The sequence below is a fragment of the Amyelois transitella genome, chromosome 10 (genome assembly GCF_032362555.1).
Source record: "Amyelois transitella isolate CPQ chromosome 10, ilAmyTran1.1, whole genome shotgun sequence".
Lineage (NCBI taxonomy): Eukaryota > Metazoa > Arthropoda > Insecta > Lepidoptera > Pyralidae > Amyelois > Amyelois transitella.
This window is the reverse complement of record NC_083513.1, coordinates 6,440,343-6,647,418: the sequence shown is the minus strand read 5'-3', so window position 1 is coordinate 6,647,418 and position 207,076 is coordinate 6,440,343. Positions and strand designations below refer to the sequence as shown.

Below are 207,076 nucleotides of genomic sequence, written 5' to 3'. Positions count from 1 at the left end.
CTGATTTAGGCAAAGAATTTTATAATGATGCTTTTAATAAATTGTGTAAGAAATATGACATTAATCATTATTCCACTTACTCCACTAAAAAAGCTTCTATTGTGGAAAGAGTTATTCGTACAATAAAATATAATCTTTACAAAATTTTTAGTTTGTATGGTTGTTATAAATGGTTAGGACCAAATTTAAATTCCTTTGTAGAAAAATATAACAATACTACTCACCGTACTACTAAATTTAAACCTGTCGACGTAAATAAAGTAAACCAGATAGATGTTAGATGTAACATATTGCGTGCACAAAAACGAGTTTTATATCGCAAGCCTAAGTTCCACGTTGGTGATAGTGTTCGGATAAGTAAATTCAAAGGTGATTTTTATAAAGGATACACTCCCAACTGGTCGACAGAAATATTCGTTATTGTCAAGGTAAATGATACGAATCCACCAACATACCTATTAGAAGACAAACATAAACAGAAAATTTTGGGAGCTTTTTATGAATATGAATTACAAAAAACGAAATTTCCAGAACTTTATCTTATTGAAAAAGTTATTAAACGAAAAGGTAATAAACTTTATGTAAAGTGGTTAGGTTTATGTGAAAAAGAAAATAGTTGGGTGGACAAGAATGCATTACTATTGTAATATAAAGTGAGCGTCATAATAAATATCTTCATTTTAAGAATATCTATGAAGAAGGGAAGAGGTATTTTAAATAACGTCATCAATAATTTACCTTTCGAACTACATATTCCTGGATATCAGTTTTGTGGACCAGGTACTAAACTTCAAAAACGATTATTGAGAGGTGACCGAGGTATAAATAAATTGGATGAAGCTTGTATGTACCACGATATTGCATACAATAATAAGGATTTAAACATTCGACATAAAGCAGATTTAGACCTTTTGAATATGGCTAAGAAGAGAATAAAATCGAAGAGTGCTGGAAAAGGAGAAAAATTGGCTTCATGGATTGTAAAAAATGCAATGAAAGCAAAACTCAAAGCTGGCGCTGGAGTTCGTTCATTTATGAAAGTAGTGAAAAATATACAATCTAAGCTGAAAAATATTAAATCAAAGGACAAGCGTTCAACTATAAACTTTGCATATGCAACCGCAAAAAAACTATTTTCTAAAAATAACGGATCACGTACACGTTTACCACGATGTATACCCATTCCTAAATGCGGAGGCTTTTTACCGCTCATTCCCATCTTTGCCGGTCTGTCAGCTTTAGGTTCACTTGCTGGTGGCGCGGCAGGTATAGCAAAGGCTGTTAATGATTACAAAGTAGCTCAGAAAAACTTTGAAGAGTCTAAACGACATAACAAGATGATGGAATCTGTTGCTTTAGGAAAGGCTTTGTATATAAAACCATATAAAAAGGGAGCAGGATTATATCTAAGTCCTTCAAAAAACTGAAAAAGCGGCTACCCAGACGAGCACTAACCAATTTAGATATAATGGAACATGCTATTGATATTCCTTACTTTCGCGGAGTGTATATGAGAGATACTCTTCCTCGGATACCAAAAAAAATTGAGTGTGCTATATTAAATTTAGATAGTTCTGACAATCCTGGAACACATTGGGTAGCCTACGTTAAATATATTAATTACTGTGAATATTTTGATAGTTTTGGTGATTTAAAACCACCATTGGAACTAGTAAATTATTTAAGTCCATTAACTATAAATTATAATTATTTGCAATATCAATCTTATGGTACTATAAACTGTGGACACCTTTGTTTAAAGTTTTTAAAAGAATTTTGGAAACATCATTTGTATAAATAATATAATAAAAATATATTTGTATCAGTATAATAATGTCTTTCACTGTGTCAATAACAGGCAGAGGAGAATTTTTAACAACTAACTATTCCCCTACATTACAACTGAATGGAGAGTACGAATGTGGGCTTTTGTATTTTTCTACATTTAATTCTATACCTAACATAGACGCAAAAAATAACAAATTTTACTATGGAAAAGATGAAGTTATTGAAATTCCTGAAGGATCGTATGAGTTTCAAGATATTTGTGATTATCTGAAAAGTAATATAAAGAATGCAGCGTTGAAATTGAGTTGTAATAATAATACGTTAAAAACAAGAATTTTTTGTTCCAAAGATGTACACTTTAATAAAAATAATTCAATCGGAAAAATATTAGGATTTAATAGAGAATCAATCAAAGCTAATATAAGTGCAGAATCTCAGCATCCTGTCAGCATTTTAGCTACAACTATCGTACGCATCGAATGTGATGTTATCAGCGGATCATTTGTAAACGGAAAAGCAAGCCATATTATTTATGAATTTGTGCCTAACGTACCCCCTGGTTACAGAATTATTGAAATACCTAAGAATTTAATTTACTTTCCTGTCAATCAGAGCTCAATAAATTCACTCAATATAAGGTTGTTAGACGCAGAAAACAAGCAAATTAACTTACGCGGTGAAGAAGTTCAGTTGTATTTGCACTTTAAACCAAAATGTTAAATTTTCATAAAAACACCTTCACTCCTATAAAAAGACTCAGTCCTAAAGGATCACCTCACAAAGAAACATCGCTGCGAATTAAAAAAAAACTAACAAAGAAAAATAAAGACTTTTTAAGGCTACTAGGTTTGTTAATATGAACATTTTAAATATATGCCAACCAGCGTCTTACGACAATAGCATAGAAAGTTTTGAATATCATTCGTACAAGCCTTATGTTTCAAGTTTTAACAAAAATGATGAAATACGGATACCGATTAATCAACAAGACTTGTATGTGTTGCCTGCACTCAGCTGTTTGTATATTGAGGGCAGAGTCGATGTGTATAAACAAAATAACGCTAGCAAAGAAAAAGTGCCGAGTGTGCATTTCGTAAACAACCCTGTACTATTTCTATTTCAAGATATAAGATATGAACTAAATGGGATAGAAATAGATAAGGTTAAAAATGCAGGTATTACCACAACAATTAAATCTTATCTATCATTGAATGAAAATGAATCCAAAAGCGCAAAAGTTTGGGGTTGGTCTCCTTCAGGCATTACCACCGATGGAGGATTTTCTGTGTATATACCGTTAAATAAAATATTAGGTTTTGCAGAAGATTATGAAAAAATCATAATGAACTGTAAACATGAATTAGTACTATTGAGAAGTAATACAAATCTCAATTCCTTATTACTAAGTTCTGGAGAAATTGTCGAAGATATAATTATAAATAAAATAGTTTGGCGAGTTCCTCATGTTCGAGTGTCGGACCGTGAAAGAATCAATTTACTTAAACATTTAGAAAAAGATCGAGCGATAACCTTAGCGTTTCGTAACTGGGATTTGTATGAGTACCCATTGTTACCCAAAACCAGGAAACATACTTGGTCCATTAAAACTTCATCACAGTTGGAGAAACCAAGATTTGTTATTATTGCTTTACAAACAAACCGTAAAAGTAATGCAACAATGTCGATGGCAGAGTTCGACCATTGTCATATTCGAGACGTAAGAGTATTTCTAAATTCTTCATATTATCCGTATGAAGGTTTAAATATTAGTTTCTCCGACAACAGATATTCATTAATATATGAACAATACGCAAGATTTCATCAGTCTTATCATAGTCGCCGAGCGGAGCCGTTGATGGGATTAAAAGAATTTAGAGACATAGCTCCGTTATTTGTTATAGACTGTTCACGACAGCATGAAATGTTAAAGGGATCAATTGATGTGAGAGTTGAATTCGAATCTGACCAAGACATACCCGATCAAACGGCTGCATATTGTCTGATACTGAACGATTGCATATTTGAATACAAGCCATTGAGCAATATTGTAAAGAAGTTATCATGAATGCTAATACAATAATCATAGATTTACAAGGGTTTAAGGATTTGAAAAATAATTTTATTATTAAGGAATTTTCGATTGCAACTATGGAATACACACAAACTTTCTTGGTTAAAGCACCTTATTCTTTTAAAACTCTTTCTGATGAAGAAAAAAAGCGAGTTCGATGGTTAGAAAATAATCGAGGACTACATTGGTATGAAGGGTTTATCGATTATCGAGAATTCCGGCGAGTTATAATTCCATATTTAAAAAGTAAAATTGTCTTAGTTAAAGGAAATGAGAAGATTGTATGGATTCAAGAGTTATGCAACGATTGTGAAATTATAGAACTGGGTGAAAAGGGTTGTCCTAAATTACTTAAATTATATGAGGATTATTGTGAGGAGAATAATCAGGTGTTAAATTGTGTTCATCATAAAAAAACGTGTGCTTTGAGAAATGCACTCTGTTTAAAAAAGTGGTGTCAAGACAATTTTGTGTTTAATTCTTTATTTCAATTATAATAACATTTTTCGAATAATAAAAATATTTACTGAAAAAAATATACTGTGTTCTTATTATTATTATTTAGGTTATGGTTCCTAATTAAACTATAAAATAAAGGCACATATTTTTTAAATTTTACGTTTATTGATACTAGGCAAATAACACAAATCTGTAAAAAAATAACACAATGACATAAAAACTGATAAAGGAAATTACATTAATTGTACATACATTTTAATATATAATTTTAAAACCAATTAGTATAACTATAGTTACAATTTTTTTTTAATATTTCTAATATTTTTTTCAGTCTGGTCCATAATTTCATCACCACCATCTTTTACCACATATTGAGAGCTCAATAAGACCCTATCGTCCTGAAAACCGTCACTTATTACTTGATTACACTCTAAGTCAAGCACTTGAATCTTGATCAGTCTTAAGACCTTTGTCGGGAGCACTTTTTATCACAAACGATTGACGGGGAACATGTGATGTGACAATCTTTTTGGAAAAATCTACCTTATTGCGACCCCCTTTAACTTCATTTTCCGTGTATGAATACTTAATTTTGATGGTTCGGTGGGACGACTGTATCTTGAAAAGTTCTTCGGAGATTCCAAACGAATCTCGAAGACATTGAAATGACTCTGGTATTAATGTTTCACTATCTGGAAAGATCTATCGCATCCTGTTGTCTGTAACAAAAAATAAAAATACACATAACAATAATTCTAATAAAACGGGTTTGATCCCCGACCAGGCTAACATGGAAAAATAGTGTTTTTCAGGTAGACCTGGGTGGGATTTATTAAAAATTATAGTATCGTTAGGTTAGTACTTATCCTGCGACACAAGTTTACCACTTACTATGGGGCTAGCTCAATCTGTATGGTTTATCCCTTCTTATTTAAATCAATAATAAAGAAAGAAATTTTCAGGTACCTTCTGTTCATGCTTTGCTTTGATTTTGATTTTTCGAAAGCTTGTATTTTAAATAATTCCTCACTCAATCCATCTGATAGACGTTGAGCATGTTCAAAAGAATCTGGAATAAATGTTTCATTATCTGAATTCGCAGTCACATCATCTACGTATTGCGGCGTCTGTAAAAAAAACACAAGTTTAGAATAACATCAAATCAATCTTATATCTATAAAAAACAATTAAATATATAAAACAACTTACCATTGTTTAAATACTTATATTTATAGGAAGCAACATCCTGTGGTGTAGACTTTGCGCTAGATGGTACAAAATGTCATACAGTTTGCGCGCTGCACAACTAATATTACAAGCAAAAATGCATGCGCAGCGCGATTTTGGCTTTCACAAAATGTTTTGTGTCATAATCGTTCGCTCACAAATAATAATTTAATTTTCTTCATTGCCCGACTATTTAAACAGAAAATATCACTTGCTCATCAAAAAAATTGGTCAAGCGTAGGTTGATTCTGAATTTAATTATTGATAATCAATATCTTAGACTAATGTGAACCTTAACAACTAACGGTGAAGGTATATATTTTTTTACATACATACATACATACATATAATCACGTCTATATCCCTTGCGGGGTAGACAGAGCCAACAGTCCTGAGCGGACTGATAGGCCACGTTCAGCTATTTGGCTTTAAGATAGAATTGAGATTCGAATAGTGACAAGTTGCTAGCCTATCGCCTAAAAAAAGAATCTCAAGTTTGTAAGCCTATCCCTTAGTCGCCTTTTACGACATCCATGGGAAAGAGATGGAGTGGTCCTATTCTTTTTTGTATTGGTGCCGGGAACCACACGGCATTTATATTTTTTTAATACTTGATAAAAAAGTTAGGTTTACATTAAATAAAAATACGTAGTTCAAACCGATCCATGTATTAATATTTTAATTTTTATAATTCAAGTACTAAGTAAAGATGATAACAGAGTCAACTATCAATCTATTTTTTAAAATACTTATCTCCAACATTTGGTTTGAAGATTAAATCGAATCATATTGTAAGCAGAATATATAAATTCCAAATCCAGAAACTTAAATGTGAAAAAAAAATTATATCTTAATTCAGTTGTGATCGAACCCGAGACCAAAAGTTACGGTCAGACTTGTTAACCACTATGTCACGAGGGTCATCATTGCATTCGAATATGATGACTACATAATTTACTGTACAAGAATAATATTTTATATCAGGAATCGTGTGGTGCTGACAGAGTAGAATAACACCACCCAATATCTGCCTGCAGGCATTGTAAGAGGTGATTAAGGGGGAGGTCATTGGATGTTGTTCTTCTTGTATGAAACATTGTAGGTACATACACATACATACATATGGTCACGTCTATATCCCTTGCGGGGTAGACAGAGCCAACAGTCTTGAAAAGACTGAATGGCCACGTTCAACTATTTGGTTTAATGATAGAATTGAGATTCAAATAGTGACAGGTTGCTAGCCCATCGCCTAAAAAAGAATCCCAAGTTTGTAAGCCTATCCCTTAGTCGCCTTTTACGACATCCATTAGGAGAGACATTGTGGGTTGAACATAAAAAAGTCTTCAACCCTGGTCGTTGTCTTTGACAATGGATAAACTATGTTAGTAACCATTAATCAGGGGTAGACAGAGCTAACAGTTTTGAAAAGACTGTAGGTCACATTTAACTGTAAAAGTTATGATAGAATTGAGATTCAAATAGTGGCAAGTTGATAGCCCATCATATACAAAGAGAATTCTAACTTTATTAGCCTAATTCTTTCCTAAAGCAAGTCATCATAGATAATATTGTTTGTTATGAATAGAAAATATTTTTATCGCATAAACTATTCAACCGATTTATATAGGATATACATACATAATAATATGTATAATCACACCCATATCTCTTTTAGGGTAAACAGAGCCCACATTTTTTTCAAAATATAGATTATATAATTTATGAGAACGATGGAGACATAGGATTTATAATGATTACCATACCCCATTCAAAATCAATATTAATTAGATTAAAATGAAGAAATTCATGAATAAGGTTTTAATGTAAAATGTATGCTTTAAAAGCTTTGAGAAATATTTAATATTGGTATAAACAAAATTTAGCGGACCCCGGGCTCCCAAGCCATACCCTTGAGGATGCAACCAGGAACACGCTCTAATGAGAAATAGTCCATCCATCCATATAATCACGTCTACATTCCTGACGGGGTAGACAGAGCCAACAACCTTGAAAGGCTGACAGACCACGCTGAAGCCTATTTCTTTCTCGCCTCTTGTGACATCCATGGGAAAGAGATGGAGAGGTCCTATTTTTCATTGGTGCCAGGAACCACACGGCGGATGAGAGATCGGTATAAACAAATTATGTATTTTGTTACAAAACTTACTTTGATATTCGATCATCGTCATTCTACAAAGCACATCCGCTAATGCTTAAACATAATTTTTATTATATTGCATTTGCATGTCTGCATATTGTTATTAGGACGACTACACACTTAATTTACTTACAAACTCAAAGTATGGTATTGATATTCTGTGTTACATACATACCTATGAAATCCTTAAGTAGGTAGCGGTTGTCCAATTACATCTACAAGTTTCAATAGGGATTCATGTTATTCTCTAATAATAATATTGATTACGTAGACTTAACTAACACGGTGCTTGATATAGCAATAGTACGTAACCATAAGAAAGCTGGAATGTAGCCCAAATTCTAGTTCATATACCTATGAGTACATACCTGAAGGTGGTTTTGTCTTTCAAACAAATTACAATTGATATAAAAGTGTTTACTCAGTAAGTGTGTAAACACCCTTAATTACTGTGTATCTGCTTACTTTGCGTATTTCACTCGTTCGTACATTAGACCATTTTGTTGCTAAGAACTAAGTTGTGATGTTGTGTTGTGTGTGATAATTTATTAAGATTATAATGTCGGTCTGTTTATTTATAATTTAAAGTTTCTGCTATTATTGTTAAACAAAGTGAACTTAGGAAGTATGGTTGGTGCGTGATCTTACCACGGGCTCGCAGGAAGTTTACTTACCACGGTTTCTTCCAGCCAATCATCAGTTAGGAATTAGGAAGTGTGGTTGGTGCGTGATCTTACCACGGGCTCGCAGGAAGTTTACTTACCACGGTTTCTTCCAGCCAATCATCAGTTAGGAATTAGGAAGTGTGGTTGGTGCGTGATCTTACCACGGGCTCGCAGGAAGTTTACTTACCACGGTTTCTTCCAGCCAATCATCAGTTAGGAATTAGGAAGTATGGTCGGTGCGTGATCTTACCACGGGCTCGCAGAAAGTTACTTACCATGGTGCTTTCAACCGATCATCAGTTAGGAATTAGGAAGTGTGGTCGGTGCGTGATCTTACCACGGGCTCGCAGAAAGTTACTTACCACGGTGCTTTCAACCGATCATCAGTTAGGAATTAGGAAGTGTTATCGGTGCGTGATCTTACCAAGGGCTCGCAGGAACTTACTAACCACGGTGCTTCCAACCGGTGAACAGTTATGTGTAAAAAGTGTGTTCGGTGTGTGATCTTTCCACGAGCTCGCGGGTGATTCTTATCAATTTTATAGTGGAGTCAGGTGAGTGCATTCGACTAATGTTTTGTGTTTAGAATGAATCGAATTTTGTTTATTGGGAATTCTGAGACACAAAAGTGTCCCAGAATTCCCAATAAACATCTACTAATGTTATATTATAAGCTTACCTTTTTTTAAAACAATACAATTAATGATAGATGAAATTACATAAATAAAGATGATAGCAACAAGTCGGCCATCCCTGATTAACGATAATACTTCCTGGAAATGATAACCGCAAGATTAAATACCACATTTATACATTAGGGTCACGCAGAGGCTGCGTTATCGATATTTTTCGCTGTCCATCGACGCGTCACTTCGGCCACGGCGCTAGATTGATCACCGCAGTGAATGACGTCCTCATTCTGACCCAAAGAGTAAATCAATTCGGGTGTAGAAATGAAACTTTTTGTTTCTGAACTTGAAGACTTCAAAAGAAAAGAAAAAGGAATTTATAATAAATCTCTTACACGAATTTTGTCAATTCTTTTCCATCTGTTTCTCATTACACCAATTAAAACGATCGAAATCATATAGATTGAATAGTATCGAGAAATACTAAAGTCAATTTATCGTATAAATGTTGTGTTTGTGATTTTTCCACGTTTGTTTTAATTTCATAATCTATGTTTTCCGGTCGCTACACTTATTTTTCTGTTGCTGGGTCATTGGTCAAACAGATACAATAACCGAAAAAATATTTTTATTTATTTTGCTTTTAACATAAATGACAGGTTCTCTAATGTTTTTGTATTGATTATAGTGTATCTTCTCTCAATTCAATATTTTGTGCTCAGAGGCCCTTCGATGTCTGTTCATTTTATTTTATATGTGTATTTCAGCATTGGCTTTGAATATTAGGGAAGGGATTAATTTGCTTTCGTATTGAGTGTTATTTGGATTTTTGTAAATTCAACGTGGTTAACTCGACGTGACTGTGGTTACGCCCATGTTCGGTCCTAAAAAGCTTGCCTTCATCAACTCGATTTTTGAAGAAATAGTGAATCATGTTACAAATTACAATAAAAATGTTTTCTAAGTACAAGATTCATAACCTATATGTAAACTATTTGAAGATCATGTTTTTGTTTTTTTGTAATTACTGCTAGGAGAAAAATAATGGCAATATTAAAGTTAAGCAAGTAAAGTGCAATAAAATTTTTATCCACATATTTTGTCAATTAGCTTAAATTAAAACTTAAGTTAGAAAATTTAAATCTTAAATTCAAAGTAATAAATAATTTCAATTGCCAATAAACTATTTTGTATTATAAAATAATTATCACTCAAAAATACAGACCTTCTTAAATGTGATGGACAAATTTATCTGCCCCTTGTATTCAGGAAGGGTGGCTCTTTAAACAATTTTCTTTAGCTATTATCCTAATGAGTCAGGATCGGGATAATGCTCTCCCCAAAAGTAATCGTCAGCGAAAATAAACGACATTGGTTTTTATTTAAGATCAGGATAACGTTGGGTCTTACCGTCTGTTTGTTTTGTTTTATCCCGTGGTGGCGCCACTGAGCTATTCATCTGGATTTGTAGATTATTTTTGATGTTTATTGTTTGGTTTTCAAACAACAGGTGACAAAAGGGGCTTGGCTTTGACAAGTAGGCTTCTAGCGGGAAAAAGTTAAAAAAATATTTCTATTGGATTTGAAATGTTTTGTATTATTTATTAGCAAAACGCAAAATATCTTAATAAACAACAGTGTCTTACTACTAAACTGTATTATTATTAACCAAATAGTATTTGAAAAGAAAAAGATACAGTATGTATGAAATATATATATTTATGCGTATTTTATATTGCTTCGAATTCATATAATGAACAAATAATTTAAACTTTAAATGTGCACTTTATCGCATCATACACAGTATGGTCATCTGACCATACTGAGATATTAGTAGTCGGTAGACGATCCCAAAAGGATAAATCTGCCTTTTTTTAAATTATACGAGTAAAAACAAAAATAAACATAGGGTAGCTTCAACCAACACATTCGCGAATAGCCCAATTTGCTGTTTATAACAACTAACGTGTATTTGATGTGTATGGCTCTTCTGAAAATTCCCGTCACCCGCCAACGACTCGGATGACGTAGGTATTATAAAAATGGTCAAGTGTATGTCTGAGTGGTATCGAGAGGATTCCTTTTTAAAAACCCAGATTATATGGTATACCAACCCATTTCAGGCTGAGATTCATAACAATAATTTTATGAATATCTATATTTTATCTTTTTCGGTGGATGCACTAGGTGGATAAGGGAAGAGTGTTGGTTGCTAAGCGACTGTATTAACTGCGCGCAAAATTTTATGCTGTAACAGATTTTTTACCTCATAACAAATTTTCATCATTCTATCGCATTGCAAATTCCTGTTAAAATTCTACTATCGACTAGTATGATGATGGAAATACAATAAACGCAATAAATTATTAAAAATTATCTGTAATTTACAGAAATCATAATTTAAATTAATAATTCTGTGTACGTACGATTATCTTGAAGCTCCAAGAAAAAAATAAAATTTTTGAGATCTGAAATTCAGTTTTAAACTAAATATCACATTCCCGAACCCCAAAACTATTGCAGTTACTTCAGTCTAAACTGTCAGAGCGTTTTTAAAAGAATTATCATGACAGCATGGCCGCGAGGCGAATGAAACAAAACGCAAATCACAATGCCGTGTTTGTTTTCACCAGCATTTCACTGGATTTATTGGTCGGTGTGCAAATAGTCGTGACTATGTGCAGTTTTTCCGATATTTTATATTTTTTTCACTAGACATGCACTGTATTATAACAGAATGAACGTAGACTGCAAATGTTTCACTTATGTCAAGTGTGATTGAGTTTGTATTTCTTACACTTTATTAATATAAAATTTTATTTTTTATTGTACTTTTAAAATAGCTTGAGTTATTTAACAGGTTTTTGTACGCAATAGCAAATAAGTTTTATTTTTTGGAGTTCAGCACCAATTTGATGATATTATCTGCCTACCCCTCCGGGAAAGAGGCGTGATTTTATATATGTATGTATGTATGTTGATGATATTTATTCCCTTACACTGTCCCAATGAGATTCCAAAATTTTTTCGATAAGTACTTTCTTATGACAATAATTTATTGAGAGATTCACGAGAGATTTTTATTTAATAATCGTAATACTTAACTGCATGAAAGAAAGATGATTCTCTTACACTAGTAAGTAGAATAAAATGACATACAGATTTCACTCCTTTCCATGACTTATTTAATTTATACCTAGGAATGCAAAAGATAATATTATGCATACTGCAATGCGCGCGTTAACTGTGCGACTGGAACAAGTTATAAATAAGTTACTCTAGGAATTTTACACTTAATTTAAATACTTTATATGTTTTTATATATTTCCGTATATTTTATTATGAGATTTTCTAAATTTTTTCCATAACACACATTTAATTGTCATTGATAACTTTTAAAATTCCCGCTTGGTAAATTATAAAAATTAATAACTATTATGAAATTTAAAAGTAGTTTACTACAATCGATCTGAAAATTACCAGCCGAAGTACTATATTTTATTTTCTTTTCATAAAATGTATTAATTCACTGCAAATAAAGTAACTCTGTTGTAAACACAGTGGTCTCATCAATTCAATAAATATTATGTAACGTAAGAAATTTGTTATGATGAAACAGAATCAATTTTTCGTAGACATTGTAGCATCTGCTACGAGATTTCGTAGTACCTGCCACGAGCTATCGTAGCACCTTCTACAAGGTTTTGTATAAGTACCTGACTGAGTCCAACATTTTAACAACAATGATATTGATGACATCTTCTACATTTCAATATGTAAAGTGCATTGATTTGTCCAAAAAAAAAAAAAAAAAAAAAAAAAAAAAAAAAAAAAAAAAAAAAAAAAAAAAAATTGATATTATGCTTCTTATTCCTGTTATCCATAACTTGCCAATCCTTTACTAATATAATTGGAATAATTCAAAATTATTTCTGTAAACTTACTTTGCCCGTTATCTTGTGGTAACATATATTAACTTAATTTGGGATTCTTCTTATAGGCTATCAATCTGTTACTAATTGTCTCTGTCTATCCCGCAAGGGAAAAGACGTGACTATATGTATGTATGTACACCAAATCATGTTGTTAAACAGTCAATCAGTAAGTAACCACTTATATAATCAGAAGATTATTCCTCATGCCATCACCAGATCACGTTTTGGACTCCATTCGGGCGTATAAGGACGGTGGGTGTCTATGACATTATTAAAACTGAAGCGCATCTCAACTGGGCTGACGCTAAAAAACTACGTGACCGCGGTGCACAATTGAAGAATAAAATAAAGGTGGCATAAAAGAATCACCGATCACTTGGTTGTTGGCATGTATCCGCCAACACTTTATTTACTATGTTGATAGAATTTCATTCTTCATAGTTTTAGCTTGTATAGTTTAAGGCTCCTAAATGCATTTGGAATCATTTTTGTAACTTTTACAGCATATAATGTCAGTTTGTTGGAGAAAACACACACAGAAGCTTTTTAAGTACTAGCAGAGATAAAACTATAGAGGTATGTCCACGGGAGTAAAAGGCTCGTTTCTTGATTACATCTTAGATTTTTTTTATTTTTTAACGGGTGTGGCTTAAACGGTATTAGTTTTAATTTATACGCTTTTATGAAGTAAATCTTCGCCCTCTTCAGAAATCTTTGCACTCGTGAAAATTTACAAAAAATCTACCTAAGCGAGTTACCCTAACCCATTAAAACAATCCGTGTTTTAAATTTCAAAGTCATTGATTCAGTGGCCTTGCCATTTATCGATAAAAATACCAAGTAGATTTATTTCGTACTCTCTATATTTTATAAAAGTTCCTCTCTGAAAAATCACCCTGCCCCAAAATTCGGAGCGGATCCTGAACGAATAAAGAAAAAAATAACGGTAGCCTTCGCGCGGGCCACTTTAGTGAGCGTCCCGAATAAATTATGGTGATGAAACTTTCAGTTCAAGTGTTATGCGGTGTGCATGTTCCCACTTGACGGCAAAACATTGAATCCAAATAGTTCCAGAAGAATCTAAGTGAATTGATTTTATGTTTGTAAACAAAAGATGTTTCTATCATACCATTTTTTTTTACTAATCCTTCACTTTTGAGGTGACTTGCCTATGATTGACCTCAGGTTTTTTAACAACCTCCAATCTTTATTTCACAAAAATAGAAACAGAGGTTTAACCATGATAGCGTAGGTTTAGAATTTATAAAATTCTATGTTTTTAAGAAGTTTCGTAATTGTAAAAATTTTGTACTTGCTATCGTGGGACGCTACCTATACAAAAAAAATACCTATTTGAAAACCAGTTTTTAGCTTACACGCCTACAGTTAAGTTTTATTTAATAAAGATTCTTTGTTAAATTAAAATTTTTGGATAAATCGATTCAAAGAAAAGTTTTTTTATATAGTTTACTTTTTTACAATGAATAGGTAGGCATTAGATATAATAAAGCGGTGTTACTTGTTTGGAATTATCCAAGTTAGTATAAATCTCTTCCATGCATTCTTAAACCATGTATGAGACAGATAAAAGTCCACAAAAGAACCCTAAGCTTTTCATCATAAAAATGATTGAGTGAAAATGCCTTAAAATCCCTGGATTATTAAGCGTCAGGCATTCAGACGGTCGGCGAATGAGACTGAGTCGTATTAATTCAAGTGCAACACGAAAAATGCATTAGAGCCCGTCCATTCGTCACTGTCCTGCAATATCTCATTCGCAGACTTTTGAAGAGTGATATGGGTTCCTTGGCGCTAACTGTCATCGATATAAAATACATTTTTTATTTGGTCTGCCAAAAAGTTCCAGAAGAATCTAAGTGAATTGATTTTATGTTTGTAAACAAAAGATGTTTCTATCATACCATTTTTTTTTACTAATCCTTCACTTTTGAGGTGACTTGCCTATGATTGACCTCAGGATTTTTAACAACCTCCAATCTTTATTTCACAAAAATAGAAACAGAGGTTTAACCATGATAGCGTAGGTTTAGAATTTATAAAATTCTATGTTTTTAAGAAGTTTCGTAATTGTAAAAATTTTGTACTTGCTATCGTGGGACGCTACCTATACAAAAAAAATACCTATTTGAAAACCAGTTTTTAGCTTACACGCCTACAGTTAAGTTTTATTTAATAAAGATTCTTTGTTAAATTAAAATTTTTGGATAAATCGATTCAAAGAAAAGTTTTTTTATATAGTTTACTTTTTTACAATGAATAGGTAGGCATTAGATATAATAAAGCGGTGTTACTTGTTTGGAATTATCCAAGTTAGTATAAATCTCTTCCATGCATTCTTAAACCATGTATGAGACAGATAAAAGTCCACAAAAGAACCCTAAGCTTTTCATCATAAAAATGATTGAGTGAAAATGCCTTAAAATCCCTGGATTATTAAGCGTCAGGCATTCAGACGGTCGGCGAATGAGACTGAGTCGTATTAATTCAAGTGCAACACGAAAAATGCATTAGAGCCCGTCCATTCGTCACTGTCCTGCAATATCTCATTCGCAGACTTTTGAAGAGTGATATGGGTTCCTTGGCGCTAACTGTCATCGATATAAAATACATTTTTTATTTGGTCTGCCAAAAATTTATTCTAAGAATTCGTACTTTTCAAATCAGTCAGATTATAGTTATTTTTTCAATAGCATGCCTGAAATCTAAATTTAATTTTTTAGGGTAATGTTCTTGTTTAATTTGAAGATCAGCTTATAAATTGAAATCACCGTTATCCTATTTTCGTTTAAGCTACAATATCCTGGATCATTTAATATTATGGAAGTTTAAATAAATCATTTTTAATTTTCATCAGGACATTTATTTCAATAATTCAGTATCCATAAATTACACATTTATTGTCAAAGTTAACGTAACAGTTAGCACAAGTATTCAAAGACACCACTGGCTAAAAATGCATCAGTATTTCATTTCAATACAATGTATTTTTTGCAACAGTACAAAAAACAATAATAAATATGTTCTATTAGAAGGATAGACTATTCAAGGAACTACTTATCGTTAACTTATGCTAGTCAGTTAAATATTTTAAGATTAATCTTTAACACTATTTTAAGATAAGATAATGTGAATAGCAATTTAAAGTTTTGTTTTAAGTTTTTTGCAACTGTTTCAAACATGTCATCTATTTCGAATTATACATATAATTTTCTTAGTAAACTTCATACATATATAATAATTAATTTACAATAACGTTACATACAAAAATATCACAAGGACTTTTATCGTCCATCATAATGACTTTCCAGAGAACGAATTAAATAAAGTAAATAAGAAAACTTGTAACAAAAACAAATTAGAGTTAGCCTATATACAATTCATAATTAGTTTAAATTTCACCATTCATCTATGGAAGTTGTTTAAAAAATTTGTGTTTTCTATCTTTTCCAATTTTCAATATCGAGGAAACAGTTTTATCGGTAAACTTTAAATAACATTGCAATTTCTAAAAACCTTAATATAGAGCTATTCGCAAAACTGTAATGTTTTTTTTCTGTTAACCCAAAGGTTTGTGTTAACAAGTTTGATTCATAAATATACAAACACGACTATTTACAATCGCCAGAAAAAAATATCTACCAAATGAAAAAATGTTGACATTTGTAAGGAATGATCGTAAACGTACAAAAGAAGTGTACCGAAATAAACATATATTAGCACTGTAAGTAACAAATCAACTATTATATTAGGGCCTTATGATTTTTTGTATACATAAGGTACGTAAGAAATAAACTAAATATTTTGTCAACGTCCGGGAAAAAGGTGTGATGTAGGTACGTATATTTGTAAATCAAATTTAGAACGTATGAACATACCGCAAAGCAGTAAGTAATAAAGCATACAATTGCGGTGGCAGAGGCTGTGTGAGGAAGTACTGGTGGGCGTGGGAGGCAGCCGGGCGCGTACGATATGGTTGCAGGTTCCTGGAGCGTTGCCACGCTGCACCTGACACCATGGGTTCTTCGGCTCCGAAGCCGTTCATGCTTAATTCTAGTCCTGCATGAACAAAAAGGAAGGTCGAGAGAAAGACTGATAAGGTTGGTGGCAACCTGTCACTTTTCAAAGTCTCAGTTCCATTATTAAGACAGACAGGTGAACGTGGTCTTTCAGTGTTTTTAAGATTGAGTAAGTTGGCTAATATCTATAAGGGAAAACAACATAATTATTTGTTGCTAAAATTTTTGAGTAAGGAGCACAAATAATAAAACATTGGTTCTGCTATGCGTTTTAAATAAATTAATTCACAAATGCAAAAGACAGCCTTCTTTTGAATTTGCGAGTTAATTGCAGCAGTGCATCTTTTGTATTTACTGATATTCTACTCAAATAAACTGTTTTTTCGTTTTGCATGAAAGGAATAGTTTCATTACTAACGTTCTTACTAAACCCTACTAATAATATAAAAGAACTTATTTTGTTTGTAATCACAAAATACAAAATCACTAGAAAAGTTTTGATGAAATTAGATCTAGTCAGAAATAACATACCTATCCAATTAGCAAGAATACATTTATACCCATTATGCAAACTCACTTGACTCTCATTTTCTCCAAATTGTTGACGCACAAGTAAATCCCGAAATCAGCTACATAATAGACAAGTTAATCCAGCAGGAATACCCGTTCACTACTGTCTCTACACATACCTTTAGTTGTATGACTATTTTTTAATATTAATAGTATATATACTCACTATGCAAACTGACTTGACTCTCCATCTTCCCCAAAGCGTTGACGGAGGCGCACACGTAAATCCCGAAGTCTGATTTAGACAGCGACTTGATAGACAAGTTCATCCAGCGGGAATACTCGTTCACTACTGTCTCTAATACGCGTAACTTCGGATTCTCCATTAGCTTGTCGCTCACAAGCGCTGCAAAGTGTATGTTGATTAAATTTATTAAGTTCTGTTAGTTGTTACCTCTGGGGTAACGTAATCGAGTATCGGGGTTTGTCATTAGTGTACACTTTATGCGTTATTATTTTATTGTTGTTAGCTATACTTTTTTTAAAAGAAATTCTTGTAAATGAATGTATGTACTACATATGTGTGTATCTTTGTTGTTAAAAAAATAAGCAACACAAAAGTAGCAGAGGTAGCCATTGTTTGTGATACATTTCTTAATTAAATACTATCTTTAAGTCAACTACATGTAGCATTATGAGGAAATAACTTTAGTTAAATAACAATACCATTTAGAAATTTGTCTATTCGTAACATTCTTACATAAAACAATTAGTACTTACATTTGCCATCTTCCCGGTACCAGGAGTTCATGGCTTTTGGCGAGGCTTCGATAAAACATTGCAATTCCACATCACTGCCCAGCGGAGCTCCTACAAGCTGATTCATCACCTTTACTTGCGGTATAACTGCGCAAAGCAAATTACATTTTCAATTTGTTATACATATATGTTGATCATTCATGTTGAAAAAAAAATTACTTGACTGACTGACTTCTCTACGTCCGACCCAAAGACTTGATATTTGGCATGTAGGTACTTATTATAGAATTTGTCTAGAGTGCACTAAAAGAGAGTTTCCCAAAACCCGTGGAAACAATAATTGAAAGGGGTTTTTTGTTATGTGGGTAGTCTCGGTCGTCCTCTGGTTATATTATAAATACATGGTCAAGGCTTTTGTTTACTTATCCGGAGGTGTCCGGTTCAAGATAACACTTGTTTATTTTTTCAAGTTTGAATAGGACAACAGACTTCTGTGGATTTTCCAAATAAAGTGCGAGGTGGTTACCGGCACCAAAAGAAAAAATATTAGGACAACTCCATCCCTTTTCCATGGATGTTCTAAAAGGCGACTTATGGATAGGCTTATAAACCTGGGAGCCAACTGCACATAACCTATCAATCTGTTCAAAACTGTTGGCTCAGTCTACCCCGCAAGGGATATAGACGTGACTATATATGTAACAAAAAATAAGCTACAAGTCCATCGTAAATTTCGATAGCCATGGGAAAAGCATTTCTAAATATTTTTTCAGCGTGAAGTAAGTATTCGTTTCAGATATCTGAGAATACAGTGTAGAGTGCTCTATGACGAGAAAGAAGAAAAAATGAAAGCAGCAGCTTCAGAACAAGCTTCATACTGCGAAAAACTTTATGCACCATTTTGAAGTGACATTTTAGAAGGCAACATGTAGCCAAGTGTAAATACGGAAACGTTTTAATTTCCTACCGAATGTACGTTACTTGTATTTTTGACTGAAATCATTCAACTGTTGCATTTGAATTCATTTTGTGTTTATTCGGAAATAGGATAAGATTTTTTTTATAAATTGTAGAGCTTCCATGATGATTATCTTTTTACTTTGTTGACTTGATTGGTACATTTAAAATAATGTTTATATATTTGATACTAATTGATGTTTCCAGAAAGGCAAAACCACAAAAAGAGCTAATCATTAAATAATTAATATGTAATTATATACGGGACAAATTACACAGATTGAGTTAGCCCCGAAGTAAGTACGAGACTTGTGGTAGGAGATACTAACTCAACGATATAATATTTTATAATAAATACTTATATGGATAAACATCCAAGACCCAAGCCAATCAGAAATAGTCTTTTCTCATCATGTCAATTTTCATCTTAATATATAGCACTCGTATTAATATATATATACCATATGTATATATAACACTAACACATACGTATGTATGTGTTAGTGTACATATGGTCACGTCTGTATCCCTTGCGGGGTAGACAGATCCAGTAGTTTTGAAAAGACTGAATGGCAACCTTCAGCTATTTGGCTTAATGATAGAATTGAGATTCAAATAGAGACAGGTTGCTAGCCCATCGCCTAAAAAAAGAATCGCAAGTTTGTAAGCCTATCCCTTAGTCGCCTTTTACGACATTCATGAGAAAGAGATGGAGTGGTCCTATTCTTTTTTGTATTGGTGCCGTGTGGTTCCCGGCACCAATACAAAAAAGACACTAATACAGATATAACACTAACATAGTATTGATATATAACACTAACAATGAACTTCAACGTAGTACCGCCGACTGACTGTTGGGGGCACCCCGTTGCTGGCGATGCAGAAGTAATCCCCCATGTCCGATCGCTGCACGTGTGTCAGCTCCAGGGTATCTCCCTTGTAGCTGTTCACCACTGAAACAATACAGAATATTAGATATTTTAAATATATACGGGACAAAATAAAAGATAAAAGGACGTCCTGGTAAAAAGTCTGGTAAGAGTACCCGAAACCGCCGAGCTTATATGAAGAGAGTAATGAATGTGGGTGAAGCGAAAGAAAGTGGATCGGTCTGCCTACCCCACCATGAAAGAGGCGTAATTTAAAAATTATTAATATGGCAAAATAACGTTTGCCGGGACAGCTAGTATACATGGTATATATATATACCATGGATCCTGGATTAGGTGTCAGATTTCTACAAGAAGCTCAACCTTTGAAGGGGAACCTAACCCGTATTGGATCATGGTTACACATCCAGTTGCCTGAATGTGCAGGTTTCCTCACGATGTTTTCCCTTACTGTAAGAACATCGGTCAGTATTTATACTAATGTACTTAATTTCTAAAATAGTCCTTGATACATGACCGAGGTGGGATTCGAACCTGATTGAACTTAACTGAACCTTTTTGCACCACATGCATTTTAACCGGGCACCTTACCGATTCGACCACCGAGGCTCTTCATCATGACTTATATTATGAGATACTAACTCAACGACTTTAGATTTTTATATCAAACATTCAAAATTAAGGCCAATCAGAAAAAAAAATGATTACTGCCTGACGGGGGAATAAATCCGGGACTTGTTGTTCAGATTCTTCATACATTGCCAAACGGGCCGCCAATAAAACTACTAAAGCTTATATCCTAACAAATACTTAACTGCCTTATACGAGTACAAATTGAAAGATAAGCCGAAACGGGATTGTACACAAAAACGAAATCACAAGTCCTGAATTATACAACATACATTTCTATTCGCAGCTATAAAATCTTCTATACAATCCTCTTGTAAAACGTTGATAATATATAAAAATACATATTACTATGATCATAATAATAATAAAATAATTGGTTTTTACTTAAAATAACAAAAATATGTTTCCCAGAAAAACATCATAATCATTAAATACTATTTACGTCAAACTTAACAAAGTTACCTATTGTCTTGACAGTTAATTTCAGAAAAAAATCACGAATGAAGCAGTGTAATATTTTTTATTTGAGTCACGTTCAAATTTATAGGCGAAGGGGCGGTCTCCATTTCAATTTAAAACGTCGGTAACAGATGAATTTCAAAAAAGATTAAGTACTTGTAATGAAGTACGGTTGTAACAGCTTTCTTTTTACCATTTAAGATAAAATTCGTAGTAAAATTAATCAGGTTATAAAAAAAAAAACAAGGTCCAATTTTTACTTAATATTGTTTGACATCTTTTCCCGAGAAATGGATTTAGTTAGATACCATGACTAATTGCAACAGTTCTATGAAGAAGAACTAGTGAAGGATTGATTTCTCCTAAATCAATTAATAAAAGTTAATATTAAAAATACATACATTCATACATATGGTCACGTCTAAATCCCTTGCGGGGTAGACAGAGCCAACGGTCTTGAAAAGCCTGAATGGCCACGTTCGGCTATTTGGCTTAATGATAGAATTGAGACTCAAATAGTGACAGGTTGCTAGCCCATCCCCTAAAAAAGAATCCCAAGTTTATAAGCCTATCCCTTAGTCGCCTTTTACAATATCCATGGGAAAGAGATGCAGTGGTCTTATTTTTTTTTTGTATTGGTACCGGGAATCTCACGGCAATTTAATTAATATTAAAAATTTCGGACCAATTGAAGTAAACTCTCAACATTGACGATTTCTCGTCCTTGTCTTTTAACAGCTCCATATCAATCACCAAAACATTTCCACCTTGTCATTCTGGAAGCCAGATAATAACCCGTGAGCGGTTAGTAGGCCATTTCAGTCTTTGATGAGTAATAAATGTTCGATTGTCATTAGCGACGAGCAACACTAACGCCGGTTTTCACGGTTCGCTCGCCACTAATTTATGCCGCCCGATTGCCGACTGGTTAAACGTAATGTGCGGTGTTAATGTCGCTTTTCAAATCTCTTGATTATACTGGCAGAGCGCTTGAAACTGGATGTTAAAGGCAACATGTTTGGTATTGGGATACTGATTGTTCAATTTGTCAATCAAGTAACTTCTATTATTAGACTGAACTAAAAAAGGCTTGTAAATACAAACTTTAAAATGTAAGTTATTTTTATGCGAATTGAAATTGGTAGTTCAGATTAATATACGATTATTGCAGCGAGCAAAAAATATATAGAATCGACCACATGATATGTATGTACGAGTAATGTGTAGTAAAGTATACTTAGTTCTCAGTTGTCATCCTTCTAAAAAAATAATCTCAGACAATAAGAACGTCGGTTGATATAGAAATTAACGAATTCAACACAAAAACCCTAAACATTTCTAGGCATTTATATCGACAATCATCAGCAAGCGAACTTAAACAACAGTCTCAGCATCCATTCCCCCTCCCATTCCTGGAGCTCTTACCCGTTCATTTTTAAAATACGTTGTTCGACAAATTCACTTAATGCCGCGTTAAATGAACCGTGTTCGCATAATAAAAGATTTTATACTCCAAAGCGATTTCAAAATGGACGATATTTCCGTGAAACGCTAACTTGGTACTCGACGATGCTTCATCTCACTCAGATTCAGAAATATTTTTTACGCATGAATGGCCGGGAATTATGTACGGATAAAGCAAGGAAAACATCGGAAAAAAGAAGAGATTTGCTCTATTTTCTACTATATTTTTATCGTTTTCTACTTAAAATAGATGGAATTAACTATTCATATTAATGAAGAATTTCCATTTTAAAGTATTTGAATGCCTGGAACTCAATCTACCTGATAGTAAGCAAGATGAGGCGGAACTAGCAAGTTTAAATGGAGCCCATTCTGTCTTATATTTGATTTTGAAAGTCACTGATTATGATATTGGATGTAAACTATAAACTAGTAAACACAAAAAATTGAATGAAATAATATTTATTCTGAACTTTATGAATTGTCCTTTGCGACATAAACGACCGTTTTTCCACATAATTAAGCAGATTACTTTTTCGCGTCCCGACCTTCATTTATTGACATATTAAATTTACCTACCCCGTTGCGGCTTATTACATATTCATAAGGGCTGTTTAATAAACGTGGAATGGATTGCTGCATTTCAAAGTTGACGCGTGTACGTTCAAAATGACTTGCAGCTTTGCTCTCAATATTTTTATTTCATTTTTAGTAATACCATACATTTTTATGGATATCAAAGAATGGACTTGGTTTTTAAATAGGACACATAAACCACGGCACATTTAGCCACCTTTTTCTGTGTATATCAAAGTGCCCTTTAGAATGGAAAACTAACAAATATTACCTACAACGTATCAAACAGCCGGCCGTGCAATCTTTGAAAAATCAATCCACTATGTCCGATATTAGAAACATACTCGTATAATTAAAGTGGATTCATAGCTAAGAATTCAATAATAATGCAATCATTCAAATGCCATTTTGTTGCGAGAATGAGTTATGAGCGGTTTTCTTTTACAACACATATAACGTTTTTATCCTTTAAGGGGGAGACAAAGTCAACAACCCACATGATTCTAAAGGCATGTTTAGTTGATGATATTACTATAATAAGTGATAATTTATAACAGTCCCAAATTGATTAAATTTTACGATAAGCGTAACAAGATACTCGTAAGCACTCGCAAAAAGTTTTACATCGCACTGGATGTTGCATTGAAAGGTCCTGAAATCTCAACATACCTGCTTTATTCATTTTTCTAATTATTCCTTCATAAAAAATTGTAATGGCATTTATCTTCTTTTTTTTCTCTGTTTGTCTGTACATGCAAAATGAGATGTTATTTTTATACCAAAAGCATTCATTTTAAAGGCCACGTATAATAATAACCTTAAATAAAGCCTGTAAGTGGTTTTACATGTCACAAACCTGGTGTTTTATATAGCATAAAGTATTCACACGCTCTTTATTCTCTTAAATGAAATATTCAGACCTTTGATTATTGAATGAACTTTGCGGATCAGTTTAAAAATATCTCATTCAATCAGTGGAGGCTTGTGAGGCTATAATGACTAAAAATATACATTGGTTTTTTCAATAGACCGGAATATGAATAATCTATTGCTATATGGATGGCGTAAAAGGTCTCTTAGGGAAAACGAGTAAAGTTTAATTTATAAAACCGAAATCATATTCTTGTCCATGTTAGCTGAGTAACTGAAATGAAAACGAGTCACACATTTCTATGCGCTAAATTATTTTTTATCAATTGAAGGATGAAATAAGCATAGACCATAGACAAAATATGTATATTGTCTATGGAAATAAGTAACACCCTTGTACTACATTATTATTTTAATGCAGTTACGTAATATTTGTTTACACGTAGAAATTACTAAAAAGAGTATTCAGTAACTCTGTAAACGGGACCTGTCTTTTTTACGAGATGTACAGAAATAAACCTTGCAAGAAAATTGAAAATAAAACTTTAATCCACTTTTGCTAATGGGAAGCAGAGTTCAAAGTTAAGAATTAACTGTCTTTTGATGTTGCAGCATCCGTGACTTGAAATTGTACTCAACCTTGCAAGATGATGTAGGATAAGAAAACTTATGACATCGCTTCTAAAATCTTTAACTATATATATATATAAAACTTCAAATGACTGACTGACAACTTACATCCCAAACCGACAGGTCTCGTGACTTGAAATTTGATTTGTAGGTTCCTTAGGTTTAACGTAACGTTATTTTATTTAACGTTATAGGCAGACGGAACCGTGGACGACCTCTAGGGAATATCTACGAAAATTGATGGAAAATATTAGAAGAATTTGAATTACTTGCTATGTATCAATAATAATGAATGTTCCGTAACATAAGATGTTATAAATATATATAAATATATATGTATAAATATATGGTTTAGTTATTAAAATTATAATGTAATATAACGAACTACTAACACGCTTTTATTATTTAAATCGCCAAAAAACATATCATACGTAAAGCCAAAGCCGTCGCACGTTTAAAAATTCCAATCGAGTCAATGTTAATCCATTAAAAACAAAAAATATTGAATAAACACAATGAACAAAGCGGATCTTTTCCTAAAATGTTAATGGCCTCATACGTTTTTTAACCGCCTTGAAAATAGAAGGTGGTTCATAGTTTGACCAATATGTATATGTATGTATGTTTGTTTACTATTATCTCGCGCTTCGCTGAACCGATTTTGATGCAGTTTTCAAGAAAGTGTTTTTTATATATTAGACTTCAAAATAGGAGAATACCAATTCGAGGCAGCTCTCTTTTTACAAAAGTTATTATTAGTTATTATAAGTATTTTGTGCTTTCATTTTGCTTAGTGTCCAAAAAAGTGCAGTTTGCAGGTCCTGCACGTAGTTTATAACGTTAATATATATATATACGCACATATATAATTAAATATATACCTAAATAAAAAGCCTCCTTTTGTGCATTATCTTAGTATAAAATATATATTAAAATTTTTGGTAAAATAAAGTATTTTATTCTATGTTACAAACCATATATCAGTATATAGTATATTTGCTTGCTTTCCTGCTGATCTGATACCGAAATTTCAAACATTAAAATAGGACAGCTATTTCTCTTACCGCGCAAGTTCAAAAAGCCAACCCAATTGACTATTTTATTTGACGCAGGACACGTTTAACTATGTCTTGTGACTATTGGCTCGATCTGTCCCGTAAGAGATAAAGACATGATATGTGCGTCTTCCTATAACAACGACCAATCCAAAACAAACATGTCATTTCTTTTTTGTAGATTAATAAATACAGTTACAGCAAAAGCGATCTTATCACTAAACCAATCTCTTGGATCTCTCAACAGCATAGATAAATCGTAAGTACACTCAAACAACGGCATGGCTATAAGTTACAATTGCATACTTATTATATTATGCAAATTAGAATAAGGGGGTACCAATCGCGCGAATCAACGGATGCGCTCCAAAGTGTTCATTATCATAATTTATTCGGTCGTCAGTAGAGCCCTTAAATTTGCGGCTGTTTTTCAACAGGAAAAATTGTGTAATGCAGTCACGTATCTACCGCCAGTGGTTCTACGCTCCACTTTAATAATGTCATAACCAGAACGGGTGGGGAACATGATAACATCTCAGGTACATCGCGTGACTCCGATTTCGAACAATTATTTACTTTTCTTTTCATAATAATAAGGTTATAAAGTGGGGGATTATGCAGTTTCAATGAACATCTTTTGACAAAGTATGTTGATGATAACTGTTTTTAGTGTTCCGTACCTAAAGGGAAAACGGGACCCTATTTCTAAGCCTCTGCTGTCTGTCTGTCTGTCACCGGGCTATATCGCATAAACCGCGATATTTAGAAATCTGAAATTTTCATAAATGATTAATATCCGTTGCCGCTATAACAAGAAAAACTAAAAATAAAATATTGAGGTTCTATGCAATAAACATGATGATGGTACGGAACAATTTGTGCGCAACACCGACTAGAATTTGGCCGGTTTTCTTTTAAATAATTGTTATTTGTAAGATTATTAATATGTTTTTAATATAATTGAAGCGTAATATTAAATTTTGCTAGCCCTTCACCTAAAATGAGTCCCAAAACAGATAACAATATTATTCTTTCGTCTTAGTTCGATAGTAATATAATATGCAATTTTTAATATAATTATATTTGTGCATTAAATTTATGGCAGATCATGCTTTTGATTTTATTTATTTTTTTGCTTTTGATATGCATTTTATTTAAATAAAATAACTAAAGTAGCATACTCGTTTAAAGAAAAAATTAAATTGTGGGGTTCTCCAACTACCTCATTTGAATTCACCCTTTTTCCTTATCCATAATTTTATTGAGTACAAGTTTTGCCGCTTTTGAAAATACGAACGAGAAGAAATAATGTCACATGTACCTAATTTATTTATAAACTATTTTATATGGATCAGTGATACTTTTCTGCCACAATAATTCTGCATAAAGTGTCCCCCTAATGCAGCCTACATGGTAAATCCATTAGCCTTATTTTTCTTTAGATGTTTTTATGGCCACGAAAACGCCTATATAGTGATATGCGTTTTACTATTAGTTAATAAAAACTTCACACTTTTTTGTACTTGAATTCAATCAATTGTGAAAGATTCAATAAGAAATGATGATAGTTACACATATCAAAAATGTAAAACCGGTTACATTTTTTCCTGTAGGCTTTGAAGCAATAGCTTAAAATGCAATTTGAAAACAAATATTTGAAACCAGTTACGATTATTAGAAGTAACAATAAAAAGAAGTTAAAGCAATTCAAAAAGATCGAAGTAGTCAGGAGATTTATCTGTTCCCTGTTTACGCTACGAAAAATTGGCAACAATAAACACATAGCAAAGTTTGAAATTTGACATTCATTATAAATGTAAGATGCAAAATTAAAGAGGTTTAGGAAAATTCTTGCTTACCTCAGGTTGACTTCAGGAAATTAGCCGTCATTAAACCCCCTCTATTGGTACTTAACATTGTAATCAATGTTTTCATTGTAACGACGTACGTTAATACGTCCGTGTGACAGACAGACACCTCGTTTCTCCATATTAAACGTGCGTTCGTGATTGACGTTGTAACATTACACATTATTACATTCCCGTCACGTCAGAAACGCTTTTATCAAATAATATTGTGTGATACATACGTAAATGTCACGTGGTACAATTTAGTTTTGACGGGATTTACTTGAGCCTATTTCTGGTTATATTATGGCAAGTTTACGCGACATCATTTGTCTAGTTAATTAACGTAATTTGTGACCTACATAACTTTGCAGGCATAATGTTCACCACTATTGAGTAGTGAGAAATTTTTCGTTTTTTTATTATAGTCTCTAATCTTTTATACTACGTCAGGGGAAATCGAAAACAACTGATTACCATGTAAGCATATTTTATTTAACGAGTGAAATCAGTAGTTTAATAACAATGAACAAATTATATTATGTAGATATACAATACATATATTTGGAAATTTTGACAGATAATAAATGATATTCCATTTATGCACGCTAAATACTTTTTATATAACTCATTTTCAACAACTGCAACCGAAAGCACTTTAAATTTGTTGGCAACTTATAGTTTATTTGAAACTAAGTTGTTGCGCTTCGACAAATAAATAATGCTATCCATTTGAACCGAACGCCAGTGGATTAAAAAATGTACAAATTTAAAAGTCAACAGCTTAGGGCCCGAAGCGGATATTTCAGTTAATTCGTAAACTTCATACTACTTCTCCCGCCGGCACCGAGTTAAGACGCTAATTAAAACACTTCGCCCAACTTTTAGTACTGAATTTCTAAAGTACAGCAATCAAGTTAATGGCTCAATCAAAGATCAAAACAACCCTATCACAATAAATATATAATTGCGTTGGTTTATTAAAGCCAGATGGTTTGAATTGGTCTGAGTTTAAGGCATCCATCCGTTGCGATTCAATGTTCTAAAGAAATTAAACCTACCTAATGAATTTGCAGATCGTAATAATCATGTTATTAATTCCAATTTTTATTACTGGACTGTAAAGTCAATAAATTAGTTTTAGGCTATAATTTAGAATAAATATGCCGTGTGGTTCTCGGTACTTAAGAATAGGACCACTCCATATCTTTCCCATGTATTTCGTAAAAGACGACTAAGGCAAAGGCTAATAAACTTCAGATTCTTCTTGTAGGCGATGGTCTAACAAGTTACTACTTGAAATTCAATTCTATCATTAAGTCATACTGCCCAACGAGGCCTTTCATTCTTTTTGAGAATTTAGCTCTGTCTTCATTGTCTACTGATTATATATATATGTATATATATATATTATTGCAAAATTGTTTGTAATATAAATTATTGCAAAATTCTGAACTCGCAACTCACCAAAATGGAATAAAGAATTACAACTGCGAAGTAACATAAAAGTGATTTCAGTTAAGCAAGTTTAGCAAGTAGTGAAGTAAGTTAGGCCACTGTCAGACCTCACAGTTATGGCAAGAAAACTGGGGTTCACTGGTAGACAAATTATACTAAGTTGATTATTGTTCTGGGGCACGCTACCTGTTCTGACAAGCTCTGACAAGCCGATTAAGGTATTATTAATGCAGGGTTGAGATTCAAATGAAATGAATATGGAAACAATTCTTATGACGTGGTTATTATACTGTAGATTCGAAAGTGCGCTAGTTGTACAAGGATTTTTCTTTTCTTTACATATGTACATGCATATCGTTTCTTTATCCCTACAGAGAAGAGATAGTCAACAATAATAAAAATTGAACAAAGCTGAACTGAAGTTTCAAATAGTGGCAGATTTATTGGTTTTCAAAAAAAGAAGTAAAGTAATTTTCAAAAAAAAGTTACAATAATAAGGAATCCCATAGAACTGAAGACAGATAATGCTAGATTTTACTTCGAATTTTTCCGAAACTATTATAGCTCTATCTACCCCGTTAAGCATAAAGACGTAATATAAGTATTTATTTATGTTCTTTAAGGTTAAATCTAAAACAGTTTATTTACCTACAATAATTTCCGCATGTTTAGACAGACAATAGATAGCAGCTCTTTATTCCACCTTTTCCGTTGAACAGCCGTGTACCAATTTATCGAGCTGATTAATTAATGTGGCAACATTAATTAATGTACTCACGTTATAAATCATGTAATCCATATATTGGGAGGCCCCGTTCATTTTGTTATGTTTAGCCACACTATTAAGGCTCTATTTGTGCTGAAACAACTATAATATATTTTACGCATTTCATATAAACGCAAAGTTCGATAAAAATCGATTTCCATAGACTACTTTATATAAAACTCATACGTTATTTTAACTACATATATTAAATATATGTATTTTTAAATAAACAACGTTAATTTTTCTTAACCGCAACTCCCATAGGATCTATTTTGGGATGAATATCCTTTTCAGTACTCTATACCTACAACATTTAACGAAAATTAGTCAAGTAAATAATAGCGTGAAGAACTGATAAACACAAAAATACTTTCTTATTCACAATATAAGTGTAATCAAAAAAGTGAAATAAAATTAACCGTAAGTATAATAAACATTAGGCCTTTTTGTCTTTTCTAGACTGTTGGTTCTGTCGATCCCTTAAGAGATAACGCGATCGAATATACGAGTATGTAAGACCATTAAATAAAAACGATAAAAATTAAAAACTCCTTTCTTTTAATAAAAATCTTTGTTTTCAAAAAAGTTGAACAGTTTAATTTTCTCACAGGCTAATTTTAAGATGATATCAAATATTGTGTACAACAAACTTTGATGTGTCAAGACAGGCATCGGAATCAAAGTCGAGGCTAATTTAATCTTCATGGCGACACTTCTAATTTTGCCAATGGGCATAAAAGTTTGTCGCATTATAGTGCTAACTAACGGTGTGAGTGGCAGCTGAAGGGTGGACAAGACGAAACTGCTTTTGCAATTCAGTTCCTGGTATTCCAAAAATTAAACTCGGTCTATAAGTCTCTCATTCATAATAGTGTTATAGTGGATGAGGGTGGAACAGATTTTAAATAGATATTTTTAAACAAGTAAACAACATAGTATAGGTACGAAATTTATAACGAGGAAGATTTTTAAATTGTTGTATGTTTCTCGCTAATTCTAAAGTAGAACGAAGCTAGTAGAATCCCCTTTTAAATTTAACTTCGCAAGAAGCTTTAAGGCGTTAGAATTTTTTAACAAAAAAGAAAAACCCGAATTTAAAACTAAAAACCATTTTTTTCATACAATAATAATATGAGAATATTATTATTAATAAATAATATAAATAATCATACAATAAATAAATAAATAATATGAACCGCCTCAGTTGGATATCTAATCCTCGTGATCAAATAAAAATCATAAAAAAATATTTGACAGATTCAAAATTGTCTCACAAAAGCTCTGGCATAAAAGCAAATTTTAACACCACTTTTGAAATAGTGCAATGATATTCTGACGTGTATCAGAATGACGGCCGCCGAGTTGCCGTTAGAACAACAGCAGGGCGGTTATAATATAAATTTACGGGTGGCTAACAGCAGTTACGTTCACCCGTTGTTACTGCGACCACTATTCTCTATTCGCACTCGACAGAGCTTGAAGTGGTCAACAAAGAACACAATACATTGATGGAAATAAGTCTCTTTTGTAACATATGTGTGATTAAACGTTGATATAAAGAACAAGGAGATATATAACGTAACAAAAATAAAAATTATTAAAACAGGAAATGAACTTCATCAAAATATTAAAACACTAGCTCTAGCAGATACGAATCTTACGGACGTACGAAGCTGCAATTTTGCATGTTTCTTCTTTAAGAAGTAAAACTGAGGCTATAATTTTACACGGTCGGATCTGCGGACATTATTAAGTATGCGTTATAAAACTGATCTATTTTGACCGAGCAGTCCAGCAAAAATCTATGTCGTAACTGTTCGTGGTAGAAAGTTGAAGTTCGGTATTTTTCTTACTTTTTCTTTCTCTCCTTTTATTCTTCACTAATCTAAAAATAACCTTCTCAATACAATAATTGATTGTTTTGATAACAAGTTTCAAATTTCCATCAAGTTTATATGAAAGAGGCGATTAACAATACACAATTAAGATCAATGAATTCGTTTTCGTAATGAATATATAATTTCGCCTGAGTAATAAACATATAATTATTTTTTAATACCTATGCATAAAATGTGTTTTATAACAGTTTTTTACGACTTCGCCTATTTTAGGATAAACGTTATTTTTATTATGATACTGATAATAATCACTCAATAAAGTATGTAAGTATCTTAAACTGACTAAAGTTTATACATACATACATATAATCCATGAAGTGGTCCTTTTCTTTTTTGTATTAGTGCCGGCATCACTCGGCACTTATATTATTCTCAGACGTACTCGTACAGTAGATTATTTCATTTTCGTAGCTGCCAAAAATAATCTTAGCTCAGAATATCAATAAAGTATATTAAATACTGATATTCGGAATTCTTGTCATTGTAAAACGCCAACTAATGAGTTTTCGCAATGTTTTCTTAACTTTTTGTGCGTTCAAGTTGAAAAACACAGCTTACTTGCATTTAAATAGTGCCAAATTTTGCGAGAAAACAACAAGATCATAGCTTTTTCGTTTTTTTAGAAACATTTTTCCTGCTGGTTAGGCTGGCGCGGATCCAACTGTCGTTTGGACCATTTACATTGCTTATTTAGAATTTTAAAAAGAAGACCATTACGTTAATATACTCGAATTCGGCCTGGATCTTATATATATATATATATATATACGGGACAAATTACACTGATTGAGTTAGCCTTGAAGTAAGTTCGAGACTTGTGATACGAGATACTAACTGAACGATACTATATTTTATAATAAATACTTATATAGATAAACATCCAAGACCCAGGCCAATCAGAAAAAGTTCTTTTCTCATCATGCCCTGGCCGGGATTCGAACCCGGGACCTCCGGTTTCACAGACAAGCGTACTACCGCTGCGCCACAAAGGCCGTCATTATTACTGAAGTAAAATCTTAAATTTTACTTCAGTAATAATGTGTCTGATAATTTACTTATTTTGACAAGCTGTTTTATTTCTTTAACCGTATTTTACCCTTCATTTAACTGAATATATGTGACTGTGCATCCAGCTTTACTGGTAAATTGACTTTTTGAATGTGTTATCTGGCTTAGTTTATAGATCTAAATAACCTTTCTTTCAAAAAGTTATATTTCTGTGTTATGGATTTTATGATATTATTTCCATTTTATATTATGAAAAAAAGCCGCATTTAATATACAGAAGCGTATGGGGACAGCTCTGACACCATTCTAGCATACTCTATTAGACATGCTTGAAACATGCTCCCTTATAAGGTTAATATAGCATTAGCGCATTCGACACGCATGATTTGCCACGCCGTTCATATTAAATAGTTAATTAAATTATTTACTTTTTTTCTTTTTTTGTTACCTATGCTTCCTTCGTCGCTTATTAAAAACGTTTATTCCTCTTTCACAAAAATGATTCTTATAACTAATGGGTGTACAATAGCATTGCCTGCAACTAATGACTAAGTCGCTTTGTATTATTTTTTGCCAATTCTATTTAATAACAAGATACATACATACATATGGTCACATATATATCCCTTGTGGGGTAGACAGAGCCAACAGTTTTGAAAAGTCTGATAGGCCACGCTCAGCTATTTGGCTTAATGATAGAATTGAGATTCAAATAGTGACAGGTTGCTAGCCCGTCGACTAAAAAATAGAATCCCAAGTTTGTAAGCCTATCCCTTAGTCGCCTTTTACGACATCCATGGGAAAGAGATGGAGTGGTCTTATTCTTTTTTATACTGGTGCCGGGAACCACACGGCACAATAACAAGATAACTGAACCAAAATATATATTTATTTATTTACAGTAAAAAAGAACACAAGATCCGAATGATTTACTTATTAGTACTAATACAAGAGCCATAAAAATATAATCCCTGAAACTAATGATCACCGTTACAAAGTGTCAACCAAAAATTTTTAGCCTTAAATTTAAAAAGGTGTGTTCTACCTGCAGAGAAATACAAACACACATAAAGTATGAACACATACAAAAGACGCGTCGTTAAAAAGAAGCTATGTTAGTATATCAACATTAGGACAGAGAATGAAGACGGTAGTTTCAGTGGCAAATTGCTATTACCGTTATAGCTGTAATTTGGAGGCTTCTATGCTGCCACCGCGGGTAATGTTCGCCATTTACAATTTAAATTTACACTTAATGCAACAGTTCACTTTGATGCAGCTATAAGGAAAATTATAACTTTTCTTTTGAAAGTAAATGTAAAATTTGCAGGTGCGTGAATCGAAACGGGTCGTATAGGGTATGTTATGTTATGTTCATATATACTCATACTGCATTTTTATCTCATAAGAAGTCAACAAAAATACGTTATAATTACAACGACGTCATAGATTGGAATTAGGGGTTTATTTGTGAAATGCAACAACACTTTAGGTGAAAATGTAGGCAAACTACTATATTTATGTTATTTTTTTACATAAAATATTATTTTAATTAATTGACTAACATGAACACAGATAGCTAGTATAGTTATGCAGGTAAAACTGTCATGGCTTACGTAATACCCTTTAGGAAAAAAATAACAAAGTTTTGTGCAAAAGGATAAAAAATGTAATAAGTTATTATAAATTAAATTTATTTTCCGATATTACTCGTGGAGTTATTTATTTCGTTTATTTTCTTGATTCTGTTCATCTTCTTATTCTGCTGCAAATCAATTGATCTCTCGCTATACTTCCTACAACTTACTTGCTTCAGAGAAATTCTTTGACGTCACGAAAAAATAGCGAAACACACTGATTGATTAGGCAGATCAAATTAACAAGATCAATCGGAAAGCGTCTTATAATAGGGAAAAAAACGGATTGGGGGAAATTTGCTTCAGTAATAGTAATTCAATTATCAGAATAAAAAGTAGACATTATTATGCTATTTTTGGATTTTTTAATATCTCTATTAAGGTAGGTGTCTAATAAGTCTTTGAAAATCTAACTGGCTAATTCTGTATAAAAAGGTATTAGCTATTAGGATAAGGAGGATTTTGCCAGAAAGATAGGTATATTTGATGCTGTAATAATATAGTAGGCGTCTACAAATTATTTTATAAATTACTTTCTTTTCGCAATACTGTTCTGAGCTGAACTACCGTTCAAATTTATAGAAAAAGTAGCATTAGTCTCACTCAAACTAATTACATCATTCAAAAGAGAGTCATTGTAACATTTGAATCTTACATCACATGTTTAATTGTCTTTAAGGTGCCCGATTAAAATTAGTTATTCTTTGTAAGCTAAGAATCGTGTACGTTTCCAGGTATCACAAAGAACGTTGCTCTATTAAGACCTGGAAGTGAATCCCCAGCACTAATGTACATTTAATTGTACGACGATTAGCAGAAGTATTTGCAATAATTAAATCCAGATATCGTGTTTGTACGAGCTCAGTAATGGCCAAAGTTTCATGACAGGCTTTTATATAATTTATTCTTATTGTTTCATGACCCGGTTTATTTCGCATTTTATATCCTTTTGTTAGAACACGTGGCTATGTAGTGCACCTCTATTTGTTTTATACTTCCCGAATGGTAAATTATTTAGGAGATCAAAATAAAATGAAAGTGGAGAGGATAAATGAAAGCAGGTTGACTAAGGAATTATTAAATAATAAAAAAATATAAAAGAGTACGAATCGAAACTTTAGAAGAAGGCCAAGACTGTTATATTACCTTTGTTTCATTAAGGTCATCGTGGTTAAATCACAGGTCAAGAGTTAAAACCGACGAGCTTGCATGCAGAATGTTGAATGTTGATGGAGCGAAAGAAGAATGCAGTGATAGTGGAAATTGGAAAATAGTACTCTCTCACTCTCAGGAAAGAGGCGTGGATTTATGTATGTATTTATCAAGTATTTCGGAATTATATATTTACAAAAAGCTTGTTGAAGTAACAAAAACATATTGCAGCTAAAATATATTTAAAAAATGTTTGCTCTAAATACCCAAAAAAATTAATTAATTTTTTCAAATGTACCTTCTCGGTATGTTGTAAGTCTTTGGGTATAATTATTATAAATTGTCATTTTTAATTAAAAAAGCTACACATTATTAACCAAATCACCGATTCAAAAGCATGACTGATGGTTGGTCTATGCAATATATTTTAAATTAAGTTCTTTTTCCCCTACCAATCTCTTTAAATATCAAAGCTAGATTCTAATAGTAAAACATGCGCAATGCAAATGTTAATATTTCCCTTCAAAATGAGAAACAACTCAAACAAATAACTAAAAAAAAATAGTCCAAACAAATTCTTCACTTCAAAGCTAGCAACACTAATTTACATGAGTTGAGGAACTGCAGTTGCATACAGCTATTTAATTTTCAAAATTACAAATTCCTGCATTTCCTCTAGTTTCTAGCTCGTGAAAAACTATATTGCTTTTTTTATTAAAAATACGGGGTGTTCCAACAAGGGGCAAACGGCCACTAAAAGGTTATGGTTACGGCTGTGACATTCGAACGGATGCCTAACTTATAAAATTGGTAATCCTACACCACGGGCCTCCCACCTTATCCCATAAAGTATGACCGAAAACGAATTAAGGATTATTTCGCTTTTTCGATGATATTGTTCAACCTTTCGCTTACAGATTCTCACCCACTCTATTTTTATTTCCTGTTCGAAGCTAAATGTTGGGTCGTATTCAGTGTCAATAGTTTTTTTATTATAGATCAAATGAAATGTTTGCATTTACACAGCCATATTTGTAGTTGGGAAAATTGGACATTTATTTGAATTTTAACTGTTATATTTTAAATAATAAAATCAATGTTTTAGAATGTAATGTTTACTTAGTTTCGTTACATTTCCTTTGCAAATATTACAACAAAAAAAAACATATTTGCTTATTTACAATAGCAAATGCAAATGGCCACAAGACACAAATGAGAGCGCCGATGGTGGACATTAATATTAAATAACACCCAGAACCACACATTCAATTTTGTGCTGCGGTCACGAGGCACCTGCACTGCGTCGAGCGAGTTGGTACACTCGCTCATACACGAATGAGCTATGATTATGGACGTAACGAGCTATACAGAATACTGAACGTTACTTTGGTATCCCTCGTGGACTTACAGTATGCTCACTCCCTAGGATAGCTTCTTTGATAATCAGATTTTAAAATCTATGTCAATTAATTTATCGTTAACGCATTTTGACATAAATTCAAGTGAAGATTACATTTGTTATCATTTTAATAAAAATAGGGGTGCACTTAAGATAGAATTTCTTGAAATACCCACGGGCGGAGCCGTAAGGTTACTCTATTTTAAATCCTCCCAAGACTAGTTAATTTGCAAAAGAATTATTTCCTTCTTGATCGGATCGAGGCTCGAACTCCAAAACCCGTCAAGTTCAGAAGAATAATAAGAAAGTAGCCCTCGTGACCGTCAAAATGACATAATGCAAATAAAATATAAAAGACTATGAACATAGAAAATAAAAATTGTGAATTATCTAATTTAGCATGAAAAAGACACTTATGAACGAACCATTTTTAAAAGAATCAAGAAAATATAAAGCTTGCGTTTGAAAATTTTAAGTAACAATAAGAGATAAACATATTGCTCGGGTAAACTTTGTTCAAGTTTTCTGCGTTTAAGTACTTGCTTAACTTAGTTTGTTCAGGCAAGTTTTCAAATCCGTGCAGGATTTGTAAGTGCGTTCGTGATTTTAACACAAACTTTACATTTGAATTTCGGATAAAACCAAAAACATGCTTCCATTTCACGAAAGTTTAGATTTATGAAAACTTCTTCATACGTTCGGTTTTTCAAACAAGATTACAATTTTGAAAAAAAATCAAATAAACATAATATTAAATAAATATTGAAGAAGCAAGAATCATACAAGGTCTTCTACAAAGATTGCATAAAAAATCTCTCCTTGTCATACTCGTTTGTCCGTAGGTATATACATATATTTTTATATAGGTATATATGTATTTTTGTTGATGAAGATTATTATATTATTATTTGTGGATGAAGCGAAGGAAGTATGCAGGGATCGTGGCAAGTGGAAAGAGATAGTCTCTGCCTACCCCTCCGGGAAAGAGGCGTGATTTTATGTATGTATGTATATTTTTTTTTCGTTGAAAACGAATGTACTACTTAAAACGCATAGTGATAAATCGATTAACTAGCTGTCAAATTCTACGCCGCGATTATTTGTATGGCATTCAAATGTTATATTTACATTGATGCCAATAGGAATGCAACGCGAAATTTCCATTTGGCTTGTACAGCCACCACAATATCACACTCTGCTATAGAGAGACCCTTCGATCCTTGTAATATGCTGATGTACACCTCATGCTAACATCAAATTATAAGGGGTTAAGGAAACCTTTGCTCCCATGCTGGTCAAGCAGCAAAGCCAATCACAGTATGTGCCAGCTACTTCCTTCTCAGATTGTAATGGATTATTAATTAAAATTAATTGGATTATTTTTATGCCAGCGTATATAATATAAGAGATAAATTATTTGTAGAACTTAAAGTTACAACAGGTTCAGATCTCACCTCGGCCATGTCTCCTTTCTGAGTTATGTACAATTTCATTTGTAACCGATGCTCTTCGTGAGGAAACCCGCACAATCCAGCAACTTGATGCATAACCGTGATACAATTTGGGTTACAGACGTTGCAGAGTTCAGCAAGAGTTGCTTCGTGTAAAAACCAGAAACTATCCCCTGTACATTATATACCTACTTGAATTATGTGTGCAAGAGTGATCCGGAAAAAAATACTAAATTGCAATGAATAAGGATTGGTTCACATATTGCAGACTGTACTAAAGCATTGCGAGCTAAAATTATTAGATTGTTTGTGTTGGTGTTGCAACAATGCTTGTGTATGCGGATGACATAACTAGTGCAATTATTACGGACTAGTTTCGTGAAAGAGGAAATTTGCTATACTGGGCACTTTAATTTTAACTGAGTAATGCGTTTAACATAGAGGTCGTTGTTATAAGACTTATAAAAATATCAAAGTCAAAGTCACACTAATCTCATCGGCTTTCAATATTATCTGATGTGACTATATTATCTAGAAATAGGTTATCCAAAAAAACCCGTATCATTGGGATAATGTCAAAGGAAAGCCAAGGATTCTAAAACTATCTTACTAGCTTAAAGCAAAGTTGAATTGCTAGCACTAATTTTATCTATAGAATCTAGCTCATTTTCCTACGAGCATTTATCCTCTCTCTATGGATTTACTATTACTGTGGCCATTATTTTCTTTGTGTCAGAATTAAAAAAAATAACTCTTTATAGTGCTTTCGACGGCGTCTGTGGCACAGCGATAGTGTGCTTGTCTGACCACCGGAGGTCCCTTTTTCGAACTTTGGCCAGATCAAATTTTCAGCAATATGTTCTAGACTACACTCAAGAAAAATTCCATTGATTCAGCCATAACTGGAAAAACAGATCTTACTAAATCTAACTTAGTAATATTAATACAATTTCAAGTGAAATTACGTAAAATAACAAGGTATCAAAAAGTGATTTCGTGGTAAGAACGTAACACATTACACACATTCATATGCAATTATCAATTCAATAGCATCTCAATTAAAATTAACGTCCACAAACGCAAAACTAAATGTACACCCTATTAGCTATAAGGATCACTTTGTGGAAGAGATAATAAACGTTTATTATTATTATTATTATTATTATTAATTATGTTAGTTATTTGAAAATTTATTCCAACTTTGATGTAATATAACTAAATTTCTAGCTGTGATAGCTACCAATTTTAAAATGCATATCTGTGAAAGTAATTTAATTCCTAGTTTTCTTAAAGATGCATTGCCCTTTCAGGAACCAGCGCCCGCGGGGCCGCAACTTTACATTTCTCCTTAAAAAAGGCAAAAAAGTTCATAAAAATTCAGTCGAGAGCGGGCCTCAGACCGGTTGTCCTTTTTGTCGTCGCTCTGCGAACCACCCGATTTAAAAGAGTCAGATGAAAACTTGTTACAGAAAGTCGATTAAAGTTACAAAATGAAAGAACCTAATTATATTCAAGGACCAAAATTTTACAAAAATATGAGGCTTATTTTTCGTCTTCATTCATATTTATAGACAAAATGATAATGATTTTCACTTAAATAAATTACAATTTTGGCTAAAATCACGATACACTCAATCCTTTTGTAAATTTCAGCGCTTTGATAATAACATATTTTTGGTACTTTAATCATAACATCTTTTTTTGGTTGTAAAATTATACTTTTTATTTTATTAGAGGTTGTGGAAAACATGTTAGATGGTCAAAGGCATAGCCTGCGCTTTTCTTCAGAGAGGTGAGGATGCAACCGGGACTGTAGCCAGGGGGAAGAAGAAGTTGAGGACATGTTAGACGCAATACAAAGTTCAACTTTGTATTGCGATCATCATTCGTTCATTATGGCTGAATCGAAATCAAAGTATGGGTGTATTGATCATGATCATTATTTACAAACGCTCAAAGCATTCGCACATAAAAACGGTCCGCGGGCATAAACTCTGCGAATTATTCGATTCATTTCAAAGGAATCCCACTAAAAGGAACGCAAGACTAACTCAAAGCTTTTATATCTCGTTGCGAGGCGTCTTATTGTCTTCAGCGGTATATGTATTAAAGCTTGCTTTCTCTTGCGTAAATAAAATCCATTGGAAGAGAAGTGCTTGAAAGCAAGTGCAAGGGAGGGAGGGGTCTAGGTGTAATGCCTCATGCGAGTGTCGAGGACAATGCAAAGTAGATTGAATTGGAAAAAAGACTTGAGTAGAATGGCGGCTTTCGGCACTCTCCGGGGAAAAGGGTACGTTCCAAAGGGTTAACAATGAGAATACTGCCCATATATGGATACACATTGTAAAACTCCGCTTTCGTTTTCATGGAAGTATTATTTATATTTATATGTTTAAAACGTTTTTACCGTGAAAATTTATTACCACTATTTTGTACACACTATAAAATTATGTAACAAAGAACGCTATCGGTTTTTTTATATATTTCAAATTTATATCTACTCCCAACCCACTGTGTATTTATTTAGCAATAAGTCAGTAACAAAAGAGCAGAAACTAAGAAGGTTGTAAATGGCATACTTACCAAATAAATACTTAAATCGTTTTCCGTTCGAAAATTCAAATTTTAATAATGTCTTGTAATAACCTTGGTTCAAACACCAATGATGTTCTGATATCAAGTTTTCATCAATAAATTATTATAACAATCTTCATAAATTCCTAATAAAATTTCCTCACTTTCGCAGCAAAAATTCACCACCACTACGGAATATTGATGTTTTCTAACAAGACACCTGTGAATATTCGCATACTGACGTGTGACAACATACATGTTTGAGCAATGTCTCTAAGCATACCATCAATATTGATACATGGTGTATATTTACTTATGCTCCGTGGTGTTCATACTTCAAATATTTTCAGTATTTTACAAACATTTTTTCTTTCCGCACTGTTCTTTAACATAACTAATTTACTGCTTGCTTACTTGCTATGCTTTTTTGTTAATTTACCTTATATTTTGGAGCATTATTATTTATGTCTAAAAAATTAAAACTAGCCTAAGATTAGTGAATACAGAAGCTGCTAAAATAGTAAAGGGTTATCATTTACCTACTTGCACTTCACTATTCTGTAGTTGGAAATATCTGTTGTTAGTTCCCTCGGTAATAAGAAACAGCACCAGAGAAGGATCTAGCTCAGTCACTTAATCGATTTTACGATCTACACGGGAAAAAGCATTAGCGGGGCTAGCATACCACGTTAGACGCCATTTTTATCGAGCAACAAACTGTCGCTGGTTCCCTTTTTATTATGACGAGATACAGGACAGCGGAAGTTTATCGCGCGATTAAAATGTCGTCGCGCGTACCCTGCTAGTCGCCGCTGTTTAATTCCATTAGTTTTTTAGTGCCACAAGTAGAGGACTAAGTACTACATCTTAAACTAAAGCACTAAAAACTTTAACAGATTTAATCATTGTTCTACAAGAAAGTTCGAAATATTCAGCACTGAATCAATACGGCTATTGTTTTAATGTAAAACACTCAACCGAAATGTCGAAGGAAGTTCTTCAATTCAAGTTCCAATATCCAGAAACAAAAGGTTTCCGGTTGAAATATCTGTGACATTATTCCTCGTTATTCAACCGCTTACGAGTATCTATACCTAGTAATGAACAATGTGAATTCTCTTCCCGATAAAACCGACAAACAAGTTGCACGCTACGTCCAATTTTTTCCGAGCCATCTCCTTTCTTAACAGGATAAACTCCACTTGATAGAAATCGTATTCTTGTTAGAAATTCAATTTATGACGCTCTGTTCTATCTACACGACGTTCATTTCTGAAATGGAGATGGTATGGAGGGCTTGATGAGAAATTTTCTAGGTGCTCTGGTTAGCCGGTTTAGGTTCGATGCCCGGTCTAAGGTCTAAGGAATTTTTGAAGTCTTGTTTGTTTATAATTAAAATGTTTAATTTTCAAATATTTATTTAAGTTATTTCTTAACCACGGTACTTACTACAGACTTAAACTACATGTTGCTAATTTGTTGATGGTTACAACGCACCATTCCAGAGATGGTTCGATTCGTATAACTGGATGTGTCATCACATGGTTGTGGGGTTTTCCCAATATTTATTTTTACTCAGGCCAAGCTACAGGCATAATCGACTCATTTTATTAAAGAACTAACCAGATAAATGGAATATTAGAGCTGATTTACAGGTATATACCGTTTTTCCTCTGTATCTCAAGCAGATGAAATCGTTCAATGCAGGATATTTTCCGACCTATTTAAGCTGCAGCTCCGCTTTGCAATAAAACAAATAAATGGTGATTATTTGCAGAATACTACAGTTTCAAGATAAAATGAGAGTAATAGTATTGTTGGAATTAATTGCATGCAACGCTCTTGTGGGTATCTAATGAAGAATAGTTGGCTCTATGAGATAGAGAAAAAAGAGTTGAGTATTTATTTTATTATCATGTTCGCAAACTTTTGCAATATTTGTATTGGTAGAATAATTGAGCTTACTTTTTTGATATAGAAGATTTATTCTTCTAGTTTTCTGAAATATAGTTTGGCCAGCTGTTGCCCGTTCTATTTTTTAGCGCCCCATTTAAATGTTTTCTTTTAATACTTGAATGGTAAACTGCTAGACAATACAAACCTACCATTTTACTAAACTCACTGAATATTGAAATCTTCGCAACAAAATTATCCGCTCCACGAAAGCTAATAAACATATACTAAATATTTCATAACAACTATGAACCAGGTTAGCGACGGGTGGTAGGATTTTCATATTTTAATAAAAGCTATTGTAACTAAACTGAGCAGTTAAGTCATAAAAGCTTATGTTGCATGAAAAAAGCTGTGAAGCTTTCCCGTTGAACTTATCCCGGAAAATTGTTATGTGTTTTTGATATGATAAAAGTCGATTGGAATTACACATAGTTTTACGCTCTGTTTTTATTTAAACGTGTAAAAAGTGTAATTTAACAATTAACATATCTATCGCATAACTATAATATAAAAATAAAATGTTTTTGGTTTACATTACACACAGGTATTGGATAAATTTAAAAAACTTTATAGACCGATTTCCACGACACTTGGCAGAGAGACCTTAAAGAGAAACATATAATACATTATTATATTACAAACTTTCTTGGGAATAAATCTGAGGGCAATAGTTTTTTAAATCTATTTGTAAACCAGTATAAAGGCATTAAAATAAAATCATCAACTGGAAATAATGAAAATTATATCCGATGCTCGAATTTATTTCAGGAACAATTTAATTTAACTGCCATCATTTACTGATAATTATTTTAAAGCGTTCTCTTCATACATTGAATTAATCAAAATTATTTCATATTTATGAGACGCTCCTATATTTACACACTGACAGCCTTCGTATTACGTTATTTAAAAATAAAATTCTGAACTGCATCTGACGTAGTTTAATTTATAACCTTCGGGTCTAAACAGAAGCTGTTATTAGCACATATATAAAGTAAACCACAGTACAATAATCGTACAGTTATTAATTAACTTAATTATGTTAATTAAGTTAGCTATTTTTAAAAAGCAGTAAACATCATAGGTTTTCTGTCTGTGTCTGATCACAAATCTGAGTAACAAGAAATTTCAGAAAAAAAAATTTGGAAATGGTTTCTTTTCATAATACGATCCAATTACATTTCATCTTTGTTTATCTCAGCATGAGTATGGTAACTGTATAGACGGAATCACTATGGATGCATTACTTAAAGTATAAACAGAAACAGATTGGCTAAAACCTCCCCAGTTTCGCGTATACTTTCATTCTGTATTACACATAGGACCTCCTATACATAGGACGGACGACATTCAAAGTTTATTAATTAGTAAAATCTTACCTTTCCTCTCCCGGCCACCCTCGTGCCGGAACACAATGGGTTTCACGTGGTCCCGTCTCCACATGACCGTCGGCGGGGGTTCCCCGGTAGCGGTGCACGTCAGACGAACGCTGCCGCCTTCCTGGGCCGTGCTGCCTTCCGCCACGGTGTCTACTATGTCTGGTGGTATCACTACTGAGAGGTAGCCCATCTGTTTTTGAGAAAATACAATATTAGTTCACTAACTAAACTTTTATTTAATAAAATACACATACATACATACATATGGTCATGTCTATATCCCTTGCAGGTTAGACAGAGCCAACAGTCTTGAAAAGACTGAATGGCCACGTTCAGCTTGTTGGCTTAATGATATAATTAAGTTTCAAATAGTGACAGGTCGCTAGCCCATCACCTGAAAAAGAATCCCAAGTTTGTAAGCCTATCCCTTAGTCGCCTTTTACGACATCCACGTGAAAGAGATGGAGTGGTCCTATTCTTTTTTGTATTGGTGTCGGGAACCACACGACAATGTATTGGTGCCGGGAACCACACGGCCTTCTTCAACTGGCCTAAGTAATGTTCTACCCGCTAGTAATAAAATGGCAATATTTCGACAGCCTAACTGTTTTTAGAATACTTAAACCTATTTATATAAATTTTCATATAATAACCACGCCATGAAATAATTAAATACCATTGTATATCCCTGGCATAGAAATGGGAATTCTATATTATTCCAATTTATGTGATCCTTGAAAAAAAACGGATCGAAAAATGTCCACCTCACGTAAGATTACAAGTATCCGATTACTAGAACAATTTTAGTGATGACGTGTGACAGGCTATTCCAGCTTTATATAATACTAGCTCCGCCTGCGGTAAAAAGAACCTTGTGTCCTGATCTGATAAAGACTAGTCAGTTGGTAGCTACAGACAAACAAACTTACTTTCACGATTGTAAAATTAGCATGGATTTGAAAATATAGTTGCACTTTTATTTACTTCTTAGAAGTTGATTATTTAATCAAAGATGTGTAATCATGGATTACCGTTACTGTATTGTATAGTAAGTGGAATAGACCTTATAATACCTACTCCGAGCCGACATCTTACTCGTACTTAACAAATACTCAGCTGTTTTTATTCCAAAACAAAATTTTCCAACTTACCTGACTCTTCATAGGATCAGTGTTGACCTGGCACATGTAGGTGCCCGAGTCGTTTGCCTGCACGTTACTGACGTGCAGTTTCCACGTGTTGTGGTTGTTGTACGTGACCGACAGTCTCGGGTTCAAAGCCACCATGTTTGTATGGATGGCCAGGATCGCTTTCGAATCTGACTTGATCCACGCCACCTAAAATAATAAAGATTTGCATATTCATATCCTACAAGGTGTTCTTGTAAGGTAAATAATCCTTGGCCAAGTTGAGGAGCCTACTCACTTTGGTGTGACACAAGATGTTAACATAATTTTCAGTGATATTCATTGTTTTATTAATATTAATGAAAATGTAAAAAAAAGTTTCCGGCAGAATTAAATATGACTATGTATGACCCATCAGGTAACGTAAAAATTACTTAATTTTAAAATCCACTAAGCATGCTGATGACTGGTGTACCATCAAGAATATAATAATATAATAATATTTGATCTTATGAAGTAATTGTCAAATTACAAAAACTCTTAGGACGTGTTTAATTTTCTCAATAAAATGGCCACATATATGTATATAGAATTCCGCTGTAATTAAATACAATGTTTGTTATACAAATTGGCAAGTAAGATGAAAGGCTACATTGAACAATGCAATTAGTTTAAAGCGGATGTCTCACAGAAATTCTCTGTTCCATACAAGAAATTTCATTTTATACCTTGGATTAATGTCATAAATCGCTCGCGTTTCACAGCGCTCCTCCAAGTTTCAAATCGTTTGTTTTGTTTAGAGACGAAACTTAATGTTACTTAAACGTTGTAGCGAATGTAAAACTGAGGGAACGACACGTAAAATTGTGGTAAGAGGACTGTTCGTATCTACAGGTACCAAAAGGGTTAAGAAGCGTAAAAGAATTCTGCTATTTCAGTTTCCTGATTGTTTAGTTTTAGTTTTATAAATGCCTGATGTCAACCTTCTTACGGCATCAATTTTTTTGATTACAGTTGTTCATGAGGGCTTATTCGAAACCTGGACCCGATGCAACGCCTGCAGCAAACTTGGAGGGTGCAACCAAAAACACGCCAGGAAAAAGTGTGAAACAGGCATAACTGTTTATTTCTTAGTCGCCCATCATTACGACTTCTATGGTAAAAGTAAGTTCCAAAGAACACTGCCGTCCTTCAAAATATAAGGCGGCTAACCTATCTACGAAAGCCTTAAACTTATCAGCCTTTAAGCTTGAGGACGGCAGCATAAAAATTAAATTCAAAACTGCACAAAACATTCCCCACTGGCTGTAGGTGCGAAAGTCCGCTCAGCCGTGGAATGCAGAGTCTCATCCGCGCCGCTTTCAAGCATTTTTCATGTGACATTCCGCTTTGTTGCGGTTGGAAAATAAATTAGTAACAATTTCATTGTTTGTGAGAATTATTTCCGTCGCCTCTGCTGCTAACGCTCCTAGCAAATACAATACGAGAGCACACTTGTCATTTGTTACACGATTATCAACATTCTCTACAGAAGGGGTTGCAAAAACTTTAAAGTAAATACTCATATGTATATAGAGTAGTGATATACATATTTTTATTTTAAACTTTGTGGAGCCTCAACGATACAACACCTAAACTTTATGGTACAAGTAAAGATGCACTGCTTTTAGAAAATAGCACAAATAAGCACTAAAGTAATAGCCAAAAAAATATATAATTATACTCATTTCATAATTAATTATGGAATATAAAAAAGAATCTGACTTCTACGAGTATAAGTTAGAAACTATGAAAAATTATCTACCTATATCTAAAAAATTTATGAAATTATTAGTTTCTGAGTAACTTGAATTTTATTTTATAATTTATAGTAGTAGCAGCAATATTACCTCAAAGGCAAGGAAAAGTTTTGGATGCAATTTTTTGTTCATATTTTAAGGTTTTAGCTCAGTTGAGAAAGCGGCTTAATTAAAATTCATTCGCTGCGAGGCGCCGTGGTTACTTCCATAGTCAGGGTTACTTGAGCAACTTCCTATATAATAACTTAAATATCTATCCTATGATGAAGTATATTTTATGATCAGTCAGGAATTGACCAAAAAGGCTGGTTCTAGCAGTGCATAGAGGTAAGTTGATCCTAATACTAATGTAAACGAGAGATGGGTGTGACAGAAGAGGCATGCAAGATCGGTGTTAAATTGTGTGACAGTATGACGAACCACACATTAAGGGATTTTTAAAGGATAACTGGTCTATTTAATAACGAAAACATAGACATAATTTTTAATGCTAGAAACTCTTTTAAATATAAGTGATCGTAATTTTAAAGTAAGCGGTACACCCGCATTTGACACCTCATCCGGCAGATGTCCCTAAAAAACAAAATGACTACCGGCTGCCGAAAGGTTAAAATAATCATATGGCGCAATGGTCGGCAGGTATTTTTTTTAATTTCATTTTGCGATCAGTGAGTTAGTGAATGAGTAAGTGTTTTTTCCCTTTTATATATCTGGATTATGTGGTCATAAAAATACTTACCCTGTAATTAGAGAGATGGTTGACGACGCACGTGAAATGCACGTCTCGGCCCTGCGTCACCGTGTGGTTCTCCAGCGCTTGGAGAAACTCGGGCTCCGCCTCCGCCTGTATCGGCATTTCACCTGTTATCAAAATGGTAATTAATATTTTTAGTAGTATTTTTTTATATGCTGTAGAAAAACTCTTTTTAAAACGATTTGTTAGTTTACCGATTAACTATCAAAAGAAATATTTTAATTTTTCAAGTAACAGCAATCTTCTACATTATTATTGATATATAAAAGATATTGTAAAAATGTATTACACACATACAAATCTATTTCTCCTTACATTAATTTCACAAAAGAGGTAATTATATGTTGAATTCAATAACGGCTCTGTAAATTTTTTTGTAGAACTACTTCCTACATATCATCAGTCCTCTTTCCTAAAGAAGTAGGCAGAGACTATTATTCTACTATTATATTCTCATTTACGAGTATATCATGATCCCTGCATACTTCTTATCTTTATTACTGATATCTATATATAAATCTGAATAATTTCCGATTTGTCTTGTAGGCTCGTAGGTACTTAAAGTAAAATAATTTCCATCGGCAGGCTTTTTAACATAACTATACTATGGAATTATAATGGGGAAACAAAATTGATGTTTTTAATTCCGTCATCTTCCCCGATGGACGATCCCACCAACTTTGTAATTTAGTTAATTTCGTCTGGAAACAAGTGCTTGAATCCACTTGAGGCAATTTCCTAAATAAATTAATATTCAATTTCCCTCAGATAAGGTATTAACTTGTCGATGTTCTGTGAAGTATGATTACTGGAATATTTTGACCAAATTTTCAGCCATGAGATAAGAGGTTTGAGTTGAATATTTGAGCTGTAAGTATAGTTCGTTGTTCTCTATATTATTATCTCGCTTTCTCATGATTGTGGGATTAATTTCGGTTTAGCGTAACAAACAAAACCAAATTCAAGTCTGCCTTCGAGGATGGGATGGGTTTAGATACCGTATTTAATTAGTATTTGAACTAAGTTGGTTGCTATGTAGCGTGTTAATTCGGTAATTTTGTAACAGTAACTAAGTGGGATAACTTTTTTAGTCGTATGATATTAAAACTATATTGTTTGTTAGAAATGTGCAGGCATGATGGCAAGTGTAAGTGCTACCCCTCCGGCATGATGTATATTTATGTATGTCTAGTTTTATCTACATATATGGTATATTTCGATCTTTTTTCTAACGGCGTAAATACCGGCTATAATCTTACTTCTCTGGAGAAAAGCTCAGGGTACACCTTTTACCGTGACTCTGAAATAGAAGTCCACATTACGTATAAAAACCAAAAGTCTTATATTTACACAAAGCGACTCCCATCTGTCCTCACAAATCTCGCGAAACAATGTAAATAAGGTTATTTATCTACCTCTACAAGTATAACCTACATTATGTACCTAATTAAAATTAGCCGACAAAGACGTAACACTAGCCGTGTAACTATCATAATAATCCGAGATAATATAATGCCAGCGGCCATTTGTAACATGCAGTCCGCATGGAGTGATTGATATGCAAAGAGATAGTGTGCCGGCGTGACATGTGGCAGCCATTCGTTTCCCTTGTCGCCAACATCTTGATAGTTTACTGGGATTTTATATAATATTAGCTTTTGTCCGCGACTTCATATCACGACGAAATCACTTAAGTAACAGATAGAACTAATAGTCACAAGATTTAATTGTCAATCAGAGATTATGGCAGGTTCCTTGTTGATAGCCTTAAATAATAGTTAGCTTATAAGCCTTTTCCTTTTCTTCTACAGCGTGATAAGGGAATGGTGTGATGTGAAAGAAGATGTAGTTACAGGAATAGAAAAGGGTATGTTGAGATGGTTCGGTCATGTGGAGAGGATGAATGAAAACAGGTTGACTAAGCAGATATACATGGAGAGTGTGGAAGGAAAGGTCGGGGTGGGAAGACCTAGACGAACATATCTTGATCAAATTAAGGACGTCCTGGTAAAGGGTCAGGTCAAAAGTACCCGAAACCGCCGAGCTTGCATGAAGAGAGTTATGAATGTGGATGAAGCAAAGGAAGTATGCAGGGATCGTGGCAAGTGGAAAGAGGTAGTCTCTGCCTACCCCTCCGGGAAAGAGGCGTGATTTTATGTATGTATGAATGTATGTCCTTTTCCTCTATAGTGGTACACGTAAAATCTCGCCTCCAAGATAATGTCATGAAAATCCTATCTCAGATGTGTTTCTTCACATACTCCTTTTTAAGCTTTCTAATCTACCAATAGTTTCGCCTGTAAGTTAATCTATGTGATTTTTATTTACACAACCTACTGTTACTATGCTAAATTTTAGTTGAATGTACATTCATTCATATTAAAAGCAAAAAATATACAGTTGCTAGGTTTTGATACGTATTTTGATATAGGTACTCTTGTTGCATAAGATTAATAGTGATTCGGATAAAGATCCGTCAATCCACACCTCCACCCGAGTAATCCTATTCCCGTGATAATTTCATAGTTAAATCAGTCAGTAACATAAGAGTATATGTACATTGATAAACTAATTAACTAACCTGTAACGAAGACACTGAAGAACGTAGCCAGCCACCAGGCTGTTTTGGTCGACGACGAATACATGTGTTCTGCAGCGCTCCGCCTGAAGCAAGCAAACAAACTTATATATTTGTTATGTAAAAGTTCGTGAAAAGTACTGTTTGCAGTTTAAAAGATATGTCATATTATGAATTATATAGAAATTGATCAGATTCTTATTTAATAATTTCATCACTACTTATTTATTGTCTTTCATATCATCGTCTCATGATTAGGCTCGTAAATATAACCGGGAAGGTTGGTTGGTGGAAAAAATAAATTCTGAAAAATGATTACATACATACAGATAATAATGAGCCCTTATCTTGCGGGGTAGTGAGAGACATCAGTCTTGAAAATACTGAAGTAATAATAAATTTTATATGGTGCCAAATTATTTAAGAAAATTGTAAGGTATTAGAGACCGGTTACTTATTTTTTCATAGTATAAAAGGCTACTTAAGGCAAAACACTTAAGCCATCCAACTAAACATGGCCCTGTGACACGGCCTGTTTGTTTTGTGGAAATTAGCTCTGTCCATTTATTTCATAAGTGATTTTGATGTAATAATAGTATTTGTTTATGAGCTTCAACGCCTACATTTTAATATGCAATCATAACGCGGCGAAAGCGAAAAGTGTCTTTCTTAAAAGGTGTATTTGATTATTATTTTCAATTCGAAACACACTCAACATCACTTCTTATCAACGTCAATTTGTGTGGTCTTGCAAAGGGCTCCTTTGGTCAAAGTTGTGAAGTCAGCTTCTCGTAATTGAATCTTGCGGGTCCTCGCCCTCGTCTCGGCTGCTTATGAAAACTGCTCGCCTTGATTCTGCGACAATCATTGGGGTTTATTGAAATCTTGTGCTGCAGTTTTGTCTGTACTTTATTTGATTTTCCGAAGATATTTTTAGAAATAAGCCGGCCCAAGAACACATGATTCATCGGTAGCCTGGTCTGGAGGCGAATAGGTTTGACATATACATTCTTTAAATTAATATACAGCTAGTTCTTATCTAGCTGTAGATGCAGATGTCATATTTAAAAGATTCAACTTTATGTAAAAATTAAGATTTTCAAGGTAAAATAATTTGTTGAGAAAACCTTTCAAAATGATATTAGCAAGCTTTCAAAATCCTTAAACATCCCTCCTTCCTCCTTCCCAACATAATTTTACAAAAATACTCTCGTACAGGTAAAATACATATTTGTCGGATATTTTCTGTGTGTACAAATATAACACATTACAGGAATCCGGGACGAGTATATTATAAATGGTGTTCATTAGAGCGGCGCAGGACGTGATATGACTGGGTGATACAAGTGAAAAATGCCCTGACCTGACGTTCCACCTATTGCAAACATAACCCAATTAACTTTGAAAATATCTCATTTCATGTATTTATTATATTTGTAGAGCTTCCATTCCAGCCTAGTAGCGAAAGAAAAAAAAACACGTACCAGCAGCTTCTCTTCCCGTGCTAATTGTTAAAGTCGTTTAAGGGCTTATAAACTTGGGTTTTTTCTTTTAGGCGATGGGCTTACAACCTGTCACTATTTGAATCTCAAATTCCATCATTAAGTCTTACAGCTGAACATGGCTTTTCAGTCATTTCAAGACTATTGGCTCTGTCTACTCCGTAAGGGTAATTTAAAAAGACCCTTTCCCAACCCATACTAAACCTGCATATATTTCGGGTTCAACCGTGGTCAAGACATAAGGACATAACCTTTACTTTTGAAATAGGGTAGCCCACAGTCAATTAATCCCGGCCACCGCAAACAGACAGAATCGTAGTTCCATTCGATCTGAACAGCAATCAGTAAACACGGCCAAGAAATAAATATCCCGTGTGGGGCTCCCTCGGGAACTAATTGCTGAGCTATCCGTATTGATGGCGCACTGCCCGGGATCAATGTAAATTATCTAGTGCTGCTGATCCGCGGGAAACGATTATCGTACATCACTATTGTTTTATAATATACACTAGCTGTTGCCCGCGACTTCGTACGCGTGGAAGAGTCTGTCGTGGTTATTCTCCGTTGTATGCTGTAAAAAGTGTTATCATAAATGTATTTTTGTACATACTTATTTTTGACGTACTGTTTTTTTTATCCAAAATTATAAAACACCCAATCAAATCTTTTCCACACCTGTTGTTGTTAAATACATAAGCAATTTAAATTTTCCTATGCTTATAAGGTCATTAATTTTTTATTTGTATGTCAGATAGTTAAATAAATAGATGGGTAACATAACACATGGTAAAAATAACGCTGATCATAATACACTGATATCCATATAAATATCAAATATACCAATTATCCAAAAGGGATAGGCAGAAAGAGTACTCCTCCTTGCGAAGAACCTTTTTAAAACTACATTCATGGTTGTAGCATCGCGTGAAAATCCCGCTGTAACTAATTCGCGTAGTCAGTGACCAAGACTCGAACTCATAACTATATATTGTCTGTTCTACATGCTTTTGCCGTAATTTCGCGTAATTATAAATTATAAGAATTCCTGAAACCCATATTTTAAAAAAGCGCCACCTATTGAGAAAAAGCCGTTCAGCCCGCACAATTTTAACGCCACCTACAAAAGACCATAGGTCTTTCGATCCCACAGAAATTATAGTCTTTGCGGCATTCAGTAGAATAACCATAACGTAAAATATAAAATATCTGAGCCGCGCGGCATGGTAGGTACCTCGCAAGCCACACCTGTCTGTCTTCCTATCCTTGTTCTAGTGAGTTATCTTAAAAGATGGACATATACTGTCGCAGACATTTTTTTAGATTATTTTAAGAGAAATAATTCTTTCTTACATATATTTTTGGTTTCTTGAACCGTTTTCGCAGCGCACGCAACGGAAGCCCTCAAGGATGAATAATTATCCCCGTTTTTTTTTTCACATTTTCCATTATTTCTTCGCTTCTTATAGTTGCAGCGTGATGTTTTATAGCCTATAGCCTTCCTCGATAAATGGTCTATTCAACGCAAAAAGAATTTTTCAATTCGAACCAGTAGTTCCTGAGATTAGCGCGTTCAAACAAACAAATAAACAAACTCTTCAGCTTTATAATATTAGTATAGATTTAGCAAGCGAAGCGAAGCTAGTTATTCAAATGAAACAATCAATGAAATGAACGAACAAATTAATAAATAAGTAAACAAAACCAAATGAGATAGTTAACTTGCGCGACAAAACGACATCGGGTCTTCCCATCCTCCCTAAGGGGAGTCGGAGTGATTGGTCAGGGCTTTTGGCCCTCTTCAATCATCGCTGCCTGCGACTGTAGGCAGGTCGATGGGGCGGCCGTGGCGGCCTGGGTCTTTACGTCTTCACTGGGAGTTCCCATCGAAGGCAGCGAGGGGAGGGTTTCACCCGACGGTCCGGAGCGGCGCGATGCCGTGCAGGTGGTTGTGTGAGGACGCGTCCGCCCTCTCGAACATCTTCGTGGCCAGCCGGGCCACGAAGTCGTATAGGCTCTCCCACTTCAGGTCCCTGAGGATCGTCGAGTTCCTCACGTAGCGCGGGGCTCCGACGACTGCTCTGAGACTTTGGTTTTCTTGTGCTCTGAGTTTTCTCTTGTTGGTCTCAGAGCAGCATGCGTACCACGCCGGGGTCGCGTACGTGAGGCGGGATCTGACAAACGTTCGGTATTCATAGCGCGATTTAAAATACACGCAGGCGCCATCTAGTGATTATGTCCCGAAGTTATAAAAAAATATTTGTTTGTTTTATATTTTTTTTACTTTTACTTTTTAATAACCACTAATGTAAATCCAATATTTTATGGCGCTTACAGAACTTAAAGATTTTTTAAAATTCCTTTCTTAGCAGACGCCTCCAAGTCATAATCTATCATACTGCCATCTTGTATCTCCAGTGATTCAAAATACACTCCGCGCATTTAGCGCCACCTATGTAAGAGAGCACAGGTTTTCGCAAATCCCACGGGAACGATAGTTTTTTCCAGAACGAAAGGTATCATATGACCTTCTTCATACTCTGAACTATATATATGCGAAATTTCAAGAAGATTGGTTGTGTAGATATCGCGTGAAAAGAAAACAAACAAACTTACTTTCGCATTTATAATATTAGCGAAATTTCAAGAAGATTGGTTGTGTAGATATCGCGTGAAAAGAAAACAAACAAACAAACTTACTTTCGCATTTATAATATTAGTTAGGATATGTGTTTGCTTTTAAAAAATCAATTGTTTTTTCCATGTCATTTCATGTCTATGTCCATTGAAGCGTCAATCGAGAGGATTGTACTCTCTAAGTCAATTTCCAAATTTAAATAATTTTCTTACGATTGATTTTACCATTACATGAACGCCATTCAATGCGCAAGTGTTTAAAAAGCGTGAAACAAAGCCGCCTGTTTTGTTAATGCAACGTTTTCATCAATGAAGTCAATTTACATAGATAGATTTTTGATCTAAAGCATCAAACTACTTATTCGTTTGAACTTAAGGTTAAATATTTATTTTTTTAATAAGTTTTTGTCTTGAATACAAGAAAACGTTCAAATTTTATAATTTTCAACACTTTCTCAAAAAGGCAAACGTGAATACATACGAGAATCCAGAGACATAACGGTATAGAAACTTCAAGTAAGATGAACTATCTTTTTTAGGTTTTTACCATTTACATTCAAATCAAATAATATTTGGCTATCTTTTAGTCTTAAGCAAAAATATATTGCAAGTTTGGAACGGTACTCATGTATTTTCTGTTTAAAAGCGTATCAAAATAAAAAGTGCAGAAGTGAAACTAATTAAACATTTTCCAACAATTTAAGGCACACGCGGATTTAATGTCCTTTAACTTTGTATTTTATTAAAAATATACGGGTATACTTAAGAACGAACGCGGCTCCGCCCACGTCGAAAGAAAAAATGCCGCTAATGTCCGTTTCAGCGGAAACTTCGGAGAATCCTTACATTGAGAGTAGGCTGAGAAGCAATTTTTAGTTTAATCTTATACAAATATTTTCAAAACTACGTAGGTATTCTGCCATGACATAAAGGTACGAGTTACCCTTTTATTCCCTCTTTGATTGCAAATGGTCAATATTTGACACAAATGTTCACGAAATGTATTTTAAAATGCAAATATAGCCCTAGATGAAAAATATGAGTTCGAATGTTATGTGATTTTAACCTTTATTTATTTGTGAAGCGCACAATTTGTCCAAAACGCATAGCTAGTATATGCAACAATGTTTACCTTTCGTCTAGGGCCTTGCTCTTGTAGTAATTTCTTGTAGAAATTCACTTATGCTTGAACCTCGGACGACTATTAAATTTCCAATTATTAACAATATTTTATCAAAACCGGTCTAGCGGTTAAGCTGTGAAAGCGTAACAGACGGATTGACAGACTTTCGCATTGATAATATTAAGTATGGAAGTTAGAGTCCTAAAATAATAAAGTAATAAATTGTTCGCTGTTAAAATTTCGAGTCATATTCCTGGCGGCTGTAAATCATTAAAATACACCGAAAATGTTTCATATTTTATAGATGGTATTATGTCATTCCACTCAAATTTCATTAATTTATACCCAAACGCGTTAGAAGTTTGATTTTACGGAGCGTTCGTTATGAGCTAAAATAGTAGGAAACTAAATTAAGGTTCAAATTAAGTTACATACAAGTGTCGGGATACCTCAATTTAAATAAGATGTTATTAATCGTGTTTTTACTGCAGTTATTCATTATATGTATATACAAATGACTGAAAGCAGGTTGACAAAACAAATATGCAAGGAGAGTGTGAATGGAAAGAATTGATGAAAGGTGGGAGTGGGAAGGCCTACACGAACGTAACTTGATCAAATAAAGGACGTCCTGGCAAAAGGTCAGGTCAAGAGTTTTTATAAATAAACATATAGGCGTAGGCGTGTTTAATACAGGTATTAAACGTGGTCGGTAGATTTGCGGTCGCGACTCGGTAGATTCGCGGTCGAGACTAGCTCGTTACATATGATGCAACGCAAAGTCAAGAATATCCGAAACCGGCGAGCTTGCATAAAGTCTTTCGAGTGGAAAGATGATCTCTGCTTGCTGCCGGAGGGGTCTCCTTAGAAAACGCATGATTTTACGCATGTTTATTTGTTAGTAAATACTTTATTGTAAAAACATGTAAAAATGTTTGATTCCGCTTTCCCTGCAGTGATTCAATACAATAATTAAAACGCGAAACCGTAATTAAATCCTCATAATCGTACAATGTCGGTTATCAATAACACCAATGAATAGCACTTTGGGCAACGGCCACATGAAATCCCGGTGCTAATGGAAATTCACTCAATTCTCTTATTTATGACGACAATTACGACTACGTCACGGGTAATGAACGTTCGCGTACTTCGCAATACTTTTTACTTTATTCAAAAAGTACATAAATAGTATGTAACGATACCCATCCCGATTCCCATTCCAAATAAGTGTAAATAAATAAAATAATAATTCAAAAAAGCGTTTTGACTAAAGTCTCGTAAATGCCCGTGGGTATTTTTGAAAATCCTCTCTTATTGAATCCCTATATATTTGAAAACTAAGTGCCTAATTTCGAACTCTAGGCCCGACACGCCGTGCGTTGTCTGTCAGTCAGTCATTCAATAACGGAAAAGGTTTATACATACATACATGGATTTTAGATGGGACATCACTTAGCAACACTTACACATGTCGATTTTTGAACGGCAGTAGTAATTAACTAAATAGTGGAGAAATCAATTTGGCATCGCATATGCCGCATTAGAATAATTTTATGTGACGTGGTATACAGTCAAACAAAAGCATACTTTCATATAATCACGTCTATATCCCTTGCGGAGCCAACAGTCTTGAAAGGACTGATAGGCCACATTGAGCTATTTGGCTTAATGATAGAATTAAGATTCAAATACTGACAGGTTGCTAGCCCGTCGCCTAAAAGAAGCATCCCAAGTTTATAAGGATATCCCTTAGTCGCCTTTTACGTCATCCATGGGAACGAGATGGAGTGGTTCAATCCTTTTTTTATTGGTGCCAGCACTGAACCACACCTTTGGATTGAACCACCCGGCACAAAACAAATGCAATCACTAAGTAATCTATGTTCGCCGTAAATACTGATAATGCAACTACAAACCTACCTAAAGTCACAATCCAATCCTAATATCTCAAAACCTTCACCAGCCATTAGTCAGCCGATGGTTTTCACCGTGCCGTGAACAGAACACCATAACGTGATAAATACCTTTTTGTTTATAGACGAATGGTCATTACGACTTTTCTTTGTGAAGCATCGGTTCACATTTCTATTTGGTAGTGAAATTTGTTTTGATTTTTTATTAAGTAACAAAAAACTCATAAAACAAGTATAAGAAAAATTTGAAAATTTGGGCAATGTATTCTGAGTGGCATATCAAGAATACTTGTAACTGCTAACTTTCATGAAGAGTGTTATGAATGTAGATGGAGCGAAAGAAGTATAAAAAAATGTAGGCATCGTTGCAAATAGATAGATGTAGTCTCTGGTTACCCCTACGGGAAAAAACGTGTTTTAATCCTATTAAAGCTTCATTATAATTAAACAGAAAACATTGTTATAAAATTAATCATTATACATATTTCGGATACCAAAAGTGAAACATATGTAATACAACTTACAAAGTGCACTTTAGTCGAATTGCATAAATCAATTTTAGTTAATCCTAATTAATGTAATATTTGCATTCAAATTCCTATAGACCGCCACACGCCACACCTGCTAACTAAATATCCTCTATTTGTTAAACCTGTGGTGTGAGCTAAATCCCTGATTTAATTGGGACTTATGTGGTCCTTATTGCATACTAATGGCATCAATGATTAGTTATGTAATTCTACTGTATAATGAGAAATGTTTACTGGATTGTAACAAAAAATATAAAGCATTTTATATATATCTCTTTCTCGCTCTGAATAAAGAATGTACTATAAAAAAAACTTTGCATTAATATAACATTAATGCATGTTTAGTTATTTGATCAATACCTAAATATATAAGCATATATGAACTCTATATATCCAAAGAATTTGTCACAAAAATAAACGGATATTTTTAAGTTCTCATTTCCTAATTTATCACAGCCTTCAAAAGTTTTAGCTGTTTGAATATCCACATGGATTGACAGCACATTTATAATTCTAACCAATACAAAAGAAATAAGAATAAATTGAGCAAAGGAATTGATAAACTTTTGTTAAGACACTTTCGTCAGTAATTTGGCGAAATTCTGAAAATAGAATATTATTTTTATGAGCCGCTCGACAATTTGGCAGCATACATAAAGGCGAAATTTCATGGCATAAACGCTACGCTACTTTTAACACGGCTATATTGAAAATTTTCTTACCTGACTGTTAATTTTTGGAATACTTCCGATTATTAGGTATTGCATAATTCCTAGTATAAAATAAAAGTGACGATAATATTATTCAGACTCAAGACTTCAGTTTTCAAGTTCTCATTTTTCGCGTCTGCCTTTCATTTTGGTACCTACTGTCTGAAAATATATGAGAAGCATCGCTTATATAGATTCGAGTAAGCAATGGATAACTGCCTCAATTCATATTGAGTGTCGAAAGTATAAACTTTTAAATTCATTTTGGGCGTTTTTATAAAGTATTAAAAGTTTTTTAAGTTATCTCGATCCATGCTGAAACTTGGTAATAAAGTATGTATATAGCTGGCATTTGAAAATTTTGTTTCTTAAACAAAATTACAGTAGTTTTTGTTCATTTTAATTATGGCGATGGTGAATTAAACCACAAAGACCGGTTAATAATATGGGAATTATTTAATGCATGAATTATTTAGATGTTGAATTATCTTATAATTTATATATTATCTTATAATTAAGCTTATATACTAAGGTAAATTGTGAGAAGAAACGAGGTTACTCCACACCTCGCTGAGTATATACTACGAATTCTACGTGCAACAATATTACTTACTGGTTCGTCACATTTTCCAGTACGTATTTTACAGTTAAAGAAAAATAGTAATCCTGCTACAGAAATTTGAGATACAAAGTTTTATAACTTCACACTTAAGTAGATAGGTACTAATAGATTTTTTACGATTTTTTACAGCTACTAAGGACATCAAAGATATATTTGAAAGACTGTTTATTTGGAAAATATGACTATATTAATAGTAGTAAATTGCAATAAAATTAATGAAATTTCATAAAATTGTTTTAAACACCGTATAAATTTTGGAATACATTTGGTTCGTTATGCTTTAACAAAAAAGTTACAAACGTGGCCGAAAATTGTCGTAAAAAATTATGAAATCAACATTTAATTATGTTTTCATTTTAATAAATTAATTTGCTTCATTTTTCATCTTGGCTACACTTGCGGCTTCGCCTTCGTAAACCAAAAAATCCAGTTTATTTCTTTGCCCGCGGAAATTTCGTACAATCGAAGAAGCACTAAGTATACAAGCCAGAACTGGCTAAAATATGTTGGCTGTTTTTATGTTAGTAATATGAAAGCTCTATATTTGCGTTTTCATAGAATTACCATACCAAATCTCATAAATGTATGCCAATGCAAGTCAATAGCAGTTGTTACTCTCAATAGTCGGCCGTTCACCATAAACCCACAGCAATGCTCTATTATTACGTACTGTCAAATTGCACGCCACTCTAGCCAGACAATACAAATTGTCTTAACTGAAATATTGCTACAGCGTACTTGTGAGTAACAATTTGCAAATATTACTGAATGCCTAATAACATTATTTTGTGATGGAATACGGAATACTACCCTTTTTTAATTCAGGATTATAACGAATACATTATTTTGTATGCTCAAAGTTAGCCAGCAATATATTGGTGTTCAACACCGAGAAAAAAATTGTACTACTCTCTCATCGTAGTGTGACATTATTGTCTTAAAAAACAAACTTATTTATGAGGAAGTAAATACTCAAAGAAAAAAAAGCATTCAATATCGGTCACACTTCCCTATGTCTCGCAAGATCCGTTTCATTTTACCACACGTTTTAATTATTTTTTTTGATGTCGCGTTAAGTATTATACATTCTAATTAGTGTCTATAATGCAATGAAGAAAAAAATACTGAAATAAAAATCTTGGAACGAGAATTGATTTCCATCCAGCTAAAGGAAATAATTTCCATTATTTCCTTTAGTTTATTCACTTTACTAACGCTCGAGTGAACTTTGATCAGAATCATAAAAGTTCAATTAATGGTGAGTGATGATTATAATCACAAGTATTATTGAAAACTTAACCGCTTTAAAACTTAAATAAATATCGCTCATGTTTATAATTTATTTTATCTAAGATCAATCTCAAATATTCCTCTTCTCTTTTATTTCTTTTCTGATTCTTATAATAGTCAGATTTAAAGCCACGTTTGATATGTGAAAATACGATCATCTCTTATTTTAAATTCAACGTGGGTTATGCTGAATTATGTATGTGCTGTTGTTTTACGTAAATACTATTATTAATTTTATGACTACAATTTAAATGCAATCAATCTGTAATGTAGAGCACATTATGACAGAGAGAGATAGATAAAATTTAAGAAGTTTATACACTAGCACGAACTGGGTTCACAAGAGCAGTGGCTGTTCAGTTCCGGCAGTGAACTTAATTAAGCGCGTCGCAAACAAGACAAATGAACTGTCAGCCGCTAATGCCTCACGACCCAGCACGGGATATTTCCAACTTTTTACGACATGGCCAAGGCAAACGGACAAATTATTTACCTTCGATGAGATGACACTTTTTGACCTATGTGCGTTAAAATTACCTGCCTATTTATTCACTTACGTTGATATGACATGCGCCTAATCATCCCTCTTCTCATACGCCTTGGAAATAAATCAAGAAAGATGTTACCAAAATTACAAAGTTGAGGGAACTAAAAGGAATATTTTGTTAGCAAAAGAAAATGTTTACACAGAATTTTATTTCAAACTCTATTCAAGTATTCATTTGAAATGTTTGCTTTCAAAAATATACATCGATGTTATTATAAACTGTGTATTTTTGTAACAATCGCATTTTTATTTTTTAATTTAAGCATTCATTAATACGGCATATTATATTTGTTTAATGTATCGGTTATACCTAGCTCGAGATGATATTTGTTCACACCGTCTTGCCAGGGGCAAATATATTTAGAGCTAAAGTTACATGTTCGGAGCTGTACACTGTTCTGTATTAAATTTCCTCTAGCAGAGTATTAAACCTGCTTCCGTTAAATTTATATAGTTAGCGCCACCTACAAAAGAATACAGGTTTTTCGCAAATCTCACATGAACTAAAGTTTTTACTGAAATGACCTTCTCCAAACTCCTAATTAAATATACGCAAAATTTTAAGAAGATTGGTTCAATAGATAATACGTGAAGGGGCCACAAACAAATAAACTTACTTTTACATTTATAACATTTATTTATTTAAAAAACCAACAACCGTTTACAAATAATAGCGCCACGTATATGAAACAAAGGATTACAGGTCACTAATGAATAGACTGATTGAAATTTACTTCACAAACTGATATGACTGAGACGTGGTATGGTGATGATACAGATATTTGGATAATCCTAGGAGACCGCCAAACAAAAAAAGCTTATAATATTTTATTTAAAATACCTAAAAAGTAACTGATAATTCTATTATCATTAATAAACTTCGTTCATTCTTGTAAATTTTCCTTCAACAATAAAGTTGTAATGAAATTGTAACGGCGGACTTATCCCTTAAAGACTTCCAAATCCATCTCTGTCAGTTATCCAAAAAATAAAAGTTATGGTATCACGTATCACTTTAACTGCTCAAATATATCACGTGGAAAATACCAACTGTGTTATAGACGAAAATCTAAACTGAAATCCTGTGTGGTACATTTTATTGTTCCGTTTGTGAAAACGCTGCAATTCACGATATGACAGGTGACGCGCATGCAGGGAGGTTGCTTCGAGATTTTTCAGTTCTCTAACTACCTATCGCATCTGACTAGTCTGTCGGATGAATGGGTAGCTGCCATTTTGAAAAGCTTTCTGTGTTATTTGATTCTATTTCATGTTGCAAGTTGTTAGTGTCCAATCGTTGCCAATTTGTATTCGTATGCATTATGTTTTTACGTGTCTACTTTTTATCGGCGACTGAGAGGATTATGTGCCGTGTGGTTTTCTGCACTTTACAATCGAACCTCACACAACATATCTTGTGTTGTTGAAAATGGTGACTAAGGGATAGGTTTATAAACTTGGGATCCCTCTTGTAGCAGCAACTTACCTATCAATATTTGAATCTCAATTCTGCAGAAACTCATAACGATGTATGAACCCGCATAAAATTTTATTAAATCGATATTTTTTTGTTTCATAATCATAAAAACACACCACTTAACAAACAAAAGAATACAATAAGTTTGATTAAAATAATTCACTGTGAGCTCAGATCAGTTTATTTATATTTATATTATTTTTTCTTTTACCTACAGTTATCGCACTACCCGTACGTCCAAAGGTTCGACTGGCAGAGAATGCCTTGTTGCATTAAGTCCACCTGTATGTGCATAAAGTTTGAATAAATAAATCAATTAGGGTTATGGCGCAAAATAGTCTCGCACATGGATTTTATTTTCTAAAACATTTCGTCTTCTTCCTTTTACATTTAAGATAAAAAACATCTCTTAGTTTTTTTATCGTGAAACTTGTACGTGCTGATCTCCCAATATAAAATCAACGATTAGCATTTTTTATCGCACCATTAACATTTCTCATTTCCGAGCTATGATGGTAGAATATTAAACATTTTTAAATTCTCTGGAACAAGTCTAAATCCTTTCATTCTCGGCGGCTGGGCTCTTGTTGGCATTTATTAGAATTTCCTTCTGTATCCGTTGAGCTATCTAATTCTAGAAAATTGAAAAATTATTACACGTACATACATTTTCATTATAAGTATGTGGAATATTAATATAAGTTATGCATGTAAAGTTTCATTATTGGAAACGGTGATGGTGGTTTAGAGGGCAGGATAATAGGTGCTGCATTGTTTGCGGAGAGGTGCCACACTGACATAAATTTTGTGAGTCGGATATAAACCCCCACCCTATGTTTTTATACTTTATCATTAAAATATTTGAACAGTTCAAATCACTGCATTGATGATGCTGAAACTTGTCAATCAATATAGGGTGGTACAATTGGTACGATTGTAAAATATGAAAAACAATAAATTAATAATTTTTAGTAAAGCCCCGTGTGAAACTAGTTTTATTGTAAAACGTGGCCAAATACATGAGAATATGAATGTAATTGAAATTATTATATTCGTAATCTTAAATCATAACATTATATCAAACTAATGAACTAATATTAATTAATTTGTGTAACATCGTAGTTAGTGTCAGTTGACGGCTAATGCTTTGCATAATTACGTGCACGCATACACGAGAAATTATGACACAAAGTTAAATATAGCACTCAATTTATTCCCAGGTCACATCAAGAGAACGCTAAACCCGTCGGTTTGCTTGAATAGAGTTATGAACGTGAATACGAAAATAGTACGCTGAAATCGTTAAAGTGTTAAATCTCCGGCAAAGAGGCATAATTTTAATTTGTATTATTTTTTGCATTTAAGAATTATCAAAATGTTGTGTGTTCTATTTTTATTTGCATTCTCAGCTATTTTTCCTTATTTACTTATACCATTTTTTTTCAATTAGATATAATGTGAGATTAAATGTAGAAGAAAAAAGTGAAAACAAATTTATGTTTTAAAAAACATAGCTTAACAAAAGTAAATACTTTTTAACTAACATTCTAGAGACCTACACTTACATCAAGCTTGGCTAAAAAGAACAAAGACGCTATCTTCCGCCTTTTGTCTAATCGTTTCAATTAGCTGTTGTGTTCCTTGTAATTGCACGGGAGCAATAGAAACTAGTTTCAAAGTAACATTACAGATAAATATACCACAGAAACTTGATAAAAAACACGGTGTACCAGGACACAATTAAATGAATTTAAGAATTTGCACGTAACACTGTAATTGGTTTAATTATTAAGATATTTTAACCTAATGTATTCTATGAGTTAAATTAATTAAATATAGACAAACAAACTTATCACAGACAACAAAATCATCCTAATAACATGTGAATTTCTTTTTTGAGAGGAGCACGGGACCGCCTATGACCACGATACAGGAGTAGGGTAAGTACACGGAGTTACTCTGACTATGCGATAGGGGAACCCAGCTTACATCTTTTTCTGTTCCGGATTGACAGTGTCAAAAATCTTGAAAAGACTGAAAGTTTAGCTGAATGGCTTAATCATAGAATTGAGATTAAGATAATGACAGTCTACCGCCTTATAGAAGAATACCAAGTTTCCGTGGATTGACCCACAAAATCTGCGCGAAAACAAGCAGCTGGAACATACTATGGCTTTTTTTGCTACAAGATTTTCCGTAATAGTTGGTTCCCTCTTATATTATGTTTAATGCCTGTTAAATATATACAGTAGACAAAACGCCTAAACAATCACGAAGCTTACAAAACATTATGCTAAAAGGAAATCAAAACTTATTGTGGGCTAGAAGCTTTCGCTTCAATTATAAATGAACATGAACATTACCAATAGGTACAACGTAATTGTTAGTAGCCTTAAAGCTTTGAATAAGCTATTGTGGCATCAATGGAACATTGACATAAAGGCAGCTTTTCGGAGCAAAGTCAATATCGAACAGTAGTTAATATTCACGAGGCAAGCTTCAGACTGTTTAGAATAATTCTACTTGCATTTAATAATTATTTCCAATAATTTCATATTGAAAGGGATGCAAGACAAATTTTTATACCTAATTATGTTCGTTTGTCTCGATAAAATTCAAGAATGACTGTGCTGGTTTAGCTGAGTTTAGATTTGTAATGAATATAGTTATACCCGTAGCAACTCAATTAATATATGTACGTGTATACTCACTATATTATACCTGTATGAGCAGACTTACTTATATAGAAGCAATACAATTTTTACAGTTGACCAAAGGAAAGACGAAAACGACACGTTTTTATATGATCTCGATATCAAAAATAAAAAAGATAATCTCTCTTGTGGCACAGTGGTTTTAAATAACGCTTTTTGTTACATTTTAGTTCAATATAAAACATGTTTTATAACTTAAATTAAACGTCAAATATTTCCTTTCAGCGCTTCCTGAAAACAGTGGCTATCTAGTGAACGCACAAAGCTGTGGTTAACCCGGGCTATACCCGCCCATAGTCCGGACGGGCCGAGCGCCGTCATCAATCATTTCTATATAACGAGACTGACGGACACCCTGACCCGACTACTGCTTACATGTGTCATTTTAACATTTTGTAAAGGATTTAAAACTTAAATAGGACAACCGTTTATTTAACTTGGCGCTCGGTTAATAAATTACAGCTTTAATGAGTTTTGCCATCAATTATTAATAGCTGAGTAATGGTTACGGTTAAATTCGGTTTGATAACTGCACTTCATTATTGGATGTCACAATCAATAAATTTTGACACCCAATTAATGATGATTTTTCATTTCTAAGACTTTGTCTAAAAAAATGTGAATACATTTAAGCATTTCTAATTTACTTTAGAATTTTTTGTACACATTTTGGCTAAGTGTTTGGTGTTTTATAGAGTTTTATTTCAAATTTTGTGTAATACAATCTAAACTTGGTAATTCGAGAGATATTAGAAATTATTTTTATTGTTAAGTTACTTCTAATTACATTTCTCTGTAATAACTTATTTTCATTCAAAAGGCTTGTCAGTTTCTATGTAATTTCTAATTTACATTTTGAAAATGTTGCGAATTTTCTGGGAAACTAGTTTCCCGATTATTTATAATTCACGAAAGTTGGTGGGTTCATTAAATTAAGCTAGTTGCTAGCTGGAAACTTACGTCCACAGCCTTGAAGTAACTTACATTTATTTTTCAAACTTTAATTTAGTACTTTCATAATTTTAAATTAGTGATGAAAAATTTTATAGACTTTAAATTCGTTTACATCACGAATTTCAACAGTATATTTTTTTTCAGATTTTTATACATATGTATTAATGTTAGATATATTACTACTGGATCTATCTACCCCGCATGAGATATAGAACGTAGTTATATGAATATATGTATGTTTAATATATGCTAAGCTTCCTAAAAAGAGTCTTACAACATATGAATCCAAATGATGCTGCTAACTTGAGACACTTACGTCCCACAAACCTATCCTTTTATGGCGAAGAACTTCAAGATGGAAACTATATTACACATAAGTATTATACACATTTGCAGGTGACTACACAGGAGACTATGTACATAGAAAAGAATACCACTTCTACATCAAAGAAGTTTCGAAGGAATTACACATTTCTATATGGCCCACTGTACGTTCCAAACTTCATTTATCGCCAGTACATGCAGGTATTAGAACATTTGCAACCGGCTGCAGAGGCGACTAATTTCTGCAAACATCATCAAAGCGGTGGTCGCCCTAGCATGCTGTACCGTCAATCATACGAGTTAAGGATGATAACGACCAATCTGATTCAGTTTACATGGATAAACTTACCTCTTTAGTAGACAGAGCCAACAGTTTAAGAGGTAAACAAAGCCTACAATCACGAAAAGACTTGAAGACTAGGTTCTATCTGTATGGCTTAAAGATAAAATTTAGATTAAAATAGTGACAGGTTCGTAGCCCATATTGCTATAAAAGAGGAATCCAATGTTTATCGTTTATCATGTTGTTTGTTTATCATCCATGGCAAAGATATGGAGTAGTCCTATAAAGTACAATTAGTAAAAGTATAAAGTACCGGGAACTACACGGCATCATACACATAAATACAAAGTTACGCCTCCTTCCCTAAGGGCTAGGCAGAGACTGCATCTTTCTTCATGCCACGATATATACTACTTCTTTCGCCTAATCCACATTCATAACTCTCTTCATGCAAGCAAAATATAACAAAAGAAGTAATAACAGTGTGGAAATATCAGTTTCATCGTATGAACGCGTACGTTCCGTCCTACGCACGGCCGTATTTGAATTTCACTAACCGGTGTCAAGAGCGCCGAGCCGCAGCTTTCCACTGACGAGAAGCAAATATTTGTATGCCATATACCATCCATTCCCTTATAGAATAGGTTTTATTTTGTTCAAATGTATGGATTAATTTGAAATCTTACTTTAACACTTTTTGCATTCGTTCCCATTTTTTTTTAATTTTATATAATACATACATTTAATCTGTTTGCGATTTTTAAAGGTTGACTGCCAAATAATGTGTTTTTCTACATTTAAGGCTCAATAACGTTTTAAGTGAATGAAAATTCATACGATTGAGTTCTAGCGAACCGCTCCGAGTTTGCGACTTACGAATCATTAAGACTAAATGAAAGCCGTATCAAAATTTGTTCAGGAGTTCATGCCATCTTAACTTTATTTTATAGTTATGTTAAATTCAGTCGAAAGAAAAGTAGTGACAGCAAAACTTTTGCAAACGGTACATCTTCAAAATCACCATTTTTTATATTTCAGAAGAACCATAAACATGTCGTTAACCTGCTTTTTGAATCAGTAAATAAATCTATAGGTAGGTATTAAAAAGCAGATGGTCGGCATAACATGTCAGTATCGGAATGATAGATGGAAACACTGGCACATGTCCGCGCCAGAACACCATTCGATATCTGCCATTTTGCGGAAAAAGAAAAAAATCCTTCTGATTTTCGATGATAGAGCGTTGTAGTCACCACCTGTTTCGCAGAAAGAGTTGATGGGTTTTTTCTGGATTCCGTTCGAAATTTAAAACGCTATCTATGTATCTGTAAATTGAAACTTTAAAAAATAATAATAATAAAATCTTTATTGGCCTAAAAGAAAACATGTTACGTTACATACATTCCATACAAAAAGAAGACATAAAAGTAAAGTACAGAAATAAAACATGCTACACAGTATTAACAAAGATTCCCACACTAGGCTAAGCCTGTTTCGTGGGTAACTTTTTAAGATGGGATTAACAGTCAGAGTTAATGCGGACTACAGAACTAACATCGGTAAGATATTATAATTATGGTAATTAAGCATGCATTAAATATAGTGATAATAACTACATTTACCACACACTTTTACTAAAAGCTTCTGTGGCTATGTAGGACCAATTTAACAATTCGGTTTTGATTTTAAATTTTGCTTTGGTCAAAGACAAATTATGGATTCTACATACCCTTGCAAATTATACATGCAAGGCTTTAAATACGGACTAAATCTTTTTGCAATTGCTGTATTAACCAATTTTCCCGTCATCAGTCAATAGCCTTCATGTTATTTTTTCATAGCACTGGCATAATTTAATACTAACAGGAAAATCTCGGTATCTTATGATAGTGATATCATTTGAGATTATAGAGAAAAGGTCTTGATGGCACTGCAGCGTCGCCAATAATTAATGTAATGTTATGATTACTATAAAGATATATGAGCTATCATAATACCCCTTAAAATCAGCGTACTTAATGCGTAGACAGTAAAAAAATATTAAAACTTGTCTTATACTTCAAATGAAATGCTACCTACACTCCCAAGTTATCTATTTTAAATTTATATTAATATTCATTGCTCAAAACGAATCCTTTATAGAAAAAATCGCGTCGTGCAGTTCAGTCACCCAAAACCCCATTTTGCGAGACACGTAATAAACCAACGCGATTTCAGATTTAAAACGCGAATCGCACAAAAGCTAATATTCGGTTACAACGAGATAGAAAGGGAAAACTCGCGAAGTTGTATAGTGGAAAATAAATGAAACGAGACAATGGAGCGCAATACAATTGCAGTGAAAAGACGCGCGGTCCGTGTGTTCCAGTTCCAAACAAGAGAAATGGAAGCGTCGCAGGTGCATGGGAACAATGCGATGCATGGAGCGGCAACATTGTGCGCCGCGCTGCGATTGCGTCGTGACAGCGTCAATTGGACTTTTGGTGATATGAAAGTAATTATGTTGTTATTTTAATTATTGAAAGAATTTCTGAACAGATATGAAACAATACCTTGGATGTACCTGCCTAATAGCTTTTCGCTAATACCAATGTTTTGGATCCGAACAAGAGAAATGGAAACGTGCATGGGAACAACATAATGCATGGAGCGGCAACTGTGCGCCAAACAATATTAATTACCTAATTGCTTTTTATAAGTACTTTTATAATATCTTGACTATTTTAAGTACGCAGACTTCACATATCATAAATTTTAACTTTATTAAGTTTTTTCACTATGTTATGAATTCTATTGACTTTATTGCAACCTTGCATTCGAACGGTTCAAGAATAGGTCCCTTAAACGTGACACTAATGTATAAGTATTTTTCAATTGCGGAATTTAAAAGCATCTTTGAAATTCAGACTGAAAATAGCACGGCTTGGTTGCAAGTTTTATGTGAACTGAATAAGTTTATCGGAAAAGAACCATTTGTAATATTCTTTTTTAAAGTGCCGGGAATCACACGACATATTACTTTTAGTATTACATAAATCTTTAAATTGCAAGATATTTTTATTAAAAAAGGAAAAGAAATTGTATCTCAGAAAGGATGAACTTTGCAAACAATTTGTCGGTACGGAGTTTCAGAAAGGTAAGCACATTTGAGAGCCTGCGCTTGATTGCATCACATTTCTAAGAGATTGTTACATTTCCGTACTCTACTTTTGCCATTTTAATATCTACACCGTAGTGCTTTTGTAGTTTAGCTCTGATTGTTTTCTTTGATACAAACGATTCGAGTTAGCAAAATAAAAAAAAAACATCCCGTCATCAGTCAATTAATATAACATATGTTTTAATAGAAGACTAAAATTTCCTGGCTAGCAAAGCCACATACGCCTGGATCACCAAAGTAAATAAGGTAACCCCCACATAGCAATAGAGCAGCACAAACGATAGTATTAAAATGTCAGAGTACATTAGCTATTTGCCCCAATCTGCATTGTAGAAGGTATTGCATAAATAGGGCTAAATTGGAATCTACGAATTTCAGCCACACACTGGACGTTTGGCGTCCCCTGGGTGGTGGGCGGCGAAGTTACAAACTTCAGAGCTAGCATTGTCGGTCTCGACCGCTATGACTGCGCTGAATTCACATAGGGATTAAATTGGACATAATGCCGACACCGAATGGGAATTGCCATCTATAAGCATGCATCGGGCAGCATTTCATAACTGTCATATTGCAACTATAACTCCGTTTGTCAACTTAAGTGTTTCCGTGTAATGCAACTTACAATTATGTGGAAACAAAAGTGTATCCATACATACATACATACATATGGTGACGTCTATATCCCTTGAGGGGTAGACAGAGTCAACAGTCTTGAAAGGACTGAATGGCCACGTTCAGCTATTTGGCTTAATGATAGAATTGAGATTCAAATAGTGACAGGTTGGTAGTCCATCGCCTAAAAGAGAATCCCAAGTTTGTAAGCCTATCGCCTTTTACGACATCCATGGGAAAGAGATGGAGTGGTCCTAAGAGTGTGCATTTAAAACATAATTATTTTTGTTAATTTTAACATCTTCGTGGTATACATAGTTTTGATACAATAAACTCATTATCAACAACTCAATGTTAATGTCTCTAATAAAATTAAATACCAGGATCAATGTACCTTGAATACTGGTTGAGATAAATAGTCTTGATAAAACCAATTATCTAGTTAAGAACCTTTTCAAAAAACAGTTATCGCTATATTTCCCAACAATAAATTTTCCAAACGTAATATAAACACGTAAAACTATTTTTTTTCTTTCAGTGAGATTCGTTTTAATCAATTGACAACATTGTCATGTCGCATTGTGCACTTTTGGGCGGAATAATTTCAATGGGTCGCTATTGCATTTATCATTTCCATCTGCATTTTATTGAATACTGAATACAAATTTGTATCTCCCGTTCTCGAACATTACTGCACCCTTAATTAATCTGCCTCAACGGAATAACTTTTTATATCATCAATAACGGAAGAAAAAAAATCAATCACAAAGTTGAACTGGTAGACATTGGTTTTATTATTTTGAGACAATAAATACTTATTTTGTTGGTACATTTAAATTGTGCTCGGGCCCATGGGGACCCGGTCATTTGGGAGGCGTTCATGGGGCTGAAGCCAACATGAAGAAGCCCTTTGGTACCTTTTATTCAAAAGTGAGATGGCTGCAGCCATGGAGATCTGTCCCTTGATGAACCATTGGGATACACCAACGGACAGCCCTCCACAGATGCCAAACTATTGCCAGGGAGATTTACTTAGTCTGGGTCATGCGGATGGGATGCTAGTGGATTGGATTGCTGGGTTATGCAGTGAGATATGGACATCTGCCTCGAAAATCTCTCACGTAATCTTAATTAGGCAGATGGTGACTCGCTGCTCATTGTCTATACAAAATCCTGTGGGCACCCTAAATATGCGACCATGCGGCGGCCAGGGCACAACACGTTAAAAGCAGCTATAGGATGCCGAGAGGTGCGGCCCCGGTTTCACGAGCACGAGGTGTGACCCCGTGCTGGTTTCCCCGATATTACGCCATTACGTGCAATACACTTCCATCCTGGATGTGTGTGTATAGCGCATGTCTGTATGTTCCCCAGGAGGTAGGGTCCGTGGTGTCGCCACTCACCAACGGCTTCGCCACAAGCAGCTCCGCGGAGACTGATTACGCTGGGAAGGAAAGCCTTCCACAGAGGGCGATAGGGTCGTCACGTCCCTACGCCTTTACTTATTATTATTATTAATCAAGCTACATGTGCTACTCTCGTTTTTCTCGTTAATTATTCAACTTACTTGTTACAAAAGACAATAGTTTATCAATGATTCATAGTTTGATTCCGATTCACTCTGGAGATTTGCCAGCAGTGCAATCACTTTCAACCTTATGGGTATCGGAAATAAAGCTGGCAATCGACTGTCGACAGGACTTCAATGAATCAATTGCCCCTAAATGGGACTATTTCTCATTTTAAATTCAAATCTGTTCGCGCTACGTCCAGAACTATCGTAGTAATAGTATAGATATTCGAACTGAATGAAGTGAATATTTTTCTTAAACTCTTTGAATATTTTAGAGTCATCTACATAACTAAAAGACAAAGGTGACTTATTTGTCAAATCATAGCTAAAACCACCCAAACAATTTTGAAAACATGTAAAGGAAAGTCTCTTTTGTGGATGCCCACAGACCCTTGTGAATATAAGAATTAACTGAAATTTGTCAAAAATTTTCAGCCCGATATCAAATCAATCAATCAATAAAATTAATGAAACGGAGTCACTAACTGACAGACAACGTGCAGATAATTCTATTGAGTATTAAAAGATAAAATACTCGTATCTATGGCAGGTACATTCCTTAAGAATGAGCTAAAAGAGAATATTCCAAAATTCTAAGAGAAAGAAATAAAACTACATTTTTCTGCTTAGGCGTCTCCACAACTTCCCAGTTGCGCACATGATCTACTTGTTTAATAAATTGTAAGCATACCTAGTGCTAATTCTATCGATAGTATAACTATCGCAACATTCACAGCCCTGACCCGCCCCCGCACCGCGCTGAACGACACCCGCCGTAGGAGTTGACAGGTGTTCGCTCTATTACTTTCACACCATGTTGTGTGCCAGTTTTGTCACAATGTTTTTATTTTTATTTTTATAAGCGACAGTAAGGTTACTTAATGTCACTATGTCACTTTTACGTTTTCTCTTTTTTTTTATTAAAGTGATGCTACAAGTTACTAAATTTTCCTTCCGCCAGCCAAGTAACTAGTAAATACTAATATTAGCCACAATCTTTGTATCAATTCCAGGTCAGCGACCGCTTTTTGACTTATCTCGCTCTCTCTCTTTCTACTTTATTTTCTCAATTTCATTTAAAACTGGATTTAAATCATTAGAAAATATTAAGTATTAAGCAAAGTTACAATAGAAAAGCGGACCCTAGATCCCGAAGCACTATGCTGGCAAGTGGAATACGCAAAGATGAAAAAGATGAAAGAGAAAGTTACATGCATAATTTGGTGTTTATATTTTGCTATAGCTTAGTAAGCAACAACACACAAATAATTTATTGTGTTTTACCATTAAAAAATTGTATATCTACAATTTCAGCGGTTTTAGATAAACTTTGAATTTTTCTCACAAATATAAAAGTTAATCAACATCTATGAATAAAATTAAACCCACGTTTAAAAAAATAAAACTTTACGTTACTCTGAATATCTTTGAAATTTCCGATCCAGTAAAACAGGTGGCAACAGTTTTAAAAGTGCTCAATTCCAATTCCAGGTACCAACCTCGCTTTTCCAAGTGGAACTTTATCTAACAGCTGATTGCGACGACTCTGGAAAGTATCGTTAGGATCTTTTCTTTCCTTATCGAGCTCCCGAGTTATTTCAACTCGAACAAACATAACTTTTTGCAACTCTGTATTTCTTTGGCAGTCTTGTTCGTACGTTGCAATATTTTATTGTAAAGTTTATTGGAAACTCCCTATTATTATGTGATAGGTGGATCTGTTATTCTTTGTTCCGTGAGGGAATTGTAAGAAGTTCTTTGTTGCATTCTTGTTGGCTTTGACCTCTAGGCTTGCTATTATATACCTACGTCCATATTTCTATTTCTAAATTTGGGTTATTAAGAAGTTAACCTTATTGTAGAAAATACTTCAGTGCAGTTTGTTACCGCTTCTTTTGTACTGACGCTTGGGAAGCAGCATTAAACATTGTTTTAAGTAATCGTTCCGACGATAACGTGATGTTCAATAATGTTTTTTTAAAATAAATATAAGTGATACGTGTTGAATAGATTTGGTTAACCTTTTCGGTCTAAAGATGTGATAAACCTTAGGAAATTTACTCTGCTGGTGCAGTGAGCATTTAACAGAGTCTTGTTAACCTTTTATTGTTGCATTATTTCACTTAGAGATTAATACCTGAGGTTTACTGCAACTATATTAATAACTAAATTAATAAACTTATGTTCGTGAGTTTACCTCCGTTCGTTGATTTACGAGATAATGTTCTCATTTGTATAATAAACTTTAAATAAGATTCAAGTAGTGTCCTTTGTTCCATTGTGCTGTTTCGTGAACAAAGCCCATTCATTGCTCAAATGCATTTCAAATGCACGAAAATGCAGGTGACGTTTCACTTGAAGTTGACTTCAAACAGTAAACAGGATGACATTTGCATCTAGACGGTGCTGACTGTACATTGGAAGAAAATGCAGATTTCCTTATGGAAATACTTATCCTGCTAAACCATTGGAATACATTTTTTTAAGTTATTATAAGTAGGCTTTAGTCTCGATTGCGTCCTCTCTTTACTGGACTGTGCCTGGGGTAAGTTATTGTCCGTGATTCTGTATTTGGTAAGTCAAGTATTTTACATGATAACGACTCTCGTCTGACCTTCGTAACATTAGCATAGGAACTTAACTTAGATAATATTCACACTAAGTTGCCTTTCCACATCGTAAGAGGAATGGTTAGCAATATAATTAATAAACTAGAAAAGAGCATTGATACGTGGTACTGCTGTCATGTATTCAAACGTTGCATTAAGTAGCATCACGTTTTTTATTCTGACACCTTTGAAAGAATAAGCTTTAAACCAATTACACTATTTTACTTAGGTAAATTGGAAAAGTAAGATTTATTAAATTTACTTCTATGGTTTAGCTGTTAAAGTGTTAAGCCGACTCACTTTCGAATTTATAATTTTAGTACGAATAATAATTGGCAATCGATGTGACATTTAAGTATTCCGATCACACCGTCAGAAATAACTTTGTTCCGCGAATCCAATTCTACAGGTTTAAATTGAAAATGGAATTGAATTTTTATTTATTGAATATGAAAAGTATCACTTTACCAACTAGAACTTGATAATTAATACACCTTAATGAAAGAGTTTTTAGGTTGAAGTCGAAGTGGTAGTATTAATTGATTTATTTGTTTATAGTTATAAATATAAATTTCTATAAAAAAATTAAAATCTGAACGCTCCAACAAAAGGAGGAGAAGATATTATAAAATTGATGTGTTTTTCTATATCTATATGTGTATATTAAATCTAACAAAATGGTTATTGCTATGTTAATAAATTGGTTCCGCGATATCAAAACACTTAGGAAGTTACATACATACATATAATCACGCCTATATCCCTTGCGGGGTAGACAGAGCCATTAGTCTGGAAAAGACTGATAGGCCACGTTCAGATATCTTCTTAATGATAGAATTGAGATTCAAATAGTGACAGAATGCTAGTCCATCGTCTAAAAAAAGAATCCCAAGTTCATAAGCCCATCCCTTAGTCGCCTTTTACGACGTCCATGGGAAAGAGATGGAGTGGTCCTATTCTTTTTTTATTGGTGCCGGAAACCATACGGAAGTTATGAGATTTCAAAAATTGGGGGAGCTTATCGGAGAATTCTGTTATCCCGGAATAAGAGGAAAAAAGGATGGAATCTATCTATACATATAATAAATCTGTAGAAAGGTCAATTCTGTACATTGAAAATATTGAAAAAATAAATAGCAGGGGGTGTTACTGGATCGATACCAAACACAAAAATGTGATTAAAAAAATTTTTGTCTGTCTGTCTGTATGTTCAGGCATCACGTGAAAACTAACGGTTCGATTTTGATGAAACTTGGTATAATTATACCTTATTATCCTGGGCGTAAAATAGGATACTTTTTATCCCGAAAAAATACGAAGAAAAAAAAATCTTAATCTAAATTAGTTTATCCATAGACGTTGTTCTGTAGAACCGCGAACACACGTTGCGTTACCCGCAGTGGATTTAGCGCCGTAACCTGTAGCGCCTAAAGTCGGCTTTGGCTTGAACCGTTTGCTGCACAAGCGGGCCGCTACTAATTACTATGAAAAAAATACTACATAGCTACATTAATTCCCATCAAGCTGAAAATGAGTATAATTATTTAAAACACAATCAAAAGCATTATTTCAAAATTCCCCATGATTCCGGTTTAAGGAAAAAAATTTACTCACGGACAAAGGTAAAAAATGGGTGTATCGCAATTTTCTTTAAAACGGTAAGTTTTTCAAATCGGAAAATTACCTCAGACATAAATTGTAGATCATAAAGTTATCTATAAAAAAGGTATCAATAATTTTTTTCAACAAAGCTACCGTTTCTGTGATATAACGATGCAAAAAGTTGCAAGCGTCATAATATGCATCCGTTTCCTTGCCACCTCTGAGGTAGTGTACTATTAGCGCGTTTTTTTTAACATTTTTATTATTAAACTTGAAAAAGTCTGAAATAGGTTAGAATAAACACGTGTTTTCACTACGCAGTGGCACTCAAGACTAACTTTCGCATTTATTATTTAAAAAAATAGAATAACCCTGAGTGAAGAAAATCATCTTAGGACAATAATAGAGATTACAATTATCAAATTCAATGCAATAATCAAATTAAAACTAAAACTACTTATAAAAAGAAAGAAAAAAGATGACTACAAACTAAAATTTAATTTATAAATTGTACAGTCCTTGCATAGCATCAACATGCGGGAATGTGCCCAGAAGGCTGGCAGCATTGCCAATTCGAATGGCAAAGCTGATTCTCTGAGCCAGATAATTTCCAGCCCTCCGGTCAAGAGATACCTCAATTAGCTTTTTCGACAATTGTCGGAAAAGCTGATGGGCAGATAGGCCCCCCGGTCCCAGAGTTTCTACCCCAAAAGGTTCAAAAGTATAGATATTACCGATAACTACATACAAACATACATACATAAAATCACGCCTCTTTCCCAGAGGGGTAGGCAGAGACTACCTCTTTCCACTTGCCACGATCCCTGCATACTTCCTTTGCTTCATCTACATTCATAACTCTCTTCATGCAAGCTCGGCGGTTTCGGGTACTTTTGACCTGACCCTTTACCAGGACGTCCTTAATTTGATCAAGATATGTTCGTCTAGGTCTTCCCACTCCGACCTTTCCCTCCACACTCTCCATGTATATCTGCTTAGTCAACCTGTTTTCATTCATCCTCTCCACATGACCGAACCATCTCAACATACCCTTTTCTATTCCTGTAACTACATCTTTCACATCACAACATTCCCTTATCACGCTGTTCCTTATCCGGTCACTCAATTTCACACCCAACATACTCCTTAACGCTCTCATTTCCACTGCATTTATTCTGCTTTCGTGCTTCTTTTGCCATACCCAACTTTCACTCCCATACATTAATGTCGGGACCAACACGCCCCTGTGCACACAAAGACTGCTCATAAAGGCATGCAAAGCTCCATTCACCATGTTCCTCGCGTTCACTCTCCTTTCAATATCACTATCACACACTTGCCATCTGATGTAAACTTTGATCCCGATAACTACATATTTGCGCCTTTTGAGGTTTTTTGCCTCATTTGAAGCAGAACAGCCTTAGATTAAGTAACCTAAAGATGAGACGGCGCAAGTGTGTCGACACAAGTAGCATCCCACACCAAAGGCCGCCCCAATCTCCAAGGTACCAAAGTCATACCATCCGGTCTCTTGGCATCATCCCGAGCCAGACCGTTTGGTTCTAGAACGGCTGGAACATGGATGGTGGCAAGAGCACGGAGGATTATATCATTTAGGGCGGCATGGCGCCCTAAACGGCCGGCACTCCTAGGGCATAAGAGGCCGTGGTGTCCATAGCCGACAACGGTATCCCCGCAAGGACAACTATTATTAAAGACTAACGGTATTTCATGTGTTGAGCATTCTGAGATAAAGCAGCTATACGAGCCTAGCCACGTACACAATTAAACAGAGAGACAGATGTTGTCTCAAGGTTTCACTACAGTATAAATGAAGGGACTGGGTTTCATTATACTTATGTATATTTTATATTTTGAATTCAAGTTAAAATTACCGACAGAACAATATTTTTACTTATATTACTGCTACATAGAGTAAATACGATACGAGACGTGCTTATGCATAATATGACGCTTGCAACTTTTGGCATCGTAATATCTCAGAAACGGTAGCTTTATTGAAAAAAAATTTTGATTCCTTTTTATAGATATCTTTATGATCTACAATCTATGTCTGAGGTAATTTTCCTATAAAACTTACCGTTTTGAAGAAAATCGTGAAAATCCCATTTTCTTACCTTTGACCTTGGGTAATTTTTTTCCTTAAACCGGAATCATGGGGAATTTTGAAATAATGCTTTTGATTGTGTTTTAAACAATTATACTCATTTTCAGCTTGATGGGAATTAATGTAGCTTCATTCCTATTTTTTGGTCTAAATTGACCGGACTGAAAATAAAATGGAGAAATAAACCATCTACGCGAAGACCGACATCCGCGCGGACGGAGTCGCGGGGGAAAGCTAGTTTAAGATATGAATGTTAGTAATAAGAAGAAAAACTGAAACGAAATAGTTTCTGTATCTATACTAATATTATAAAGCTGAAGAGTTTGTTTGTTTGTTTGAACGCGCCAATCTCAGGAACTACCAGTTCGGATTAAAAAAATATTTTTGCGTCGAATAGACCATTTATTGAGGAAGGCTTTAGGCTATATAACATCACGCTGCAACTATAAGGAGCAAAGAAATAATGGAAAATGTGAAAAAAACGAGAAAAATTATTTATCCTTGAGGGCTTCAATGATGGCCAAAATAACTATTTCACGCGGACAAAGTCGTGGGCACAGCTAGTTGTTAATATATCTATTTGAGCGCTGTGCATATTTTGTACTTTGTAAATGTTTATTTATTTATAACACCATCCAACTGAATGTGAACATCAAATATTTTAAAGGCTCTTAATGGATATAGACGCGATAAGTTACTGAAAATATGTATAATAATGAAGTTTGGAAATAGATTTCGTAAATATTTCTTTTTTGTATAAAAAGTATGCATTTGGACTCCTCAAATTGGTCGCTGGCGTGGTTTGATATACACCAAAAGGTGTTCATGGCTGTCAAACGGTTAAGAAAGTCTCAAAAAATATCTGTAAGAAATGAGGTAAACTTTGTTTTAATTCTTTCAGAAATAAACTTTTTCTTTTTAAGTCTGATCAATTCTAAATGAAAATGTCAAGAAACTAAATAGTGAAATTAATACCAAATTAACCCCCTCAAGTTTCAGCTATACTCTATAGTACTAACAACCACGTCAAAAGCCGTATAAAAAGCCCTGAAAATATGTTCGTAAAAAGCCAAAAATACACTTCAAACCATTATAGCTTGCTTCATCAGATATGCCATGATACGTCTGGGAATACGCAAAGCAATGTCACTTTCCGGTAACAAATGATACGCGGGTCTAAAATTACCTCCCGCGAAATTCTTAACAAAGTGGCTAAAATTAAAGTAAGTACACATAAAGAATAAATAAGCAGTTGACGTAAATTATTGAACAAATTTTTTTTTAGTTTCTTTGTATTATTGTTAGGTACATTTCTTTCATATTTATTTATTTGCTTTAAATGTGTTTAATGTAAGTGAAATGTGTTTTAAATCATTAGTGGTATATATTAGTGTTTACATTTAAAATACATTTAGCCACACAAAAAAAAGATACTTACTACGAGTAGATTATGAAATGGCGTATATGTATGTATCAGAACTTGAATGCAAATTCGAGATCCGGTCAGATCATGATGAAATATTACCTTTAAAAAAACAAACAACCAGAGACACATTCGAATAAGATCGAGTTTAAAATCACGCAGTGAAAATAAATAAACACATTCATACAATAACATCAAAACGTATTGGGATTTAAATCCAGCAAGAGCTGTGGAGGATATTGTTATTATATTTATTCAACGCTATGTCGACGCGATACCAACTCGAACGCCGGAGTATATGAGATGTTGTGGTTTATATTTACAGCAAAATATGTTCTGCAATGATATTGCGAGTGCGAGTTCTCTTCAACAGTTTTTGTGTGATATATCTTGGTAGTTGACGTAAAAGATATTTTTTATTTATTATAGTAAAAAGATAGTTGGTGATCGAATCGATAAAGTACCCCAATTTAAAAATGCTTGATACGCAGATAGAGGCACAGTTTAAAATCACACCTGTACAATACTGCATATTCAGGCAACTAAAAGTTTAACCATGAATCAATACGGGTTGGTTCCCGTGCAAAGATTGCGGAGGTCAGATGGCATTCGTTTTGTATAAAAAACCTGACTCTGACTGAATGTTCAAAAAAGTGCACCCCGGGATGCCCTCCAGACAGGTGAAGATGTAAGCGGAACTAACCCCATGAAACTATTAATATGAAACCGGGATTAGCTACAGAAAGAGGAGAAGTTCTTATATAAATAACAAAATCAATATATCCCCAACCAAAGCAGGGGCGAAAGTCAGTAATTTATAATTAAGGAATACAAAACTTCATCAAATAAAATATTTCGTTCAAAATAAACACCCACACTTGATTCCGAGCGGGAATGTCAAATACTGCTCTTGAAACCGTACATTTCGATTTAAATTAACTCTTTTATTTGGCTTCATAATTCAATTTAGAGCAAACATTTGCAATGTGTTGGCAAAATTTCATTTCGTTAACCTACTTTGAATTTCATAATTTCCCATTTTCATTAAACTTGTGGAATGGGACAAAGATCTATTTAGGTGGTGTGCAGGTCATCCAGTCGCGAAGTTTAGTTTATTTCGTTGACTGTTTATTGTTAACTGATTCAAAATAAGTAGTATTCAATGGAATATCGACAAAGAGCTCGCCTTTAAGTAGACTCAGAATAGTAATATAATTGAAATAATAAATGGAAAATACGTACAAATGATCTGAGGCAGCGCACCCTTGTACTACAAGTATTATTTCTTTCAATGTTTTTATATTTCATGTATATATAAGATGCACATATATGAAACCGCTAACTTGAATTGTATACTTAATTGAATTAAATAAGTACTACTAAATGTTTATTTCTAATCTAGCAAACATAAAGTGAGATATCTCAAACATTTTAGCAGAACCTTCTTCGTTTGCACGAGTCTGTCACAGACACGGCCTCAAGTGAAAACCGCGTGAAACGATGTGGTTGCGGTAAGGCAAACATTTATTTTACTAACGCCAAATGGGACAACGTTTTTGCAACGTAAATTTTACTACCTCCTATTTTTGTAGCTGTACAGTTTGTTAAAGTTAAGGCCTCAAAGCTATTCCGGGACTGGTACCAATATTGCGACTTCATGTCGCCCGATTGTTCATCATCATCATAATCATAAAATCACGCCTCTTTCCCGGAGGGGTAGGCAGAGACTACCTCTTTCCACTTGCCACGATCTCTGCATACTTCTTTCGCTTCGTCCACATTCATAACTCTCTTCATACAAGCTCGGCGGTTTCCCGATTGTTTTCAGCAACTATTCTGTTATTATTTGATACGCGTATTTTGTCACTTCTTTTTCACTAGATTAAGTAAACATCGAAACCAAATTTATTATTTATTTGATCCTATGCACAAGAAGATAATAATGTCTTTGTTTCATGTAACTGTCTGAGGTATCTCACACAGCCCGTAATGCTATTAGCGTCGTAAGAACGTTAGTACTTTATTTCACTTTATTACTATGACGTAGATCTTTAATTTCTAGCTATTGTACATACATATGGTCCCGTCTATATTCCTGGCGGGGTAGATAGAGCCAACAGTCTAGACTAGTCTCTAATATTTTAATATCGCATGATTTGATTATTAGTATGTGTCACACAAGTCCGATGTCCAAGTCGATCTATTTGTTTAGAACGTTAAATATTTTTTAATATTGGCATGATAATAACTTAAAGCAAAAGGTCTTTTAAGTAGAGACTAAATAGATTAATCGACTTGATATTATATTAATCTCACTACTTTTTACAGGATGCTTTTGATAGCATTTATAAGACCTTAATGTACACGGGCTCTGGAAATAGAATTTGATGTTACATAATAATTGAATCAATCGAGATAAGTTTTAACGAATCAGAGCTAAAAATAGCATTTACAGATCATTAAAATTTGACAAATTGACATTATACTTAAGTTATGTTTTTAGCTCGACCGAAAGTTTCTTTTTTATTCTTATTTGTAATGCAAAAAGTATGGACTATTATTCGAGAGAATTAAAAGACAATATAAATAAAATACTCGTAACAATTGAGACTACCCATACCCATACACTTGACAAGTAAGAATTTCGTAGATGAATGACCAATCACAAACTAAACATGCTTTGGCGAAGTAAAACATTATTCATAAAAATTCAGTATTAAAAAATTTGCTACCTAACACGGATACATCTGTTATAGACCAATATTACAACGATTATAAAATGTACCGAGAGCTTATAACAGATATATTTTTACACTGAATATTTTGTTGTCTGGGTTGTTTCCAAATAATGTTTTAATTATTCAATCGTTTCAGTATATGCAATCAATTGGTATCATTTTATTATTCGGCCAATATAATAGACAGTTTTAAAGCCTACGTTTTATCTTAAGAAGGTTTCATTCAAATCAAATTATATTAACGAGAGTACGCCCGCGGCACCCTTCACTTGAAAATCATGTGAAATCTATCTCTTAGTGCAGCTCTGAACATAAGACTATGTATATCTGCAAATAAGGAATTTCTGCAGTTATTGTCTTTTATTTAGAGTCAATAATAATGCACATAAGGAACCTACATGCGAAATATCAAATAACTGCCTTATAGTTTGTGATGTGCGTTGGTATGTCAGTCAGCATTGTCTTTCATTAATATAGAAAGATCTATTATCTATTATTAGCCTGTTTTGGGTTCGACTGCTGGCAAAGGCATCCCCCATTACCTCCATAAATCTTTGATAATGATAAAATTTTACCACCCACAGAGCCGTTGACATCTACTTAATTTAATTAAGCCAATAAATAATACATAAGCTTAAATTTAGAACATCCAATTTCATCAAGCTATTTCAGTTCTTAAAAAGTGACAATAATTTTAGCACTTATCATAATTTAAATTTAACCAATCCAATTAATTCAAAATAAGCTTAAATTTAGAACATCTATAATAGTTTCATTAAGCAATTTTAGTCCTTAAAGCGTGCCTTAAATTTGAACACTAAGCATACATTGTAAGACCACAACTCGGTTTTGCTTAACGTTCTTTATCGCGTGTTGCAGATAGCAATTATGTTACCCGTCAAATGCCGTGGAGTAATTTCGCTGTGATATTATATTCGTTGTTCCGCGAGAATGTGTGCCATGGAGGATACGCCTTAATATTATCTTCCTGGATTAGTGCCGGGATTATATCGTGTCGCTTCACCGGGAATGAGCCTCGCTAACTCTGTGCAATCAGCCGAATTGTGAATAACATATTATATTATATCGAGATTTTTCTAACGAAAGATTTATGTTGTTTATTAAATAATAAAATTAATATTAGTACTCACATTTTTTGCAATGCTTCATTCAGTCATGAGTTTGTAAAAAAATGTTTCATGGCGGATTTACCAATAAACAAATCATAATACATATCTATTTATTTGTATTTAAAAATTCTTATCTTTAAATACACACTAAAGTTTACTACTTATTTATTCAGTTACTGTCGATAAAAGTCTCGCAAAATCGTGAGATTAGATAGACAATACACAAATATTAAAATCTCCTTGCTCCTGGCTATAGTCACAACACACACTCACAACTCTGGAGAGGAGCCCGGGGTAAGTTCTTGACCATGGATTCAAGATTGGATGAGTCACCGTTTCCCGTCTGACCTCCACACATTCAGGTAACACCAGTTGCAGGTTTCCTCACGATGTTTTCGCTCACCGTAAGAGCATCGGTTGTTATTCCAACAAATGTACATAACTGCGAAAATAGTCATTGGTATATGGCCGCAGTGTGATTTGAATCTTTTGCTTTTATGCGCAAAACGCGCTTTATCTTACCGATTCGTTCACAAACCCCCTTAAAATACACAAATATTAAAATATCCATTGATAATAAGTATAAGCTATAAATTTGATATAACAGACATTTCAACTACATCATTTTGTACGGGTTTATGGATAAGATAGTCATAACTTAGACAATCATATATCAAACTGAATTATTATGGCAGCGGAAGAGATCCGTCTTAGCAGAAATCTCGAATCGTATCTTTGAGATATACATAGCAAATTAAGATCGACATAAATATATATTTCATATGTGTAAAGGGAGATTTTAGAACACCCGTTTTTATTTATTTATTTAAAACTTTATTGAACCTTAAACGTATAATAGGTGAACTTAATGTTAGTATAATGCTATTAGTAGCATTCACTACCAGTCAACTTTTAGAGATCAGCAAACAGATAAGATGAGGTGTAAATTTGAGATCGAGATAAAAAACACACAATTTTATGTCTAGAATGTATAAAAAGAGTAAAACAGAGAAAGCAAGAGAATTTATGGTATATTTTTTAGTTACGTTAAAAAAATGTTTAATGTTTAATAAATGTTATCTTAAATTGCACTACTTCGATGCACAATTTAAAACGCACTTATAGAATTGTTCAGATAATCTCGTCCCGAATGAGCATGCTCAATTTTATGTCACGCTTTGCGAAAACCGCAGACTGAATCCGAATTAATGCTACGGCGCTACGCCACACTCGTAGCTCGTAGCACTTGCTACGATTGTATTTATTTTTAATCCCTAGTGTTCTTTTTACAGAGCCAGTGTTTAAAATTATTTTATACATTTGCCTAGCTCTCGTGAGAATCTAAAGAAAATAACATTGTATGACCGCAGATATTTTACTATATTCAGACGATATCTCATCAAAATCAGTCGACGGTTTAGCCGTGGAAGCGTAAAAACAGATAGATTTGTAACTTCTTTGTAAGTCAGAGAACGTGTTTGTAACTTTTTCACAGCTAAACCACTAAACTGATTTTGATAAAACTTACTAAAAATATATTGTAGACCTTGAAAAATTACATAGGATACTTTTTGGTAATTGCCACATTCCCACAGGAAGGTGACTAAAATATACAGGAATATAAAAAAAAATGACCGCAGCCGAAGTTTTAGTTACCAAAGTTTTTGCAATATTTAGATGTAATTTTCGAATAATCTGCCCACCTGATTCCAGTTCAAATGTGTTTCGAGATGTCATGTTTCGGGAAGCAGTTACAGTGACCTTTTACTTTAATGTGTATAAATAGATTAACCTTTCACTAATACAAATATTATTAAACAATCAAATACTTAACTTTGTAGTTGTTAGCATAATCTTATAAATATCCTTTGAGATTTACTTTGTGTAGGATTAAAATAAACAAGTTTTGAGTTATTTCAAAATAAACATACCAAAGCTAATTTTATACAGCTTTCATCGTAATATACATAATTGTATTATGTTAATAAATAAAATAAAATTCCAACTGATCAAGTACAAACACTTGAATAATATTTAGAAAAAAAATCGATACGAGAGATCTATACCAACAAGACAAAACTGTGTTATTTACAATTTCTGTTTGTTTGTCAGTTTGTTTGTACTAGCATCACGCGAAAACTATTGCTGCGATTTGAATGCGGTTTTCTCAGGTGCGTTTGGTTTATTCTATACAGGGAGTTCAAAATTGTTGAAGTCAAGCGGTCATTCTAGTAGGCTTTTATATGAAAATAATAATAAAGAACTGACATGGAATGACAAAATCTATGCATATTTATTTAATATGATTTTCAAGGCTTTCTTTTTGATTTCTTAAAATCATCAGATTTTGCAATTCAGCCACCGTAGTGTGGGTCGCGCGACGCCATTTTTATCGCGCGATAAACTATCGCTCTCCCGTTTCATGTCATAATAAAAAGCGAAACAGCAAAAGTTTTTCAGGCAGGTTGTACTATAGTTGGTAACTAGGTAACAAGAGATAATCGTTAACATCAAATATATACATACCATACGTAATATGGATATAAATTATTATTTGCGGTGATTTTAGCATAGTCATTTTATTAATCAACTGCTAGTATAAACTCTCAATTTAAATATGATAGTATTAAATAACTATAAAACATATTAAAATTTTATTATTAACCAATTAATATACATTTTGGAATAAGCAAAATTAAAACTAAAACTACTTTAAAAAAAGATGATTACAAATTAAAATTAAATTTATAAATTGTACAGTCCCTGCTTAGCGACAACATGCGGGAATGTGCCCAGAAGACTGGCAGCATTGCCATTTTGAATGGCAATATAATGTATGGATATATATTTATATACGCGGAGTCAAACTTAACCTTTTTTTCTAGAAATTCCCACGGGGCCAAAGCCTTGGAAGAGATCAATTTCATAATAAACTATAAAAACGATTTTTGTAATGAGATATGATTTTATTTATATCTGATAGTTATATTTCCTGATTTACAATTGTGGAATGTGAAATTTAACTCATAACATAAATTTTAGATTCATACCGATTATTTCTTTATTAGTGTTACATAAATACTTATATATAATCACGACTTTTTTCCTCACGGAGTAGACAGACATTACAGTCTCTCAAAAACGTACGGCTGTATGGCTTAAAAATGGAATCGAGATTCAAAATATTATAGAGATTTATTATTTTTATTTACTTTTATTTTTGAAATCGCCATTTGTAGTGCGGTCGCTGCAACTTGCATCTCGGAACAAAGAACTGGTACAGATAATCTCAACATGATCTATTACGATCCAATCTCTGAATCCATTGTGTCGTGTATTTATTAATATTTATCAAGTATTTGTATTAAAAATTCATTTGTATTTATTTGTTCCGAATGTTTGATCGTTGAAATATTTTGGTTGACAATGAAAAAAAATATAAGTGTAAAACAAGATAAAGAGTTTTTTTTTTAGATGTCACTACAAAGTTAAAAAGTTTTAAATAAAAATAAATGATTTGAGGAATAAAACTATAGCCAATATTTCTCCAAATACAAAAATAAATTGTCAACTGATGATAGACAATTAAAAGTTAAATATAAAGCAAACCAAACTTCATATAATTATGAAAATAACGCGACAAACAAATATGTTCATTTCATAAATAACTCAGAAAGAATATGTATTGTTGAAGCTTGATAACTATTGACGAGTGATTGGTAAATATTGCTTGTCGTAATACAAATAACCCTATGTCATTAAATCAAACGACCACTTACTTCATGCAACCGAAGACAACGATCAAAGTGGCTCGACACAGTCATGAGTTCAAAGCTGTTCTTTTCTTAAAATTACACGATTTTCCATCACTTAAGTCTGTGAAAAACATTTCATGTCATTCAAAATATTTGTAAATAGTTTTATGTGTTAATGCCGGCCACGTGGCTAAAGCGCGGGAAGTCGTAAAGGTTGGCGGCAAAATTAAATTCTCGAGAGACCACCATCCCTCCCCGTGTTCGACAATACACTGACAGCTTCGCCCGTCTGACCGGCGTTTCGCCCGCTTTTACTACTCACGCTTTTCCTCTTTTGCCCTATCTTGCTTTAACGAAAATTTATGTACACATACAAGTGTCCGTACACACATGCACGACAGCTTACTTCGAGTCGTGATTATGTATTTTTATTTGTCTGTGTGCTCAACGCGCATCTGTGCGCGTAAGGACGCATCTTCACCGACGGTAAAATGCGTTGCTGCATACAATGACAGCGGTTATTCTTAAACAAGCCCTTAAGTCTTGTACCCCAAAGTGTATTTTTGTTTGCTTGGTATATCGCTATGTTCATTCAGTCAAAGCTGTACGCCTGAAATGCGCATGCCTGTTTATCAATCTCGCGATTGTGGAACTACGAAAACTATTGCTGTCCTTATTTTTCTTCAAGTTTTGATATAACTGTTTCTGGAGAGCTTTTTAAGTATAACCGTGACGAAGTTAGTTAACGTAATTTATTGAATTTCACAAAAAAAATTATGTTGCCAGATTTTATATCGTATAAGGATTGTAATATTTACCTGTTTTGTAAAATACTTGAGCAATACCAGTTTTTTAAATTACTGTTGGTCTTATGATTAGCCCGTCTGCCTACAAGCTTATTTTCAACATTCAGTTTATAGTCTAATAATATCATGCAAACAAAAGTTTAAAATAATAAATTTAGCTTTAAAAAAGGAAATAAGGAAAATCAAATAAGGAATATCAGACGAAAGCCTATACAATGGTATAGGCTTTCGTCTGATATTCCTTTAAATCTAGTCTAAAAGCGAAAAATACAATTACACTGATATGGTAAATAAATAAGAAATGGCTAAAAATACTCCACCACTTTAATATAAATTTTCAAAGAAGTAATTTAATTTGCTAATCGCATGGGTATTCATATCAACTTGGTGCAAACCAAACATTCGAAAGGAAATAAGAAAAATTAGGTCAATTGAATCGGAGTACCAGAAGACATTATTTATTTATTTGAGTTCAAAAAATCTGACTTAAATCTTCTAATAAACCAATCGTGGTTCAATAGGTGCCATATATTTCAATAGAAGTGACAAAAGTAATCAATATTAGAGTAGACTGCCGTGTGAATAATTGTTATAATTTTCACCAGTTACGTAATACTCACATACTATTACACGATTCATTGAATTTTTGTTTAATTTTGTTCAATATAAAAAAAATTTTACCACAAGGCATCCTGTTATGTATGTATTTCTTATGGTCTATATAATTCTTTTATTTTACTTTTCAAGCTACAAAAATGCATATTTTGTCGACTCCCTAATTTTTTTATTTTATTTATTCTGTCATTGCAGTTGATTTAATATAATTTTTAAACCCTATTAATAAACAAGGAATCGTTCTGATGTATTTAAAAATTATCGTTATGGTATACGAGTATTTAAGAATTGAGAAGTAAATTATTCAATTCTAAGATTAGTTAGTTATTGTTAGATAAATTAAAAGTCTTGTATAACTTTTCGAGAACAAATAACAGTTTCAATACTATCGAGTACGCGAACTTCTTAAAGAGAATAAAGAAAAATAATTTCCTTACAAGAAGAGATATTAACCAGCAGATAAGGCGGCTGAAGCACTCTTTCCTCGCGTTTATATAAAGCTATGAATAACAATTTACCGAAGAACCGAGGCAAACACTTGAACAGGGAAGTTTGTTTCCAAGTGCCCAAACTCCGAACAATACAGTTACACGGAGCTCCGAATCACGATACACAGATTTATTGGATTACGATTTAGTAATTATTGGAATTCGATTTAATAATAATGTTGGATTTTGTTACATAATTATTAAGTTTCGAATAAATATTATATAAATTACGATTAAGTATGGAGGTTTTTTCAAAATAATTATCTTTTGTAAGCACACAGTTTTAAGATTGTTAACGAAAGGTTAAATTTAATCCTAATGCATAATCTACCAGTTTGCCTTTGGGATACAGTGATTAAGAACCTACTAACTTTTCTGGAGAGAAACATCGTAACACGAATTTATTACACGGGCAACATTCACGTTATAATGTAGCAAATTATTTTAGACAGTCAAAAAATTATTTAGTTATTTTATTTTGTTCTATATACCTTGAATCGTGAGACTTATAAGACTTATTATTTTTTCAAAACAGTTACTAATGAAGTGATTTCGTAGCTCCTTGCGGGAGACATTCAAGTATTTTACCGCCTGAACCGCCTTTATAGATGTCACTTTGTCACACTCGCGAATTCAACCCCAGATAACAGCTTCATACACAGACACAAATATTGTTTGTGAGAATTGGAAGTTGTTTATTATGACCATGAAACAATTGCCTAAAAATATGTGGTATTAAACTGTCGCCTGGAGTTCTATGTAATATTAAAAAATCTTATTGCTCTCTGTGATCATGATCATCAAAGCCGGCCTACCCTATTCTATTAAACGAGCAATATCCGCATATATGTAATATCTGTAATCGCTCGATCATCCTGGTGCTAGATTTTAAGTTTATACCTCACTAATAAAAAAGTATTTCGTGGATGTAAAAGGGTTTCTATCCTAGCCGCCAGCCAACATGTTTTTCAGAGAAAGAGTCATTGGGCACACATTACTCGTATGACATTTTGCGACGCTTAGACAAGTCAATCACTCGGACCGAACTACTGAATTAGGGAAAAGGTTCACTTACTATCATCATTCATTCAATTATTCTAAATTCCATACACATATTTCGAAACAATTATGTAGTGGCCTTAGTTAACGATTTATCGAATACGGTACCACACCATCTGAGAAGATGGCGCTAGCTGTACAAAATATCAACGATAATATTATTTTGCGACAAGTATATTTTCTTTAAATTATATTAATAATAAGTATGGATAGATTTGAATACTAGAAGAGTGTGGATACGTATCTAAATAGTATGGATGAGATATTATGTGATTATTACAGTGGCCTAATTTCGGAGAGTATACTTATAGGTTACAACGAATATTAAGGAAAATAAGCTTCATAAATTTTGTGAAAATTACAAAATTATTAATGTCTTACAAGAATCAGGAATTAGGTTTAGTTACTGTATATATATTTTTTAACATTTTTCTTATCTCTCAAGGTATTAAAGTTTGTCTTGATTTTGAACATCAAAAGAAATCTCCAAAACGTAAACAATGTATCTCATCACTTTTAATTCTATTCACCCAAATTAAAAGTCTTGCTTTCATGATCATTATTATTTTTTAATGGCCGGATCTGTGCCAAATTGCCAACATTTTATTTAACGTCAATGGGAGCTAAAGCCCGAAGGGTTGTTGTGTCAGCGAAAAACTTGTTAAAGTCCTTCCTGCAAAGAAAGAGTTATGAAAATACCACCAACTTTGGGGCTCGCAAAAAAACCGTAATAGTTTGCTCAACTTCAGCCTTCAACAGGACTTTATAAATATTAAAATCTAAGCGACATTCGCAAAGCGAAAACTATTTTCCTTTGTTTGCCGCCTGATTCTATGGAAATATTTTCTGTTGCTTGTACAGTTATGCCAATGCGCGTGCAAGTATAAAATAAAATTTTCAGTAAAGAGCATTATTTTCAGCAAAGTATGATACGTTTCTGTGTACTGTTTAAAGGTTTTTTTGAAGTCACATGGAAAATTGGCGATATACTTATAGTCGTGATATTAACTCTCACGCTCGAATCTCTTTTAGCATTACGTAATAAATTTATTTACAGTTGATGAAAATTTATGCGCTGAGAAATATGGCAATATTACCTGAAACTAATTGCAAACTGTAAGTTTTGGAGAAGTTTGTACCGCCCTCTATATATAAACAGAACGAAAGTCGAAACTTCTGTGATTTGGCTGAGCAATGTTTATGTGACTGCAAAGCTGAGAGGGAAGGAAAACTAAGGTGATAGAGTTTGAGACAGTCCTACATTAGTAGTATGTTCTCCATGATCATCGGTGGTTAAAGTATGCAAATTAAAAACCATAATGCGCAGTGTCAAATCTAAGGTACGGTAATAAAAAATAAAAAAGTCTTTCGCAACACTTCATAAAAGCAATGTATCAAATTACAAATTTTCCCATATTTACTTGTTATGTGGTATAACGTGTATAATGAAATAAACTCCTACCAGAACACGTGTATTCAATCTTATCAAATAACTGTAGGCGTCCATTATCTAAACTTAATAAAAGAACGAAAGAGCAAAATTAAAGCTTGTTAATCTCTTTGTAATAAATAAATATATATATACGGAACAAAATACACAGACTGAGCTAATCCTAAAGTAAACTTAAAAGTTCGTCATGGCCAGGATTCAAAGCCTGGACCTTGTATCTGTCAGGCAGGATTCTACCGCTGCCCACAGCGGCCGTATGCTTTGTATATATGATTGTACTTTGAATTATTTAAGCCAATACATAAATAATTTAAAATTACGTTCATCTGATTTATCGATTGTTCTTTTATGTGGTAATGATATTTTTTCCTTTCACGGCTAAAATGTTTCACTTATTTTGAGAAATTTTTAATTTGACTGACTTAACTTTATGTATGCATGTATGAAGATAGATAAGCAAAATCTATAAGTAGTTTATTTTCATATGTTTTTACACATAGGTTTCTACCTAAATTTAACAGTTTGTGAACAATAAATACTAAATTATCGTTATGTGCTTTAGGAAAGGGTAAGCATGCCATAATTAACTACATCTTTGAATTTAATTAAATATGTCGCTAGCAGATGTTAACTTGTCAAGAACGAATCTCGTCTTTAGAACTAATTTCGTTAACACATTTCATACACACATTTAAATACTTTAACAACTTACTCTTTCCCGCAATTTCAGTCGTACTGAATACGTATAAAGCCTTGAAATGTATGTTGCAAAAGTCATTTTTATTTCGTTCCATTGGTATTTACAACTATTATCCATTTCCAACAGATATTAAATATATTTTCAGGATTTATGTTAATACTTGCGAACTGACCCTGAATCACACATTCATTATATAAAATAAACATTGGTAAATGAATTTTCTTACAAATAACAGTGAAAACTGCACCAAATTCCGTAGCTTAGTTCAAAAAAGCTTACAATTTAACAGAGGCGGCGAGCGACATGGTTTTTCAAATTATTTCGTGAAGTCACTTTTTATATTTTTAATATAGATACAATATCAATTAGATTCAAAACCCGGGGTTTAATAAAGGAGTATACCTTAGTGATCTTTTACTGTGATGAATATAAATGATATGCCAATGTTTTACGCCCACAAACATCAACTAACTTTAGATCGGGAGTATATATGAGATGTAGGAGATAATTCTGGGAGCCTAATTTTTTTGTTGGCTTAAGATTATGTTTACCTAAAGATTATATTAGGTAAATTGATTTCATACTTAAAGACTTAATTGGTTATTTGATAACGTGATAAGTAGTTTAACATTATCCAAGCCAAAGTAATGAGAGTTCAAAAAAAACGATGAGACGTTTAAATTTATATTCCATCACAGCTGAACGTGATTTTTCAGCTTTTTCACGACTTTTGGCTCCATCTACCCCGTGGAGAATGAAGACTTATATGTACGTATGTATTAAGTAATTTAAAACTAGCATTTATTTTTTATTTTTTATAACACTTTTAATTCATGTTGTATCTCATGTAATATCAGTGAAGTGTACCTCCGTATTACAAATGCAAAGAATTTTTAATTCAACTCCATTTGAAACGTAACTTGACGACTCTTAGATTGCTTTTAAACCAATAGCAAAACACTTCGATTGCTTTTGAAGTCAGAGAAGCAATATGATTACTTGCCATTTCGTTATATACCTTTCATTTTGCATATTTATGATTTTTATTTGTGGAAAATATCGTTATTGCTGGCAGATTTTATAAAAGTTACAAAAGATTACAAATACACTTTAAATTTAAGTTAACTTAATTTTAACTTACGGGTCGGACGTAGTGGATGCCGGTGGTCTTAGTGGATGCCGTCTATTATTTTATTACCACTACCAGACCAGCATGGAAGCTAAAATAAATCTAATTATAATCTTAAAAAACCATCCGGGGCAAAGTACCCAATAAATTATTGAAACTAATTGGAAATTAAAAATTTTAATTTTATTAATTTTATAAAAATTAAACAAAACAGCAACAGCGATGAACGCCTCATAAATTCCCATTACTTATTTAATTTTATTTGCAAATGGAATGTTTAATTTTGCAGGTATGGCTATTGCTAGAACTGCTTGACGGATTCCTAAAACTTTAACGGCGTAAAAAATAACCATTAAAATTCAAGATTTTGGTATGCACGGATCAAGGGAAAAAGTTAGGTAAGTACAGTATAATACAGTAGCAGCTGAAAGACAGTAGCTCCTAAGCCGAGCCTTTCAAACTTTATTCATTGTTTCAGGCAGCTGCACTCGGTGCTGTTCCAAGTATTGGATTTGTCTTGAATAGCTCGAGTTTAAATTAAAGTAATCACGTTTTATCTTATTTTCAATTAGTAATGCATTTTTAAATTACTCTGTTACATAGTTGGATCCAAACATCAATAAAAATAAGAGACTATTTAAAGAAAAACTCAATAATGAAAGGCTAATAATATCCCGTATATATTAATTTTATTTAAATAAATAAACTGCCGGTCTGTCACATCGGCAGAAGATACAAATAAACCATAGCAAGTCTTTTTCAGTCTACTTATTCGTTAAACTCATGTTTGCTTTTATTCCACGATGTACAAAAATCATCACATTTTACATACGTGCTTACTCAGCTACAGGAATGCAAATAATTTCAATATTTGTAACAAAAACACCACAACCACAATCACAACATTTGGCATTGTGTTGTAGTATAGGTATCACTTAAGATATAATAAATTAAATATTAAAGACATTGGTTATATTATGATGTCATAGTTTGGAATGCATGCAAGTCCTTATAAGGCATAGTTGATAAAACATTATTGTTTATATTTAAGATCCGTACATCGGAATGTTAGGTACTCTTTTGAGGCACCGCTATTTGAATTAATATTTTATTTTTATTATTAAATGTAAACATCCAACCACCCACTTAGGAGGGTGACGTGTATTACTAGTATATAAGTTCCCTTATAATCAAATAAAAGTTAGTTACAACACAGCTCGTACTTGTTTTACTTGTGTCCCGATCACCCATCAACACATGGCGACCCTGCCAGTGCGCGCGCGTCCAGTTACTTAGCTCGAATCTGAGAGGACCTTCCAAATATAGTATACGACTAAACTCCAATCTATCTCGATATGTAATTTACGATGGGGAATCATAGAGCAAGATCCCAGAGCCGTAAGACACAACTTATTTTCTAAAGAATGGATCTTTCGATACTCAGTAGTCTTTCATGTACTTTTAATACCTGCATGTTTGTGAGACTTGCCCGGTGACACCTGCGCAGGTACCAGGCGAGAAAGGTAACTAAAAATCACAGTTACTTAACTTAAATTTTTATGACTGATTTTTATATATATTTTATAGACTATTACTCTGAAGTCATATCAGAGAAGTCAGACGCTTTCCATGCGCCAAAACTTTTGTCAGACGCTTTAAAGCTCTATCAAAAAAAAATTAACTTAATTTATTTTTAAATGTCTGACTTTTATATATATTATTCAGATAACTATTACAAAGTTGTATTAAATCAGTCAGACAGTTTGTAATGACCAAACACCCCTTAAACACAAGAATTACTCAGCCTCCAGTATGAGCGCGATAGCACAATGCGCATGCGCGTCAGAGTAAAATATCTAATATTTGAAAAGTACTTACTGTTTTCAATTTCATATTTTTGCATATCTATTCAAATACGATGAAATTTATAATTAAAATAATAATTAATCATTTTTAAAATAATATAATATATTGCATACTAGCTGTTGCCCGCGACGTCGTCCGCGTAAAGTTCGAGTTGAATCTTAATCATACAGTCTGATAAAGACAGACAGACAAAAAATTAAAAAAAAAATTCTCTATTTGTTTCAGTCAAAATATTAAATGTACAGACAAAATATTTTTACCGTATGATTATATGTAGTATTTTGATTTTCAGTTTTTTTAATAAATACTCAAACAACACAAAAAAAAAAAACATTTTTAATAAAAATTAATATATATCTTGTTATTGTTGGGACTCCAACTCGGACCGCCAACTTCACAGTCTCACGCGCTAACCACTGGACCATCGAAGCCGTTGCGGTGGTGTCGAAATTAAAGAAGACTACATACATATGGTCATGTCTATATCCCTTGCGGGGTAGACAGAGCCAACAGTCTTGAAAAGACTAAATGGCCACGTTCAGCTATTTGGCTTAATGATAGAATTGAGATTCAAATAGTGATAGGTTGCTCGCCCATCGCCTAAAAAAGAATCCCAAGTTTGTAAGCCTATCCCTTAGTCGCCTTTCACTTATATTTATATGTTATAGGTTTACTATTACTATACTATTTTTTAATTGTTTATGATTTTATTTTTACGGAAAATTCTGCCAGCAACGACAATCTAACTGATGATGAGGACGATGACTTGAGTGGACAGTATAGAGATTTAATAAATGATGAAAATTCAAATGATTATTTTGATGATGAAGATGATAAAGAGACAATAAAATAAATATTCAATTGATTAATCATAATTAATTATTTTTTTATTGAAATTATTATAATAGATATATTTTTTTAAATAAAATAAAAATCATTCTTTTTGAAAGGTTATTGCTACAAAAAAATTCATTTTCCCCTATTTATAAACAAAAACAGTAAGTACTTTTCAAATATTAGATATTTTACTCTGACGCGCATGCGCATTGTGCTATCGCGCTCATACTGGAGGCTGAGTAATTCTTGTGTTTAAGGGGTGTTTGGTCATTACAAACTGTCTGACTGATTTAATACAACTTTGTAATAGTTATCTGAATAACATATATAAAAGTCAGACATTTAAAAATAAATTAAGTTAATTTTTTTTTGATAGAGCTTTAAAGCGTCTGACAAAAGTTTTGGCGCATGGAAAGCGTCTGACTTCTCTGATATGACTTCAGAGTAATAGTCTATAAAATATATATAAAAATCAGTCATAAAAATTTAAGTTAAGTAACTGTGATTTTTAGTTACCTTTCTCGCCTGGTACCTGCGCAGGTGTCACCGGGCAAGTCTCACAAACATGCAGGTATTAAAAGTACATGAAAGACTACTGAGAATCGAAAGATCCATTCTTTAGAAAATAAGTTGTGTCTTACAGCTCTGGGATCTTGGACCATCATCAAACTGCTCCAGTCCCGCCTGCCTCTAGCACACCTCCCGAGATTTATACTCAATTGGGAAAAAACAATTTAATTGAGCAACATTATTTAAGCCAAGGACTTAATAATATAAATTTATACCTCTGTATTGTGGTAGTTGCTGGATTTCTAATTATCATTTTTGTATTGATTCGTTATATCAATACCTGTTTAAACAAAAGAATTGAGAAACGTGCACAGGGAGAAATATTTAAACAACAAGTAAGAAACTAAAATGGAAAGATACATTAAGGCCGTAGAAGAAGAAATAAAGATATTGTGTGAGTCGTATAATCTCTTTTGTCAAGGCACAAACGTTACCAAGGAAGAAGGGCGCACAGCGATAGTAACATATGTGGAAGGACAAAAAGGTCACTATCGGTGGAGTCCCGAGAATATGACAGCAAAAATATTTGCGGATATTTCTAGACTATTGGACGTAGAGTTTGAAGATGGGACTAAAGGTATAGCCCAGATGTCCGTAATCTACGAGGGAAAGTTATTATTTATATGGAAAATCGTGTGGGAAAGAGACAGCACATATGCTGAGTGGTGAAAAGTGTTAAAGTGCGTGTGAAAAGTGCACCTATGGACTCTAGGTGATATAAATTGTAAGTATATTAACTAGCCTTTATATTCATTAATTATGTTCTTATATTATGTATCATCAATTTACTTTATAAAAGTGAGTAAGATCTATGGCAGATATAGAACAGTTAATTGAAGGGTTAAAAGATATTAGAACGTATTTAATTAAATTGGGACCAGCACGACGTAAAACTCAGAATTTAGAGATAAAAATTAAAGACGTGGAACAAAATTATTTAAAATTTAATGAATTAATTAAAAATTATAGTGATCTTATAAAATCTGGTACTATTGACGAAAAAGTAGTAAAAAACATTAATAAAGTAAGTGCAATATACATAGATTTATATGATAACATTAAAAATTTATTTACTGAAAAGAATCAAGAAGACATGGAAACTTTTAATATTAAAACAGCTTTAGGATTAATACCTGTAATGACAGAGGATGAAAAAGCTATTCAACAATTAATTGATAATATTGAGTACTATAGCTCAATGTTAACTAAACCGGAGTGTATATCAAAATTGATACAATTTATTTTAAAAAGCAGGTTAACACAATCCGCGAAACTAAAACTAAATAATGACTATCCTACTATTGTCGCATTGTTGAATGATATGAAGAGTAATTTACTTGCAAAAAAAAGTGCTAACGCAGTACAAACAAAATTACATAACGCAAGACAAAATAGTGTATCTATTTCCGAATTTGGACAAGAATTATCGGAACTTTTCGTTAAATTAACAATTGCACAAGCCAATGGTAATTCCGATGACTATAAAACATTAAGAGCAATTAATGAGAAAATGGCAATTAAAAAATTTGCTGATGGGTTGCGAAATCGTAGGATTAGCACCATAATCGCAGCTAGAAATTTTGACTCCCTTAAAGATGCCATTCAGGCAGCAGTAGATGAAGAAACAACTGCACCAGGAGCACCTGAAGGTGTAAGTTTATTCTATCGTAATAACACACATAGAGGAACCTATCGTCATGCACTAGGCAATAATCAACAGAGAGGTAATTTCAGGGGAAATTATTATAAGACATTCAATACTACTACAAATCGAAATAACAGTAATAATATGCGCTATAACCAGAAATTTCAACGAGGTTATAACGCATCAAAAAGTTTCCGGGGAAGAAATACTTCAAGTGGATACAATAGAGGTATTAATAGAGGTATCAATAGATATCAAAACAATAGGAGCAATCATCAAAATACATATAAAAATACGGGAAATATTAACATGCTTAGTAGTACATCAGGTAATATAAATAGTGAAGAGAATTTACAACTTGATGAGTTTTTTCGTGAATAATAATCACATATTTACAGTCGGCAATTCAATGACTATAGAGTTATATTGTAATGGTAACTTAAACACTTGGTTGATTGACTCAGGAGCCACGATATCAGCAATTAAATATGAATATATTAAGAAACATAACATAAAAATGCATTTTAGTGATTTACAAATCTGTGGAATTGGAGGTAATATAAAAGCAATAGGATATACTTATTTACGATTACAATTAGGGAATGACGTTATTACTCAAAAGGTTTATGTTTTCAATTCCTTACCATGTATTACAACAGGCATTCTTGGACATGATTTCTTATACAAAAATAAAGCCATACTTAATTATGAAACAGATACAATTTCGATTGCATTGAATAATCGCAAATTAATAACGTTAAAATTAAAGAATAAGTCATGTTACACATTAACACCACGTTCAGAATCTATTGTATATGTGAGATGTAACATAAATAAAGATTGTGTAGTTTGTGCTAAAGAATTAAATGAAGGAGTATTTATCGCTAGCACTATTGCCAAACCTATTGATGGAAAAATACCTATCTTAATTTTAAATACTACGAATAAAGAAATAAAATTAGACAAAATAAATACCACAGTACACGACCTTGATGATTACAATTATTGCAAATTCGAAAAACCTAATGAAATTAATGCTGATAGAGTTAAAACGTTGTTTACTCAGTTGAATTTCAATCATTTAAATACGGAAGAAAAAAAGGAATTAAATAAAATATGTGCCAAATACGCCGATGTTTTTCAATTACCAAATGATAAATTAACCGTCACAACATTATGTAAACAGTCGATACAATTAAAACCAAATATTGATCCAGTATATACAAAAAATTATAGGTTGCCACAAACACAAAAAAAAGAATTAGATAAACAAATAGATAAAATGTTAAAGGATGGAATAATAGAACCAACAAGAAGTGAATGGTCTAGTCCCGTATTATTTAGTACCAAAGAAAGTTGATCCATCGGGCGAAAAGAAATGGCGCCTTGTTATTGATTACAGAAAACTTAATGACAGGATCCAGGATGATAAATTCCCTCTGCCTAACATAACCGAAATATTAGATTCCTTATCTGGTTCTATTTATTTCAGTCATTTAGATCTTTTTTCTGGTTATTACCAACAGGAACTCGAAAAAGAATCAAGAAAATTTACAGCGTTTTGCTCAGGCCAGTATCAAATGACTCGATTACCTATGGGTCTAAAAATTAGCCCAGGTGCATTTAGCAGAATGATAACATTAGCTATGTCAGGTTTAACGTACGAAAAATGCTTCGTGTATTTAGATGATATAGTGGTTTTCGGCCGAAATTTAGAAAATCATAATAGTAATTTAATAAGTGTTCTTGAAAGATTAAGAAAAGTTAACTTGAAATTAAATCCAGTAAAATGCGAGTTCCTAAAGAAGGAACTACTATACTTAGGTCATGTAGTAACAGCTGAAGGAATTTTACCAGATCCAGGCAAAATAGAAGCGATTCGTAATTACCCAACACCAAACAACGAAAAAGAGGTAAAAAGTTTTGTTGCTTTGGCAAATTATTACAGGAAATTTATACCCAAGTTCGCAGAAAAGGCTTACCCATTAACCCAGTTAAGTAAAAAAAATATTAAATTTCATTGGGACAAGAATTGCCAAAATGCTTTTTGTAGTTTAAAGAAAGCAATAAGTTCCCCGCCGGTATTGCAATATCCAAATTTCAGTGAAAACAACGAATTTATTTTACAAACAGATGCATCAGGATATGCTATAGGTGCGGTTCTTTCAAATAATGACGATCGCCCAATAGCTTTTGCAAGCCGAAGTTTAAATAAATCTGAACTAAATTATGCTACCATAGAAAAAGAACTTCTTGCTATAGTATGGGCAATCAAATATTTCAGACCATATTTATATGGTACATTTTAAAATAAAAACAGATCATAAACCTTTAATTTATCTTTTTAACATGAAAGATCCCTCTAGTCGTTTAACAAAGTTTAGACTTCTTTTAGAAGAATATGATTTCACTGTAGAGTACATAAAAGGAAAAGAAAACATAGTGGCAGATGCTTTATCACGTACGAAAATCACTGTTAAAGATTTAAAAGAAATGAATGAATGTATAAATGTCATGACGAGAGCAATGAGAAATAGAATGGCAAAACAATCGAGCCAAAATATGAATCAGGAGAACAACTGTAGGACTGATCACCCGAAAGTTGTAGATATTAACTCCAAAATAAATGGATGTGTCGAATTACGTTTTCTAAACGTTACTGAGCTCAGAAAAATAAAAGCATTAATGCGCAGTAAAAACTATGATATTCAAGAACTAGGAAATTTTACATACGTTAAAAATCAAAATACTCTTTATATTAAACCACTTTCCTCAGAACAAAAGGTACGAGATACCCTTGTGAAGGAACTTGGTATAGCATGTGAAAAATGGAAAATAAATCAAATAACTGTTATTAAAGATAATAACAATAAAATGATAGTAGAAAAGCTAGCTAATGAAATAAAAAACGATGTTAATTGGACTAGTCCACAGTTATGTATACTAAAAAATGTATCAAGAGTAGAAAATAAAGACGATAGGAAGGTAATATTAAATGATTTCCATTTACTACCCACTAGCGGTCACGCAGGGATTAAAAGAATGTATAACAATATAAAAAGACGTTATTTTTGGATAGGACTAGAAGACGATATTAAAAATTTTGTGAAAAAATGTTCTAAATGTCAAAAAGAAAAGTTTTCTTTGTATACTAAGGAACCTATGACTATCACAACCACAGCCAGCACTGCATTCCAGAAAATTTTCTTAGATGTTGTTGGACCCTTAGACACAGATACAAGAACACCCATAAAAGTCTTGGCGCTTATCTTCGAATACAAACTGATAATAATCCAGAACATTGGAGTAAGTGGCTACCATTTTGGTGCTTCGCTTACAATACTTCAGTTCATACTGAGACAAAATTTACACCATTTGAATTAGTATTTGGTAAAAAGTGTAACCTACCTAGTAATTTAACATCTCAGATTGAACCTCTGTATAATCATGAAAATTATCCAATGGAACTTCGTTATAGGCTTCAAATATCTCAAAGAGATGCTAGGGAAAATTTAATTAAGTCTAAAATTGTAAGAAAAGAAAAGTATGATAAGTATATTAAGCCAACAGTATATAAACCAAATGATGACATACTTATAAGAAATGAAAATAGAAATAAGTTTACTAGCATATTTTCAGGTCCATATAAAGTTGTGAGAGAGTTAAGTCCAAATGTAGAGATAATAAAAAATGGCAAGATAGATGTAGTTCATAAGAATCGTACTAAGAGATATATACCCGATACTAATTGTACTAGTTAAAAAAAAAAAAAAAAAATAATGATAAAAAAAAATATATATATATACATACATATATTTTTTTTTTGTAATCGGTGGAGATGTAGTATAGGTATCACTTAAGATATAATAAATTAAATATTAAAGACATTGGTTATATTATGATGTCATAGTTTGGAATGCATGCAAGTCCTTATAAGGCATAGTTGATAAAACATTATTGTTTATATTTAAGATCCGTACATCGGAATGTTAGGTACTCTTTTGAGGCACCGCTATTTGAATTAATATTTTATTTTTATTATTAAATGTAAACATCCAACCACCCACTTAGGAGGGTGACGTGTATTACTAGTATATAAGTTCCCTTATAATCAAATAAAAGTTAGTTACAACACAGCTCGTACTTGTTTTACTTGTGTCCCGATCACCCATCAACACAGTGTACTTATAAATAAACAGAAGAACGGACTGAATCTATATCAACGCTATATTGTTATACTTCAAACGAAAGGTCATTAAACATTCCCATTCAGGAATCAATCAGCTTGAAACTTTTTTTAACGATTTCCGACTTCGCCCCGCCATGTAAGGATTGATCGGTTTTTGTACGGAAAATCACTCTTTCCAGGTCAATAATTACATTAGAATTCCCTCTCTTTCTCTTATGATTTCAACTTTTGGCTGAAAAGCGTGTGTAATATGACATATTTTTACGATCAATTTACACCCACTTATTGGTGTTTGCTCCTATAATTCCTAGTTAGATAAATATCGAATCATTTTCGTATAAATATTGAAACGCGAATAATTGTACTAAAGTTATACCTACACGTTTATTAATCTTTAACTTTATCCGATTTAAGCGCAGAGATAAATTAACCTTCATGACTTGGTTATTTTATATTCTAGTATTTTTGTACGATATGCCTATCTGATACTATTTATATAGGAATCAATTTCTTCAAAATATCCCCTGAACAAATGTAGCAAGGGAGCACCTGAGCCGCCGCCGTAATCCCTGTGCCTTTAAACTTTATTCATTGCTTCTGTTAGCTCTGAGTGCTTCTGTTTCTAGCATTGGATTAGCCTTGAATGATAATTCCTTTGTTTTTATAGTTGCATTAGTGAACGCCCATCACTTCGTTGAAGCATTCTTTTCTTTAGTTTTCTTTCTGACGTTCCGTTTAAAATAACATTTCTGTTTGCTTTTTCTTAGTTATTTGCGACAATTCTAGTTATCTGTTTACAGAATAATAAATATATACCTACGGGATATATTACATAGATTGAGTTAGGCTCGAAGTAAGTTCGAGACTTTGTTACGATATACTAAATCAATGATACTATATTTTATTATAAATATATATATAGTTAAACTTCCAAATCTGAGAAAGTTTGTTCCTCATCATGCCTTGGCCGGGATTCGAACATGGGACCTCAGATGTCACAGACAAGCGCACTATCGTTGCACCTCTACAATTTATTTTTCTGGAAATTTCATTGTCGTAAACTTCGATCTTCTTGATAAGCAATTTGAGATGAGATCTATGTAGATTTTTTATAGTCCAACTCGATAACTCCTGTATTAAAAACCTCTCAATTGTATTTGTATCGGGGAATAGGGACTTGGGGAATAAATTTAACAAACATCTATCACGCCCTTTCATTATCCTTTACGAAGTTAGAGTGACATGTCTTTGAAAATGATTACGTAGAAGTCGGTTTTCGAGAAAAACATTAACTGAAGACTTTCGATATATTTAATTCTGACAATAAGAAGGTAGGTAATAGACCTAAAAGAAATTCTAATTGCCAGAATTTTCTAATTCTACGTAATCATTTTCAAAAACTTGTCACTATTTTGTTTTAACGAGCCGGCAACCGAATAAATGTAATCAAACCGCTATCTTAATAAATATTCCTTTTTGTTATGTTAATTAAGTTAATTTGCATATAACAAAAAGCAGACACACCTTGGCCTTTGACTGTATTTCTCAAAGGATTAATTACACAAGTATCAACATATTCTTATTGTTATCCTTGTATTAATTTGTTTTCATATAACTGCACAAAGAATTTCTTTGTTAGGATAAAACATTATATTTTATACTTCATACTGTTTAAGTTACCTAAATGTATGGAACTTATGGTTTCCTCACTTAACTATATATTTTTAACTTTATCACTCAGCTTAAAGCGGCCATGTGACTATTGCTCTATTTACCCTTGATAAAGGATTGAAAAAGTTTGTGATATGGTATTTTAGTTAATCCTCATCGTTTGAGAATTGGTTGCCATTAAAACCAATGTACGTTACTCTTTTAACAGTCTGATACATTATCGCCACAGTTTTTCGAGTCGATCACCCTTATTTGTTCATTAACTCTTCTAAAAACCCCATATTTGATTTTATTGCTTATGAAGTTATAACACAAAGAATTTTTTAGCCTTGTTTATAGGCTTATTTTAAATATTCATAAGTTTCTACAATATGGGTATAACGTCCCATATTATTACGACATCCAAGTTGTGTACAGTATATCTATGTATGTTGTTAACGTGAATAATGTATATTGCCTGTCATGGAATATATTTATTGTGCCAGTAAAGCTGCTACAACCAGATTTAGAGCGTTCGTCTCTAGATTTGTTATAAGAAATTCTATCTCAAGATGTAGGTTTAAAATTTCCAGCGCTAACATGGTAAACAGTAATATAGTTGTTGGATTGTCATGTGAAATCTTAAAGCTTTTCGCTGTGTTACATTTTAATTATATATATAAAGAACACTTAAATTAAAGTTTTATATTATTCTACATTTTAGAACATATTTCAGAGCCTTCTTAATCATTAAATCCTTACGGACCAATGACTTCTTCAATCTTTTGCAAAGGTTACGGAGGTCAGAAAGTAGCTTTACGAAGAATTTTAAATTTCCGAATCTTGCTTGAAATAGATGCTTATATACATACTTACTACATATTTGTACCCACTTTTATTTTTCTGAAATCCGTTCAGTAGTTTCGTACAAGCAAAGTTTTTCATAAAAATAATTAATACCAACGACATTTACTAAAAGAATCATATCTTTCTGGCGTTAGTGGTCTGGTTGCGTCCTGTCACTAACATATAGGTACTATGATTATTTTCACATGATTTCAAGGAAAATGTTTCATTCTAATCCAATTCCAATGAAAGCATTGTTTATCAGAATGAAAAAAACAACGCGACAGAATACAGTGATACGTCGTATTAATTATTACATAACATCGTAATGGAATTTCAACGGAACCGAAGATCAAATTAAACTTTTAGTGGGATCAAGAGCGCCGTAATAATCCGCTTTTGTCTGCGACTGTACGTATTCTGAAATTCAATTTAAATATGATGCGTGGAGCACAAACATGAGCTCAGCAGAATTAAATGATGTGGACCATTTGTCGGGGTTTCACGGGGTTACCGCCGCAGCCGAGCTGGCCAATTCCCAAATTAATTGCTTTCCAATAGTATTTTTTATACAAAAGCCGGTGGATAATCGTAAAGTTTCAAGAACTATGTCAGCGTTTAATAATCGCCTGCTTAGTATCGATGTTTTGGTTACATTTCTAGATCAATATTTTTTTTATTTATTACCAGCGTAGTGGTCGATCGGCATCTAAGATTTTATGTTTGTAAATTTGATTGATTTTTTGTATGTAGGCGTAATTTTCCAAAATGCTGAAGCGAGACTACATAACTGATACATTTATCTGTCGTGATAATACTACGCTCTGGTGGGCCACTAGTTATACATTCAGTCAGAAAAGTATCGGGAATGGATTATTTATTTATGGTTCCAAATTCAAATTTTTGTTTTTTTTGTTGTTGTTAGATTGGCACAACTGTTTTCCATTTTGGCGCGGAGTTTGAGTTGCATCTGTTGTTTACATTAAATACAGTGCTATTTTTAGTTATATCATATCTAGTGTGTATTGCTAATTTCATAATGGATAAAAACATCGAACAAAGAGTTTGTCTTAAATTTTGCATTGCCAATGGAATATCGTGTTCGGAGTCACTGAAAATGTTACAGAAGGCTTACGGTGAATCGACTTTATCAAAAACTCGTGCTTATGAGTGGTACAAAGCGTTCAAAAGCGGTCGAGATGTGATGGAAGATTTGCCTCGCTCTGGTAGGCCATCAACGTCTGCAACTGAAGTTAACATCGCAAAAGTGAAGGAAATAGTGACTGAAAATCCTCATTCAACTTTGAGAGAGATAGCCACCGAACTTTCTGTATCTCACGAGTCGATCCGTACCATTTTAACTAATAATTTGGGTATGAAACATGTTGCCGCTCGGCTAGTCCCAAAAGACCTGAATTTTTTTCAAAAACTCAATCGCATGAGAGTCGCTGAGGACATGCTAGAACGAGTCAATTCCGACCCAACATTCATGAAACGCATTGTTACTGGTGACGAGACGTGGGTTTACAAGTTTGACATGCAAACTAGTCAACAAGCTTCGGAGTGGCGCCTTCCAACTGAACCGAAACCGAAAAAACCACGCCAAAGTCGTTCAAAAGTCAAAGTCATGTTGACTGTTTTCTTTGACTATCGCGGTGTTGTGCACTCGGAATTCTTGCCGGAAGGTCAAACGGTAAATAAGGAATATTATTTGAGTGTTATGCGGCGTTTAAGAGAGCAAATCCGACGAAAAAGGCCAGATTTGTGGAAAGAAAATTCTTGGATTTTGCACCATGATAATGCACCTTCGCACAAGGCCATCATTGTGAACGAATTTTTAACCAAACACTCAACAAATACCATCGAGCAACCACCATATTCACCAGATATGGCTCCAGCCGACTTTTTTCTTTTTCCTAAACTCAAATTACCACTTCGTGGCACCCGTTTTCAATCGGTAGAAGACATAAAAGAGAATTCGCGGCGAGAACTGACCTCAATTCCGGAAACAGCGTTTAAAAAATGTTTTGATGATTGGATTATTCGTTGGCGTAAGTGTATCGTTTCTAAAGGAGCATATTTTGAAGGTGATAAAATAAATTTGGATGAATAACAAACAGTTTGTGTATTATTGATCTTTTCCTGCTACTTTCTTGACAGAGTAGTATATATTTATGAAGTTGTAAGGGAACCTAAGTATAAAGGATTCTTTATAATGATTTCCATCACTAAGTATAAGAGAATCGGTTAGCAATGAAACCATTGAATATAACTCAAAAAAGAGTCATTGTTGGCTGTGGTAAGATTAGTTTTGTGGCTAGGTAAAATTCGAACCTGTGCGCTTTGTATTCGGGACCGGGATAAGAATTATCAATTATTTTATTTATGAGACACGCTAGCAGCTGAGATTTCTAACATCAAACGATGCTTTACTATGCTTCGCATATAATTGTAGTGGGGTAACTCAAAAGGCTATGTCGTATTCAGGATGTCGTTAGTAATGAGCAAGCAAACTCCTTACCATACCACAGAACAAGTAAGATGGAGTCGCGAGCACCCGGCGTTTCTGCGCTCTGTGCAACAATGGTTCTCGTACGTTAACTACGTTAGTTAATTAACGGTTAACTCGCTTCTGCACTTTTGTTGTAAGATATATAGGTTCATATATTTTTGTTATTTTTCGTTTTCTACATTTTTGCTATTTAGAATTTAGGTTAAATAGGAAGATTCTATCAATACCGTTCTATAAAAGGTTTATTTTTATCAATACAACAATAAATTGGTGTGTTTAATTTTGTGGAGTAAGCCTAACTACGGGCATCAGCACCTTTTCATTCCAAAAGTTCCTACTAGATAAAAATAGCATATAAAATAAGGTAGGATTGAGAGCCTCCTACTTTTTTCAAGTGTGTTAAAATTCAGTTACATGCTATCTTCAGCGGACCCAAAACTTTTTAGCAAATGATTAACGGCAAATACATTTTTTATAATAATAACAAAAAAAATCCCATACTCATATTATTTTCTTATTCTATCAGAAATAACGTAGCAACACACGGAGCAAGTAAGATACCGCCGGCGCCATCCCCATGTTCGCTGCTCTGTGTAGCATTATAATCCGAGACTGTATCGTATTCAGGCAATCCTTAGCAACAGGCTTGCTAGCTCCTTATTACAAGACCTGGAATCATAGATTGTGGAAGATATAAGATTGCTACATTTTAATGGGACTCTGTATCCACTTATAATGTATTTTCTTCGCCTGCTACATATTTTTTATGAATTTCGAGACATTTGTTACGGGATACTAACTAAACGATACTATATTTTATGTAGGTATATAAACATCCAACGCCCAGTCCAATCAAAGTTCTTTTGCCATTATGACCTGATAGGGGATCGAAACTTTTTGGTTCAAAAGCGAGAATCCTACAACTGCACCAAACGGACCTTCATCATCCTCATATAGCAAGCAAGTCCATACAATTTGGATTATTATTTTATGTGATGGACTAGCATACATTTACATATTTTTTAAAGTCTTATTATGTACTACTTAAAACAGGATCCCAAATTTATAAGCCTATTCCTTAGTCGACTTTTACGACATCAATGGGAAAAAGTTGAAGTGGTCCTATTCTGTTTTCTATTGGTGCCGGAAACCATACGCCATAGGACTATATGATAGTAGGTATATCTATAGGATATGGACTAGCAACCTGTCACTAAATGAGTCTCAGACAATGGCCTTCCAGGTTACTTCCAACAATCAATAAGTTATCTCAGTAAAAATATTTTTTTTAAATAATCAAATATATTGTCAACATCATTTCATATGCACTTTCCTCGCGTACCGCATATTATTCTAACGGAAGCAAACATTTTCGTTAGTGCATCCACTTCCTCATTTCACTTGTATGCTGTTTCACTGCGGTTAATGCATATTCGGACAAATGGACTTGGCGCTAGTTTGCTTGGATTAAAATAGTTTTAATTTATTTTAGTAGTCTTTTTCGTCTATTCAAACTGTAGTAAATAACACACACTGGATCACATTTTCATTCCCTTGGGGTAGACAGATTTCACTTTTTTTTAAGCATTCACCGCTTCATGCACAATCTCGTCTGTTAAAGTACTCTTGACCAGATCTTACACTATAAGGTCACTAATTTGATCGAGCATATTATCTATCCTTTTCTCTCTCGTAAATGTTGATTAATCAACTTTAATTCATTTATCATCTCAATTCCATCCATGAGCTGGTCGTTTAAAAATCCAATTTACTTGTGACAAAAAAAATACACAAACTAAACAAATATTTCATAATTCAATTCGTAACTGCAAGAATATAAAGTAAATTCAACAAATAAACTACAAACTTCACTGTGCCAACTATAAAGCCAACAAGTCAATGTGGAGGGCGTCTATTAAATTATTATTTACGATTTCGAGCAACCAATGAGGTGGAACTTTCCCTAGCCTCCTATTGTTGTCCAAGTCCAACCGCAAGCCTCATTGAAGTGCCTTTAATTGGAGTTGAAGATAGACCAATTATTATGCAAAACTTTACGAGAGTCATCGCGGCCGCTGAGTTATACTGCTCCTGTTAATTGAATTGATTTCGCTTGTGCCAATTAGATGTGGAACTGATGGTAGTGTTCTATATTTATAGTTGACGAAGGTTATTTGAACACGTCAGTTTAACCTTCTATACTATTAAATTAAACAGTTAAGGGTTAGACAAAGCAAATAGCCATAAGATTCGAGAGCCACGTTTACTGGATGGCTTTTCTTCTCCGTCTTCATCAACACATTTTTCAGACTCCTAGACTCAAGACATCGATTTTAACTTCGAAATAATATAATCCATTTTCGGCGGATGATTTTGGATAATATTCTCTCTGAACTAAAACAATTTTAAATGACGACCTCGAATGGTGGATTATTAATTACCTTTACGACAATTCAATTTAGGGGTAAAACATAATAATAATAAAATTTTCTCCTTTACATTGAAAATGTGGAAACAATATAAGCATAATGTATCCAGTTGATCAAATAAAAAATACAATTTAATTTTAACATAGTCATGCAAATGCATAAATGAGACAGACTGTCAAGAAATAACGTGATAACCGAAGCCGATCATGGAAAATTGCAGTCACAGTGACTGTAGCACCATCATTAAGTAAGAACGTTTTAAATTGACCTGTTATTTATAAATTTCAAAAAGAAATTTTAATCAACAAGCAACAATTACGTATATTTTGTTGCTGGCAAATCAAAAGGTTGACAAATTTGCTGACATGTTTAACGAAAGTTTAAGACAACGATGCATTATAGGTACGCTTAAAAACAATTTTTGATTAGTATTTGATTTACCTGCAGCAAACTAAATTGATAAGCCTCAAATGTCAGCCAAACTAAGAGGTATGTATTTTTTTTATATTTTTTAACAGGTTTGATTTAGTACCTATTAGCTATTAGCTACTACTAACGTTAGTAACTCTTATGGAATTTCGAAAACACAGGTTTTTATACGAAGCAACTCCCGGCTGACCTCCGCAACCTTGGCAGATAAACCTAACCCATATTGGTTTATGGTTAGTTTTTATGGTATAAAAATAATTATCAAAGTAAACTAAAATCACCAATCTCAAAAATCCCGTAGTTTCGTTACATTTTGTTGACACCATATTTCATAAAACTGACAGTACGAATCGCGACCCCGGGCGTTCAAGTCCGATAAGTAGGGTTGCTACACGCTATTTGATCACATTATTGCCATTTGATAGCTACATCAGTTGCTTTTATTGCAATGTTACTACAGTCCTAACATTTCTGCCTCTGTGATGCAGTAGTAACTTGCGAGCTTTCGCATCACACCGTCACGGGTTTGATTCCTGGTTAGGTCTTAAAAACTTTTCTTATTGACCTGCACCCGCAGCATGGCAGACTCGATAACGCTTAATCACTAACGCTGTCCCGTTTTAACTTATAGTAATAACGAATCAGCGAAGGATTTTTAAACGATAAAAATGGCGATGCAAGAGCCATGATACGGGGGCTGGATCTTTTTCTCACACGCATTATTCGTATTTATCTTTTACCGGGTAGGAGGAGCCAATGCCACAAGACTAAGAACGTTTAACGGAATGGCAGAGTCACAAAATGGCTAGACGAGAGAATTAAAATTCAGAGATACTGACAAGTTGCTAGACTCTAACATTTATCAAGTCAAAAGTTAGAAATCTTTCCATTGATACAATTTTATTCGCCAACATTTCGTGTCTCATGACAGTAGGTACAAATAATTAAGAAGAAAGTATTTAGTTCATAATATTACCTACATTCGATGATTTGATGATGATGACTATCTGCTTTCATTGTTATTCATGTTATCAAAAGGTGTCACACGCTCCTTGCATACAAATTAGGTAATATCATCTAATGAAACCAAGATACGTGTAGAACAGATTTGATTAGCAGTTACCACAAAATAACGAGGGTATGGAACATATTGCAAATAATCTCAACAGTCTTGAAAACGCTACTTACAGTATTTGCGCTCAAGTCTTTTTGTCCAGATACTTAATTCATCTAAGGATTTAAATTTGACAAATGTTTTTTAGCGGCGCACTAAGAGGATTTCCCAAAATTTCACCGGGAGTGTAAACTAACGGAATCATTCGTTTCAGGTGGACAGAACCGCCGACGTGACGCCGAATTTTAGCATGTAAGAGAAAAACATACACACAAACATTTATATCCACAAACTAATATTAGTACGAATGTCAATTTGTATACACCCCTTTTAATCTTTGGTCCATACTTAAACACATGGAAGAACATCAAGACAAACATTGTGCATGGATTAGCAATTGTTTGTTCAGGCCGAAGCAAATTAAACAAGGGGTTAACATATTCACGTCACGATTCCCTATTTGACGGTTGTGTGTACTGGTACATTCATTTTTCATGAAACAAAATATTATTTTCTTAATGATAAGAAAACAATTTAGGGAAGACAAGATTGATGACACGCACAAAATGTTACACGTCATTTTGGGGACATAGACGGGACATAAACTCTAAAAATAAGTGTGACAATTGAAATGGTGATAATGACTTTAAAGAGAAAAGATTTGTATTCTATTATATTATTTTTTTATTTGTCACAAGAAACTCAAGAATTACTTGACCGATTTTAAAGAAATTTGGTAAGAGATAGAATAGACCTTATTCGGAGTAATAAAGGTTATTTTTCATGAAATTCCCAATAGAACGTATCAAATAGAAATTAAAATTATTCACGTAGGGCAAAATTCATTCCGTGTTCATCTTTAAATGTACCTACATTTGTATACATAAATTATTTATTTTATTCCAGAAATCCTCTATACATATAAAAGTAAAACCGGTCCTTGGAAATGAGGAAAGAGTGCTTAAAGTATATTTCCCTTAACAGGTAGAATGATACGAGTAATAAAATTAATTCTGCGAAATAGGGTCACACGTGCAAAGAAACACTTCAAACAAGTGAAAAATTCTTCGCTTATTATAATACTGACTTCAAAGCTTATCAATATAAGGCTACACGTCAAAAGTCTTAAGGTAAAATCCGCGATACAAAGGCGACCAAAGAGGCCTATGCAAATAAGTCACATTTTTGTGGTTATATTTTATAACTTCTCGCATATAAAGAATCTGCGTATCGCAAAAGGAAAGCTTAACATTCCACATTTAAAATCGATTGTGCTGACCATACAATGGGGTAATATATTATATCCAAGCTTTTTTTTTTGTAAAATAGATATTATTATTTTCGGGATTTTGTATTTTTTGTTACTATGAACCCACAAGCTACTTCACTTGGGGAATTTAATGAAGTCTGTCACAGAGAGATGTGACATTTATTAGACCTTCAAGGGCTCTTTTCTTCTTAAACTCTGATATAGATAAGTAAACGTACACATTTGACACTAAACCTATCTGATAAAGTACATCTTGTATAAAGCTACTGTAAAAATAATTTCCTCAATATCGCTAACGATTTTTACTTAAGTACAATGTTTAAAATTATTTTTTTGTAAAATTGGTATGTGATCAAGATTCACGCGCGAATATTCGTTGATAAAAGCTAGGTAAAAATAAAATAACAAGGTATTTAGAAATCAAATTCAGTATCAAATTTTTTGCGCGTTTGATATTTAGGATAGAAAATAATTTATCTTGAAATTATTTACAAAAATTACCTACATATTTCTGTCTTTTATAATTTTCATGCCCAATTTCCCGTAGGTAACTGTCAGTTTTAATTAAAACGAGCCTTACTCGTGTCAAAGAGGATGTGTAAGACAAACGTTGATCCTCTTGGTCTCAATACGCTAATTCAATTAAGGAAAATTCATTATCCAATGAACGTGTTCCTATACCAATAGTGATCCGCTGAAAGAACACTCTAGATCGGTCGAAGAGGCCCCTCGTAGACGATTAACGGTGAAGTGCCCTTAACCCCCCGTTAGTGGGTGATGCTGAAGATTCTGCTTTGTGCGTGTGTGCCCCTCGAGTCCCTATTGACAAGGCTATTAGACGGAGTTATTACATCCTGTCTGTTTGTTAAGGTATGATATTTATTGGTAAATAGCTCAAATTAAAATTTCTTTTTTTCTGATCTTAAGTTTTGCTGCTTTTTCTTCTCTTTGTTGGTCACAATGCATTTTCGATTGCGTTTAACTCTTTAAAACCTCGGTGTCATAGTATGTAAGTTACAGTTCTTCACTTGCTGTGTACGATTTTTTATTATCGGCTGTCGGCCTTATTCGTTGTGGAAAATTTAGATGCACTATTTTTTGATGTTTTGTCTTACAAGGCTTCTTGCAAGATCAACATAAAGATATAGAAATGTCGTATTCCACTCTGCCTGAAGAAACGCCGTCAGCGACAATTATTACTGTACTAGGTATAAATTAACTTGCGGTTCCCTCCTATTATTAGACTACAAGAAAGTTTTCAAATTAAACAAAGGCAGACATCCGCTATTCGAGCGCGAGGTAAAATAGATTTTATATTATTATTCCGACGAACCCAGCTGTGTGGACTTTAAAGTTCTTTCGAACTTGTCAATTTCTTCGTGTTTCAGTGTCAGTGTCGGTATTACCCGTTCTCCGAAAGTTGGGAGCTCTACTTCATTAATATTCCGAACGCTTAGCGATATTTTATCCATCATTAGGTTAAAAGAAAAACAGCTAGCTTCTGGAACTTTATATTTTAGCCAACGACACTTCTACTTCCAAAAGCCCAAATCCTATATCACAGAAAAATTGCCTGCAAATAAAAATTTGAATTAATTTATTACAGATCTCTAGAGAGAAGACGACCAAAACGAACGTCGGGAACGTAATGTGACTTACTATTTTTTAATATTTTTCAATTAAAAATAATTAGTTCTTGTGACTACGAAACTTCTTAAAAATTCAAAACAAGATTTTTCTACATAATTTTTTTGCTAAATAAAACGTGACAACATTCCTCCTTTCAGAGTCGGTGAGTGTTGAAAAAAGTTTTTATAATTTGCCAATTCACATGCAGATACATTTGTTTTGCTGTAACAACTGCGCACCTACTGATATGGGAATTATTTGTTTTGGAAGCGACAGCCGCAGGGTAGCGGGTGATTTCACACAACTTCCTACAGATAATAGCAATATTACAAAGTTTACTCTAGTACCTACATGCGTTGTTAACATTTCCGTTCGCAACTCATTTGCATTGCATTTTAATTAAAAGCAATTATGCCGTTACATACATTACAACGACTTTAATGTTTGTTTTTAATCGAACGCCTTTTTGTGAAAAATGTTTTCAAGTCGTTAATTAAATTTATTTTACGGATCTGTTCGATCGCGTTTATCATCAGTGAAATAACAATTTAAAATGATTCCGTCGATATTTGTAATGTTTAAAATTTTATAGTACATTTTGTGAAATATCATCGATCATTTCATAAAACTTCTTGGAATTTGTGAGCAAATCTTAAGAATTGTTAGTGACAAAATATGTTTTTATTTTGATTGTAGGATAAATAAAACTTACTAAAACTTAAATTATCACTGCTGCGTACAACCGAAACTCTTTTACACCATTTTCGAGCGAATGATCCGTGGACGTGGACGTACAAAATAACTCAAGGTTTGACGTACTTCCGCATATCTATACCGAAGAAGAATGAAAATTATAACCGAAGAAAACAAAGAATAAAGGATATAAAAAATCTCTTCGCACGTAAAACATCATTTCTCACATCATAACCAATGCAATGCGTAAATGCTTTTAAGTCATTCTCCATGCAAAATTACAGGCAAAGAAGTATTTCGAATGCAGCTCACGGTTTGCAGGCATAATGGGGCAATTTCCTAGTCATTTCCTGAAAGCTGCAAGCAATCCGACATCTTGTGGCTACGCCTCTTTTTGGCGGAGTTATGGCTCATCAAACATTGTACTTAGAATTGTCTTGTTATTTGCTCAACATTATAACTATTGAGCGAAAAACAAAACATAAAAAAAAATTATATTCTTTGGATTTGGATCTTTTATCGCAAATTTCAAAAGATTAATACTATAAAATTAAAGATATATGTACTTTCTCAGTATTCATAAGTGTACTTATGCATATATATTTTTTATGAATTTAAATGAAATGAGGAGACAAACGAACAAATTATAAATGAACCGAAAATGTCATATGCTTACACCGCTTATTCCTTTGCGAATTATTTTTAAAATACGTGTTAATTGTGCATATTATTTATATTCAAAAATCTTTCTTACTTTTCTTCCATCATAGTGTACCTACGAGTATTCTCTATCGCATTTTCAGTAGATTTAAAATATTTTTTAAAAAGGTGGAACACAAAGTAAATTGAAATTGCCAGGGGCTATTTAGCAGAAAATCGAAACACGTACACAAGTAGAACTACTAAAAATACAATGAATCAACGAATTGAACTAGAAGTCTGGAGAAACTTTGTTAAGCATGGAGAAACTTCTACAACCTTTGTTTTTCTCTTTAAATCTTTATAAGACAGTCATAAGGTTTATAATTTTAAAAAATATGTTCTTTATTATGTCGGGTATTTTCTGGTAAAAAGTCAGGGCTGGATCATGCAAAAAATTACGTTTACAAGGATGTAGTCTTTCCCTACCCCTCTCAGAGAAAGAGGTATAATTGTTATTATATTTTTCTTTATTCCGACGTCATCATGCGGCCATTTTCGCGGGCAATAGCTGAAACAGAACAATGTCTGTTCGAAACCTAATTACTTTTTCTTTCACGCGATCACCCATCGATTTAATAGAAAGATCAAAATTTATTCGCTGTTACCTACAATAACTTTTGGCGAACACTGTTGCCGGGAACATTGGAAACTTTTCTTGTTAAAAGTTCCATATTGCGGAATGAGAATAATAATTCTTGAAATCACTTCCTTATTAAGAGTCCCACTACTCGGACTTTTTATAGAACTAACTGTCTTTATGCCAAGCATTCTTTTTCAATTTAACATGAGAAATGAGTCAACTAAAGTTCTCCACGAATATTTATTTTTTCTTAATAATTTAGAGGAGTTCTTATTTTTAAGTAAATAAACCAACGAACCCACTATTAAAAAAGTGAAAGTAAAGTTTCTCAGATATGTTTATTGTCATGCAATTCTCTATGCACTGCTAATTTTTAGAGGCCATTTTACCTAATTTTACTATCTTAATTAGAAGACATGTATTAGCTTCATAGTTTAAGGTCGTCAGTAGGTCTTAAATTTCCTTTTTATGAGAAATTGCATTAAATGCAAAGCCATCTAACTAAACTGAGCTACTTATCTGAAAATCAATTAATTCTATAAACCATGACTAGCCAGCTAGCTTATATTGGATACTTCCAGGACATGTTTAAAAATGAAAATTTGAGCTAATTTAAAAAGACAATGTACAGCTTATCAGGTTTTGTTCGGGAATCTCTTACTAAATGGCTTTAAGTGGCTAATTTGGTATCTATTGGTAATGTCCGCCCGCCGATAATAAGCAATTTATATGAACCATTAGAGGATCAGCAAACCGTTAAGATAAATGTTGAGGATAAAGTCTTAATTGCACATTTTTAAAACAAATTGTAACATGGTATTGCCTTCTTTTTAGGTGTTGCTTAAAAACATGTTTTATTTTTAAATTAGGGAAAAAATTATAAAAATTAAAATTAACAATTCTATCAATCTTTTGATCTTAAACTAAAAATAGCTTCGAAGATGTTTTAACTTGCTGTAACAAATAATGGGTTATAAGGTATTTAAATTTTTTTACGGCAATCATAACTTAAATCTAAAATCACAAGAAAAGTAGCGTAACATTTGTTCCATTAGTTTCAATAAAAATCAGAATTTTGTAATACAAGCGCTTGTCGCACATAACATACCAGCCGTCTCGTCTGCCAGACCTCGGGGAGACAACCGGAAAATTAGAAAGTAAACACTCTCTGCACGATTTTACAGCGGAAAGCGGAAAAATAACAAACAAAATTGACTTTTGTTTGAGAATAACGCAGTAATATGAATCTGGAATTGGTACAAGAATTACAAGTTATACCTTAATTTGTAAATTACCTTTTTTACGATAAGATTTTACTAAATATGTTGATACCGTGCCACGTCTCTGCCTACCCTTACCGGAAAGAGTCGTTATAATATACGTATGTATTTAATGAGTTCGACAAAGATAAGCTGTAGCTTATGTTGTAGTTATACTGTCATAGTATTAAAAAACAACATAACTGAGAGTAGAAAGCTATTCACGCAAAACAGTATTAGCTATATTACAAGATTTAAATACATACATACATACATACATAAAATCACGCCTCTTTCCCGGAGGGGTAGGCAGTGACTACCTCTTTCCACTTACCACGATCTCTGCATACTTCCTTTGCTTCATCCACATTCATAACTCTCTTCATGCAAGCTCGGCAAGATGATTTAAATTTTAAGATAAATAAGTAATATGTTACAAAAATTACACAGCATAAGAGGTCTTTATTCAATCAAAAGAGACGAAGTACCACCGGTGTTCCCAGTGTACACCCCGGAGGCTTAGGAGACAAATTTCGCACAAAACAAATGCGATTCAAATTCAGACAAATAGTCCCTGCGCGGAAGAAGCCGTTTACCAGGAAATTTGTCCATTAGTCTTGGGCCGAGCAAATTTTGTTTTTCCTTTTCTTTAGCTGGCCTGTCCTGGAGATGAAGCATCAGAAATTCAACTAAATTATTAACAAATATTTCTCGTGTCTATTTACTGTGTGACATTCCCACTGGTCTGTCTAAAATATTTTCGGAATGTTTGTCTCTCCGTTATTTGAAATCCTGATAAGTAAAAATTTTAAGGATGAGTCTCATTTTTGGCAGGTGTATTTTAAATACAATAGTGTCAAAGGTCCTATTGTCTTGATCTTCAGAAAGAAGTCAATTTTATAGTTGAAAACCCTGTTTCATCTTGTTACAAATAAATAGACCTAATACAGCATGTATAACGTTTATTTATTTACAGATAAGCACTAAGTGTTTGTAGATATACTGAATCTCTCTCGCTTTTCTATCTCTTTTCTTCCTCCTGACCATAAATCAAAACGCGCACGGGATTAAATCTTTCTCTTCTTTAGCTTTGTCTCAGTAGACAGACGGTTTCGAAACACCGATCCGTTTTCCCACATTTAAAGAAATTTAGAATTTGTCCGCGTTATACGAGTAAAAAAAAATATTATTGCGAGCACAAAAAGAGAGCGATATACAAAATGAACAGTAAGTACCAACTAAATTATCAAACGGGATCCGGGACTACTGCTTATTGGACCCCTTTAAGATCTATAGAAATAATAAAACGTGGCGGAGTAGCCACTCACAGTGAGCTTAATTTGAGAGCTCCTTTGAAGAGATGATGAAGCAGAAAATGATCCAGGTAACGCCTTTAAAATGAAAAATTTATATCATGGAAATCTGTTGAAATAGTCTACCGAATGTCTACTAAGAGACGGACGGGTCGTTGCTTCTTCTAATTACTCGAAATAGCTAAATAGTCAAACAATAAACATTAGATAAAAATACTAATTTTCAAAATTCAACTTCTTAGTAACTATAAATGACCAAGTGTGGTCAGTTTGATCTTTGTTTCTATACAAATACATCTTTTATTAACTTAATTAACCAAAGCACAACCGAACTATAAACGAATATTATGATTATTGTATAGCTGTGCCCGCGACTCCGTCCGCGTGGAATAGTTATTTTGAGCATCATTGAACCCCTTAATTTTCCCCGTTTTTTTTTTCACATTTTCCATTATTTCTTCACTCCTAACAGTTGCAGCGTGATGTTTTATAGCCTGTATATTATAGCCTTCCTCGATAAATGGTTTACTAAACACCAAAATAATTTTCGATTCGAACCAGTATTCCTGAGATTAGCGCGTTCAAACAAACAAACTCTACAGCTTTATAATATAAGTATAAATATAGGATAAGATTAGGAAAGGATTTTTGAAAAATCCCAAAATTAATAACGTTATTTTAATTTGAAGACGTTTTGTTTCTGCAGCCATGTGATACTCGTACTTATCACGAAGTCAATTTGCATCAATCGATAAGATATTAAAGTCAACACACAAGAAATCTTCTTGAACATTCGTTATTCTTATCTTTATTGAGTCGGGCCTTGTGCACGATTTATTGTAAGCGAGCGGTATCTGCTCTTTACTTTTGAATATAGTAATGTCAACTTACTAGGTAAAGTAAAAAAACTGTATAAACATTGTAAGTACAAAATTCTTATTCCTGCCGTAAATCCTGGTAACCTCTTTTTCTCTATTCCGGTTTTTTGTTTGCCTCCTAATACTTTTTGAATAGGTCTTTTCGATAATTTGGAAGTATAATATATAATAGGAATTATTGATAATGCAACGTGGAAACTGGAAAAGCATACAATTTGAAGTGTGTTGAATCCAAAAAGTCTCGAGAAAGGTTTTAGTTATGCACCCATAGCTATCTCTTTATAATTTTTACTGGACCATGACGAGAATCACATTAAACTTTCACGCGCACTCGGTCATTTACTAAGAACCTTAAAGAACTTTATTCATAGCGTATAAACAATTTTAACCATCTTTTTGATTTTAAACATGATATAAACATCAATATATTGGTACTCGGTACACATTAACGTCCATGACTGTACAAAATCTATAACAAAATTGCTCACCAAATAATAAGCGGGAGTAAATAAGCAAATAAGCGAGTGGGCGAAGCGATAGCGTGTCCAAACACGGCGTATTGCGCGGGTAATCCGGGCCGGGTGTCCGGCGGCGCGTGCCGAGACATTGCGGGCAGATAACAATCTATCTTCGGACAAAGACCACCAACCAATTTTTTTTCGAATCGAAAGATTAAATAAGAATTCGCTATTGTTTGATTTGGAAAACGCTTATTTGACTTATTTGAAAAGTGTAACACTCTTTAGATACTGGTAGACGTACCTTCGTGGCCTGCGAGTCTATTGGCTCAGTCTACGTAGGGAAGACATAAAATAATATATATGTATGTTTTTGAATCGATCGGATATCTTTAATCTTGCAATTTGTTTTTGGATTTTATCCGAAAGCTATAACGACCCAAAAAGCTTTAAGATAAATCTATAAATAAAGAAAATTTCCTAATTAAATTATAATATAGATTTCAACGTTCAACTTTTTACCAAAATAAACATAAATATTAATATGAATAATATAAATACGGGACAAATAATGTTCACAGACATGTTAGATGCACTGGTTGGTAGTGCCTTGATCCTTAAAACGTCGCCTTGGAAGAGAAGTAATATATCATTTTCTACTCTGCCGGACATTATCCACATAGCAAAAAGTTATAAATAATTTGTAAAAAGTACTATAAAAACAACTAGATTTAGAAAGAAAATATTGCTGAAAATGGCAGAATTTAGGAAAAATATGTGATTTCACATGTAAACTTGGCTCACAAAGAAATTCAAAAACCCAAAACACGTTAGAGACATTTATTTGAATTTCACCGGAGCTCGACCGCTATTTATCCTGGCATTTTCTGAAGTCACACACAGAAACGTTCAGTCTTTCATCCCGCGCTCTCAAGTATCAAGAATCGTGATCTATTTGTTTCGCTGGGCGAGCAATCGGAAAATGCTGTGTAGTCTCGTACTCTTGACATTTGACTGATGACACGAGGAGTTTCCCTAAAGCCACTCCTCTCTATTACTTTGAATACGCTTTTACAATTTGTTTACTTATTTTATAGGGCAAAAAATCAGTTACTCGTGGGTGTGTATTAAAAGAATAAAGTATGACTTCTAAGGCATGTTTCTCTGGGATTTCTTTGCAGCAATTAGGTTGTTCTGCGTAACTTAATTTATTGAATAGTGCATCAACCAAATAATGATCTAATTATTTAGTATCGTTGAGTAAGTATCTCGTAACACAAGTCTCGAACGTAATTCAAGGCTAAATCAATCTGTGTAATCTGTCCCGTAGTATATATTTATATTTATTTATTTATCAATTTTCTATTTAACTAGGGAAACATCATCCAGCTATCTTCCAGTCTTCAGATCAATGATACCTATATGAAAAATAACACAAAAAAGTGAAGAAGAAAAGAAGTCAATCAACTAAGCATCCAAGTAATTATACAACGTTAGAAACTGATAATATACCACAGGCGTGAATGGTTTAACCCTTACAGATGATTCCGATACTATTGCTTGTTCAATATCGCGAAACAATATTGCAACCAGTGGAGTGCGAGTAATACTTGTTACAGCACCAATAACCGTTCAGATTTCTTCACTTCAATCAAATCCGTACTTTTTTAATCTGTTTCGAGTAGATTCAGTAGATTTTATCCGTGTTATTACGTAAATAATGATGAAATTATTTTATCAGTTGTGCCATTGCTTTACTGATCAAATGATTGAGGTATCGAACTCAGTAAAGCGTGCTCGTTCTAAGTTGCACAATTTCAAATAGTATGCCACCATATTCATTTCCGAGTTATGTCCAGAACTTCCATTGCTGACCGATGAGGAAACATTTTAAAGAAACCTAACGTTCCGCCAACTGAATGGTTACATACGTACATGCATACATATAATCATGTCTATATCTTTTGTGGGTTGACAAAGCCAACAGTCTTGAAAAGACTAATAGGCCACGTTTAGCTGTTTGGCTCAATGACAGAATCGAGATTAAAATAGTGACAGGTTGCTAGCCCATCACCTAAAAGAAGAATCCCAAGTTTATAAGCCCATCCCTTAGTCGCCTTTTACGATATCCATGAGAACGAGATGGAGTGATCCTATTTTTTTTTTATTTGTGCCGGAAATCACGCGGTGCAGTGAGTCGTTTCGTGACTTTCATACTCTGTGCTCTTAAGAATAAACACTTTTAGCGTAAAAGTTACTCTTGATAATAGTGATTACTAATTATTAGTACTTACTAGTTATTTGAACTAAATATCAATTTATTAGATTAAATTACCCGATATACAGCAATCGAATAAATCGACTAAAAATATCAATTCAATTGTACACTGCAAGTTTGATTATACATGAAAATGATATATCTATTAAAAACGAACCCTGACACAAACTTAGATTTGTTATGCAGCATATTTGAAGTGTATAAAATTATTGTCCACATTCTGATTATCCTCAATCGTTCTTTTCATCGTATTGTGTTCATGTCTTTTGTAGTTTATTCAGTGGAAAATGGTCATCAACAAAAGATAATGCGATATTATTGTGAACCAAATGTGTCCGCGTGGACTACAATGTGTATGTGTACTGTATAGCCTGTACCTTTGTTTCGTAATTAAATATTTACTAGAAAACTACATATTATCTTTCACTTTGAATACATTCTTTACGAATACATTTCACGTGTTTATCGTTTACTAGCTAGGAATAGCTAGTAGCATCCAAAAGACTAAAGGCTACATTCAGCTGGATGGCTTAGTGATAATTTTTAGGAATAAGTAACAAATAAGCACAATAAATTATTTGATTGATTAATTGTGATTTTTTAACTAGTTATTATTGTTATTTATTATCTTTAACAGAATATATTTTAATTAATTATTATCAATGTATTTATATTAACTTAAACAAATTCCCGTCCAGTCGTTCTTGGAAGATTCTTTTTTGAATAGAAAATGAGAGAGCATCCTGTTACAACAAAATAACTTGTATATCATGTTATCTTGAATATAATAAAAAAGAGAACTTTCTTACACACCAATTTTATATAGTATAGACCCAAATCTACAAATAGGCTCACCTAGTATTTACTCAACCTAACTGAATACCTTATTACTCGCTCATTACGTTACAAGGAAATTAGCTTTACAATATGTATTCACTGGAAGGGAACATTGCTGGAGTGTAAATACCCTGGGTGGAACAAAACAACCCTATCACACGACATCAAACAACCATTATCGAGGTTGTATATAGAAGAGCTCTTGGACCTACCGGGATTTATCGCAATTTAGCGGTTATTACCGCGACAAAAGGGTCCTCCAGCGAAGGTTCATCTGTAGTTGATTGTACATATAAAAGTTATATTTAGAAATGTTAATAGGAAGGTTTAACACCTAACCGAAAAAGGTTAATGTTATTGTGGTAGATATATCTTTCAATAGATATGTATGTAGTAAGACCTGTGTTGCGAAATCAAATTGGATGTTTATCCTTCTTTCCCTGCTAATTTAATAAAGTAACTTTTTGTCTGGCTGGCTGTCTGTCTATAACGCTTTCACACCTTTACCACTGAACCGATTTTGGTGAAATTTGATACGGAGTTAGAATTGATGAAAAGCATAGACTACGAAAAAAGAGTAGAAGGGATGAATATTTGTATGGCAATTCGACGCGGACTTATAATGGACTCTTTCGATTTCATTTCATTCTCTGCAAGACTCAGAAAAACATGTAGTAAAAACTTTACACGCCGTATAAATGTTTTTAAACAGTCAGCTACACGACTGATACTAACACGCTTTGCTATTGTAACGTTACGTTGATCGATTAACAAACATCATTTAAGTTTGTAGCCTTATTGAATTTGTTTGACAAAAGATCTATAGTTTCCTTAACCCAGATAGTAATGTGCACTATCATTCTGTCTATTTTACCCTAGAGCCCGAAATCGATCTTTTACAGCATTAAAATGGGAGTTGTTAATAATGTAGTATATATATATATATTTATATTGAAATTATTATTATTATTTTATAATAAAAAAATACTTATCATGTAAATTTTAAAAGATTAACGTGACAAATTATTCGATAATATTTGGAAAAGCGATCTATATAGCTGACACTTGGATTATGAAACTGAGGACAAGATGGTCAATTGATTTGAAGGCATTTTATGAGACATGCATAGCAAATAGATAGAATAATCTGAAAAAATGGAGAGGAGGCTTTTGTTCAACAGGAAGACATGAATGGCAAAGTAAAAAAAGAACCCAAATATAGGCACGACTGAGGGTATTTTGTCAATGCGCACTCCTGTTACAGTAAAAGTTATTCAATACTATCTCTATGGCCCCAACATTGTGTGACCACAAATACGTGTTTCACGTTACAAGGGTGCCGGTACAATGACAGCAATATCCTAAGTTCAGAAACTTGTCTGTTGTGTACCTCCGTCAACTTTTCATGCAGTTAATAGCTGTAACAAAAACTGTTTTAACAGAATAACCTCTAAGTTAACAGCAAGTTTTATACGTAATTTTCTACTTGTGTTCTTATCTCTATTTTCCAAAAATAAATTAGTCTGATTTTATACCTTTTCATACACAATTTCATTAATACAGGTACACCGATTAGGAAATTCTATTTAATATAATGTACGGATAAGTGTGGTTCCTGGCCCTTTACGTTTACTGGCACCACTCCATATCTTTTCTATGTATGGCGTTAAAGGCGACTAAGGGAAAGGTTAATAAACTTGAGATTCTTCTTGTACGTGATGGGCTAGCAAAATGTCACTAACTTTCGATATTCTACTCTTTAAGGGATAAAGACGTGATTATAAGATACGAATGATATACGAACGGATTAAACAATGAAGTCACTTGGAAATGGTAGTATCAGTGTCGTCGGATCAATCAATGAAAAAAAAAATCTTTTTCTTAAACCAATGGCGGACTGTTACATAAAACTTTAAGCATCAAGTCCGCTTATTGTATCATACCATATTCGCAGCTAGGCACTCACAGTAAAGCAGTGAAAGGAAAACTAAAATTCCATTAGAATATTAAAACAACACGAGTCATAAATAACCATTCCTAAACGATCGTTTAGTTTGCGATCACAAACAGCATTTACAGCATGGAATTATAAATTCGTTCAGGCTGTGCCAACGAAAATCATTATTGAGCAATTTATTCCACTCGTGCATTTATGCATTCACTGATTAATTTATTAAAGGACCGCACTGTTAAATTGATGGCTGCTTTCGATGCGTCATATTTCGCTACTGATGTTTTTCCATTATTATACATACTTACTTGAAATAAACTTGTTTGGGTTTACGCACTATGGTTAGTTAATTATATAAAATTATATTAAGCTTTTTGATGGCTAGGTAGTCTTATTATACAGGTATCAATTTAATTGTTTTATCTTTTTTAATTTAAACAATTAAAAAAGATAAAAAAATAGTTTCGAATCTCCGCCAGTGCAAAAAAACTAACTCTTTCTGTTAGGTATTATAAATGTATCTAAGATGTTTAAACTTAAATGTTTATATGTACTATATTAGTTAGTAACTCAATACCCATGTCTCGAACTTTGCAGCTAACTCTATTCTGTGTTGTTTTTCCCAGATAATTAAGATTATTCATTTTAATATATTATAAATAAAATGCAACAACGGTAACAACAACGCGGTAACAAGTTCGGATGCACACACTGCATTGTATAGTAAGGGAATTTAGAAACCATCTTAGTACACAGGCGATGCAGGGTCGGGCTCAGTAAATCAATTTGCCCCCATTATCAGGTACACCCTGTGTCCTTAATTGATTTATTTTGCAACAGGATACCTACCTCAATTAAAAACTATACCCTTTAATTGATTATGCACGGGGCAGCTTTTAGACCAACAACGAATAATGATGATTGAGTTTTTAAGTAATACTTCCAGTCTATCCTTCCTATTTAATCTTGTTATCTACTTCTGTGGAGCCTTAAAATAGTAAAAAGGCTCTGCAGTGTATGTAATTGAAGTTCTATATTATACTTTTTTAGTGGTCAAATAACATTAGGTATTATTTTGTGCAAACGAAAAATGTAATGTGCATAAAATTAGACAAATAAACAAAAGTACTCGTAGGTAATTGTTATCACTCCGTACAATACGGTAGTTAGTATCAAATAAGCCAAAAACAAAACGATTCTCCGAAAATATTTCTGAATTTAAGATATTTTCGTACCCAATAATGAGGCTGTCTATCACTTGAACAAAATGAAAAGCTTTTTAAAGAAAGCTGCGGCCATTCCTACTTGAACGTTTTCCTTATTGAATGATGTCAGTAATATTAAAATGGAAAATAAGAGGACCTTCCCTCACTTAGATTTATTTTTATAAAAGTTGAACGTTTGCGTTTAACACCTTATTTGTCACGACACTTTTTTCCAAGTAAATACTTATTCACTTAAGTTTTTCGCTTGACATAATATTACAAGTAGGTATGCTTAACATACTTAGCTTTCTTCCTCAAATTCTATGTTATCAAAGAATGTAGTTTTATTTTCTTGTATTCATTTTTTATATTTTTATCTTTCAGTTCCTTAACCTCATACACCACCTGAAACAAAAAGAAAAAGTATTCTATACAAATCAAAATTATTTCTTCCTTGGGTATTGTTATCTTCTTAACTATCTAGTTACGTTTCGTCGGAATTATGTGTTTTTAAATAATCTCTCTCTCATAATGACCATTATACCTGTACTGGTGGTACCGGAGCTTACAATATTAACCATAAATAACATAAACAATATGTATATTATATCTTATGATAAACACGGGGAACGGTAATTTAAATTAAGTAACATATCTTATTTAACTCAGCTTAAACCAGAGCAAACCAGTTCTTTCTAGTTCAAACTAGTATTTGTTGGAATGGAAGGCATTTTAAGTAAAATAAATTACCTGTTACAAGATGAGAGTTTGTGACCGAGCGCGGATCAGGGCGGGCGAACACTACGGAAATGAGAAATGAATTGTGGCGAGATGGGTGTGCGCGCCGCCTTAATGGCTATAAAACTGTCGGATATCTATGGCTTAGCTCTTAGAACAAGGTTTTTGTTATAGTTAGAAAGTTTTTCACTCAACTGAAAGGTCTTTATTTATAGATCGGAAAGTGTAATCATGATTGAAGGCGGTAGAAGTAATAAACATTTAAACAGATGTTTTATCGTTCATGCATAGTGAGGGCCTGATTCCTTTTTTTTTATTTTTTTTATTCGCACACAAATAATTTTTAAGTAAAATTTAACTCACTTATTTCTTACCACACAACCATAACATCTTCAAATGAATAAAACCGAAGTTATCCAATAAAAAAGTACGTTTCAGTTTTTAAGAAAATAATAATTATTTACAGTAAATTGTATTCTCAAATAACTCGAGCACATTGCTTTAAAAAACCGGAAAACGCGGAAGACTCGTAGCTTGAGGCGTTTCTGAAAGTGGGTGCATTAAATTGTTTCAAACGTTATTACGGGAAGTACATAGTCTGAGCGTTGTTTTTCATATTTGCTTTCCATCAATGTCAGACATCCGTTATACTTACCATTGAGTTTACTTTCTTTTCATTCTTTTGTTTTGAAGAAGATTCAAAACTGTTACCCTACATTTCTCATTTTTCAATTTTCCTTTTTAAATTGCTACTACGAGTATTCTTTCTCAGAAATCTAAAATAAAAAATATTCATCTTCGTTTAAGCTCTCTCTCACTGATAATCATTCCTTATTGATCTTAAATTTTGAGGTGTTAACGCCACATTATGGTAATTTCATGAACTTACATCTAATAGCTTTTTCCGTATTGGTATCTAAAGGCTTTCTTAACTGAATGAAACTATGATTGCGACATGAGCAGCACAGATATAATCGATTGAACAACGGCGCACCGGCAGGGCAAATAACGCACGGATCACTGCAAAATTGATGGTCCATGATTCGGGAGAGCTGGCTCGAATTTTTATTGAATTTGGTCTCGCTGGCATCAGCTCAAACACTACGTTAGCAGAATTAAATTATGGTAGCACCAATTACAGCCATTTTTGAACCGCATGATGGCCGGACGCCAATTTGTGCTCATATAGGCAATTTCTGTTTTAAAATGAGCGCCATAATTTGTGAATGTCGCCATATTACCATATCATACAATGAGTATGAGTGAACGAAATGAACAAGAATATGATCGAGATAAAATGATTAAAAGAACCAATGGAGACAAAACTAAAAATTGTGAGAACCGATCAAAGGGAAAAGAAAAATATCAGAAAACGAACTCTATATGTTCCAAAGTATTGCTAAGAATTAAAAGCTGAAAATTGAACTAGAAACACGAAAACATAAGTGATAAGAATAATTAATAGAAGAAAAACAAAACAGTACTATTTCCGCAAATTCTCCAAACACGTTACAGTCAGTGAAGCGCTCTCCGTCTACGAGAAAAGTTGTGTGTACTAAAGTTGGATTCAAATAAGACTTGAGGATTTGGTGAAAGGATATGTAAGTCTCGTACAAATTGCATTTCGCAGCTTTTGGATACGGACCATAATACAGAGTTCGCTTGATAAGTATATTCTTTATAGTACCTATTACAATTTCAAATCACGAATAGAAAACATCGGATTCAATGGGTTTTATGTCAAAACTAAATTGTGGTCGCGGATTTGTAAATTAGCACAATTTAGCAAAAAAATATATATTTAGTGGATAGGTATATGTCTATTATCTGTATTTCTGTTATAAATTACTATATTGTTGCTAATAACACAGTGACTTGCCGCTTTTTACTGAATTATCTATTGCCTTTATTGTTTGCCGGTTGACTGGAAGAAATCCCTTCATGGGATAAGTCCGCCATTGCAAGTGATTTGTTTCTATTATAACTATGTACTTACTATTTTCTTGTTACTGTGTAAATTTCTATGCAAATTAAGATATTACAAATAAACAAACAAAAAATAGTACTAAAAAACTAAATAGATAAAATTGTAATTTTCAATGGTTTCTGTTTAACTTTCAATTATCGACCTGATTAAATGTATATAACTACACTTTTAAACCTTGTATGTTGTAAAAATGATCTTTAGTGAGCTATATCAACGGATCTTGATCCGCCCAGCATCCCTTAAAATATTGATGAATAACAATTAAGCAAAAGGATAATGAATAGAATAGATTTATTTTCAAAATTAGATACAAGGTATCACTTTTTGACGTCACATCACTTAAATCTTATTATAACTACTATCGCTTCCAAAGCGCATGTGTACAAGAAGCGGCGGAACAAACTACACTGCAGCATTTTCACCGGACGTCAATTTACAAATGTAGATCTGTGAAATCTAAATCATGGACGAATGCACATTGTCTACATTAAAAAACATGAATCATTTAAATTTTCAGCCCATGTAATAATATTTGTAGATAGAAATGTTGTCTTTTACGTAAATTAATTATATTTACGTAATAAAAATCTATCAAATTCCAACTACCTGAATAACTGAAGCTAATGAATCACTTATCAACTCAACTGGTTCCCTGGAATTTCCTCTATCGTTAATCAAATCAATTGTTAAATGATCCGTCGAGCGGCAGAGCCAGCGATTCAGACAGTAAGATATCTCCTTTCTTTACCGACTTGATGACTCTCCTGTGTAATATTTTTTCTTTAGGAATCAATGGAGTCTCTAAAGGGAACAATTTGTCAGCTGCCTATTTTGTCTGTTAAGTTACAAAAAACGAAAGTACAGAAGAATTTATTTCTTCTGTCTAGTCAATTATATACACCACGTTATTATATTCGACTTAACACTTTTAATTAAATTTGCTCAAAGGTGAAAAACTTACATTTTCTTCCAGCAGGCCAGCTTCCAGAAACTTTTTAAGGCTTTGTTAACAACATTTACCTATAGTTTTGCTGATTATTGTTATTTTGATATACACAGTACATCTTTTTATATTAGTTATAAGAATGGCATGAATGCTAAAAACTAGGCATCATATCACAGGTTTGGTTGATTTTTATTAGGACCACGCTGTGCAAGCCCATTGATTTGATATGCAACTGATTGTATAGGTAGAAAATCTTCTACAAATGGTAACATATTATATAGTTTTTTTTTTTAATTGAATAAGTAGTTCTTGATTTAATGACACACTTATTATAATTAATTATTTAGAGTATTGGAATTCTCACACGTATTTTTTGCACGCTTGTTATCTAAATTTCTTAGTATTTTTACATAGTAAAGTATTATTTTTGTAATATTTTTATTTTGTGGTTTGGATTTGGCTTGTTTATCGCCGCGATTGGCCCCTGTTTGCTGCAATATTTCGACGCAAACTCTTTAATAATTCAGCATTATACGGTTCAAGTGGGAGCCATCTGCTTCGGTTTCTTTTTTACGTTAGTTTAAGCACGAATGATAGTGCACTTATAACATTTGCCCTATAATATATACTGACGTGTAACTACTTAAGCTGATGACCAAATTAAAAGCCCACCTATTTGTTTTTCAATTACATCATCAATCATAACCTTGAAAATCCCTAAGTATTTTGAATCTCCTCTTTAAAGTTTTTTCCCCGATACTTATTACTAAAAGACAAAATTTTATAAAGGAAACACGTTACATGTTTACCACCTAACAACATTATAATATATCCATCGCGCATTTACTTCAAAACAATGTAAATAATTCGGAACACAGACTTTATACTCCAACTGTTAATAGAAGTGTTCCTTGCCAAGAGGTTGAAATAGTTAGCTGCATAGCCCAGGGCGGATTCTGTACACGACCACAGGCCCCAGATGACAATGTTAGTCTTGCGTCGTTATTCGGACTATGTGAAATATCCTCGAGCCACTGTTATGGAGCGTAAATTATCAATACAGCATTATGAGAGGAATGCGATAGACGGCATCGTGAAACACCACTTCGATTTACAATGATTAGAAAATGTTACGCGCTGGATTGAAATTAATGCTCAAGTTTGTCAATGTTGTTCTTATAATATTTAGCTAAAAATTTTAAACTACATTGAACTTCGTGTAAATTGGGAAAAATCTTCTAAACATTTGAAGTAAATATAACTGTCCTTATGCTGCCAACAAAATAAAAATATCCCCTACTATCTTACTACACTCACAAAGTCGCATGCGTATTCATGACCTCAATCCTTTTCTTAACCAAAATATTCTTTCTAGCAACCTTAAAATTAAAGTCAATGTTACTTAGCTACTTGTATTTCCCCAAGCCATATTCTACTTCTCGTAGTTCGAGTACATACAACAACAAACAATAAGTAAATACTAGTAAGAAGGTGAACAATAATTTTCATAGATTTCCGGTCGCCATAATAGCACGTACACAAAGTTTTATTGAACTCTCTCAATATATTTTGGCTTTGGCACAAATTCGATGGTTGTTGAATTAAATAATGAAAAGGCCATTTTCCACAGGTTCAAATGTATGGCTGGCAGTGAGCCAATTTTTGTGTCCACTAGAAATAATTTTTGTCCACAACTATAACTTATTGATATATTTAAGTCGACGCTGAGATGGATAAAAAATCTTTGAAATTTCACTTTTGATTTACACTCAGATGATTTTTTTTAATTACTATTTATTCTTTGTTGGCATGTAAGTTGTTAATGCTGTAAATATCTTCTTAAAAGCTAGTTAATATGTATTTCCATTTATAAATATAGTCTGTAAAGGTAACTGTAACTTTTTGGTTAATATCATATCAATATCTATTTATATTCGCCCTCAAAGTATAATATTAAATTCAGAAAACTTCGCGGCACCACATGATCCACTCCGCGGAAAATATTAATGTCATCAATTTTCTTCACGTCTCTCCCTCAGCATTTTACAAAAACATCCTAATATCCATTATAGCTGAACAAACAACTTGGCAGACCGTATCCAGCACATACTAAAGCCATTTATTAGCCATCATAAATTGCTTCTGTGGGTTTACTCAGTTTCAATTAACGGAGCAGACTATTGGCGCAAAATATAAAGTGAACGGGTCTGACTTTATCTTGTTGTAAGGCTAGACTCGATGGAACAGTTCTATAAACTCTTAATATTAATAAAGAGCAACCCCTTCATGATAAGCCATCATAAATGCTAGAAAATTTGGTAACCACATTTTATGAGGAGGATGAAGTACATAATACTCAATGATGAATTATATTCTTATTAAAAACTTTTATCTGTTTTACTAGCCAAAAAACAACATTCGACCAAAACTACTGGTCGAGTAAAGCTGAAATAAATTACTGGGCGATGTGGTTTCCGGAAAAAAAAATAGGACCACTCCATCTCTTTCTTATGAATGTCGTAAAGAACTGAGATATAGGCTTATAAACTAAGGCTTCTTCTTTTAGGTGATGGCCTAGCAACCTGTAACTATTTGAATCTCCATTCTATCATAAAGCCAAACAGCTGAACGACCGTGGCATGTAATTGTTTTAAGACTGTTGGCTCTATCTACGCCGCAAGGGATATATACGTGATGTATGTATGTATATATTACACAGGTTTACAGTGATTTTGGTGCCGCCAAAACTATAACTGTTTCTTATTACATTGGGTACCCGTATTAAAACTACATACTTATTATGCTACGTGTAGTTTTGGAGATATGAAATATGTATAAATAAAACATAATTAGCGAATATTTCATATTTATTAACGTTATTTTGCAGGTAGAAAGCTTCTTTTTCTGGATTTTTTACAATGTTCAATATTTTGACAATCCCGTGTGATACTCCAACAGTAATCCGCCATCATATGCTCATCCCAGCGACCTTGATACCTATCTTCCATCACTTTTAGATCCTGATGAAAACGCTCTCCTTGTTCTTCACTACAGGAACCAAGATTTTCAGGGAACTTATCCAAATGACTGTGCAAGTAGTGCACTTTTATGCTCATGTTACAGCCAAGATTCTTAAAGTTGTTCAAAAGGTCTTGAACTAATTCCACATAATTTTCTGCCTTTTTATTACCCAAGAAACCTTTAACAACTTTAACGAAAGATTTCCAAGCCACTAATTCCAAATCATTCATTGACTTTATGAAATCTTTGTCTCTGATTAAATGTCTTATTTGAGGCCTATCAAAAATGCCAGCTTTCAGCTTTTCTTTACTTAAACCTGGAAACTTTTTTGAAATGAAATCAAAACATGAACCAGTTTTATCCAATGCCTTCACGTACTGCTTTATTAATCCTAATTTGATATGCAGTGGAGGTAAAATGATCTTATCCCTGGAAACCAATGGTGGCTTTATAACATTTTGTTTACCAACTACCATATTTTCTCTTAAGGGCCACTCTTTCTTGATCCAATGGTCTTGTTTTGCTCTGCTGTCCCATAAACATATGAAGCATGGAAATTTTGTGTACCCGCTTTGCTGACCTAATAAAAAGTTAACCATTTTTAAATCTACGCATATGACCCATTGGTGATCTTGATACTTCAGTTTTTCTAAAACAAGGCCTACAGTTTCATATTCCTCTTTTAGCTTCGTGAAATGAGCAATCGGGACAGCTGCATATTTATTGCCAATATCTAACAAGACTCATTTAAAACTCCTCTTTGAACTGTCTATAAACAACCTCCACTCGTCGGCTTGGTAACTCGGGAGACCCATTTTTGTCAAAAGGCCACCAATATCATTACAAAAAACTAAATTGTTTTCAGAGCTAAAGAATGGAAGATGTTCTCTTTCACGATTACGATAAAATGAGACTTTCGTACCTGGAGCAACTAGATTCCTCTCTTTAAGTCTAGATGCTAGTAGCTCAGACCTCTCTTTGGAAAGGTCAAGGTCTCTTATTAAGTCACTTAAAGCATTTTGAGTGAACAGTAAAGGCACTCCTGTTTCAAAATCACTGTCTTGTTCATTCGAAGAGACCTCCATCATATCTGTGCCCGACAAATCTAATGGTTCCACTCTCGTAGTGTCTGAGTATAGTAAAGGCCTTCTAGCGGACGATAAGTCAGGATATGTCATTTTCTTTTTATTTATGCCGTGCATTTGCACTACACAAAAGTAACAGTCATCAAAGTGGTTTTTTGGTTCTGACCAAATCATAGGTACACTGAACTCCGTATGTTCTCGTTTACCACTTGCCCACTGTCTTAAATGTTCAATGCATAATTTACACACGATTTTCGGTAACCACGGCCGATCTAAATCCTTAATTTTGATCTTAAAATAGTCAAAATATATCTTTTTTTACGAAGTCCGTTATAGGTTTTCTAAATTTTTTCACCACATATTCACCACAAATATAACAAAATGTATTCGGATTATTTAAACAACTTCTCTTAGACGACAACATAATAATATTATCAGATAGTTATACAAATTGACGAAATGCGAACACAGTAAACATCAGAAAATGGTTATTTATTTTTAATGTGGGTAGTTTAAAAACTACACGTAGTATTGCCGTTCTAAAACTTTTGTACGACTTTGTATCAAGTTATTAACGAAATTATGTCATAGGATTGCCAGCACCAAATTTTTTATTTTATTTTGTAGACCTGTGTTATTTTATAGGTTGCTTGGCTTCGCTGTTCAAAGAGTACATACATATAATCACGTCTATATCCCTCTCGGGGTATACAGAGCCAACAATCTTTAAAAGACTTACAAGCCACGTTCGTTCAGTTATTTGGCTTAATGAAAGAGTACTTCCTGATATTCCTAATATTCTGCCCGTACGTAAGAATTCGTCTTTTTTTTCTCCTTGTCTAGTTGCATTAAAAGTTACCTGAGATACCTTATTTAAAATACTTCCTAATATTTCGTTGTTCTCTTACTTCCTTAACTTGTGTCATGGGGTTATTCAGAGAACGACCCGGAACTAAAATGATTGTTATTGTCAAAGGAGACATAACTGTTGTTTATTTGTCTACAATTCGCTCAACACTGGTGTACGTAACGTAATAGATCATATTCTTAAAGCACAGTAAAGCCAAGGAGTAATTGTATAGTCCATCTTGTACTGAAATAAAGTTTAATAATCTTGATACGTCTTTTTGTTGTATGATTTTTGTAACTTAAGCCTTATACGACGACAGGCTTTAATACCCGCGGGTACTGTGTACTGTATACCTACGTAGGTATGTATTAATGTCTAAAATTAGGTACGTTCATTTTGTTTGTTCTTCTCACGGTTTTATTATTTATTTTAAAATGTTTTTTTAACAAAACACGATTATTTATCTTTATTTCAGTACCCAAACAGAAGGACTATACAATACAATTGTATGGTGTAAATATAAGTTATGTCTGCAACTTTATGTATTTGTTCAGGCGTAAGTGAGCGAAATTTATCACACTCAGCGTTTCACCACTACGAAGCTTACTGTGTACTGCCTGATAATCCAGATTAGCGAAGTTCTAATTTAAGTTTCCAGGAAATTTACAATGAAACGCGCGGGTATAGTAAGTAAATATATTATTTGGTTCGAATGAGGTTGCACGTACAAGCAGAATGGAATTAAACCTCAACAGTGTAGTTATCCTTAACATACAACACATTATTTATTAGATAGGTTTATGTCCTATATATAGAAGAACTACATGACAAGACTTGACCTTATTTATCAGGTTTATAAAATGTATAATTCTCCGATAAGTAAGATAAAAATATGGATTTTACAGAATCAAAACATGCGAGTCTGCAATCACAGCCGTGCGGTGGTGGCTATCAACTGCTTTTGTAAAATATCCATTGGAGGTTATATACAGTATATTGGTAGGAACCTCATTGCTTGACTTGCTCTAGTCCATTCTACCTCAAGACAAGCAAAGCCACTTCAAAGACATAGGGCCTCTACCATAAATTTCCGTCTTTACGGGTTGGAAGCCTCCCTTGTCCAGCGTTGCCCTGTAATCTTTATAATGACATCGGACCACATCGCATTTATAAAATAATTACTTTTTATCGACTGTCAGTATGGAACATTGAAGCGACCCAGTGCAAGGATATAATAACGTATTGCTCCTCACGCCTTGACTGCATCGTGTCGTGACATAATCTGTCAGGCTGTACCAGTGATTGATGAATGGAGAACTCGTACTAGTATGGGGCTGATTTTTGATCAATTTAAGTATGATTATAGTATATTACCGATTTCTCACTTAAAAGTCCACATAGACGGCCAAAAATAGTTGTAAACGAGATGCTATATGATTGTCTCAACAGAGTTTCGTTTTGATTGCAAAAGTAAAACATGTACATCCGTCCTTTGTATAATATAAATTAATATTGAGAACTAGTTGACATACACGACCAACAAATTAAGGTCATCTCACAGGCCATCGCAATCTGAATGCAAAAACCAGTGTTTGTCAAATAAAATTTGAAAAAAATCTGTTTCGGAAGCATAACGAGGTATCGATGGGTGCAACAACCCGACTTCAGCAAAGAAACTACGATTTAATAGAACTGTTTGGATCGATTGAAAACTTTACTCTTTGCAATCCGAGTTGTATTTTATTATTTATATTGTGAATTGAGGAATTTGTTTAAATGGTACCTACAGAAGTGATACAAACTGTCGTATACATAATACGGTATTAATTAAAATTGGGATAGCATCAGTATCTGTTTGTATTTGTATAAATTGGGATAATATAAGTATCTGTATGTATAAAAGAGTTCATGCTGAAATGATTAATATCCTTTGCGTAGAAAGCAGACATTATAAACAAAAACTTCGGACGTTCCCAAAAGACGTGCAGCAATAAACAATACATTTTGAAACAAGAAATCATCTGAAGTTGGCTAAAAATATTCGGATTATATTTTCTCGTAAAAACTTTTATTATGGAAGTAATTAATTTGAAAGAATGCTAATTTTTCTTTTAATCGCTTCTTTAGCGCCGCAACTTTTATCTACTTTGTTTGAATTACTTTCGCCCGAGCAGTTCGCGGCAAGTTCCGAAACATTTTTATACTAAGTTATATCACTTTCGGTTCTTTAAAACAACGACATTGTTACAATATATTGAAAGACTTTGAAGATCAACATTTATCAAATCATAATGTGTAAGCAGTGAATTCTGGTAATAATAGATTTTGCACTTTTTGACGAAATTCACACCTAACGATTCAATTTAGGTAAAGATTCAGACAAGTAAAAAAACTAAAAAAAATTAACTGCCTAAATTCTAATTCATTTGATGATTTGATTATGTAGTTATCTTACAAAATCTTTCAGGACGAGTGATTTCGTAACTTGTAATGAAAATACCTTATATGCTCTATTTTCACAAATAAACTGTCTTTTTTAACTAGGTCTGTCTTTTTTAATCAGGACGTCTATGTAACTACTTACTCACATACATTAAAAATTAAATCTCTTAAGACAAGACTTTCTTTCAAGGAAAGATATTATGGAGCAGTATGGAAAAACCAACCATAGCGAGTATGAGTCCGAACCTTAAAAATTCTTAAAATAGAATCCTCCTTGTATTAGGTATCAATATCAAGTACGTACTCCATCGACTTTTTAGCTCGACGAAAAAACACGTCTATTTTCCTTTTACGTCTGGAACATTTCATTTGAAACGGAATAGGTGATGTACCTATTTCATGAAACCTGTGACTACTCAATGCAGATCAAATATTAGGCAAATTGGATCACTCCGCAGCGACGGAGGGCCAAAAACGGTTTACAGCAGGGTTGAGGGAAACGAATTACTTATAAAGTAAAATACATTTGTTGTGCTCTTTCACTGGTGGTTTTGTAGGTATATCGGAACTGACGACCTGAAGACTACTTTCTATTCGCTCCATTTTAATCAAAAATTGTAATGTTTTTTATAATAATTTTAATAAATCTCATATTTTCGATGCTAAACTAATATTTTATCCCTCAGGCCTTGTCACTGTTGGCATTATCTAGCTCGTAAGTTGTAAAGACATAATATGTATTATGCACATTCACCTGATAAATTTACACAACAGATTTACCACAATCTTTTCTAACAAGCACTTCGAGAAATCAGGATGATTGTTAACTAAGACCAGAGTTTAGTCTGAACTGAATGTTAGTAAACTTTTAATGGACCGCATTCAGCGCCATGCAAAACTGCTTCGCAACCAGTACATAATTTAATCTTTATATAGCTACAAGCTGTTACCCGTAGTTTAACTCACGCGAATTTAGTCAATACATCTACAAAAAAATACAGGTGTTATCGAAAATCCAATGGGAATTTTAGTTTTTACCGGGATGAAATATACGCACCGCAAGAAGATTGGTTCAGCAGTTGAAGTTGAAGCAGATAACGCATGACGAGAACAAACAAACAAACAAATAAACTTATTTTTGCTTTTATAACTGTTGGAATGCTCTTCTATCCTGAAAATGGTACGCTACAACTTTTTTTAAGATTTCAAAGTTTTCGGTTTATACAAATACTCTTTTGCAATAGGAAAGGCCGTTTATTTTGGTTCATCTACAATATCTTTGTCTCTTCGGTTGAAGATGTTCTGAAACACCATATTTTTACAACACCTTCGATTTCATCCAGGTAAGTTCATCTAGACCTTTTTCTTACACTTCACACTCCCATGTGTATATAACGTGTTTTAATTATTTTGCTGGTGAGGTTTATAATATTAATAACTTCTATAGATGCTTTAGCAGTATTTCGACGTTATAATATAAGAAAATAGAAAAAAATCAACTCTTTTTTCTTTATTATCATCGAATTTGTTCTTTACTTGGACCCGAGGTTCGTCAATGTCTATGGTTTAGACCAAAATCCTTACAATTAACCCTGACCAGCTTGGAACCAATTCACTACATTACATCCTTTCTAGAGTAAAAATGACAACAGAAATAAAGGGAACCGTGGAATTAAAATTGCTTTTCTTAATCGGTTGAGGTGAGAATAACTAGAGCGCTCACCTCGTTGGTTCAATTTCGAGTGCTTGTTTTCAATACACTTCCAAATTGCGCTATTAAAAGTTCCCTAACTGCCTACAAGCCAAATTATTAACGGCATCCAACTGATATCGAATACCGAACAGTTTAAAAAAAGCATACTCAGCCAGTGTATGCTACTCTTGAAATTCTGACACTGTGTTACAAAGTTTATGAGTTAGAGGCGAAAAAAAAATTATCTCGATTATTGGATTTAAATATTGTTAAAAGATTAAAATTATTTTAAACATCAGCAAACATTATAAACTCCACCTTAACTTTAAATGTATGGGCGAGAAAGATGGGTGTGGCAGAAAAAGCACAAAAGTAGAACACACGCGGTGGAAATGAGAGTAGAGTAGGACAGGTGAATAATTTTTGTGATGTGAAAGAAGATAAATGGTCAGGAATAGAAAAGGGAATGCCTAGATAGAATATAGATTAGATTTGCTCATGTCGAGAGAATTAATGAAAGCAGGTTGTTGAAGCAAATATACAAAGGGAGTGTGAATGGGCCTGTTGGAGTGGAAAGGTCTAGACGAACATAACTTAATCAAATCGGAGTCGTTCTAGCAAAATGTCAGTTCAAAAGTACCCGAAACCGACGAGCTTGCATGAAGAGAGTTACGAATGTGGTTGAAACGAAAGAAGTACATATACAGAGATCGTGGCAGGTGAAATGATGTAGTCTCTGCCTACCCCTCCGGGAAAGAGGCGTGATTTATGTATGTTTGTATGTAAACTTTTAATCAAAATATGGCGCGCCCACAACCCATTTCGTTCTTCCTTTACCTAAAATTTATTTTTCATGTCTTTTCTTTGCCCTGTAAATTGAACAAATATAAACGCTTTAACACCAAAGTTATTTCCCATAAAATCCAATTTCATCAAAGATAAAAGTTTTGAAAGTTAGCCAAGTTTGCTAAACTTTACTAAGCAGTGGCTGGCGTATTTTCAACGGCGCTGGACTAAAGTTTTTTTTTTCGACACTTTGTAATCACTAGCGCCAGAAGCGGTAAACTTTAGCTACTATTTGGTTCACTTTCAAACTCTTACCGTAAAAGCCACAAGCCATATCTACTTTTTCCGCGTTCTCTGAGGATCAATTACACATGCAGTCGCTCTTACCTTTATTCATGAACTGCATTGAAACTAATTTCAAAAAGTACCTACTGTATTCGAGGGCCTAAATGTGACGCCCTCGTTTTAAAAATAAAACCAAAAAATTCTGACATGGTGATATAAAAGCAAAGATTGAAATTCGTAGCATAGACGATAAATTCTTTCAGGCTTTCAGAAATTTTGTCGCATTCTATTTTCACGCTGTACGCTTCCGATTTTTAGAGATATATACCCTTGACTGGCCATTTTAAAGGCAGCATGAATATTTTTAAGTTTGCATTCGCACGAAAGGCCCGCACTAATGCTTGTATAAATGGTACTTACCTGGTCCGCTCTCCATTCTACTTATACGTTAGATGTTTTGAATGCGAGGCCAAATTGACTCCATTAAAAGTTTTGAAAGCGCTCGTAGCTTAGATAATTTACGGAGCGAGTTATGCCGTCTATAAAAGCATGCATGGGTACTGAAAACTAATGAATTTATGTTTGTGTTTATCTTTTCGGCGTTCTCCCTAAAGTTGTGATTTAATGGTAATAAGCCCTGCCTCAAAGAGGAACGTATAGTTGGATACATGAGGAACTGTTAATGAAAAGAGTGCTTCCACTTAGGCTGCTGAAAAGCTTGTATTTTATTATGCACCGTTTTATTTATTTATACTCGTATATTCTTTATTGTAACATTTACAATTGTTTAAGTACAATTGGCGAACTAAATGCTAATAGCATTATCTAACAGTCTACCATTTGGGTTACGTAGAAAAACCCTTGCTTTAGGTGGTTTTAAACTTAGTTGTCAAAATTTTCATTAATAGTGAATAGCTTTAGTTAAAATGTCATCTTTCTACCTAGTCTACTTTTTTTTCATCGTTTTGTCGTTTAATACCTAATATTCTTCTAAATATAAGAAAAACTTGTATTATCATTATTACCGATCAGTTGATAATTCAAATTACTAAATAAATAAATAAATAAAAAATAATTTTAAACTTAATTAACTCCATTAAAGGCTGATACAAAATACTGTTCATGTATCTCCATCGTTTTTTGCTAATTTGCTAATGAAAGATACTCTGCCGTTTTTTACCTCAGTCAAATGGATTTAGTGAAGCGCATCTAATTTTCAAACTCATTAAAGAGGTTTATTTAAAGTAACGTACGTTTTGCCGAAATCACATTGGGTCTTCTATATTTCAAATTAAAACTTACTACTTGTACTTACTCTCTACTTTGCGTATTCTCGGTAAAGACATTATACTAACTTATACTTTGTATCAGTGATTTTCATCGTGTGTCCTATCCGCACACAGCAGTGCAAACACGTGACCAACAGTTCCGTAACGTGCATATGCATATACATATCATACCGATAGTGGCGCGTTCAGTGAATATGCAATAGTTTCACCTAAAAATAGCTCGATATTCAATATTATAATAAGCAACGATTGCTTTAAATATTAGGTAGGTTGGAGACGAAAAAAATGTGAGAAGGCAATGGGTTCAAACCAGTATATAGATGAACACGGACCAATTCAACTTTTCGTCGTCCATCTTAAAATACTGCGACAGTGTCAGACAAAATATTATCCGCTAAAAATTCACGTGGGATCACGGCGAACGTCCGTGCAGCGTGCAGCACTGACATCACTGTCACTGACGAGTACGAATGTACTATATGACACAAAATAATTTTCCACTGGTAGTGATAGATACGTTACTGATCGGTACGTGCCGGTACTGTTGTGTGCCAATAGGCCTGCCTCCGAAAGTGGCCGTCTTTCGTCTTACGTCTTTTCCCTCTCCTCTGTGTCCGATCTTCGGCATTTTCAGTTTTAAGGCCAATACCTGTCCATTGTCCATTGTCCATATCATCATTCGCGGTACAAGTAAGTATAGCATACATTTATGACTATCCATGCAAACTCGTGGGTCAATAGTTTTATTACTAGCTTCTGACGGCAACTCCTGAGGTAAACTAAAATTCACATATTCCCTCTTCTGTGAGAATTAAAAAAAAAGTAGACTAGACTTGATCTTCTCCCCCCTTAATTGTGGTCATTCAGAAACGAAAATGACTAGAATGATAATTGGGATCTAAAGGAAATACACGTAAAAAGTATTGCCATGTGTACGTGTGCTATTTTCATGTAATGAGAGTCATTGAATTCGCAGTTTAGATTTAGTACGTTTCGACTAGAAATACAGGGACACATATCCCATAATTGATAATAGAACATAAAAAACACGCAGTAATTAAAGACGCGAAGCAATTAAGAGTTTAATAGGACTGCCACGTTACCAACTTGCATTTGCTACCTAACAATGTCAGTGTGTTTTACAGTTGCAAGTTACATGCAAACTTTTAACGAAAATTATAAAATTGTGGCGACATCTCTACGCAACTCGTCACAACATCCAATCAAACAACTACTGTCAATCATCGTGAAGAAATAGACGCGCTCAACCAATAGCAGCGAAGAATCTAAATCGCGATTTTAAAGTTTTCACGGATTGGAGCTATATATACAATCTCCGACACAACATCGTTGGAGCCGCGGTTCCCCAGGCAATAACACCTAGCCTGGCGGAAGATCTTCCCTTTGGGTGGCGGTTGAGCCGAATCATTGCTGCCGCCACAAAATAATTGTAATGAAAAAAAAATTCTACATCATTAATTTGGAATCATAGAAAAGTACAGTTAACCACATATTAAGTTACCTTACATGGACCTTTTACCGTGCATTCATACAGTATTTACTTTAGAGGGCAGAGAATTTCAAATACACAAGCACATGCTGAGCTTTTAAGATCTGAACCTAATGTGTCCAGAAGACTAGCTGCATTGTTTTTTCTTCACTACCATACCAGAATAGAAAATTACACTAGATTAATGTGCGCGTATTTCCTTAGACGCCTTTTACGACATCTATAGTAAAGAGGTGGAGTGGTTCTATTCTAAAGTGCCGTGAACCACTGGGTACTACGGACGGAAAATAGTGCAATTGTTGTATTAGAAGAGATTCACGTGAATTCACTATTCTCTTAAGAGACATGCGAAATCGTTCTTTTTCTTTTAGAGATGTGTCTTTAAAATTGTGCTCTACCCTGAAATGGAAACGCGTTTCACATTTAAGTTGGCTGCACTGGTAGTCGTTCAGCTCAGACAAGTCTTTGCAGATCTACAAGACTACACATTAAGATAGTAATATCTGTGACCACTACCAAGACGTCGATCGCGGGTCGTTACACTAGGCTTTATAAATGTACACGTTACATTTATAGTATAGTCTGTCCGTCTTCCTTTCTTTCGAAGTTTTTTTTTCCTGTCCGCGTATAATGAAGAAAGAAATAGCTGTGGGTGCTTTATTTTGCCTTTACTACTCGTACTTTACTTAATAAATAAATAAAAAATAAATTTCTCGGCCTTTTTGCGTCAACATCAAAAGTCACTTTAATCCGTTATTGTTACACTCCTCAACACTCAGCTTATCTACAAACAAACACTTAATAATTGATAACCCACACCTATAAATCATTGATAGTCGATCAAACACATATTTTGGAAAAAAATATTACAGCACAAATAAATAACATGACGTTAACGAAAAGCCTCGTATAAAATCACAGATCTTAATTTAAAATGTCTAAGACACAAAGTCGGCACAATGTTTAAATTTTCGAAAGTTAATTTTACATGGCAAGTGGAATTTATTATTAATTTTAATGCTATTAGCAATTCGTGGCAAGTGGAAAGAGGTAGTCTCTGCCTACCCCTCCGGGAAAGAGGCGTGATTTTATGTATGTACATATTATGTATGGTACATACAGTCTAAAACCATTGTACCAAGATGACAAGTCATTTGATAGTTTATAGACAAATGAGTATGTAACCGGCAGGCCTTGTGGTAAGACATAATATGAAATTGGTATTTGGTATTGGAGTCAACAAAATGTCGAATATTTTTTAATATAATATTATTTAAACAAGGTAGAACCATTATTATCTATGCACTTTCAATCAAATCTTTGAAGGCGGTTTGGACTATCGCAATTGAAGTTATCTAAATTTCGAAAAAAAATGATAATCTCTTGGAACATGGTCCGAGGAGTACAGTGGATGTCTTAGATATTCCAATTTAAGCTCCTCTAATTTGGTAGCCATCTTTTAAGCAGTGTGTGGTCTAGCGTTGTCGTGAAGCAGCGCGGCGTGGAGCGATTCACCAGCCTCGGTTGTTTAGCAGCTAGTTTTGCCATCATAGTTTGCAATTGCTAACAACAGACGTCTGCCGTAATCGTCTGGCCAGATTTAAGAAAACCGTAATGGACCACACCGGCACTAGTCCACCAAACGCATACAAGTAAGTTTTTTGGGTCAAATTCGCTTGGAGCAGGATTTGGCTGGCTGGCCAGGGTCTAGCCATTGTGATGAACATTTCCGATTATCGTAGAGAATCCACTTTCCGTCACAGGTAATGATTTGATTAAAAAACCCTTCATTATTATGCTGGTTAAGTAATGTAACGCAGCAGACGACACGCGTTTGCCGGTTTGCTGCACTCAATTCGTGAGGTACCCACCTTTCAAGTTTCTTAATCTTCCCAATTTGCTTCAAGTGAATTAAGTTAGTTTTATTGCTAACACCGAACCTGAAGCTAACTCAGACGTGGTTTACGATGGTTACGCTTCCACAATTCTTCATTATCAACTAAGGTCTCCGGCCGTCCAAGGGGCTTGTTCTGCAGGTCAGAACGAAAACTTTGTAACCTAAAACGCACTCTGTTTTCTCCTGCGACACGACCGCCATACACATCAATAACCCTTCGAGCCATTTCCGCAGCACTGGTGCCACGGTGGAACTCGTACTCGCAAATAACGCGATATTTCAAGTTTCCCATTTTGTAAACAGAGTAACCCAAACAGAAAATAAGAAGAAAAAGAAACTAATTAATGACGGTTAACGAAACACAAATACATGTGTAAATAGCTGTATAAAGGAGATGGCCCAATTGAAGTATGGACGACTGCCCTGGAATGTACATTCAGTCAGAAAAGTATCGGGAATGGATTATTTATTTATGGTTCCAAATTCAAATTTTTGTTTTTTTTGTTGTTGTTAGATTGGCACAACTGTTTTCCATTTTGGCGCGGAGTTTGAGTTGCATCTGTTGTTTACATTCAATACAGTGCTATTTTTAGTTATATCATATCTAGTGTGTATTGCTAATTTCATAATGGATAAAAACATCGAACAAAGAGTTTGTCTTAAATTTTGCATTGCCAATGGAATATCGTGTTCGGAGTCACTGAAAATGTTACAGAAGGCTTACGGTGAATCGACTTTATCAAAAACTCGTGCTTATGAGTGGTACAAAGCGTTCAAAAGCGGTCGAGATGTGATGGAAGATTTGCCTCGCTCTGGTAGGCCATCAACGTCTGCAACTGAAGTTAAAATCGCAAAAGTGAAGGAAATAGTGACTGAAAATCCTCATTCAACTTTGAGAGAGATAGCCACCGAACTTTCTGTATCTCACGAGTCGATCCGTACCATTTTAACTAATAATTTGGGTATGAAACATGTTGCCGCTCGGCTAGTCCCAAAAGACCTGAATTTTTTTCAAAAACTCAATCGCATGAGAGTCGCTGAGGACATGCTAGAACGAGTCAATTCCGACCCAACATTCATGAAACGCATTGTTACTGGTGACGAGACGTGGGTTTACGAGTTTGACATGCAAACTAGTCAACAAGCTTCCGAGTGGCGCCTTCCAACTGAACCGAAAACGAAAAAACCACGCCAAAGTCGTTCAAAAGTCAAAGTCATGTTGACTGTTTTCTTTGACTATCGCGGTGTTGTGCACTCGGAATTCTTGCCGGAAGGTCAAACGGTAAATAAGGAATATTATTTGAGTGTTATGCGGCGTTTAAGAGAGCAAATCCGACGAAAAAGGCCAGATTTGTGGAAAGAAAATTCTTGGTTTTAGCACCATGATAATGCACCTTCGCACAAGGCCATCATTGTGAACGAATTTTTAACCAAACACTCAACAAATACCATCGAGCAACCACCATATTCACCAGATATGGCTCCAGCCGACTTTTTTCTTTTTCCTAAACTCAAATTACCACTTCGTGGCACCCGTTTTCAATCGGTAGAAGACATAAAAGAGAATTCGCGGCGAGAACTGACCTCAATTCCGGAAACAGCGTTTAAAAAATGTTTTGATGATTGGATTATTCGTTGGCGTAAGTGTATCGTTTCTAAAGGAGCATATTTTGAAGGTGATAAAATAAATTTGGATGAATAACAAACAGTTTGTGTATTATTGATCTTTTCCTGCTACTTTCTTGACAGAGTAGTATACACAAAACTACTATTCTTATATAATCTTGAATCGCTGTATATTCATATTTTTTATGAAAAAAGTTTCAGGAACTTGTTAAATGTCTACAATCTTAAAAATAAACTTCCTCATCTACTGGCTCAATTAATTAGCAAACTTCTTATAAAATGCTTTTGCTATAAGTTTTTATTCAGGAGTTTTTACTGTCGCATACACATCACTTAACTAGTCTGGTGCGAACATGAATCAACGTACCATTGCAGTTTGTATTTATTTGTGGTATATATAAGTGGTACTAGTTGTTGCCCCGCGGCTTCGCCCGCGTGGTTATTCTTTATATTAAAGAAATATATGTCTATTTGTAGGTAATGTATGTGAGAATTCTATCAACACAAACAACCAGCATGTATTCAAATACACTCTGAACTGAACGTATAGCAGGTTTAAGGGGCTCCCCTATGTGAAACTAGTGGCACCGCCGATTAAAAATCATTACTCAAAACAATATAAATATCAGATAAAAAGCTCAACGAAACAACGAACGGAAGAACGGACGAGTGACGTTGGAGTGACGTCTGACTGAGCGATGTTCAATTCAAACGTAACTTCGCGTTGGTCTGACCACTAGTGTTGCCAGATCATAAAATCGATTTTTAATAAACATATATTTTTATCGATTTAAGTAACACAATCAATTCCAAATGTACAGCAAACAAATTATTTTTAAAGTAAAATATATAGATTGTTATTAAATATACCCACAATTTATTGAAGCGGTCTCAAAATAATGCTTCTTAAAGCGTATATATTGTACATACATACATATAGGCCAACCTCAGCTATTTGACTTAATGATTTAAATAGTGACAGGTTGCTAGCCCATCGCCTAAAAAAAGAATCCCAAGTTTGTAAGCCTATTCGTTAGCCGCTCTTTACGACATACATAGGAAAGAGATGGAGTGCTGCTATTCTTTTTTGTACTGGTGCCGGAAACCACACGGCACCAGTACCTACATTAAAGGTTATAAAAATAAAATAATTTTAAAATAAAAACCTGTAGGTATAATCAATATATTTTTTCTTTAATTAATTAAACCCCACCTACAAAAAGCGACGAATTTAGCTAAACCTACGAAAGAATACATGTTTTTGGCAAATCCCATTGGAACTTTAGTTTTTGATAAAAGGTACTTTATATCCTTCTCCAGACTCGTCATTTTATATTACGTGATATTTTTTTTTATTTCATGATATTTCAAAAAGATAACGCGTGAAGATGTAACAAAAAAATAAACTTACTTTTCTATTAAAATGTATGTTTATTATTAGTTATGACTAAGGTGTCCCAAAGACAAGTAGACCAGTATCGATATCGAAATCATTAAAGCGATTGGACAACACTGCTTTTACAACTATAAGGAAGTTTAATAGAAGCTGACAGGCCGACACGTTTTTTTCCTCACGCTCCTGCTCTGCTGTGTAACTTTCTTTGTTTTCATTTTATCTGTCATAGTCTGTCTTCTTCAGTCAAAATAAAATACGGAGTGATCATTATTTTTAGATTTGTCGTGTTTATTGAACAACGTTTTAACACTTTATTTCAATTTCAAAAATGGTTATGCCAGAAAAGGTTTTAATGCGTAAAATTAAAAAAAGAGAAAAAAGGAAACTGCAACTTATGAGCAAAAAATATAATGCAAATAATGCAGGTAAGTTTTGAATGACTATAACCTCTTCACTCAAATGTGCGTTTATAACACTATAGTTAAATAATTAGGACTATTATAATTTTCTTTTGTTTCAATTATATATACATTTAATTTCCAGAATCTGAACCACAGAACGCCAAGAACCGACCACATGAAATCAATGAAGACTGTGCAAAAACAGATTATAAAAGTAAGTAAATTATAAAATGTAAGTCACAGCTTGAAGAGAAACAAAGCGTGTTTATATAAACCAAAACCACATGGAGTCAAGTTTTTCTACAGGCACTATAATACATACCTAATCATAAGTTTTATGTTACACTTTCTTCTTTTGCATCTTTCCAGTTGTAACTTTTATTTTATCTAAATTCATTAACCTTTTTATTCTAGCTTATTTGACCGCAATTTTAACTGGAATATCCAATCAAGATAATTTTTTTTATGCCTACCCTTTTCTTAATTAAAACTACCAGCATTGCACCACACCACAGTTTTAATTACATATACTTTATATTTCCAGATTCGGAACCACAGGAAGCCAAGAAACGACCACATGAAATCAATGAAGACAGTGCAAAAACAGATACTAAAAGTAAGTATATTATAAAATGTAAGTCACAAGTTGCAGAGAAACAAAGTGAGTTTATATAAACCAAAACCACATGGGGTTAATTAAGACCTTTTTTGTTTATATTGTTATTATTTTTAGTTTTAATTACATATACTTTATATTTCCAGATTTGGAACCACAGGAAGCCAAGAAACGACCACATGAAATCAATGAAGACAGTGCAAAAACAGATACTAAAAGTAAGTATATTATAAAATGTAAGTCACAAGTTGCAGAGAAACAACGTTGAGTTTATACATATAAACCAAAACCACATGGGTCAAGTACAGGCACAATAATACATACCTAATCATAAGTCTTATGTTACACTTTCTTCTTTTGCATCTTTCCAGGTGTAACATTTATTTCATCTAAATTCATCAACCTCTTTATTTAAGCTCATTTGACCTCAATGTTCACTAGAATATCCAAACAAGATATATTTTTTATACCTACTCTTTCTCTTTACAAAATTGCATAAGTGAGATAGACTGACTATTGCACTGTGGTTAGCGCAATATTCGCCATACAATCATGTGACATTCGCCAGCTTGATTGGCATATAATTTGCCCTTATCATCATAATTAAGATACACTTAATTTCTACAAGCGATGTAAATGTATCAATATATCAATAATCAACAAATTATTGTTTCAGAAAAACATAAAAAGCAAAAGGCTGACGTCAAAAAAGAACCTGAGGTAAAAGATGAAAATGAAAATGGTGATTCACAAAATGTTGAAGAAGCAGACTCGGACAATAAAATAGAAATAAAGCCAAATGATGAAAGCCAATGTATGTATACTAGCTTTATGGTTAATAACTGTATTTGTTTTTTATTTTTAAGTTAGTGTGTAGATGTAGATTATAAAATTTATTTCCCAAGACAGACAGATTGTAATAACTAAAAATGTAAATAAAAAATTGATTCATACTGTTAAGGAAGAAACCAAATGAAATACTAATATTATTTTTTATTCCAGTGCCTGGGTCCAGTTTAAGTCTCAGCATTTCACAAGAAAATAAATTCTCCTCTTTGGAAGGCAAAGTGTGTGAGCGTACTCTCAGGGCCATTAAAGACATGGGCTTCACCACCATGACAGAAATCCAAGCCAAAGCGTTACCACCATTGCTGAAGTGGCGAAATCTCGTGGGAATAGCTAAAACTGGCTCCGGGAAGACCCTGGCATTTTTAATTCCTGCAATTGAATTGGTTTATCAGCTGGAGTTAAAGCGTAGAAATGGTAATTATTATTTTTTAATGTTCTTATGTCTTAACATAGTATTTTTGATTGGTGATAGTATTAAACTATTTCTATTTAATCTTATAAAATTTTATAGGTTAATTTTCCAAGCATCAAACTCATCAGGAAAATATCCATAAGAAGGGATGACGAATTTTTTTATAATTGCATTTTGTTCATAATCTGATCACATAATTTTTTTTTTACATATGTACTAAGTATCACTTCTTTATCACTAATGAGGTAATCCAAGCCAACAGTCTCTTTTAAAGAACAAAAGGCCATGTTCAGCTGTACTCAATAATCTCAAAAATCTATACATCATGGTACTATGATGACATCATTTGTAAAATCTATATGTACTAATATTATAAAGCTGAAGAGTTTGTTTGTTTGAACGCGCTAATCTCAAGAATTACTGGTTCGAATAGACCATTTATCGAGGAAGGCTTTAGGTTATAAAACATCACGTTGCAACTATTAGGAGCGCAGAAATAATGAAAATGGGGAAAATAATTTAACCTGGCTTCCGTTGCGTGCGCTGCGAAAACGGTTCAAGATACCAAAAATATATGTATGAAAGAATTATTCCTCTTGAAAAAATCTAAAAAAATGTCCACGACAGTATGTATCTTTTAAGATAAACTGACTACAACCGTTTTTATGGTAACGTACGTCAAAAATAAGTTTGTACAAAAATACATTTATGAGAACACCTTGTACAACATACAACGGAGAATAACCACGACAGTCTCTTCCACGCGTACGAAGTCGCGGGCAATAGCTAGTTATTGATATAGGATCAGTGTAATAGGCATGATGACAATTTTTTTTTTGTGTTAATTTAGTTTCATAACTAAAACGTTGGTCAAATAATGGCATCAATAAACAATAATCTACCTGAGATATACGAAAAAACAACACATTATTTGGAATCCTTCAAAACGCTTCTTACAAAACGCAAACGTCACATCTGAATATCTTGTTCGCGTCATGAACTTTATATGTATTTGTATGACAGCTACGTTAATTATTGCGTTTATGGATATGATGTCTTAAAAAAGTTATTATTTTTTAAATGGACTTTCCCGACGTACATTGAATGAATATAAAACATAAAATAATTACGTGTATTCTATCATGTTATTAACTAATTAATATTGTTTTAAAACCTTGTCATCGTCCCTATTGTTAATATAAAATATAACCTTTTTTATTTTAATAACAGTTTCTAATACAATTTTGATTTTCCTTTCAAGGAACTGGTGTTATTATTCTTACGCCGACAAGGGAATTGGCAATGCAGACATATGGAGTTTTGATGGAACTGATGAAGTATCATCGTCACACTTATGGGATGGTGATGGGTGGAGCGAACAGAGAAAAAGAAGCTTGGAAGTTACTTCACGGTATTTCACTTAATTTTATTCATATCAATGGCGTAAACGCCGCTTTAAAAATAAAATTATAGTTATAATGAAAATTTTTATTTCAGGAGTCAACATTTTAGTAGCAACACCGGGTCGATTGCTTGATCACATGCAAAACACACCAGGCTTCGTGCACAAACATGCTTACGGCCTCATCATCGATGAGGCAGACAGAATGCTAGAGATTGGTTATGAAGAGGAAATCAAGCAGATCATCAAACTACTGCCCAGTAAGTTCAATTTTGTAACTTTAACAGTGTCTTCTCTCTCTTTTTGTCATTTCTTCATAGTAATCATAACTTCCTTACTGCTCTGCTCTAAAGTCAAAATTTATTATTTAAAATCTAATTTCCGTGCAGTGCCGTGTGGTTCCCGTAAATTATAAAATTTTATTTAATAATGAAAAGAAATAACCACTCCTTATCTCTTTCTCATGGATGCCGTTAAAAGCGACTAAGGAAAGGCATATAAACTTGGTATTCTTCTTTTAGTCGATGGGCTTGCCTGTCCTGTCACTATTTGAATCTCAATTCTATTATCAAGCCAAAAAAGTGAATGTGGCATATCAGTCTTTTAAGACTGTTGGCTCTGTCTACCCCACAAGTAATAAAAATGTGACTATATGTATGTACGTATGTTTCAACAGAAGAACGACAAAACATTCTATTCAGCGCCACTCTGACTAAGAAGACTGTAGCACTTATTAAAGCCATTGGAAATTGCTCATTTATGCATGTAGGCGTTGAGGACCAAAAACAAGCAACCGTGGAAACTTTGGAACAAGGGTAAGTTTTGATTGACTTTAAGCTTTGTGATACTTATGTATTCTTCATGTAACTTTCCCTCTATCTTTCATATATGTTCACTTTACCTTTCACATAACAGTGTGCTTTGAAAAAAAGTATGACAAAGGATGATGATATGGATTATAACCATATTATTTGGAATGCCTTATAGTATATAGTATTTTATATTATTCCGATTTATATGACTATAACACTAAAGCTTATTTGACATAATAAACTAGATTGTATGAGTAATTAATTACTCAATGTTCAAGTAAAATGTAAGTAGTAATTTTTTTTATAGAACTTACAAGATACGCGCGAGATACATACCCCTTCTTTCAATCGGTAAAAAACGATATCATTAAATTTTATTTTATACATATTCGTTTCCCAGGTTCCTTTTGTGCCCTTCAGAGATGCGTATGCTGGTCTTATTTACATTCCTAAAGAGGAACACAACGAAGAAAGTTATGGTTTTCCTCTCAACTTGTTTGTCCGTGATATACCATTACAAATTGTTCAACTACATCGACCTGCCTGTCATGTATATACATGTAAGTATATTTTGTACCACTGTTTATGTCCGGTTTGCCTGCTCCAATAGTTTGAAGTACACCCCCAAATTATATGGGTACCTGATTAAAATCTCGAACCAAATTAGATTTTTGTTTTTTCAAAGGTGAAGGCCCATAGTCAGGCAGAAGTGTTTGTTAGCTATGTATGATGTATATCAATCTAAGATGGCCACCACCACAAAATGTCGGATTACATACATCCTGTCATGATGAGCTGGTACTTCCGGTGGTCACGCGAGTAAGACCTGTTATTGTTTGCTCCTGATAAAAGTGAAGATTTAGTGCACTATTTACAAGTTTTAAGTGAAAACAGGCTGAGAATTATAACCTCAACCTTCTGCGGCAAAGGTATGACACTGAATCTAACGTAATAACATAACTATTTTACCACAAAACGATATCTTAATTTTGCCAAAATCCAACAACTGAAACATTTTGAATTTAACTTGTATGTTTTTACGAAATTCAGCCAATAAGAGCAAATTTAACATTTAAACCACATCCCACAAAACTTTCGTCACAGCCGGCAGGCATAAATATATACGTCAATTGAATGACATGACGTTGACATTGACACAATAACAAATAATATTTACTTTTTTAAATTTGAGTTCCTGCATATTTGCCAGTCAAAACGTTCCGTTCCAATAGAAGAATATCTTTAGAAACATAAATGGACTCAGAAAATATTACTTTTAGGCGACCAGAAATATCAAATTCACTAAATGATTCTGATAACTCTTCTTTGTTAGATTCGACGATAATGAGCCTACCTAATACATCTATTAACAACAGTGTTACACAGATTGAAATTCAGGAACGGATTGAAAATCTTGAATCGAAATTACTTTCAGCGAACAATGAAATAGATAATTTGAACGAGGAAAATATAAAATTAAAAAATGAAGTACATAGATGCCAAAAAGTAATAGAAACATATAAAAAAATTTGTACAGAAAAAGTTTTATCTCCTGCTTCTGTAAAAAAGAAAAGTAAAAAAAGGTTTCAAGAATCGACACTTTCCCAAAGGCTTTATCAAGAAAGTCCTACAAAATTAAATTTGGCAAATAGACAAGATCATGATTTTATTGATAAAGATGACGAAAATAAAAAGATAGATAACAAAATTAAAAAAATTAGTGATAAAGATAACGAAAATAAGAAGACAGGTATTCAATTAATTAATGATAAAGATGACCATAAATCTTCTAAATCGATTTCAAATTTAGCAGAAGATAAAATAGAAAAAGAAGACAATAACAGAAGTAAACAAAAACTTCAGAAACCAGACGTAAGTGATACAAAGAGTGTAACAAAAATATGCTTAATAAGTACTAATAAAAATAACAAGATGCTGTCCATTGCCGAAAGTACTTTTGGAAATTACAGGATATGTCATTATTTAAAGCCGAATTGTGGAATCAAGAATATGATTGAAGACTTAAATAATAAATTAAAAGAATACACTAACAAAGACTGCTGCGTCATCTTTATTGGAGATGAAGACTTCAAGAAAACTAATAATTATTTTGATATAGTGTTAAACTTAAGAGAAGAATTACAATTAATAACACATACTAATATTGTACTATGTTTGCCGACATTTGTATGTAACAATAACTCCACGATTTTCAATTGGCGACTTGAATGTTTCAACAATCTGTTATACCTAGATATTCATACGCATAATTACGCATATTTGCTTGATTCAAATTTGAATCTTTCCTATGATTATGACATGTTTTCCATACGATCTGGTACTATTAATAATAATGGTATTAAGCAAATATTTAGGGACTTACAGGAATTAATTTTGAATATAATTGATAATGAAAATTTAAACAGTGACGAATATGATATTATGGATAAAGTAAGCCCTGCTTCAAGTTCTGATTTTTTTCCTAAATAAATACAATAATTTAAACTTGACTATTTTACATCAAAATATTGCGGGTTTGATAAATAAGTCAGATCTTTTGTCAGTACATCTGGAAGAGTTAGCCGATAAAAAAATTTATGTAGATGTTATTTGTATATCTGAACATTTCATAAAATCTGGTGATGAAGAAGAATTGAACATTCCAAATTATCGTTCTGCGGCCATCTATTCCAGAAAAAATATTAAACGTGGAGGAACATGCATTTTAGTAAAAAATGATGTAAGTTTCAATGAGTTGAATTATGTTGCGGAACTATCTGTGCCTGATATAGTAGAGTGCTGTGCGGTTGAATTAATTCAATGTAATTTATTTGTATTATGTGTATACAGACCTTCAACTTCAAAGGATTTTGAGACTTTTTATTATAGGTTAGATTTAATTTTTAAAAGATTATTTAAAAAATGTAATAAAAGAATTGTTATGTGTGGAGACTTCAATATTGACGTATTAAAAAAAACGAATTTAGCCCAGGAATTTGAATATTTTCTAATGGGTTATAATCTCAAATTACAAATAAGACAAGTAACTAGACCGAGTTCTCAAACATGCTTAGATAATTTTGCCCACAACTTACAACTCAAATGTAAAAATCAGGTAATAGAATTCGCGTTGTCGGACCATTCAGCTCAAATCATAGTGATACCGATGGATAAAATCAACAAATTAAGTCAATGGCGTGCTAAAAAAAGAGATTTGTCGATTGAATATTTAAAACTTTTTGAAAACCACATAAAAAACTTTCCCTTTTCTGGTATCTATAATACAGATGATCCCAATACTGCTTTCAATCATTTCTTTGATAATTTTCAAATGATTTACAATCTCTGTTTTCCGCTTAAAATAAAAATATTTAAAAGTAAGAAGAAATTGAGATGGATTTCAAAAGGAATAAAAATTTGCAGTCGAAGAAAAAGAAGTTTATTATGGAAACATAGAACAGCGCCATCTAGGCAGAACAAAATTAATTTAAAAAATTACTCAAAAAAATTTAAAACCATAATCAATTTAACACAGAAGGCTCAAAATACATTTTACATCAACAACGCACAAAATAAATCTAAAGCAACTTGGCAAATAATAAATGATAAATATAAAAAAAAAGACTACATATCAGAAGTTCAACACGATGATAACTCAATATCAGATCCTAAATCAATAGCAGAGGCTTTTAATGCGTACTTTATTGAAAAAATTGAAAACTCTTCGAATAAATTATATGATAAAGTTGATCTAATATTTCAGCCACAATCTATGTTTTTAATGCCAATTATGACTGAGGAAGTAATAAAAATTGTAAGAACACTAAAAAACACCAATAGTACAGGTTACGATGATATCTCCACAAAAGTGGTTAAGTCTGTTTGTGAAGATATTGCCCCACATATATGTTTTCTCATCAATATGTGCATTTCTGCTGGTATTTATCCTGATAAACTTAAACCAACTATTATAAAACCACTACATAAAAAAGGGGATAAAAAAATTATGTCTAATTTTAGGCCAGTGGCACTTGGAACAATTTTTACAAAGATTTTTGAAAAATATTTATATGACTCCATTTACAATTACTTGACTAAATATAAAATTTTATGTGACGAACAAAAGGGATTTAGAAAGAATAAGACAATTAGTATGGCGATATATGATATGCTGGACATTGTAATGAAAAATGTGGATAAGAGGAACCCTGTATGCGTAGTGTATACCGATATGACACAAGCATTTGACTTTGTTAATCGCAATAGACTATTGAACAAATTAAATACGTACGGCATCAGAGGAAATGTATTAAATTTAATAAAATCTTACTTAGATAACAGAAGCCAATGCGTGGAAATAACCAGTATTTGTCCCAAAAAAAAGCAAGAAATCAATCATCTGTCAGGATATAGAATAAACAAGTTCGGCGTTCCTCAAGGAAGCGTCCTTGGGCCGCTTCTGTTTCTCATTTATATTAATGATTTACCTCAAAAAGTACAGCAAAAAATGGTACTATTTGCAGACGATAGCACTGCAATTATTAAATGTGACGACCCGAAGGAGTACGAATATGACATAAATAATACAATAAATGATATAATTCAATGGTTAGAAACTAATAATTTAAAAATTAATTTAATGAAAACTAAAGTTATGCAATTTTATAATAGAAAAATACCACCTAATCTTAACATACAATATAATAGTCAAAATATTGACGAAGTTCAAACGACAAAGTTCCTTGGCCTTACTGTTGACAGTCAATTATCATGGTCTTCTCATATCGAAGAAGTATGTAAAAAACTAAACAAATCGGCTTATGCGTTATTTAGGATATCTAAAAAAGTTAAATTAGAAGCTGCATTGGTGGCTTATCATGGTTTAGTCACCCCTCATTTAAACTATGGTGTAATATTTTGGGGTAATGCGGTAGAAGTTAACAAAGTCTTCAAGGCCCAAAAAAGATGTATCAGATCGATGTGTGGACTGAAATCTAGAGACAGCTGTGTGCCTATGTTTAAAGCACATAAAATGTTAACATTACCCAGTATTTATATATTAGAAGTTTGTCTTTTTGTAAAATCTAATCCCCACTTGTTTACAAAAATAGCGGACATAAGAATGAGGCCAGATCGTGTGAGACCTCAATACCAGCAAAAGTTGGTTATTGGAGGACATCAAAAATCTTTGATCAGTAATAATGTCATCGGGATGGCTCCTAAGATTTTTAATAAATTGCCAGATAGTTATAAGACCGAAGATTTAGTGACATTTAAAAAGACAATTAAACAGCTTTTAATAGAAAGATGTTATTACAGTGTTAAAGATTTTCTACAAGACAATTTGACATAATAATTCGATTTAATTTATATAATTCTTATTTTTGATGCGTGTACTGACATTTTCAATTTAATTTAAATTTTTATGTTGACTTTATTTTATATAAATGTATGTAATTAATTATTGTACGTCTGTAAAGACAGGACTCAGTGGTACTCTATATAATTATATTATCTTTTTACCTGTGCTCCACAATAAATAGATTTGATTTGATTTGATTTGATTTGATTTGATTATGGATAGCAAATGTTTTATTTTACATTTATTTAATTACTAAGGCTTGTAAGATTGCTAGTGCAGGAAATTGTAATTAAATAATATTTCTCAATCTTTTTAGGGCAAACAAGAGCAAGCAGAGCGCACTACAACTTTCTTCCAGTTCTGCAATGCAGAGTCCGGTATACTTTTATGTACGGACGTAGCGGCTAGAGGCCTAGACATTCCAGCTGTAGATTGGATTATACAATATGACCCACCTGATGATCCTAAGGTAATAAATAATATTCTAGTTATCTAAATGAGTATATAGATGTGCAATTTACTTACTGGATTGTTGTCACAGACTCACATTGTTTAGCATTAATAACCTTGGTCAAGTTATGATGAATGTTTCTTTTTTATTGGCCTGGTTTGGGCCCTAACTAAAATGTTGTTGAGTTAGTTTCTCATTACACTAATCTTAAACTTTACTTTGGCACTGGCTTGAATAAAACAAAACTAGTCAGTGAAGAAACCTACTTTATGCATATTTCAACTTATATATGTATTTACTTTTTATTATTTTATATTTACTTACTTATATTCTGTCATTAAGCCAAACAGCTATATGTGACTTATCATTGTTTACAAGACTGTTGGTCTTGTCTACCCCACAAGGGATACAGACGTGATTATATTTGTGTATGTATGTATGTACTAACTTATATATATATTAACTTTTGCTCCAGGAATACATTCACCGTGTGGGCAGAACAGCGAGGGGTCTCGGTACCAACGGGCACGCGTTGATGTTCCTGCGGCGCGAGGAATTGGGATTCCTTTGGTATCTGAAGCAGTGGAAGGTCACCCTAAATCAATATGAATACTCTCAGGACAAGGTGGCTGATATTCAGTTGCCGGTTGGTTGGAAATCCTTATACATATATTATTACTCCCCTAGGTCAAAATGGGTTTTATTTGTCTTCAAAATTTTTGTGTATATTTTGAAGACAAATATTTTTTTTTATCTCTAACATATTTTAACATCTATGTTTTATAAATAGTCAACCTCCTTGGCGCTGCGGTTAACACCTGGCTACTACGAGAGTCTTGGTTTTGATTCCCAAGGGCATAAACAAATATTTATATGATTTGGTCTGCATTAGTTTTTGTTTGTCAGACCCATGAGCAAATTTAATGCCATTACATTAAAATCACAAATAACCATCAAACTCTTTTTTTTTCAGTTGGAAAAGTTATTATCAAGAAACTATTACCTGAAACAATGTGCCAAGGATGCATACAGGAGCTATCTCAGGGCTTACGATTCTCACAAATTGAAGAATATATTTGACATCAATAAGATTGATTTGGCTAAAGTAGCAAAATCATTTGGTTTTGCTTTCCCTCCCGCTGTAAAATTAAACATAACAAAGACGGCCCGCCTCCAAGCAGTTAAAGCCAAAGCAAGCCAGAGCAATAAGGAGCAGAAAACTAAGATATACAGACAAAAAGGTGGTCATAAACGCTTTAATAATTAAGTGACAAGTAATAATTAGATAGGTTTTTTAATAAAACTAATTTATAATTTTGTAGTTGTTTTATTATTGTTAAGTATCCATCCATCTGCACACTATACTGGTGTATGTATTTTGTCTGAAACCCCTAAATGTTCCCAAAATTATTGCCAAAATAACATGAACAAAATGATAGATACACATATATTTATTCAACACACGATAATTTCTAAAATACCACTTGTTAAGAAAACAACGCGCTGGCAAATAATTATGTATTTGAAAATACTGCGAAATTTAAAATGTCATTTTAAAAAGACATGTCAAGTATCGACAAAGATTGTGGCGCTCTAGGGTTCATTGAAGTTTTGAAAAAAGGAAACCTAGTTTCTTTATGGTAACACCCACTGCGCCCTACATTCAAATTAGGGATGAGACATTGCTGATAAAAAATCAATGTTTATTTAATCGGTTTATTTCTAATGTATGAAACTCGATTAATAAAAAATCGATTTTCTTAAGAAAATAATCGATATTATTATATTGATAACTTTTTTCCTAATTTTTCAATTAATGTCATAAAAAATATATAATTAATGTAAAATAAACAACAGAAACAGTACTTTCTTATATAATCAACAAAAATTAAAGTTTTAAAACAATCAAGCTTGAAAAATGAAGTTTCAACCACGAATAATTAATAACATACCAACTAAATGTCGGTAAAATACAGTTCATCGACTATCCATCTAGTGAATGGTTGATTAAATGAATCATCTAAACTGTTTTAAAAACACAGGAAGCATGCACAGTTGGTGTTTATGTAATATTATGGAGCTATGATTGTATTCTTTGCAATTTGCGTTCCGGGCTCCAAGCCAGAAGACCAAACGTAATGTCGGAGTGCATTTATTGCATGATTATAAAAAAAATCGATTACTAATTTTAAAAAAAATCAGGTATGAAAATCAATTTTTACTTTTAAAAAATTTTTAATCGTTTATTTCCATAATTGATTATTTTTTCACATTCCTAATTCAAATATCGAAGGCGTCGTCTCAAGTACGCGCGCGGAGAAACTAGCGCGTTTTTTTTGTTGTCTGCGAAATTGTGTAGTTTATCCCTAAAATTCAGTACCAAATATAGTTTTATTATATCTGCAATGTTTGTGTTGTTTTCCGTGACCACCAGTCGCATTTACCACTTAATCGTTTACTTTTAAATTTCACCATATTTTGACTTTTGTTTACACTTTTGAAAAAGTAGTAACAAGTCAAAAGATGTAGTCTCTGCCTTCTCCTCTGGGAAAGAGACGTGACATATCCATGTACAAAAATACATTACACTTTATACTTAATGGTGGGATATGAGCAACGGGTGGATGCGCAGATTTTATTAGATTCCATTTGCTGACTAGCCCGCCGCGTTATGCTGTCAATGTGTGCGACTGTTTGTTACTGTTTGTTAATTAAAGAATTTAATACAATCGATATCAATAAAAGCGATAGGACAACACTGGGTGTACAACTACACAACTCTCTAGTTTATGGAAATGGACACTTTTTTTCCTCACGCTTGCTTGCTTTTTCAACTAGCGTTCGGCGCCATCTATTATACTGCAAACATTTTTTGATAACCACTACATAATAAAACACAATGACACTAGATGGTAAATTCCTTAGACACACTAAATCCGAAATAACTGATTGCTATTCATTTGAAGCCACAGAAAGGCACATGAAGAAATTCAACGAAAATATGTATGATTTTAAAAATAATAATGAGTCTGAAAACATTGAAGATAAGGCAATTGAAACTGAAAAATAATAATACTTTAATTTTTGCTCTTTTATTACAACAAAAGAACAAAAATCAAAATTACAAATATGTCAATGTATGTGAGTTCTTGTAACTAAGAAAATAATCCGCTTACTTTAACATTTAGGGATGATCGATATTAAAAAACATTGATGTTGACATCGATGTTAACATCGAATCAAAAGTATCGATGTGCGATAAACATCGATTCAAAAACATCGAAATCTGTAAAATATTTATGTTTTTTAAAAATAAAATAAAGCTGTCTATTATATTTATGAAAATTATTTATTATAATTGTAATAACGTTAAACAAAAATATTAAAAATCTCAGTATCTTTTGTTCACACTTTGTAAAAAAAAAATTACTTTGACAGATATTTTCCTTCAATCGGTTACGTTGCTGGTATAGGAGTTGGCCAGCTTTAGAAATAAGCCTTTCTGAAGCTGTGGATGTAGCTGTACAATACAAAATATACTTAAGAGCTATTTTCTTCTAATTTGGATAGGTGGATCTTAGCATTTCCATAGGAGTAATGGGTCTTTTTTTAACTCAGCTACCGGACTTTTTAAATAAAATTGTGATTCCAAAGGCATATTTGTGTCACGTTGACCAGACAAATTATTATTCTTTTTTATAACAAATTTATAATTTTTTTTTCAATATATTTATTCCTAAAACATCGATGTGTCGATAATATTGAAATCATGACATCGATGTTTTCCAGCTAACATCGATATTTATTCAACATCGATGAATATCGATCATCCCTAGGCGAGTTGCTTTTTAGCTTTTTGGGGTTGGCAACACTGTCTGGATCTGTCCTGTACTGTAGGTACTCCTGTCGTAGTCGTAACTGTCGTCGTGTTTATTGAACTTTATTGTTGACCCACGTTTTTAATTTTAACTTTTATTTTACTATCTCAATTTCCTAAATGGTTATGCCAGACAAGATTATGATGCGTAAAATTAAAAAAAGGGAAAAGAGGAAACTGCATCTTATGAGCAAGGAATCTAATGCAATGAATGCAGGTAAATTTTGAGTGAATCTAACCTCTTCACTCTTTCTAAAACGTTACTTAAATAACCCTTTTTTGTAAATATTGTTATTAATTTTTTGTTTTAATTACATTAGGTTTCAATTTTTCAGAATCGGAACCACAGGAAGCTAAGAAACGACCACATGAAATCAATGAAGACAATTCTAAACCAGATTCTAAAAGTAAGTATATTATGAAATGTAAGTCTTTTGTAGCGAAATTAACCGTGTATATATACATACTTAGTCATTAGTCACACTATCATTATACCTAGTACATGTATACAAATACTCCTTTTTCTAAAAGGTAAGGCAGAGATACATCTTTCCAGTTGTAACTTTTTAACTTACCTTTTCATTCAAGCTCATTTGGCCATAATTTTTTGGGTGACAAACTTTTTGACCATATTGTCATAAAGTAAAACCATTAAAAGTAATCTTTCCCATGTAACCTTTCAAGTATATATAATCATAATCATTGACATAATTGTTTCAAATCAATAATTCATAATTGACAAATTAATATTTCAGAAAAACATAAAAAGAAAAAGGCTGATGTCAAAGAAGAACCAGTTGAGGTAAAAAAAGAAAATGATAATGGTGAAGAAGCAGACTCTGACAATGAAATAGAAATAAAGACAAATGATGAAAGCCAATGTATGTATAGTTACTAGCTTATTGATTTTTTTTTATAATAATCTTGTTTGTAAATTCTGCAGCAGATTTACCTTTTCTTGATAATGATCTTTAATCCTCTTAACTTATTACCACATTAAATTTAAATAAACACTTTTGGTACTAAATGTAAATTCCACCCTTGGTAACTATATTCAAGAAACCAAATTATATAATAATACTGATATTATTTTCATTCCAGTGCCTGGGTCCAGTTTAAGTCTCAGCATTTTATCAGAACAGAAATTCTCTTCTTTGGAAGGTAAAGTGTGTGAGCCTACTCTTATGGCCATAAAAGACATGGGCTTCACCACCATGACAGAAATCCAAGCCAAAGCAATACCACCATTGCTGGAGGGTCGAGATCTCGTGGGAGCAGCAAAGACTGGATCTGGGAAGACCCTCGCATTTTTAATTCCTGCAATTGAACTTATTCATAAGCTGGAGTTCAAGCCTAGAAATGGTAATTACTTTTCTTTTTTGTCCGTAAGTCTTAACATAGTATTTTTGGTTGGTTGTATTTAAGCTTTTTATATCATAGCATAAAATTCACTAATTACAACATAAATAAATTTTTATAATATATTATAATATAAAATAAATTTCTTTGGTAAATATAATATATTATAATATAAAATAAATTTGCTATCAGACACCACCCTGCATTTCTAGAAATTCATAGTATTTAGTTAATTATCCAAACACATGAGTATTTAGTTAATAATCTTAACTCATGAAATCTTCTTTTTTACAAACATACAATCACTTCTTTATCTCATAAGGGCAAGCAGAGCAAACAGTCTCTCTAAAGACCAAAAAAAAAGACTAAAAAGCTGTATGGCTCAAAATAATCTTTAAATGAGTGATGACAAAAAGGCGAATGTGAGAACTCCGTACTTCCTGGGTGTTTGTTCTTTAACATCAATAAATTGAGCCTCTAATGATGAGATTTATTTGTTGCTGGTTAAAAACAAATGCTTGAGACTGAGAAGTATGTATTAGAGTCGTTTTATGAACACAGAATGGATATCTGATCATTTTAAATGTAAGATATAACCGTTTTTCCTTTTATATTAATATTTTAAATTTAATAAAATTTTGATTTTCAAGGAACTGGTGTTATTATTCTTTCGCCGACAAGGGAATTGGCAATGCAAACTTTTGGAGTATTGATGGAGCTGATGAAGTATCATCATCACACTTATGGGATGGTGATGGGTGGAGCTAACAGAACAACAGAAGCCCAGAAGTTATCTAAAGGTTAATCTTATTTTTATTCACTTCAATGGCGTAAACGCAGTGATGTAATAAATCAGACCTATATTGAAAATTAATATTGATGGTTGATGTCAACTTAAATTTTAACATAATTTACATCACTAAATGATTGAAACATTTAGCTGAAACTGAAACATTGAAACCTTGAGGTGTCATTCATAGTCACATGTTGTATACTCTCTTCCAGAATCACATACCTTAACCATTAACACTTATAAAAAACATTGACGTTCTCTTTAAAAATAAACAAAATGATAGCAATAAGTTAATTATTATTTCAGGAATCAACATTTTAGTAGCAACACCAGGTCGATTGCTTGATCACTTGCAAAATACACCAGACTTCTTGTACAAAAATCTTCAGTGTCTCGTCATTGATGAGGCAGACAGATTACTTGAGATTGGTTTTGAAGAGGAAGTCAAGCAGATCATCAGACTATTGCCCAGTAAGTTTATCTTCATAACTTCCTTTTACTTCTCTCTTTTGTGTCACTTCTTTATAGTTAACAACCTGTTGCCCGCATCTTCGATCACACACATTGTTTTATAGCCCAAATCCTGCAAATACAGTATTTTTCCTGGATGAAAGGTTTAAGGTACTTAAGTACTGACAAGAAGTCAGTACTTTTACCCGCAAATTTGTATGTACGGTGACCCGTTTTTCCGCTTTCGTGGGAATATCGGAAATCCCATAAGTGTTCACTACACTGTCTTAGGAACAAAGACAGTAAGTATTTATATTTAAATGAAATAGCTTTTCCCGTGGTTAAACTCGGCACATTGTCCTTCATAAACAATCCCACGGGAATGGTAGTCATTGATACATTGCTGAAGTTTGATTTGAACACACATACAAACTGCATTTTTTTATTCTTTCAGGCGCCTACCTGACTCTCTTTAGAACTCTTGATATTGCTATGGCATTGTTACTTAGATTCATAGAAAGAGATTGTGGTCATTTTCGAGTTTGTCCCAATTAATATTATCTTAAACATTACACCATTACTTTTAAGTTCTTTCACAGCATAGTTAACTTGTTATATAAAACGAGTAAATTATGCAGAATCTTTCACTAGCCACAACTGTCCATTTTTATTTCTCTCATCATCATCAATCTCTTCATTACTTTTCTAAACTGCAATTTGGTCCCTATAATAAGTAACATAGGTAAGTTATTTATCTCTAAAGCTAAGCTCTGAAGCTACAATTTAAAATTCCAACAGAACGCCGTCAAACTATGCTGTTCAGTGCCACTCAGACCAAGAAGACTGAAGCACTGACAGCCTTTGCGGTAAAGCAAGAACCAATTTATGTAGGCGTTGATGACCAGAAAGAACAAGCAACCGTGGACTCTTTGGAACAAGGGTAAGTTTTGATTGACTTTGCAGGACAGGCTTTGTGATACTTATTCTTCTCTAAGTAAATTTCCCTCTGTCTTTCACAAACACATTCACTTTATCTTTCACATAACAGTGTCGCTTTCAAGGACATAGAATATCTACATTGCTGTAAAAATAGTATGGCCACTTTGGCTCCTATGGATTATAGCCATAGAAATGTTCAAGTAAAAAGAAGTATTTTTTTTTAACTTAGATATTGATTATCTTATTTCGTTTCCCAGGTTCATTGTGTGCCCTTCAGAGATGCGTATGATGGTCTTATTCACGTTTCTAAAGAAGAACAGGAAGAAGAAAGTTATGGTTTTCCTCTCAACTTGTATGTCCGTAAAATACCATCACGAATTGTTTAACTACATCGACCTGCCTGTGATGTCTATACATGTAAGTATATTTTGTAACGCTACTTATGTCCCTTTTGATGCTCAAATAGTTTGAAGTACGTTTGGTTTGTTTCGAAGGTGAAGGCCCATAGTCAGGCAGAAGTGTTTGTAGCTACGTATTATGAAAATCGGTTGAAGATGGCCACCACGATAACTGTCTGATTACATATATCTTGACAGAATATACTAAATGGAAGGGCTTAAGTAGTACAATACTATACACATACAAATTGGGGATTTATAAAATTGTTTATTTGTAAGATTAGTAATGCAGGTAATGATTGTAAGTAAATAATATCAATCTCAATTTTTTTTTAGGGCAAACAACAGCAAACGAAGCGTACCACAACTTTCTTCCAGTTCTGCAATGCGGAGTCCGGTATACTTTTATGTACGGACGTAGCGGCTAGAGGCCTAGACATTCCAGCTGTGGATTGGATCGTTCAATATGACCCACCTGATGATCCTAAGGTAATGCATGATATGTTGCTGAACGAGATTGAATTCCTCGGTAAACAAACGCGGGGATTTAACCGCGAGTATATACGGGACAAATTACACCATTAACCCGGAATTTTAGCCGAATTAAAAATAACCGTCTTTTATTTTTCTTTCAGGAATATATTCACCGTGTGGGCAGAACAGCGAGGGGTCTCTGTACCAACGGGCACGCGTTGTTGTTCTTGCGACCCGAGGAATTGGGATTCCTTAGGTATCTGAAGCAGTCGAAGGTCACCCTCAATGAATACGAATTCTCTTGGAACAAAGTTGCTAATATTCAGTTGCAGGTTGGTTGGAAACCCTTATATATTTTTCGTGTTTACATTTATACCCTAGGTCAAAATGGGATGTTTACAAATTTTCTTTTTCTTGTGGCTGCCTTACTGATTTTATCTCGGAATTTAACTGAGTTATTGATGTTAGTTTGAAGTTATTATATAGACAGAAATAGACAGCCTTAATGACTTCAAACTAACATCAATAACTCCTTGGCGCTGCATTTTACACCCGCTACTAGGAGAGGCCTGGATTCCATTCCCAGCTGGGACATACGCAATACGCAAATATTTATATAATTTGGTCTGCATTAATGTTTTTGTTGGTCGGATCCACGAGCTAACTTAATTCATTACATTATCCCTTGTAACATCAAACACCTTTCGTTTCAGTTGGAAAAATTAATATCAAAAAACTATTTCCTGAATCAATCTGCCAAGGAAGCATTCAAGAGCTATCTCAGGGCTTACGATTCTCACCATTTGAAAACTATATTCGACATCGATAAGATTGATTTGGCTAAAGTATCAAAATCATTTGGTTTCATTGTACCTCCAGCTGTAGAATTAAAGATAACAAATAAAGGCCCGCCTTCAAAAAGGAAAGGAGGCGGTGGTTACGGCTATTTTAATTCACTAAATGCACCAGCAAGCCAGAGGAATAAGGCGCAGAAAACTAAGATATACAGACAAAAAGGTGGTAATAAACGGTCCGTTAGTTAAGCGATAATAATTATATTGGTATAATAAAACTGTATTTTATAATTTTGTGGTTTTTTTAATTGGTAAGGAAAGCCTTTTTTACACCTGGCGTTGATTCCAGTTACATCCTCATCTCTTTACATAGGAGTTTTAAAGAGGTGTCCGGCGACATAGAAGCGAGACACGGGAGGCAGCGGCGCGATGCGCGAAAATGCAATCGCCTCAAACCCAAACATTATATTCGTTCGATAACAATTTCTAGAAGAAGACAGTAAATCCATCTTAAACATATATATCAGATATACATTTTGTGTTCCTAAAGGTAATATGTAAATCTTTTGTGTATTTCATATCAAAACGACTATTAACAGATAAATTATGAACTACAACAGTGTCGTTATCTAATTACATTTCGTCATATTATGCTATTTGATTTATTTTCTGTTGTAACTTTCCATTCCAAATACAAAGGGTTTATTTACGCGACTTTTAAAAAAGAGGAGGATAATGTTTGAAGATTTATTTTAATTGTGTTTAATCTGTGCCACGGACCTTATACTCGTATTTAAAAATAGTTTGATAAATTTGAATTTGATTGTTTATTCGTAGATATTTGAATGAATGTAAATAATATAAAGAAATAATTTTAACAGCAGTGAAATGGGGACAAGAAAATAGACGAAAAAATAAAACAGCTATAGAAAACTTATGTACAAATTTATTGCAAGTTTGTGTACAGACAAAACACATAGGTACATATATGTATATATGTATACAGATAAAATATAATAATTATCACAAATGGCTTATATTTTCCTCATAACTAGGGAACTTCACGTGGGAAATTACAAATTGACAATAATGAGGAAAGTAGTACCCCTTAGAAATAATAACGAAATTCGATATAATTATGTTGTTTTCGATGTCGTCTTTCACATTTTCCGAATTTTAGGTAAAGATTTTCTTTTTCTTGAAAACTGGAATCACGATTTTTGAGATTTTACTGTAATGAATCGTAGTTGGAAATAATTTTGTATAATATATAGATAATAAGATATAAATGCGTATTTGTAACGACTTGTATTTTTTTTATCGAACCCGAGAGCAAAACACAAATATCTAAAAATTATATAAAAGAGTACACTAGACTGACATACTGCTGGGTCTAGAGATTTGAAATTTGGCATGTAGGTTCTTTATGTGGTCTAGTCTAGAGTGCACGGAATGGAAAACCTCGTGCCAGAAAACGCCCGTTCCAAAAAATCGGAAATCGGAAAATCTATTTACACAAATGCAACTCAGATACTGGCATTTGAGTTGATTTATTCGTTTCGTTCCGTCCTTATTTACAGGAAAATCTCTTACGTTTGTTACTTTAAGGCATAGAAGTTGTCTCAAGAAATGAAATTTACTTTTTTTCTTGAAATTCGTATGGGACGTCGGGAAATCTTAATTCTAAAATATACCTAGAAAATGAAAAGGATACAAAAATCCACATCAGGCTGTTCCAGGAAGCCAAAGGCCTTCGCCGCTAATTTCAAATCCATTGTTTGGATATTAAAGATTTTCTTCATAGGATGAGTTTTATAACACCTTAGAAATGATAGATAAGCCTTTCTCGCTAAGGTTTTTACCACACCGTTCTTTGTTACCAAATCTTCTAACTGTAAAAGTAAGCGATTACAATAATTAACAAGCGCAATAAAAAAAATCAGTTATAATTTGCCAAGGTTGTTAGGTGAAATCGATGAAAATCAACGCAGCACGAGCACTTCAAATAATGTTTAATAAGTAGTATGTGCGCGGTTCTACATATAATACGTTTTACTTAACCACGTGACTCGACTCAATGTCACGTATTATTCAACTTATTTTATATCAAAGGTAATCTTACCATATCTTGAACTTCATTAGGTGGATCTCCAAAACTATATTTATCCAAATATACTTTTTCTTTCCTCAAATATTTTATAAACTCTTCTTCCTCTGGCCTTAAAAGTATTACGGCGCTACCTTTTTGATTCAAACCTCTTGCTGTCCGCCCAACTCTATGGATATATTCCTGATAAAACAATAATAAAAACATATTTTACAAGGACTGCGAAAAATCTGTTAACATATTAAGCAGTCTATTTATCCTAACACAGCCACCACAACAAAACACTCGCATTATGTTCTGTGTATTGTACTATAAATTAAAAAAAAAATGGCTTTCTAATGGCCGTGTGGTTCTCGGTAATAAAGAATAGGGCCACTCCCTCTCTTCGCTAAGGATAGGCATATTCATTTAGTGCAGCTTGTACCTACCTAATACAATATGGGAAAGGATGCCCTATGAAGGTTGCGGGGGCAGACAGGAGAGGTTTTATGTAAAGATCTGACTCAATCAATCAAATTTCATGGTCTAAAGGCGTACCCTATAGTATAGAGGTTAAGATGTCGTTGAGATTAACGCCAAAAGAACGCCGATTAATACATTTAAAATTGGTAATGTAAATGTTACCTGAGATTTATTTGAATATGTCAATTTGTATGAAACGTTTAAATATTTCAATGATACTGTACAGTTACCTTAGGATCAGTAGGGGGGTCGTACTGTACAATCCAGTCTACAGATGGTATATCCAGTCCTCTGGCGGCGACATCAGTACAGAACAAGGCACCATTACCCGCTTCAACAAACTTCTGGTAGGCTTCTTTTCTTCTGGACTGACTTTGTTTTCCCTTTCAAAAGTTAAATAACGCTTAGTTCAACGAAAAAATAAAGGTGTTCCAGTGAAAAATAATTTGAGACACGAAATTTAAAAAAAAATTACGTTTGACTTCGTTAGATGTGATGTTTTTGTATCATATCTTTATCCAATGAAAGGTTTCCATGAGATAAATCTAATATGCACGAAGTTGAGGCATCCTATCTAGCATTATCCAGCGTTAAGGGTAAAGATAGGTAACTATAAAAATTCTACAGTAATTGCGGTTTTAATAAAAAAGAACTTACATGTATACTCAATACCGCAGCTCTGCAATGAATTTTGAAGAAATCATAATGAAAGTCCACAGACTTGCAGGAAGAAAAGAATACCATAACCTTCAGTTTCTTAGTCTTCTTGAGCATTTTATACAACCAGGGTATCCTTTTTTCCACTGGACATATGCAATATCTTAAAAAATACAAAAGTGATTAATGAAAAATGATGAAATTAATGAAAATTAAAAAAGAAAGAAAATCTTCAAGAAAATGTTAAGCCCTCAGTATTTCGAGAACCGCTAGGATAAGCACTTACATGAGCTTTTTTTGCTTACTTTCTAATATTATTAAAGATCGGCATTTTAAACATATAAAAATACTATTATCCTCCTGCGGCTTCATTTACGTATATGTAGCCTATATGTTACTCTTATTTTTTTATTATAACGATAAAGTTTTACACAAATTCCTTCAGTAGATTTTGCATGAGAAACTTATAAAAGTTTCTAGTATGTACTAATTTTGGAAACATTATAAATAAGGTAACATTATACAAAAGGTATATACCCACCCCTGTTGTAGCCCAGTAACAGTTGACTGTCTATCTTCATTCACTGACACTAGCACTGGGTTAGCATGAAGCGCCAATTTAACTAAACTCTTCACTTTATTATCAATTGTCGCACTAAATAATAGTGTTTGTCTTTTACCTGAAACAAGTAACAATATTGTAGGTCGCCCTCTGTAGCATTGTGCTTCGCTAGGCAGAGGTGTTTGATTCTCAGCATAGGCAAATATTGTGTGTGGTGTTACTTAATTTTAAGTTATACATAATATCAGACTCGTGGTGGAAGATTTGAGCTTATTATGGGTATTTCTGGATTGTTATTTTTATTTTGAACACACTTATGAAGGTTAAACAACAACGAAGAACAAGAACGAACGGTTAAACAAAAACAACAAGGAAGAGTTTTAGCTTCAGTACCATCAGCCCACTGATAAGAAAATTATGCATCACAATGCAGACAAGCTGTTGTACAGTCGCCTGCAAAGAAATATGAGCCTCTATTTTTAAAAGTCAATTTTCTGCTTGTGATTGTACATTGTACCACTATCATGACTATTCTAATAAGTATATTTTACAATCTATCTATCAAATATTATTATTTATTTTTATTTGTTTATTCTTTATTTTAACAATGACAATTTATAAAGTACAATAGGCGGACTTAATGCTTATAGTAATAATACTATATTAACTTTATTAAATAATAGATTGTTAGTTATCTAACAATCTACCATTAGATTAAGCAGGGACCTTTGTGTGGGTGATACACTACTCACTATACTTTATATACTATTGTTTGTAGATAACAGACAACAACTTACTTGGTAGTAAACTAATTATTCCTGTGATATGTTTCTCGAAGCCAGCTTCCAATAATTTATCAGCTTCATCCACCACTAGACATTTAAGATTGTAACATCTGAATGATTCTGTATTTTGAAGGTGGTCTAGCAGGCGGCCTGGGGTGCTCACTACAATGTTTGATCCTAAAACATTCGATTTATTTTTTAAACTTAACTATTTCAAGCATATAATTGTCTCTTTGTATCAAATTTCGTCAAAAATTCTCGGCCTCTGCGGCTGTGCAGGAGTACGCTTGTCTGTGACACTGGAGTCCCGGGTTCGAATAAAAGGGAAAAGAAATTTTTCTGATTGGCCTGGGTCTTGGATGTTTATATCCATATAAGTATTTATTATAAAAAAAATATAGTTTCATTGAGTAAGTATCTCCTAACACAAGTTTCGAACTTACTTTGAAGCTAACTCAATCTGGGTAATTTGTCCCGTATATAAAAAAAAATAAAAAAAATTGTTCCAACAAAAATTGAATTGTTACAAGAAATATTTATTATCTTTATTAAACTAGTGGATAATATTGATTTTACCAGTTGTGTTGTAGAATTGAACAAAACTGACATTTGGTCTCAGTTGATCCCCTTTCTGAATGTGATCATGATTTAGAAGTTCCACTTCTGGATAAGGAACATATGAAGAAATATTTATATTTAATATTACAAACAAACTACAAACTTGGGATTCTTTTTTAGGCGATGAGCTAGCAACCTGTCACTATTTGAATCTCAATTCTATCATTAATAGCTGCTATTCAGTCTTTTCAAGACTGGTGGCTCTGTCTACCCTGCAAGGGATATAGACGTGACCATATGTATGTATGTATGTATATTACCACCTCTTCCTTATTATATGTATAAACCTAACATGATTGACTTTTACAATCTGCTCCGAAAGGGTAGCAACTAGCTCATACTATGTTTTTTCATTACCAGACCACTATTGTAGCAAAATAAAAAAAAATTATGTCTAAAACATTTTGTATAATATATTGTGATTGCTCTATTTTCTGCCAAAAATTTATATTAGTCTTGTCAAATAAACCTACCTCGCTGTAAAGCCAATATATCTTTAACCTTTTTCTCTCCACCTACTATAAGACAATGTGACAAATCAATTTCGGTTAATAATTTCTTCAACACAGTATAAGTCTGTAAGGCTAATTCCCTTGTCGGTGAAAGTATTATGCACCCAGTTCCTAGAAATAACATTGATCATATTTATAAGGGAAAGAAGGAATCAGTAAATAGTATGAAAGCAAAAATCATGCAGTAGCAAAAGAAAATAAATAGATGATGAATTAGTTTCATTTGCAAAGTGCAAACTTACCAAGTTTCTTAGTGAATCCTAATTTTAATAATTTGTCAACAACGGGAATAAGAAACGCTAGTGTTTTTCCACTTCCAGTTTTAGCTGCGCCTATAACGTCTTTACCCAGCATAAGGTGTGGTAAAACTTCAGCTTGAATTCTCGTTGGCTTGACGAAACCCATACATTTTACGGACTTCAAAATTCGGGAGTCTACTTTACCTTCTAACATTGAAAAATTGCAATTAGATAGTAATGCCTCTACATCCATTGTACTGACTGACTTTAAATAAAACCTGAGACATAGATTATTAGGCGTAGCTATTCTTGAGTTAGCTATTCTATTATTTAGTTAAAAGATAAATTTATTTCAAAACTTTATCTAGGTACATAACCACAAAATAGTAACTAGGTACTAGGTAAACACATGTAAACAATCTCACACCTCAGAAGCAGCCAATGTGAAATTGACAGAATTATTTTTGTATGTTTGTGTGAGTAAATATCAGTCAAATGACAATGACATTCGAATTGAGGTAGGTACCTATGTTTTTGCTATCAAAAAAGAAACTTGTCGTACCCATATTAAAAATCTATTACTCATTGTGAAACGGAACGGTTTCTTCTTATATTTTTTACCCTCCATTAAAAGAGCACGGTAATGATTTAAGATAAAAAGCCCAACAATCGTTCAGAAATCCTGCCAGGTATTAAAATAGAGCACGAGCTTTAAATACCATCCTACCTCGTTGGACACATGCCTCAGCGTGTAATATAGATGTGCTAATAAACCAAGGCCGTGCTGTTGGCTTAACATTAGCATGTGACTAAAAACTTCAGTATGAATACATTATTTAGATAAATTTTATACTTATGCAAACTGATGGTATATGTAAAGATACAACAGGTAGAAACTACATCTTTCCAATTACCACGATACCTTCGTCTTTCTCTTTCACTTCATCCAAATTCATATCTTTACCACTCTTGGCAAAGTCGTCCATTTGACATTTTTGTAAGATTAAAGTTAGATACTCAATTTGATCAAGGAACCTTCCTCCCAACATTCCCATTCATACTCGCCTTGTTTAGGTAATTGGTTAATCAACCTGTTTTCATTCATCCATATTTGCAAATAAGGTGTGTCCAGGGAAAAGTAGAAGGCACTAAATGCGCTGGACCAACCAAATAAAGTCTATTGTGGACCAGTTCATTAACTAGTTCAGTAGGATGACTTAGAGTGGAGAAAAATGGCGAAGCATCGTGCGGTGTGTTTCATCTGCCCCCTCCACTTTCATGACTACATGACGAGCTTGGCCACTCTGTCAAGAGTGTATCGATGAAGAACTTATTTGCAAAACTATGAATGTAGCCAAAGTTTTTCTTAAATTCTAATCTTATTACCATGTTATCAAAATCTGTTCCACATTAATTATTTATATTCATTGATAACAAACAAAATCTTATTAAATATGGATTGGGATTGAATGGTACCTACCTAATTAACAATACAAGGACCTAGGAAATAAATAAAAATAATATTAATCAAAACAAACTGTAATCTTTCACAATGTTTTGTTCATTTCTATGAATCTATCCATTCACTGGAACTTAAAACAGCCTTTAACATAAGGAATGTGTGATATTATGTTATAATGCTCTTATTATCAGTCTTAACTTTAAAACATTAGTGGATACATAAATTAAAGTGGATTTATTGCATAAATAGGAAAAAATTTAAACCTGAAATTGATCAACTTCATGACTAAAGACTAAACTCTACTTATGCTACTAGGCAGATTTTGAATCTCACAAAAAAACCAGCCATCCACTAACACAGCCTATTTTCTTGAAACAGCATGACCAAACATTATTATAAAAACCGGATCTAAAATGTATAATTATTATTTGTGTGAAACAAAACCAATATACCAGATTGTGAATTTAGTATTTTTTAAAGTATGTAATAAATTAATTTTATTCTTGTATTGCATTGGTATTTCACTTTGATACATAAATAATAATTCTTATAGATAAATGCAAAACATAGCCAGTTACTGTAAAAAGTGACAGAATTGAGAAAATTAAAATGACTCATAAATACCTACATCAGAAAATAGCCATTATAACTAGATTTTTCCAAAGATTTAGATGCCTTGTGTTTAACAGCTTGGTTTTATCTGATAATTATGTTTGACAAATACAAATGTTTTTACACATAATGAATATCCAAAATAATAACAATAAGTGTTGTGACGATTCGCCATTGTGAAAATGTTCTTATATCCTGCCTTGTGTTTAACTTATATCTTAGCACACATTTAAGTGTAAAAGTCACTGGTCTCTCACAGCTCATCATGTGCTGAATGATCTTGGTTTACATTTGACATATCACAAGCTGCAGGGGTACTCAATTCCATTTTATATTCACAGCGATATGGTTCAGCAACTGACAACACTTTATTTTCTAACCCACAGTGAATATTAACTATAGTCATTCTGTTAGGTCCGTTCCAGCAGGCAACACCATTGGTGTATCTCATGGCAGAGTATCTATTGTCTTCTCCAGCCCATTCACCCCAATTGCCAAGACCAACCTCAGAACCACTATTCTTTGACTTCTGTGTCACTTTTTGGAACATGCACAGCCTGTATACATATTCTTTATCTTCAAATTCAAAACATTGTCCATCTAAAGTTGCAAATTCTTGTTGGAGGCCATAATCTTTCTCAAGGTTCTGTTGAATATTCCTGATGTTAGATTCTATTTCCCGAACTGTTCTCTCAGCTTCAGTGTATTGTTTTCGGGCTTCAGTGGCTTCATCTACCAATCTCTGTGTTTCATCATCATACACTTTAGAATCATGTGAAGATATGTCTCTGTCATCAAATTCTCTAGGTGATTCTTCTTCAGCATGATCTTCATCTAAATCAGCTCCAGTATCTTCAGTATCAAGATCATCATCCATTTCACCATCAACATCTGGATCTACATGCTCTTCATCTTGGGCAGGTTTGAACATACCTTGTTCCATCATCAACAGAGGTTTGAGCAAAGGCCAGGTAACACTGGTAAAAGCATCTTTATCAACACTCTCATTCTCACCAAAGAAATATTTCACTTCCTCTTCATCAACTTGGCCATCCTTATCTTTATCAAATACATTTGCTACTTTTATTTCATCAATTGATAAAACCCCATCCTTGTTTGAATCATACCTATCAAAATTGTCCAAGGCTTCTTTCACATTCTTCTGCTTTTCTTCTTCAGCCTGCCTTTGTTTTTCTTTCTCCTCTGCTTCTCTATAAACTTTGAGAGCTTCATTTTCTTTAGCTTCTATTTCATCCTTTAGTGCCTGTTTCTCAGCTTTGATTTGTTCAGCTTCTGCTTTATCCTTCTCCAATTGTGACAACTGCTCTGCCATTTCATGTCTCTTTTTATTTCCCCTTTCAATAAGGTCTACTCTTAAATGACTACCAGCTTTATGTAGTTCAGCTAACCTCTGATATTCAGCTCTAGCTTCTTTACCAAGTTCATTACAAATGTCAGTACAAATATCGGGCGTGGCATACTCATCTGTACCATCGCAACAATCACACACTCCATCATTGACTCTTGAACTGGGAATATTTTGAGGCCGATGACCGGCGTTGGTACAGTGAAATATACCATTCAAGCACGCAGACGTACCTGGCTCATCGCTGCCATCGAAGCAGTCACAGTAATCGTCATTTACGTAACTAAACGGTATAGTTACTGTTCCATCAAAACATGTGAAGTCTTTCGTTGGTGAATAAAGAGATGCTTTCGATAAAGATACACCGCGGGGCCTCGGCACATCTGAATGGACATATAACACAAAAGAACTAATAATGATAAATGATGAATGAAATTGACTCAACCAAGTGGAGTAAATCATGATTCGTAACTTTTCTTAAAAATAATCAGTTACTTGGACAAAACTGGGTTTAAATATTTTGTCGGCGACATTAAACAGCAGACGTGTAGAAAATGACAAAACAAAACTAACAAGTCCTAATTATGTCATTGTCTGTCAGCTGTCAGTCAACGTGTGACAAATGTCAACATCAATTGAGGTTTTTTATACTCGACATGATTCATCGAAGGAGATACATAAAATCACGCCTCTTTCCCGGAGGGGTAGGCAGAGACTACCTCTTTCCACTTGCCACGACCTCTGCATACTTCCTTTGCTTCATCCACTTTCATAACTCTCTTCATGCAAGCTCGGCGGTTTTGGGTACTTTTGACCTTCGAAGGTGATGCTGCCAAGCATAAAACTTTAAACCGTTATGAAGTGATGTGGGTTTAGCGGGTGTGCCAAAGTTAAGACTCACGTATTTTAAATGAGGGCATTTTTACTTTACATCATGACGACTATAATTATGTTGATTCTTAGTGGTAGTAGAAATGCTTCAAATTTTTTTCTTGTAAAGGGCTAGTAAACATTTACTATCTGAATACATATAATCTAATTTTTGTATTGGTGCCGGGAACCACACGGCACGAACAAAACATATGAATAGTTTGTTTTATTGTGTATTTATATTCTATCCACATATTTTTTCCTATTATATTACACTCTTATTCTGTTACACATATATATTTTAAATGAATTTTTAATCCTTCCACTTGTTTTATTTAACCTTCGCAAGTGTTACTGATCGGGAATATAAAGTGCTACTGTGTAACAGTGTTACTCATTGGGAAAACGATAGTTGCAATGTGTACCACTGCTACACAACGGGAATTTTTTTCCCATTGAGTAACAGTGTTACAGATCGGGGTGTGACTGAATGGGAACAAACCGATTTCTGAAGTGCATTTTCCACGGTCACGAGTAATATCTATACTAATATTATAAAGTTGAAGAGTTTGTTTGTTTGTTTGACTGGTTCTAATTGAAATTTTTTTTTTGTGTTTAATAGACCATTTATCGAGAAAGGCTTAAGGCTATATAACATCACGCTGCAACTATTAGGAGCGAAGAAATAATGGAAAATGGAAAAAAAACAGGGAAAATTATTCATCCTTGAGGGCTTCAATGAAGCCCAAAATAACTATTCCACGCGGACGAAATCGCGGGCACGAGCTAGTTAATTAATAAGATTGATAGCCGCAAGGTCACAGCCTTGGCAATAAGGACTAAAAGAAACATAAAAGTCATTACATTGACTTGACGTTCATATAATGCATTCGTCAAAGTCTTTCTTGACGTTCAGGACGCTCCCGAATTTTTCGCTTCTTTTCTTGGTTTTCAAAAACATACCTATTAAAGCACAGTTATCTTGGATTAAATTTCATTATTTCCATACAAATTAAAATTGTATCTAACTTTCTCCCAGCATAATGGATACAATACTAGAACAACAACGAAGTTATCATGAAGAGAGAGAACGTACCATGGATGCTATGGTAAAAGAAATACTGCACAAAAAAACTGGTGTAAGTGTTTATACAGTAGTTGTGTTTTAATGTAACCTCTAATAATTCATAACCTAGAATCATATTTACGATATTAGGAAATATATCACGCCTGTTCCTATAGAATCCTACCTGATTCCGCATATTACCATGATCCGAAAGTGTGTTTATAATTTCAGTGACAAAATGCAAAAGGCCGTTGTTAATGAGCTAATTCTCTCTGTTTACCCTTCTGTGAAAGAGGTGTGATTAATGTGTATACCAAGTACACTTAGCCTGCCCTTCTCGACATATGGATTATGACTTGGATTGCTAATGGTGTTTACAGTTTTCAGAGGAATTTCATGTAATTACCAACCAAAAAGTTCATTTTGTCAAGCATAGTCGTGAAATTCTGTATCTCAAAGATTTTAGTGAAAAGAAATAAAAATATCTAATGTAGGATAAATGTGAGTCTGACACTAGGTTTGGAAGATTGGTAGCCGACAGTGCAACTGGCAACATACCAAGAGGAGAGGCAGTTAGACCAAACTTGCTGGTCTGTCTGGCCATTTTCTTATTGTAACCTGGCAAATCTATGTGTTATTAATGCGTATTTTTTTCCAGCACCGAGAGACAATCAATGCTGATCACCGACTGAAAAATCTGCATGATGTAAGTAACAATCCATTGTCTAAAAAAGTTTGTAATAAATTTATCTCTGCTGCCAGACTAACTTTGTATGGGATCTCTAGACAAAATTTTTGTAGTTCAATATTTACATGTGAATTATCAAATGCATATCATTGTCAGATTTCATTACTTAAAAATACTAGTAATTATTAATGTTTGTGATATTAATTGCACTATGATAAATAATGATGATAATTATGTTAGTAGCCTCACTCATTCTGTTATTCATGACTTGAATGTTTTATTCATATGACATGAATAAAAGATAATAACAGAATTGTAAAAGAAGAGATTTTTGGAATCAAATTTCTAAGTATCTTCTTTGCATATTGATTCTAATTCTGGATCTCAATAACACTTAACTACAAGTCGTAAAAACTTATATCTATCTGTATAACTTTAGATGTTGTTACTTATTAAATAAATTTATTTCAGAGATACATAGAAGCAACAATAAGACTCAAGGATCTATATGAAGACAAAGATGGTTTGAGAAAAGAAGAAATCTCTGCTCTGTCTGGCCCTAATGAGTTTCAGGAATTTTATTCTAGGTTGAAGCAAATTAAGGAGTTTCATAGGAAACATCCTAATGAGGTATTTATTTTATATCTGTGGCATGACCACAATGATATTTTGGAAATTAATTATTTTCTTACTCAATCACAGTTCCCATTTAAAAAAATTTAAGTACAATATGTTTAATCTGTCAATCCTCTAAGTGATAAAGATGTATTATTATATGTATGTATATATTTTTCCTGATGAACTATTTATGATGAATAAACCTGATATTTGGTTTAAAAATTGTTTATTATATGTAGGAAGTATAGTGGAAAGTTCAGGAATATACACTACAGAAGACAGAAAGAGAACAGAGGAGAGAAATAATCAAATTAAAAGCACATATTTTTGGAAATCAAATAAAAATATTTGACAAAAAAAATATTATAATGATATTTTTCCACTAACCAAACAAGTAATCAATGGCAATATATATCAAATTAAATATACATAAAGAAGGTTGTCTGCACTAAACTTGTAACTTTTTCAGATATGTGTGCCAATGTCTGTTGAATTTGAGGAGTTGGCAAAGCTTAGGGAAAACCCAGCAGAAGATTTTACAAGTAAGCAATCATTTATTTTACTATTAGGATGAAAGAAAGATAATTTTAAATATTCACTAGCTTGTACAGGAAGAACACAAAGAAGGTACAGGTACAAAAAGTATGTTCTTCTCCAGACTCTAAATTATATATAATTTCAAGATGATTTGTTCAGAAGATTGTGTGAAGTGACAAAAAAATTTGTTCAGAGAGTTTTTTAAATTAACAATTGGTGAATGGAAACCCATGTTATGTTATGTGACCACAGAAACTCTTGTTTTTCCATTTTTATACTTTTGCTTTATCCACATTTATCAATCTCTTTATGCAAGCTTTGTCAGGATTGGCCATAATTTTGGCCTGATTTGTGAATTAGCCAATTTGATAAATAACCTCTTTATCAAAGCTTTTCCCTTTCAACATTTCCATACATTATTTCTCAATCAGTGAATATTATTTATATATTAAATTTATTAAATCTGTTTTTGCAGCTCCTGTAGAGTTTACTGATGAGGAAGGCTATGGAAAATACTTGGATTTGCATGAATGCTATGAAAAATATATAAATTTAAAAGGAATTGAGGTGAGTTTAATTTTTCTGTTAAAGATTTTGTTGCCATGTAAATTTATAATCACGCCAGAGAACAGTTTGAGACATATAATTCACATGTTTTTTTTTTATTTTTTACAGAAAGTAGACTACATAACCTACCTCAGTATATTTGACCACCTGTTTGACATTCCAAGGGAACGTAAGAATGGAGAATACAGGAACTACATCCGAGCATTGCTTACATACCTGAAGGACTTTGTGAGTAGAGTGAAGCCGTTGCAAGATCAGGCCCAGGAAATGGCGCTTGCTCATCAAGAGTTTCTTAAGCAATGGGAAGCTGGAACATTTCCAGGCTGGCCGGTAAGTAAAAAAAAATTTATTTGGCATCCAAACTTGAACTAACATGAAACAAAGATAGTTTAAGTAAAGAAGCATTCATGATTTAGGTTAAAGTATCTGATGCAAAAGGTTCAACCAAGGTACGGTTGTTTCTGGACATAGCTGTGTCACCTCACCTTGATTGGTGTATGTGATGTGGCGTGGGTATCTCCTGAACCATGTCTACAATTGTACATATTGTAGGTATGTCTGTCTGTATTTTCCTTAAAATTATATGTAATTATACTCTGAGAAATTTAATTGCGATTTCAGAAAGAAACAGGCGGTGCCTTAACAAATGTTGGTGCCCATTTGGATCTGTCAGCATTTTCGTCTTGGGAAGAGTTAGCATCGTTAGGTCTGGATAGATTAAAGTCTGCTCTCATGGCCCTTGGGTTGAAGTGTGGTGGAACTTTAGAAGAAAGAGCTCAAAGGTAAAAAAATGACTTGCTTATTTGTTTATTAAGAGGGTAAAGGTTTTAAAACGGATTGTATGGGCATATTGTAAAGTGTCACTAATCCTATGTAATTATTGCAATTTTTTTTTCAAAACATAATAATCCCAAGTAGAATTTAAGACGCTACTACACTTAGTTAATATTTTTTTACAATTATATTTACATATAATTTCAGGTTATTTATCACGAAAGGCCAAACAGCCCTAGATAAGTCATTGGTCGCAAAGAAAGGCGCAAACAAAGCTAAAGCATCTACTCAACAAAGGCATAAAGATATTGCTGCTATTGAAGCTCAAGTTTATCGGTAAATTAGCCTTGATTTATATACTTACGCAGAATTATTATAAACTTAGCTACTATTTATAAACAGTCCCTGTAAGAACTTCACGTTTCAAAAGTAGAACCATGGAACTTCGCTGCTTAAAATATTGAAATAGTTGGTTTTTCATTAAGCATTTGGTATGATTTCCACTTTTTACTATTTCATGTGTTAAATAACTTTTCTCCTTTTTATGACATCCGTAATTCGTAAGTAGACCTTTTCAATCACCAATCCATTCTCAATCCGAAAACTTTTCTCAGGTTCGCAAGCATAGTGAGCAGTACAAGAGCGGCGACCATAGAGAATGTGACGCGTCGTGCGGCTCGCGCGGCCGGCGAGCGCAGAGACGACAGCGGAGATGAAAGTGACGCTTCAGCCGCGCCTGATATCGACTCTGACGATGACGAAGTGCCGTACAACCCTAAGAATCTGCCGCTGGGCTGGGATGGCAAGGTATTGTCAGCTATTTTACTAAAATAAATATAGAAAGCCGTAATATCGCCGGCCGGCGAACGGCAGCAAAAAGCGATGCTTTAGCACACTCATACAGTATTCATGAAACTCTCTTAGTTGTAATTTTCCATTTCCATTAATGATAAATTTCTGGTTATTTTTACCAATAGTTTTGACTTTGCGTTGATTGATCAGTCACTCCTTGTTTTTCCAACCAAATAATTTTTACCCAAAATGATTACACACTCCCGTATATAAGTGTAGGCATTAACACACCATTATGGAAATATCCGAATGCCAATGGGAGAATTTTTTTAATAGCCTCCTACATACATGCATAAAATCACGCCTCTTTCCCGGAGGGGAAGACTACATCTTTCCATTTGCCATGATCTCTGCATACTTCCTTCGCTTCATCCCATCACATTCATAACTCTCTTCATGCAAGCTCCGCGGTTTCGGGTACTCTTGACCTGTCCCTTACTTAATACCCTCCTACTTCTCATAAAGGAATGTAATTATTGCATAATTAATTTTACCATAATTTCGTTCGCATTCACAGCCCATCCCATACTGGCTGTACAAGCTCCACGGTCTGAATATCAGCTACACTTGTGAAATCTGCGGTAATTACACTTACAAAGGGCCCAAGGCGTTCCAACGGCACTTCGCAGAATGGCGGCACGCTCACGGCATGCGTTGTCTTGGAATACCAAACACTGCTCACTTTGCTAACGTCACGCAGATTGAGGATGCCCTAGCGTGTAAGTTATAATTTTGTTCATATGTAACCATAGAGTTAAGAATAGCACTAATGAAGGATCAGAGGCGTTAGAATAAAAAGGTAGAATTGCGGCACGCTCACGACATGCGTTGTCTCAGTATTTCGAATACCGCGCTTTTTGCTAATGTAATTTTGCTTATAAGTAAATTTGTTTATGTGTTAGCATCTAACCATAGAGTTAATAGAATAGCGGCATGCTCATGCCATACGTTGTCTTACACGAGCAAGTTGATTTTCACTTGTAAAAATTGTACTAACGTATCAAAAAGTGGGGAAGTGAGGTAAAAATAAAGATTGACCTAGTAAATAGACCCCTTGTTCAGCCCCCGTAGCTTTATACGCGCGACGCCGATTTCATGGCGCGAAAAACTATCGCTTTATGGCGTAAACGGCGTCTCGCTTGCCGTGCTACCGGGGCAAGCGAATCTCCGTCACCATGTTTTCCTTTGCTGTAATATCATCTGTGAGTTTTAGTTATTTTATGGTAGCTACGAGATATATAATCATTAATGATTCCGTTTTCAGTGTGGGAGAAAATTAAACACCAGAAGGAGAGCGAGAGATTTGTCGCCGAAAATGACGAAGAATTTGAAGATTCTCAGGGCAATGTTGTGAACAGGAAAACTTACGAAGACTTGAAACGCCAAGGACTTCTGTAAAAATAAAACTTATTTAAGCAATTGTGTATATTTTAAAATAAAACAGATGTGACATTTACTTTCATACTTTTATTTCGTAACATTTTATAAAATCCTCTGAAATGACAGACGAGTCAGCTGATAATATTTAATGAATTTTTAAAGTATGCAGGTATATTCTTATAGTTTAGATCGACTTCGATTTTATTTCTTCGATTTTATGAAAATACTAATAAAATTATTATTCGTACCGGTTACTACAATATAATATTTGTCCGTGCAGATGATCTCTTAACTTGAATGAAATAAAAAATAAGAATTGTCGTTTTATGCATTTTTACTTTTCTCATAGTTCCTCTACAGTCGTCATTTCGCTTTAAAAAAGACTATAGTGTCCAGCACGAATGATGAACAAAATAAATGGACTCAATGAACGCTGCGCAGATTTTTTTATGTGAAAAATGCTGCTGCGCATCCCAGAAGTGGTACAAGTAGATTTACAGTTATCAAAGAATTCAAAATAAATGTAATATTTTTCAGTGTCTAATTCAACACACGCTTTTTCAAAATCTGAGTGAGCAACACTGCCTACAACCACAAATAACGTCAATGTCAATGTGTGTCATTGAGTAAATGAAATGAAGTCGTCATTTTTTGACTTGACTTGACAGAAGTTTGTTGTTGAATTTGTTGTTTTCTGCGTGAATAACGTGATTTTATTTTTTGTAAATTTGTCAGAGTTATTGAATAAATAATTCGTCTGTGATTTAAATTTTCTTACTGTGAGCCATCATCACATCACACGTAAAATGTCAGAACAGTCGAGTAGTCGAATATTTACAGGATCGCGAGTTCTAGGTTATGTTAGTACACATGTGCCTTTTGTTGCAAGATATATCAGAAGACGAGGAGAAACCTTGTTATGTACCAGTGTAGGAAAGTGGTTTCATACCTATGGGTGCGACAAGTTTCGTCTGCTGAGCGTGAGTGGTGAACATCCAGGCCCCATAACATGTATGGCCGGCGACAATTACCACGTTTATACAGCTAGTGAGAACAACATTTATGCATGGAGACGAGGATGTGAGCTAAAACACGTTTACAAAGGTCATGAAGCGCCCATTCATTTGCTCTTTCCTTTTGCTGCCCATCTTATTTCAATAGATGAAGGCAACATATTAAAAATCTTCGATATCAAAGATGAGACAGAGTTTCTGGAGCTGAATTTTGACGAAAGTCAGTTTAAAATTACCACAATGTGTCATCCACCTACATATCTAAATAAAATATTGCTTGGAAGTCGACAAGGACAGTTACAGTTATGGAATATCCGAACTTCTAAATTAGTCCATACTTTTGAGAAATGGAAGTCTCCAGTGACTGTTATAGAGCCAGCTCCGGCTGTGGATGTTGTGGCTATAGCTTTTGGTAACAACAAGATAGTGCTTCATAATTTACGCTATGATGAAACAATTGTTGAATTTGTTCATGATTGGGGCAAAGTGACATGTTTGTCATTTAGAATGGATGGTGCACCAGTGATGGTGTCAGGAAGCACTACAGGTCACATTGTGATGTGGGACTTGGAAGAGAGAAGGGTAATGTCACAAGTGCAATCGGCCCACTCATCTCGGATAGCTGGTATGCAGTGCTTGATGTCAGAGCCCTTGATGGTGACCAATTCAAGAGATAACTCATTGAAATTGTGGATCTTTGACATGCCCGATGGTGGTGCAAGACTGTTACGTAAAAGGTATGTAGATTAATTTATTTTTTTCTTTCTTTCTTTTCTATATTATGGCTTCCACCAGACTTTTGGTGATTCTGCCAATTTTTTGAAGAGATAAGAAGTTACGAAATTGGTCGAAAGACAGTTATAGGATCTGAAAGGTTAAGCAACCTTTCAGATCCTATAACTGTCTTAACGTCTGTATGGTTATGTTACATAGTTAAGTAACTAAAAACAAACCAAGTAAGTTCATGCCTGTACTTGAATAAACTAAATGGATTATTATTATGAATGTTTTAGGGAAGGCCATTCATTACCACCAACCCTAGTGCGGCACTGTGAACCAACAGGAGAAAATATCTTGGCTGCTGGAGCAGACAGAAGTCTTCACATTATGAATACAGTTACGGAAACATTCAACAAAAATATGGGAAAAGGATCTTACGACAGAAAGAAATCTAAAAAAAAAAGTGAGTATAATATTATTATTTTTAATTGTTATTTACAAAAAGGAAAGAGCAAATTCAGCAAGCGAATGTAGAAATAATTTCACACTAAAATGATGTACAACATTTTGCAGTGAATAGTTGAACTCAAAAAATATTGTGTTGTTCATGATGAAATGTCCCATAATAATTAATAAAAAAAAAATTGTTTGAATACAAGGAATATTATTTATACAACATGGTATGATATGACATATTTTCATTTAAACCTGTGAATTGCCATTGCTTAAGTAATTTATATTTTCTCCAAAAAGTCCTTGATGAAATATGATTTTTATTACAGAGAGGTTCGAACAAGATCGGTTAGCACTACCGCCAATCATGAAACTCAGTTCATGCATGCAAAGAGACAAACAGTGGGACAGCATAGCAGCCTTACACAGCGGCATGTACATAGCCACCACATGGTCATACAACCGGATATGTATGGGACAGCATAAACTCAAGCCAGATGGGTTTGAGAAGGGAACCGAGGCAACATGCTTGACTGTGACACATTGTGGGAATTTTGTGGTTATAGGTAAATCTCAATACTCTTTGTAAGAATTAATTAAAGAGTCCTTCCGTTGGGATGCTAAGATTTGAAGTAATTTCATTTAGCTCAAAGTCAAATTTCTTAGATTGAATTATTTTTAAATAACAAAAATCAAATATATGTGAAAGGTTTATAGACTGACTTTATTTTAACTGACTTTATAATAACCTTTTATGATCTCAACTGTAAGAAACAGAATTTAAATAAAGTCAATCTTCAAAGACGATGAACACAATGTTAACCTAAAAATAGTAATTTATTTATCAAATTAATTTGTGGTTTAACATTCTGTTAACAGTTACCTTGGTTTTTAACAAAGTTTATGTTTTTATTTTAGGTTACAGCAATGGACAAGTACACAAATTTAACATGCAATCTGGATTGCATAGAGGATTTTATGGTAAAGAAGATAAGAGAATAGCACATAAGGGCGCAGTGAGGGGTGTGGAGACTGACTTGTGTAACCAAAGAGTAATAACTGCTGGTGCTGATGATACCGTCAAATTCTGGCACTTCAAAGCAGGTGAGCAAGGAAAAATAATTTGAATAAGAATTAGTTAAAATTCAGCATTGTAAAATAGGCATGGTGAAAATTATATTCCAATTTATCTTGGATTACAAAAATATGAACCTTGTGCAGAAATATGATAATATTTCGAAAATTCTGTTGATAACTATATAATATAAATGATCCATCACAATATCTGATAATATTTAAATATACATATATGTATGTTTGTTATGAAAAAGACTGTCATTAATTAATGTAAGGAATAAAATAATCTTGAAATTTGAAGTTTTCATATCTACATATTGGTTAAAATATAGACCTTTTTCACTGCTGCTATATAAAGATATATAATCACGTTTTATTCCTTAGAGGAAGACAAAGCCAACAATTTTTAAAAAGCTTTTAGTTACATAAAAACCTTTTTTATTTACTACTTAAAGCTAAATAAATTTTGTTTATTTCTTGTTTTTAGCTACCACACCTTATCATGTCATCCGGTTAGAAGAATCTGTTGCCCTTACAAAATGCCACAGGGAAAGTGGATTACTTGCTTTAGCAAATGAAGATTTCTCAATAACTCTCATTGATATTGACACAATGAATGTTGTAAGGAAATTTGGAGGCCATTGCAATAGAATTAATGATATCGCTTTTGATGCTCAGAGCAGGTAAGTTTTTTGAATATACTACTCTGTCAAGAAAGTAGCAGGAAAAGATCAATAATACACAAACTGTTTGTTATTCATCCAAATTTATTTTATCACCTTCAAAATATGCTCCTTTAGAAACGATACACTTACGCCAACGAATAATCCAATCATCAAAACATTTTTTAAACGCTGTTTCCGGAATTGAGGTCAGTTCTCGCCGCGAATTCTCTTTTATGTCTTCTACCGATTAAAAACGGGTGCCACGAAGTGGTAATTTGAGTTTAGGAAAAAGAAAAAAGTCGGCTGGAGCCATATCTGGTGAATATGGTGGTTGCTCGATGGTATTTGTTGAGTGTTTGGTTAAAAATTCGTTCACAATGATGGCCTTGTGCGAAGGTGCATTATCATGGTGCAAAATCCAAGAATTTTCTTTCCACAAATCTGGCCTTTTTCGTCGGATTTGCTCTCTTAAACGCCGCATAACACTCAAATAATATTCCTTATTTACCGTTTGTCCTTCCGGCAAGAATTCCGAGTGCACAACACCGCGATAGTCAAAGAAAACAGTCAACATGACTTTGATTTTTGAACGACTTTGGCGTGGTTTTTTCGGTTTCGGTTCAGTTGGAAGGCGCCACTCCGAAGCTTGTTGACTAGTTTGCATGTCAAACTCGTAAACCCACGTCTCGTCACCAGTAACAATGCGTTTCATGAATGTTGGGTCGGAATTGACTCGTTCTAGCATGTCCTCAGCGACTCTCATGCGATTGAGTTTTTGAAAAAAATTCAGGTCTTTTGGGACTAGCCGAGCGGCAACATGTTTCATACCCAAATTATTAGTTAAAATGGTACGGATCGACTCGTGAGATACAGAAAGTTCGGTGGCTATCTCTCTCAAAGTTGAATGAGGATTTTCAGTCACTATTTCCTTCACTTTTGCGATGTTAACTTCAGTTGCAGACGTTGATGGCCTACCAGAGCGAGGCAAATCTTCCATCACATCTCGACCGCTTTTGAACGCTTTGTACCACTCATACATACATACATAAAATCACGCCTCTTTCCCGGAGGGGTAGGCAGAGACTACCTCTTTCCACTTGCCACGATCTCTGCATACTTCTTTCGCTTCGTCCACATTCATAACTCTCTTCATACAAGCTCGGCGGTTTCGGGTACTTTTGACCTGACCCTTTACCAGGACGTCCTTAATTTGATCAAGATACGTTCGTCTAGGTCTTCCCACTCCGACCTTTCCCTCCACACTCTCCTTGTATATCTGCTTAGTCAACCTGCTTTCATTCATCCTCTCCACATGACCGAACCATCTTAACATACCCTTTTCTATTCCTGTAACTACATCTTCTTTCACATCACAACATTCCCTTATCACGCTGTTCCTTATCCTGTCACTCAATTTCACACCCATCATACTCCTTAACGCTCTCATTTCCACTGCATTTATTCTGCTTTCATGCTTCTTTTGCCATACCCAACTTTCACTCCCATACATTAATGTCGGGACCAACACGCCCCTGTGCACAGCCAGTCGAGCCTTTTTGGATAGTTTCTGACTGCTCATAAAGGCATGCAAAGCTCCATTCACCATGTTCCCCGCGTTCACTCTCCTTTCAATATCACTATCATACTTGCCATCTGATGTAAACTTTGATCCTAGATATACAAACTCTTTCACTTGCTCCACTTTTTCTCCTCCAATCAAAATATTACATGCTGTCATTTCTTTCTCCATTTCAAAAACCAGTGTTTTAGTTTTACTTACGTTCACTTTCATTCCTTTCTCTTTTAAAGCTTCATGCATACAGTTTACCATCTCCTGTAACTCCTCCGCTGATGACGCCAGTATAACCTGATCGTCGGCATAGAGCAGACATTTGACGAGTAACTCATTCATCCTTAATCCACTTTTAGACTCTTTCAAATCTGTCAAACAGCTATCCATAAATAGGTTGAACAGCCACGGTGACGCAACACATCCTTGCCTAACGCCTTTCTCAATCTTAAACCACTCAGTGTGCGCTCCGTTTATCCTGACACAAGCACTCGAATCCTCATATAAGGATTTCAGTGCTCGTATTAAGAGACTGCTCACCCCATGCATAGAAAGTGCTGACCACAATTCATTCCTCTCAACTCTGTCATAGGCCTTTTCCAGATCTACGAATGTGCAATAGACTTTTTGACTCTTGGCCAAAAACTTTTCGGCTATGCACCGCAAGGAAAAGACCTGATCAGTACATCCCATTCCCTTTCGAAATCCCGCTTGAGCATCCCATATTTTGTCATCAGTTTCATTCCTGACTCTATTAATCAATACCTTAGCATACAATTTGCCGACGACGCTAAGCAGGCTTATACCACGATAATTTTTGCAGTCCAGCTGTGACCCTTTTCCTTTGTAAAGTGGCACGATAACAGCCTTACACCAATCTTTTGGTACTCGGCCGCTTCTCCAACACAAATTGAAAAGGCAGTACAACTGACTAGCTACTACGCCTTTTCCTGCTTTAAGCATCTCGACCGACACTCTATCACACCCAGCAGCCTTTCCCGCTTTCATACTCTTAAGTGCTTCCACAATTTCGAACATTTCAATTTCGCCTTCCATCTCATTCTCTTTTTCTTCGCTATAGCAGAAATCTTTCTTATTTCCCTCCTTTTTTTCAAATAAACTTTCAAAATAGTCCTTCCATATCTTTAGTACACATTCTTCTCCTTTCACAACGCTACCATCCTGGCATCTGATCCTAGTCAGCTCTCTGGTTATAGTATTTCCTCGGGCTGACCTTACGGATTTCCAGAATACTTTCAGATTTGACTGAAAGTCTTCTGATAGCCTTTTATCAAAATCCTCTTTATACTCTTCTTTCTTTCTAATCACAGCTTTCTTAACCAAATCTTTCATTTTCTTATATTCCTTACGTGCTTCATTCACATCTTCATCTATAACCTCTTGCATTCTTAAGTTAGCTTTTGCTGCTAACAAATCCAGCCATGCTTTCTTCTTTAATCGCACAAGTTCTTGCACATCTTTACTCATCCACGCATTTTTGTGATTTTTTCCTTTCCTTCTTCTACTTACACCACACACTTCAACAGCTACTTTCACAATTCTTTCTTTAAATTCCTTCCATCCCTCTTCAATATCGCTCATTTCCTCTAAATCTACAAATTCATCCTTCAGTCTATTAATATACTTCTTACCTACATCCATATCTTGCAAATTTTCTACTTTTACTCTTTCCAAAGCGCTGGTTTGCTCCCTTACCCTGTGCCGCCAGCGATTGAAGATACCCCTTATCCGGGATATCACCAGTAAATGGTCCGAGTCAATGCCAGCACCGCGATATGCACGGGTATCCAGCACTTTGTTCTTCAATCTTTCATCTACAATCACAAAGTCTATCATACTTTTTAAAATACCTTCCACTCTTGTGTAGGTGTGGATCTCTTTATGTTGAAACATTGAGTTCGACACAAAAAGATCCCACTCTAGACAAATTTCTAATACACTTCTTCCATTATCATTCACCTTTTCGTCACCAAACGCACCAAGCACCTTTTCATATCCATCACGCTTTACACCCACCCATCCATTAAAATCACCCAACATAATAATCTTCTCATTTGGCTTGGTAACTTTCGAAATTAGCAATACACACTAGATATGATATAACTAAAAATAGCACTGTATTTAATGTAAACAACAGATGCAACTCAAACTCCGCGCCAAAATGGAAAACAGTTGTGCCAATCTAACAACAACAAAAAAAACAAAAATTTGAATTTGGAACCATAAATAAATAATCCATTCCCGATACTTTTCTGACTGAATGTATTAGTTATGTTGATAAGAATGATCTTGCCTTAAGTTACTGCTTAAGATAAAATTCTTGGTTACCGTCATAATCTTCATATGTGACTCTCCTTAGTCTGCTGTAGTAAATGCTATTGAAGAAATAATTATCAAATTCCTTTATTGTATAGTTGCGCGTGTCATATAAAAAATTCTGTTTATCCAGTTCCCAAGAAAATTTTCAGAAAATAGTAGTCTATGTTTGATTACGAACTCATACGGAGAACTAAGTAGATTCAAAAAGGTCAAGCGGTTTAGTCTCGTAAAGCGTAACACAAATAGACAGATATTCCTTTCATAATATTACGTAAGTACTTACACTTTTTGTAGGGCTAAAAATAAATGTAAGTATTAGGTACAGTTTGATAACAGAATTATTTCAGTGAAACCCATCTGAAACCTAACACCTCTGTAATCCGTGCCCGGAGCAACGTGTGTAGCCGTGCGTGCGAGCCGTAGGTCCGTGCACGATCGTGCGTAAACATTTCAATGCTTTGCCAGAAGTGATTATAAAGTGACAACATTGCTTTACAAAATGTATCAAAATGAACACAAACAAAATAGCAACAATGTGTTCTCACGACTTACCAGCTATTAAGCTTACCAGGCTATGTAAAATAATTATCAAAATACCAGTCTTTAATTGAACCATTTTGTTTCATTGTTGGGATAGACTATTCGGATTTCTATAGTTAGTCCATATGATCGTCCGGAGGGACATTAGCAAGAGTTTGATCCTGCCGCTACCGTTAATCTTATACTATAATGAAAAAAAATTAACATACTTACAAACAATAAATCACGCCTCTTTCCCGGAGGGGTAGGTAGAAACTAATAAACACAATCAATAATAAAGTGTACATTAATGACTTAAGAAAGAATCGCTTACTCATTAGTAACTTTACAATACAATCAATACAACAAATAGTCGACCGTACTTTACTTTTTCATTCGACACGATCTACGTAAAACCGTTCCGGATGTCCCTTTTTTCCGCCGTATTTTCTTTCCCTAACTCGGAACATCATTCACGCAAGTGTTTCACAATGAAGAGCTCATTGAATAGGCCCGTGTAAATTGTATAAAGGCGCGGGACCTCGGCTTTGGAGGGCCGTCGATGTAGTGAATATGCCCACGGTATGATGAATACGTTCGCGATGCGGCGTATAACCCGGAGGGTAAAGTAGTGGAAAATATTTATCAATAAGTAAATGTTGACGAAAGCTAACATGAATATATCAGTAGTTTTTGTAAATGTATACCTATGGGGTTTTAAATAGTTTTGGGATTATGAAGTTCTTAATTGCTACTTAATTAGATATTTTAATTATGGTAAGGCTGAAATTTGGGCCATTTATCAGTGCACATTTTAAAACATGTCTACTTTTTACCAAGGTATTAAAATAAACATGTTGACATTTGTCTTTCGCGCGCTTTTGATCCAGTAAGGATTCACAAAACACCTCAGCGAATGAAAGTCGTTCAGAGGATTTTACTGTCTGTTATAATATGTTAGTTAGCTTATTTTGTTTATAGAAAGATGAAAGGAAATGAATATCCCTGACTGACAGAATAATATTTTAAGAAAATATCCCCATAAAATAGTGTAATTCACTTATTACTAAACAAAACTACAGCCAAAGGCTATTTTAAAGCGAAATGACTATTTGCATTTCCCAATTAATTAGTCTAATTTGGGTTGTATGGGTGATTTAATTAATAGTTTGATGAGTCTAGTATTTATTTGCAGGTGGCTAATTAGCACTTCAATGGACTGCACTGTTTGCACCTGGGACATACCGAGCTCGCAACTCGTGGATATATTTTCGGTAAGTTAGTCAATTTATTCTATTGTTGTTAGTCCCAGTTATGTCTTGAAGTACTTATGTCAAGCCTGAGTTGCATCTATGCATCGAACCTGGATTGGTTAAGTTAGATTTTAGCAGGTGAACCAAAATATTACTTACGACGTACCTTTACGGTTAAATTAAACGGAATTACGTAAACAATATGAGAGAGGAGAAAGCGTCATTAGGTTTGAACTCTGAACATCTTAATGCGATTTAGAAATATTTTTTAACTAACAAATAAGTATTTGTTTGGGTTAAGTATACAAGGTTGCCTACGATTAATTGTGTTCTGCATAGCGCGACCAGAGCAAACAATTTCGCAGTTTATTTATCAGCATCCTGGCATGTTTTTTTTTAATATTACCTTTTTAGATATAAAAAATTAATAAATATATCCAATTAGGGTTTATCTACGCTCGAAATCTTAAATCATATTTTTACAGGTGGAAAGACCATGCACTTCGCTCAGCATGTCTCCTACTGGAGACTTCCTTGCCACGACACATGTCGGGGAACTAGGAGTGTTCCTCTGGGCCAATAGACTTTTGTATGAACGAGTTTTCCTCAAACCCATAGACAGGGCCGATTCCGTCCCAACATTGCGTAAGTTTTTATTCTTTTTAAATTTAAGAGCTTACTCTTCTCGATGGATTTAAGTGAAGTGTCTTCCATTCGTTTCTATTCTCTGTAAATTTTATTTGCTGGTAGGTTTTTATTAATATACGAATATATATAATTTATAAATTTTACTACTCTTGTTGGTACTATTTATTATATTGTATTGTTTGTTGTGTATTTTTTTCTATATTAAATAATAGCTTTGTTACGTAATACTTAGTTTATATATAGTAAACTATACATAGTAAACTATTAAGATAACTTTTAAATATAACTATAAAATATTACAAACGTGAAAGAAATAATAATTATTCTTCTAAAATATTTGCATGCGTTTAATATGATGTGATCTTTAGGCATTCGGATAACAGTTGTAGTTCTAAGACGGTAGACAGTTCTGTGAATATAGGTATATTTTTGAGGTTGAGTGAAGAGATTTCGAGAAGGTTTGATATTATTGTGTTAAACTTCCGAACCTGTCAAATCAAACAGATTTTAATGTCTAAATTTTTGTTTAGGTCTACCAGCTACAGTTCCAGAGAAACCTGACATCGAAGACATTGGCCTCATTGACCTTGGAGAAGAACCGGAGTACAAATCTCCCGAACAAATAAGCGAAGAGCTCATCACACTTTCAGACCAGCCAACTTCAAGATGGCTAAATTTATTGCATCTTGATGTAGTTAAAAAGAGAAATAAACCAAAAACACCTCTGACAGTTCCTAAATCTGCACCGTTCTTCTTACCAACTATTCCAAGTCTCGAGTTAGAATTTGATTTGGAAAAAGATAAGGATGACAAAAATACGAAGTTGCTAATACCAGAGTCATTATCTACTTTAACAGTATTTGCTAAGAAGTTAGTAGCGAGTGAGGATAGTAAAGATTATTTACAATGTATAGAAAGGTTGAAAACGCTTTCTCCGGCAGCCATTGAGGCTGAAGTAACAAGCATGGCTCCCGACTCGGGCGGTTCCGTTGAGGTTATGCGTCATTTTCTTGAAATGGTCAATGTAATGATGACTAGCAATAGAGATTTTGAATTAGCTCAGTCGTATTTAAGTTTATTTTTAAAAATGCATACGAAGTTGGTAGCGTCGGATGAGGGTTTGAGAAATACTCTACTGTCGGTAGAAGAGACCGCTGCGCAATCGTGGTCTAAGTTGCAAAGTCAGTTGTTGTATAATATTTGTGTTGTTAAAGCCTTAAAAGATATGTAATAAAGTTAAATTTAAGTACTTAGTGTCTTTTATTTATCTAAGCCATTTTCTTTTTAAGATTTCCCACAGAAGCGAAGGTCTAGGCAAAAGCTAGTATAGCATAAAATGAAGATACATTTCCAGAGATCTCGTGCTAGAGCTCACCACTCTAGAATAAACTTGAGCGCATTGTAGGCTTCACAATGGGGTATAATGGATTGTTCCTCTTTATTGTGTAAATGGGTTGGTACATTGAATTGGGTGTTAAGTCAGGACATGATAATATTGAAATATTGTATCAGAGAAACCGCATGTAGATGTTCGATATACCAAAGGTACAAAAATAAATCTTTAATTAATTAGCATCGTTCACTCACAATAATAACTGTGACCGATAGATATTCGATAGAAAGGTACGTAGTGTATATTATGGTAGATACTGTATTTGCGGTAATTCTGACCCGCCTTTAAAGAAAAGTACTTAAGTAAATTAAAATATTTATAGTAATAAACTAACTACAACGTTTATTTTTTTTTATAAAACAATTTTTTTTTCCGCATTGGTCCCGTGTAATCAATAATGACTTATTCGTAACGTTAACTGTCTGTTGATACTTGATACACACAAGACTGGTTTATTTAATGCATCTTTTCAGTTATAGGTAGCAATAATTGTGATTATTATGTTATTTTATCAAAGTACAATTCAAAGCCAGTAGGTGACTACTAAAACCAAAGAGCATTACTTAATTACTACGAATACAAAAGACATCCACAAAATCAGAACTCCGTGGTATCTTAAATCCACAGGGAGATCGAAACCAACATAGGTAAAACGTAGTTCTGTGAATTTCAATTTGCAAGTTAAAAGGCGCTGTTACGAGGAATTTTCGAGGCTATAAAAAAGTGAAAATTCGGCCTACTTCGTAAAACTCAATAACGGATGGCACTACCTTCATTTAATATCGAAGTTGAAATCCCAGGACACAGGCGACCGCCAAAGGCCGGCACGATCAACTTTACAGTGAAAAAGTTAAATGGCTCGGAATAAAGTGCTGGTAATAGAAAATGGACGACACTCTTCATTTCCCTATTCGATATTCTTACCATATAACTTACCGATATCTATTTCAGAATGTCATTTAAGTAGATTTTATGAAAGCAAGCCTTTTTTAATGGTACTTACTGTTTCTGTGGAGTACGGTACGTTTAAATTGAATTATCTCTGAATTTACCTAGTCGTTGGAAAAGGTATAAATTTTAATGGTAGATTATTTTTTAATAAGGGCGATTTAATGTGGTACATTTTATGACGATGACGTAAGTTAATTTGCGTTATTGTTTGATATCAACTTTAATGAAATTATTTTACAGTAAAAGTATCATGTAAACTAAAAGGCACGCTGAACTTAAAAAACATCCGTTTGTTCGGCGGTGAAAAAAGTGAGCGAGCTTCCGATTGGCATATTTTCACGCAATCGAAAAAGTCCGCGTTCAGGAAAAACAAGCTTACGGAGATAACAGTAATTTCTCAGAAATTCAAAATCGAAAAGTTCAATTATACATCGTTGTTTGAGCCATTGATCATCAGAGAACGCAATAACTCTTGGAATAATTTTAATATGTTTTCAACCTTAATTTTGTGAATCGTGCACTGTCTACCAACTAAAAGACGCGTAGGTACCTTCTTTAATTTATTGCATTTGGTAAAACAACGCGCGCTCACAACTTTCTTTTACCAACTTGTACTACCAAAGTGTATTATTTGATCAACTACTAATTAAAAAGCTCTTTTGTAGCTTGCTATGCTTAGGTGTCAAGTGCCCATAACGGGGTCCTAACATCCAATACCTCATTAATAATACGAAACGGTGGCACTGGTTAGCGCCAATACCATTTACTTTGGTTGGTACGAGTAATGTAGCGATCAGAGCCAGATAAGGCCACGGCCACACTTAGCATTTGTGCAGGGTATGAGAGCAATTTAAAAATGGCTGGCTATTTAAACCTGATTAAGTACATATTATTTAAAGTGGTTTGTATGTTGTGAGAGAAATGTGTTTTATTAAAAGTATGCCGTGTTCATGGCAAGTGAAAAGATGTAGCTATTCCTCCGGGAAAGAGGCGTGATCATACCTATGCAGTAAAATATTACAATAAAAGTAATAAATATTTAATTAGTATAGTATTTTTTATGTTGACTTGAGCCATGGTTGCCTATAGATATCGGGTACTTAAATCTTATTATCCGGTAACTTTTTAAATACTTTTAATAATAGTAATACAAATTAAGAGACTTAAATACAATCGCCTTAATCGATGCTAATAAACAGGCACAGGGAATCAGTTGGCAATTAGTGTAGGCAATAAATCATCATGACAAGTCAATATTTTCAAAGCGCAATACTAGCAATTAGACCTACTTACGAGGGTATTAAAGAAAATTGGACAATAGTTCGCGCAATAATAGCACACGGCCGTCCTAGGCAATAACTACATTCTCCCGCCCTCCGGAAATTAACATTTTCCAAAGCGTTTGCAAATGAAGGCGCGAATACATCGAAATGACTTTTCAAAGACCTTTGTTACGTCCACATTTCACACAAACCGCGCTTTGTGAAGGCGAAAAAATATACACATTAATAAAACGTTTTCGTTTAAGTATTTGCTTAGCACTCGATCTGAGTTCAATAAAGGGATCGCTCAAGATACGGCGGGATTTGATAGATATTCATAATGCAAAGGAAGCGCAATCAGATTTTCATTGGCGGCCGTCGGCGGAGGGAGAAATGAATACTTATTGCGAAAATGAAGCGCCATTAATGAACGACGCTTCGTCGAACCGATCGGCCGCGATTTAATTCCCTTCGAAAAATATTCAATAAGCGAGAGACCCCGATCATCTACAAACAGGCGGAACTCGAAGCCAATGGAGAAGAAAAATTGCACTCGCTGGAAATAAAGATTTAGCAAACGATGGAATATTTTACGAAGAATAGTTCTTATTGTGAAAGGCGATTCTTCAGCGGCGCATTATTTCAGAAGGTTTAATTACAAACCGGAGCATTGAACAAAACAATGCAAATCTAGATAAATAGTAGAAGCAGTGGAAATTCATAAGCTTGTCGTTGGAGGTTTATTTGGCTAATATGCTTATAGCGATTTTTCATAACGTTTCAAAATTGGGAAAAATGTGAAATGTAGAGGCGCTTGTGCATATAAGGTGTTACAAATTGTTTCCTCGTTTCTTATAATAATAATTTAATTGTCCATAACATTTTCTTATTAAAATTTATTATCGGAAAGTTCGACTTACGACGTTGTTCTTCGTGTCATTTGATCTACCAATAACGATAAAGAATGTGTTTAAAAATATCTTATGTTGGGTACCGTATATTAGGTACAGATTCTTTTTATGCGGTTCTAAAAAAAAGTAGGTACATAATGTATTATGTACCATAACATTTCGACAATTTCGTTGATAGACACGAACGACTGTTCCTGTAATAAATAATAATTTCGTGTATTCCCATCCCAACTAATACTATAAAAGTAAGTTTATTTGTTTGTTTGTTGCCCTTAATGCGTAATCTACTGATTCAATTTTATTGAAACTTTGCGTACCTATATGTTATTAAGCGTCTTAAGACATGGACATGGTCATCCCGGCAAGAACTATTGTTTCCGTGGGATTTGCGAAAAACCTGTATTATTTTGTGGCGTGGTGGCGGTATATTCGCGGGGCGTAAAACTGCGGGTGAAAGCTAGTTAAAAATAAATCTCATTCAGAGATCTCAGAGATTAATTAATAACAAGTTAACAAGGTTTATAATATTTGTGAACTGACTGACACCTCCTTTTACCAATTACAATACTTATTACTTAACATGATTAAATGTCTTAAAGATGATATAAATTACAAAGAGCCCTACACAAAGAGGAATTTGTGCCAATTACATTAGTGAGCTAAATATACTCGTTTTATCTGTAAATCGATTTATCATTTTGTAATTGAGTGAATTGATTGAAGCCGCAATTTCGCATCCATCAAAATATTTATGCTGCATCACTTTCTCTTATTCGCAAGAACTTATTTATTAAATTGCCAAATAACAGTATTTTTGAATCTTATTATGCAACATGAAGCGACTATTGTGTATCATGATTGGAAGATAGTTGTGTATTACATACATACATATATATTATCACGTCTTTATCTCTTAAGGGGAAAATAGAATCAACATTACCAAAGAGACTGGAAGGCCACGTTCAGCTGCATGGCTTAATGTGAATTATGAGGAGTGTGGTTTTAAACACCAGTCAAATGTATAGAATAACTTCAATGCATGTTTAATAAATACGCCTGTTCGAAATTTAAAGCTGTTTTAGTATTGAATTTCCGACTTGCTATATAAATAAAAACATCAGTTAATAATATTTCATTAGTATTTTGCTTTAGCTTACTTTGAAAAGTTGTAAAGAACATTTGCTCAGGAAATTTGTCTCTTTTTAGTTTTGTTTTTATTGTTTCATGTCAAAAATCCAAGATAACTATTCGTTCGGTTGTTTTTTTCTAGCGACTATCTTGCTGCGTAGCGACACACCTACAGATCGTAGGCGAGTAGATTCGTAGCAAAATTCGTAGACGCTTTTGTCGTAAACTAGCATGCGCCTTTAGTGTAGTATTGACAATGAATTTACGCTTATACGCTTTACTTTGATTTATTGATTAACATTTCTTATATTCCTATTAGCATTTCTTTTTTAAAATACGACGGAAGTAAAACTGATACTACGCTTTTTCTTCGCTACGATCAGTACGGAACCACCTTAATATTATACAAAGATAACCTACAATTTCCAAAATAAAACTGAGGTAGATAATGCGAACACCAAACGCAATCCACGTCGCTATTGCAATTTCCCATCGCATGTTGGTCACACCCACTCAACATCCAATCTAGTTTTCGTTGCAAGCGAATTAATATTTAGTGCACTCGAATTGTTTAATGAAAAGTGTATGGGCAAGCAGTTTGTTGACTGTCGGTTAATTAAAAGCAAACAGTCCAGTTTGCCTTGTCCATCGGGAAGCGATGTCCGCTTCGCAGGATGTATATCAACATTTCGATGTAACAAAAATGATGATTTTAAAAGAGTAAAGCTATGTGGCAATGTGAGAGCTTTGAGTTAATTAATTGCCTAATTAGTTGGTGAAGTTAACACAAAATACATTAAAAAATGTTTTTTATGGAAAGGCTAATAAACTTTGTATTCTTCTAGTAGACGATGGACTAGCAACCTGTTACTATTTCAATCTTGATCTCCATCGCATTCTCTTTTCAAGACTGTTTGCTCTGTTTACCCCGTAAGGGATATACCTACCTAGACGTAATTATTTGTATGTTTGTAAATATTTTTGGGACTCTGTATTTTCTTTGATTTTTTATTAAAAGCCTAATAGACCGTAAAAACTATTACTACCTTTCTTCCTGCTTCACTACTTTGCAGTAACATGGCAATATAATCCCCATGTAGGTAATGGGGAACGTAACATCTGTGAGCTGCCGTCCTTAGTGTCCAATAGTGATTATATGGTAATACGATCTTACGAGACGCAATCTCCTCGACGAACAAATTGTACCTACTCCGGAGGGATTGCGCCTCTCCGACGAAAGTCGAACGTGTGTTTATCACTACCGATCTTTAATCTACCTTCATGAATAACATCATAAAATATGAATATTAACATAATTTCTTTGAATTTTCTATTTTATTTTAAGTCATACAGTTGTGCTGAATGTGGCCTTTCAGTCTTTTTAAGACTGTTGGCTATATCTACCCTGCTTTATATATAGACGTGATTATATGTATGTTTATTTTAACTTTAACGTATCTAGTATTTAAGTAATCCAGCTTAAAGAGACCTTCAAGTTTTGCGACCTTTTTTAGTCTACCCTTTATGGTATACTTAACAAAAATGCGTCTTTAATATTAACCTGTCGAACTCTCATAATCTATTTAGGTAGATACGTAATATATTAATTTTGTCTCTGCATACTTAAGTCTACTACTTACTTATAGATTTTCGATAAACATAAGTGCAATAAATAAATGTCAACCGTCCTAGTTCACACGTAATCCGTTACACTGGGAGATAAGGGACGCGTTTGGTCATCTTAATAATTTATTGCACGGCACTATGCAAATCAGGTTCCGCCGGCGCACATATGATGCAAATACTGCATCAACCTACTATGTGCTGTACTGAAGGTTATGCATAATGTATTGTCAAAATCTAGGCGACGAGTTATTTTAACTAGCTTTTGGGTATAGCTTTGTTCCAATTAATTTTATCATCATTATTTATTTATAATTTATATATTTATGAACATCAAGGAAAATGTAAAAATAGAACTTAAACTAAAGAGAAATTTAGTACAAGGCACTACTTATTTCAAGAGAAATTTCTTCCATCATCATCATCAATGCTATCTGCAATAAGTACATATGGCTATTAAATCTGATACAAAAATAAATTTTGCAATTTCAAATACATCTTCAAATTCTGAACACATTTCTGTAACTAATAATACCAACTGAGTTTCCATAGACATACTCATTTCCTTGATTTCATAAACTTATCGAATTACTTAGTATTAAAAAAATGGAAAGCATCGCGTTATTTTATTTATCACTTTTAGGTAATCTGGCATTCTGTGGAACAAATAAAATACACTCATGGAGGAAATGGATGAGCGCTAAAAGGGTTTTCCAGGTCTTTATAATTAACATACGCCGGCAAAACCCTTTCTTTTCGATTTACGAGGTAGGGGATTAAAAGTGAATGGATATTTTTAAAAGGTTAGTTCCAAAGAATGTATCTTTGGTTATATTGAAAGTTGGAATGATATAAGTAAGTAAATTTAGTTTGAAAATAGGCGAGATAAAATGTAAACTAAGTACTGAGACTTACACTATGCATTAAAAAAAGTAATAACAATATTACATAGGTATGTAATATTGTTATTACTTACCTATGTAATATTATGTTATGGTATGTTATTGTTATTATGTTACGTAGGTAACTTTGCCACTACAACTAGGTAGTTGTAGTGGCAAAGTTAGTCACTTAGCCGAAGAATGTAAGTACCTATTTGATTTATAAACCCTCGTTTGAGAGTTATAATGTTCGAACCCAGGTGTGGTTATTTAAATATTATTTTTTTCGTATTCGAAACATAACTGCATGCAAAGCTTAAAACGGTGAGAGGAAAACTGGACTATAAAGTTAACTATGTGTAATCATGACGTGGTGTTATCAAAGTCACCAGAGATCAGAAGGCAACAAAACTAATAATCAGATCCTCAATCTTTCGTAGCGAGGTCGCAACTAAGACAAATGGCCAGGAAGACGATGGCAAAATGTGGACTACTTATGTAGTGTAAGTAGCTTTTGAATTGCAAGAAGAAAAATAAACTTAAGAAGATGGACCTTTAAAAACATAAACTGTAACAGGAGCAGTTCGCTACAATAACAATAAACATTCTTTACTGAGTATTTCCTTTTAAAATCAGCTAATTGTCATTCATATAAACAAGACGCCATTTGGAATCGCATTTCCGTATAAATCTCGGAATAAAAGCAAGAAATAGAAGCCGCCATGGCGATGGAGTATCCCTCGGTTATCTGTGCTGTAAACACAGAGCAAGAACACTACCGGGTTCAGTGCTCTGTGACTGTGCTTCATTTGAATATTATCTCAGTGGCCGGCGACTTGGCGAAACTGTGACGCTATCACATTCTCGAAAGTTACCTACCGTTTGCTACCACCAAACCTACGATTAGATTTTGGAATACGAATTAAGTAGCTGGTAATATAAGTTAAATTGTTATAAATTGCATCCTGAGAGATGGTCGTGAGCGGACAGATTTAGTCTGTGCATACACCTTTGGGAAAGAGATGTACCTATACATAATGTTTGTATGCATAATTGTTAAAGAAAAATAACGTAAGATTCAACTTATAATCCGGAGAAGTAGAACGTTGGTGTAGTAAATTTAAATAAAATTGATAGTTTCAGCGTAGTCTTAGTAGAGCAATATATATTTTAAACCTATTACTTATATAGTAACGTCATTAATAAATATAAAATCAATAATAATTTTCCACCGCAACATAGGCACGCTTATTCACATTGTATCTAAATATTTGGAAAACAATGACAAAAGCAATGAGTTAACAAACCACTACAAAGACGATCTTGGCCGAAGAAAACGGGCGATGATAAAGTTATCCGAATACAAATTTTGGAGTTACCACTAATTAAAACTTGGCTCTTACGTTCACGAAGTCGGGAATGCTAGATGATTTGTTGAATTTGTGCAATGTTAAAGTGAATACCACTTTAAGAATGCAGATTTAAAAAATAAAAATAATTGAATGATTATTTTTTTTTATCAAGTATTTCAAATGTAGAATTAACAAATGGCATAGGTTGCATAAAATATGTTATTATTCGTAAGTCACAAACTTTGGGCTGATTAGAAGTTATTCGAGTATCTAGGATTAATTAAGTTTAGTCAGTGAAAGCGAGCGGCACAGAGGAAAACAGAAGTCAACAAAAAATTAAGCCCGGTCATGCTCCATAGTCTTTGTTCTTCTAATCCCGACTCCCAGATAGCAGCGTTCAGTCAGCTCTTAAATTAAGAATTTATTTCAGAACTTCATACTTTCCTGTTCCCTTTGTGCTGCACCACAATGGAAATTATTATCAATTGGAAAACTTTTCGTTTCCACAATTTCTATAAAGCCTGACTCTTTGTTTTTTTTTCAAAGTTTTCGGCTGTTGTTTAAAAGGGTTTGGCGAAAGACGTGCTTACTTATGTTTATATAACGCATTGCTATGCTAAGGTAAAGGAAAAATTTAAATATAGCTTTTAGGGATCTGTTGTTATAAATTAAGCTTTTTTTTTAATTAAGCAATACACTTTATGTCTCCCACACACCGAAAGATGGCCTGTGTGGCCGTCCTAGACTTTTATTAATGTAACATTTGTACAAATCTTGAATTCGCCGAACCACAGATTTAAAACTTAAACTGTGTAGTACTACATTTATAAATATCTCCTTTTAATATTCTGTTTTCTCGTCATGAATATTAATGAAATTAAGTTATTGCTGAGAAAACTGTTTCGCACCAGTTATAACGAAATATTTTTAAAAGCATTTTTCAGAATATGATCTCTTAAAAGGGTTCCCCAATGGAATATTCATGATCGTCCAGTGTAATATTAATGGTTGGTTTGAAAACCGTCGTGTGCGTATGTTATGAAAGGCAAGTATACAACATAAATATGACACTTGTTTATATTACCATAAATAATTAAGTGGTAAAACTTGACTTGCCTACTCCAGGATAGTACATAGGCCGAACCGGACTTCTCATCAGAAGTGAGGATGCTACTCTTGAAGGATAATGGTGTAAGTGACGTTTGGTAGTAGAATTTGACATTAATCAACTGAACCGGTGATTAATAAAAAAAAAATAGCTGGATAATTCTGTTGGGTACGAGCGTCACGCATCATGGAAGATTTGCAGATTTTAAGTATTTATTCGTGATGTTTTTTATGTCAAGAACTAGGTATATCTACAACATATACTACCTAATATACAAAAGGCTAGAAACACACATACATGCGACAAGAACAGCATAAAAGTGGAATCCGGTACAAAAGAGCATTTCACTCAGACACTACTCGCGTTTCACAAAGTGTTAAATGAATGAGTGTAATTGAGTTTTGATGTAACTGTGAATGCACTAGGTATATGTGTTGAGATGCCTGCTATTATATTTGTTACGGTAGATTAAGTAATATTGTACTAAATTTTTATAAGGATAATTCGTAAAGCGACGTACGGCGTACGGGCGTACGGCTATTTACTCATCAATTATACTCACTAAATGTTGCCCGCCGCTCCGCCCGCGTGTATAATAGAAATCCGTTAAGTTTTGAAGTACTAGACAGACAAATGTTTTCTGTTATCGCCCACATAAATTTGTTTTTCGGATTAGTATCTAATGTACAGACAGACACTCTATGTTTATGTCTTATAATATGTGTTGATGATTACTCAAGTTGATTAAGAATAAAGTATATCATTAAAATCACATTTTTTTACAAAACTACTAAACTAAGGTATCAACGGACAAACGTACGTTTGTCCGTTGATACCTTAGTTTAGTTTTGTCAATTATCAAAGAAAAAAGTTTCCTCACCGAAAAATAACTTGTCTTAGAACTAATTTACATCGTTATTCGGTTAACGTTAGCGGATTCCGTAGGAAAGTGTTATAAAAATACCATGCATAGAAAAAAAATACATATCAATTTTACGCTTCGCCCCGAATTCAGTAGGTATATTTGTACGCAAGCCGGAGAGGTGTTATAACGAATTGAAACCGTATTATTTTGGCAAACAAAGTCTAGCGGAATTGCGGATGTACGACGACGACGATTATGTCGGTTTCCCCTTTCGACTAGTTTTAATCTACAGCGGATAAAGTTCCCTTCAGAAACAATAACAATTCGTTCAACGATATAATGCGGTACAGTTTTCCCGGCGGGAAGTTTTAA

The 207,076-nt window shown here is 33.6% G+C and overlaps 7 protein-coding genes across 9 annotated transcripts; 4 read left to right on the top strand and 3 right to left on the bottom strand.

Annotated features, from left to right (window-relative positions):
- Window positions 1-16,812: 16,812 nt before the first annotated feature.
- Window positions 16,813-150,549, bottom strand: LOC106136359 (lachesin). The gene is made up of 10 exons (XM_060946007.1): window positions 150,191-150,549; window positions 127,600-127,703; window positions 50,559-50,641; window positions 47,963-48,084; window positions 45,449-45,634; window positions 44,298-44,487; window positions 20,020-20,151; window positions 18,263-18,388; window positions 17,709-17,888; window positions 16,813-17,012 (listed from the first exon to the last, which is right to left on the bottom strand). The coding sequence occupies exons 3-10, from the start codon at window positions 50,620-50,622 to the stop codon at window positions 16,813-16,815; spliced, it is 1,200 nt and encodes a 399-aa protein (XP_060801990.1). The 5' UTR covers window positions 50,623-50,641; window positions 127,600-127,703; window positions 150,191-150,549.
- Window positions 148,979-160,471, top strand: LOC106136396 (uncharacterized). 2 transcript variants are annotated; one of them, XM_013336928.2, is made up of 13 exons: window positions 148,979-149,274; window positions 149,393-149,464; window positions 149,795-149,866; window positions 150,013-150,084; window positions 150,543-150,680; window positions 150,869-151,129; window positions 152,389-152,538; window positions 152,625-152,789; window positions 153,206-153,344; window positions 153,742-153,901; window positions 159,020-159,172; window positions 159,630-159,800; window positions 160,128-160,471. In XM_013336928.2, exons 1-13 carry the CDS (start codon window positions 149,178-149,180, stop codon window positions 160,419-160,421), a joined length of 1,944 nt encoding a protein of 647 aa, XP_013192382.2. In that variant the 5' UTR covers window positions 148,979-149,177; the 3' UTR covers window positions 160,422-160,471. The 2 variants fall into 2 exon arrangements, with proteins under 2 accessions (XP_013192382.2, XP_013192383.2); XM_013336929.2 differs by lacking the exon at window positions 150,013-150,084.
- Window positions 160,472-163,031: 2,560 nt separating this feature from the next.
- LOC106136397 (probable ATP-dependent RNA helicase pitchoune) lies at window positions 163,032-169,469 on the top strand. Of its 2 annotated transcripts, none has more exons than XM_013336931.2 (11): window positions 163,032-163,248; window positions 163,352-163,438; window positions 163,787-163,912; window positions 164,133-164,393; window positions 165,041-165,190; window positions 165,490-165,654; window positions 166,432-166,573; window positions 166,830-166,989; window positions 167,307-167,459; window positions 167,606-167,776; window positions 168,158-169,469. In XM_013336931.2, exons 1-11 carry the CDS (start codon window positions 163,152-163,154, stop codon window positions 168,485-168,487), a joined length of 1,842 nt encoding a protein of 613 aa, XP_013192385.1. In that variant the 5' UTR covers window positions 163,032-163,151; the 3' UTR covers window positions 168,488-169,469. The 2 variants fall into 2 exon arrangements, with proteins under 2 accessions (XP_013192385.1, XP_013192386.1); XM_013336932.2 differs by having other exon boundaries at window positions 163,033-163,248; window positions 163,367-163,438.
- LOC106136382 (ATP-dependent RNA helicase DDX18) lies at window positions 169,332-174,606 on the bottom strand. The gene is made up of 9 exons (XM_060946006.1): window positions 174,184-174,606; window positions 173,903-174,052; window positions 172,824-172,988; window positions 172,006-172,144; window positions 171,465-171,627; window positions 171,038-171,190; window positions 170,361-170,528; window positions 169,953-170,130; window positions 169,332-169,469 (listed from the first exon to the last, which is right to left on the bottom strand). Exons 1-9 carry the CDS (start codon window positions 174,431-174,433, stop codon window positions 169,450-169,452), a joined length of 1,386 nt encoding a protein of 461 aa, XP_060801989.1. The 5' UTR covers window positions 174,434-174,606; the 3' UTR covers window positions 169,332-169,449.
- A 1,097-nt stretch (window positions 174,607-175,703) lies between these two features.
- Window positions 175,704-178,196, bottom strand: LOC106136374 (glucosidase 2 subunit beta). Its single transcript, XM_013336904.2, has one exon. The coding sequence runs from the start codon at window positions 178,080-178,082 to the stop codon at window positions 176,508-176,510; it is 1,575 nt and encodes a 524-aa protein (XP_013192358.1). The 5' UTR covers window positions 178,083-178,196; the 3' UTR covers window positions 175,704-176,507.
- A 1,187-nt stretch (window positions 178,197-179,383) lies between these two features.
- On the top strand, window positions 179,384-185,048 carry LOC106136376 (splicing factor 3A subunit 3). The gene is made up of 11 exons (XM_013336906.2): window positions 179,384-179,629; window positions 180,215-180,262; window positions 180,716-180,874; window positions 181,332-181,404; window positions 181,875-181,966; window positions 182,075-182,296; window positions 182,588-182,748; window positions 182,948-183,076; window positions 183,355-183,547; window positions 184,110-184,311; window positions 184,857-185,048. The coding sequence occupies exons 1-11, from the start codon at window positions 179,534-179,536 to the stop codon at window positions 184,988-184,990; spliced, it is 1,509 nt and encodes a 502-aa protein (XP_013192360.1). The 5' UTR covers window positions 179,384-179,533; the 3' UTR covers window positions 184,991-185,048.
- Window positions 185,049-185,638: 590 nt separating this feature from the next.
- LOC106136413 (WD repeat-containing protein 36) lies at window positions 185,639-196,479 on the top strand. The gene is made up of 8 exons (XM_013336961.2): window positions 185,639-186,722; window positions 186,999-187,168; window positions 187,488-187,724; window positions 188,077-188,262; window positions 188,723-188,918; window positions 194,525-194,603; window positions 195,068-195,227; window positions 195,761-196,479. Exons 1-8 carry the CDS (start codon window positions 185,779-185,781, stop codon window positions 196,459-196,461), a joined length of 2,673 nt encoding a protein of 890 aa, XP_013192415.1. The 5' UTR covers window positions 185,639-185,778; the 3' UTR covers window positions 196,462-196,479.
- Window positions 196,480-207,076: the final 10,597 nt, after the last annotated feature.

Coding starts and splice junctions, on each gene's coding strand:
- LOC106136359 (XM_060946007.1), bottom strand. CDS start 50,622: ATGTATTCGTCGTCGACCAAAACAGCCTGGTGGCTGGCTACGTTCTTC. Junction 44,488..45,448: donor CTGATCCTATGAAGAGTCAG/GTAAGTTGGAAA, acceptor TCTCAAAAACAG/ATGGGCTACCTCTCAGTAGT. Junction 17,889..18,262: donor GTACCGGGAAGATGGCAAAT/GTAAGTACTAAT, acceptor TACACTTTGCAG/CGCTTGTGAGCGACAAGCTA.
- LOC106136396 (XM_013336928.2), top strand. CDS start 149,178: ATGGTTATGCCAGAAAAGGTTTTAATGCGTAAAATTAAAAAAAGAGAA. Junction 150,085..150,542: donor TGCAAAAACAGATACTAAAA/GTAAGTATATTA, acceptor TTATTGTTTCAG/AAAAACATAAAAAGCAAAAG. Junction 152,790..153,205: donor GATCATCAAACTACTGCCCA/GTAAGTTCAATT, acceptor ATGTTTCAACAG/AAGAACGACAAAACATTCTA.
- LOC106136397 (XM_013336931.2), top strand. CDS start 163,152: ATGGTTATGCCAGACAAGATTATGATGCGTAAAATTAAAAAAAGGGAA. Junction 165,191..165,489: donor AGCCCAGAAGTTATCTAAAG/GTTAATCTTATT, acceptor TTATTATTTCAG/GAATCAACATTTTAGTAGCA. Junction 165,655..166,431: donor GATCATCAGACTATTGCCCA/GTAAGTTTATCT, acceptor AAATTCCAACAG/AACGCCGTCAAACTATGCTG.
- LOC106136382 (XM_060946006.1), bottom strand. CDS start 174,433: ATGGATGTAGAGGCATTACTATCTAATTGCAATTTTTCAATGTTAGAA. Junction 174,053..174,183: donor AGGATTCACTAAGAAACTTG/GTAAGTTTGCAC, acceptor TGTTATTTCTAG/GAACTGGGTGCATAATACTT. Junction 171,628..172,005: donor GTTACTGGGCTACAACAGGG/GTGGGTATATAC, acceptor GTATTTTTTAAG/ATATTGCATATGTCCAGTGG.
- LOC106136374 (XM_013336904.2), bottom strand. CDS start 178,082: ATGATTTACTCCACTTGGTTGAGTCAATTTCATTCATCATTTATCATT.
- LOC106136376 (XM_013336906.2), top strand. CDS start 179,534: ATGGATACAATACTAGAACAACAACGAAGTTATCATGAAGAGAGAGAA. Junction 183,548..184,109: donor CGCTGGGCTGGGATGGCAAG/GTATTGTCAGCT, acceptor TCGCATTCACAG/CCCATCCCATACTGGCTGTA. Junction 184,312..184,856: donor GATTGAGGATGCCCTAGCGT/GTAAGTTATAAT, acceptor TTCCGTTTTCAG/TGTGGGAGAAAATTAAACAC.
- LOC106136413 (XM_013336961.2), top strand. CDS start 185,779: ATGTCAGAACAGTCGAGTAGTCGAATATTTACAGGATCGCGAGTTCTA. Junction 186,723..186,998: donor GCAAGACTGTTACGTAAAAG/GTATGTAGATTA, acceptor TGAATGTTTTAG/GGAAGGCCATTCATTACCAC. Junction 188,263..188,722: donor ATTCTGGCACTTCAAAGCAG/GTGAGCAAGGAA, acceptor TCTTGTTTTTAG/CTACCACACCTTATCATGTC.